Source organism: Phoxinus phoxinus (assembly GCF_949152265.1).
Source record: "Phoxinus phoxinus genome assembly, chromosome: 25".
Lineage (NCBI taxonomy): Eukaryota > Metazoa > Chordata > Actinopteri > Cypriniformes > Leuciscidae > Phoxinus > Phoxinus phoxinus.
Window position 1 is genome coordinate 16893102 of NC_136900.1, and position 275648 is coordinate 17168749.

Genomic DNA, 275648 nt, shown 5'->3' on the forward strand with positions numbered 1-275648 from the left:
TATTTTAAGATAGGCCTACTATTATCATTTTTATTCATATTTTGAATTAGGTTTTATTTTTGTATTTTCAGTTTTCATTTTAATTTTAGTTACAGTTTCAGTAGGCTAATTTTGTTGTTTTTGACATTTTTTTTTAGTTTTTCTTTACTTCAGTTTTAGTTTTCAAGTTAAGCTAGGCTAAATGATAAGAATTGTTGCCTTTGCCAACTAACTGAAGTAAATTACGTTGAAGTTTTTGTATATTTTAAGTTTTTTTTTTTCGTCTTTAGTTTTTAAATCCTGGCCAACATGTCTTAAAAGAATCATAAACACAATAAAGATGTTAAAAGCAATAACTGAATTTCCTTTAACTTTCACACATAAACAATGGTAAAGCCTGACAAGAGAACCTATATTTGTTAGGAAAATAACCTATATTCAAATCTGTAAAATGCTTCAAAGTAAATGTATCGCCCCCTGCGGGCCGGGAACTGTGGATATTAACACACAGAATCGCCTGCTGTTGGACCGTGAGAAGTGATTCCTGTCTGAATTATTCCTTTGAGTGAGTGGGATCTTTTCTTTAACGAATCAGGCAAAATTAGTTTGATTCAAGAGATATTGTAAATGTTCGACCGTTGTAAATGGTCTCAAAAGACCGGCAAACGTCTTTAAAAAAGTTGAGCATCCCATTATTTGTCGACAAAGATTTAAATAAAGCATTTGCTTCAACCGATGTGTAGCTCAAATAACATAGGCCTAGGCTAAGTATTTGTCAGGTAAACATTGAAAAACATAACCGTCTCCATGCAGAAGTAGTCTATTACATGATCGTATCGTTGTTATGTGATAACACCTCCTGGTAAATAAAGACAGTAGCAAGTATGATTATTCATTGTATCCATGTGGAGGAGTCATTGAATTGATTCAGGGTGCAATTACGTGTGTTTAATATCTAGCAAATTTATAGGCTGTTATGTACTTTGATATTATGCCCAGTAAAACATCTGGCCAAGATTTATGGTTTAGGAGACTCACTGTTCATTTTCCCCTAGCCCCGTGGGCGTCACAACACCTGTTTCTTTCAGATGTTGTTATCGTCAGAATATAGGCTACTGAATAGCATACACAAAACTGCACTGAGTCATAGATCTTCGGTAGGCCTATTTCTTTTACATGGAGAGTACAAACAAAGTCAATGTAAATCAAATGTCAGCTGTTCGATCAGACACAGAACAGATGGTTGAAGGATGGAGTGTTTTTGGCCATGTCTTTTTGAGATGACTGTGTTTACTGAATCTAAAGGTGGAACTGGGTTGTTTTGCAAAGGTTTTCAGGACAATCACATACTTAGTAAACAAAGGATAGATTTTAGTGACCAATAAAACTCGTTCAAGAAGCGGCAGAACGTCTCCCTCCTGGGATAAAGGATGATGGCCGACCATGTTGAGTGATTGAAGGAAAGTGACAATATTTCAAAGACAATATAAATAATTATAAAATTACTTATTAAGATGTACTAAACTGTGCCAAAAAGTACTCTAGTCCAACTAATAGATTTCAACTAGAACATATTTTCTTTGAATGGTAAACAACATGTAGGCTAATCAAGTGTTTAAAAACATTACATTGAGTTTACACTTTCTTTTAAAGTATATTATTTCTGTAATAATAAGCACTCTTTTTAAAAGTATATGGTAAATTGTGCTTCTTTTTTTGCAAGGAGCCTGAAGCCCTGAAGCTTCATTCCATTCAACAAAATGAAAAACAACATTATACAATTTGAATAAATCACAAAGCCTGTTGTGTTTGCTATCAAGGACCAGGTTTTAAAATCAATAATATTATGATTATGAAATAAATCAGAAATGAAGTGGAGAGCGGTCATGGAAAACAATGCCAACTGGGTGAACTAATCAGCTTAAGTGCTGTAAAACTGGTTTGAGTGTAAAGTTTTAAAAATGTGCCTCTGTTTGTTTACCCTGTTAAAACTTTTTCCTGGAATAACACTGTCAAATCCGTTTCTCAATATATCATGGTTTTGAGATGGCATAGGGCGGAGGAATACTTTCCGGAATAGACCATACTGTATCTTATTTCCCTCTGTGATTTAAATACATCTAATTCAGATCTCAAGGTTGACTGATAAAATTGCATCTTTATTGTCTGAAAGTCATACATGTATTTATTTTTAAGGCATTCAACTGTAATAAAATGATCAATCCCTGCATGTCAGCAGTCATTCTTCGCAATACATGCAATATACTAATGTCAAGAGGATAGTTAAATTAATGCTGCTGATGTGCACAACGTTTAAAAGCCCTTTTCCAAATGAACCATGGCAGGTTTAAATGATCAGTCGTCAATGAGGTTTTACAGTATAGGAGAATGACCAGGTCAGCACTAACCTGGATTTTATTGGCCTTAGGGTCATAAATAAAACCTGAGACTACGTTAGAGTGGGTAGTAAATCTATACGGATCAGTTTTGTTGATTATCTGTGGTGTCCTCCCTTCACTCACTCTGTGTCAGACACCAGATCACAACTTTTATTGATTAGTTCATAAATCTGGAACACTATGACTAGGTCACCACTAGGTGGCGTTACGATACCTTGAATAGCTATAAGGTTCCTGCTAATGACAGGGTTATCTTGTATGCAGGCTGTACGAACATTGTGGCACAACAACCACATTACAATCACATTGGCCAAATCAAATATATATATATGTTATTTAATATTTTTTCATGATATTATGATGATACGCATCCTCGCTTCAAAAAAGACCACTAAATATTTGTCAGATGTGTCATGGTCACGAGGCCCTTAAAAACAGTAACATACCATGGCAGGTGGAGGATGAAGATACTGCATAGTTGAAGAGAAAGTCATAGGTCCAGAATTTCACACTTCGGTTTTAGTGGTTACTGGGTGGCGGTGTAAAATTGACCACTGTAATAAACTTCCCTCCTTTTGAGTTTTGCAATATGATAAATCAGCACACTTGCCCAACCTAAACCTTCCAAACAACAATAAATTCCCGAAACATTCCGATAGTCAGTGTTCCGATACAGACTTCATAAAGCCTCTAAATGCAGAGTAGGCTATTGAGCCTTTGCATGTGAGTATTGAGCCTTTGCATGTAAGTATTGATGTTTTGAGCTCACTTAGTCACTGATAGATGGTCGATGCATATGAATTTAATGTTACACAATGTAATAACGTACTAGCAATTAACCCGTTTGCTCATTAGAGTGATTAATGAGATACTCCAAATTACCACCACACTGTAAAAAAAAAAGAAAAAGAAAAAAATCATGATTTGTTATCACAGCTTTTTTCTTTTGTCAAATCAGCTTAGATAATGTGGTTCAGATAACATCATATTTTGAGTTTGTGTTGATTAAACCAATCTCCTTCATTATTAACTCAACTTTTAACATTTTAATTAACTCCAAATTTTAAGGCAACAGGGTTCAAACCAACTTTTTTAAGTTAAACCAACAATATTGTGTTTTATCCTTGCTTCAAATGCAGTGTTTGATAAATAAATTGAGGAACGGAAGTGAAATGATTAGTTTCCTATTTTTGTTCTTTTTCTTTGTACTCTTCCTCTCATTATTGCCGTCATAATTTCAGTAAATTTCATAGAATCTTTTTTATTATGAATATGCATACTGCATTCTACCATAAACAACAGCAAGATAAATGTTCACTCACAATATATAATGAACAATATTTAAAAAGTATAACTGATTAAACTATGGTTAAAATAAAAAGAAACATTAAAATGAAAAAGGAAATAAAATAAAACAGGAAATTATATTTAATAATAATAACTAAATAGGCTACGTTTGTTTTCACTAATACATTTGTATGTGATGTTTAATTATTTACTTATTTATTTTTATTGGTTTTAAAGATTTACAAATAGGCCTATCCTACAGCCTATATTAGAATAAAAAGGGGGAAAAATAAATCTAAAACATAAAAAACATTAAAATGCTTACAAATATTAACACTTTAACATGATGTTTAAGGAATTTACCCAATACTATTATTAATTGTAAAATAGCAGCAGCCAATCATCGGACTTCGTTACTCCACCGCCAGTGACGTAACTGTCAGTGGTCTGAATGCGCTCACCTGAGAGACCCATTCCATCCAATGGCACGCGCACCCTGGAGTAACGACCGCAGCGTTTGCGCAGAGTACAACAACAAACCCTTTAAACTGATTTGACCCATTCTAAGCGTGAGTCAACCGAGCACACATTCTCCGAGTCCGTGATTACGGTGTTACGGAGAGGAGGAGGAAGAGCAGGCAACTTTTTAGCAGAAAGCGCGCAGAAACTCACCGCTGCATCCCATCTCGAGACTGCTGGCATCCGCCGCCACAAACAGCACGCGCGCGTCTAGAGCAAACCGGACCGTTAAAAGATGTGATTATTTTCCCTTTCTGTCTCAGACAGGTGTCTTTTATTTTACAGGTGAGTGAGCGTTTGCTTTATTTCTGAAGGTTTAGAGTATGATAACGAGTATTACGGAAGGTTATTCACTTGTAGTTATGTTATTAGTGTAGTAGTTGCAACTAAAACACTTCACAACTAAACTTGTTTTTAGTTTGCTAAAAATGTTAGTTGAAGGGTTTTCTGGGAGGTGTGCATTTAGTTGTTGACAGTGTGAGTCATTATAAATCTGTACGTTTCGGTTTCCTTGAAACTCAGTTAAGAAAACTAAAGCTTTTGTTTATTGTTTTGTTCAGTTTAGTAACGTTATTATTATTGGAAATCTAGACTGGTTTATCTCTAAAGACGTTTATCTGTCTTTTTTCTGGGGTTACAGACATTTGAGAGTAATTTGAGTGGGACAGTAAGTGAGTGAGTGGGCTAAATTTCTGAGAAAAAAAATATTGGTCTGTATATATTTAAGACTTGACCTTAAAATCTTAAAACTCACCATGATAATCTTTAGGTAAATATTAATATCTAAACAGTAACATTTAATCATTTTATTTTTAAAAGTCCCAGTGTGTAGGCTAAGTGTTGTAAAATAATAATTATGAAATAATGATCTGAGCCAAGCATTTTTGTTACTGCACTTGAAGTGGTTATGTTTAGATATGTGTATAAGGAAGATGAAAATATTTTTTTATCAGGTTTTTTTTTTTTTTTTTTAAAGAGGAGATGCTGTATAAGTAAACAGTAAGAATCTGACAGAAAGTGCAACAGTTCTTCAGTCTCTCACACTGTTATACTTGGACCTTGCAGAGACCCATAGTGCTCCTCAGCACACTTCAATATCTTAGATAACAGTAAGGGTGAATCCCATATTCTCTATCTCTGCCGCTCTTTCCATCTCAACCTTAAAAGCGACCTCCTGGAGGAATAGCGTTTAAGTACACCAACAATAAATCACTTCTCCGGCGTCCGCAGCCTACCAGGCTTAATTGAGTTTATCAACCACTCCCTTGAGAACGCTGTCTAAAGTTAGACTTGTCACCGCAGTGCACTCAGTGCAGGCTGACTCTTTGATGATTCGCCTCTTCTGGTACACAGCCACAAAAGTGCTGTCCAAGTCAGAGGCACAAGGATCGCTTAGAGTTGCCCTCTTTCTTTTATCCATGGATTTGTCATACACAGTGTGTGGTGAATTATTGAGGCTTCTACAATGCAAGGAAACTAGTGATATCATTGTTGTTGCAGTCCGTGTGGCTGTGATTTACAAGTGTCATTTGTTCGGAGTAGCTTAAAGCTTTTGTGTTTTGTGCACTAATGGGCTCTATATAGAGAATCAGAATTTGTTTTAACTCTATAAATCCTACAGTATCTTATTCTTATTTTTATAGCCTCTAAATTATAAACGTGATCAAAACTTGATCAAAAATGCCTTCTGCCCTCTGATTGATAGTAACTACTGAAAACTACTTAGTTTTGGTCATAAAACTAAGCACAACCCCTATCTTAATAAGTCATATTATTGGGAGATATAGAGTAACAACAGATTTTGTAAATTCATCTTAAGTAGTAAAGATCTCTTTGATTTACATTACAAGATATCAGAAGCTCCATATTATCACTATATAGGCCTGATGTATCAAATATGAAACAAAACATAAAACAAGAATCTAAATTCTTAGATTTTTATGAATGTTATTTCATATGTCAGACTTTACATGGTTAATATGCTAAATACATGTTGACTTTTTTACCCTGCAGAAGAACAAAGATGAGAATTCACTATTCTGAAACCACTTGCATCCTCATCATCCTTCAAACGCTGTGGTGGGGCTTGAATAGTCAATGTGAGGAACCAATAGAAAGCTCCAAACTCGATCTCTCTGTGACCTACGACCTTCCTCACTTTGTATCTGACACTCCCATCCAGAAGCTGTTGGAATTCAATGAAACTGTGTACGTAGGTGCCATCAACAAGCTTTACGCTCTGTCAAAAGACCTCAAGAAGAGACATGAGTATAATACCGGACCGGTCTACGAGGGTCCGGACTGCTCGGTGCCAAAACCATGTTTTGTTTGTGGAGACAAGCCCCCCAACACGAACAACACCAATATGGCCCTGGTGATTGAAACGTTCTACGACCTTGAGCTCTTCAGCTGTGGTTCGGTGGGGAACGGCGTCTGCACCCGTCACGTGTTAGAGGATGGACCCCTTGATATGGATGTAACTTGCATGTATTCTGAGAAAAACAAAGGTAGGAGCCACGGTTGCCCAGACTGCATAGCAGGACCCTCTGGCACGCAGATCCTCAACGTGATGAGCAGCGGTGTCGTGAGGTTCTTCGTCGCCAACTCCGAGCCTCTTGATATTACCAGCCCTCGTCTACACCACACCATCTCCGTTAGGAAGATGCGAGAGACTCAAGATGGCTTTGAGTTCTTTTCCGAGCAATCCTACATGGACTTGGCCCCAGGGCTGCGTGGAAACTACCCGCTACGCTACGTCTACTCCTTCCAGAGTGGTCCATATGCTTACTTTCTGACCGTCCAACGAGAAGGTGGCAGCTCGAATGCCTTCCACACGAGGATCGTACGCATGTGCTCTTCGGATCCTGAGATCTTGCGCTACGTAGAAATGCCCTTTGAGTGCATTTACTCTGAGCGAAGGAGAAAGAAGCGCTCGGCCCAGGTGGTTTTCAATGTTCTCCAGGCTGCGCATGTGGCCAAAGTCGGTTATGACTTTCAGCAGGAGATGGGCCTGAAAGAAGGAGAGGACGTGCTGTTTGCTGCCTTTGCCCGCAGCAAACCTGACTCACCGGAGCCCACCGCCAGCTCTGCCGTTTGCCTTATCTCCATTTCGGACATCAATAACTTCTTCAGGGATTTCATTCAGAAGGGACACACTAGGAAGCTCCATCACTTCCCAGGGTCGGAGGAGAAAACCTTCAACAAGGTAAGAGGTTTCAACCAAATCATGCATTTTCTCCAGTCAATTTTAGCTAACGTTGCCCAGCCGAGAGCAAATCTGACTTCTTGTCAGCCCAATTGCTTGTCTTTATCCTCTGGCCATCATAAATCACTGACCCTCCTCGTCTTTTTTACTGATCCATCACCATTTGTTGGATCAATCAGTAAATCATGCAGATCAATAAATGACACAAATTTAACTGCTGACGACTCCCTGAGGGCCTGTCGATAATGCAGGGCTATTACTTCCCAGAGTTCATTACAAAACATAGTCATACATCGCTCTGATCTGCATAGGAATACACAGCGGTTAATGAATTTGTAAAGATCAAGCCTACGAACATATCTAGATGCTACTAAAGCTGGAAAGTGGACAGCACGGCACAGAAGGTGAATGGAAAAGGCTGGGTATCAGTACAGATTTACAGATTTGATTCTGATTTGCAAGCTCCTGATTCAAATTTGATTCTGATTCACGTTAATTTTTTCTCCATATGAAAGGAATTCTCTGTAAGCTAAAGCAAATAAGTGTAAACTAATGTAACTTACAGAGAGCCCTTTTAAATGGTGTGTTATATATATATATATAAAAAATGAACTTTTGAAAATTATTTTAAAAATGAACAACTGGGCATGTGCAATTCGACTATGCTACTTATTTAACACAACAATCAACACAATTTTCTCTCTTCACTGTGGACTAAGCTGAATTTTTAATATTTATTGTGTAAATCTCTTAATATAACAATGTGTGAGCACTTCAGTTCTAAACTCGGTGGCGTAGATTCAAATAAAGATTGCGAATAATCTGAAAACTAGGTTTGTTTGAGGTCCATGTGAATCAGGCTTGTTTAACAATAACAAGCATTACTCATGCTGTTCGTTCTCTGCACTTTTCTATTTGCTTGTGTGTTGTCTTATCTGAGTCCATACAGCGGGAAAGCCCAGATCACTACCCAGCAGGTGTTCTTCAACTGTCTCTAACAGTATTTGCACTGGTCGCTTTAGCAGTTCATATGGGCCAGACCGGAGCGGCTGGCCTCGTCCCAAAGTCACACAGATCTCAAAGTCTGGTGTAGTTGCTTCAGTGCCCTGAACTTTATCTGGCCAAGCTCACAAAGTGCATTCAGTCATTTATTACAGCAGAAGATCTGCAGACTGAAGCACTTAAGACATTTTTAAATATTTTCATTGTGTGGATCCTTGATCCAAACATCTGCTCAAAGTCAGCTGCGGTTCTATCAGTTTTCATTATGCGGATGTACTATTGCTTAAATGGCAATAGCAGTTGGAAGACATTTCCCTAGGCGTCTTAGAAGAAGTGTTTACTTACAGTTTGAAAGGGATGTGCGTCTGTTTCCAATACAGTTTTTGTCCATAAGTGTGTGAATGTGTGCATGTGCGTTTGTTTGTTTTGGGTGTGTGTGTCTGAGTGTGTTAAGGCCTATGGCAAATCATAGTGCCATCGTTGAGAATTATGATACCGGTAGCATATGTTATGCGGAGTCTGTCTTATCATCCCATAAAGGGGGAATTGACGCGGTGTCATAAAACCATTACATTGTAAATAGGCATGATAAATTGATCCCAATATCTTGTTTTTGCTCTTAGACAACCGACTCCACAAACTGGGCTCCAACATCTCCTGCCTTTATTTGGAAACAGTGGGCATCTGACACTGTGCTTCAGTTTTGATTGAATTTAGCCTTGCTTTCCTGTTTTATTTGTTAATGTGGAGCCAAAGTTATATGAATATCATATCACATAAATCACCAAAGTCCGTAATAGACTCTTACCCTTCGAGAGAAAGACACCACAGCTTTCTGACTTCACCCAAGCTCTTAAAATTATCGATCGGCCAGTCTGCTCTAGCTCAGCGATATTCGTTAATAAAACAGACAGAAATATAGTCCTTATTGTTTGGAATAATGGATGTATCCGAGTTGGAACCACCCCAAGAAACCCAGCGCCCCCCGTCTTGAAAGAGCAGAGGGGAGGGGGACACTTGAGACCGGCAATAACAAACAGCCACATTTAAGGTCAAAATTATCATTAGATTACAATTGATCAGGGGAACAACTGGCAAATGCTGATTACTTTAAAATTGAATCTGAAGCTTGATTGATTGCCGCCTGTAATATAATTCCTAAAGAGGGAGTTTTGATCGACAGCCATTTTAATTATTCCGGCCATTGTGGCTAAATGAACATGCTTCGAGATGGCAAGTCTAAAAGTGTAAAGAAAAGCGAAAAGGCAGTGCATTGATTTTTAACTTGCTTTGTAAACATTTTCCCACATCGTTTTGACTGTGAATAAGCCCATATCAATGTAAATCAAATACTTTTAGATCTTTGTACCTCGCTCAATCTTTTGGATTCTAGTGTGTTTTGGTCGTGTAAGGACAGGGTGACGCGCTAATGCACTGTACTTAGCACTAATAAAAAGCCTACGTGCTGCTGCCTGCTTATTCCCAGATGTGTTTGCACAAAAGCGGCAAAACCTGGAGAATTTATAGGCCACGGCTTCAGCTCTGGGAGGTGCAATATCATGCTGAAAGACACGGTACTTGTTGTGTCCTGTCTCTGCTTGGAGAAGCTGCGATAAGCTTCCTGCATGGTTGCGTTTCTACGAGTATGCATACGTGTGTAAGAAATGTATTCTATGTGGGTGAGTTGATGTTTGTACTGGGGAATTAAGTCACCCTGAATCATTTCTGGCAAACGCATATAAACGCAGGCACGTACATGTCACAGACCAACAGCTCTGACCAATGGGGCAGGTGGAAGTGTGCAGCTGTGTGTTTTCTCAAAATGTCAAGCCCCTGCAGTGAGCTCATGTTGGCAGCCTTGCCATGGCGGGAAACCTGCGTGACTTTAGACTATAATGTTAGTTAGAGGAGACCGGACATCTGGCATCCAGGTGCGAACTTCTCATCTACATCTGGGGATGAGAGCACCTGTGGGGATGTGTCCTGACTTTCATGTCCTCATTTTTGCTGTGTTAAGTTTTCAGTGTCCTAAAAGTCTTGTTTATATTTATATACACTACCATTCAAAAGTTTGGGGTTGGTAAGATTTAAAGATTTAAGTTGGGATTAAATTGAGCAAATAAAATATGGCAGTAAAGACATTTTAAATGTCACAATTTCTATTTTAAATAAATGTGATTCTATATTGAACTTTCTATTCATCAAAGAATCTTGGAAAAATTTCAAAATTTTTCTATTTCAACTGTTTTCAACATTGATTATAATAAGAAATGTTTATTGAGCAGCAAATCAGCATATTAGATTTATTTTTGAAGTAGCACTGAAAACGTCTCGGTTACTAATGTAACCCTCGTTCCCTGAAAGAGGGAACGGGAGACATCACGTCGACGTTACGTCAAACATGAGCGACTGAAAGGGAACTGGAGTAATGGCTGCTGACAATAGGAACAAATATTAAAATAGATATTAAAATAGAAAATAGTAACTTTTTTATATATATATATACAATTGGCCTTTTAATACAATTAATTTGTTTGACAAAAACTTCCCACACTAAGCCTTTATCTGACTGGGTTCCTCTGTGCTGTAAATCACTCACAAATCGTTTGACAGTTCGACAATCCCTATTCCGTTTTTGCAAAAAAAAAAATAGTTTTTATCCCTTTTGCAAGACATTGCACTATGTCATGCTTTTCATCTTCAGAAAGATCTTTCTTCCTCGCCATATTGCATGTGAACTGTGACTTGCTTAACAATGTTGAACAACCTCCTTGAGTAGGTTATACATTTACCTAAGACCTGGCAAACTACATAACCAACCTGTCTGATATTGATACCAGTTATCTAAAAAGATACGAGAAATAAAACACTTTCTTTGAAAAACTAAAATCTGAAAGTTTATACTAAAATCCTACTATGTCACTTGCATAATAATTTGGAACAGTGTATACTGTTATATTTGGCAGATTGGTGCTTCACATCTTGCACTTATTTTCATCCTCTTTTATCAAGTGATTCCAGACATTCTTGCGCGTTTTCAAAGCCATGACGAGAAACCATTTTAAATAAAACATAGGCCTATTGTTGAAAATAATTGACGAGAAAAAAATAACACTGCTGGATTATTAATAATATCAATGTTTTTGAAAAAGAAACATCTAAAAAGAAGGAATATGACCCAATCATGATCAATAATGCGGGCATTGTCGCTTGAGCTGATGCTAAACTTGTGAATGACACCGGTAAACTAAAGCGCTAGCAGGTTAATAAACATCCTATTTCCTACATGAGATTAATCAGATATATACAACAAAAAATATTATAATTTACATCTGCACAAAAAGACACAAATTCAGAAGTGAACGTAACCGTGCTTGTCTGAATGTGTAACTCCGGCTCTTCCCGTGACAACAACGCTAAAACACAGGCAACTAAAGCACAAAGAATTTGCAACATTCTATTACAATAGTGTTCTCATTATAGTGTTATGTATATGGCAGATTGGCTCTGCACATCTTGCACTTAACTGTATTTTCATGATCAAAGTGATTCCAGGCATCACTGCGCACTTTCAAATACATTCCGTCTGGACTGCATGCTGTCCTAACACTTACCAATCAGACCTCAGGTACCGCCCAAAATGCTGCAGTAACCAATCATCGTTTTCATGATCAATAATTGCTGTCACATACGAGTATATATGTATGCATATATGTATGTGTGGTGTTGTTTTTTTCTTCCTGCCCTTGGACTGTTTTCCCGCTCTCGCCGCATATGTGTGTCTTAAATACTCCCATAAAGCAGTTAAGCATACAACTGATAAACGCTTGCGCTTACAATCTGTCCTTTAGGAGGAACTTCACATAAAAACAAACACACGATTGGCTGTTACTTCACTGTTTACGCCAGGTTTACTGCACCACAGCTTCTTCCTTCGATGTTGTGATGACTGGCCCATGTATTTAACGCAGCCTTCAGGCTTGAAATACTTGTTGGTGCTCTTCTGGGCATAATTCAGAAACATGTGTAAGTGTCAGGTGAAGGGAAACATTGCTTTGGTGAGTCAGTGGCCCACAGGCATGTTGATCCATCTCATCCACCATACCTTCTCTTCCTCATTTTTTTTTTTACTCCCTCCAGTAATTTCCTGCTCTCCGGGTCTGTGAGCACAAGGCTTCATCAAAGAGCTCAATTTTGAAACCTCCACGTAAGGTTAAAGACATCCTGACATCCTAAATCAAATACCCGCTGAAGCATTTAATGAGCCCGGTCAGGTTGGATATTCAATCAGCCCTCACCGCTAAACGACTGGAGTTGACCGATCCAGACTAATTGTTTGGTGCAGTTCAAAGACCTCTACTAATTGTTTTGGCTTACACAGCAGGGACCACAAATAAACTTTTCGGGGTATGCTAGGACTCAACCTCCCCCACTAGGTCAAAAGAGCCATTACGCTGAGCTGCCCTGGTGCTAATGCCGGCACAATGGTTCCATAGGATGCCGGCTTGAATGAATGTGTGCTTAAGTAATGGAACGGATTGAATTGGCCAGGAACTATTCTACTTTATCACCTGGTGAGAACTTAACAATGCACCACAAATAAGAGCTTATCTGCGGCTGTCCCCTCACCTCATTCAGCACGCCAGTCAGATATTCCCAAGCTTATCCCTCAGAAGACACGGCCTGTGTGATCGTGTGAAAAGAGAGCAAGCTTTTACCTGATACCTGACTTGTGAGTTTTGTGGGGCATGACACCCAATGTTTGGTCAGCTAATGGAGTGGACCTCAGGTGTCAGTCATGCAGGGTTCGGAGCACTGTGAGTATTCATGGGAATCAAGGAATTTCATGATTCTGGTTCTGACTCAGATTCTTCTTAATGATTTCTGTTCCTTAATGGGTTCATTTTTGAAAAAAAGAAAAAGAAAAGAAATGCAATGCTTATTGCAGCAGTCTGTCGTCAACAGATCGTTTCAGATTTCAGCAAATCATAAATATAACCGTTTTTATTGGCTTCTCGTGTGTTTCAGGTGAATTCAGTGCTTTGACTAACTACATATTAGCTAAAAAAAACAAATAGTTAGTAAAATTTGTATTCAATAAATAATAATAAAATACCAATGATTGCAACAAGTGCTTTTACTGCACATTGTGATATGAACAATCATTCAGTAACCGTAAGCGATTCAGATTACCGGTAGGTATGGAACTGCTCCGACTGATTTATACTGAAAGTATTTTGATTCTCTGAAAAGATCTGACTCATTCATTCAAGAATCAGACTACACTTGTTAGAATTATATATTTGAGAATTGGACTAAAGTGTGCTGTATTTTTTTGATTAACTAAAAGGAATTGGCTTATACGAGTCATTCGGGAATCAAGCTACACTGTATGCTTTTGAGTCACTAAAAAGAACCGTTTGAGATCCGTTAATGGAACCAAATTTCATGAAAATCATTCGTTCTCCTAGTCTACGAGTAAATTTGATGCGATGTCATAAGAGAGACTCGAGAAAACTATTTTACTTATGTAATATTCAAAGACTGCGTAGCTAAACAAGAGGACAAAGAGTTAGGCTATCACCTTTGACTATTGTATTCAACAAATCAATCTCCCCTGCCTGTGCCCAGAGATGTATCAGTTCCCCCCCTACCTGAAACAGATGTGTTTTATTACATGTTAGTCTGACCATAATCCCTGTAGGGGTTTTATCAGGGGATTTACAGTATCTGGACAAAAAAGGCAATAAAAAGACATGCAACTTCCAGTGGTTACTTCCAAAAGATAGCACAATGATGCATTGTTCTACCATGCGCTCATGCTTTACATATTACCGCCATGCTAAATTGTTTGTTTTCCATTTGTTGAATAGTTTTACACATTTAGTATAATAGCTGACTGGCACTGAAATCATGTGTCATAAAAAGGATGCCACCTGCTCGATTTGAATCATAGTGCTGAGAAATATGACCACAAACGACAGAATTTGCTTCATGCTCATACCCGCATGTTAGTTGTGTTTTTCTGGCAGAAAGAGGGCATTTTGAGAGTAAAGACCTTGATCTTTGCTTAGAACATGTTGTGTGTTTTTGCAAAGGCCAAAATTGACATAAGGATTTCATCATATCTGCCTTTTAATGTCAACTCGGAAGGACGGCTCATGCCAACTACTGATAATAAGCCATTTGAACTGTGTGTTAATGTCTTCCAAGACAATTTGGCTCTGTTTACAACTGGTTAAGATACGTTTTGGTCAGTCGGATCAAAAGTAGACGAGGGAGACAGATTCCCGTTTACACCTGGTGTTTTAATTTGTCTCTTTTGTCCACTTTCGACCACTTCTGTCCTGATTTCTTCAAGGGGAGTGGCCTATAGGTGGGTAAATGTATGGGCTTTTTTTTTTTTTTAGATCTTTCGAACTAATGGATGAAATAAACTCAATAAACTCAAAACGCAATTTACATGTTGTATGATCACGACCGAAGATAACGGAAACACATACGAAGAGCAGCAGCTTTTGGGTCTACAAGACCATGCCAATCGCGGAGTGTGTGTTGGCTAGCATGGCTAGCACACTTCCCATAATGTTTACACATTACATGTAGGTCAGTAGGCGGAGAGTAGGTTGTCTTTTTAGGTTGGTCGAACGCATTCGACCACATGAGATTCTACACTACGAAAGGAAGCGGTCGACTACCTCTGGAAGCGGTCAAAAGTGGACAAGTTCACAACATTTTATAACACATTTACACCTGTTTAGCTAAGTCCACTTGTGATCGGATTGACGAAAACGCTTAATATCAGTTGTAAACAGGGCTTATTCCATTTGAAACAATAGATTATCATCATACAGCCTCTTTTTACAGCATACTAAATGTGTCAAGAAGTATGGACTTAACACGTGTTCCTTCTCAGCTTTTTATGAGTTTAAGGGAATTTCTTCAGAGCAAAGTTCTCGGCAGAATGTCATGCACGGAAATAAATGAGCTGAAATTAGGAACAGAGAATCTCCGAAAGTCTTTAAACAGCTCCCAAAATAAAACTCTTGTGTCTGATGTCTTGTGTCACATTTTGCTCCCTCTGACATGTGAAAAAAGGGTAAGATCATCACAGAAAAGCAGCCCTGCCAAGACTTTACAGTCAAGATTGGAATTGATTATTCTGGCCTACTGCAAACCAGGCATTTGAAGGCTCTGCCTCTTCCATAAAGGACTGGATTTGATCTTTTAAAGGGTCTTAACGCTTCATGGTTTTAAAGCAGTGCTTTTTACCCTTTTATCAGATCCATGCTCCTTGCATAAGGGTGGAGGTTTTTAGTCCAGCATGCTTGTGGCGGAGAGCAATGCTTTGAGCGTGCTCATCTTGTCTGCTTTAATGAATTGGCGTTTCCCCTAATGCTTTGAATAGATCCATGCTGGACGAGTAAATAATGACAGACCTCCGGGCCTCTGGAGTGGACTCCACACTAAATTATCCCCCCTTTGCTTATGTCCGTTTATCTAATTGAATGGATGAGCATGGTTCATAAGCACGTCCATAATATGTTTCACTGTATGTCAATAGAATGATGGCTTTCTCTCGCTTGTGTTTATCTTGTCGCTATTTTTGCTAGTGTAAAATGTGTAGCGTTGGCCCAATATGTGTTTTATGGCTCATTAACTGCAAAGGAAGGATGAAAAATAATCAAGTATTTCATCCTGTTGTTTTAACAAATCTCTTTCGTTTCGTTAATCTTGATTTCAGTTTGATTAATGATTAAATATTTTGTCTCACTAGTTTGGTCCAGGCGTATTAATCATGGTGCTCTTTGAGCGAATCGTCTTGCAGCATGCAGCAACAAGTTCAAAATCTCTAGACGAGCATGGATTTAACCATGAGCAGTTGAATAAACGATTCATTTTTTAGCAAACATACGAGCGGTTGTACCGGGCCGTGTTTTGTTTCCCAGTTGGAAACCTGAGTGAGGAACAAAGTCCCCTGCTGACAGATCACTTGACTGCTGGATTGGGAGAGCAAGTCGAGAGGTAAAGAGTGAGAGAAGTGAAAATTGAGTAACAAGACAAGATAAGGCCAAAAAGAGGAACGTGAGGCAAAGAAACATGAGAAGAAAACCGAAAACAAGAAAGAATGATTAGGAGTCAACAGCATCCTTCCCAGACAGCAGCTGTTAAAAGCAAGGTGTCACTTTGACAGTGTCCAGTAGACTAAGGCTTAAATAAATGACATTTGAGATATTAGTTTTCTGTGAAATATATTGTGATATGGAAAAAAAATCATCAAATGAGCTATATTTGGAAATAATTAATCATTAGAATGATTGGTGTGTATTTGTTTATGACTATAATTGTGATTTATCAATTAAAAAGTTAACAAAATAAGAAAAATTACAATAATAATAATAATATACTGTAAAATAAAATATTAATTTGGCCTATTTAGTACAACTGTAAAATGTACATCTTAATTTCTTCATTTTCAAAAATTAAGCCATCAATCTTTTTATCGTAATATTGCTTAATGAGATAATCAAATCATGAAGGCTGCAATTAAATTCAATATGCACTGTCGGTTTCAGAGTGAAGCGCGGCACTATTTGATTTACATACATGCAGCTCACGACAAGTAAATTAACTAAGCTGCTCTGAGATAACAATATATCATGAGCTTGCATGTAAATGAGCAATCTTCAATCTGAAACTGACACTGCATATATTTATTTAATGAAATCGCAGCCTTTTTTAGCCATATCGCGATATCAGCTTTATTTCGATATATTGTGGAGCTCTACAATAGGCTCTTCAAGTGTTCTTCGAGACATCCACAGGTATTTACACACTAGCAGCCAGGCACCAGGACTGTTTGGTGACTGCCAGCCTCTAATCCCACATTATTGTCAGCTTCTCTAATTCTCCCCAGACTACTGACCTTCATGACCTAGTAATCCAAGAAAGGCGCATAAACACAAGAATCGGGTTGCTTTGTGACGTGCAGTAAATGCAAAGGTGGTGCATACACACATGCATATAAACATATACAACATCACTGAAAATTCTGTGAGGTCAAAAGTCACATTATTTTCGTCAAGAAGCAGCTGAAGGGTGGCAGTGTGGAGCAATGTCGTTCCAGAAATCTTCACGTCCGCTGTACGTGATCGCAACTGCACTGGGGCCCGGAGGTTAACAGAAAGTTTTGGAAGGTGACATTTGGCCGTACAGATCTCCTTTCACTCATATCAAGCTTTTTGGAGGTGACACCAAAGGCCACAAAGCTATAAAGCACCAAAGGTGGGGCACGGTAACCCTATCACCGCATCATTGTGCCGCACACAATGAGAGCTGCTTAATGTGTCAAAGAGGAGCTACGTGGGATATTTTTGTGATATTTTTCGGCATTCTTTGAAATCAAAATACTTGTATTTGAAGTAATATTCCTGGTTCAATATGAGTTAACTTCCATTTACAGCACATAATGTTGACAATTTATGTTGATTTTTCACTCTTTTTAAAAAAAGAAATGCAAAAAGCTTACAATGGAAGTGAGTGGGGCAATTGTGTAATCATTAAAATACTCACTGTTTCAGTAGTATAGCCACATGATGTAAACAATTTGTAACACGATTTTAGTGTGATAAAATTGCTTGCTAACCTTCTCTGTAATATCCAATTTTACAACTTTGTTGCAATGCAATTAAAGATTAAAAGCATCACAACATTGCTTTTAAGTCCTCCAAAAAATTGGCTCCATTTACTCCTTATTGTAGTGCCTCTGTGACACCTATTTTTGCAGTTTTTAAAGAAAACTATGGGCAAGTTACAATATTTTTTGTTCTAATCCTTTTGGAGTGCAGCAGAAATGAGTCCTAAAACCCTGAAATGGACCCATTTTTGCACTTCATGTTCCATTGTCCCGAATCAATGTCTGTTTTTAAATGGGCTTTTGGATAAATGCCTGAAACAGTTATCAGTCATTTATACTCTAGTCATGACTTTTTTAGCAGTTGCAAAATGGGACTAGTGGTTAAACGTCATCTCACCAAACAGCAAAACTAATGGTGACATTAAAGTCATGCAGACGTAGTGTAACTTTAGCTTTTTACTTGATGTGAATATATTGATGAACAGAACGTGTGAGAATCATAAACTTTTGTTGGACACAGAGCTTATTTTCTCTAGTGATCCAAAAGCCAATGGAAATCCTTTTGGCTTTCTGTAGAATCAACTAATCTTTTGGGTTGGACTACAAAAATATGTCATCCCTGCTGCACTCTGTAAGCATTATGCCACAGATGCAGTTGGTTAAGTTTAACTTGTATTGAACCTCGAATATTCCCTTTAAATAAGTGAAGTGAGAAATGATGAGAGCAAATCTTGAAAACCTGAGGAGCCTCGGGATCAGAGCAAACAAAGCTTGTCAAAACACTGCCCAGGTTTTTCAATTTCTACCCTTGATCCTTGCAGTACCGTGGGCTAAGCGGTGGAATGTCTTCCTTTTTAAAAACAAAGCAAAACGTGAGGTTTATTTGCTATGAAAATAACCCCACAAACCTTCTTTTTTTTTCTCTCCCTCTAAAACAAGCGTTGACTCTCAGGGGTGTGCTCAGCTGGTGATAGGTCAGGCTTCATAGAGCCCCCCGAATCAATGCCAAACCACGGTGCTTACTTACGAATGCTTACGCAAGTCCTATTGAAATACGTGGCCGTTATGATGGATAGCGGGGGGCTTATATAACCTGGCAAAGCAAACTTGCACATCAAAGGCATCTTGTGCACAGTTTGATGATTTCCCTGGTTGCTTCATGCTACATGTGTCTCACTTTCTCTTGTTCTGTCGCTCCCTCAATAGAGGTCCAGAGAAGTCCTCTGCCTTGAGGGGATGGGATAAGCCGGCCTGTAATCCTCCCTCATCTTTGCTGGCTTTTACACCTGTATACCGATTCTGTGCCTCTGAGCCAGCCCGCGCTGCCCTGTAATGAGAGGAGGGCCCAACGCTCGTTCGGCCTGATTTATCGTCTACCTGTATTGTTCTCTGCATCTTCAAAGCAGTCCTTTGAGACATGCCCTCAAAATGAAGTTGCAACCGCAGTATCCCACTGACTCATGCGTCTTACTCATATCGCCAGAGAAAGAAAGAGAACTTTTCTGGCACAGTATGGAGTGTCCATTTTATGCCTGTCTGATTTTTCATGGGTGTGTTTTTAGTGTTTTTGTCAGGGTGCCTTCACCATACAGTGTAACTTGAGAAGAGTTTTTGAGTGAGCACGGTGTTAATCATTAACCGCCTGTTCTCTGTGCTCAAACAGGCATTTTAGTCATGGCCTATGGTGCCAGGTTCTTGTTTCATTAATTATTAATGACTTCTTTACTTTCATACCAGGGTCCGTTACCCTTTGAGCTTGACCAATGTGTAGCCCTCAGGTGCCCCGTTCCTTTTCAGGTTACTCTAGGTAAACTCTAACTTGGATAAACTCGTTATTTTTCTCACCCTCGTGTCGTTACAAATCTGGAGAACATAGATGCTTTTGAATATCGGTTACCAAACAGTTTTGGTGACCGTTGACTTCCATTGTGTGAACATTTCTCAGAAAATCTTCTCTTACGTTCCACAGAATAAATAAAGTCATAAAGGTTAGGAACAACATGAGGGTGAGTAAATGATGACAGAATGTTCATTTTTGGTTGAACTATCCCCTTAATTATCCCTTTAAATTCACTATTTACTCGTGCAAATGGTGCTCCAAGCCTGAATGACTTGCTTTCTTCAAACACAAAAGGTTAATCTTTATAGTATTATTTAAAAAATCTCCATAAATGAATCATGAAAGTAGTGCATATTTGGTCTTGTTCAGTATTATTACAAATCCTCCTTTGAGAGAAACTGAAATGAAAGAATTAGTTCACTTTCAAAAATTGTTTTGCTGATAATTTACTCACCCCGTTGTCATCCAAGATGTCCATGTCTTTCTTTCTTCAGTCGAAAAGAAATTAAGGTTTTTGAGGAAAACATTCCAGGCTTTTTCTACACAGAATGGACTTCAATGGCAACCATCTATCCCAATGTTGAAAAGAAGGTTCAAATGTCCGTCTCAATCCAGCTTCAAAGTCTCTACACGATCCCAGTCGGGAAATAAGGGTCTTATCTAGCGAAATGATGGGTCATTTTCTAAAAAAAATTAAACTTATATACTTTTTAACCACAATTGTTCGTCTTGTGCTGATCTACGACGCGCCACGCATTACGTAATCACGTTGGAAAGGTCACGTTCACGTCATCTAAGTTATTTGTCTGTGTACTCCGGTTCAAAAAAGTAGGGAAGGGCGAAAAACTTCATCTCATTTTCTCCTCCAACTTCAAAATCGTCCGACATCTTTGTTTTAAACTTTTTTTTTTTTTTTTTTTTTGACATTTCCAACGTCATTACGTAATACGTGACGGGTCGCAGACCAGCACAAGAAGAACAATTGTGGTTAAAAAGTATATACATTTTAATTTTTAAAAAAAATGCTCAATCGTTTCACTAGATTGAGATGGGATGGACATTTGAACCTTCTTTTGAACATTGGGATAGATGGTTGCCATTGAAGTCCATTCTGTGTAGAAAAATCCTGGAATGGTTTCCTCAAAAACCTAATTTCTTTTTGACTGAAGAAATAAAGACATGGACATCTTGGATGACATCGGGGTGAGTAAATTATCAGCAAAACATTTTTTGAAAGTGAACTAATCCTTCAAGTCATTATTCTTGAAAATCACAGAAATCTGATCTTTTTGGCACGTTCATGAGAGAAGTCCAATTCATGAATGAATCATTATTTTGAGTCAGAACTTCTTAATGAATCAGTTGATCCAGTTTTCAAATATAGTCTGAATGATTCATTCACGAATTGGACTGCTACACTACTGTTCAAAAGGTTGGGGTCAGTGTAAGATATTTTTTTAATACACTTTTATTCAGCAAGGATGCATTAAATTGAACAAAAGTGGCAGTAAAGATATTTACAAAAGATTTCTGTTTAAGTAAATGCTGTTCTTTTGAATTTTATATTCATCAGAGAATCCTGGAACAATGTATCACGGTTTCCACAAAAATACGTTTTCTTAAAGGGGACATATCAGGGAAAACAGGATTCACAACACAGGACATTCACAACACAAAGCTTCTTCCCTCTGTGCCTATTTGGTTTCATCAACTTGGCCTGCCCTGATAAATGACACGGTGAACTATGCCAATCATAACAGAGAGACAATACAGTACATGATATACAAAACGGTCTTAAAGGTACAGTTTGCAGAAATGGATCGTTAATTCTGAGGGTTATGCAAAACCTTATTATAACTGTTGGACTTTAAGGGGGGGAAAAATGCTACAGAAGTGTTAAGAATATGGCCTCTTTAATATCTTGGGGACCATACAGCCTCTCCGAAACTTCCAAAACTCCACAGGTTGTAGAGATCGCAGCCAAACAAAGCTGGCCTCAGTCAGAACTCTAACAGAGCAACAGCAAGCCCAACGTTCCTCGCAGTTTCCCATGAATTCCTGCCATCTGTGAGCACAGCCGTCAGAATGCGGCAAGGATGATCCAAGCACCATGGGAGAAAACATGCAACTGCATTGGCCAGGATTAAACCGTAGATGCCGAGCTTAGATAGAGCTTTACTGTGTGGGGCCTAAGTCACTTTTTTCTACAAGCATCTAACTCACAAATTGCTTTTGGCATGGTGAACTTGAGACCAGTCCTCTGTAAAAAAAAAAAAAAAAAAAGTCAGTGCTGCAAAATTCATCCACACATTATTATGTGCCACCAATATGGTATTGAGAGCTTCTGTTTTTTTGCCAGGTAGAACACCACTTGTTTAAATTGTCCATGTGTTTCTCTTTTTGTTACCAGAGTTTTGTAGGAGATTCCTTCAGCTGTGGGAAACATGAAAGAGGCTACCGGCTGGAAGTTACAAGCACCAACCCACGTCGGGACTACTTCCATGGACGGTTCCGGAACATTCTTCTCACTTCTATAGCCGTGGTGCCCATCCAAAACCACACTGTGGTCAGCCTAGGCACAGCTGAGGGACGAGTCATCCAGGTGAGACATGTTAGCATTAGTTTTTTTCCACAATGTATTTTGAAAACCATGTAGTTACATGTATAGTAGTTTGCCGCTTATGTAAATGTACTATTTCTCCATGTTGAGGCAAAACATGTCATTTTGCACCATCTGGCTGACTTTTGACAGCTTCTAGACTTTTGTTAAAACTACAGATCAAATTTTGGTATCCCTCCCTGCCCACGGACAGTCAGATCAACAGAAAAAGTGTATTGTGAGTGAAGGTTTTGGCAAAAGGGAATGCCACCCACAGGCCTTTTTTTTTTTGTCATGTAGCAAAGATTTCCAAAACATTTTGCATTTCTACTGCATGGGCAGCCAAGTTTTATCAAAAGCCCATCTTTTCAGTGCTCAATTCCCCTTTAAAACTGTTAAGGCTAAACTTTTACATAATGTTTGGATTAGAAAGTCAACGTTTAGATTGAATTAAAGTGATAGTGCTGGAAGAGGTTTGGCTGACCTCATTCTGGAAAAAAGAAACGGTAAAGCGTTTGCAGAATCTAAATTTAAAACTGGATATTTTTTGTCAAAGTCCTGTTGTTGCCAGCACTATTGTGTATGCAAATAGGCAGGATGTAAGTACGTGACTAGTGAAAACAGATCTGAATGAAGGAAAATGCAGGTGCCAGTGGCAGGTTGGGAAATATGGTCTTTTCCTGTTTGCTTTTGAGTCACCTTTGACCTCTGAGCAGCACTGTACCAGTTCTCCAATCTAAAAAGCACACAAAGTGAAACTTTCGCCTATCAATGTTTTTTCAATATGTTCATTGTGCAGGAGTGGCACCGACCCAAATATTGAATCTGTCTTGCATGAGCTCCAGAAATGAGACGATTTGCTCACGGAAGTGTTAGATAGAGACTTGTGGTATTTTGTAAATGCTTCAAGAAAATGTTTGAGAAATGAGTAGCGAGAGAAAGGGTGACAGCTGCACGGAAGCGTGGCGGAGGAACCGAATGGTACGTTAATAGTAAGCACTGGGCTTCGATGACACGTCCTCGCATGGCATTTTCTTGGAACGGCTGCAGCTGTCGTCCCCTCTCTCTTTCTCTTCCTTTTTTTTTTATTTTTCTCTCAACTTTTTCTCGCCTCTTTTGTCTGGATGTTGAGGCCTGGTAAGGGTTGAGTGCTGGTCCAGCTGTCTCGTTTGAAAGAGAGAGAGAGAGAGAGAGAGAGTTTTTACAAAGACAAAGAGAGTGGGTGAGTGTTTAAGAGGCCTTGACAATGAGAATGCAAAAAAAGATTGTGAGAGACTGATGAAGTTAAATAAAATATGGAATGCAAGTGAGTAGTGGGTAATTGTGTGAATGAAAGTTTCAAGAGCCCCACAAGCTTTTTAAAAGGTTGGGAAGAGGGGGGCTGCAGGGTAGAAACAGTCCCAGTGGCCCTTATTCTGTATGAGGAAGTGCTCCCACTCTGCCACACTCTCGGTGAGAAAAACTCAACACCTTGCCTTGTGTTTGTGAGCAGGACTTCCCTTACATACACAATGAGCTGTAATTCACACGGTTATTAGGGCTTCGTGGTGTGTATTTTTCCCCAGAGTGTGTAACATTCCTCCTTCAATAACGGGTCCAGTTGTAGCCATTTTCTGCCATGCCCGGGCTTAATTAAGACTGGCGTAGCTTGGTTGCTTCTGGGACTCAAAATAATTTTATGGCTTATTGCTATTGGAAACTTTCTGGGCCACGTGAAACTCACCAATTTTTAGCTCTGGGTTCTAGTTTTGGAATCATGATTGTAGCATATTGCATTTGCACAGCACCAACATAATATAAAATAATATTGTGATTGAAATACCCTGACTACATTGCATTGCTCCAGTGAAAGATCATGCAGTAATAGCTCCTTAAGGTTACAACTGCACATTTTCATTTGTTACAGATATGTTAAGATTAGGCTTTTTAAACAGACCACAAAAGGAGTCACATTAGTGCACTATAGTAAGTGAGATCGAGATATGTCATGCACACCATCCTAAAATCACTAAAACCACAGTAATGACATACTCTCCACCACCAGATGCCCCATGCTCGAAGCCCAGGGCTATTAATGATGTGATCCACTGATCGCTAATGGAGCACAAGCACTATTCAGACGTAGGCTGTCTTGAAGGCCTGTAATTGCAATGTAACCATGATGAATGTTAGTCCAGGTGTGTGGATGGAGCCACTGTTCTGACACCTCCCAACATGCCAGATAGACAGAGGTCTTTACGTCTGCACTTGCCTACAGGCCTAAGCTTTTGTCTGTTCCCACTCCTTGCCATCAACCACAGTCATCGCAGTTCAATCTGTCATCTTTTGCCCTGAAAGGCAGAGACACTGGTTATTACAGTATCCATAGCAAAGCAGAGGCTGTTCCTTTACAAAGACTGCCTCTAGATTGCATCCTCCTTTGATTCTTCCTTTTTCCCAAGGAAAGTTCCAGACATGATCTGTAATTTAAAGATTTATAACCTGGTAGGAAAAAATAACAGGGTTTTGCACCAGTTCCAACTCATGCAGAATGTCTGGTTTTCAGGAATACGATATTGTATAATCTCAGGTTTTGAAAGTGGTACCAACATTACATGTGTGAATGTATGTAGGTGAATCTCACAAATATGTCTGTCATATTTCACCCCCAAAATCATAATACAATCTTATTTTGTATATAGTTTTATTTTATTTTATTATTAAAATATTATTTTATTTTATTGTTTTATTTTATTTCATTTTTACAAAGAAATTATGAAATTACTTGGGGGGCAAAATATTCTTTATTGTCATGAAAATAAGATAATACTGCAAAATATCTTAATGGTCCTTAAATAGGCCTCATTTTTGTGAAAAAACAACAACAACATAATATTTTTATAATTTTTTTTGGCCGATTTCAAGATGTGACTTTCTATTGACGTGTTCCCGACTGTGTCAACTATAAATAACCCACACCAGAACCACATTGTTTAAATCATGCAATAGCAGCATTTAATCATCAATGTGGAATGCAGCCTTATTCCAGTAAAGGATAAACATGCTGTTGAGGTCTTTTTTTGTAAACATAAACATTCTCTATGAAGGTCATGCACTTACCGTTTAGGCTTTTGATGTAAAAGGTCACCCATTTTTGCTGGCATCCTCCACAGGTGGTGGTTTCCCGCTTTGGCAAAACTGAGCCGCATGTAGACTTCCGCTTGGACACGCTCCCCGTGTCCTCAGAGATGGCCCTGCTGTCTCCACAGCGTCACGACGGCTCCTTATTGTTGGTAACAGGAAACAAGGTAAACGGCACAGCCATTCTTAACATGTCTTAAGGAATGGGTCACATATTTTCAGAAGAATCACTAGTGAATAGATAGCAAACACACTGGTGATTTAAGACTAACTGATATAGTAAACAGGGTATGACTGCTACAGACATACAAAGAGACATCAGAAAGTAAAGTCTCCTCTGAAAAATGTTATCAAAAAGTTGCTTTGGATAAAACCACCTGCTAAATGAATAAATGTAATTGAAGAGTGATATCTTTTGCGTGCGCCCTCTCAGGTCTCCAAGGTTCCTCTGATAGGCCCTGGATGTGAGCAACTGTGGACTTGTAGCTCTTGTCTCTTGGCCCCATCCTTCATGGGCTGCGGATGGTGCAAGACCACCGATCGCTGTATGAGGGCTCCTCAGTGCTCCCCCTCCCATTGGATCCAGGACTCCTGCCCTCTCCTCATCACCACGGTAACCACCTCGCCTTCCCACAAACAACATTACCATGGTTTTAAAGCAGCTAATAGCACGTAGCTAATAGAATGAGTGCTTTCTAAGTACAGAGAGCACATATGAAACTCTGACCTTCATTGATATTTGCAGGGATAAGCACTGATGCATGGATTTCAAGGACCTCTGGTCTTCTTTTAAAGACGTAAATTGATTCTAAATACCAGAAGGAATTTGTTTGCCCTTCTGTGCCTTCTCTAAATCCATGCATTGCTCCAGAGCTGACTGAACTATATTTGTATTTGTGTAAGAGCCTTTGCTTATGATAAGTGGTGATCTGATGAATAATTATTAACTCTGAGCCAAAATTAGACCTTCTCGTCCATGTGTTCAAAACGAAAACATCTGCTTATCAATAAAGAACTAACATCTCAGAACCAGGACATTCAGAAACCATATAGAACACAAAACTGTTTAACACACATTATAAATTAATAAATAATACAATTACAATACATTACATTTAATTGTAAAAAAAATAAGTAAATCTTTAGGGGGGTGGGGGTGTTGTATATTATCTATTTAATTTCACTGTATGTACTTGTTTACTTATTTTATTTAAAAAAAATAATTATTATTTTAAAAAATATATATATATTTACTTATTGATTTAATCAATTACTTTATTTTATTATTTTAATGAACTTACAAATGGTTTACTTACAGTTGTGTGGGCATGTTAAGCTGGGATCTGTGAAGAAAAACTTTGAAAACATTGAAAAACTTACACACTTCACCTTTAAGGTTCTTAACCTCAGCTGGTGTCTCATCCTAAAGGGCAGTTTTAACACAAGAGACTAAAGCACAAAGGAAGACGGGAAGGTTGTTTTGTTCTTGTTTTTTGTCTCCATCACCATTTACTGGAAGACCCCCTGCCTTCAGAGTGTCCATACAACCAAAACAAATTATTGTCAGTGGTTACCAACCTCATGAGCAGAGAAAATGCTTGGCATAAAGACACACAGCAGGAGGGTAGACACTAGACACTGAAAGAAAAACGCTGTCACAATTTTACCTCACAGCTTCTTCTTTCTCTTCCTAGATTTCTCCTTCCTCTGCTCCACTCGGAGGTCACACCAACGTGACAATCTGTGGCAAAAACTTTGGTTTTAATAAGAAAGACCGCTTTGATACCAAGCTGATCAATGTGGTTGTTGCTGGAGCGAAGTGTAAATTGGAGAGGAAAGACAGTAGCAATAATCGGTAAGTTGATAAATCATTTATTTGTGAGGCTTATTTAAAATACGTTCACATTGTAAGTTAGTTGTAAATGAATAAACATTGCACTTGAATGTAAGCATATCCTCTTGCACTCTGTGTAAATACAACTTCAGAAACATGCAAGGTCACATTCTCAACATAGTGCTCGTGTTGCAACCCTGCAGAACATTAAATTGGTCTGCAAAAGTGCTCTATTGTGCATCTTGGCCTTCCATGTCAAACTATAGTACCATTAAGACACTAAACTCATGAGGTTTTGTGCCCCCGGACATACCACCCTACAGCCGTCCTATTGTGACAGGAAAGGAGAAATTCCCTCGGAGAATAGCTCCTGTGTAGTTTCTGCCGAGTAGTAGGGTTATCATCAAATTAGTGTTGACTAATAGCCTGCTTACTCCACTAGTTTACAACCACGTCTTGTTCGCTGTTTTTAGCGGGAGATGTTTATGTCTTTGTGTTGTACGTCAGGTTGGTCTGCGGACTAGATCATGTGAACGCATCCAGCATTGACTCTGTGGTCAGGGTGCGCAGTGGCAAGGAACAGGCCCAGAAAGACGGTTTCTCATTTGTGGTAAGAATCCTCACAAATCACAGTATAAGTACTTAAGCACACATTCTAGTAATGTGTTTTTGACTTTTTTTCCCAGTATTGCGGTTTTCATAGTGCACAAGGACCCAAGGATGTTATTCTATTCTTTTTTCCCCCCCACTTATTTAGAGTTGGGTTAAGACATTTTATACATTTTCTGTCTACACTATAAGCGTCACAAAATATAAACCAATTAGTGTGTTTGTGTAATATGTAATATACAGATAGTATGTGGACTTTGGAGCAGGATTTTGGACCAATGAGATCTAAACTACGTTGGGGCCTCCCTAGCATGATGCAGCAAAAATAAAAACCGATACTAATATAATCGATGTTATTTCTGTTAAAGACCCTTAATGTGTGAATTAGTTTTACTTTACTAACACAATGTTTTATCTCTCTAGAACCCAGTTATCACAGAGATCTTCCCAGAGTTTGGACCCAAGTCTGGCGGAACAATGCTCACTATCACAGGTTCATTCCTGGACAGTGGAAATGTGCAACTGGTTACAATGGGAAATGCTACCTGTGTGCTGCAGAGGTTTGCATTTTCTACAAATCTACTAAGAGTCAGAGAGTGTTTAAGCATCATTCGCATCTGCTCAAGTTTCTTCCTTCATATCATATATACAGTATATACACACACAGGTATGTATGTGTGTGTATATATATATATATATATACACATACACACACATACATATTTATACATATATATATATATATACACACACACACACACACACACACAAACACATATGATATACATACATTTAATAATATATATACACACTCATATTATGTAAACACAAACTTTTTGTCATGAGGTTGGTCTTTTGGTTCACTTAAAATATTTGTTCAGGAGCAAAACACCACTATTATGCATAAGTGTCTGTTTAAAACATTGTGTTTGCCTTTCTGCAGTATTTCAGCCACAAAGTTGACTTGTCGGACACCACCTCAGCCATCACCATCCCAACACAAGGTACAGCTGCACATTGATGGAGTGATTCGTGAAGCTCCTGTCAGCTACACCTACAACGAGAACCCACACATCTCCAGCATCCAGCCCAAGCATTCCTTTATCAGGTCAGTCCCACAGCCAACATTTAGCGACTTAACGTGTGCTTTAAGTTGGGGTTCAACTGGAAGAGTGCATAAATATACATTTTGTGTGGTTGTGTGTCCACAGTGGAGGAAGCACAGTGACAGTTCATGGTTTCTACCTCCACTCAGCTCTCCAACCTCAGATGGTTCTCACTGCCGCCACAGAGGGCAAACTTTTCCAAGTGGTGGTGAGTGTACTGTACACGGCCCACACAGAGTGCCGAGACATCAAATACCTTTCCTCCCATGTCACAGGCATGTTAGTATCATTAACCTCACTAAATAGTGAAGCGGATCTGAGAAATAAAGGAAGGAATGTGTCAGAACTGCACTTGGAAAAAGCACACACAATGTTCTTTATATGATTATCACTCCTAGCTCCCAAAATATTTTTTAAAAACTAGATAGTTCCAACTCTTAGTTTTTTTTTTTTGTAGGTTTTAAATTAAATTTCTTTTTTTGTAATGCGTCATTTTTTTAAAACACTTGAATTGATACTTATTTATTTAGTAAAATGTTTTACCTATCCAAGTTCCTTTATCCATTTGGAAAGTAGAATTTAAATTAAAATCTAATTAAATTAAATAAAACAAATATTTTTAATTAATTTAAATCTAATTGAAATGTTGTTGTTGTTTTTTTTTCTAAAGAAATGTATATGTAATGTGTCTAATTTTCATTTCTATTCAAGTTTCTTCAACCATTTGAAAACATCTCATTTCCTGAGAGCTGTGGTTAACCTGAACTGCTCCTCTCTCAATGGGAGCAGACAAATACTCATTTACACACAGTTTCCGCTTATCTGATTTCTCTGGGGGTGGAGTGTGGTCGTGCAGTGGAACAGTGCATGTGAACAAAGCTATCTAATCTTAAGCATACAAGTCTTAGTTATAGTCCAAGACAGGACTCGTACTGACACACATCTTTATACTGATTGTATCTCTTCATTTCCATTCACATTCAAAACATCAGGGTATTTACGGTAATTATCTCACTCGTTTATCTCAAATCAAAGATACTGTACTTAATGCCAAGTGGATAGTGTTTGTCAGTGATTTTAAGCTCACTTGAAAGGAATATTTCTGCCTTTTCTTAAGAACACAAAATGAGCAGAGACGTCATGAAATGCAGGCTACCCTTCCGAATGATTTAAGATGACTCTGCAGCTGTCAGCCTGTAAATTCGTCTCCATAAACAGTGGGGGTTGAGACAATATTCTTTTCCTAATTTGTAAAGCACAAGAGGTTTATTGTTTTTTTTTTTCCGCTCTCTTTTATTGGGGAGCATTGTGGTCGAACACTTCCTGTCTTCTGTCAGCTTTTTTCTGAATCGCACTGACTACGACTGTGTAACCCGAGTTGAGCTGTCATCTGTTACGCTGAGGTTCGATCAACGATGGCCGAAACAGAAAAGCGGTCAGTAGCTCAGGTTTCTTGTGGGCTGCATTCACAATCTAGCTGCTGACAGGCCTAAAATGAAAGAAAAGCGGACAGTGATCTCGGTTTCTTCGAGGACACTGCGAATCCCTCCGTCAGTTGCATTTTAGTTCCTCTTGCAATCATACACAGAAAAGCTCTGCGGGCCAAATGAAGGAGCGCAAAGACCCAAGGCAAATTGTGGTGGCTCAGGAGAAATGGAAGAAATCTCAAGAGCGTTCTTGAATATCTACTTCTGAGATCTCTGCTTAATCCAGGGATCAGCCTATCTCGCCTTTCCCACCAACATAAAAAGCATTTTTCACAGGCTGCAGCTTGTCGCTGGCGATTGGCACTGCCCACCATCAGGAGCAAACCTGAGAGGGTTTTATTTGTTTAGCGGTATGGCATCTTATTCTTCTTGTTACTAACCAAGGGTCATGTTCAAGTTTTGCTTTGTCTTGGACTCTCCTATAGGAAGTGAGGGGTGTTAACAGGACTCTAACATGCTCCAGACACCACAGAGGGGTTTCTAGCAAGAACAACACCTGTTTTTGGGATTCAAAGGGGGTCATTTTCATGCCAGATCCCTCTCTATACATACCAAAATCTGGCTTTCTCATCTCAGTATGATCTTGATATCCGAAATTTCCTATTCTTTCCTTAGCTTTAGGCCCTTTAAAACAGGGTTCCTGCAGATCTTTAAGAAGTCTTGAAATGTCTTAAATTCAGTTTGCTCAAATTTAAGGTCATTAAAAGTCTTAAATATCTTAAATCCTAATTATCATTTTAAGATGTCCTAAATTTGCTTTTGAAAACAGGAATCACAATGTGAATATTAAACTTTAAATATCTTTGATTGAATTAAATAAATGTGAGTGATGATGTTCAAAGTCAAAAGGCGGCACTGTTTATGCTAAGGGATTGCTTATAATCTACTGTTGATGAATTTTGACATGTTTACGTTATGGTTTTTGAATTGTAATGCGTGTAGATGGATGTAAAACAGAATGTTTTATCTCCCTTCTCTGTTTGAATGAGCATCTGGAGGTAGTAAAGCATAGACATTTCAAAATAATAGTCCATGTATTTCTGGATTGTATATGCTAAAAGTTGCTAAAAGTCCTGCATTATGCATAAAGTCTTTTTTTATTTTTTATTATTGGTATTTTGATGACTCAAACTATATCTGGCTTTAGTCGTTGTAAACTCATGTTGCTTCACTTTAGGCCACCCTGTTAAGGAAAGACTAAGAACTTTAAGTATATAGATTTGACTAGTATTGGCACAATAATCTCTTTATTGCCTTGCATTAAACACATACAATTTAATATTGGTCAACCTCTACTTCATTTGTATTGTACACGAAGACAAATTGAAAGGAGCCATTAAATATGATTATATCAGTTGAAATACCTACAGTATATGATAACTTCCCATGAAAATCCTGCAATAAAACATCACTTTAACTGACAACGGGTATATCTATTCCCCAAACACCAATTTGAAATGTTTTCAGTGTCTCCCATCATCCTTTGGCTGCTTTCTTTAGCAGCTGTTATCCAACCCCCTTAAGCCCTTTGAGATACTCGATCTATCCTAAACAATTAAAGGTTGTGTTTGTCGAGCAGCACACCAAGCCAAACTACTTTACAAGTATTTGACTAGTCTCAGCAAATGAGTCTTCAGAACTCTTAATATGCAAAGAGTTGCTATTCAAATACACGCGTGTTAATTTGCAAAGACTTTTTCATAGTTCGCTCTCTTCAGTGATAATGGCTTTTGATTTTCCATCTGGGATATTGCTCAACAAAGAGCATTAGCAAAGGAAAGATGTTGTCAGGATATATATAGTGAGTATTTATACAGTATACATAGCCATTTATAGTGAGTAATAGCAATCAGTTACTTTGTTAAGGTATCTTCATACATTCTCTCTAAATTTGTTTCTGAGTATCTGATCTATAGGTGAACTCTCAGGTCAAGACCTTTATTGCCTTTTTGGCAATATAAAATATCAATGTCTTTTATGTGATTAAAAATATTTACTGTGACCTAAACTGGTGTGGGCATTTGACTCTGAAACGACACTTATGTGAAGTGAGAATTTCTTTGTTTTTCGACTCTAGAGCGTTGTTAACCTGCCAAGTGTGCAGAGGGAGACACAGGTTTGCTGGATGGAAGTCTTGGAGCAAAGACGACTCGGATGCCTTATGTTCATAAATAATGGCATCGAACAATTTGAATGTGTCTCTTGCTCTAGGGTTATGCTTTATTATGAAGTGGAATGTTCACATGAGGACAGCTAATTAAATGGCGGTGACGTGCAAATTACAGGCATGCTGTAAAATGGGCAGTTGTGGTGTTGTAATGTGGAATGAAAATGGTGTGTGGCAAGACCTGGCATCGCTGGAGCCACAGCTGGCATGTGAAGCTTTTGAGTTGCAGCTCATGCATAATTGCATTAAAACAGATCTTCAATCTCACAAAGGCTCCTTGTCCGCTGCTCTTAAAGTTTGCAATGTATGCTATATGCAAAAGGATGCGTCTCGCATCTTGTTTAAAAAAGTACTGTTCAAAGGTTTGGGGTCAGTAAGATTTTATTTTTTTGAGAAGTGAATATTCAGCAAGGGCACATTAAATTGATCAAAAGTGACATCAGCATATCAAATCAGCGTATTAGAATGATCATGAGACACTGAAGACTGGAGTAAAATAATTCAACTTTGCCATCACAGGAATTAATGACATGTTTAAATACATTAAAACAGAATTATTTAAAATTATAGTAATTCACTGAAACACAGAACATGCAAGATATTAGCATCTGGCAAATACATAAATGTGAATGTAATGGAAATAATGTTTGCTGTTTGAATGTTTTCTAGAATTTTCATTTTTCATTTTTCTTTTTCCTTGTTTGTCATGGCCCCCGAGTATAAGCTTTAGATAGCTTCTTTGGGGACCAGTTCACATGCATGATCTGTGTTATTTGTTTTATCTCAAGTGCATACAAGTGTGTATGTGAATAAAATATGTATTCTCCTCCTCTAGAAAGTCTCTGAAATCTGAACTTAAATATGCTCAGTCATGGAATCACCCCGACTCTTGAGAAAACTTGGCCCCTGGTTCAACACTAAATTCTTGTATGAAACGTATACGTATATAAAGATGCTTTACTCCAAAAACAAACAAAAGATAAAAAACGAATTGGCCACACAAAAGAATGTAACATGCCTCAGCATTAACTTGGCACAACTAAAACGACAGAGATGGCTAATATATGTGTTTGTCTTTTCCTCTATGCCTAGACCTGCAGTCATGATGAGGATAAGCGAAATATCCATTGTATCACGCCCTCCCTGAAAGGCCTCGGTGTTCAGCCTCCAGTTGCCACGAAAATGACCTTTGTGTTAGACGGTTTCTCCACTGATCATTATGACCTACTGTATGTGGAAGATCCCAAGTTCGAGGAGTTTCAGAAGCCCACCGTTTCACCGAGAGGCAACAAGAGCATTCTGGAGATTAAGGTAAGAGCAGGAGATGCTCTGCAGGAAAGCAGTTTGATATTTGATCTCAGACAAACACATACACAGAGTGATCCACATTGCTCATTGAGTCTGAAGTAAACAATACTGAAACAAAACAGGAAGTTTAGTTCGTTTCCCATTGCGCACCTCCATCTTTCACATTGTTCTCGTTCCCTGAAGGTTACAGCCTCTGACACATTGATGGTGAGATCCTTTGCCCTGGTGAGGTTAGGCCGGTGAAAAAAAACAGCGTTTTTAACAATGAAATATAAGAGTAGACTTTTTTTTTTTTTTTTAAACCGCCACTCAATAGTCAAACGCAGCTGTTGTGAAGGGGAGGGGGGAGAGAGGTCGCGTGAGATTCTACTTTTTCTTCCCATGCGAGACCTCAGCATCAAATCCCTCGGTACCCCTCTTGGGACATAGACAAACACACACACATAGAGAGACACACTAAACGTTGTGTACCGCTTAGGCTCATTTAAAGCCACTATATTCAATAATGGGCACAACAGCAGGCTCAGTTTAGCTTAATTGTCATTAAACTGCCCTATCACTCAGATCATGCACTTTATTCCCATGCAGTCTGTTTGTTTAGATTTTGCAGCTTGATACTTAAGGCCTTCTTTAGGGAAATAAAATTGCACTTGGCAGCACTCCTGACGCTCAAGGGGTTTATCAAAATGTCAGAGATTGTGAGTGTTACTGGTGCCAATGGAGATTTTGCCTGGGCGTTTGCTTTTTAAGTGGTAATTTTTTTTCAAGTAACTTGTATTTATTTTAATTATATTTTAATCTACCTTTGAATTATACACAATCATATTATTCAATAAAGAATAATGGCTTATAGTACACACACTATTTATTTATATATTTTTCATTTAGATAAAATTATATATTTTTTCTAAAAATAGGAAAAAGATATAAATACATTTAAAAAAATGATTGCAACATAAAAATGATATACAACCTTGTTTGACAGGTATTACAGAATACAGCAATACATACAAGAATGAAGAAAAAACCCTGCAAATTATTATTTTATTTTTTTTTAAATTAAGTAAAACCTGTTTGTCTGGGTAAGCATATGATCTTATCATGTCCTATATGTGTGTTTATATATATATATATATATTTTTTTTTTTTTTTTTTTTACATATATCTCACAGTGCTGGTGGTTTTTAAGTTGTTATCATTTTCTTTTTGTGAATGGCCTAATCTCCTCTAGGGAGTTGGGTCTTACTTGTAAGTGTAAGTGTATGTGTGTCTGTTCGTATTGGATCTCAGGCTGGCCGGTGCTGTATCGTAACAGGTGCAGTAGTGGAGTGTGTCCAATCTGTAAAGCCCAGGCTGTCATGTGAGGAATGTGATCGCTGTCTTTATTGCCTTCTGCTCTGCTCCATACACCAAAGCTGGCCGAGTTTAAAGGGGTAGACGCTGCACAATCTATACGCCCCATATACACGCTTAGTCATGGGGCAATTTAAAGTGAGGCAAGTTTTTTTTTTTATCATCTTACCTTTCTCTCTCATTTTCCCTTGCAGGTCCCCCCTGTGAATCAGGAGGCGGTGAAAAACGGCGAGGTACTGCGAGTTTCGAACCTGACTTGTGAGAGCGTCACTTTGGTGGGCAACACGCTCGAATGCACCGTACCCATGGAGCTCCAGACAGCTGCCAAAGAGCTGGAGGTGGAGGTACAAGACCCTTTCATTCTCTACTCCACTTCAGACCACTCCAGTCCAGACGGCCCACATAAGAGCCACTCGTCAGCCAGCCAACTCTGCCCTGCTTGTTCCAGAAGCCTCTCAAAACACCAAACATGAGCTATTTCTGATCTTAGCAGAGGCATCTGAGTTGCCAAATAATTATAGTTTCCAGATTAACTCCAAAACCCATATCCCTCCTGGATATGAGGATTAATATCAATGAGTAATTTCCTCAAAGGTGCTCACATTGTAATTTTTCTATATCAGGGTCCACCTGCCTTTTTTGTATTTCCTTTCTGGTCACCATTCGCTCAACAAGAACATTAAAAAACGTTTCAGGCCCCGATTCTGGCCCCAGACAGTCTGATATGATTGGTGCAAAGATCAAGGAAGCGTTGGTCTCAGCATAAAGTGCTTATCTGTCAGGGAGAGACGGACAGCGTGCGTGTGACACGATGCTCTAATCTGACCCCATCACAATATAGCGCGGTAAAACTCATCTCAGCCCAAACTCAATAACACTGCACCACATAAGAGAGGCTCTATCTCTGATCCAATTTCCCCTCCTGCCTGCAGTGGATGTGTGCGTTTCATTTTGCCATGCTGCTTTATGAGCAGTGAAGCCCTCTCTCTGAGTGTAAACGCTCCCTGAGGATGTTTCTAGATGGATTGTTGTGATGTTGGAGGTTCAAATGTAAACACTTCGCGGCATATGAAATCTGAAGCAAATGTGCCGCAGATGTGATGGCATAGATTGTAGTTTTGCACATACTTGCTTTTCTTTTTTATCTGTAATAATATTTGCTTTTGATCTAAATGTTTTGCTTATTAATCAGACAGATGCTGCTTTAAAAATAATTATATAATATAATGTTATTTTGTGTAATAAAATGTTTTATTTAAAATATTTATCTTCATGTTATAGCTTAAAATCCTGCAAAAGTGATTATATATATTATTATTTTTTAAATAAATCAATATAATTACAAAATTAGATGCTATTGTCACTAATATTTACTGAAAATAACATGAAGTAATTTGTGTATCCATTGTAGTGGAAGCAGGCCACATCATCCGTGATCCTAGGTCGTGTGGTCTTGGCTCAAGACCAGGACTACAGTATACTGATAACCGGAGGAGTGTGTGTGTCCGTCCTTCTACTGCTCCTGATCGGAGTCTTTGCTTGCATCAAGAGGAAGAAGCATATTGATGGTATGTGACTGTCTGTTGTCATGTACAGTATAAGCTTTAAGCTGTTTTTGAAGCCTCCTGTGGCTTTTCAAGATAAATGTGCAACACTTTACATGCAAATGTTCCACATCATTTGTATAGCTAAAGAGCTGTTACTTCTATCAAAATTAATGCAAATATCGACTTTTATATCCAGAATGGAAAACTTTATTATTCAAAACAGCTTTAGATGCAGCGGATAAGCCTGTCTTGCAGGAAAAAAAATCATTATTAATCTGTATTTTCCAGAGAAAAATATGTTGTAATATCTCATGCATTTATCATGTTATTTTGTTTTAAGGATGTTTAGATATTTTCACTGGACAAAAAGGGAAAAAATACAGATTAAGATTTTTTTTTTTGGCAGGAATTCGCTTTTCATTCAGAAGTCAGTTTAGCAACCACCTCTGATTCCAGCCGCTCTCATAACCAGAGATGTTGAACTTGCTGATGGTTTTATGAACTGAATTTGAATGCTATGAGATTGTGAGATAAAGAAAGAGAGGGGTTTCTGGGTTTGTTTGTGGGAGTTGACGCTGCTGAAGTCAATGGTGGAGCGATCTGTCCCTTTTTTCCTCTCCTTGGTCTCTCTCTCACCCTCTGTCTCTCTCTGGTTGTAGATTTAGCTAAGGCTATGGTTTGGTATGACGGCCGGGCTCACATTCCGCACTTGGACATGTTGGCAAACGCGAGGAGTGTCAGTCCGACTAATGAAATGGTCTCTCACGAGTCGGTGGACTATAGAACCACTTTGCTTGAGGGTATGTTCTCACGCTTTGCTGCCTCTCGCTCAAAACACACTCTGGTGGAGGTTTGCCTTATCTGCTGATCTCAGACCAGCTTTGCTTTTTTTCTCTTCACGGCTCAGGATAGTGAAGACTGGTCTTAGATCATCGCAGGAAGGCAACTTTTTTCCAGTTCTCCAAACATACGCTTTCTGACCTTACCCTCTGCTCTCTCCACTCTCTCTCTCTGAAGATATTACATGCTTCCGTGCTTTGCCTCTGACTCCTTTTTTTTGTCTGAAAAGACAAAAAAAATCCCCTCTCATCTGTATAGACGGGTTTAGAATTTCCTCAGCTCTTTGTAGTTGGTGTAATGACTCTGCCTCCCAGACTTTCCCTGCTTTGTTCAGGTGACCCCAGGCCTCTGCGAACAAGTCATTGACTTTTGACCTCTCGACCCCATTGCCTTGCAGACCAAAACTTGCCTCTGTCACAGACAGAGTCCTGCCGGCCTCATATCTACATGCATGCCCATGTGGATCTGTCCCCAATGCTGGGGCCGATGGAAGGGGATCTGGCGTCTCCACTGTTGCCCTCTAATGCACCCATAGATCTGGGCAGCCTCCACCCTGAGCTGCTGAAGGAAGTCCAGCACGTGGTCATCGCCCGGGAAGATCTGCTCTTGCATGTGAATGAGATCATCGGGAGAGGTGAGGGAACACAAATATCAGCAAAAATTTTCAGCATTATTACTCCAGTCTTCAGTGTCACATGATTCTTTAGAAATCATTGATGATTTTCTGCTCAAGAAACGTTTCTTATTATTATCAATGTTGAAAACAGCTGTGCTGCTTAATATTTTTGTGGAAACGATGATACTTTTTTTTCAGGATTCTTTGATTAATAGAAAATTCAACAGAACAGAATTAATTTGAAACCGAAATCTTTTGTAACATTATAAATGTTTTACTGTCACTTTTGATCAATTAAATGCATCCTTGCTGTATTAATAATAATAAAAGAATCTTAACGCCCCCCCGAACAGTAGTTTACTTTTACAAAATAAAGGTTTTTGGGTATCTTGGCAAGCACCACTTTTACCATTGCTCATACTTAGGTTGGATATTTGGAATTCATTTATTTAAAAAAATTATACATAAAATTACTTTAATACTATGATGAATTCAAATGAATTTGGATACTTTTAGGGGTATAAATAAAAAAATCTTATACAGCTGTCCTGATATCTAAATGAAGAAGAAAAAAAAGCCTCATTAAAAGAAGTCAGCGAACCAGTTATTTAAAAATATAATTCATCTTTGAAAACCTTTTGTCTGCCAAATCAAAGTCATGAGGTGTGTGGAACAACATTCAGAAAAAATTGCATAAAACTAAAATAATAAAATATGAAAATATATCATAGAGAGGACCGCTGTATTTGTGTCAAGGTCAGTAAGCCTCATTTAAAATATACAAGTTTTAAACTAGACATTTTTCCTTTTCTTTGACAGTTTTATTTGTCATTAACCCAAAAATCTAGTTTCTTTGTACTGCTACTGTAACTTACAAGCACATTTGGCAACAAAGCTTTGCAAAAAAGGTGCATTACAAGAAATCCAATAGCTCAAATTGAGGGATTTAGCTGAGGGAATCAGTTTCAGACGTGGTTAAAGTTAACAGTTTAAACTGTGACAATCAGCCCGGCAGGTTGGACATTTGAACGTTAAATTGCCCGTCCTCTTATTGTACTACAGAAGTGGGGGTATGAACGTGTGTATCATATTTACTATGGCGCTCAGGTGAAAACCACTCTCCAGTCCTCCCCAACCCCTGCACAATACTCCTAAAACCCATCACCCCTGTGGGAAAACCAAGCCCTGTGTGTGTGTGTGTGTGTGTATGCCCATGTTTGTGCATGTGACACAAAGCGATTTATAGAGCGAGAGGAAGAGGCCATGCGTGCATGCGAGTGTGTTGGGGTGCTGCTCGGGGTGGCATGTGTGGTGATTTGTTCCCGTGTTAAATTCCAGGCTCATTGTTGGGCCGTCTCAGGGCTCCCTGCCGGTAATCTGACTCGGCTGCCATCTGGGAAGACGTGATAGCAGAGCTGGAGAGAGATTACAGCACTCCACGCTCTATTATTTCAACACAACACCCCGACTCTCTCTCGCCCTCTGTTCTCCATGCCCTCATTAGAGAGAATACCCTGCCCAGACACTTGTAATTGGTTAATCTTTTAGTTATACACCACGCTGCCCTCCAGAAGTTCTGTTCAAGTTCATATTTCACAGCATTCTTACAGTCATTCTTTTATGCGTCTGTTTTGCAAAGTCTCACTGTTACTATAGCTCATAGTTATAGTTACTATTAAACTTTGCTTTGCAACTCATTGCACGCTATTTGTGCAACAGACATGAATTATAGTTTACTTCAAATCACGCAGATTATGTCTAGCCAATTAGACACAACATTTTTGAATATCGGTCAATAACACTATGTACACTACAATTCAAAAGTTTGTAGTCAGTAAGAATTTGTAAAATGTCTTTGAAAAGTATCGTATGCTCGACAACAAGGGTGCATTTATTTGATCAAAAATGCAGTAAAAACTGTAATATTGTGAAATATTATTACAATTTAAAATAACTGTTTTCTATTTGAATATATTTTCAAATGTAATTTATTTCCGTGATGTGAAAGCTTGCAACATTTCCATATCCCATTCTGCATCCCCTCTCTGTATGGTCCCTTGTCAAAAAAAGGTGCTAAAACAAAATGAAACAAGCAGGTGTACAGTAGAAACTAAAACGACCCTCATACAGTAGGGTTTACATGCCACGTTTTGGGATTTAGAAAGTACAAAATCATACTGTGTGAGACAAAGAGAGAAAGTTTGAATGTAACAGATCAATTGTGGTCCCAGTACAATATATTCACACTCCATTGTTCTTGCTTTTGGACTCGATGCGATACGCACCTGCTATGCCCACACTTCGCTCGGGCATAAAACACTTTGATGGATTGATGTGCTAATAATCTCTGCATCTTTTCCTGTCTTTGTGTGCACTAGGGCACTTTGGCTGCGTGTTCCACGGAACCCTGCTCGAACCAGATGGCCAGAAGCAGCACTGCGCCATCAAGTCCTTGAACAGTGAGTTTGACAACATGAGTGTTGAGGTGGTACAGTTGCAAGCACAGAGAGCTGCATCTGATTGGATGAGATAGACAGGGTCAATTTTCACAAAATCAGAACCCCGAAGGCATTTTGTGATTATTTATATTATACAACATTTCTAGGAGTATTAAGGGGTGCTGAATCCAAATCTGCTGTATATGAAGCTCAAAAATGTCCCAAAATGCCTCAAAATTGAGAAATTCAAAATGGCCGCCACCGCCAGGCTGAAATCTATTTTTCAGTATATCTTTTTGGCTAAACAAGGTACAAACATGAAATAAATGTGCTTTTATAAGTTATAAGATGCATTCAACAACTTTCATGGGGGTTTTAGGCACTTTATTGTGCCAGACACCCCTTAACCATGGTAAAACCACTGTAATGTACAGCCTAAAAATCATTGAAACTATTAAATCCTACCGAAAAGATGTTAAACTGTCTTTAGGATACCCGTCATTACGCTACACATAGGTTGCACATCCATTCTGAATGCAGTTTCACATCTCTTTACAGAGAAATGACGTATGACTGTTGAGACTGTTTTAATATGGCTGTGTGATGAAGATGATGATGATGATGAATGCACAGCAGAGCAGCCATATCGCATTAGAGATGCCTCTAATCATGTCATGTCACTGAGAGCTTTTAGATTTATTACCCGAGCTTTATTTTTCTGTGTCAGTTCTCAGCAAACAACAAACTGTTGCTTAACTACACTATAAATGTATAATGTTTACCTTTTTACTTTTAACTTTTAGACAAGGGTGCATGTACTGTATATACAGGTGAAACTCGAAAAATTTGAATATTGTGCAAAAGTTCATTTATTTCAGCAATTCAACTTAAAAGGTGAAACTACCGTAATATATTATATAGACTCATTACATGCAAAGTGAGATATTTCAAGCCTTTATTTGTTATAATTTTGATGATTATGGCTTACAGTTCATGAAAACCCCAAATTCCAAATTAGAATATTGTGAAAAGGTTTTCATAGCTGTAAGCCATAATCATCAAAATCATCAAAAGCCAAAAACAGCTCCAGCTCCACCTGCCTAGATCTGCTACGGCATTTATTTATGTCTATTTATGCAGCAGCAGCATTTCTTACATGCTCACAGCAGTGTCTGTGTATCTTTTGGCAGTAGGAAGTCCCGTACTTGCTCTGCAGAAGCAGGAATAATCAGCAGCAGTGTAGCAGATTCACTCCGCCAATCTCAAATACATTAACATTGCCATATTTATTAACATGTAAACCTATTCAGAGAGTTGTCATGATTAAAAGTTTTTAATAAAAAAAACATGTATTTGTTATTTTAGTGCATGAAGGTAAACTAAATGAAAATGAGAAATGTTGCCTTGGGAACTAGCTGAAATATATATATATATATATATATATATATATATATATATATATATACATATATAGTTTGTATAATATAATTATTATAATAATATATATAATAGTATATATTAGTTTACATTTATTTTATTGAAAGCAACATTTGAAAATGTAACTTACTGTAAGTAACTTTTTATGATTTTTGTTTTAGTTATAATAACCCTGGCGCATTTGTATATTAATCAAACAAGGAATCATAAAATCATCATATATTAATAATGAGGAATTGATTGACTACTTTAGGGCTGTCCCAGAAGAGTTTTGGATTTTTGAGGATCCTAAGCTACACTGACAAGAATCAGTGTAGCGTAGGATGCCTCATTGCTCAAAATCAGTCTTCTGTAAGACATGTACACACAGGCCTTTTCTTTTTTGTGTACACATAAGCCTCTCTTTCTCTTAGTGAAAGGTTAAACATCGGTTTAATCTCCTCAAAACGTGAAAGCTCCACCAACAAGATTAAGCGAGGCACAGCTAAAATGGCTGGACCAACAGATTCTCAGAGCTCAGCTAGTAAAGGTGCCCTCATATCACAGTGGATTATGTCTCCGCTCTGAAACCTCCCGGGTGAAATATCAGGCCGTGTGTGATAAAACACTTGATAGTGTTGGGGATAATTTATAAGTCACGGTGAATGGTTCACTGACAATTTGGCAGGTTTATTGCCAACTCAGAAAATGTATAGCAGGATAGATTTTAAAGGAGTCATTTTGCATGTGTAAATCTAGGCTGGGGGTGATACCGAAAACCATTGTGGTGATCTTTGAACTGCCGAGACTATTATTGTGCATTTGTTGCAGGAATCTCTGATATAGAGGAGGTGTCTCAGTTCCTGAAGGAGGGCATCATCATGAAAGACTTCAGCCATCCCAATGTACTCTCTTTGCTGGGAATCTGCCTGCCCAGCGAGGGCTCGCCTCTCGTCGTGTTGCCCTACATGAAGCACGGAGATCTGCGCAACTTCATCAGAGATGAAACTCACGTACGTGGTGGCAGCATCTCCAACGTCTTTCAGCACAACTTCAGTATCAGACTGTAGTTTCAGACAGGGTTGTGGCTATTCAAAATATAATAAAGATGATTAAATGGTGACAATGCCTTGTGGTGAAGTGCTTTGTTGTTTTTATCGTTATTGTTTATAAATGGAGTGATTGTTTTCATTCCCACAGAACCCCACAGTGAAGGACCTGATGGGTTTCGGGCTGCAGGTGGCTAAAGGAATGGAATATCTTGCCAGCAAAAAGTTTGTACACAGAGACCTCGCGGCAAGAAACTGCATGTGAGTTGTTCAACAAATTACCCAATAGGGTTTGAAGTATCGTACAGTATGTGCATTAGGGTGTCTTGAAGTATTAAATATAAATTGGGAATTTTAATTGCACTGTAAAGCCCTATGTATATGTGATTTTGACCTAATGTAAATGTTGGTAACATCCCTTTTAGGCTAGATGAGAGCTACATAGTAAAGGTGGCTGATTTTGGCCTGGCCAGAGACGTGTATGATAAAGAATACTACAGCGTACACAACAAGCACGGGGTGAAGCTGCCCGTCAAATGGATGGCGTTAGAAAGCCTGCAGACGCATAAGTTCACCACCAAATCTGATGTGGTGAGTAACTTAGTAACAATTGACTAATAATATTTAGCAAGTAGTTTGTAATATCATCCTAATTGTCATCATCCAAAGATCAGTTTATATAAATAGAAGATTCTTGCTTTTTGTTTTTTCTAATATTTTTATTGAATGTTTCAAAAGTGAGATGCTAACCTAGACAGTATTTTTGGTCATTAACAGTACACTTTAATGATCAAATCGAGCATTTTTGGGCATCATAAGCACATTTTAATGATCAAATCAAGCATTGTTGGACATCATAAGCATATTTTAATGATTAAATCGAGCATTTCTGGGCAGCATAAGTACTTTTAAATGATCAAACCAAACATTTTTGGGCATCTTAAGAACATTTACATTTCCAAACTGATCATGTTTAACATCATCATAAGCAATTTGAATAATCTAAAAGAGCATTTTAAAACTTAAACTTCATAAGTACACTCGTATGTTCAAATTAAACATTTTTGAACGTTTGAACACATATCAAATATCAATTCTGTGCATCATAGGCATTGCATCAAAACACAGTGTGCCTATGATGCCCCAAAATGCTGACTATGTTGGTAGCTTACTGCAGTACATAATTTCTTACTACAAATCTCGGTTTTACTATGAGATTTTAGTCTGCTCCCATTCTAATTATACTGAATGAAAGCTATCCATGCTTTAAGCAACGTCTCTGGGTCAGGTTGACAAGATTTGCACAAAGTTTTTCTCTATCAAACTGACTCATGCATGCACACACTGGCTCAAGGTGTGCCATGAGTCACGTCCTGTTTTCCAACTACCTACCTGCATTTCAAATAAAATGGATGACCACACACTGCCACTTCTGGGGGAAATTATTTTCTCAACATTTCCCAAATACTGACTTGACTGTTCCCTTAAATGGATTTATGAGTTCAGCATTCTTGTGCTTTTCCTCACTGTATCCCTTTTTGTTGGCCTCCAACAACTGATGAAGTTAGAGTCACCCAAAGTTCACTTGTTTTGACAGGTGCTCACTTGCCTTCCATAACTCATTGTTTTGAATCTGATCTTCACACAGTGGTCGTTCGGCGTGTTGCTATGGGAACTCATGACCCGGGGTGCCCCGCCTTACTCCGATGTGAACTCCTTCGACATCACGGTCTTCCTCCTGCAAGGCCGGAGACTTCTGCAGCCAGAGTTCTGCCCAGATGCACTGTAAGCGCACCCACATGACACACACTTGGTTCTTCATTATGACCGGCGTACGGCACTCCAAAGGGGGAGTGCGTCAACAAGAGTGTAAAACAGAGAGCCATTGTTAACCACCCGCAGATTCAGTCAAGCAGTAGTAGTTCTTTAAAACTCTAGGCCAACTCAGCTCTGCATGACTACCTGAGCTCGGCACACATCGACTCCCCAACCCTGACTGTATGATATAAGTCGACCTCCAAACATTCTTCACACACTGCCATCAAATAACCAGCTCTGAACAGAGATATGTGGGTCATCATCACTCCCTTCCCTCATGGACGGGACAATGAGCCAGTCCTCCCAGGTCTCGGTGCCTCTGCTCAGCAGACTATTGCAAGACAAACAATGGAAAGTCGTTCTGAAATGCGATGAAGGTTTGCACTGAAGGTTGTAAATTTCAAGGCACCGGTGTCTTGAAATGCCAAAGCAAACAGCTGGGATGGGAACGGAGAAATGAGATGACTTACAGTACACTCGTGATTCATTCGAGCTCAGAATGAATCAAAATGACACATAAATTCCATTCAAAAGTTTGGGTTTAAAAGAAATGAATACTTTTATTCAGCAAGGAAGCCAGAAATTGATCAAAAGTGACAGTAACTTCTTTTTTCTTTTCTTTTTTCTTTTCTTTCTTTTTTGACAGTAACTTCTTTTTTCTTTTCTTTTTTCTTTTCTTTCTTTTTTGACAGTAACTTCTACGTTGTTACAAAATAGAATTCTATAAAAAATCATGGGGGAAAAGTATCACAGTTTTCAACAGTGATGATAATAATAATAACAAATGTTTCTTGAGCATCAAATCAGCATATTTATTCCATACAGGAATAAATTACATTTTAAAATACATTCAAATAGAAAAAGAGTTATTTTAAATTGTAATAATATTTCATAATATTACTGTTTTTACTGTGATTTTGATCAAATAAATTAGACTAATTTCATAAACATCAAAACATCTTAACCCAAACAGTATTGTATTTAGTTCGATTTTAAAGGCAAAGCTAAATGTAACAAAATATATATTTAACTTTTTTTTAATGCAACCTTTAAACTGAAACCGAATATTCAGTGTGAAGTACGGTAATATAGGATGGGGCTTTATTTGATCTATTGGTATATTATTGGATTGTACAAAGTGGGCTGTAACATTATTAGTGGTGCTTGCTAACTGTTATATAAGCAATTTTTTTAATAGCCTAAAGTATTAAACATCTCTTTGTGCCACAAACATGAAATAATTAATGACTTTGAAAACTTTTTTTCCCGTCTGAATGTGTGCAGACCACACTTGTATTAAAGTTCCCCAATAATGCTATTTTAACTCCTACAATAGGTTTACATGCAACACTTTCAGAAAACACTTTCATTTTCTCATAATATACATCACCTCATTTCTAAAAAAGGCTGAAAACGGTTCGTTCAAAGATTCAGTCTCTCTAAACCCCTCCTTTCTGAGAGCCTACTCTGCTCTGATTGGTCAGACGTCCAAGTCTGTTGTGATTGGTCTCCTGCTTACAGCGTCTGTTGAAAAGAAAACGCCTATACCATGTGTGAATTTCAGCTCCGGATGCTTCCTCGGCACTTGTATACACTGTGATACTAACAGTAACGGTGGCGTCAGTTTTACCGTATCAATCCCAGCATGCGTCCTTTGGAAACGCATGCAAAGTGGAGTCGCAGCGCAGAAAACAGCGTCTTTTCTACATGTTGCCAACACAAACCAGGCCTCAGCCACAACTACAGTGTTTGAGGGCGGGTCAAAATAGACGTCGTTCGCTGGCAGCCAATGAAGACCATAGGCTGGCATTATGCAAATCTGTAATATTAAAAAAAAGCATGTACATTTACACTTTACATTTTTCTGTCTTCTTTGTAGATACAATGTCATGATCGAGTGCTGGCACCCCAAACCGGAGCGCCGGCCCACCTTCTCAGAGCTAGTGTCCCGCATCGCCTCCATCTTCTCCAGCTTCAGCGGAGAGCACTACATCCTCCTTAACACCACCTACGTCAACATTGATAAGATGACGCCCTACCCCTCTCTCATCTCCTCTCAGAGTAACCTCGACCGTGACTGCTGCACCTGAAAGACAAAGTCACCAGACAGAGGGAGGGAGAGGAAAACGACAAAACAAAGCCATTGCTGTTCATGAAAGACACTGGACTGGCTGCCAGGGGTGGCTTTCATCATTAAAAGAGGAGGAAAGCTGCCCAAGGACACTGTGAAAGACTTAAAAGGCACGAACACTCCCTTAATCGCTGTAAATAGATTATGAAGAGCCGTGACCTGTGGAGTTGAGGTTCTCCAGTCGAGCATGAGATGGTCCTGATCCCCTCGAGGGACACTCGAGTTGGCACCCCATTAACGTTTCATCTGCAGGGTTGCATTTCAGTGCAACTGTGACCATCTGATTCATTTATGCTCTTGGAAGAGGCTTTCGAACCAAATGACTTCAAGACATCTCAGCTGCATCGTGTTCTCCGGCGTGACCTGAGCGTTCGTTGACCATTTTATTTTCTGTGAAAAGTGTAATAAAACGTTGTGCATGCCTTCATACTACGAACTGAACGCAGCATAACAAAGATATCAAGTGAACACTGGACCCACGTGACGTTTGATGTCAACGTCCTTGTGATGCCTGTACGTCCAATTTCAGACTTTGAAAGACCGACATGAATGATCTGATTCTGTTTTGTTTACTTCTGTTCAGATGAATCGTTTCTGTCCAGGCCATTTGAATCTTTCCGAGAAGATTTCTTCCGTAGTTCTTATATATTTTTATATAATCTGTTTAGGTTTAGTGTCAAATCGAACATACTACAAGGTCCACGTGGAATCTGTGCAGCTTTTTCACATTTTCACCACTGATTGAGTGAGAAAATCTGCGGGATGGATTTAAAGTCCACAGGTAATGGCATTCTACTTCCTTAATGTGATTCATTTCTGAATGAAACTGTAAAATGTGATATCCAGCGGGTATAGTCGAGTGGAACAGGTGACGTCAGACGAAAAGGACATTCTTTTCAGAAGCGGAGTTGGTTGTAATAACGTGCACAGATTAATTCCCTCAATAAAATCAGGAATGTATATAAAGAAAGTAAATAGGGTCTATATGAAAATATTAAGCAGCGCAGGTGTTTTTTAACATTGAAAATGATAAGAAATTAGCTTGAGCAGCAAATCAGCATATTAGAAGGATTTCTGAAGGATCATGTGACACTGAAGACTGGAGTAATGATGCTAAAAAATTCAGCTTTGCATCATATGAATAAATGACATATATTCGAATAGAAATCAGTTATTTGTAACAATATTTTACAATATTACTGTTTTTTGATCCAATAAATACAGCCTTGGTGAGCATGCAAGACTAATTTCCAAAAACTAAAAATCTCACCAACGGCAAACTTTTGAACTGTAGTATATGTGTGAATATTTTTTCTCATATAGACCCTATTTATGATATGAAATTACCAAGAAGTTGAATAACAGAACATGCAAGAGGCGGGTGATGTGTGGGACTTTGTGAACGGCAGATGCGGATTCAGTGCAGGCCTGTATGTTTCTATGTAGTGAAGATGACTATGAATGTGACTTGCCATAACGGACTACTGGATGATGTAAATAATTCGTCTCTCTACCCTTATTGTCTGACTTGCTGTGTCATACATGTGTGTGTATATATAGCATATGAACACAGTACAATAGACAGTTTGGTAAACCAGTCAAATGAGGTCAATCAACATTTCATTTCATCTTTATGCGAGTAAAGTTTTAGTGTTCTTGTTATAAATGATCAATAAACAGGCTGAATCTTGATTTGTTTTATGTTATGGTTTAGGTTTCACCATTTATAAAAACCTTTCTTTGATCCTGTCAGACTGTCTTGTGATTTCTATATGGAGTTCAAACTCAAAAATGGTACAAATGACAATATTTCTGTTGTTCCAGTCATGATAATAAAGTTTTATTATGTGTGTCATATATGAATTCTGAGTGAATTTACTCTCTTTGTGCTGTCTAGAAAATGTCTCACTCCATCTCAATGGCTGTGTGAACTTTGACCATGACCTTCTGATTACCCTCAATGCTCTTGACTCGACCATCAACCTCTGGTGTCTAGACAGGCTTTTTAATTTCCTCTTTTATGGTCTCTTCTTGAAAAGAAAGGTAACACTACCTGTCTGAAAATAGTAAATTTAGCTAAATGAATGAAATATGATTTACAGGTAGCCTACCACTGATACACATCCTCTCAAAGATATGAACCACACTTTTTTACTATAAGTGTTGAAAAGTATTACAGCATGATATCTTAATTAAGAACAATGTACTTAATGTGCATAAATGTAGGCTATTCGGGTTTTTTTTTTTTTTTTTTTTTTACTTCGTAGCCTACCTTTAGGCTACATGCTTTATTAAATTCTGAACTTGGCTGTCCTAACTTTGAGGACAAATACTAAATCCCTCCTCATAACTCAACACTAATTCATAAGCTAATGTGGAGGAGGATGACAAACTATGCGCTGTTATCTGTTGTCAAAAGGCCCTATTGTGATCCTCTGACTTCACGTTATGTGAAATGACTATAGTGCCACCTACTGGGCGATTTATAGCATACTGTAACTATAACAATAACTGGGCAATTCGTTACCACTTTTTTTCACTGTGACCCTTTTGTTTCAGGATCATGAATAATTTTCAGTAAACATTCCCTTGAGCCTTGACTAGTTACACAAGCAGTGAGGTACTGTCATGAATAATATGGCTCGAAGCTATTAGAAAACCAGACGGAAAAACCGCCCCGATATGACGTGGTGTCTGCTCGACACAAAAATGACCTGCACTGGGAGTTTAAAATCATCAAGATATGACAGTTATGAGCTGCTTACTACAGTAGTATAGTACGCTTCCCCTCAATTTTAAACTGGCATATGGAAAAACAGGTTGGGTCTGGTTTGCTAAGGTGACAAATGTCCACACAACAACAGTAAAACGTGAAACCAGCCTCATTCTGCAGACCAGATAGTCCCTAAGTATGGCTTAATAAACAATAAATAATGGCAAAATGTAAAAATGTTCAGTGAGGGGTGCGTTTGAGTTAGTGAATAGAACATTTTCTAAAAAATACAGTGGAAAGATTACAACATATGCCTATTTAATTCATGCAGCGTCGTTTTTTATCTCGAGTGCTTATAAATATTGATATAATATCACAAATGCTTTTTTTCTTCATTTTAACCATTTTTTTTAAACATACAAACGGACGTCAAATCTTGTCATGTTCACGGACTGGCCTTAGTTTGACTTCACTTCCCATAAGACCTCTCGCGCGCTCTTCCGGTTGCTGTCATTGCTGTGCGCTGCTCGCGTGACCTCGAGATATAAACATTACTACACGACGGCGCTTACCACTGCTAGTAGTATTTTGCTCTAATGAGCACTTATGTAGTTTATTCTTTGCACTCAAAGTAAAGCTTTAGTGATGTTTGCTTGTGCAGTTACGCAGCGGTTACGTCACGGTCTGTGTCTGGGCTCAGTGCAGAGATGTTCAACACTCTTCACCAGGGCTTGGATCTCTCAGGCTCTCCGAAGCTTTTCAGATGCTCCTGCAACCACGAAAGACTTGAATAAACCTGTAAAGCAATGGGAATTATTAGTTAGTCCTTTCACAAAAGTTAGGTGTCATTTAGGCTGCAATATATCCATAAAACCACTGGATCCACATTCTTTTCCTGAATCTGATCGAGCATTTATTACTGTGCACGTGACAGATGCGAACCAAACTCTTAATGTGAACAGATTTCATGTTCATTATGATGATCAAAGCGATGAGCTTCAGATTTTGGCCGATGAAATGGATAGCAATGTCACTGTTGAACTGACGGCACCTATTAAATGTGGTAAGGATCTGTATTCCGGCTTGTAAAGAAAATAATAAGGCATGTATATATTTTTTTATTATATGAATATATTTTTGCTTATTCGTTTAATTGATGGTAAAATCAAATTATAATGCATGTTATTTATTTTAATTTATTTAAGTTAATTTATGGTTTTACCATGTAGACTGTGTTTACAGCAAGTTTATGGAATAATTGAATGTAATAAGTGTACTTTTAATCATGTAATTCCATTGAAATGCATGTGAATCATTCTAGTCCCTGTCCATCCCTCCAGATCTCCACATCAAGACTAAAGACAAAGGCAACGTGAAGATCCAGAATATGGAGAGTGACCTCTGCCACGTGCTCACAGAGAGAGGACACTGTGTCCTAAAATCTGTAAAGGTAATGCATAAGCTTTTATAAAAATTCATAAAAGGGTCCGGGGCCTCAAAGGAGTACTAGTAGGTCCAATGAAAAGTTTAGAAAAGAAAAGGGTTAACTATGTGAATAAATCAAATCAATTAATAAAAATAAAAAAATCATGAAAATGAATTAAATTGGATTTAAATCAATAGATAAATAATACATCTAAGAGTACATTACTATAGAGAGTGACATGCAAGAAACTAAATATTAGTTAATATTAGTTAATAACGCTTCTAAAATAGTAATATTGTAAAACATTACAATTTAAAATAACTGTTTTCTATTTTAATATACACTACCAAAACAATTTTAAGTTTTATTTTTTTCATTCAACAAGGACACAACATAATTTAAACACACAACATCAACTGTGACATTTATATTTTTATCATATTTTTTTTTTATATTTTAAAATATATTTCAAATAAATGCTGTTCTTATTGTATATACTCCCCTTTAAAATTTTATGAAGCGAGTCCCTTGCGTCACAATGATCAGATTTGTGTGGTCTCTGAGATCTAAAAGATTGAAACCCCCTGAGTTAATGTGTCATAAAGGCCTAAACATATTCTTATTTATTGAGATAATAAGGATCTGTATAATTCGTGTGATTTTGTTTAGGGTCATGAGGTTCGAGTTCAGTCCACTGGAGGAAATGTCACTGGACTCAATACCATACATGGAAATGTAGACATCTGCACATCCGGGGACAGTGTAAGTAGTTGATACATAAAACTGCATACATTCTGAAATTGTTATTAAGTCATTGTTTTTGTTCTCCAGAATATCGATATTAAGAAAATTCAGGGAACCACGATGAACCTCTCCACAGAACAGGGGGATCTGAAAGTGAAGGCGATCTATGCTGAATCCACCTCAATGTCGACTTCCTCCGGGAACATCCAGATTGGGCACGTACACGGTGAGGGAACGGGACGATAACGGTTAATTTTAAACACCTGATGTGCAGTTGTATCATTGTATCATTGTTGTTTTACAGGTGAAGCTCTTGTACGCAGTGAAACGGGAAACATCATGATTGGTAAGTGATAGTCTGAATTGACAGTAGGCCATTAGTCACTAGTTTAGTGCACTAAAGATGTCCTTCCTGTCTCAGACAGCTCAAGTGGTGTCCTGAAGGTGTTTACTGCTGCTGGAAACATTGATGCGTACGTGGGCCAAGACGGATGTGCAGAACTTCACAGTCAACAAGGTACTAATAATGGACATCAAAGAAACTCATACACAAGACGAGCCTAGTATGAACATATCTACTTACCTGCCTATTTACTTTTTATCCATTCATTCAAAGTTAATGTACTTATAATCGTAATATATTTCTGATACATACTTCCCTTCCCTTCATTACTTTGTGTCAAGGTCAATAAGTCTTTAGATCATTTGACTTTCTTATAGAATGGCAAGATTAGGTCAGATTGTAAAATGTCATGTGGTACGACTCGCCTCTTTATGGTGGACACTTTTATTTTTTATTTGCCATTGGTCCAGGTGCTGTGAGTGTGCGTGTGCCCTCCACAATGAAAACAGCCGTGCGGTTGTGTGGAACCTCTGTTAGCATTAGCTCCGAGATAGACTGTCAAGAGACTGAACGTACTTCAGCTAATGGGAAGACAACAGTCACGGGTGAGTAAAAGCTTTCAAAAGAGTAAAATGTCTTTTAACTGCTTGAAACATACTTATTTGTTCAGTTGTATGGGATTAAATTCCCGCCGAAAGTATTGTGGTCACGGATCAAAAAGTAATAAGTGAATTCTGCCATTCTGATAATTTTGCATGATTTTTTTTAGTGTGTGGACTATATTTTTACATGTGTTTTTTAAATTTTTGATTCACGCTTTATATTTGACCTCAATACTTTCAGCGAGAATTTAATCCCATGCCATTTGCAAGTCTAGATCTTATTCTGAAACATAAACATGGCAATTTGACTATTTAAACTGCATTGATCTACATATTCTATGCATTCATTACATTATATGTATTCCCTTTAGCTCATTTGAATGGTGGGTATGAAGAACGATGGATTAACGCCACTGCTGATAAAGGTGCTGTGAACCTGAGACACCAGAGCTGGTTTGAGACTCTCAGACTTGGGGAACAGAGTTAAAACCTGCACAGAAGCACCTGGGACCAAATAACCCACTTCAGTGAAGGTTTATAGTGGATCTTGAGTATATCTGTCCAAAAAGACTCTACAAAGTTGAGCGATATAACTATGTCTTGACATAAGAGTGGTGAATGCATCTAAATGACATGTTTGAAACAGGATGCATGTCATTTTATGGGTGGGGTTGTGGGTACGTCCTGTCTCGAAGACTAGAGTATGCAACCAAAGATGTGCTTATAATGTAAAACTACCTTTTACAAGCGGTGGTCCTCATGTTTTAAACAAATTGCAAAACGTCCTGTTATGGTATTACCAAATTAGATGCTAAATAGTACCTACTGTACATGATTAAAACAACTTTCCAAAATAAAGAAATAAACCATTACATTTAAAGTGTTTATTAATTATTTATTGTCACATGATTCTTCAGAAGTCATTCCAATATGAAGATTTGCTGCTCAAGAAACATTTGTTATTATTATCAATGTTGAAAACAGCTGTGCTGCTTAATATTTTTGTAGAAACTGATCTATTTTTTAAGGATTCTTTGATGAATAGAAAGTTCAAAAGAACAGCATTTATTTTAAACTCTAATCTTTTGTAACATTATAAATGACTGTTACTTTTGGTCAGTTTAATGCATCCTAGCTGAATAAAAATAGGTATTTAAAAAAAAAAAGAGTAGTGTATGCTCAAAAAACATTACAAAAATAAAGATTTTTATTCTATGCTGATATAAAGACACATTTATGTGCAAGAATTGTACTGATATTTGCAAAATTATATGCAAAATGAAGACAAAATTAAACTTGAGGAGAACCGTTAACAAATTCCTACTTTTTCCTCACGATCTCAGTTACACCCTTCAATGGTCAATCCTGTAGAAAACAGTGCTTGTCAACAAATGTTGAACCTGCAGTTTGTGTTGTTCATATTTATGAGTGAAGTTCTGAGGCAGGCGGTTTGCAGTGGAGCTGGTTACTGTCAAAGGCAGCATTCACTGGAACTAGTGTAGGTAAGTTTGTTTTATACAACTACACCTCAACCTGGAGACAAAAATACATATTGAGAGAAAATATTTGGTAAATACCTCAAGTTAAATTAAATTAATTGCCAAATATGCTCATTAACAGTGCTGGGTAGTAAGTGATTACATCAGTACTTATACTATGTTTTAAAACACCAGTCTGGGAAACCATGATGCAATATAATATTTAATGCACTTCATGTTGTTGATAACAAAGAATGGAATACATTTTCTTTCTCTTTGTATTTGTATATCAATATGTGATATCAAAATCAATGTGATAAAGGAGTTAGGATAAAAGTCATCTAAAATTAAGATGATATTACCCTAAAGGTGTAATTTAATGGATGACATTACTAACTACAGTCTGTAGTGAACTAGCTTTTTATATAGCTTTTTGCTCTTTAAAAAAGCCCAATGTACCGCTATACAATAAAAATAACCAATTTACATTTAATATACAGTTTTGTGATGTCTGTAATTTGCTGTACGTTGATATTGTGTATACATGCTTTTGGTTATATAGGCGTTACCCTGACTGGCAGTAGAGCATGAGTTTAGGGGGTTGAAGGTGGCGAATCCTGGGAGGTTCGGGCCAGTGGAGGTCGTGATCCATTGCTGATACTGTGACACGCGGGTGTACACTCCAGGTTCATTGGGCTGACCACAGTCGTGACCCCTACTGATGACACCAGACTGAACCCACACTGAACACTGCTGACTCACCATTGGACCACCAGAATCCCCCTACAACAGAAAAGAGAGAGGTAGTATGTTTAAAATTCACAGTTTAATTTGTAAATTTATCCTACAGCTCTTTCTGTGAAAGATTCATCCAAGAAACATGTTTTGACCTCACATTCAAAAGGTACCACACATGCTTCAGAATTAAGAGGTTAAGGTTAACAACTAATTGGTTTTTGATTTAATCAATAGATGTTCAAATGTTCCCATGTTTGTTCAAAATGCATGCAAACAATAGGAATATAGGCTAACACGATGAATTTTGAATTTCTTTGAATTGCACAGCAAATGTTCTTCCTGTTATTTTTTTTATTGTATTCTGCACAACCCTCATGAGTGCACATGTAGATACGTAGTAATACGGTAATCGGAGTGGTTGTTGTACCTGGCAGGTGTCTTTGCCTCCCTGCTGTAAACCAGCACACATCATGTTTTCAGTAATGACTCCGGCACCCAGCAGATCATTACACTGAGAATTAATTATCACTGGAACCACAGTCTCCTGCAGAGTCTCAGGATAAGACAAATTCACTGGACACACACAAACACATAATCATCAGTCTGTGACGTTAGTTGTGTGTGAGTGTGAGTGTGAGTGTGAGACCTCCAGATGCAGTTTGTCCCCAGCCTGTGATCCAGCAGTTGGTGCCGGAAGGGAAAATGCTGTCTTCCGCTGCTACACACACCGGTCTGATAAACTTTGTAAAGTTGACTGAAGAGGACAGATGCAGGAGAGCGATGTCATTGTTGTAGGTGTCACTGCTATAGTCAGGATGTATGACAAGCGAACTGACATTTCTGCTGATTTCATGAGCATGAACTCCCTGCTGTGTCATCCTTCCCAAGTACACAACCAGGGTGGATGTGTTGACACTGAATATACAGACCACGAGAAAAACAACATTACAAGAACAACATATACATAACATTATTTAAAATCTGTGTAAATATGTTTATGTGATTCTAACCCAGCGAAACAGTGAGCAGCCGAGAGCACCCATTCACTGCTGATGAGGGAACCTCCACAAAAGTGACCTTTATATTTGGGGCTGTGAAGACTAACCTGCCATGGCCACGCCCCCTCATGCGCATCAACTCCACCCACAATACGGGGTTTTAAAGGGCGACGTCCACAAACTGAGAGAGAGAAAAATATATTTGTGACACAAGCTGCACTAGCATAAGATCACATAAATGTTTTTTATGTAATAATCACGGGGTTTCAGATTATGTTATGTAATTCTTTCTAGACATCTAGAGGGGCTCTTACCATTCAAACGAGAAAGACAGCCTGCAAACAAACAAAAAGTCATCGTGGTACAGATAAAAGCAAGTCCCCACCACTACACATCTCAATAATTTAACTAACTATAATATAAGACATACAAAATATAGTGATATAGGCCTACGTTTATTTTATAAAACAGGCACTGGAGAGAAAAAATTGTATAGTTGATACATAAAAAAAGTATGTCATAATAAAAGTTATTTTACGTCAGTTGTGCGCCGGCTGCTCTTTCCATCTTTACCGGTTATGGTTTTCCCTTTTCTTTCTTTTTTGATTACAGACGTTCGTGAGTCAACGAGCTGCATTTTAAAAGCTCCTTGTAAAATGCTAGCTGACTAATTCAAACAACAATATTCTAACAACCTTCTTCTTCAACAGCTCGTTTTCTGTCACAAATAAAGCACTTCTGTAAGATTTTACCTTTGACGCATATGAGCAGGGCCATAAAGGTTAACGTCCGCATCGTCACAACTGTTTTCACATATAGTTCATTTTAAAATAATCAAACCCAGACTCTCTCTTCACTGGCAGGATGGATGTCTATGGTAGTTTTGTCATGTTATTCCTTTAGTAATGTCCACCAACCCTTCTTATCACTAATTTGCCTGATCATTTGCATGTTTCTTCGTCTTCCTAACAATGCTAGACCAGTTTTACAGCAAATCCATGTGTGACGTGTAGTAGGCCTATACTGCCTACTTTTCATTTTAATTTTACTGCATGTTTGACAATAAAATGCATCCGCATGTGTAGTTTAAATTAAAGTTAAGGTTAAAATGCAAATCTTTGCCTAGACAAAAATAAATGAAATTAGTTCTGTCTGTGGAATTACTATTATTAGAGAGAGAAAAATTATTATATATATTATTATTAAGATAGCCTACAATACAACATACAAGAATAAATTCAATGCAAGAAGACACAACTCATTGACTAGCTAAATTGTGGTTACATTTAAAGTAAATGCTTTTAAATTGTACTTTTGTATGTTTTCAAGACAACAAAAAAAACTACTGTAAATCTATATGTTGTTGGCTTACTTTTCATTGTTTCAGAATAGTTTTATTGCATATCTAACCTTATTTGTAACTAAATGAAAACAGAAGCATCATGTTATGTTGCAAAAATTGTATTGCCCTGGTTTTAATCACAATACAAATACTATCCTACACAATACTTTAGCATTAATAATAATGTCTAAAGTTCAACAAATAATTTTAAAGTTTATAGCATATTAACATCTTAATAAGACACAATAGAATACAAATACTTAAGTTTAGAATATAAGGCAACTAATATTTAGAGAACCGTGCATATGATTGTTTTCCTGTTTTATTTTGTGATTCGATATGATAATAAACGTAAAAATGAATGTATGTAATTCAAAGAAATGTCCCACAGTTTCCAGAATCTTAAAATATGAAATAGGCTACCCAAGCAATAGTAAGAGTTGACAAAATATACAATTGTATCAGACAGTCCTTATTATAAATAAACAGAGTTTGCTATTTTTCAAATAGGTGCCTTATTCTTAAATTCTTGTGAAAGGGTTCACCCAAAAATAAAAATGCTGTCATTAATTACTCACCCTCATGTTGTTCCAAACCCATAAGAGCTTCGTTAGTTTGATCAAATCCGAGAAGTCAGAACGCCAGCTCATTATTGGCCAGCTCCTGCATCAGCATCACATGCGTGTCGTGGTGCTCACGTGAACAGTGTCGGCCAATAATGAGCCCGCATTCTGGGGAAGCGCTGAACTGTGTTGATTAGGTTGTTTTTATAGACAGTTTACAACGTGAATAGCATAGGAGACTGACATGAGAGTTTGTTGATTAAAGTAGTTTTTTTTTTTTTTTTTTCGCACAAAAGGTATTCCTGTGACTCTATAACATTAAGGTTTAGTCACATGGACTATTTTAACGGTGACTTTACTACCTTTCTGGTCCTTGAAAGTTGGCTCTCAGATTTCATCAAAAATATGTTCCGATTCGAAGATGAGGGTAATGACAGAAGTTTAATTTTTGGGGAACTTAAACTTTCAGTGTGTGAAATGGCGGTACCGTCCTCATTGTATATAGGCTACTGTATGGATTTCCATTCTCATATATATTTTTTTTCTCTTTGCAAGTTTTCAGTGCCAAAAACTTAGTTAATACTGATTCTCAACCTTTTTGTATTATAGCTACCCAGACAGTATTTTGTACCTAAAGAAACAAGACATTTGGGAAGAGATTTCTTATCAAATGCATAAATGTTATCTAAATATTTTCCACAATAGGCTACAGTAAGTGTTGACTCGACTGGTGTCTGTAATGTCCTCATCCTGCCATATCTCGTCGACTGTAGTAATTAATCCAGACTGTAGGGGGCGTCATCGTGACTGTGTTTCCAGTGTTGGACTCGGCACTGCAGTTTCAGAGCGGCCTGTCTGAGATGAGAAAGGTACATAACTCAACACTATAATCATTAACATAGGACTATCTCTGCTCAACTCTATGAAACTAAATCTTCAATATCTCCTTTCTGTCAATCGATATTATGCATTGTATTTGTGTTGCCGTCATGGAAGGGAAATGGCACACATTGAATCACCTGGAGATGTCCTTGCAGTAGAGCATGCTGATGGACCGCAGATGTGGACAGCTGCACAGGAGGAAAGAAGGAGTGCGGTCAGTCAGGAGAGGACATCCACTCACGTCCAGCTCCCTCAGGAAGTGACCAGCTCTTGTTAGATACTTCACTGCTGTATCTGTCATCTGATGCAGCAAAATATAGTTTCAGCTATTATGTGATATTGACCTTTACCATAGGCCTATATAGTAGTGTCCAATGATCTGAGTGCAACACTTTTTAGCATTTTCTAATTCAGGGGTTTTCAAACTGGGACCCGGGGACCCTCAGAGAGCTACAAGGGAGTGCTTGGGGTCCGTGGAGACGTTTTAGAGAAAAACATGTGCAAAAACATGTAAAATAAATAAATTAATTTTATTAAAATAAATAAGAAAAAGGATTAAAATAAAAATGATATAAATTAGGTTGAAATTAATAAATAGTACATCAGTACAGTATGAGTAGAAAAAAAAATGTAACATAATAGAAACTAAATATTTCCTAATTTATTTTATACATATTTAGTGTTAATTTTTTACAGTATAAATTGGGTATACACGAAAATATCTACTGTAGCTTTCTTTTAAATTTTGGAACAAGTGTCCCTCACACAAGGATGATATTTGAGGGTCCGTGGCATCTAACAGTTTGAAAAATGTAATGTTCTAATTGAATGCATTTTTATTACAAATCATATTATCAGCATAACAATTTGAGTAAAGTTGAATTTTAAGCATTTGATTAATGACCTTGAAATATGTCTAATCCTAAAATGTATATTTAATATTTTTTAAACATATTTTATATTTTCTGGTTTAAATTTTATTTGAATCTCACTGTGTTTAGTTGTATTATTCTGGAATTTGTTCATAACAATTAATTTGCCTGCCAAAATGACGAACTATACACTATGCACTTATACACTATTTACTTTTGAATTTTAAATGGTTATTTTATTATTCAACATTGGAGTCTGATAGCTCCTCCCCCTCAGCTACGTCCAACATTCCACATTTTGGCTGCGTCTGAAATCGCATATACTTTGATTCTAGTCTTACTGCATTCGCCATGTTGTCACATGGTCACACTAATTAAGTGCATCATCCGGGTATTTTAAATGTACTTTTCCTACTTCAGTGTAAACACACTAATCGCACTATTTATACTACAAAATGGCATAGAATAGTGCATAAGTACTCAAACTGGGACGCACTTTTTGTTAATCTGTTAATTGTTTCCTAACTAACAACTACATTGTGCACTTATTATTCTTTAAAGATTACTGATTTAAAGAAGTACTTTATAGCATCCAGCTATTCTGACTGTGGCAATGGTCCTGCAGAAGAAGGAAAGGGCTTTGATCGCACGATCAGACAGACACACACAGTGACACACATCCAAAAGCTCCAGGAGATGACATTGTTGGCAAAACATCTGCACAGAGACAAAATTACGTCACATTAACTTTTCCATAAACAGTAATCAGATTGAAAATTCATGGCAAGCCATACATTTATGCACATGGAGTGATAAAAAAAAATGTAAGCCAAACCTTTATTCCATTATCTGTGATGAAAACACACTCGTTTGCGGTCAGTTTTCTCAGACTGTGATTGGCCCCCAGAACTACCAGTCCCTGTGAAAGACATCTTTAATATAATAACCGTTTTGACTACAGCTGTAAAAAGATTATGTGTAATAAATGATATACTAAGTGTACTTTGTCATGTATTTTGCAGCCGGTGATGTCCAGAGAGACCAGAGAAGCACATTTGTCCAGACACTCAAAGCCGTTATCTGTCAGGTTCTCACAGAAACACACGGCCAGGTGGGTCAGATTGCTACATCTGGAAATGAATTTTACATTCATACAGTCACTGTATAAGAAGGATTTTATGTAAAAAGAGTGCACTGACTGTAAGTGTTTACTGTTTTCACCTCTGAGTTATTCTCTTCAGGGACAGGTCAGTCACTTTTGGGCAGTAAGAAAGATCAAGCTCTCGCAGTTCAACAGCGGAGGGTCCTTCAGTGATGTAATAGATTCCCATATCAGTCACTCTATATCAGGTAAAAAAACACACAACATAAATTGAATGCATTTTTATAGAATCTAAGATGCATGTCAAGAATGTAACCAAATATTCTAGATTGGGGGAGCAAATGTAAAAGTTGTGAATGTAAAAGTGAAAAAAAAATTTTTGACTGCCTAATTGTATTAAATCCTATAATATTTTTTTCTGCTGTATGTTGCAACAACAACAAAAAAGCAATACAATGGTGTAGGGGTAAAGTTGTTAGAATCTGCCTTTTGTCAAACTCTCAACTCCCTTTTACCATTGCATATCAGAAAAGCATTTATTTTCAATAAAAATGAAGAAAATATTCCAAAATTGCAAATAAAGTGTCTAACGTGTTTAATAATAAAAGTGTTTAGGTTAGGGTTAGGTTTATAGGGAGGGCTTTATTGTCCCAATAAGGCGGCATCCATTTAAAAGTTTAAACAAATATAATAATTTACACTGTTATTATTGCATACCATTTAATGTACAGTACAACACTGAGTTGCAAATAGTAACTGCCACTATTTACAAGTATAACATAATCTTACTACTATTTACACTTATTGCAAAGAAAATACTGCTCTTTTTAGATAGTGTAAATATAATTTAGTGCTATTCACTTAGTGTTAATAGCACATCAGAAAATGCTGCTATTTTCACTTAGTGTTAATAGCTACTGCCGAAAAAAAGTTGTCAAAAAAACAACAACACTGTTTGCATTTTTCTATATATTCACGTCGGTGCAATGGCTTCTCTCACTTGATACAGCCTGAGATATTTAGGTTGCACAGTTTTGTCAGATTTCCTAAAGACTTCAAGCTGGCGTCAGTCATGCGAGGACAGTCGGACACATGGACCTCGGTGAGTTGCTGAGAGCTCCGGCACAGGGCCTTCAAGCTGCTGTCTGTCATCCGCTCATTACCTGAAATGCAGAACACGCAGTTTCTGTTTTACTCATTATGCCTTTCTAGCCGTGCCACATTATTTGAGCGCACAGATACAAACCTTCTGTTTGGATCTTGGTGAGGCCGATCACTTCCGCCATTGTTTTGAATGCCACGTCAGATAGAAACGGCGAGTCCAAGAGGGAGATCACAGTCAGCACACGACATTTCGACACTAAGACCTTGCAACAAAGAAAAACAACAATCACCAATTCAAACTTAGCGTCTAATAGACGTCATATTTTATCACACACTGTACCTGCACACAGGTGTCAGTGAGGGTGGGCAGGTCATCTAACACAATCTGTTGAAGTGAACTGCAAGCCTCAGCGACATATGTAAATCCATCCACAGATATCTGTAGAGTGGAGGAAAAAAACGTTTCTAACATTAATATAATGCAATTCATTTGATCAATCTTTATTCTGATTTATTCCTGTGAGCAAATAAATATATGTACCATAAGGTAGCTACTACTTGGACACAGAAGTAGGCTACTACAGTGTAAAAAAAAAATGATATGATCAAATAAGTTATGACAACATATGTTTTTACATTGCTTTAACATCAAAATAAGTTAAGCAATTTTCAACTTTTATTTTATTTCAACTTTTAAGTTATACAAGATTCAACAAACAACAATTTAATGTAATTTAAGTTGAAACGACTTAAACAGTTGATTGTACTTTATTTAAGGCAGCAACTTAATTTTACAGTGTATGGATACTACAGTATGTTTATTGAGGTACAACATCAATATCATGAATAAATCACTAATAAAAGTACCATGGTAATATTGATTCTGTCCATTAATGCGAATTATTGTGACTGAGAAAAGTAGCATATATTAGCATGCGCTAATAAAAATAAAACACTTTTATGAGACATACCCTGACGGAAATAATAAATATAACAGAAATAGCCGACAAATGATACAGTTCAATGGAAATAATTCTGGCTTCTTAGACCAACAAAAAAAACTTATGTCCAACAAAGTTACCCACTTTTTTGGGGGGATTTTTTTTTTTTTTTTTTTTAATGGACCCATTTCATATTACATTAATTATTTTATTACTATTCCTTGCATACTGCACATTTTACATTCAGAAATGTATATTTTCAAAGAAAATGCCTTTTTTAAATTTTCAAGAAAGATGTTAATGTATATTTGAATTCTTTAAAGAACTCCAAAAAAAAGACTCATTAATGGTCTAATACTTACAATATAACACGCTTTAGTTCATTTTAGAATTTCATGTAGGCCTCTTGTAACTTTTTTGGAATATTTAGTTTATTGCCTTTTCGTCTTTAAAATGTTGAATTTCTGTTAAAAAATAGGATAACACTTTACAGTAAGGTTTCATTAGTCAACTACTTTAGTTAACAAGAACTAAGAATAAACAATACTTCTACAGAATGTATTAATCTTAATGTTCATTTTAACATTTATTGATAGAAAAAGTTGTATTTGTTTATGTTAATGCACTGTGAACTAACATAAACAATGAACAACTATTTTTAATGAACTAACATTAACAAGGATTAATAAATACAGTAAAAATGCATTGTTCATTGTTAGTTCATGTTAATCAATACATTAACTAATGCTAACAAATGAGACCTTATTGTAAAGTGTTACCAAAAACAATAATGCTATCAAATGACACCTTATTGTAAGTGTTACAGTTGCTACGATAAACGCATTGTTGTGATGTTTGCACTGTTTTGAAACGGACATTGATGAGCGGCACTGTCTCTAGGTAAAAAGTTGAACAGCTTTTACGTTGAAAAATGCTGCAATGATTCAAAATGTAGATTTCCTATATGAGTCAACTCTAACCTGAGAACAACCGGAGAGGTCCAGATGACTGAGTCTGTGACAGCCTTTCCCTGTGGTCAGATACTGCAGGCCTTTATCAGAGAAACCCATGCAGTGTGCCAGATTCAGAGACCGCAGCGTCACACAGCATCTTTTAAACAACAGTCAGAACCAGAACTGTACAAATACAGTCATTTCTGTCATTGCGCTTGTGTACTGAGAAACATATAAGAAGTTTGTACCTTGAGAGGACTCTTATAGTGCCATTAGTAATATGAGTTACGGCCAGATTAAGATAGAGGAGAGAGTGACATCCCTCTAAAATCATCTTCATATTTTCATCCTGTCAAGATTGTTTCCAAACAAAACAAGTGTTAGATTGATCAAAAGCATCAAAACCTATAATCACAAAACGTGTTTGTTTTCTACTTGCATTAACATTTTGGCATTCGCTCAGATTGAGTTCTTGAAGATTTCGGCATTGACCTTTGAAAACAAAACACACGCGAGATCCTTATCATTGATCAAACTGAAAATGTGTGTCATTTTTAGACTGATTAAAGTAGTTTTACTGATGCGCCTGAAGCTCGAGCCCTGCACCATTGTGCAACCGCACAAGTTCACCGAGATCACATAGACACGATGTGCCCGCAGTTTTCTCTCCACAGTCTGATCTGTGATCCAGCTGCCCACAGGGGAGAAATCGATCTGTGGAAACACATCTTACAGATTATACTGGCTATATATATCCTTGTGGAAAAACAAGCGCACTTACAGAAATAATATGTTTTACAAGAATTGACTTAAGTTGAAACTGAATACATGTTATGTTTCTGGTCACTTAAAGGAACACGCCGACTTTTTGGGACTTTAGCTTATTCACTGTATCCCCCAGAGTTAGATAAGTCCATACACACCCTTTTCATCTCCGTGCGTGCCGTAACTCTGTCTGACGCACCCAGCGCTAGCCTAGCTTAGCACAAAGACTGGATGTAAATGGCTTCAGCTAGCATACTGCTCCCAATAAGTGACAAAATAACACCAACATTTTCCTATTTACATGTTGTGATTTGTATGGTCACACAGCGTGTACAAATAACAAGGTCACATGAGAGACAGTCTGAATAAGGTGAATAAGCTAAAGTCCCAAAAAGTTGGCGTGTTCCTTTAAATTAATGTTATTGCCTACACTGTGTAACTCTTTGCCCTCTAGCGGTTTAAAAACCAAACTGCATGCATGTTGCGGAAGAACATTGTTTTGGTTGTGCTTCGGCTCTGTGTATGAACAAAATATAATTAAAACATGATGATGTAAAATGTACTTTAAAGTAAAACTTTAATTTGACAAAGTGCACTTTTTAAAAATGTGTCAAGAAACGTGTAGTGACAAGAGCACATTCAATACAGCTAAGTGCACTTGTTTTCCACAAGGGTGTAGTTGAATGAATGTGTTTAAGTGAGCTGCACTGACCTCAGTCCACAGTGAGCTGATTTGACTGATCGCTTTCCAAGAATGACACACCTGAGCGCATTTCAGGAGGTCACGCACGCCTAGACATTGGAAGATCTGCACCAAATAGTTGATTAAAATCAGTTGACTTGAAGCCAGAAATATATAATGGTAACGTCACAGAGGTTAAGCGATACCTTAAGAGACAGCTTGTTAGGCAGCAGTGATAGTCTGTCCTGTCCGTTGCCCTGTGATATCTCTGAGTTCAGACTTTCTTGTATCTCTCTCTCTAGCCTCTGAACATACAAACATAATACCTAAACAACTTATCAATTAGATGCATTTGTGTTACACACATTTTCATTTGGAAAAACTACCTTAAAATATTCCTTTGTTCTTTTAGCTTCATGCACAACACGACGCCAAGTTGTAATGATGTTTCTGCAGTGAACAGACTCCTGTGCTTTCTGTAGTTTCCTCACAGCGTCTGGATAACATAGGTAATGCCTTCATGTTACAATATTAATAGAGAACAAAATGGTGTTTAACTAGTTGGATTTCCTAAATATTCCAACTTTGAATTCCATGTAATCTGATGTAGTATACCATTCTGCCTGTGTTTTCGAAAGCAAACCCACGCTGTCCACTTGATGAAAGCCTGTTTTATCCTTCTCTGTGTGTGATACAACTTAGCCTCTTCCATTCTCTCTAGGAGCCTGGCAGCTTTCATTTTCTTCTTCGAAATACAACTCTTCCAACCCCTTTAACATGAGAAGTCAGACATTAGCCTAGTTGATACAGGCCCAGTTTGTACACTCTTTTAAAAAAAGGAAATTTATTGTGGTTCCATGAACCTTTAACATTCCACTGCACAAAAAAAGTTATTTCTTGTGGAAAAGTGTTTATTATATTTTTAAAAAGTTATTCACACTGAGAACTTAAGAACTGATCAATGAAAAGGTATTTGGGCAACCAAAAATGGTTCTTCCATGGAATCACTATGTGAAAATGTATCCTTTTGGAACAATTATTTTTAAGAATGGATCCAAAGCAGGTTTTGTTTGCTGTTGTGGCCCTTTTATAGTACAGTTTTGACACTCACGTGAAACACATTTTGGTCAAGTTGGTCCGATAACACGAGAAAGCTTTCTCCAACGAATGTGACAGAAACTGTGAGGAAAAAAATGAATAAATGAGTTTTAGCAAATGGAGGTTTGATAGCTTTCAACCAGAATACATTGAGATATATGATATTTACCTGGCTATCTTCTGAATTTCCAAAAATATCATACACAATGCTTCCTGCCAGTGAGAAGATTCGTTTGTCTTTGTCAATAAATGTGTGCCTAAAGAACTCAGAAACAATTTACATTTTAGGGCTATTATTAGTATTATTTACTGTATTATACTGTTTAAAGCTTATAAACTTGATTTTACATAATCATTTATGTTCTTCTAATATCACAAATTATACACAAGCCCACATACCAGCAAATCTCGAAATCCTGATCCTCTAGAATTGATAGGATCTTCTCTTCTATAAAGTGCAAAGGATCTTCAGGGCATGAGACACATAACCCAGCAAGCAAAGCCTAGTTGAAATGCAAAATAAATATAATTAATAATCCTTTAAACTTATATTTATATATTAACTTTAAACGATATATATATAACATTTACATGTTATAAACAAATGAATCGGATTGTGTTCAATTACACTATCCTTGGCTGCTCATTCATAAACTAGATAATTAATAAATCACCTTGTAAATCTGAGGAAGTGAATGTTTAATGAAGTAGTCTCTCAATATTGGATCTGAATCTTGCCAAGAAGTCATCATAAAACGATGGCAGTTGAAGAAGTAGTTTAATAATTTCCTGCAGTCAGTGCAACAATAACCTGAGACACCTGTAGCTTCTGTCAATATTTACATTCATGTTGCTTGGTGACCTGAGCAAGTGGTTGGTCAGATGAAAAATTTCCTCGGAGTATGTATTAAAAGCAAAAATATCTAGTTTGTAGTTTTCATATATTATCCACACACAAAAAAAACTCTTGAGTCCAGACTTTACATTCATTGAAAGTCTTTGGGATATGCTGGACTGGAGTTGACTGTATAGAAGTGCTTGACTCTTGCATTATCAACACAATATCTTAAACCAAAAATGTATGCACCTCTCGATGGAAATAACATCAAAACATTTATTTCCATCAAGAGGTGTATCAATTTTTGGTCAATATCTTGTATTGACAATGCAAGAGTCAAGCACTCTGTAAAGTCTCCTCCAGCATATCCCAAAGACTTGCCAATTCATGTGTGAAAATTATTCATAATGCTTCCTCCTAACCAATTCTTTTACAATTTGAACCTGATGAATCTTGATATTGTCATCCTGGAATATGGCCATGATGTGTCTTCCTACATGGTTGTTTAAAAAGCTTCACACTCCATCCATTGGGGTTAGAAGAACTGTTGCCAAACATGCTAGAAACATGATAATCACTGCAATAATGATCCAATTGACTCTAAAGTATTTTCCTATTAAATCCTTTTTTCTTTTCTTTTTTGGCCGGGCATTTTTGTTTTTCAAAAATGTGAAATTATTCTTTGCTTATGTTTTTTGTTATTTGTTATATATTTTGTATTTGTTATATATTAGCTAAACTAAAATCATTCATGAACGCAACTCCGCGAAACGTTTTGGTCGTCCACTGATGCAATAGGCGGCAACGTGCAGAGGAAACCCGACGAGTATAGTGTGACCAGGAAGTGGGTGCATCTTTATTTATCCTGTCGGACAAGAGCCATGTGTTAACATTTTCTGTATGAAATCTGCGAATATCGCAGAATGGGAGATGACAATGTCATAGCCCGGCTCGGCAGCATGAAGGCTCTGTTGGGGATTGTAGCAGGAGCCGGAGCTTCATATGGCATTTATAAACTAGTCGTTGGTCGTGCAGGAGATGGAGGAGTGAACAGAAGAAAGTCTGCTAAACGTGTGACTATTCAGCCTGGGAGCTTAATGGCCAAAGTTTCTGGATTTAAAGTTGTCAATAAGAGTGATAATCTGGATCCGTGTGCGGAGACTGAATCTAGTAAGTGACATTCAAATGTTTTTTATGGTGTATAATATGAAACACTGCAGCTCTATGTAAGTTGGGGAGACCTTTTCATACTCTTCATACTTTTTCTTTGCTGTTTTTTCTTCTCATAAGGTGATATTCACTCAAAATCTGCTGCCAGCCTGGAGCCTCGACATCTGAGCATGCTTCTCTCTCTTCTGCAGAGCAGCCCAAACCCAGAAGAGAGGAAAAACGTTCTCGTAACCTTAGGAAATGCTGCAGCCTTCACAGTAAACCAGGTCATCTAATGGTTTGGCATCTAGACATTGTGTATTATTCTTACATTTTGCAGAAGAGGGGGAAAAAAAGCTCAAATTGCAGTTGATATATCATGTTTACAATAGTGTTTTGCTTTTCTTAAATAGGATCTTCTACGAGAATTTGGAGGTCTTCACATCGTGGCAGGCTTCCTCTCAGACCCTTCATCTGAGATCCGGGTTCAGACTCTAAACGCTCTGAACAACTTAAGCATGAATATCCGCAATCAAGAGCAGCTGAAGGTATTGCGTATACTGTATAGATTTTGTTATATATGCTTTTTTTGTATAATTTTTTATCTTGGTACAAGATTTTTTTATCTTTTGAACCCGTGTTTGTTGTTGTTAACTAGTATTCAAAATAGTTTTTAATGATTAAAATAAAACTGAAATAAAATATTAAAAACAGATGAAAATCTTAAACTTAAAAAAAGAAGGAAAAACTTGAATGAAATTTAAAATAGAAAATGAAATCTAATTCAAATAATGAATAAATGCTATATAAATAATCCTAAAATAGCATGTTCTCCCGCACGTCTCAGATATATATCCCGTCAGTGATGCAGTTGATTGAGATGTCACCGGTGAACTCTGACCTTCAGCTGGCAGCGCTCCGATTACTCACTAATTTGTCAGTCACTGATAATCACCAGCATCTGATGAAGACTTCTATCACCCTCCTCTTATCGCTGCTCGTAGTGAGCAATGAAGTCCTACAGGTGATTTTGGATTTATGAGTTAAATGATATGTGTGCACAATCAGATTTATTGAATATTTAATCTGTTCCTGCAGATCCAAGTCCTGAAGGTCCTAGTAAATCTTTCCTCCAATCCAGATTTGATGGACGATATTGTGCAAGCTCAGGTGAACAAATATGTCTTTTATGCTTTCACTTTATTGTAGGTGAGATCCAGTGCAGTGACTTTTCTCTCATGCAAACACAATATGATTATAAATAGATAACCTTATACATAACTCTCTTGGTTACTGGGTGTCCTAGTTTGTCCCATTGGTTGTTGTTGATCCCTAGATCTATTTTAAGACCAGTCTGTGGCCATGATTTAGTTTAGAGCTGCACGATTTTGGGTGGCAAAAAATCTAATAGTAAAAAAAGCTTAAGGTTTGCTGTGAGTGTTTGTAAGGCTTGATAATATGACCAAAGATTTGTGATTATATATCAACTAGGGCTGAAACATAATGTTTATTTAATAACGCACTGTCAATTGTGATAAATCGTCCTGGTGTTATGGACGTCCCCATCTTAATACTGTCGCTAAGATTAATGGCAGAAGTTACAGTTATTATTTTTTGGCATATTAACTACAGGATTAATCAACTACCGGTAATCAGAAAACAATCAATATAATAATCCTGATTAATTTTGTTCTTATTTTGTATGATTATAATTATTACTAAATAAAAAATATTAATCAAATAAGAAATGTTTTGATTATAATTATTACTAAATAAAAATATTAAACAAAATAAGACATTTAGAAAGATTAATGACAGAAGTGACGGTTATTATTTATTTGCAACTTAACTAAAGGATTAATCAACTAATCCAAAAACAATCAATAGATTAATCAGAAAAATAGTTGATAAATTAATAATAAAATAAACGATAAAAAAAATGTATGATTATAATTATTACTAAATAAAAAAATCTAACAAAATAAGAAAGTTTAATATTTTAAGAAATATTTAAAAATAAGAAATAAAAAAATGGAGTATTAAAGAAATATAATAATAATAATATAATAATATTATGGCTGTCTTTCTTCTTTTTCAAATGTTAAACCATCGTTAAACTTTTATTTTAGTGGAAAGCCGCATGAAGTGCTTCTCTCTGAGGCACGCATATATCATTTCGTTTATTAAATGACCGTCTTTTTTGTGATTTAATTTTATTTATTTATTATTATCTCTCATCCCTAATTTAGTTTTTCTATTGTTGAGAGCTTATGTATTTGCACACGCTCCTCCAGTTACTTGTAAATCTGTTCACAGGCTCCAGCCTCCTTGGTTTTGTTGTTTGACGGCTGCACAAGCACGTCTGTTCTCCACCGCCTTTTGTTTTTCGTGGGGAACCTGCGTGCGTGGAGACCCTCGGCACAGGTGGCTGAAGCTCTGAGGACGAGGCAGGACTCTCTGTACTGTGTTCTACTGGACAACTCCTCTCAGCTGCACCGTAAGCTTCCCCTGCTGCTCTCACATGCAGATGAGGAGGTGAAGACGCAGGTGGCCAGGCTCCTCACTTGACCTCTTACAGAATACATCTCATCAAAGATACCTGTCCTTCTATGTTCACCTACTGAAACGTTCAGGCTCAGCACTAACAAACTAGCATTAATTCCTTAGTGGAGCAGTGTTGATATCTGCTGGTAGCAGGTGATCCACTTGGTGGGCCATCAGTATCCCCTCAAAATGTTGGAAAATGGACAAGAAATGACTCCCTCAGGTGATTTGAGAGATGTTTGGTCTTATAATAGACATTTGTGAACACCACAAATCTCCTTCGAGAACATCTCCACTGCCAAACGTTTACTTGCCAAGTGAATGCATCTTACAAGCTTGCAGGTATTTTCTCTGACCACTCTAAGTGCTTTGGATACCCAGACTAGTGGTGGAAAGGACTCTGCATGTGTTTAGAAGTGTTAACGCCTTTCTTCAGTGCTGCATAATGCAAGTGAAGTTTACCATTGAATAAAGGTTATTCAGGTTATGCTGAGATAGTAATGATCCAGGAACCTTATTTTTACAGATTCTGCATTGATTGTACTGTGATTTTGTTTTCTGATGCTTGATGATGAGATTAACATATTTAATAAAGTTTATTTAATGTTGTAAGGCAATTATAAAAACAATGGTTGCTTCACAGTTTAATGTTTGCTTTCACATTATTTTGGAACGCTTTCTGGCTTGTATGTCAGGTTTGTGAAATAAATATTTAAGTTGTAATAACATTTGTTTATTGAATTTGTGCTCTTGAAGACCCTACATCTTCATATTTGTTTTAAATGCAGTGAATCGCAGCTGTGTTTGAGAACAACATTTTCCACTAATCTTAGCAGTAGGGTTGCCATGTCTGCTTATAATAAGCGAAATTGTGCTGGGTTTGTTGTTGTTGTTTTTTTTACATTTATTTCCCACCATAGCTTAATAAAGTATGAAGATTCATCGTTATATCGTATAACGAGGTTCGGTCTTTTGGTCAGCAATTCTGGTTTGCGCTAATAACAAATGTTTTTAGGAGCTCAAACGATATATCTGTGTTTTTCCGTATTATGGATTGTATGAGAGTGTTAAGAAATATGGAAGCTTCTTTCCACCACAGAATAAAAAGTAAAAAAATGTAAGGTAAATGACCAAAATCTCGCAATTCTTTTTTCTTTTTTTCATTATAGTTTTTTTTTTTTTTTTTTTCACATACCCTAATTGTGAGATATAAACTCGGAGTTGTGAGGGGAAAAGTCCAAATTGTGAGATTTTTTTTTCTTTTTATTCCATAGTGCAAACAAGCTTCAAAACAGAGTTTAAAAAAACGGGTTCCCTGGGTTTGTTTTGTCAGACCTGACGTCGGCTTATTTTTCTAGCGAGATTTGGCAACACGGTCGCTCAGCGTAAGTGCGTTTGAATCACATGAAGCTGATTACATACTGAAGAACTGCGAACTGTCATATCATTCGAGACTGCGTGGATTGACAATGTGCTGAAATGACAACGAATATAGAGACACGGAGAAGGAAACTCGACACAAAAAATCAAGGTAAACACAAAGTAAGACCATTTTTATGTAAACGGAAGTACTAAAATAACCCACTGACTTGAATTGTCAATAGTGCAATGCATTTATTTTACTAAGTTACAGCAGACAGTTTCACATTTGCTCCAATTAAATCGGACTTTTGATATGCAACACTGGATGTAACGTTAAATTGACGAATAATGAACGTAATGTGAATAATGATCCATTGCATTTTACATTAATGGGTCAACTTGTATTGAGATTTATCCTGGACATAAATTAATCAGGATTTCTTAAGAAAGAATTGCTAATGCATTTGCAGTCAGCCAGGTTTCTGTTGTGAAATGGTTCTGAAACCGCATCAGTCCACACTTCCCCATTTACTATGCATAATTTCCTCTCTGCGGTGTCTCTTGGGATATATATGAATTAACGTGTTTATGTGTAAATACATTTTTGAAAATACTGCATACAGTGCCCTAAAAAGTATATGGACACTTAAAGGGTTAGTTCACCCAAAAATTTTAATTCTGTCATCATTTACTCACCCTCATATTGTTCCAAACCTAAGTATCTTTCTTTTGAACACAAAATAATTGAATGTGGGTAACCAGACAGTTGACGGTAGCCATTGACTTCCATAGTATTTTATTCCCACTATGAAAGTCAATGGGGTCCATCTGTTAACTGTCTGGTTACAACAATCTTCAATATATATTTTTCTTTGTTCAGCAGAAGAACAACTTGAGGCAATTATTTTTGGGTGAACTGTCCCTTTAAGTCACATTTAAAAATGTAAGAATATAATTGGATTACATAACAAAATATAACAAAATTGGCTTATTAATACTTAATAATAAACCATTCCATGATTTCATCTAATTCCTCAGATCCTCCAGAGGACCATGATGGAGCTCATCTGCCTGGCTCTGGCTGTGACAGGGTTTGTGTAGCTCACATTCACTCAGAAGCCAGCGATGGTCCTGCTCAGTCCTGTTTACAGCAAACAAACGCCTCCTACACACCTAAAAACCAACAGAGAAGTGAGAGCCCATATTCACTTTGCATAACAGCAAGGGTGTTTTTTTCTGAACTGATTTGAGACTTTTTAATGCCACTACCTCTTCTTTTTCAGCATGCAGCTTCGGTGATGAAATACGCGAAGAGAACCCGTGCAAGACCACCATAAGTGCTGAAAACGAAGTAGAGGCCCAAAAACTCGCAAATAATTATAAGGTAAATGTACATTGAGCGCATGTCTAGTTTCATTTGGCGTAATGTTGATGCTGATGTCGTTCTGTCCTCTTTATTTAAGTTTGGATTCAGGAAGTGGAAGAGTCATGTGACAGAACGGCCCTTTGAGTACAGGTCGGACATTGTGAAGGAGCTTTACTCTGAGCTGAACGTTATTAAACCGTACTCAGGTTAGTACTTCTGTACAGTATTAATTATAAAAATATTATTATTAAAGAATCAAAACTTTTCATACTTTCCAACAATTTTATAATTGTACTGAATATTTCAATAATAAAAAAAACAATTTAATTGAATACTTTTTTATTTCTCATGTCATGAGCCCTTTGATATTACATCTAGGTAATGTTGTAATGCATTATTATGATGATTTTTTGATGCAAAACTAAAGCAAATCCACTAATTAGAGAAATGTGGCATTCATTTGTTCCCCTTTACTGTAATGATACCAGTCTTTTTTTTTCTCAGTTTCAGCAGGTTCATTGTTCACTTGTGGCAATGTTCTCTACGTGTTTCTGTTTGGCTGGTGGATCTCTCTGGTTTATGTTTTCGTTGGTGTCCTAATGTTCCTCACAGTTTTTGGCATCCCCTATGGTAAGAACTGGTCTAAATAAGTATCAACACATTGTAGTGCCTCTCCCTGGATCACAAATGTGCCACTTTCTTGTTTCAGGGAATCTCTGCTGGAGGTTGTCCTGCTATTTTCTGTGGCCCTTTGGGAAATCAATCGCAAAGGTTGTGTTTCGTTTTATATCCAAATGCTATTTGCGTATGTTTGTGTACTCTTGATCTTTTTATCAGTCTTATGACAGCTCTACACACACAGTCTCTTTTCTTTTGCCTGCTCCATGAAAATCAGGCTAATACTGCATTCATCACAAGCCTTTCCATGGATTTTTCGTGGTTTGGAAGGATATTGAACCCAATGTTGCTGTTTTCAGGCCAGTGTCTCTGTGCCAGTGTACAGTGTGAAGATCCTCCAGGGTAATTCCACTCGAGCGGCAGAGGAGAACGGAAAGCCTTCCTCTCCTCTCCTGCTGCCCACACCTGTGGAGGAGACCATAGAAGAGCCCACCGGAAGTCCACAGGACCACCACTACTGGGTGAGACGTGTGAAACAGATAAATGTAGTCTTGGTGTCCCTTTAGATGTTGTACTGTTATCACTAGATTCCAGCTTCCCTATAATGTGGATCTCATATGATTTCAGTGGCGCTTGAGAACATATGCATGGCTGTTTGTGGGCTACCCTCTCCTCGTCGTCACACACTCTGTAGTGTGTCTGATCTCCTGGCTGCTGGTTTTCACCATTCCTGTGGCCAAGATGAGCGCCAAGACCTTACACACCATCCTGCTCATGCCCCCCGAACACATTGACATCAGCCACGCCAGGGGGGTGAGAGCACTGTACTATGATTATGAAATACACTGAGGCTTTGCGTGTACCATATTAGCAAATTTACACAATTTAACAGATTTTTATTCTTGTTTTTAGGCTCAGGAGAATGAAGGCCAAGTCATTCTATGCTGCTACCATGCAGTGAATCTCTACTACTATAAATACACAGTGGATGGGATCAATGTTTTTGCTGTCAGTATCCTATATCAAACTACACACACAGAAGTTTACATCTGTTATTCTTTAATGCTGATATTCAGAAATATGTTTTACGTTTGCATGTAGTACTACACCAATGTCCAAAAGTCTCTTACGCTCAACAAGGCTGCATTTATTTGATCAAAAATACAGTAATATTGTGAAAAAATATTACTCAAAATAACTGTTTTCTATTTTAATTTATTTTACTATGCAATTTATTGCATTTTCAGCATCATTACTCCAGTCTTCAGTGCCACATGATCCTTCAGCAATCATTCTAATGTAACAGTTGAAAAACAGTGCTGCCTAATATGTTTGTGGAAAAAGATTTACTCTTTACTGGTTTTTTCTGCCATTTCCCTTACATTGAGTTACTTAAGATCTCTTACCATTAGTTATAGTGTCACTAGTGATTGGTTACGTGGACAAAACAAACCAGTTTGCCAGCTCAGAAGTCAAGTTTGCCACAGCAATCAGCTCCATCATTCCACTGTCGTATTACATTGGCATGGGCATTGCAAGGTGAGCAGTTTCTCCAGCACAACACCAGAACTTCACCAATACCTTTGAGATCAACATTAATGCAGTATCTAATTGCTGATCTCCACTTTCAGTATTTCCGCTCAGAGTAACTTTGCTGTCGGGGCCGTGGTGAACGCAACATTCGGTTCCATCACAGAGTTGACCTTTTACATCACAGCATTGCTCAGAGGTCACCACCAGGGAAATAAGTGCCTGCAGGAGATAGTGAAGGCGGCTCTTACTGGAACCCTGCTGGGATGCATCCTCTTCATACCAGTATGTCATCCGTTACTATAGAAGCTTGATTCCATCGGGCAATAAAAAAAATAAAAGAGGTAATCTCATAATTCTTACCTTTTTTTCCCTCAGAATTCTTACTGTTTTTCTTAGAATCGCGAGATTATATACCACAATTCAGACTTTATAACTCATAATCATGAGTTTATATCTTGCAATTTTGACTTTTTGTCATCTGATTTGGAATTGCATGAATAAAGGTAATTAAAAAAAGGTAAGAGAATTGCTACTTTTTATCTGACAATTCTGACTTTTTTTTCGTCGCAATTGCGAGTTTATACCTCACAATTAAGACTTTTTTTCACAGAATACTGAGATATACATTTAGAATTGCAAGAAAAAGTAAGAATTGTGAGATACAAACTTGGAATTGTGTGAAAAAAGTAAGAATTGTGAGATATAAACTTGGAATTCCAAGAAAAAAAGACCTGTGACAAAGTCGGAATTTCGAGAAAAAAGTAAGAATTGTGTTATAAACTTCAAATTGGGGGGCGGGGAGGTACGAATTGGTAGCCTGGCTCCGCCCTCCTACGTACTTCCGCTCAATTTTCATTTTCCTTCTCCTTCAGTACTACGTCTGGGTTTGCGGTATATTCGTGGGTTTTCTCCGGTAAATTTTTTACCGGTCCGATCAGCAAACAGAGGGAGTGGCTGAGAACGATGATGTAGAGGTCGTGCGCTAGTCGTGCCACGCGTCACAACCAAACGTTAGCGATTGGTTATGGCAGATCAGAGTGGCTCTGGACAGATCCAATAGTTTTAAACTTCAACAGAGTACCTGCCTATAAGGAAGTTAACGCTTGTTAATGGAGAGTAGCCAGACTTTCTGTACAAATGAAATCTACGAGAGTCTGGTAGGACCAGGCTAACGAATTGGGGGATATAAATTTGGAATTGTGAAAAAAGGCAAATGCGTTTTTATATCTCACAACTCTAAAAAAGAGTCATAAATTTGACATAAACTTCACACAAAAGTCATAAATACCCTTTATTCTGTGGCAGAAACAGGCTTCCATACGTTACCGTACAGAGGATGTTAAATCTGCAAAGTGTGGAGTAGATGACTGTTATATCTGCGTCTGTCTCAGGGGATCTGTATGATAATCGGAGGACTCAGGCACAGGGAGCAGAGGTTTAACAGTCGCTCGGCGGGGGTCAGCTCCTCTCTGCTCTTCATATCAATAGGGGGTAAGATGAGACGTCAGAAATCTGCTTGTTATTGCGCTTCTCTCCTGTAGTAATTAAAGGCAATGTGAAATGGCATTTAATGCGTAAGCTAATTCACATTCACAAAAAAAGGTTAATATATTAGCAAATAGCAATTCTCAAACTCATAACCTAATTCATATTCACAAAATATGATTTGCAAATGCACAACCAAATTGTATTTTGTGAAAGTTTAAGTTTGTGAAATGCTGTTTGCTTTTTTGTGTGAATGTGAATTAGCGTGAATCATAGCAATGAATCATACTTCATAAATCAATACATTTTGAGACTATTGTAGCTCCATAATTTCCCACTGTGGTCCCTGTAGGAGTGTTTGCCCCTACGCTCTTCTCCAAAGCCTATGGGAATCTAGTGTGTGAGGACTGTACCAACTCTACAGGAACCAACAGCAGCGGATCCTTCATGTGCAAAAACTGCCACTACGACCTGGTGAGATTTCAAACATGCATCACGTAGAAATTGAAACCATGACATCAAGCCATTTTCTGGACATTTTTTCTTTCTGGTCCACTAGAGTGAAAACAACTACAGCTTGTTTCACAGTCACATTGAGTAAGTTCATAGTGTGAGCATTTTGTATACTCAGTACTTTGTATATGGTAGCTTATTATTATATAAACAATAATTATAATTTAAAAAAGGATGAATTATTCATATTTTTAGTACTGTTAATATAGTTTTTTGTGGCTGTTGGCTTCTCTCTGTTTTCTCAGGCCTCTAGTGTACACCATTTCCGTTCTACTGCCCATATCCTATATCATCGGCCTCATCTTTACTCTTAAAACACATTCACACATCTACGACATTCACGTTGGTGACGGAACGGGTGAGTTTGCAATAAAATAAAATACGAAGCTTTGAACCGACCAGCAAAACTTAATAAGGAAGCTAAATAATGTCTTTTTCCACATGTATTAGGGTGTAGTGATTATTAGAAGATTAAGTTAGCAACATTGGATGTCTACAGAATGATATAAAACACAGTGTGTGTGTTCACAGCAGGTCATCTTGGAGCGTCTGTGCACTGGTCCCGTTGGAGAGCTTTGCTTATCCTCATCATTGCCACAGTGCTGATGTCGGCATGTGCCGATCTGACCACCGAACACATTCAGCCCATACTCAACAGCTCGTCTGTATCTCAGGTTAATACTGCAGGAAATCAGTCACAGTCAATAACTGATCAATATTAACGGATTATGATCCCAACTCTTCATCTCAGTATTTCATAGGTGTGACTCTTTTGGCCATGATCCCTGAAATCCCTGAAATTGTCAATGGAGTCCAGTTTGCTCTTCAGAATCAAATCAGTTTGAGGTCAGTTTGTTTCGGTAACACCGTACTGTAAGTTCTATATTTGTAAGCATGCATCATAAAACAATGGAATCATTCATTCATTCAATCCCTGCTTGGTTTAATCTGGTCTTGTCTCCTTAAAAAAAACATGGATTTTGTTGTTTTCTCCCAGTTTCGAGGTTGGAAGCTGCATTGCGGTGCAGGTGTGCATGATTCAGATCCCCATCCTGGTTTTATTCAACGTCTTTTATGTGAGATATTATGCACACATGCTACATACACTCAAAGTCAGCACTGATGCTATATGTCAGTGTGTTTTCCTAATGATCTTTCTGTCACAGGACGTTGGCTTTGTACTCATCTTCAGCGACCTGCATCTGTGGGCCAGCATCTTTAGTGTCATCGTTGTGAATTATAGTTTTATGGACGGAAAGTCGGATTACTTTCAAGGTAATAAGATAAATATTCTGTAAATCAGGGGTTAGAAACCTTACCAAGAATTACCAGTACTGGCACTTCATTACAAAAAGTAGCAGACTCCTGTTTTTAACATTTTGGGATCAGTAAAAAAATGTTTTAAAGAAATTAATACTTTTATTTAGCAATATTTACTTTTATAATGTTACAAAAAATGTCTGACAATAAATGCTGGGGGTTTTTTTAACTTTTTTTTTTTTTTAAAGAATTCTGGGGGGGGGAAATACATCATGGTTTCCACAAAAATCTTAAGCAGCACAATTGTTTTGATTTAATAATAATAAATGTATCTTAAGCAGCAAATCATCATGTTAGAATGATTTCTGAAGGATCATGTGACTCTGAAACCTGGAGTAATGATGCTGAAAATTAAGCGTTTCCATCACAGGAATAAATTACATTTAAAAATTTTAAAATATAAAAGTTATTTTAAATTGTAATATTTTACAATATTACTGTTTTTACAGTATTTTTGATCACAGCCTTGGTGAGCTTAAGATACTTACTAACCACACACTTTTTAATGTTAGTATACGTGATTTCTTTATTAATATATATTTTTTATTTATTTTATACAAAAAATTTTTTTTTCAAAAAACAAAAATCTAAAATCTTCATTACAAAAGCTTTCGTAATTAGTACCACAATCTCCTTCACTGCTCTTTCTTTGTTCATCATATTGATTTGAATGAGTTTTGTAAATTGTTAAAAATCTCTTTGTGTTTGTGTTTGTGTGTGTGTGTGTGTGTGTGTGTGTGTGTGTGTGTGTGTGTGTGTGTGTGTGTGTGTGTGTGTGTGTGTGTGTGTGTGTGTGTGTGTGTGTGTGTGTGTGTGTGTGTGTGTGTGTGTGTGTGTGTGTGTGTGTGTGTGTGTGTGTGTGTGTGTGTGTGTGTGTGTGTGTGTGTGTGTGTGTGTGTGTGTGTGTGTGTGTATTGCAGGTACTGCTCTTGTGGTGGTGTATCTCATCCTGTTGGCGATGTATTTTTTTGCTCCATCTCCTGCTGGTTGTTGAGAGGCAAAGACATTTCAGCACAATGCATTCATTATGAAACGTACAGTATGAAACACGGTTTATGGTTTCAGATTAATGTTAGCTTTACTGTGTGTTTTAGACTATTACTGTTCATAACATTTTATTCTTTGGTACATCAGTAACAATTATTTTCTGTTCTGTTCAACAAGAAGCGGATCTGATTTAGCACTTTACAATGCAGAAGTACAGAAGACTGCTTGTGATAATAGATGGATTTATTATTTTAATAAAAATGTGGCGCACAATAAATTATTTTGGAGTGTACATAAATAATAGTAACTATTTTATTATGAAACATATTTGGTATTTTGCAAAAAATAATCCAGTTTTATTTAGTGTGCAGCTGGGCGTTTGTACAGGCCCTAATGATGAACCATGAATATGAAATCATACAGATGAAGTAATATTATAGATGCCATTGTTTAAAATATTTGCAAAGTGACCGATTTGAGGTAACAATTTGATTTGTTGCACTGACCTGTTGTTCTTACTGTCTATAATATGTCTTTTTAAACAGAAGTCTAAAAAGTATATTTGTGATATAACTATTTTAACAACTTGTCTAGAGTATTTTCTATATTTTAAAATATATGAGGTTTTGAATAAATCTCTGGATAATGTGTGTGGAACAATCTGTTGCATAATGTTGCTTTGAAGAGGTTGACTAAATAAAATTAAAATGAACAAAATCAGTGTTTGGATTTTTCTGGGGGAACAATTGATGTACAAGATTATACAATCATTATCATTTCTTTCACATTTTATTTGTGAGTATTACCGGTAATCATAGATATTTTTAGAAGGAAATCAGTATGCACAATATTTACCTTTTTTATTATTTTTTAAAAGGTTAAACCTGAACATTGTTTTATAAAATATAATCTACTGGAATGTACTGGATTTTAAAGGTACCAAAATGCAGCTGCTTATAAATATTACTTAAAAGCATTAATATGTCTATTTCATCCAATTAACCGTTTAAACATATCTTAAGCTTTAGGAAAGCATCACCTAATTCAGTTTGTGGCCAAAAGCATAGCACAACACAAATAAACTCAGTTAACGGCGGATACACGCAAATAATTAGTCAACATCAGACAGAAGTGTTTGGCGTAGTGGGTTCAAAGCTCTGATGACCCCACAAGTAAAAGTCAAAAGAGTATAAAACTCTATGAATGTGTAAAAAATGCTTTCCATTTCGTCTTTAGATTGTGAAATTCTGTGCGGAACTGAGGATTGACCGCTGCGTAGATGATGGGGTTAGTGAGGGATGTCATGCAGACCAAAGACACTGTTAAAATCTCCAGCTCCCGAAAAACATCCACCTGAAACACATTAATAACGGTGTTATAACTGCTGGATGATACCCATTACACTTGGCAGTATGGTCAATGCACTTCTAAATAAGTAAAATCAGTATTACTTTCTAGAACAAACATCTGAACACTCATATCTTCCATTATTATTATTTATTTATTTTATTTTTTGTCATAAGCATAAACAAACTCTATAAAGGATAAGAAAAAAATAAGAAAAGAAAAAACGATTTGTTATTATTATATCTGTACATTTGACTACTCATTGTCTTACTGCTATTTTGTTTAGTATTATTACTTTTTTTAAATCTACTTTATTATTTGTATTTAATGCACAATTTAAGTAGCTGACCACACTGTAAAAAAAAATTGCTACCTTAATTTTCAATCAGAAAACAATCAACTGAGATGTTTAAGTCATTTCAACTTAAATTACATGATGAAAGAAATGAGTTGAATCTTGTATAACTTAAAGTTGAAAATTGCCTATCTTCATTAGTTTAAGCCATGTAAAAACTTGTCATAACGTATTGATCATATATTTTTTTTTACATTGCAGGTTTACATTTCAATGCAAAATCTTGAATCTTTAATATTGATATTATTTTTAAAAATTGCAGTAGCCTAATGAAAAGAGTTGAGCTGGTTAGGTTAACGCAGTTTTCTCATGTAATAAGTAGCCTATGCTGTCATTTAAATTGTGAGACAAATTATATTATCCCGCAACTCAACTCACTGTTAGATTGCCATCTCGGTAATAGAAGTGATTCAAGACCACTGTCCCAATTAGCGGGATCCAGAATATGAGGAAGGTGAAGATGATGTATCCGGAGCGCTTGGCCAGTTTGCTCTCCTTCTTGGCTTTTCCTCTTTCTCTCTGAGCGAGAGACGGCATCATACAGACAGCACCCACCACCTCCTCCTCCTCCTTCTCCTGTGGAGCAGCTGCTTCTCCAGTTGATGCTGGAGACGTTTCTGCAGCGGTTTCTTGAGGAGCGCTTTGCTCTTCAGCACCTTCTCCATTTCCTGATGCTGGAGAAGTTTCAGTAATATCTTGTGGAACGCTTGTCTCAACAGTACCATCTTCATTAGTTGATGGAGAAGTTTCTGAAGTTGTATCTCGATGATCGATTGGGTCTTCTTCACCCCCTTCTCCATTAGTTGACCCTCCAGAAACTTCTCCATCAGTAACCTTAGCACCAACTTCTTCATTGGCCGATGGAGAAATATCTTGGTGGTCGTTTGGTTCCACAATGCCTTCTAGAACCTGCGGTGTTTCATTGGGAAGTTCATTCCTGGATTTTTCAGTCACAATCTCTGGTTCGTTTATATCTAAATAGTCAGTCACAGTTGTTGCGGGAAGTTCCTCAGATGTTGGATGTAAATATTGTTTAGACGGCTCTTTTTCATTGAGTTTTAAATGACCAGTATCGATTGTCTGTGTATTTTCTCTCTCATTTTTAACACTATTCTTTGTTTCCTCCTGTTTTTGCTTTTTATCCTCTTTCTTCTTACCAGGTGGTGGAAGCGAACCCTTGTCGAATATTTTCCGACCGTGCGCTCTTACCAACAGGAAAATGCGGCCGTAAAATCCAACGATGACAGTCAAACAAACGCACCAGACGGGAGTCAAAATATAAAGTCCAAAAGTGTCGTAAGAGTCGAAAGTGTCCATCCGCAAGCCTCTGCATCTTACGTACACCGGCGAGTCTTTCGCAAAAAGCACGCAAATGACCGAAATGGAGATTGGAGCCAGCCAGGTCAAGAGAATCCACACCGTTACCCGTTTTCTGCTCTCGGCGCTTTTAAACGGATGCGCAATGGCTTGATATCGCTCGGCGCTGATGGACGCTAGCGTGAACAACTGCACGCAACAGATGAGAGAAAACGACGCGATCTGCGCGCTGCAGAAAAGCAGTCCGAGGTCTCGCGCCGCGTCGCGAGCGCTCAAAACAATGCTGAGGAGCAACGGGCAGTCAATGGCGCATCGCAGGATGTCAATGACGGCCAGATTCACCAGGAGCGCGTTGTTGGACGTCTGGAGAGACTTCTGGTGGTGCACGGCCCACGCCACGAACAAATTGGCGAGAATTCCTACGTGTAAAGTCACCAGCAAAACTAGACAATTGGCAGCCACAAATGCAACTTCTATAGTGACTTGCCATGTGTTGTTCACTTGTCCCCAAACAACGGTGGAATTATTTCTCATCTCCAGTCAAATAACAGCAAATTCCATGTCTTTTTATATCACATATCGATTTCTATGAATAAAGTTGCACCTTAGTTTTACTCCATCTCTTGTCTCTTGCTTTTTGAGAGTCTGTTGTAGCTCATATAAAGCCCTTTATTTTAACCCTCATCATTACCATGGCTCTCCGTTTGTTTGCCTTTTTCAATTAACACCCTGCACGGCTGACGGTCACCAGGGATGCTTTTGTTTTAGGAAATTTGCTGGATCCATGTCATCTCCAGACCAGAACAATGCCAATTACAGCACAAACGCTGATTTTATTTATTTTGCTGTTTATTTCTGCTCTTTAAAGGTTTTATTCATTTGTTGATTTCTTAAAGGTCTGGGTTAAGAGAAGCGAGTCGTTATTTTTAATAGAATAGTCATAAGCACTGGTCTTTAATTAAGGTTATGCTCTTATTGTCATAGTGATCACATCAGTAATCTTATTTTGAGGAGATTATTTTGGGAAAGGTTTAACACTCTAATTATGAGATTAAGATGCTCACTTTTAACCAGGTTGCTCTGCATTTTATAGCATTTCGTCATACGTGTATACACTGTAAAAACTTGGATTTTTGTCATTTAAACGTATATATAATTGTATAATTGTTAAACAGTAATACACAATGATTCACCTCAGATTAGACTGGAATAACCCTTCTTTGGCTCATCAATACACCAGCAGAGTCACGAGGGATGTATCGACCACAGGACAGGATTTCCAGAGAGGACTCTCGGAACTGGACAAACATATTTCAGAGAATGACTGGGGCGTTTCATTGCACAGTGTGCCCTGTATATAAATACCAATGTATTGAAACAGGCATCAAGGCACATGAAACAGACCCGTTTGTTAGTAAGGAAGTAGATGATGGGATTGTAGACCGGGCTGGTTTTGGCGAAGTACATTGGCATGGTGGCGACCAGAGGTGGGATGTAGATCTCTGGATTCACAACCACAACCACAGAGATGGCGGTGTAAGGCACCCAGCAGATGAAGAAGGCGACGAGCATGGCCAGGACCATCCGCACCGCATGCTCGTTGTCCTCCAGGCAGTTTTTGCCTCCTTGAAGCTCAATGCTTTTGTTGATCTGAAATGATGGAAATGTCATTTACAGTGAAATGAGAAGCTCTGGGATAAAAGATTATAGTTCGGATATAAACACGGATGTCTACCGTAGCGATCAAAATAGAGTAAATCACCTTTTAAAAGTATATTGACGCTTCCAATAAAGATTGTATATCGATTAAATGGTTACATCAAAATGTGGTGACATAATGAATGTAAAAAAAAAATTATTGAATCATTCATTCATTCAAAAAAAAAAAAAGTTGCTGCCTTGAATTTTTAAGTACAATCAACTTGGATGTTTATACATTAAAATGCATTAAAAAAATTAGTTGAATCTTGTATAACAAAAAAAGTTGAAAATTGTTTAACTAATTTTGATGAGTAAAAAGCAATGTAAAAACATATGTTGGCATAACTTATTGGCAGTGTTGGGGAAATGCATTACAAGTAACTTGAGTTACGTAATCCGATTACTTTTTCAAGTAACTAGTAAAGTAACGCATTACTTTTAAAATTTACAACAAAATATCTGAGTTACTTTTTCAAATAAGTAACACAAGTTACTTTGTTTTCCCATTTATTGACTGACAGCTCTCCTGTTCTCATGTTGAGACAAATCAAAGTGCAGATGTGTGTGTGTGTGTGTGTGTGTGTGTGTGTGTGTGTGTGTGTGTTTGTGTGTGTGTGTGTGTGAACATGATGTTTATTGTAGTTCTAGACTAAAAGTGAGCATTTACTCATCTCACTTGCACAAAAAATATTCAATATTCCTCAAAATGAATAAAATCAGTGAAATGCAGAATCAGAATACTATGCAAACCTCAAAATAACTAAATATGTTAAATAAAACAATTTGTTTATGCATTTCATCTCACTTTATTGACCAATGTGCTTGCTTCTGACCTTCGATGATTCAGTTTAATAAGCAAAAATGACAATAGAAAGGTTTGCTTGTGTGCTTTCCTCTACTGTACACATGTCCTTCAGCCTGAGGATTATTATTTCACTTTTGGTGTGGAAGGGTCTTTACATTTGCCCAAAAATAGAACTTTTGTGTTATAAAAAAACAAGCCCAGCCCAGGTGGGGAAAAAAGTAACGCAAAAGTAACGTAACACATTACTTTTCTAAAAAAGTATCTAAGTAATGCAATTAGTTACTTTTTAAGGGAGTAACGCAATATTGTAACGCATTACTTTTAAAAGTAACTTTCCCCAACTCTGCTTATTGATCATATAATTTTTTACAGTGATCCAGTAATGAAACAAGTGAAGTTGTTATGAGTGAATCATTGACTATGACCGTCGCCTACCTTCCTCATGGACACAAGGATGTTGCTGTAGCAGTATATAATGACAGCAGTGGGTAAAATGAAGCACATAAGCGTGTAGGCGATGAGGTAACTGTAGTTTGTCCAGGATCTCTCCTCCCAGCCCAATGAGCAGGACGTCTGGACGCCCTCGGGCCCGTACGAGCTCCAGCCCAGCAGTGGAGCGACGGCCCAGAAGAGGCAGTAGAGCCAGACCAACACCAGGCCCTGGCAGCTCCTGCAGACGTTCAGCTTGAAGCCTGCCATGGGTTTGCAGACTATATTGTACCGCTCGTATGCCAGTAGTGTGAGAGTGCATAATGAAACCAGGCCTAGAAAACAAGACATTAACATACATTTTATTAGACTTTTTTAGCTATATATAACAGTTTCTTTCATGCTTATCCAGCTTTCTCAAAACTGGTCAGAAATCATGAGATTAATCACAATTTTTGCATATTTTACAGATACGGTTTTAATCAGTCATTGTTTTAGTACAGATAATATACATATAATATACAATTATTATAAATATATGTGTATATATTTACACATGAAAATATAACAGCCTTAATATAAATGCCAATTATTTAATGTTATCCTATATATAATGTTATTTAGTATGAAATATTTTCAGTATTAAACATTTAATATCATAATTATTTAATATTTTTAAAATGCCATTTTAAAAAAAAGATTTAAAATACTATTCTAAAATATTATTAAATAATTTTTCTCACACATTTTGAAAAGGTATTTACACATGAAAATATAATATCATTAAAACTAAAGCCAATTATACAATTTTATATTTAAAATGCATCATATTAATACAAATGTAATATTTAATATGTATAAATATTATATTATTTACAAAATTTAAACAGGTTTTTACTCATGAAATAGCTTTTCTACAAAAGGAAATTATTCAATGTTATATTTAAAACATATCATTAATATTATATGTAATATTTTAGTTTTAAACATTTAATATTAATATAACATTTCATATTCAAATAAATATTAAATATTTTAAATATTTTTTATTTTCCTCAAACATTTTATTATATTTTCATGTGTAAAGACCCATTCAAAATGTATAAATAATATAAATTCTTATAATATTAATATTAAATATAACATTGAATAATTGGCTTTTGTATTAATGGGTCTTTACACATGAAAATATACAGAATATACATGGGAAAAATATTATATCCTCTACATGGGAAAAAAAAAATCCTCAGAAGTGCATCAACATATTTGGGGACACATTATATAACACAAAACAAATACAATAACCTAAATCAGAACTCACCAAAGTAGTTCACAGCAAATCCTTGAAAAACACAGACTGCATGGCCTAAAAAGAAAGACCCTTGATAATTTGTGACGGTGACGATGGCAGAGCCGCAGGAGGCGATCATAAGATCTGACACAGCCAGGCTGAGAATAATGACGTTCATCGCATTGAGAAAATGGACGTTCTTCAGCATCACGCCAATTACCAATAAGTTATTAAACACAGAAAGTAGAGTGTTTATAAACATGAGGTATGATAGTATGCTGTAGCCCACGCGTGGAAAAATAGTAGGTTGTGCCGTCATGGACAAATCTGTTGTGGTGAGGCTCTCCATGATTGAGAATGAGCTCTGGAGAGACTGTGTGACGGCAGTGCGTTTTGTTCCGAGACGGTCAGACCATCATATTATCGGCTTTAAAGAATGAGATCAGATATTGGCTACAGCTAATTCCTGATTTTTTTTTTCTTTATACCAGCTAAAAGTAATCTGAAGCATCTGGTCACCGTGTCCAATTGTTAAAAAGCCATTTGTCAAATTACTCTTTGCCAGCAAATTAATAATCGTATTAATAAAAGCAGGCTTAGAAAATAAAATTGGAGATGCCTGCTGAGATTTTGTTTTAAGATAATTATATATAGACAGTTTACTTTGCATTGTACTACCAAAAGCATAAAACAATAAAAAAAGAGACAAAACAATGATTCATTTGTTTCCATTTGTAATAAATATCCCACATAAAATACAATTCTAATAAAGATGAACACATGACAGGTTCTGACTTCCTACAGTATCAAAAAGAAAGTTAAGCAGACAAAAAAACTAGTGTGCGTATTCAAAATACGATGCAAACATTCATACAATACAGAGTTCAGTATACTGAACTTATTTTTAAAAGTCAAAAATATATATTTACCATGTCAGAAAGAATGCCTTGCAGGCGATTATGCGAAATAAAGTAATACAATACGCTCCTTCACTTTAAGAGTCATGCGAACTCTCATTGTACAGCAACTATTGATATTTTATTCTGCTATAAATGTTGATTTCGAAACAGTTACACAATGTCAACATTTGACAAAAACATATAGGAGGGAGCAAAAATCTGAAACCCCATCGAATTTATACCTGAAAAGTTTATAATAAAAATAATAAAAATTCAGTTAATCTTTTCACTCTTATTGTTATACTTAATATGATTTGTAATAAAATCAATTATACACTATCGTTCAAAGGTTTGAGGTTGGCAATATTTTTTCATGTTTTTGAAAAAGTCTCTCACTGCATTTATTACCAATTAAAATCACTTTTTTATTTTAATATATTTAAAACATTTATTTATTCCTGTGAAGGCAAAGCTGAATGTTCAGCAGTCGTTATTGAGGAGTAAAATGTATTCAATTATTTGAAAAATAAATCTCTTGTAACATTATAAATGCCTGTCACTTTTGCTCATTGAATTCTTGCTGACCCCATAGTTTTGAGTAGTATTTTCTCACTAGTGGTCTCACACTTTTGAATCCCATTGTATATTATCATCATATATTGCGAAAACAGTATGTAAGGCTTTTAAAACATTAAACACTGAAATTATTTCAAGATGAATATAGTGTCCGTCTGTCTTCCTGAGAGTTTCCCTTTTGTTCTTCATTAGCTATCTGAACCCAGGTTCAGCTAAATCAACTTTAACACTTCAATATGTACGTTCACTTTGAAAAAAAAACATGTTTGAGTCAAGTATCCACTCCCTTAGTCTTTCAATGAGCTTAATGGAGATGGATTCATGAAGGCCAATGATGAGAAAGACTTACAAAATGTAAAAATAAAATCTATCCGAGGCACATTAAAACAGCACGAAGTTCCTCAAGTACTCTCTTATCCATGTAAACTCCATTGTCATCCATTTTACGTGGTATTTTACAAGAAAGGTTACAGATAAAATGAAGGTATCGACAGATTGCATGTACCACAGCGCAGATCTACACTAGAATTGTATTATTTGAAGCGACTCACCCACGTTTATCGCAACAAAACTACAAGCTGAATCTGATGGAAGGGATGTAACATCTAACCGTGGCTGTTCTGTGGTACGCCTCTGTCTTTAAGTCTCTCTCTGGGATCCGGCGGTTGTCCTGTGGCTCTGGAAGCTGGTCTCCTCGGGCCAGATGGGAGACTCGTGCTGGAGGGGTGTGCGTCGGGGGTAGAAGGTGTGCTGGAGGTCGTAGTTCAGCAGACAGCTGAGGGACGCCATGTAGATGTCGGCGAAGCGGGAGAGACGGCGCGAGAAGTAGGTCGGGTTGTGGTACGTGCGAAAAAGACTCCCGAACTTGCCGTTGAAGATGTCTTTGGTCCGTAGCCTGTTAACAACAAGTTATTTTGAAGAATTGGTTCCCAAAAAGTGATACCTTTTGGCCCTTTCAAGCTCAATTCGAGAAATAAAACACAACTCATTATGCCTGAAGAACTATAACAGTTTCTCAATGGTACTAAAATAACACTGGTCGAAGTGTAGAAAAGAAATATAAAGATTAATTTGAGATTAGTTACCTCATATCCTCTCTTTCACTGATCCACTGCTGGATCACAGTTTGTGACGCAGGGTCCTGGTGCACCTGCCACATAAACACAAATGCAGCTTGAGCAAAACTAGCTCAGTGGAAATGACATCATGCATTACATTGGGCGTAGGGAACGTTTAACTTGGTCAATATTGGATGCTTATTTACGCTACAGATTAGCTTTACAGTCATCTAATGTTAAAGCAACACTAAAGAACTTTTCCTCTTCGGTCGCCCTACAGGTTGGAAGCGGAATTGTTCATTACCGCTATTGTAAATAATTTAGCCTACCGCAGTTACTGCTCACTGTTTATCCAAAACCGGCTTTGGAATGAACGATGTCCACAGACAAGGTAGAGTATGTTGCATGATTTCATGAAAGTATGATGTGTTGCGACAAAACAAAAAAAAAGACGCTTTTTAACGCTAGACGTAAAGCAAGTCAAATTTGTAGTTTTCTTATGTCTCATTAGAACTACAGAAACGCGACCCGATCTGGCAAACTTGCATAGTGCGGTTATAGCCTATAAAGGACCGCAAAGCGAATCCAGAAGTGCCTTACACCCTGTTACGACTTGATGAACCACTGATACGATTTTGGAAACATCATTTTAAGGTAAAAAAATTTCTTTAGTGTTGCTTTAAAACAACACTTTAAAACTTTAAAAACAATAATTATTAATAACATTGTTAAATGTAATCTTCAGCAGTTCTCAAAATGTACATGCACTTAAAGGGCTCATGAAATGAGAAATCAAAATTGGATGAGTGAGATTTGCGTTTTATTATTGCATCCGAACGAAGCTTGTGTAAAGGATCGGCAGCCTTCTGAATGGGGGCGGGGAGCAGCAGCTCTTTTGCATTTAATGGGACACACACACACAAGTGCCGCGTTTTTGCTCAAACCCCAAAAGAGGCAACTTTGACAAGCTATGATAAATTATCTGGGGGGTATTTTGAGCTGAAATTTCACAGACGCATTCTAGTGACACCATAGATTTATATTACATCTTCTGAAAAGGGGCATAATATGTCACACCTTTAAACGGTCAGAGTCATCTGTATGACAGATACAAATAATTGTATTAGCTGCATTCTCGTTTTCTGCAGTGTTTTAGCAAAAGTATCTGTTTTGCTGCTCACCGTATTTCTGCTACTTAAAATAACCGTATCGTGAGCAGCTCTTAATGTGACGCTTTGCGTTTTTAGCAAGGGAGAGAAGCAATCCGCACGGAGAGGAAAGGGCTTGAATGAAGCACTTTTGGTTCTAGAAAAAAAATCTTCTAGATATAGCTCCGAAAGATAATTACCATAAACAACCTTGAGTGCTTGTGTTGTTTTTAATCTTTAATCTGTAGAAACAGTAAAAATGGCGCAATTATGTCCCGCGGTCCGGGTGGAACCAAGCCCGCCATTTGAATAACACCGTCTTAGAGCGTCCCCTTTAGTTTGCTTTAGTGCGCCCCCTGGTGGTCTGACCTGCATTTGTTCCAGAAGCCCGGTCAGGGCCTGCAGCCAGGTCATGGTGTGGACGTATTCTTCAGTATTCATGATTTTGATCTCCTTACGCAGCTCAGGAATGATAGCTCCTGTTCTCCAACCGTGTTTCAGGGTCAGGTCCTACCCACATCATGACATCATTTTCATTACAATATCAAACAATCAAAAACAATGCTTTCAGAAGGCCTGTGAAATCTATACAGGGCATGCTGAAACATGTTTGCATTCTGACTTAATAATATTAATAAGACAGAACTACCGCTGACCCTCTGAATGCATTGATAAAAATAAACGTATATTTCATTCAAAACTAAAAGAATGGCTAAAATATTTTTTTTATACCTCATATCTGTGTTTTTATGCTTATTATCAAATCGAAGCACAGTAATATGTTTGGGTATATGTTGAAAAGGAGAGAATCTGATTCTTACGGCAAGGTCACTGTAAATGTGATCTCCAAAGTACAAAACCTTTGAGCCTCTCCATCCTGTAAGCCGCAAAAACTCATACAGGTTTCCCTGGAAGCAGACAAAGTGAACAGATCAGATTCCACCATCATCATTGGATAGAAACACTGTGGCATGAAAGATTACCTGTTTATAGATCTGCCCTTTCTCAAGGTGGTGAATTCTGTCCCATAACAACACGCCTTTATCAGTGACTCGTCTGAATGGTCTTCAGGAACCGGGGAAAAAATGTCGGAATGACTTTGATTTAGAAGTGATGCAACACTGCCAGACCTGGCCAGAGATTTCTTATGGTTTAAGGAACTTACTTCCTCCTGTCGTTGAAAAAGCCTGGCTTGTCCGCCTGCACTATGACAACATCAAACAGGTCCTGCCAGTCTTTCCCAACTATATAGTTCATGCCTCGATCTCTACAATAAGGGAATTAAAAGACATTTTATTTGAAAAGAGCATTTTGTTACAAGCGGTTAGTCACAATGACTTAGTTTGTATACATTCTTTGTAATAGGGTGTCTCTCATATGATCCATTTATTTATGTGTATTGATGTTTATTTTTAATTTAGCTTGGTTGCACTCACACAAAATCAAAAGGGCTGTTGGTTATCAAAAACATCTTCTTGCCCATCTTAGACAGCTTCTGTAAAACAGCATGTGTCTGCTCACCGTAACAGATGTACTTTTCTGCAGAAAATTAAAAACAAGAATAACAAGTACATCTAAATTGTATCATTTGCATTGATGATTACAAAACAGAGGAGTAGTGCGTGCATATATGTACATCTTATTAAATACTACCATAATAATACAAAAATTATTTAAATATAAATGTTATTGTTATTCATTCATTATTGTAGATCAGTATATCACATATATTACATTTTATATTGTACATTGCAGTAGTTATTAATTGAGAATCATAATGATTATAATAACACAATAATATTAACTGTTAATTAAAAAATATAATGTCATTATCATCATTATTGTAGACCAAATTATTATTACACGTTTATATTGTGTATAACAGTACATCATAAGTATTAATAACAATAATAATTATAAATATTGTTGCTTCTATTATTATTATAGATTATAAAATTATATTGTTTATTACAGTGCCTGCCTATCATTTATCAGTCGTATTTATAATGATAGTTTTATTCTTATTATTATATTTCATTACAGCAGGTCAATATATTATTACACTTTTATATTGTTCATAATTAATTTTATTTATTTATTTATAACAAAAAAATATTATTATGAATATTATTATTATTGTAGATTAATTGATTTGACAGCACTCATAAAATGCATTATATAATATATGAATCGCGATTTATCACATTTAACATAAAAGCGTGTGTGTTTTTATGTATATATACACACACACATATATTTACAAACTTTTATGTTAGATGTGATTAATCAAGATTAATCGATTTGACAGCACAAATTTTTAGATAAGTATATTACAGTAAATATTTATAATTATATATTATCGTTATTCTTATTAAACAATTAATGTGAATATGTCACAAGATGCTTGACAGATTTGGTCAGATCTCTCAAATAGACATATTGCTTAAATTACCGATATCAGCCTCTACCGCTCGATACATAATCCCTCTGACATGGACATCTCCAATGGCCTCCTGGGAGCGGAGAAACACACCAGATGCAGAATATCAAAGCCAACGTAACATCAATATTCACCACTGAAGCAACACACACAGCCCTGACGCACTACCAGACACCTCCTGTGAAAGCTCTCGCTCATTTCATCTGGGGACAGTCATAAATCCTCTGAGACTTGTTAATGCATAATGAGGAAGGACTGAACATAAAAGCAATGATGTGCATCTCATATTGATTAAATTGATCTGTAGACCCACTAAAAGACATCCGTCCATCTGTAACACTGCTTCTCTTCAGGCACGTGGCACAGATGGTGCTTCCAAACGCTGCCTCTAAAATTAGACCGTTCCATGCTGCTCTCTACAAACTTAAATAGCCCTTTCAGGAGCTGTATTTATCCAAAATGTGTGGTCAAGAGATTCTGAGCCTTCTGACATCTGTGGTGCCCTAAATATGACAGCACTTCGTCTCCTTACAAACTGATATCGGTGAAGGAAATCTTGATTTTTGAATTGTAAGGCACGTTTTGGGGAACAACTATACCTTGACGTCTTTATAAAGATGAACGGGCTCGTAGTCGATGTTGTGCTTCAGGAAGTAGTCATTAACACACGACAGCAGCGTCATTTCTGGCAGGGAGAAGATATCCATGAACTGCTTCATGGTGTGACCGTGAGAGCTCTGCACGAGAGATCAGAAGAGCTGTGTTAAAAGAGAACAGTTATGCCCTTTTTCAAAAAAGTCTTGATTTTGTTTTTTAAGTCTACTAGAATAGGTTTCCAATCTGTCAGAAACGTTCCGTTTAGTTCCTGTCTCTATGAAGCCCCTCCTTCCGAAAAGCGCAATGGGCTCTGATTGGTCGGCTGGATCAGTGCGTTGTGATTGGTCAACAGCTTCGAGCGCGTTTTGGAAACGTCACGCCTCTTACCATAATCGTGAGTTTCAACACACTACTTACCCCGCCCCTTTTTTCTGCGTATGCCCTGGGCGGGAATTCCTTAAATGAGGAATATTAGTGACGTGTTCGTTCCCGGAATAAAACTCAGGGAGTTTCAGGGAGTTCAGCACTGATATAGAGAATAACTCCTTTTAGAGTGACTTTTGTGCTTTCTAACTTTGCAGAAGCTCAAACAGCAACATTAAAGGACGGGAGTTTTGCGTGTCCGCACCTTTAAGATATCAAAGAAACCCCTTGACAAGCAAAAGACGGCAACACACAGACCTTGCCATAGAAGTCACTCATGATCTCGAGGGGTACGTGGGAACCCTCATACATCGCAATGACCTCCTTTTCTGGCACAGGGTTAAGACCCCTACGGAAACATTGACATGACAATGAGCGGACATATCTTGAGATTGATAATAATGTAGAAAAATAGTAAAGTAGATATGTTTGTTGCACTCTACCTGTACACAGTACCCAGCTGGATATAATGAAAGGCATCAATCTTCATCAGTAAGGCCTAGAGTACGGATGAGATTGACAAGTTACGCATTGAAAACTCAAGAAAATTCTAGATGAGGGCTGAACACATACCTTTTGGACATCATAGTGCAGACCGCGAATCACAAAATTAGGGATGTAATCATATTCCCTCAATCCCTCTGGATACTGTTATGTGGACAGAAAAAGACAAAATAATGTTTCCAAAGGCATTCATTTGTTAAAACTACTGAAAATATTTTAAATATCTTGGTTTTAAGTGTGTAATTTCTGCGCCACTAGCATCACCACCACATGGAAAATATGAACAGATTTCATAATTATTACAAATTACATATAATATTTTACATAATAGAATTTGTTTGTGTGTATACATATATAAAGTATTGGGTCAATCACCCTGTGCTCTTCGATGAGGATGTCTCGGGCGATGTTGAATATGAGTGTGTGAAGGTGACTGGAGTAGAAAGCTAGTGTGTAGTCATAGTCAAAGCCATAGATCTCAATGTCCTGCAGACTCATCTGGTTATTGGCAAAGATGGTGTCTGGGTTGACAAAGTTACTTGATATCACAGGAATTAAATCTGTGGGAAAAGACAACATACTTGTGTGTTAATAAATAATTGACCCTTCAAGTTCACAGTTTTATTATGCATGCTAAACATATAATGAAAAGAATACATTCAAAACGAACTAAAATGAATAATGATTAACTTGCAGTGAGACATGCATTATGAAAAGAAATGATTTGCATGCTAATATAATCTTGGATGGTTTTCATGTAAAGACAAGCGTTGTTTTTGTTACTAAACTAAAACTATTAAAAATAATTCAAGTAAAGCTGAAATAGAATAAAAACAAATATTAGAAGAAAAATGTAAACAAAACAAAACTAATTTCAAAGCTGAACAAAAGTGCATTCAAAATATTAATAAATGAAAAACTTTAATAGCATATACATAAAACAGCTCTATATGTGGTTTGCAAGCACATAAATGCATGCATTATATATTCATATAACATCTCCAATCATGGCATACAGAGGTCAGGCCAGCACATATCACTGCAATAAATAACTCAACTTTAACAATCTATAATATAATACAGTAAAATAGAATTATGACAGAATAATGAATTATGAAATAAAAATATATTTATGCATTGCTCATATACAACATTCAAACAGCCTTCTGGTCCTCTGACAGATTACCAGGGCATTTCTATAACATGAATATACAAACTAACCTAGAGTTCGCTGTTTGGTTTCATTGTAAACAGACCAGAGCCAGCTGGTCTTGTCGTCACCGGAGCTGGTGCACATGTTCCCTGCTGTCAGTTGTCCCAGGGGACCCTGCCTCCGGGACACGAGAACACATTTCGGTCCCCAGGAGCGTCTGGTCCATGAAGTGCTGCTGTTGACCGACCATGTCCCGCTTCTAGTGTGCAGATACTTAAAGTGCGTGATCAATCTCTTAAAACTCTCTTTATTTCTGAGCAGGTTTGAAAGTGGCAATGACAAGGTCTGCATGTTTCCACTGCACCAGAGTTGCCTTCTGTATGATCGATAGTGTCAGGCAAGCGCGTTCGACTGTACATGCTCAAATATACAGATGCATACTTCCGTTTGCACGGCTATTGGCTGCTTTCCATAATAAAAGTCCCTACCTATTTTTTTTACAGTCTATGGTCCCTACCTACTCAGACGAAAACAGTTGACATTTTTTTTTCAGAGAAAAGTCTTATTTTTACTTAGACAGTTTAATTTAATTAGATTTTTCCCAAATAAAAGCATCAAGATCTGAAATGGTTGTAGAAACTCAATAAGCCTATAACACAAAAGAACTGTACAGATAAAGAAAACAATCTTTTTGAGTTAGAAAGTCTTTTATATGAGACAGTACACGTATAGATAACTTTATTCACAGAATAAAATGCCTTTTGTATCATTTTACTCAGGCTTTGAAAAAAAGAAAAGATTTTATGTTTTATATAAACAGTAGCTATGAAAAACAAGTCAATGGGTCACTGTTTCTCAGACACAGAGTCTGTCTCTCGTTCTTTCAAGCCAAGAAGTTCTGTTTGCAGTTCTCCAGGCTTTGGTGGGACATCTGGAATGGTCTATGATTCAGGAAGGGAAAAATAAATAAAAAAATATGATTATTATTTATGCCGTACATATGTTTACAGTCGATATGAAGTTAAAATGATTCATTCCTGGACTTAATTAGAACATGAATTGATGCATTTAATTCCAAAAAAAATCTCTACAGACAATATGTCAAATTACAGAAATTAATTGGTTGCAAATAGCAAATCACATTCACAGACAAACATCAACGTTGTACAAACACCTAAACAAATTAAAAAGCACAAAACTTAATCTGGAAACTTACTAAATCAGGACGGTAATACTGATGCACAACTTGTGCTCCAGCAAACATTGACAACACACTGGCTGCAAACATCCTTATATATCTTGACCAAGATACACCTGCTGGCATCCTTAAATCTCAGCTGGCTGGCTGACAAGTGATATGCCAATTAAGAGAATTTATACCTAAAGAAAGAAAAAAGTTATAATTGCCCCACTATAAGTGTTGGAATTTAAATAGTTAGGAAAAATGTGGGTTATGTTAACACATAACCACTATTTGAAATAATGTAATGTATATTTTAAAATTAAAACAACAATACATGTTTAGATTTTAAAAAAATAATAATAATAAACATTATAAAAATAAGCCATTTATTATTTTCCTAGGTTTAACAGCTAGTCTACAACACAGTTCCATTGTCAATCAACGCTAATTCCGAAGCAACTCAAAAGGAATAATGTACACAAGCATTTCAACTTAGAAGTATTTTATCAGTCAATTTAATTACATTGGTTTTTGCTATAAGGTCATATAATCACTAGCTATCTTAAACGAAGCAACAAATGAAGTGTGCGCAACTGAATGACAACAGGATTATATTTCCTACATTAAGCCGTATCAAATCTGGAGAACGATATACTAACCTGGTTAAGTTATAATCGAAATAACATTACGGAGTGGTTTCGTTATTCGACATTCAGCAGTAAACGTTCTTGTTACATGTCTCACATGGTCGCTTTGGAAGTATTGCAAGTCACGTTTATCATGGGGTGTACTGAAATTTATTATTTTCCCCAATTTTCCCTAAGCAATTGATTAAAATTTGTTAAATAGATTACATACTTTGTTTTACAATAATTTGACCTGCAGTAATTTCATGTATGCCATAAAATGCGTTTTATATAGAAATGCATGAAGAGAAAAATACCACTTCCCCTTTGTAAATAATGGTAGAGTCCAACAATGTGAAGCCAACCATTAGAAAACTAATGTTTTATTGTATAAAAGTGTGGATGAAAGTTCAGCACGAATGTTTTTTTATCTTGATATTTTAAAACGTCACATTTTAAATCGTCGTCTATAATAAATACATAAAAATGTAAAGCTTTAAGTCCAAAAATGTGTAATTGGATCAGTAACAGTGACTTTTATTTTGAATATAGCCTTTACCTTTGTTGACATTTTTACCTACACCGGCTTCATTCATCATGTGTAGCATCATTTAGCTCATATTTTTCTGCATTAAATACTGATATGTGCCAGAAAAGGTCTGAAGAATATATATGGCAGGTAAGATTCATAACCCAAACGCACAGAAATATATCTGTATGTAACGAAACGAGTTATTTTATGCTTGTATGCGTCCACACACAGCTCTTAGCCTATTGAATGCAATGAGCTAGTTAGCTGCATCCTAAAGTGTTGCCCATAACATGAGGCTGATTAGTCTTTAAAATATGTACATTTCTAGTTAATGTGTATTTTATTTGATCTTGTGACGTTTAATTTATAAGCAAAGTCTAAAAAAAACGGGACGGATGTAACAAAAGATCAAACAAAGGGAGGTGTGGTTTACCAGCTGGCATATTAGTAACATAAACATGAATATTAATCTATTAAAGTAAGACCACCAATTAAGATGGAAGAAAGGCAGTATTCATCTCTGACGGCCCCTATGGATTATCTTCAGTATTGGTAAGTTTGCCCAGCCCAAAAAGAACCCAAAAGAGTTCATACATCTTTGAAATAAACCAGTGATTTTTTTATCAATAATGTGATTAAGATTAACATCTCGACAAATGCTCTCAAAATGGGATATGATGGTGTATGTTAAATGTGAAAGCACTGACAAGGAAAAGGTCAGATTATTCCCTAGCGTATCAAGTAAGTGCAGTGTTTCTTTCTTTGTAATTTTGTTTTCTCAGGTATCAAACCAGTCCCCAGCAGTACCAGCCGGAGCAGGTGCCACAGTACCACCAGCTGGTTAATGCCACCCAGTACGCCGAGAGACCCATGGAAGACAAAATCATGACTGATTTAGCAGTGCATCAAGATCCATATCTGGATCAACCTCATCAGCCTCACCAAGATCCATATCTGGATCAACCTCATCAAGATCCATATCTAGATCAACCACATCAAGATTCATATCTAGATCAACCTCAAAATCATCATCATCAACCCTCTGTCCAACAACCAGGTACAGCCTTTTCCTCACAGCCCTTTTAACTGGGATATTTCTGCAGCCCATTTGCACAACTTATCAAATATCTGTTTTGCAGCCCCTCCGACACTGACAGCAAAAGGAAAGAAAAGGGGAAGGCCTCTCAAAGGCGAAGGAAAGGAAAAGACAGAAGCTGAGGAGTCTGCCAAGAAAGCAAAGAGGACGTTAGATCGGTTCAACGGCATGTCAGTGGAGGAAGTCATGTCTAGAAAGCTGCCAGACGTCATCACACATAATCTTGACTTGCTGATTGTGAGTTATTGTTTTATATAGACTGAAAGTTTGATCTATTTCTATTCTATAAATGTAGTATAAATGTATTTTTATACATTCATAAATCATTTAAAATTGCTTATATACACACACTCACCGGCCAGTTTATTAGGTGCACTTTACTAGTACCAGTTTGGACCCACTTTTGCCTTCAGAACTGCTGTAATCCTCTGTGGCATAGATGCAACTAGGTGCTGACAACATTCCTCAGAGGTTTTGGTCCATATTGACATGATAGCATCATGCAGTCACTGCAGATTTGCTGCACATCCATGATGCAAACCTCCTGCTTCACCTCATCCCAAACGTGCTCTATTGTATTGAGATCTGGTGACTGGAGGCCATTAAAGTAAACCAGTTTGAGATGATTTGAGCTTTGTGACATGGTGCGTTTTCCTGCTCGTAGTAGCCATCAGGTTTGACATGTTGCGTTTAGAGAAGATCTTCTGCACCTCGGGTGGTTATTTGAGTTACTGTTGCCTTTCTATCTGCTCAAACCAGTCTGGCCATTCTTCTCTGACCTCAGGCATCAACAAGGCATTTTCACCAACGGAACTTCCGCTCGCTGGATATTTTCTCTTTTTCAGCCCATTCTCTATAAACCCTAAAGAATCCCAGTAGATCAGCAGTTTCAGAAATACTCAGACCAGCCCATCTTTCTGTCTCCAACAACCATGCCACATTTAAAGTCACTTAAATCACCTTTCCTCCCCATTCTGATGCTCAGTTTAAACTTTAGCAGATTGTCCTGACCATGTCTGCATGCTTAATGCATTGAGTTGCTGCCATGTTATTGGCTGATTAGTTATTTGCATTAACAAGCAGTTGAACAGTTGTACCTGATGAAGTGGCCAGTAAGTGTGGGTGTGTGTGTGTGTGTATATATATATATATATATATATTTATTTATTGTATGACATTTTTTGCTAATTTTAAAGATCGGCATCAATCCTGGACTGTTGTCAGCCTTCAAGGGAAGGCATTATCCAAATCCTGGGAACCATTTTTGTATGTATTATTCAGCCGATTTCATTCGTTGTTAAAGGTTGTTTATGTATTTATGCCTGTTTTTTTATTTGAATGTCTTATAGGGAAGTGCTTGTTTCTCTCCGGGCTGACTGAAGAACAGCTGAACCACATGCACGATCAGACACTACCTGAACGCTATGGGATTGGTTTCACCAATATGGTGGAGAGGACCACACCTGGGAGTAAAGACCTATCAAAGTAAGAGTTTAGCATTATCTGGGGGAAAAAGGTGCGGGCACATTTACCGTTGCACGGCAAATTTTCACAGATGAAATCCAGTCATTTAAATTGGAATCCACGCGATTGGGAATTTCACAAGGGTGAAAGATTTCCGCACGATTTCAGTCTTATGAATTCATTGGCTGAGCTACATTGATACACTATTGAAAGTCTGTTGACATTTCACAAATGCGACTGCACCTTAAAAATTAGTTTTTGCCCTAATTTGATGTTAAGTCCTAAGAAAGTTCTTGATGTGAGTACATTTGAAAAAAGTATTGTTTTGCAGCAAAGAGATCCGTGAAGGTGGCCACCAGCTTTTGGAAAAACTCCAGAAATACAGACCTTTAATCGCTGTGTTCAATGGGAAATGTAAGTCTTCGATTAGGTTTTGATTTACGTCTAAACTCTCATTTATACCCCCGGTTTCACAGACAAGGTTCAAGAGTAGTCTCAGACTAAAATGCATGTTTGGGTGGTTTTAACTGAAAGCAACTTACACTGACATCTCTTAAAACAGGTCAGTGCCATTGTTTTGTCTCAAGATGCACACCAGTAGTTATTTCTACGGCACGTTTATAAAAGCCTTATAAATGTCCTAATTTAACTAAGGCCTGATCCTGGCTTAATCTAAGCCCTGTCTGTGAAACCAGACCATTGTGTAATTTAATCCTTTATTTCAGGTATTTATGAAACATTTTGCAAGGAGATATTTGGAGTGAAGGCCAAGAACTTAGAGTTCGGATTGCAGCCCTACAAAGTCCCCGAAACGGAGACGGTACGAGTTTCTTTCTTGATAGTACTTGGAATTTTCCTGTTAAAAATTGCATATTGATTAGAAATGAGGTTCTGTTGTCCAGGTTTGCTATCTGATGCCATCGTCTAGCCCACGCTGTGCCCAGTTTCCTCGTGCTCAGGACAAAGTGCACTTCTACATCAAGCTAAAAGATCTCAGGGATCAGCTGAAGGGAGAGGGAAAGACTGAGGAGATCCAAGAGACAAACTACACATTTGATGTGACTCTGGCCAAAGGTGAAGAGTTTCATTAAACATCCGTTTAATGCCGACTTTTTTTTATTTTAATTTTCTTCCCTATTGTGATGTATATCCGAGTGAAACGGCTTCTCGAGCAAGAAAAAATGTAGGCGGGACTTGTTTTTTTCCATCTGGAAATGTTTGGATGGTTGTGGTTTGCTATTGGTCGATCTCATGTGAGTGACAGGTTGTCCCGCCCTCGCTCCAGTAAACATATCGTCATAGAAGAGAAGAGGGAAGGGGAAGTTATTTTGAATAAAGATTACAAGGGTTACATGAATTTAAACAATAATGATGTGCACAGCAGATGAATAATTTATAATAAATGCTGCAATAATGAGGTGACTTTAAAATAGTTTTATATTAATGTGCTTTTTGAAAACATGTTGTTAACCAAAGTCTTTTGTTATTGTTTATTTAGAGGATGCCAAAAGATTGGCTATTAAAGAAGAGCAGCATGACCCTGAGTACGAGAAGACCTGTGCGCATGGATCATGGGGGGAACCGCAGCAAGCGTTTGGAGCCCATCCTTCTGCAGATACAGGCACATACAAATTGTGTTCAGAAAGAATATGAACAATTTAATGTGTCTGGTGCTTGTAATAATTGTCAACATTCTCTAGACCAGGTAACGGACAACCGGTGGACAATGCAGCCGTTTGCAGACCAGATTCCAGACATCAGATGTAGCAACAACAGCCGAACAACCTGAGAAAAGTAGTTATGGCACAAAGACTGTTTGTCTACACTGCATGTACTGAGAAGGACCAACTAAACATTTTTTTTATTGTTTTATTTAATATTTCAAAATGTTTTAGCTATGTTCCTGAGTGATGATACTAAGTTGTTACCTGGAATATTTAATGTATATGATTTGTGCGTGCGTGTGTGTGTGTGTGCGTGCGTGTGCAACAAAGCTTTGTTGCTTTTATGAATGTGAGACTTTCTGTTTGAGACATTTTTCTAATTTTGTGCCACTATATATTTTTATTATTATCTTTTTTAAGGAAACTTTAATCATACACTACTGTCCAAAAGTTTGGGGTTAGTCAGATCTTTTTTTTAAAGAAATGAATACTTAAAAAAAAAAAAAAGTGACAGTAAAGACATTTAATGTTACAAAAGATTTCTATTTCAAATAACCATTATTTTAAACTTTCTATTCATCAAAGAATCCTGACAAATGTCACAGTTTATTAAGCAGTTAAACTGTTTTCTACATTGATAATAATAAAATATGTTTCTTGACCACCAAAACAGCATATTAGAATGATTTCTGAATGATTCTAATTCAGCCTGCCATCAAAGGAATAAATTACATGTTAAAATATTTTGGGAGGGAAACAATAAAATTGTAGTAATACTTCACAATACAGTATTACAGTTTTTACTGTATTTTTGATTATATAAATGTAGCCTTGGTGAGCAGAAGAGACTTCTTTCAAAAAATCTTCCCGACCCCAAACGTTTGAATGGTAATGTATGTTGACTGTTTGTTTATATAGTTTCATATTTACTAAATTTATACATTTCTGTGGTATTAGGATTACTCTGAGAAGACCTAATATTTGACGTGCACATGTTTTTCAATAGGAGTATTTCAGTGTAGCAAATTGCAAACCATGACTGGCCTCTGGAAGAGGTTTATCACTGTGCATGCCTTCAATGCATGGATTTATATGGCATGCTCAATCCCACATTATGGTGCTTATTGAATACCGATCACTCAATTTACCTCATTTTGAATGGTATTTTTAGACTTTTTAGAATTGTTTTATTATTTTGCAGTCAGTGGGCATAACCGTTTATTATCATTTATACCTGTTTTGTTGCATCATAATAATCCAGCTTTATTGTTGCTGTGAGAATTCTGTACTATGTATGTTATTCTGTAAGTTGTATTTTATTTTTTATATGTATGTATTACTAATGGAACTGTTTTAGGGCAAATAAAAGCAAATGGCAAAGCAAATATGATGAAAAGCCATGTGTATATTAGTTATTGTCACAATTAAAAATATATCGGGGTCGAAGCACCCTGTGCCTGTTTCTCTTTTCAAAACGAGTCTTGATAAATGTTTTTCGTTTAGTAACAACAATACCAGTTTTATATATATATATTATTTATTTTATTTTATTGTTTTACATTTGCTGAACAGGAAAAGAGGATTTCTTATTTATTTAAGCCCAGCCAATAGGAAGCTCGCTTTGAAGCGTTTAAATGTCACAGGAGACCGGGGTCATACTATTAACTTTAGAGGGGTCGAGTTTTACATTGCCATACTAAAATTAAGATAAAAAGAAAAGCCTGGATTACTTTTTCAGTTTTTACATTTAGAATAAGTATATTTAATATAAAATATTATTCCTTTATTTTCCTTTTTACATTAAATGGAATAAATAGACATACTGTGCCTATTACACCCCTAGTCCTAGTGTTTTGGTCCGCTCCACTGTCAAATTGATTTCTAGCTGTTGGTCTCGTCTTTGTTGCTTTCACCGGTTTTGTTACTAAAACGAGAAAAATCAACATTTCAGTGGACTATCGTTCGAATCATATCATAACGGTATGTATTAATTTAACAAATAAGAGCTTAATTTGACTAATAACACAATGGAAAGGCCATTTATATCGATAGAAACGCGCTGCACAGTTAGCTAGCGACCATCATTCATTGTACTCAATGAATTGGCACACTAGGCCAGCGTTAGCCGATCATGCTAACAGTATCACATAATATTGTTTTTCTTAACGAAAAATAAAGTATCTTTTTCCGTTTACCTGCTGGAACAATATGTGGTCGCTAAATTTATTTCAGTTTGCAATGTACCGCAGTTTAAAGTAAACTAGTGCCTGCTGTGGCAAAATAGTGGTGCGAGATGTGCTGGTGATTACGTGGAGTGTTTAAAATCCAGCACACCGAACCTTTTCTGATCTGGTTTATACACTTAAGCCAACCTAGACTGGATATGTTTTGATATTCATTTAGGAATGCATTTTAGAGTTTTATATTCAATTGAACATATTAATTATTAAAGTAATCTATAAGTACGCCTATAAAAAGGGCAGGTTATAAATATTCTCCTGTGAGAGTACCACTGAAATTGCTGTTGATATGAACACACATATTGATTTATTTAAGTAAATCCCGTAGAGATGGATGAAAGGCTCTATGGATCTTTGCCCCATGCCCCCTCGGAATACCTCCAACAATGGTGAGTGTCCCCCCATTTGTCATCAATTGGCGCCAAGATTAATTAAGATCCCACTGATTTTATTATGTTATATTAACATTCAGCACTTCAGTCTGGTTTTGAATGCTACTAACGGCAATGCACGAGTCAACAATAACAGCAATAATTGAAAACCTGCCTTGGCGTTGCCACTTGTGTTTGCTTCTGCAATTATTAACATGTTCATTTGCAGATCCGGGTTGCATTAATGTTATGCTTTTCTCAAATTATACACTTAGTATCACTTTATAGAAATTGCTCCTATTTGCATTCGATATATTTTCTTTTCTTTGTTTGACTGATGCTGCTTATTTTTGTGTCTGATAACTGTAATGTAGAAGTAGTCTAGTAGTAATTATTTCTAGTTATTAAACTATTTTTAATTAGTGGTCGACCGATATTGTTTTTTTAGATGGCCGATATAAAGCCGATATATATATATATATATATATATATATATATATATATATATATATATATACACACACACACACTTTATATTTATTTTAGTCAATATGTAATACATAAATAATAAATAAATTAGAAAACAATTATTCAAAATAAACATGCTTATACTAGCTGGCAACTTGAATCTGCAATCTTATTATATTATTTTTCACAAATAAAGTAGCCTAATTGTTTAAAAATATATGAATATGTGAATAAAAAGGAAGTAAACACTGTAACAGGGCACTCAGTAATCTGGTAATTTCGTGCGCACTGGTAATCATATTTTTTCAAATAAAGACAAGGTAGCGCTAATTTTACATACAGCACACAGGTAAACAGTGGGCAACTGGATATAGCACGGAATATTTTTTTTAAATGAATGATTTAAAGTTTTTCGATCGCGTCTCCTGTGAAGCTGATCTTCTGTTCGCATTCACTTACTTACGGTCACTCACGGACCGACCGTCACTCGCAGTAACACGTTTATGCTGGCTACAAATACACACTTCACAAGATATCACAGCTGGATTCGATTAAATCTGCAAGGTTTGTGAAATTAAATGTTTATTAGATATTCAAAACTTAATGGCCGATAGATACCGATATATAGCCTATAAAAAATGCGATCTATCGGTCGACCACTATTTTTAATGGTTATTTTAATTGTGAACATTTTATTTAAAAAAAGATTATACTTATTATAAAAAATATTACACTTTTATAATTTATATTATTTGCTATAATTACTACTATTAGCCTATTATTATTGTGCCATAATAGATTTATTCAAAGGTTTGAACTTTGAAATCAAAGTGGGTGCAAATGTAATTTTATCTTTTCGTGTTGTGTAATTGTTAAATAAGTGTTTCTTGTTGAACTAGAAATGATGCATAGTTATTAAACTATATTTAATGTTTATTTTACATTTATTTTATTACAAAACATAAATTGAATAGTTATAAATATATTTGTTTAATAATTAATTAACAATCAATACATGATTAATAATATTATGTCATTATATTTATGGAAATGTTTGCAATCTAAGTGGTTACAAATGTATTTTCATCTTCATTTTGTTAACTGTTACATGTTTCTTTCTTGTTGAGTTAAGAAGTAATTATGCAAATAATACCTTATGAGTACCTTAATAATACTTTACCTGTAAACACCATTGTTTCCACAGTGTTGGGTGTTTTTTCTTTAGAGACAGTATAGATAAGACATTTTGCCATTTATCGCTTAAAAAATGAATAAATAAATAGGCTACATGTAACTTAATTAACTGATTATCTATCTCTAGTTTGCATATTGTTAAAGGTGCAGTAAGCAATTTCTGAGAAACTGTTGATATTTAAAATCAACCCAAACATACACACCCCTCCCTTCATTGCTCCGCCCCCCAAATTTACAAACGCACAATGTAAGAGTCGATGTCTCTTTATCATAGCTGAAGTAAAATAATGTTACAACAGCTAGTAACATTACAACAACAGCATATCTTGGAGCAGAAACAACCAACCTCCGTGTCCGTTTTCCCAGTGATATTCCTATATCGATTTTCAATGTCTCTTAGCCAATGCTCTATCTACAGTCTTTCCTCAAATCTCCCTCTTGCTCACTCTCTCTCCTCCATCACGAGTGGACACGCCCCCTACTGCTGATTGGCTACGAGTGTGTTTTGCTGTTTGGTTCAATCCACTCTTAACAGCATTTCACAGAAATCGCTCTCTGCACATTTAAATATGCACTTGTAGAATTGGCCCTTTTTTGCATAAGTTGGACTGACAACTTCGGCCCCTATTTTTATTTTTGAAATAGGGTTCAGTCAGCTCAGCAGCATCTGCAGGCCCTTCAAGCTCAGTATCCTCACATGGCTAATGGCAATGCTGGCTTTATGATGGAGGGACCCAGAGAGGACGGGGTCATGCAGCAGATGCCTGTACACCCAGAGGATGCTGCCCAACAGGCTGCTGCTGCACAGAAAGGTAGTTTTCCAGTGCCGTGTATTTTCAAACAGTAGAAATGAGCTCTGCAAACTGAATGCGAACTCTCATGTAGCTTTAAGTAAATCAAAGGGTTTTTTTTTCCCTTTAAGCACCTGCTAAAGGAAAGAGAGGAAGGCCGGCGAGCAAAGAACCCAAAGCCAAAGGTGAACCTAAACCCAGAGCCAAACCTGGACCCAAACCCAAGAAAGCTAAGGAGGATAAGGAGGCCCCGCCTGCTGAAGGACAGGAGAAGATTGATGAAACCTTCAAGAAAGTCAAGAGGAAAGTCGATCGCTTCAAGGGCATGTCGGAGGAGGAAGTCATGAAGAGGACACTGCCTGACATCCTTATCCCCAATCTGGACTATGTCATTGTAAGCTTTTTGTCTAAAATATGAAGAAGAATGTTAAAACCAAAATGGCATTGAAGCCAAATGACTGAAAGTAATCTTTTTTCTTTCTTTTTCTTCATGATACAGATCGGAATTAATCCAGGGTTGATGGCGGCCTATATTGGAAAATGGTTCCCTGGACCAGGAAACCATTTTTGTAAGTCGGCTTTAACATTTTCGATTATTATATTATTTCATTTGTATTATTGCTAATATAAATACTCATATATTATTACTATTATAATAATATATATAAAAAATATATATTCTTAGGTCAATAAATAAGATAATACAAATACAAAAATATTTTAATATAATAGAAATGATTTACATCAATAATATTATAAACAGTAATATACCAATTCGCTGTCTTATACTGATATTTTAAAAAGGAACTGTTCAAAATCTGCAATTGTCAACCCTTCCTAGTCATCTTCAACTGATCTTCAAACTATTATTATATTTATATTATTGTTAATGATATAACAATGTAAATATTAAAATTTTCATTATTTAATATTATTTATTAGTAGTATTAACAATGGTTAACATTATAACATTTTAAAAAGTGGTTGTTTACAGAGGTATTTTATATTGTTAGGGTTAATTAATATCAATATAATTATAATATAAATACAACAATATTGTTATGTAAACCATGTAAATAGTTGTTATAATAATAAATATATTATAATTATAATAAAAAAATCTATATATTAATATTTATTTTAATAAATTGTTCAAAATCTCTCATTTTGTCAATCTTTAAGGGAAGTGCCTGTTCCTGTCTGGATTCACTGACAAGCTGTTAAATCACATGGATGACCAGAGTTTGCCTGAGAAATACGGCATCGGCTTCACAAATATGGTAGAGAGAGCGACACCAGGAAGCAAAGATCTCTCTAGGTGCGGGATATAATCACGCTGCTTTCCTTCATGACTGAAAGCGATGATGTTCTTCTAACATATTTTGCTTGTCGCCCTTCTGCAGCAAGGAACTTCGAGAAGGTGGAAAAATCTTAGTGGAAAAACTAAAAAAATACAAGCCACTCATAGCGGTTTTTAACGGGAAATGTACGTTTTTCACCACAGATACAGAACATGAAGAATAAAACTGTTATAAAGACATGCATTTAACAATTACTTGTGTTTCAGGTATTTATGAAATGTTCTGTAGGGAGATATTTGGGAAAAAGCCCAAAACACTACAGTTTGGCCTACAGCCTCACAAAATTCCTGATTCTGACACGGTAAGAAAACGTTTTTTTTTTTTTTGGTTCATTGCATGATAAAAGCAAAGCTCTATCAAATTTGAGTTATATGCTGCATACTGCTTAGGGCTGCACAATTAATCGAATTTTAATCACGATTACGATTTTGGCTTCCCACGATCAAATTCGTGTGATCGTGCGATATTTTAAATCCGTCATTCTGTTCATAGAACGCTCCATATGAAAGTTTTTTTTTTGCAAAGCCAATCTAGCGCTGGCTCCATGACGAGCCAATAATCAGAGTTGTTCCTTGCACCGCACAGCTTAGTTTCTAGATGTAGAAACTAGAATGTTTTGCCGGACTGGACAAAAGCGAAGCAAACTGGGCGAGATGAGACAGAGTGTGTCTGCGCGCGAGCAATAGTGCGCGAGAGAGTGTGTCTGGGCGCGAGCGATAGTGCGCGAGAGACTTCAAATAACAAGAGACTTTTCAAATAACAATGACAGAATTTTATTCACTGCCATCGGGATCCCGCTTACATGGCTACCTTCCAAATAAATCAATAATTTGACACAAAATATTGATTTAAAAACGATTGTATTGCTTCCGTGTCCATGACAACGCTCTGTTTTTCATGGCAACGGTGTGTTATCAAGAAATAACAGACTGCATTCTACATTAGAATTTAACCAAGCCATGTAATAATAGGTAATAATAATTATAACAGAAGATAATATATCTAGTCTATCCTAATAATTATTATAAATACAATGTATATAACATATATATAATATAAAATATTAATAAATTATTTATTTTTATTTATTCTGGAGATGCACTGAATTTTGGTGAATAAGAGGACCCATTTTATTTTGATGCACATATTTGTACATTAGCAGGAAATGTAGCACAATATGGATGTAAAAAGCAGTTATAATTAGCCTATGTGACAAATCAACAAATAATCGTGATAATTAATCGTGATCTCAATATTGATCAAAATAATCGTGATTATCATTTTGGCCAAAATCGTGCAGCCCTAATACTGCTGCTTTTCCGTAGGCGTTGTACCTAATGCCGTCCTCCAGCGCCCGCTGTGCTCAGTTTCCTCGTGCTCAGGACAAAGTGCATTATTACATCAAGCTCAAAGAGCTCCGAGATGAGCTGAAGGGTGTCCTCAAGAGCAATGAGGTCGAGGAAGTCAAATATACCTTTGATCTCGGCCTGGCCAAAGGTACATACAGAACTTTTCTGATTGCTCTTCTTTTCTTAATCAATGTACATGCAATTATGGACTGTATTTGACCACTTCCCTCTATGTTACAGAGGACGCCAAGAGGATTGCAGTCAAGGAAGAGCAGTATGATCCTGGTTATGAGGCTGCTTTCGGAGGAGCTTATGGAGAATCGGCACCTGAAGGGGGCCAAAGCAATGGATTTTGTAACTTCTCCACATCGGAGGAGACAGGTTGGTATCCTTCTGCGGAAAACAAAAGAAGATTTTTTTTTTAAACCATTTTTGTCTTTCTTTCGGACATACTTCTTTTGTCACATATTGTTTTTCGCCTGATATATAGGAAATTATGCCATTTCGGATGCAGCCTCTGTCTAGAGCGAACGTGAGAGTCTCACTTATAATAAACCCATCCAACAAATGTTCACTGGGTGTGTACGCGCATTCGCGAGAGTCTAATTTCGGCAGAAGGGTGACCTCTGACCTGACCCGACAAAGGACTCTTATATCGAAATCCTCCGACATTTTTCTTTCTCAATTTAGACTTCTAATTTGTGAACAGCTTTTTGATTTGCTCTATCCTCAGCACTTCCGCGTTCATCAGTTCTCGCCTGAGCTTACGCTACGTCATACGTCGGGTCAGAGGTCACCCTTCCGCCAGAACTCGACTCTCTCGTGAGTGCGCGTACAGCCGGGACTGGCTGGAAGCCAGTGATTATAGTTTATAAAGTTTAAAATATGGATATTTTTCTTACAAAACCCCATTGCTTCTGCCCCAACTTTGCTTTTTCAATCCGGAAGAACGAAATTGCTTCGATAAACGCAAAAATAACCAATATCCACTTATTGATTAAATTAATGAGTGCTTTTAGTGTTTTCAGTGATCTGCATAGTTTCACATTAAATTCACATAGATGTGCAAAATGTTAACATAAAAAAATCATGCTTGCTTCACCTTTAATATCGATTTCTGTTCAAACCTCCAGCCAACACAGCCGAGAAGGCGCCAACGAATCCAAACGCTGCTAGCCAAGTTCAGGACGGTCAGTGGATGACGCAGTCTTTCGCCGATCAGATCCCAGACATCGGCAGCACCTCTCAAGCCCAAACCTGGGGTGTATGAGGACAGACCATGGCGAGGGACTTCAGATAAAGCCTGTCGGAGGAGTTCCTGTGTTCTTCCAGAGATGCTGTGCCTCCCCTCTTCTCAGAATCTAACCCAGGAGTCTTAAAGTGCGCTGGTGTCTTTCTCCTGTGCGCTGCTGTGACGACTGTTACAATATAATTTCAGGAACGATTGGAGGAATCACAGTATCATACAAGGTGGCCCAACTTGCACAAGGAGAATCCAATGGCTGCTACGCTTTTAAAGAAACTGTACCTCTGAACTTCAATTGGGGGCCTTTGGGATCTCGAATGCCTCTTTAGTCAAGAAGAGAACTGTTTTTGCAATGAATTTCAATTAGACCCTTTTAGGAATTAGCATTTCTATGGAATTGGAATATTTACTCATCTTTTACATTTAATGGTTTAGAGTCATTGATGTTACTTTCAGTAGTGTAGTGTACGAGGTTCTGAGCACTGGTTTATTGCATTATGTGATATCAGGGACTGATACTTGATTTGTTCATAAGGAGCATTCACTATTCTTATTTGATATTTTAGATGGGACGTATTGTTGTCTGTTTCTGTAGTAATATTTTAAGGTTTAACTACCCACATTTTTTTTTTAAATGTACATTTTACAGATCATACTGCCAAGTCTATAAGGATAACATTTAAACAATGTTTTGTTACTATCATCATGTGACAAATTAGGTCTTTTTACATGTTGCCCGGATGCAACCATGTTGGTTTTAAGAACTTGTATGATGCCACGGCAAGATAAATTATTGATGATTGTAAATGTCTTTAAATGTTTTCCTTATGAGGAAGCTTCAACATCACTGTTTTAAAAATGCACACAATCACCTCTCCGCCTTCAATACTGTAAAATAGAATACAGTGTGACCATTTATACAAATGAAGATGGCTGAACTAATCTTGAGCATGCTGTAATTTATGGAATTATCCACATGCTCTTATTTGGTGCTATTTTTGACTCCTGTAAACATCAATATCTTTTTTTGTTCATTAAAATACAATTATCCTGATTTCTACTTGTGCACGTTTATTTCTCTATTAGTATTCAGTATTATATACAATATATTAGTGAAACCAGCTTGTAAACTGGTAGAAAAAGTGTGAGTCTATCAACATTGTAAATTATCTGTAATAGGATATTTAAGTGGTGTGATTGCATTAAAATTATTCAAAAGGGTATTTATTTTTTATTTTTTATTTTTTATTCATAAATAGTAATTAGTGCAGGTCAGTGAGTTCTGTTTGAAGAAGAAGGGTCTTGATGAAGAGTTGGACATTTCTGTGAATGTAAATACCTGAAGGCAGAAAATTCTTGATTAGATCCATCAGACTCAATATTTTGATTATTTGTATCTTTCAAACCTTCTTAAGAAAGCTCTCTTCCATATTCGTCCAATCATTCCAATTGTCATCTTACACATCTCTGGAGTCCATTCAGCAAGTCTAAATTCCAGTCAGAGGCTTAGAATAAAATTAAAAGACCTGAATATTTTATTTGACCTGTTTTTGACATATACCTTAGAAGCATGATGTACACCATCTCCACTGGCAGAAAACACCACATTAGACAAACCAGTTTCACCGAAAAAGGACATCGTATTTCTTCATTCTCCATCATGGTAGACTCGCAAAACACTAAATGGGGTGAAAAACAGATCAATTTCTCCATTTCCAGATTCATGGTTCATTCAAGTTCATGGTGTCAGATGTCAGTTATTTGTTGTCTTACCTTTCTTGATGGATTCTGGAAGGATACTTTTAGAATTCCCAGTCACTGTTGGCTTGTTTTCACTAATATATTTCTTAGATGTTGGAATATGATCCCATAATTCTGACAATGGCGACCTGAGCTTGAGGAGTTCTGGTAAGCAAAACAAAATTGGATCTAAACAGCCGCACAATTACCCCGAATATCATCTCAGGAAGAGTGTAATCTACTCACTATATTCTTGTAAAAAAAGGAAAGCATCCTTATATCCATTTTGACACATCTCACCCAAGACCTTATGAAATACCAAAAGGGTTCATGGGCGTAAGTATAGATTTGAAAATGTACCGAGATAATTAAACATAAATTTAAAAATGTACCTCTGGTTCTGGAGGGAAAAATGCAATAACCACTCTGTGTGCATTAATGAAGCTGATATGAATGCTGACATTATTGTAGTATATTTCATGGAAGTAAAAAGGGTTGCCGTAAGGACTGATGTCGCTCTCTCCAGAAAAAGGGGAGATTGTGATTGTTTCTCTCAGACTAGAGAAAGGCATGTTATCACTCAATGCTCCGTCTACATACCTCTGAAAGCAGATGGGGAATAAGTTAACAAAATGGATCGAACTTAATTGAAAATAGGCACTCCTTCAGTTCAGACAAAAAGTGGATGACGTGTAGTAAAGGTGCCATATTTATGTGACCTTTTATCTCGCAATTGCGAGTTTATTCGAATTGTGAGATATAGCTACATTTGCAATTGTGAGTAGCCTAATAAAGTCAAATTCTGAGGGGGAAAAATACTTAGACTGACTTTATTTCTCAGAATTACGAGTTTATATCACGTAATCAGAATTGTGAGAATTATTCGCAATTATTTTTTTATTCAGATAGTTATCAGAAACGTTCGCTCATCGAATAAAAGGTTTACTGCTAATAGCTCGATTTCCACGTAGGCCTACATTTTCTTATGCGTCAGCGTCATACTGCATTCACACCGCTAGGTGTCAGTATAATATCAAGATAATAAGGCCAGCAAAACGAGTAGTATGAAGCTGCAGACTCGGAGCCTGCCGCATCTACAGTCCCCGCACCCAGAGTCCCGCATTCTCAGTCCCCTCGTTTTTCGAGACAGCGCCACCTATCAAATTGGATCGGATAAACACATAAACACGTGAAGAACCGAAACGTGAGTATCGTCAATTTTATTCAATGATTTCTTTTTTTAATCAAACTACTTTATAGCTCATCGATACACCAATATATGAACAGTCTATTTAATATTTGTAATGATAGTTTGTAACAAAATTTGAGCCGTTAACATGTTTTTTCGCCTTTTTCCCTAACGTTAGCCTTTAACCATGGACTTATTGTAGACAAGCCATTGTAAAAAATTAGTTGACATTAAAGTTGACCAATTAAATACATTATATGTGTTAATATCAAAGAATGTCATCATTAATTATTTAATCAGATTTACCTTTTTTTAATTATCGGAACTTTTCTCCTAAAACTATTGAATTAATTAATGCCGGAGTAATTATTTTACTTTATATAATTTATGTAGACTACTTAAATTAGTTCTTATAAAACGTAAAGTATTAAAATGGATCAATATTAATTTTACTGTGATATGAAGTTGTTGCCAGCCATTCACAACTCATAGGTTACAGTTGCCTAATAATCAAATTTGCTATGCCTTCACTATGTATTAACCAGTCTATGGTATTAACATGTGAGTTAGAATGTGTCATTTGGTCTTTTTTTGAGGGTTCCTTGTTTTAATTTTTTTATTTACTGAAATTTGACTGTATGGGCTCTATGGGGTGGTCTTACATTTTTAATGAGTTTGACTCTCTCTTTTTTTTTGAAGATGGATATAACAATTCAAACGGGGAATTCACTTCCAGAAATACAGAAATGTATTAAATGCTGCAGTGATTTTCACTGCCCATTCTGTGCCCCGATATATTTCAATCCGACAAAGTTGTCCAAAGTTCAGAAACATGTTAAGGGACACTTCAACAGAGCAGTGCAACATGAAGGTAACATTAGCAAACATCTTTTTTTTTTGCTTTTTGAAAGATCATAAGACTGTGTGTGACAGTGCAATTGTATGCTGTTGTATTCCAGGGTACACCGTACATCGATGCGGTCGCCCCTGCCGAACCCAGCAACATTACCATTGCTTGTATTGCCAGTCCACAATTTTAAGAAAGCCAGATTTATAAATGGAGGTTTTTTGAATGCAATTGAAGACACAAATAAAGTCACTAACACAATTCTTTTTTCCTTTTTTTTTTTTTGCTTTGTCCTGTTTACAGCAAGATGACAGTGATTAAGGTGATCGTTAAATAAAGTACAGAATGGTTTATTATTGGTGTTTTGTCTATTATTTGAGTTTTGCTTCACATGCAAAATATCAAAAAACAGGTTTTGTAATGTTAGCATGGTATAATGTTAATTAGACCATTATATGTTGAACTGAAAGAAAAAATGGAATTTGAAACATTGTACAAAAACAAACTAAAACATTGTAGCAATATAATATCACATCATATTTTTCAGATGATAGTTAAATCTGTATTTGTATCTGTTACATCAGTAATTTCCTTTCAATTACACCCACGCTCAAAAAATAAATACTGGGTAATTAGTTAGTTTGAGAACACAATGATTTTTTTTTTTTTTTTTTTTTTGGTACATGCATCAAGCAGGGAACGCAAATATTTATTTGGATAACTTTAAATAAAAAGAGACCGTAATCTTGCATTCCAATGTTTTCAATGGCATTTGGATAAGGGTGTTATACGATCTTCCGAACAGCAGGTGGCGCTGTCTCGAAAAACGAGGGGACTGAGAATGCGGGACTCTGGGTGCGGGACTGTAGATGCAGCAGGCTCCGAGTCTGCAGCTTCATAATGTTGAGCAAAACATTAAAACCAATAAAAAAAAAAGAGTGAGTGTACCTTTAATTGAAAAACTGCTAAATTACAGTCAAAATTATAGTCAAAAGTCTGTGTTTGGCTACTTACTATTCCATGATAGCTTGGAGGCATCACACCACAATACAGTGGATAAAAGCAGCTACAAATCAGAGCCTGCAGACAGGGAGCAAATTGTAAATAAGTAATCCTCATGAATAATTATCTATTCATCAGGAAACAAAAGCCATTGTCAACAAGGTAGTTGAGTTCACCTGAATGAGATCTTCTTTACTATCAAACTCAGACACCAACACATTAGTCCCATCTGACACTCGAGTGAGTGACACATACAGCCGTCCGTTGGCGAGTAGGTGGGCGTCATCGGGCAGCTCTCTGCTTAAGAAGTTTCGTACTATCTTCAGTAGGTTGAAGGAGGGATGCACAGCACCCAGAGTGCCTTTCCGAGCCTCTCGGGACATTTCCAGCAAATTTTCACAGCATTTGGCTTCGAAATGGAATATCCGTGATTTGGATATTTGGATTTTAAAACTACTAAGACAAGTGCCTTCCACACAACTTTTTTTATCTTGTACAACTTTCGGGTGTTTATAAACCACAAATTATTGTTGAAACTTACCTGGAGAGATTTGGCATGCTATAACTGCACCCATGAGAGCACCAGATGAAGCCCCACAAATCTTTGTCACCCCCTTAAGAAGAAACTGGGCCCGTTCGAATAAACAGCTATATACTCCACAGTAGTAAGCCATCAGAAATCCACAGCCGGCAAAAGAGATATTCCATTCTTTAGCAGACTCCTGCATGTTTTTCAACACACTGTATGAATCCCTGAGTTTACGCAGTGCAGGTGCGATAAATAATACGTCTAAATGAGTGGTCAGTCATAAGCACTGATCTGGCAACGCTCTACTATTGCGAAACTGAGTGTTGCAATCACAGGGATCACTGGGAAAAACAACATATGGTGAGGGCATTGCAAGTGATTTTCTTGTCAAAACATTAGTGATCTAGAAAGCAATGATTGTTTTTTTAAGCACTTAAATTTTTTATTTTTTTACATTTATAAATGTTTTATTAAAAATATGATATATTATGATTACATTATATTGCTTATGAATAAAAACAACAGAAATAAAGGATCACAATAATCTGTTTATTTTTTATGAAAACATTTGTGACATCAGTGCAGCTTAAGCAGAGCAATATGACACTCAAAACTAATAAAGAAAGGAAACTGCGCTCATTTTAGGAAAATGCGCAGAAAATCATTGTATGCAATCTTCCCTGAGAGGTTACTGTCAAAAAAAGATGTGAAATGAAAGAATTCTTCCTCTGACAGATTCACGCTGTACTGTCTCAGAACCTAAAAAAAAGAATAATCCAAAAAGTTGCATGATTAAATACAGGACGTGGACTGAAAAGTGTTTTTTAGAGTGTAAAATAGTGCCTTGTACCTTTCTAAAGTCCTGAAGAGAGATCTTTCCAGTGCGTTCTTTGTCAAAGGAGGTGAATCTTTGCCTCATCTGCCTCCAGACGAGCTGGATAGGCCTGGAGATTCTCAGCATGGCTTCAACACACTGACCACTAAGTGGACCGGGACTCATCTAAAGGAGGAAGTCAGAAAATGCTGGATGAACTACACTGGCCTATAACCGCTCAAGATGTGCTGTAATCGCAGTGAACTCACTGGTGCCGTGGGGGGCTGCAGTTTGAGTCTGTTGGATGAAGTGTTGACCTGAGGGCTGAACATGAGCACAAAGTGCCGTAGGAACTCCGGGTAAGAGAGACGTCCGCTGTTTTTGATGTCATATTTGACAGCCAGCTGCTCAAACTCAGGGGGACTCAGCTCAATATGGAGGCCCTGGAGTATCTCTGCAAAGCATCAGTTCAAATTCACCATTTCCAGACAGCATTGTGACAATACATGGCAATGATTCTATTGTCATTTCCCAATTATTGCCGTGTATTGTATGGTTGAAATGTGCAGTGACTGATAAATGGAAATAAATCAGGCCCTCAAACATGTACCTAGGAATATCTCCACATCGATCTCCCCTGTTCTGTCAGGGTCCGCGTGCCTGCATCTCCTCTGGATGTGCCTCCAACAGTCCTGGATCCTGGAACGCACCTTCATCTCCACATCCTCACAGTTCAGCAGTGGCGTGGACCTTCTGCCCGCCGTGAAGGGCCTCTGAAGCCGCTCGGAGACTGAAGGCTGCGAGATACAAATGACACTGGAGACACTTGGAGACAGGAAACACCCAATATCAGCGAATCAAGCAAGTAATGCACTGTACCATAGAGCGTGTAAAGGTGCAAGGTGCTGTTTTGGGGCGTCTGAGGGGTGCTGGTCTCTCCAGTGTTGATCTTGCTGAGCCTGGTAATGATTTAGCAACCTTTTCCAGGCCTTTCTGTTCTCCGCTGAACTTTTTCAGAAACTCTCGATATTCCAGGTTTCCGAAGCCGTTAACTGGTAGGATTTCCCACAGGCTTTGAAACTGAAAGAGTTGATTGTGTTTCAAGCAATTGAAGGAACTATTAAAGATGTTTATGTGGTACACTCTTGAATAAAGGTTCTTTATTGGCAGCTATGGTTCCATTAAGAACCTTTTCATTTAAAAGGTTCTTTAGATTGTTAAAATGTTCATCACACTTAGTTCTTTTGGGGAACCAAAATGGTTCTTCTATGGGATTGCTGTGGAAACCGTCTCTTGGAACCTTTATTTTTGAGTGTACTGGAAATTACCTGGTCGTCGGTAAGCCTCATGAAGTGACGATCACAAATGGTCTTAAAGTCCATTTTGGAGATTGTGTTTATATTGGCGTAGTCGAGGTCTACTATCTCCTTTGTTATAGTGTACATGCGGGCCGACACAACCTCCTGTATCCGCCTCAAAATGTCAGAGATGACTAAAGGTCGGGTCTGATTAGGAAAACGCATCTTGTGGATTTTCTTCAGCCATTCATCTGCTGTCTGTTAGATTTAAGGAATAGCCATTTTAATATACACCATATGCAACTAAGACCATTCTACATTATGGTGATTTGATAGTGTGCAAAAAGTAAAAACAATTTCTGACCTCTTGAGTGTGGAGGTTGAAGACTTGGAGGAAATTCTTCCAGTCAACCATAATCTCCTCTCCTTCACTCAGTCTCATATCAGACAGCAACCTCCTGAAGTGTACATCTGAGAGACGCATGCAGAAATGGTCCAGCACTTGCCGAAACTCTGTTTGCGGTATCATACCATCTCCAGTCTTATCAAATGCAGAGAAGGCCTAGAAAAGCAAAACACGGGAGCAGTTTTTTTATGATTTAAAAAAAATCTAACGTTTGGGATCAGAACGATTTACCAGTGTTTTTAAAAGAAGTCTCTTATGCTCATCAAACCTGCATTTATTGGATCGAAAATACAGTAAAACAGTTATATTGTGAAATATTATTACAATTTAAAAGAACTATTTTCTATTTTATTCTAGCTGACTTTTCAGCAGCGATTACTCCAGTCTTCAGTGTCACATGATCATTCAGAAAATGCAAATTCTGGTGTTATTTTATTATCATTTAGATATTATTATAGTTTTTAATATTTTTAATTTTAGATTGAATTCATTAAATTTTCGTTCAAGTTTTAGTCATTTTATTTAGTTTTTTTAAATATCTGTATAGTTTTTATATTATTATTTCAGTTTTAGTCATTTTAGTATATTTAGTTAAACTATATGAAAATGAGAAATGTAGCCTTGATAATTAGCTAAAATAAAAAATATGTTTAAGGTTTTTACATTTAATTTCAATATTATACATATTTTAATTCATGCAGCAAAAATGTTTTTCAAGGCTTTAGTTTAATTTAACTTTAATAACCCTGTTTGGCGCTCAAGAACCATTTCTTATTTCAATGTTAATATTTTTAATATTTTTTTTCAGGAGTCTTTGATGAATAGAAAGTTCAAAGTAACACCATTTGATTGAAACAGAAATCTTCGTCAATATTATAATTGATCAATTTAATGCATCCTTACTGAATAAAATAAAAAATAAAAATCTAACCGATTCTTCATTTTTTTTTATTAGAATATGGAATTGGAACATCCATTTTCTCTTCAAGATTTTGTCAAATATCTTATTTTATTTTGTGAAATTAGAAAAATGTATTAGTAATGAGAGTGGTGAAGGGTGTTTTCACACCGCTCTTTTGTCGTCTTTTGTGTTGTTGTTTTTTGTTTTATGCAGAAAGTGACAAAATCTCTGTAGCAGTATTAATATATTTTATAAATAGTCTGTACCTTGTAGAGAGTATCTGAGGAAGCAGTAATCAGCTCCTTGACTCTCTGTATGGCTCTGTCTGGGCTCAGCTCCTCAACATCCTCCTCTGGTTCTGGAGAACCCATAGTTTGAGGAGGGTCAACTGCAGTCCTACTCGAGACTGGAGGTCCAGTGAGATGTTTTAGGAAATCAAGGTAAGGCAGCTCCTTCAGACAAGCATCAAAGCCAAGGCTAAAAAAATCAAGAGAACAGAAGAAGAAGAATGCAGTGGCTGACAACACTTATCACGTTTTGAGTAAAGGAGCATGTCTGTAATGGAGGGTTACAGGTTCAGTAGACATGTGAGCTGTGTTTCTGTTAGTTGAAAGCCATTTCTGTGCAGGAGAGAGAGCAAGTCTGTCACAGTCACGTAACCATCTTTGTTTTTATCCAGAACCACAAGGCTTCCGCTCACACTCTCAAAGTCACTCCCGATCCACTTCCTTCAAACACAGATAGATTCATGTAACACTATGTATGAGGAGAGTGTTTTCGTCTGCAATTTTGAGAGAGACCATTCTCACCTAAGATTTTGTAGCATAACCTCTAGATCAGGTGTTGTGGACATCACCCTTTCTGTGAGCTGCTCCTGTAAAGCGTCCGACTGACTGTCTTCATCTGATGCGGCTTTAAGCCTTCTTAAAAACTCTGTCTGAGCGAGGAAGCCCTTCCCCTCCTCATCATATCTGTGTGAGAGTGTTAAGTTTTATTTACAGCAGATATCAGACATCTTGAACTTTGCCATTTATGTATTTTAGTTAATGCCATGCTAATCCTGATTCTGGATCAGCTGTTAAATGCATTGAGGAACTCATACACACATTAAAGTGAAATAAACTAAATGAAGTTGCTTACCTGCACCAGAGTTTTTCAAACTCATGTGGTGTGACAGGCATGGAGTATTTAAAAAGCATCTGCTTTAGATCATTTTTGGTCATGATGCTTTCACCATTGTCACCCAACTGGCAAAAGACCTGTCAACACAATTATTAAGTGCAAAGTTTAGTTTAAAAGAGCACTCATTCATTTTTATCTCATTAAAACGTTTTTACATGGAGGGGTCTCCTCGTGGGAGCCGCCATTTTGAGTTCACATGATCAGTCAAATACTGCTCAGTTTATCTTGCTAAAAATAAACACATATTGCTATAAACATGGCTGACTGCTTATAATGCATTTCTATACTGATGTCTACACATTGCTATATTTTTGTATTATGCTATATCCAGACCACAGGTGTCAGCGTACGTCCAAGACAGCTGCCATATAGCACCAAAAAGTAATGATGGGAGAATCGCTTCGAATAAATTGAACCAATTGCTTCGCAAAATGATTCACTGTTTTGAAGCGCCACATACTGGTGACCCCTGCTGGTCAGAACAGTGTAAATGCAACAAAAATGTAAAGTAAATTTATTGAAAGTAAAATCTTTTTTATAAATGCAATAAACCAATCATCCGATTAAATATTAAGTATCTGTACAATGTAAGTGTTCTTTTCTCAATTTTCAGAGCTTGTTTTGTTTGTTCCATTGCTCAGCTAAATAGGCCAATAAAAGACTATTAACTATTATTATTCCTTTTAATTATACTAATGTCTAATTAAAATGTCTACAAACTGATCAGAGATCAGGTAAAACCTATAGACACTTGTTCAATGGTTCACTGCTGGGGAACATGCGAATCCTCAGTGAATCCGCATGATTCATTGGTTCACACCTATGGTTCACACAGATCGCATGAAATCACATGACTTTGGCAGTTTGATGCACGCTCCAACCCACTGATTCGAAACAAAAGATTCGTAAAGGTTTATAAGCTTCATGAAGCAGTTTCATCACTACCAAAAAGTGCCCTTTTCAGTAAGCAGTACAGGATGGAGATTACCTTTGAGAGCTCTGAAGGTCTTTTGTGTGCAATGGCTGCTAGATAGTCATGAACTTGGTCACATGCATTATCAAGACACCCGTCTCGTCTGAAAAACATGAATTCGGAGCTGTTAGCTTTACAAAAACACCTAAGATAAATATAACGATTAATTCCAGAGAAGTAAAAGGTTCTTACAAGGTGTTATCATTTTGATGTGATTTCATCTTGCCACTGGAGAGGACTTTGTTGTGAAACTCAGAGTAGTTGAGTGTGGCGCCAGGCGTAAGGTCCAACATTTCGAGCAATCTCCGATACTCTCGCTCTTGGGTTACAAACATCAGGCTGTCAAACAGAGTCCTGAAGTCATTCTGATTAACTATACCATCTCGGTTCTTGTCCATGAGACGGAAAGCGGTCAGAGCATCCTGCAAACAAAAGCGAGGGAAAAATGTCTTAAGCAGTGGGACATATTCTACCGCAACATGAATAGTGTAGTTTTTAAGTACTTAGCCTAACATGAGAGTGTACTCGAAATTACCTGGTCGTTGGTAAGCCTCATGAAAATATAATATACAGTGGCCTAATATGTATTTAGACACTTTTTTTATGAAACTCATTGCATTGCTAATAAGTATACATATGTACATAAACATATACTGTATGTGTGCGTTTTACAATTATTTTATTTTATAAGTAAATAAGTAGAATGATCTGTTGCTTTATTACCCCATGATATTCCTTGATCCTCTTTTTGAGCTGACCTAGACAATCCTCTGCAGTCAAAAGTGTGGAAGTTTGCACATTTTTTGTCTGTCTATCTTTGTCCTTTTCTGGTATTGTTATTTCTGTGGTGAAGAGAAATGAGAAAAAAATATGTCTTACCAGTTTGTGCCATATGTTTGTGTTAAGAAAACAGTGTGTGTGTTGTGAAATATCAAACCTTCAAATTTGGCCAGAAAGTCAGTAACAGAAATCGGACCCAAATTAAAACCAAGGGACACAATAAGCATCTGAAACTGGGGTCCGTCCAGGAAAATACCACAATCATCCAGAATCTAAAATCAAGAGTGACATGAATCAATGTAAAGAACCCATTGTTTCAGACAACCCATTGTTGCATGAATGTTGCAACCAGAATTATAGTACCAGTAATGAGATTAACCAAAATATAAACAAAAAGTGTGAGCAGATCTCAGGCCATACCTTACAGAAATGTCTCAGAGTGAGCGCTGCTGTTGAGCTTTTCCTGGTGGACATCAGATAGTCCTGAAGGGTCATCCCACGCCTCTGAAACCTGTCCTTGAGTTTCCTCAGGACAACATCTTTTACTGCTTCTGCTTTTATGTTCAACATGGACGCTTCATGTTCCTTTTCCTTCCTGTAGTAATAGTATACCACAAAACCATTTAGCATATGTTCCTCATCAGGACAGAGTGTTGCATGCATATCACTTCTCATGTTCATTGACAGACCTCTCACTGATACTGATGCCCTCCAGAACACCCAATCTTGTCAAAAACAGCTTGTAGTTCACACCTCCACCCTCCAAAAATGGTTCACAGAGCCTTGACAGAAATAGGGGAAATTAGTCAGTATCCAGAGGTAAGGCTGAGGGCAGAGAAGTGAGACTCACTTGCTGAAGTGGGATTCAGACAGTGGTAGTCCGTATTGTTGGATCAATCTCCTGAGGTCTTCTGGTGGGATTATGTCACTCTGGTTTTGGGTGGTGTTGGTGATAGATTCGATTAACATGTCATAGTTCTCAGAAAGCTTCTCCTTCAAAATCCCTTCGACCTGTAGAAATCATGTATGTAAAAGAACTAGTATTGGCAAGTGATTAATTTTTATCATTCTTAGATATCCTAGTGGTGAATAAGCAAGCTTTATACACAACAAATATAAACAATACTGTAAAGTTACTTTGCAGGTTACTTACTGCGTTCCATGTTGTTGTTGCTGTGGAAGGCAATGTGTTAACCCACGCTGTAGCCTTTTTATTGAGCTTTGGTGTCTGCTGGAATTAATGCACAGAACAGGGTTATTTTTAGATTCATTTTAATTCGAATAACCTCTATATGGGAGAATCTCTCAAAACCTATCATGAAAAATAATAAGAAATTATATTTTGCATAAAGAAAAACAAATTCACTATTTTGGACACTTTTTAGGACATACTGTATTAGGTACCCATCAACCTGTATTACAGTAATGTCTCTCTTAGTATTTTGTAATGATTCTCATTGCAATATATATTTTGTAATGATTTTTTTTTTTTTTTTTTTATAATCTTTGAGAGTTTAAAAAAAATTGCATTTGAATTTTTTTATGTTACAGTAATCAGATTGGGAAATATTTTTTGTATTATGCAGTAATGAGAATTGGGTAAAATAAGCTTAATTGTCATAAAAATAAATGTCCCAATGCAAAAATCCAAAGGGTCCTAATAACATTTCAATATTTGTTATTAGATTTAAAAAAGATGTTTAGGTTGAAATGTGTCCCAGACAACTCGTCCTAAAATTCACCTGCATTGTAATTTTAAAATTTTAATTTATAATTATAATTTTTATATTTATAAAATGTATTTATATTGTTTTTATATTTTCATATGTATACTACATTATATATATATATACACACACACATTTTGCAGTAATGAGAATTGGGTAAATTAAATTGAGCTTAATTGTCCTAAAAAAAAAAAATGTTAAACGTTATTATACTTCGATTGGCCTTTGGTGATGGAGGAAGTCCAGGAATTGTTGGTAATTTATGACATCTGTATGTTCCACATCCAAGACATCAACAAGAGCTGTGAACTGCTCATTGGTAAGATGGAAATTCAGACTCTCCAGGGCCCTGTATAGTTCATCTCTACTGATGAAACCTGTTCTGTTCTGCAGAAACAATGATCATTATTGTGAATAGTTGTGATTTAAAGTGCACAATTAAAAAAAATTCTGAATCACAAAACATACCTGATTAAGTACATGCTGACGTAGTCTTGGTAGAATTGCTTCAATACTCCATGATTCTGGAGTTGCTGGAGCAGAATCTTTTCTGAGACATTACAAAATATTAATGTACTGGTAATCAAAACTACATATATATATATACTTCAACATATTGCAGTAGTGTGTTGTAAATAATATTGATTTATAGGACCAAAACAATAACTGTATGGCCAACTTACTGTGCAGGTATGTCATCTTTGAACAATCCAAGAAATCTTCTCCATTGCACAGGCTCTGTGTTGCTCACTCCAAATCTGTGACAGTAAATGATCACTAGATGAATTTCAGAACTGCAATCAGGTAAATGCATAAACAATATGTAAAATCTCATACCTGTTTAATAACTCTCTGAATATAATATCATCCATGGGAAAGAGGAAATTGCTGAGGACAGATCTGAGATTCTCTTGGGAGACAAACCCACTGTCTGTGATGTCAAATGCCTGCAGAGCTTTTTCAACAAGGCTATCATTTTTCTTGATCTGTAAATTGGCAATCAAATTAGAAAACTGATTTGAATGAAATGCTCATATATATGAGATGAAAAAATAATCCGTCATACTCACTTTACTCAAAAACCTGGTCTGGACTTCATCCAAGGTGTCCCTGGGTTTGCCTGAAAAAGACCTTACGCTTGTCTTACTTTTAGGTCTTGTTGTAGTGCGACTGACAGCATCCCAATTCAGTGCTAAAAAAAGAAAAGAAAAACAATTGACATATATTGCATTATTTTATTATTGTCACTTTTATATTACATAATTTATTTTGAATAACGGTACCCAGTTGTACTGAATCTGGTGCAATTTTTCTATAGTTTTCACAGTCAACACCAAGCTGCTCAAGAAACTCCTTGTAAGATATTGTGTCAGCATTATTCACGCTGTAATGTGACCATAGTCTGGAGGTAAGACATAGACACAAAACACTTAGCATTCTGGGAAAAACAATAGGCTAACACATCAGAAGAGTTCCATTAGGACCTGTGGAATTCCAGCTGACTCATGGGAAAGCAGTATCCTTCTAGCACTTTACGCAGCTCATGTTGCTGGATCTGTCCATCACTGTTGTAGTCAAACAGCCGAAAAGCCCTGGTGATGTTTTTCAAGTTGCCTCCGATCTGGAATGATGAGAATCATGGATATTACACACTAGCATCAGGCAAATATTTAAATAAAATGCAAACCTTATCACCCGCACCTTATCTTTCAGACGACACTGTAGTTCTCCGAGTGACACGTTTCTGTAACTTCCACTCCTGGATGGGATTCTGTTAAGAGATAATATATCGTATATGTATATAAAAATATAAAATAAAAAATAAAATAAGGAAATACAATAATTGAGAAAATATCTAAAAAAGCATATATTACCTGCCCACAGCAGATGAAACCTTGCAGTATCTTCTGAAAAACTCCATATAGCGAATTGTTCCATTTTCTCTTAAGTCAAGCTAATATAAATATTTGAATGAAGTTGAAATAAGTGAGAATATTAAACATTTAAGATGAAAAACCACTGCCTTCGTACCACAAAATAACAATACGTGCACTGAAAGTGGTGACTGTTGTAATTCTAAACGAACACACCTCAGCCAACAGACCCTCAAACTGAGACTCGGTGAGCGGAACCAGAAAGCCCTCAATGACACGTCTGAACTCTCCTTTGGTGACGCTTTTGTTCCCTTCTTGGTCAAAGGCTTCAAAAGCAACCTTCAAGTCATCTTTTCTGTCTTTGAGTCTCTCCAAGAGTATGTTCTCAATGTCCACCAAAGAAAGGTTCTCATCTGCCACCGACTGCACAGAAGAGGCTGTAAAAAGAATATAAAAAAGAAAATCTCCTCAACGAAATGCTTTTCCATCATTACCAAGATACAAACTAAAAACAACAAAATAAACAGCACAAACCCTACCAGAGTCAGATTTGAGAGTATTTCTCCTTGAGAATTCTCCTGTGGAAGTTCGAGACGAACTCTTAGCTCTAGGGATGATGGTGAGCCCTTGAGTTACAGGCCTCAGATCTATATGGCTAGAGATTTGAGGCCTCTCTGCTGACTGTGACACCTGAATATAACCAATATAAAATTTTGCGGTAAATGGGGGTGTAACAACATATTGTGTCACAATATATCGCAATACAAAAATGCGGATAGTGACAATATGTATTGCGAATAGTTCACCCAAAATGGAAATTATGTGCTTTAAAAAATTCAGGTTTAATGTCAGTCCTTACATTAAGCATACTACATTATATAATAATGGTAGTATAATATATATAGGCCTACATTATATAATAATGTAATAGTATAATAATGCAATGGGGGAATATTTGTGGGTCCTGATAATGCTGGATGTCTAATGTTACCAGTAAAAAGTGGCCTACATTATTTAAAATATATCTAGTCACTGTCAGTGACAGAGTGCAAGCATATTCGTCTAAAATAATTCTGGATTTTCAGCTTCAGGATTCAGGATTTCAGGATTTTCAGAATCATGAATATTTTAATTATTTAGTTTTATTTAGTTACCATTGTCCTGTGCATTAGGTTACCAGCACAAAGTCCAAGCCTATTCATTCACACCCAATGAAATACCAAATATAGGATTTAAATCAACAATAAAAAAACATTGTTAACCTTTTACCAACATGTCTTGGAGTATAGCAATAATATCATATCGTCAGTTCAGTATCGCGGTATGGAATAGTGAGATGAGGGTATCGTTACACGTTACACCCCTAGTGGTAAAGCTTTTTTGAAATAGCTTTTTGATTTCTTTTTTAATTTATTTCCTTCGTATTTTTTAAATTGTATATATTACAATATATTATAATGTTAGTCCTCAATGTACAACGTTTTTAAATTACTTGAAACAATTAGAAAGTATTTTATTAGGACCAGTAACGTTAGCCTCATAAGAAAACCTATTTCCTTGGTAACTTAGTTCAACTTAGCCATTTTTCTTCCAGAAATGATATACCGGTAAGTAGAATGTCTTCATACTAACCCAACTTCCCACAGCTGACCTTGGACGCATTCTTGTGTTAAATTCGTATTTAGACCATCGGTGTCCAAACTAAAGACGACAACTTGTGTTGCCAACCAGTCAACCTTTGTAGCCACAGTCGAGGACGCTCCGCTGTTCCCATGGATATGGTGTGGCGATAGGCTGTCAATCAGGCGTTGGCCCTGCCTACTGAAAAAAGCGAAAAAATTCACAAAACATTTTTTCAAAAGGACAATACCAACGGATAAGCAGTGCAGATTAATTTATATCGACACATGAACTGCAATTTATCATATTTTTTAAAGGAAAATAGAGACGAACATGACGTTGTTGTACTGTCCTCCTCAGCCAATCATCATTCCCGAATCCCGATGGGCGTGGTTACCAAGTGTCATGGCGGCCGCCTGGAGTTTATTGTAGTGTGCTAGACTCAGACCGCGGATTGTCCTGTTTTAGATTGAACTCTGTTTATTATCATTTTGGGGACGTTTGAATGTAAACAGGTGTTTAAACATGGGGACCGTGCATGCCAGGGTAAGCGCATTTTTCCAGAGTTATCGGAAAAGCTAAAGCAATGACCTCTGAATAGAGTCTTTGAATGACAGGCCGAGTTCAGGATGACGTTTTGTACTACACATTGATCCATATTAATTGTCAGTAAGATAGTAAATCAATTTTGCACATATAAACGGTCACTCTCACTACACACTGAATCATGTAGCAATCGACATTGACGAACTATAGCTGTCACAATACTTGCCTTTATATGTGCACGATTCTTGCCGCTTTACATATTGTATGTGATCCTAAGATAATTTATTAGAGAAATCATAGTCTTTGAGTATGCTAATATAATAACATAATAGGTCTGTAACCCTATTACTCACTGCTACATATCTGTTGACCCAGAGTCTGGACCCCCTTCCTATGCAAGGACCTGAACTGGGGGTTCAAGCAGATGACATGGACCTGGGGGAACCAGAGCATGAGGAGAAACAGGAAGTTCTGGAAAATAAAGATGTAAGATTGATCTTTATGTGTTTGGTCTATCCATTGTTTGCATATGCATTAATGTAGATTCATATCAGGTTTTCATATGTATCTTTCAATTGTTTAGGTTGTAGTACAACATGTACACATTGATGGTCTCGGAAGAACAAAGGAAGACATTTTAACGTATGAGATTGCAGATGTTTTCCGTGCCAACAACTTGATTGATGTGAGTATTATACATATATATATATATATTAAAATTTTAACTATATTTATTTAATATTGTGTTTATATTTACAAATTTGTAACAGGTAATGAAGAAGTCCCATGAGGCCAGACAGAAACTTTTGCGTCTGGGGATATTCAGACATGTCGAAGTTGTCATTGACACTGCTGAAGGTACAACAATTATGCAAACAACCAATAGTAAATAACCAATTAGCAAAATTATGCATTAAAGTCTGAATTTACTTTAAAACATTAGGTACTGATGCGCTGCCTAACGGACTGGATGTGACATTTGAGGTGAAGGAGCTGAGAAGAATGACGGGAAGTTACAACACTATGGTTGGGAACAACGAGGGAAGCATGGTGAGCTACTGACAATCTGCATCATGCGTGTCTGCAATGAAAAACTGAGGTAATTTACAAGTGTTGTTCTGGTTCTGATCTGATATCAGGTGCTGGGTTTGAAATTGCCCAATGTTTTTGGCCGTGCAGAGAAGCTGACCTTTCAGTTCTCTTATGGGACTAAGGAAACTTCATATGGCCTGTCATTGTTCAAGCCCCAGCCTGGACACTTTGAACGGAAGTATGTTTCTTGGCATTGTATTTCTATTTCTATTTCTATTTACAATTACATTTACTTTTGTTATAAATGTCATGTTGCCCAAGTCAGTCATTTAAGTTAGTCATTAAAGTTCCCCTGTTCATTCCCCTAGTCATCGGTAATTCCAGTCTTACTTTTTGCACAAACCTATGTAGGTTCATAAACAAGTGCTGAAAATTCATAATATGTATTGGATTCATGTAAACCAATTGTAGGAGATCACCAAAATCAAAATGAAGAACCATTAAAATAGCATAATAGGGGCACTTTAAAGTCAAGCACATTTCTTTCTCTTACTCTTTCAGCTTCTCCATTAACTTGTATAAAGTCACGGGGCAGTTCCCATGGAGCTCACTCCGAGAAACGGACCGAGGGGTCTCCACAGAGTTCAGTGTAATGACTTCATTTTGATAATTTATTCATTTTTATCAAGACTTATTTATTTATATTAAGGCGTTTATTTATTTACAAAGCTTCTATGTTCTCTTTAAACCAATATTATTTTATGTAATATAATTTTAGTAGATTTTTTTAAAGTTTTAGTAGATATGTAAGAAATGATCTAATTTACTAATTGCCCATTGTTTGATCTATGATCCCCAGTTCCCCATCTGGAGGACAAATCACACTTTGAAATGGGAGGGTGTGTGGAGAGAGCTGGGTTGTTTGGCCCGTACGGCCTCCTTCACTGTCAGAGAGGAGAGTGGCCATTCCCTGAAGTCCTCTCTTTCTGTACGTGTATTCTCTATATCTTGGCTTTGTTATTACACTCATTGATATTTCATAACTGATTTTGAATATGATGTTTTCCTCACAGCACGCAATGGTCATCGACACACGCAATTCTACAATCCTTCCAAGAAAAGGTGCCTTACTGAAGATCAACCAGGTTTGTTTGCTATCCTTGTACATGAAAGGAATAGTTGATCCAAAAATGAAAATACTGTTATTATTGACTTAATTTGTATGGTCTGTCAGGAACTGGCAGGTTACACTGGAGGAGATGTCAGATTCCTGAAGGAAGACTTTGAAATTCAGCTCAACAAGACTCTCTTCTGGGACTCGGTAAGATGCTTTGGAAAAAATATTGCTTATGTCTGTTTGTTGCTATGTTAATTTAGTATCATTAATATACTATAGTACATAGACTTTGGCAAGGCTCCGTTTGCTGATTTTCGTGTCTCTTAGGTGCTCTCTACCTCTTTGTGGGGTGGTATGTTGCTGCCCCTTGGAGAAAGACCATCCTGCATTGCTGACAGGTTAGCAAATTCCCTCTGTCTTTGGTAAGAAAGACCCACAAACACTCAAAGTAATGGTGGTTTTGGTGTATTTAGGTTCTATTTGGGTGGTCCGACCAGCGTGAGGGGCTTCAGCATGTACAGCATCGGCCCTCAGAGTGAAGGTAAATGACTCTGACCCTGACAAAGGGTATATATACTGTATATCTATATATTCATGAGTAATGTTTGTTTTCTCACTTTGGTGACAGGCGATTACCTCGGTGGGGAGGCGTATTGGGCTGGAGGGGTTCATCTGTACACCCCTCTTCCATTCAGGCCAGGCCGAGGCGGATTTGGAGACCTTTTCAGGACACATTTCTTCCTCAATGCCGGAAACTTGTGTAACCTCAACTATGGTAAGATACAAATGCTGTGAAGAGAAAATGTTCTCTTTTTGTTTCATGAAACATGCTTTGTTTTTACTTACATTTGTTGCTGTACTTTAAATGGTCCACTAGGGGAAGGGCCGAGGGCACACCTGAGCAAACTGGCCGAGTGTATCCGCTGGTCTTATGGAGCGGGCATTGTGCTGCGTCTGGGCAACATCGCTCGTCTGGAGCTCAACTATTGCATTCCCATGGGTGTCCAGAGCGGAGACAGGTAGACAATCAGACAATCGCACACACTCTATCAATCACTAATACACAAGTGATGCACTTTTAATGTAGGCCTACTAGCATCTCTCTTCTCTCATTTTGAATTTTTGATATAACATGCTGATGTGTTTTGTATCTCAGGATATGTGATGGAGTGCAGTTTGGAGCTGGAATCCGATTCCTGTGATTCCTCCAAATGCGGGGAAAGAAGGCTTTCTGTCACTTTGTACTTGTGATAAAGGATATTCATACGATTCAACTTTGAGCTGCAAAGTAATGTTGGTTTATTTTTCAGTGTTGGCAAACATGCTAAAAAATTAAATGGTCTAAAACCAGTAACGTTTGTTAGGAATCAATCATCCTTTTTAAAGTTTATTGGCACTTCAGTGGGGAATATATATTGGACATCAGTGCTCTTATTGTCATATTTATTTGTCAGAACAGTCAGTGTTCAATAAATAATGTCTCTGGCCTTTATTGTGGTTTCATGCGTGTTATTAATCTGTTATATATTAAATAATAAAATAAATTGTGTGTGTGTGTATATATTTAAAAATAAAATAAATGGGCTTATGTGGTGTATGGGCTTATTAAGGTCACTTCCCTTGTGTAAATTAGTGTGTGTGTATAGAAACACAATTCAGAAATTTCTAAGTTCAGAAATTATTCACACTTGCTGTACTTTTTAATCACACAAACACCAAGTCCATCATCATTCGCTATTTTCCGTACTCCCGTAAAACATTTCAACCATTGTCAAGCCATGTTTAAAGACTATTGGTATTGTATCAATAAACATACATACACTAAAATACACACATATAAGTCTGTTTTTAAAAAAAATTATTAAACTGTATCCATCTTACACAACATGAATTGCTTTTCATTACTGAGTTTCAGAAAATGTCTCAATGAAAAACGTTAAGTAGCAACCATCATGAAGATAAACAGCAGTTTAGCTGCGACTGCTCTATATTTGCTTTAAAACATTCATGGTATTCCTAAACATATTATAAAAAACATTAAGAGAATAGCAGAACTGATGTATAACATCAAGTCACATGAGACAATCTAAGATTATATCTCTCGCTGTCGCTCCCACTGAGAAAAACATAATCTGTGCAGTGTCTTAGTGAGTCCAGTAGGGGGCAGAACTGCTGTGCACTCAATTCGGTCATCATCAGTCTTCATGTAGTTCCAAAGCAGTATGACTTTCATTTTTGGGTAAACTATCCATTTAAATTGTAATAACAAATTCTATGTAAACCTGTTATTGGTTGAATTCCTCATCTTAGAGATCCACAGTTGATAATCAAGTGTCCCCGTTTGGTGTGCCTTGGGTCCACTGTGGGACAGCGGTCATGGCAGTTTTATTTTTTCAGCGGAGGGCCAATGAGATAGCCAGACATATGAAGTTCAGTGTGAGAGATACTGCTATACTGCACGCTCCACCACAATCCTTGGCATTTTCCTGCAAGAACACAATACACAAAAATATTTATTTGCCAAACGATGGTAATTTTCTGCAAATCTGTGCCAGTCATGGAGGAATCCAGATCTGCCACTATATATTATATAGGCCTATATATTCTGACTCGTTCATTAGCAGGGTGGCTTACATGAGGATGGTATGCGTGACAAGACTCGGGTCGTCTGCGAATCTTCTGAGATTTCATCCTGTTGCACTTAACTGTGGCGTTATGTTCAAAGAAGTTAAGAAGACTTCAGTTTCAAACAAAGTTAAAGCAAAACAACATTTCAAAGACAAGGCGATCATCACGGAAGGATATATTTGACTTCTTTGGGCATGAGTGTGATGGGAGCGTACTGTCGGGAGCAGTCGCAGTCAGCCTGGACCACCAGCACGACCAGGTTACTGTTAGGAACCTGCTGTAGGACAAACATCCTGAAACAGAGATGAATTGACTCATTGTTACTGGTACACAAACCCACCGACCTGAGGACAATCTGATAGATGGACTTACTTCTGACAGCGGCCACATTTGATGATGCTGTTGGTCTCTCTGATGGACGTGTCATACATGAAGCTGGGATACTCTGTGTTACAAGGCTGCATTAGTTCCACCTTCCTCTGTTTGTGTGCTGGAGAAGACAAGATTTGCATTATAACCGATAGATAAGTACTTCATGGAGTCTGTATGTACAGTAGACCAGAGGTTTTTAAACTGGGGTTCTACTAATATTTTTAATAATATTGGAATATATATATATATATATATATATATATATATACACACACACACCTCATATTTGGTGGATGTTGGCATTAAAAAGTTTGAAAACCTCTGGTTGGATGTTGGATCAAACTATTTGAACTGCATTCTCGCAAAATAAATCAGGATCTCGTAAACTTTCAGACTAGCTTACTACTTATATTTAGTCTAGAAAACCTAGAACTATACTAAAAGCACTACAGATGACTAAGGCGTTTCATTATACCAATCTCAGGATCAAAGTTGGCATTCTAAGCCAATCTTGGCTAAAGAAAGGCTCAAACTAGATGAAGGACATGTGCTCATGCACACACTCAGCACACTTACTTGCATGAAACCCAGCTTTAGCTGCACAGCGTCATTGAGAAACAATTACAGCAAAGGGATGAACAACAATGGAAATGGAGAATGACAGACACTACATAAGATGACATTAAATGATACGAAAATATGGAGATGATGTTTATATGTTTGAGGATTTTTGAAGTCTCTGTGAACCACAAGCACATCATGACACGACACAAGTCCTCTATTGATTATATTGGGATCCCAATTTCAGCAGTTTTACTGTTACATCCTTCATAACTTTGGTTGCACTTTATTTTACAGTATGTGTACTTCCAATTTACTTACAGTGTACTTACCCACAAAGTACTGAGTCATTACTCAGATAATGTCTGATGGTATCATTAATGGTACTACCTTTACCATTAAGGTAACTAAATGGGTTAAGTAAAGGGATGGTATAATGCCCTTTTCACAAGATGTAAAATGTCCCCAGAGTGTGTATGTGAAGTTTTAGCTCAAAATACCCCACAGATATTTTTATATAGCATGTTAAAATTGTCACTTTTTGAGGGTGAGCAAAAACTAAATTTTTAGAAGTAAATTTTAGGGTTAGTGATGTCACTAACCCGGGAGGAATGTCGTGTAGTCCCTACCAGCCGTTTGTTGTAGTCCTTAAAAAACTATTTCTTTAAAAGCAAATATCTCCCTTTGCTTTGAACTTTGAGCGTTGTAACTTTGCAGATGTTGTTTATGCTCAAACAGCAACATTACACACTAACAAAAGTTAAAAAAGTGAAATCATAATCAACCACCCCTTTAAGGTTTAGGAGTATGTTCATGGTTAGTACCTAGTTATTACTCAGTTAGTGTCATTGCTAAAATAAGTACATACAGTAGTATGTTCAAGCGAAACAGGACTGTAAAATAACTTTTTTAACTTACCATCCACTACATAGTCGTTATGCCAAAGTCCGCAGATGTTGAACTCCAACAGAAACCTGAAAATTTAGATATGAGGATTAATTTCTACTGGCAAATCAAGTTACATTTCAAATGAATTAAAATAGCTCGTGTTCCTTCTAGTGGCACAACTTCAAACAGCACTTACATCATGAAATGTGAGAAGAACCACTTTATTAACGCCAGCAGACCATAGAAAGGCTGTGAGGTGAACAGAGGTGGAGTGTCAGCACAATAAAGACTACATTATAAAGATGTTGCTCTCTAATAGACGCTGAGGTGTACATACGCTGAGCAGTGGTCGAGCTCCGCTAGTGTGATGATGGGCGTTCTTACACATGGCCTGGTAGTCATACAGAGTCACCCTATAGAACAATATAGAAGAGCATTTCCTCATGTTCACATTTTTTTAAAGTCCTATCAAACTTTAAAGGAATTAGTCACCAAAAAAAATTACAATTTGTATATTATGTTTTATAATATTTAATCAGCAATACATTTTGCTTGGGATCTAAAATTAAGCAACACTATGAATATTGTGATGATTTTAGTACATAATCCCCCATAATCTCTCAGAAATGTTCACTTCAGTCCATGTAAGAAATTATTTAATTTATATATATATATATAAAATTGTGTTAGTAAGATTTTTTTATGTTTTTGAAAGTCTCTTATGCTCACAGAGGCTGCATTTCTTTCATCAAAAATACAGTAAAAACAGTAATATTGTGAAGTATCATTATAGTTTAAAATTGCTGTTTTCTATTTTAGTGTCACATGATCCTTCAGAAATCATTATAATATGCGATTTGCTGCTCATGAAGCATTTCTTATTATTATTAATGTTGAAAACGGTTTTTGCTTAATATTTGTGTGAAAACTGATCCTTTTTTCAAGATTCTTTCACATATAGAAGGTTCAAAAGAAGATAATTCATTTGAAGTAGATCTTTTGGTAACACTTAAGTTTAGAGGTCAATTCTCACTATAAACTAGTTGCTTATTATCATGCATATTACTAGGATATTGGCTGTTTATTAGTTCTTATAAAGCACATATTAATGCCTTCTACATCCCTTAACGTACTTCCTTTAGTTCCTTACTATTAATAAACAGTAATTAGAAGTTTATTGAGGCAAAAGTCATAGTTAATAGTTTGTTAATATTGAGAATTGGACCCTAATCTAAAATGGCTGTCACTTTTGAAGCATCCTTGCTGAATAAAAACCTACATTTCTTTCAAAATGGTATGTGAAGGGTCCAGTTACCTTTTATACAAGCCAGATTTTAGTAACTGGGCCATAACAGATCCATCTATTTCCCCGAAGAATTTACCAACCTGTGTGAAAAGAAATACAGAAATCACATATATTAGTAACATACACAGAGACTACAACACAGAGTGAGGGATTACTTATGATCCCTTCTGGGGTTTAATATACAGTATAACAGTATGAATATAACCATTCCCAAGATGAATAGACACACACACCTACACGGTCACATACAGACTGATGTGCAGTGATCCAGATGTGCAAGCAGATGCCTGAAACTGCCCTGCCTGACCCACGGCAATCTGGGATTAGATTCCATAAGCATTAATCTCCTGGCTACTGCTCACATAGTTCTGCAGTGCACGTGTTGTTACAAACAGCTGCAGTTACGGTAAGAGACCATTGTCATCATATAGACATGGATATGCGACAAAATACACAGCATTTGCATTTTAAATGGTATGAAACCGTTAATAATCGAATAACTAATTCAACAATAACGATGACGTTAATAATCACAATTATTTGAATACAATAGACTAAAATACAATTTATATTAACAATGCACTAAACAATGTTTTTGAAAAAGATATAATTATATTCAATTGTAGGCTTGAGTTTTCTTCCGGGAAAGGACACGTCAAAATATAAATTTGTTAAGTAGTTCCTGCCAAAGACATATGGAAAAAAAGGGGGCGGGGCCTGGTTGAGTTGCGCTAGTATTGTGTTGAAACTAAAACTTAGCTATTGGTAAGAAGCGTGATATTTCCAAAACTCGCTGATTGATTGACCAATCACAACACACTGGTGCAGCCGACCAATCAGAGCACATTGCGCTTTTTGGAAGGAGGGACTTCATAGACGCCGGAAACAAACTGAGCGTTACTGACAGACTGGGAAGAATGTGTTTTTTGAATGTTCAAGCATGAAAAGGGCATAATAGGTCCTCTTTAATCTAAATATCTTCCCCTCCCTCTTGCAGCGACATCTCTTCTCCTCTCTGATGACGTGTTTACTGTTGCGAGGACGGGACAACCTCTCACTCACGAGATCACAGCGATAGCAAACCACAAACATCCAACGATCCCATCAATTTCTGATGGACAAAATCAATTCCCACCCTTTCCCGGTCGAAATTATTCAACCCCCATTGCAAATCAGGTTTATTAGCTAAATTTACAGACTTTCAGCTGTTTGCAATGAATAAATCAAACAAAAGTGATTGAAATAGCTTAACACAACAAACGTGGTTTCCCCAAATTCAACTGAAAATGCAACTTTAATGACTTCTGCTGTCTTAAAATGATTCAACCCCCTGAATAGAATCCCTCATAACAGCCAAATCTGCTAAACAGATGTTGTCTTTAGCACACCTGATGCAAATAATCAAGGGCATCTTTAGTTGCACCAAGTGTGCTTGAGCTAGCACACATGAAATATATCTGAACTGGCTAGGTTTGTTGAATGTCACGAATGACTGCATGTTAGAAATATGGCTAAGTCAAAAGAATGGTCCAAAAAGTTAAGAGAAGATATCATCACTCTTCACAAACAAGGAACAGGATACAAATAGATAGCGAAGGCCCTAAATGTTCCTAAAGACACAAAGGTAAAGGAACAAATGTTTTGATTATTAAGGTCTATTTTTTGTCACACAAAACACAACTACTATGACAAATTAAAATAATAACTCTAATAACATGATGCACCATATTCAGATGAATAAAGGATGTCACTCTCCATTCCAACACATATATTCTGTCTGCACTGATACATAAATTAAAAGGCCAAAAATATATGGCAACCTTTTCCAACTAATCCAATTTTACCCTGCAGACGAAGTCAATTCTCATTCTCTCAATCAATGTCTCATTTGGGACCCCATCTGTTTGCTCTAAGGACAAGCTTGTGGTACATTATCGAGTCCTCAAGGGAGAGGATCCGCCTATCCCATCACCTGCCCTTCACATCTAACCCCCTGGGCAAGGAAACATGCAGCTAGAACCGTCACAAAAAAAAAACAGATAACCATCTTCTGCTTCTACTCTCAGCTCACTATGCCAATGTATTTCTCATAACCCAAAACCAAATTAATGATTTCTCCATCAGTGACTTTGCGTGTTGAATTTCTCCAGAGCAATAATGATGGAAATGTTCCACAGCTTTTAAATAAATATTTTAAGGTATCTGTCTATGCAGAAGTTAACTTTTAAAAATAGATCAAGGCTAAGAAATATTCACTGGAGTAAATAGTGTGACAACTAGCCCCTGTCTCCTTTATGCATTATATAAAAAATTTTTTTTTCATAATTAGTGGGATTTTTTGTAACATATTTTACTTAGACTGGTTTTATATACTCACATCTCCTCTGTCCTTTGAGACCAGTACGAAGCCATTATTGTCAACAAGGTAACAGTTGACATCCTGTGAAAAACACAGTTGGATTAGAACTGACGATCTCCCTTGCAGAACCTACATTTATTCCAGTGACTCGATTTGTGTAAATGAACTGATTCAGAACAATGATTCACAGATTACATAAAGGCCCTGTCCCAAATGGCACCCTAAACACTCGCGGTCTGCCAACATGGCCGCACTTTCGCGAGGTGACGCAGCTTTGAAGTCTGCTGTGGAGCTTGCTTCAATGTGGGCTCAACAAAAGTGCGAATCGAGGGTGCATATCGGCTACAAATGACAAATGAGACCCTACGGACTTGTGGACATGTGCGTGCGGCGGCCATTGTAAGTCCACAAGACTGTAAGTGCCTATGAAATGCGCCATTTGGGTCAGGGCCAAAGATGACACAAAGAAAAGTAAATCAGCTTCACTCACGATGCTCTCACAGCTGAGAGGACATATACCCTCCACATCACTGCACTGCAAAGAGTAAGACAACCGCAAGGGCTTTAGTAAATGGACAAGAACATTTTATTGGATACATTATATTTAGGAACTAGTGGTGAAATTACTGTTACCTGTGTAGAGATTACATTATGGTACTTTACATGAATTGGGTATAAATTAGGGCCTAAAACCTTTTTTTTTTGTCAAAAAATGAAGGTTCTAAACTTTCAGCAAATTTTGATCATCTTCAGGGGGTCAAAAATAGGTTTTATACAAAAAGCAAGTTACCAAACCTTGGTGCATGTCTCAGTTTGTGTTCTTTAATAGCAATAATATTAAATCAAATCACATTGAAATTAGATAGATGCAATTTATCAAGTAAAAAAAGAATTGATGACGGTTGCAAATTTAGCCTAAGAGAAGTGGACACGGGAACAAATGCTGGTTTGTAGTTATTGACAAACTTATATTTCCCATAAGTTAAAGGTAGGGTAGGTCAGAATTGTCTAAAAAAAACTTTTATTCAAATTTGTTTAAACTGTCTTTATATACCAATGCATAATTAAAATGCAAGTACTCTGAAATAGAGAGTATAAAAAACCGAGTGACTCTAGTGTATTTAATCTTCAGTAAACACAGCTCATTAATTCCATTCACTCCCACCTAAAAACGGGTGCGCGACTGCGCGCACGTGGGCAGAGCCAGTAATAACTGCGGTAGTCATGGCGACGGAGAATGACAGTCGCGCAAGCCAATCCTGTGATTCGTCCCGAATGGAAATAATGAGCTGTGTTTAATGAAGATTAAACGGTCTAGAGTCACTCGATTTTTATACTCTTTTTATCAGAGTACTTACATTTTAATTATGCATTGATATATATAGAAAGTTTAATCAAATTTGGTAAAAAGTTTTAATATAAATCCTACCTACCCTACCTTTAAAGAAAAACATTTGTTTGATCATTTTTCATATGATGACGTGGGTAACACGATTGAAGGTTAGACTTAATAAATACAGTTAACAATTATGAGTGCAACAATATATTTTTTAATTGTTTTATCAGTTTTAACAACTGTTACTTTAATGAGTGATCTTGTGGTAACAGGCCAACATGCAAAATGCGGGGCTCAACTAAAAAAAATAAGGATTTTACAACAAATTTTTGTTGAACAGATTATTAAAATTATGATGTTAAAATTATTTTCATTTTAATTGTTGGATACTGGACCTCTAAAAGACCAAAATCCCATTTTAAGGGGTATATAGACATTTGAGGTGTAAAACTACACTGTAAAAAAATCTGTTCATGACTTGTTCTCACAAATACTTTTTAAATAAAATCAACTTAGATAATTAATGTGGTTCAGATAACATAATATTTTGAGTTTGTTGAATAAAACAATCTCATTTATTGCATTAACTCAATGTTTTTATTGCAATGAACTCAACATTTTAAGGCAACCAGGTTACTTTAAGTTAAACCAACAATATTTTTTACTGTGCAAGCTGCTTTTCATATGATCTCAATTTTGTGTTATAAAACAGTTTATCTAATATTTCTCATTAAAAAAATTGTGCATCTAATGCTGTTAAAAAGTAATAGGATACCAAAGTGTACCATATTAGTGTAATGTACTTTATATGTGCATTTTGGCTTCTTTTAATGTATAAATCAAGTGAAGACAACAATGCAATATACTTACATCTGTGGTGTTTGGCTGACAGGGAATAAGGGAAGAACAAAAATGAGAAGGAAAAGGTTAAGTGATTCCGATAGCTGTTTGTAGGTTTGTGTGTGTTGCACCAGATCACAAAGGACAAGAAAAGAGCCCTTGTGTGGAACGGGGATGGTGATTGAAAGGTCCTAGGTTTAAACCCCAGAAGGGACAATAAGTCATGTGGCAAGTCGCATTGGATAAAGAGTGTTCGCTAAGTAGCAAGCCTCTTGATAAATTGCTCGGAGGCCTGCAGACGTGAGCATGTACATGTACGCTTAGAAACCTCCAGTGCAAACACTATTTGCTCATTCGTCAGGGTGAGGCGGACAGGAACTGATACACACCATTAACCAAAGACCTTCAGAACAACAACATCTCATATTTCTAGATTGTTGTCATTCGCAGTCTACCTTTACACAACACAGCATATTCACACATCTATGCATTTATAATATTAATATTTTAATATGTATATTTTGTATTTGTGTATCAAAAATGAAGAAAAAAATATGTAAATTAAATAAAAAATAAAAAATATTTAATAACATTCTATTTAAAATCAATATTATATTATGTGTCTTCAATATTAATATTTTGGTAACACTGTACAATAAGGTCCCATTAGTTAGCATTAGTTAATGCATTAACTAAAATGAACAATGAACCATTCATTGCTATTGTTCTTTGTTAATGTTAGTTAATAAAACTACAGATGTTCATTATAGCTCAGGTCCATTAAATAATATTACCAGATACAACTTTTGATTTTAATAATGTATTACTAAATGTTGAAATTAACATTAAATAAGATTAATAAATGCGTTAGAATATTTTTTTCAAGTTAACTAATGTACTTAACTAATGTAAACAAATGGATTTATTGTAAAGTGTTAACAATATTTTTGAGGTCAAACTCACTTGTTTGGCAATAGAAAAGAACACTCTTTCCAGCAGGTCCATGGATGCTTGCATTCCAATAACTGCACATAGAAGAAACAAGGGGAAAATCAGAAAACATGCAATAGGAATAGATGAGGTATTTTACAGAGACTGCATTCATATCGGATTTTAAAAAATATATTAAAAATATTTTTCACAGAATTTCCAGGATTAAAAACAAAAACATTTTTTTAAAGAGGTTGCATTCATAATTTCTAGTCAATTAAATATTTTAGAGCTGATCATAACAAGACAATTAAGCAATTTCCCTAAATATTGAGCTATTTTATTAATTTCCATGATTTTTCCAGTGGAGGAAATTCCCAGATATTTACAGGCTTTTCATGCGCGTAAGAACCCTGTATTCATGTTTTCCTGGAAAACATTTGTTTATGCTCTATATCACATGATTAATCCTCATATGTGCAACATCATAAGCTACAGGAAAAAATGAAGAGGCTCCCATTTCTAAGCTGTATCAGCTGATGTTTTTTCTCTTTCAGTCCATCTATCTCTCTCTCTCTCTCTCTCTCTCTCTCTCTCTCTCTCTCTCTCTCTCTCTCTCTCTCTCTCTCTCCGGCACAGACTGTTCTAATAGTCCTACTAACTGATGTGACCCACGCTCATACACACACTGGGCATTGCAAGCTGTGAGGAACAACTGTACCTTCCTCTTGTTTCTTTCATTTTCTGTTGATTTGCTCACTCTGCCTTGATAGGAGCAATTATGAGGACCTATAGATGAGCACTACAGAAAGGTATGTTTTGCTTTTAGAATAAGTGCAATCATAATCATTTCTCACTGATTTGTTTAAATAAGCAATGGTCCTTGTTTGTGCTCGTTCAGTATTTAAGACTTTGTTGCACAGAATAAATGCTTCCATTTCAACAGTTTTTAGTATAACTTAAGTTCATACCATAGTTCTACACTTTTTCTATAGATCTATAGTACAGCCCGGTTTAATCAGATATAAAAATATAATTGTATTTTTGACAGATTTCATACAATTCTATGTATTACAAGAAGTGGACATTCCCGCATGCACTATTTGATCCTCTTTTCACTGATAAAGCGGATGTCGTTCGCAGCTCTGATTTATTATCTAATGGTGTGGACAGTTTAATCCGTGATAGTTTAATGCAGCAAATGTGATGGGCAAAAAGGAATAATCAAATGCATCTAGTTTTTCACTAGGCTTTATGCTCTTACAAAAAGCAATGGACCTCTGGGCAGCTTTTATACAAAGTACTCTCTCTCACTCTTTTCTTTTCCTTCTGAAGACTCAAATCCATTTCAGGTCTGCCTCATGTTCAGCCTTCACAGGGCATTCATTTTACATTTTAATTTTAGTCAGCTTATTAGTACCATCATAAATTAATCTGTACCAGCTGTGCATGCACCATATGACCTATCCTCCTAAAATATCTTCTTCTAAGGGTATTTGTTCCCATTATTGTAAAAATTACAGCACTTCCAGGCGATTTCCAGGTGGATTCATCATGGCATTCATTTGGTGTAGACTAGTGGATGCTCCTGTTTGCTGAGGAACTGTTACAACAGCATTTGACCAGGATGAACATTATAAGTAAGACTCAACTTATTATAAGTATCCAGAATCTTCTCAACTCTTACAGTTTCCTAACCCTCTCCATTTTCTTGTAGTTTCCTCGAGTTTGATGACCCTTCTGAGCCTGTGTGGAACAACAACAAGTTGTCCATCAGTCTGTTCCTGCAATGTGAACCAAACAGACTGCAGTGACCTTAACCAACTGGCTTCCTTGAACTCCATCCTGGACCAGCTTCCCTTCAACACAAGCTACCTCAACCTCTCAAAAAACAACTTCACCATTGTGGAACCAGGGAGCTTTTCCAATCTCAGCGTCCTGCAACATCTAGACCTCTCCAGAAACCTTCTCTCCACCATCAACCCTGGGTCTTTTTCCAATTTCAGTGGCATGGTACATCTAGACCTCTCCAGAAACCTTCTCTCTACAGTTTCTCCTTCTAGCTTCTCCCAGCTGAACAACCTGGAGTTCCTGGATCTCTCTGAAAACGTCCTTGTGAGGCTTCCCGTCAGCCTGTTCTCTGATCTCGGCAGCCTAACAGAGCTGGTTCTAAGAGACAACAGGCTTAAGGAACTGAACCCAGACCAGTTCAAAGAGCTGATTGAGCTTAGGCGCCTGGATCTTTCCTTAAACAGTCTCATCTCCATGCCCACACACCTACTGGATGGGCTCCGGAACCTAGTGTGGCTCTCGCTTGTGGGCAACAAGCTGAGAACCCTGCAGCGGACCACACTTGAGCCAGCGACTGCTCTACAGAACCTTCTGCTCGACGGAAACCCCTGGAATTGCAACTGCAACTTAATCCCACTCAAGCACTGGCTGGAATGGATCATGTATACAGGTGAGTGAGGTCATTTATCACTGCTGGAAATTAGTGATGCACAATATATTGGTACCACATCGGTTATCGGCAGATTTAGAGAGATTTCAAAAATGTAAAGTCACAATGTTACAGAAGTAGCAGCAGATTTAGTTCTTTATTGTGATATATCAGGGTACAACGAATTATCTAAAAAAATAACAGAAATATAGGGTCGGAACGAGGTTCTACGCGTCGGTTGTTGATTGGATGGAGGCGGATCTGAATTGGAGGATCAACTTGCAGTTGGTAGTAAGAAAGGGGCGGAGTTTAAGCGGAATTGAATTGGCGGATCAACTTGCAGTTGGTAGTAAGAAAGGGGCGGAGTTTAAGCGGACTAAATGATTGGAGAAGTCCGGCATACATAACCAGAGAGAAGGTAAAAAAAAAATACAATAAAAGGAAAAATATATGCATGGATAAAAAATTCACAATAAGATCAGTAACAGGCAAATGGCAAAATAGAAAACATTTTCTCATTTCATGCTGACTTAAAGTTAAGTTAGACAATTAAAACTGTTAAATGTAATCTTTAGCCAATCTCAAAATGAACATCCATTTTTATAGTGTAAATTATAATGTTGCGATGTATTATTGCCCATTTATTAATATATATATATATGTGTGTGTGTGTGTGTGCGTGTACATAAATTATAAATAAATAAATTAATATGTTTTTATTTTTTACTTTTTTTGTGTGTTTTTTTTAGTTATAAGTCTAAATAAAGTTTATAGTATAAATTATTAGGCACATATTAGTTATCACCCAAAGCATGAAAATATTTATCAGCTTACCAATATTAGTTCTAATTTTCATAAAACCCCAAAATCTATACATTTAAAAACACTGCACATACATATTTAACATAGACAAACACATTTAACAGCTTTAAAATGCATTTAAAATATGAATGTTATATTTTAATATTTTATTCTATTTCATCTTATTTTCTCAATTCTATCTTTTTTTGTCATTCCATAGGTGGCCATGTAGATTCCGCCAACTGCTCCTTTCCTTCTAATTTGCATGGTAAGGATCTTCGCAGTATCCCAATGGAGATGTTCAGACACTGTTACCCCCTCTATCTCGAGACCAGGAACCCGTCTGCTGCCGAGGGCCACCAGGTCCCAGCCGGGCCAGCAGACTGCATCCGCCAGCGCTACCGCCCTGTGAGTGTGAGGCGAGCGACGGCCACAGTGGTGGTAGCTGGGGTGGTGTGCGGAGTGGTGTGTGTGCTGATGGTGGTAACGGCCACCTACGGCTGCATCTACGCAACGCTGGTCGCTAATGAACATCAGCAGCTGACGCATGGGAACAGCCAGCAGCAACAGCCACTGATGGTGGACAAGGAACCAGAGCAGGATGAAAAAGAGGATCTGATGCCGACTATCGGAAAGGGAGCAGAAGCCACAGAGTGCGTCGGGTGGATGGCATTCCCTCCAGAAGTGTGTGTTTAAAGCACATAAGGAACTCATAAGGGTTTTTTATTGGTGCTTTTTTTAGCATTGATGCAGATCGATTTATAAATGTTTAATTTGGGAGGGAGAGTTGGAGGGCAAAGACCCAATGTAGCTCAGGAGCAATTAGCTCATACTAATTAAAGACTAAATGTATAAAACTATTGATTACACCTGGTATTAAGATGCGTTTTGGTTGTTCAGATCACAAGTGGACGACGCTAAACACAGGTGTACCGGTAAAACGTTTTGATTCCAGATGTAGTCGAAAACACATTCGACCGGATTGCTTGCGAAGAGTAGACGCTCATGTGGTCAAATGCAATCGAACAAGCACAAAAGACCTCCTGCTCTCTGCCTACTGACCTAATGCGGAAACATTTTGGGAAACGCCAGGCGGGATTTAAAGGTGCATTGTGTAATATTTAGGAGGATCTGTAGACAGAAATGCAATATAATATACATAACTATGTTTTCAGTGGTGTATAAAGACCTTACATAATGAACCGTTACGTTTTTATTACCTTAGAATGAGCCATTTCTATCTACATACATCACGGCTAATGAATTGCGCCGCCATGTTTCTACAGTGGCCCTAAAAGGACAAACTACTACAGAACGCGTTTCTTCACTATGTTGTTCTTTGTGCAAAGAATCTAGCTAAAGTCAGCTAATAAAACATAATGATGAACAAAACTGACACAATGATGAACAAGTAACAATGATATTCGCAATAACATCGTTTTACTGATTAAAAATTAAACATTTCTTAATTTATATTTGTAAAGAAACTTCATCGGCCACCGTAACTTCTGTTGGTTGCAATTCGTAACCTCACCACTAGATGTCGCTAGAAATCTCACACACTGCACCTTTAAACTTTGCCAGCTGAAGACCCAAATTTGGTTTGAAGATGAAAAACGCACAAAGCACAATGTTCTCTCGTGTTTATTATGTAAATTGCGTGAGATTATTTCGTCAATTAGAAAGAAAGATCTGAAAAGCCCACACATTTACCCACCCCTCCTCTCGAAGAAATCAGGACAGAAGTGGTTGAAAAGTGGACAAAAGAGAAAGATTAAAACACCAGGTGTAATCGGGAATCTTTTATATTTTCTTATGAACTTTCCTAACAAACCAAGTCGTTCGATTTCTTATGGTTGCTATCGATCATATGTTAATTAGCATATTAAATAGTATATTTTTCTTAAATTTAGAAACAGACTATATTTTAAATGTGTTTGTCTATGTTCAATATGCAAGTACAGTATACATATATATTCAAGTACATATATTCAAACTCTGGTCGATAATTATGATAGTTATGATAAATAAGCTTATCTTAATAAGCTTTATATGATTAAATTATATCAAAATAAGTTGAAAATTATACACTAAAATCAAACATTTTAAATGCTTTAAAGTGATGACACAAATGGCATTACTACATTATGATGTACAATATGAAAATGGAGATTTATTTTGAAATTTGTATTTTTAAAGATTAGCTTTAATGAGCATTAGATTGCGACTAAGGTAATCAAAATGTAAAAATAGGTGAAATATTTAGGTAAATTAAATATTTAATATCGACCAAACAGAATTCAAATATGGTCTCAAAATTTTGGACACTAATTAATGATGCTAAAGCATTATATGTTGAATGTAAAATCAGATTTCAGAACTCAAACTATGGCAGACGGATATCTTACCTCCAGGAATAGCTGTTCTTTTCCCTTCAGTCACTGTCACAGATGTTACTGCCACAAAAGTGTTCCTGGCTGTTGGACATAGGAGACTGTTATAGGATACTGTAACCTTCTGTAAACTTTGACTTTTCTACAAGTACATTTAATAATCAGTATTTACGCACCTTTGTTTATATCATCATGTGGGACATAGAAGAAGAATTGACCCGGTTTGTTCTCAGCTGCCAGGCGATACCAAATGGGAAAGTGATCCACTGTGAAGAGGTTCTCTTTGTCCACACGGGTCAAGAACTTCCTGTGAGGTCAAAGTATCAGGAGATTTGGGGAAAGGCAAAAATCAATGTTTTTTGAAAATACTGTTTCAATAACATATTTCAAATGAAAAATAAAATCTGACAACGGTATCGTAAATGTTTATTCTTTATGTCAAATCATGCTAAAAATTGTTTTAGCTGGTCCAGCTACCAATGTTAAAGGCTCACAGAAGTGCCTTGAAACGTGCAGCATTATTCAATGTGTTTACGTAACTTCCACTGACACAAAAAGATTGGACGGGGGATATCGAGAAGCTCCTCCCCTTTTTAAAAATACCATGCAGAAAATAGTACATTTGTGAACAAGTGACTGATTTCAGCAGCAGCTTCAGCGTCTATTTAAAATGCAGGGGGCGGGACGCTTTAGATTCTAGAGAGCATTTGATTGGACAGAAAATCTGCTGAAAAGCTTAAGTGCAGTGATGTCATCAAAAGCATTGATCCATATTGGCAGAAGTAAGAGACTGTAAGTTTTGAATGTTTATATCTTGTAAATGCTAATTTTGTCCTTGTTTTGGAGCACACTAACTTATAGACAACAGTAAGGCTAACATATTCATACTAAAGCCAAAACATTTAAAATGTAAGATTTTGTATGTCAGATTTCACACACACACACACACACACACACACACACACACACACACACACACACACACACACACACACACACACACACACACACACACACACACACACACACACACACACACACACACACACACACACACACACACACACACACACACACACACACACACACACACATCAATACTACTAGTAATGTAAGCAACTGAGGAGTTGATTTTCCAATATCTCACTCACTTTCCCACACGTTTCTCACTTCCTGCATATCTGATCACACGCATGAGTCCAGAGCGGGTTCCAAGGAAAGCTGACTCCATGCCTTCATCTACCCTATAGGGAGATAAAAAGCAAAAGGAGAATGGCTATAAACAATCTTTCCCAAAATGACGGTGGGATTTTATAGGACATACAGAAAAGTCTGGCTTTGTGTTTGTGCATAATGCCCAACATACACAGCTTAAATAAAGCCTCTTACCCGGAGCCGGTTAGCGTTAGCGCTGTCCAGTAGGCCTCCAGTGGTGCTGTTACCACGGCATCGAAAAGAACTTGCTGTAGCAGTATCTCGTCACCTATTACAGTTCAAATATTTACTTAAGCTATACAGGATGGTATTTTTGATAACTGCTTGCATGTTAAACATGTAAAATAGCTGAAGACACAAGTATAATCAAGATGCAAAAGGCAGGGGATGAGCAGATATGCATATGGGCCTGTTTACACCATTGAGTATTTAGCATCTACATAGAAAATATTGTAAAATAAGGTAAAACCCAGCTGAGGAAAACTCACACTCCAAGTCAGGCTCTTTCCCAGTCAGATATCGGACCACAGCCTGGAGCTGAGTGAGCTTACGGTGGTGTGGGTCAATATCTGTCTCGCAATACGTCCTGCGTGGGTAAACCAACATCAACTTAGCAAGACACATGACCACGTTTTAAGGTTTTTAGGGACCTGTTGTCCTGACGCCTGACGGTGTTCAGAAGATACATTTCTGCCTGTTATGTTTTTATATTCTTGCTTCAACTCAACAATACTTACCATTCATCTGCTATTGTGAGGTCTGGCTGCTGAAGGTCATGAAGACCTAAAGAAAGAGACAATTCAGCTGTGTTTTTAAAATTTCTTCAACTTTGGGCACTGTTATTTATTTTATTTTTTGCTGCTACTTTTGAAATGCCTTTTAGGTAAAGTTTTGTTGGTTTACCCCCATCCCCAGAAAAAAATCATCAAACATCAAAACATAATTTAATTAACAACTATGATTATCTAAACCAAAAAGTGGAATAAACGAAGATTTCCATATTTTATTATGTGAAAATTATCTGTAAAATTATATACATTTTTAAATAAATTTTAAACTGTTCCTCGCATACACTACCGTTCAATAGTTTGGTGTTGGTAAGATTTTTTTATTGTTTTTGATTGTGAAATATTATTAATATTATTAGTTTTATTATATTTGTAAAATATTATATATTTGATAATATAAGTGTAATTTATTCCGGTGATGGCAAAGCTGAATTTTCAGCAGCCATTATTCCAGTATATATTTTTGTGATTTTTTTTTGTGCTAAATATAAAGTTTAAAAGAGCAGCATTTATTTGAAATAGAAATCTTTTGTAACATTATAATTGTCTTTACTGTCACTTTTGATCAATTAAATGTGTCCTTGCAGAATAAAAGTCTTAATTTCTTTCACAAAGAAAAAAAAATCGTACTGACCCCAAACTTTTGAACGGTAGTGTATGATTCCCACCTCAGTATATCACACATGCTATTATTCATACTGTAAACTCACCCTCCTCTACAGAAACATTCCCAAAGACCATGTACTGCCCGTGACCTCTCGTAAGCACCATCCCGAAGCTGAAACCACATCAGAAACAAGCATCATGTGAAGGTTGTTACTAAAATATGCGTTTTACAATAATCTACTTCATGTACAGTAAGTATGACGGGAATATTCAGAGAATGTGAGAAGCATATCAAACCTAAATGGAGTTTCATTGATGGTTGTGTAGAAATAATCATTTTTGAGGAACAAAGGCCTTTTCTGGGGGATAAATGGAAAAATACAATCACGGACAATCAGATTTATTATAGGTAATTTCTCAATATAACATTTACATTAAATATAATTAATTATCACTTTATGTTACACTTATTAAAATGGTTCTTCTTGTTGTTCTTGTAACGTTCTTGACGGGACTCGTAAGAGTCACCTAAAAGAAGGAGTCAAAGCAATTTAACATTTTGACATAAAAGTTGCAAACATGCTCACCCCTTTATCCACAGCTGCTCTCACATCTAAAGCCATAGTACCAGTTTGTCCCTTCACCATGGCTGTTCTCAACTGCACAGACAGGGCAGGACATCATAAAGACTTCGCTGAGCCTTAAAACAGTGTACAGGAAGTAAGCGCATGTATTTGGAAAACTCACACTGTCCTCAGTGTCCTCCCACTCTGCCTCTGACAGATCCACACTGTTGTAGTTAGGCTTGGGTTTCAACTTCTTCCCATCACTGTACTGTTACAAAAACAAGAGGGATGACAAATCAATATACAGTAAACAGCTGTTAATAGTAGTTGGGTCTATCTACAAGAGCAGATGTTCGAGTGATTGAGACAGTAAGAGGATTCAGACTCACCAGTGGTCTTAAATCAGGATGTGCCAGGATATATCCATTGTTTGTGATGAGGAAGGCGTAACCATGTGCTCCAAGCTAAAAGATACCAGCCATTAGCAGCCACACTTTCATATTTATGCAAACATTTATTTTCAGCATTTGTGGCTGTTCATTGAAATGTCTAAAATGAAAGCATCCAAAGTTATGGATCTGATGATGAGTCTATGTTGAAATATGTATGTAGAGTCACAATGTTCTAGAAATAATTTACCAGGAAAGAAGATACATTGATATGTGATAATGTGGCATTAGATTTCCAATTATATTATACTATTACATTCCAATTATTATATATATTATTTAAATTGTAAAATATTTATAAAACATGTCAGCATTTGTTGTACAGCATTTCTTTTGAGCTGATATAAATATATATATATATATTACAGTGAGTATTTTTTTTTAAAAATCATTGTGAATTATGAGAATTAAACATTAACTCCTTAATGATAATGAGATTTTGTGAGGTAAATGTGCTTGTTATGAAAATAATGTCAGAATATAAATTTAATATAAAAATATTAAAAATGGTATGGTCCTAAAATTTGTGAGGTAAATGTGCTTGTTATGAAAATAATGTCATAATATAAATATAAATTTAATATAAAAATATGTAATATTTTATGATCCTTTCATCTGAGCTGATATGAATAAATAAAATATATTTATTACAGTGAGATTTTTTTTTAAATAATTGTGAATTATGAGTTTTACACATTAACTCCTTTATGATAATGAGATTTTGTGAAGTAAATGTGCTTGTTATGAAAATAATGTCAGAATATAAATATAAATTTAATATAAAAATATTAAATATTTTATGGTCCTAAAATTTGTGAGGTAAATGTGCTTGTTATGAAAATAATGTCATAATATAAATATACATTTAATATAAAAATATTTTATATTTCATGATCCTTTCATCTGAGCTGATATAAATAAAATAGAGATAAATGTGCTTGTTATAAAAATAATGTCATAATATAAATATATATTTAATACAAAACTATAAAATATTTTATGGTCCTAAAATGTGCTATATATATATATATATATATATTCTCTTTTTTGATTTTGAGCTGAAATATGATGTGGACATGTTTCATATTTAGTTCCAATTAACAGCTTGTCACCCACTAATATTTGACTGAAATCACAAATAGCACCTGTGGTAAATATATATAAGCTTCAAATTATTATTATATATCTAATAAGTACATTATTAAGCTTCAAACTTCACTAGCAACCCAAGTGGTGGCTTTCTTGTACCTTATATCGCGGGGCAAGTTTCATAACTTCCAGCAGGGGGACGTCAGTTCCCACCACTCCCAGCAGAATGCCATGAGAAAGCGTTTCTTTCTTCTTACTGAACACTGGCATAGCCACTGACGTCATGAGCAGCAGACTGTGAGCCTTGCTTTTGAACAGCTATGGGAGAGATTTGAGAAAAAGCCATTTTGCATCTTACACTTTGAAGACCAAACACTCAGACTGCTGAAGCACACAGTTAAAATCAACATGAAATCAAAATGAATCATATTTACCATCCACATGCACATTTCTAGTCTTATAGTATAATTTTTTACGATCAAAACAATCCCAAATGAGTAAAATGAAGCCTCACTTTAATTTATTTTTTTGTTTCACTTGGAAATACGTCACTACAGAATATGGGTTGCAAACCACATTTCATGTTGATTTTAATAGTGCATGCTAGAGATCATCATATCTTGCCCTGAAAAATGTGATAAATGATGATAAACAGTAGGGGGCGTCCTAAAACAAGAAGTCCTGGTATGCTGACCAGGTTAACAACTACATTATACTCTCACAGGCTAAATATCTAAAGTATTCTATTTATACATGCTAAAATACAGTTAAGCGTGTTTTACTGTCTATAAGAGTTACCTCCTTAGTGTTAGGAAGCTGTGTGATAGAGAAGATGATGGCGATGAATGGGAAAGAATCACATTAGTACAGTGATATATGAGGAGATATGACACAATACATAGTATTAGCACACGTTTGGGTCAAAAAGCACAAAACATCACATTGAAATGCCTTGAAATGAGTTATGAATTGGGAATTTATGAAATGTGATAATTTTGTATTCTCAATTCTCTGGGGGTTTTCTGATTTTTTTACTCACAACAGTGTCCATATATGCCTCGGTCCAGATTATGTCATGGTCGTGGTTGATGACCATTGGTCTACTCAAAACATGAAGATACTCCATGACGTTCTCCTGTACGTCAGCCAGTGTAGAGACGTGAGTATAATATCCTGTAAATATAAAATGTATGTATATTTGCATATTTTCTTGGAAAAAATACCTTAATGAACGTGCAGCGCTAAAGGAGGAATTTTTTACCAATGTTCTAATATGTTGATTCACAATGAGTGAAATTATAATGAGTGGAAAATGGTCATTTCAAGCTTCCAAAAAGTCACAAAAGCCTGATGCTCATGTAGCTCACTGGAGGGGAAGATTAACAACTTCCATTTCTGTTCCTTACAAAAACTCAAAAACTATGATATGGTTTCAGAAGATCTGATATACTGTAGCATCAGTCATATCGAAAATTATACTTTGATGGTGCTTTTGTGTCCTTTATGTTTCAATCTTGTGTTCTACAGAAGCACACGAGGGAGAGTAAATGATTGAATTTTTATTTTTTGTGGCTGACTACATACCCTTATTGTTGCAGGCAATCCATTTGACGTTTTCTGAGAAGGTCATATCTCTGCCAATGAGGTAAGTAAAAACCCGTACCTGAAAACATTTCATTTTATCGTCTTAAAATCTGTTTATGAAGGTAAAGCAAGCAACGCACACCAAGACATTTTTCCAGAAGGTTCTTCAACAATTTTACAGAGCAGTTTTATAGATGCTGTACGTCATATGTTACAGCCTCCGTTCCCTGTAGAGTGAGCAGATTGTGTGTTACCTTCCTGTCAGGCCAGTTGAACTCTTCAAACACTGATTGGAAATCTTCCATGGCTCCGTCTGTGATCAGCATAATTGCTTGGTTACATAGGCTGCCCTGACCATTTGCTCTGGCCTAGGAGACAGGAAGAGGAACATGGGGGACATGCAGAGCGTTGGCATCGTATGCAGTTTTGTATGTTTATGTGAACAAGTATTGTGAATGATACTGACATCAGCGAGGATGCGGAAGGCCTCCTTCATGGCTTTTTTCACTTTAGCCTCTCCCTTTACATGGAGATCATCCATAAGCAGCTTGAAATGCTGAAAGGAGAGATGGGATTGGAAAAAAGTGAGGATTTTAAGTGAGGATTCTTTTTACACTTTCCCCCAAAAATCACCAGCCACTGCACTTTTCATAATATTAACAAAAGTTTCAAGGCCCCCAGAATATTTTGTTGTATGAATATCTGAATATATACAATATATCAAAAGAAAGAACAGACCCTCTGAAAACATTTTTTATTCTAGCTTCATGCATGCCTTTTTTAATCAACACTTTAATGTGGGTAAGTTTATTTAGTTTAATTTTAAAAAAAGCAACATTGTTAGCAAACAAAAAAAATGAGAAAATCGCGTTTTTTTGTCATATCTGGATGGGATTCAGAACGATGATCGAAACATAGATGGAGTAGATCGAGTCCATCAACTCCCCTAATGCTTGCACAGTCCTATAGTGCGTCCTGGGTCGATTTTCATTCAGTAACATTAAGCAGTTTTGATTAATGCTGTTTAATGTTGATGATCGCGTTATTTTACTACTTACGTGCTTACATATAACGCTTGTTTCTGCTTCTTCTTTGCCTGTTTTGATCTAGAGATTCAGTACTCTTTCAGCAGTCAGATACCTAATAGCGCCCCCTACCGTATAAAAGTGAAAACACGGAAAGCGGGGAATTTCAAGGCGAAGAAAGAGTTAAACAGTAGAAATAAATATAGCCACTGAGAAGTAAAAATTGAAAAGAAAACTTGTTTTTGTATTTTTTTTATCAAATCTTATTGCTGACTTCCTTTTAAACCACAATTTTGACAACTTGCACGTCTTTTTCCCAGATAATGACTCTAAAGACTTAAGAGAGATCGTTCAAAAATGGGACAAAACATAGGATCAAGTTCATCTGAGCCGGTGGGACAGGGATCTCATTGTGCTGCTGTCTTTCAGAGTATTTCTTAGAGGATCTGTGACAGAACCTTGACCAGATGCAGAGTGACTTAGACCGGGAATATCATTACGAGCTCTACTGACCCATCAACCTGTATTAAGTCCCAGTCTGTGAATGCACAGACCTGTCTGTCCTACACAATTTACATCATCCTATTTGTGGGTATTTAGAGATGCACAATAGTAGACTAAGTTGTGTGGCCATTTAGTGCGCTCAGGGGTGCAGAAAACAGTCGAAGTCTTTGAATTATCTTAATTTGGGGTCTTGTCTTCGCAAACACTGATATGTGAGAATAAGCTATTGATTGGATATATGATTGATTAATCAACTTATGTAATTACTTCAATTAAAATAAAAGAATTGTTATCAGTTCGTGGCATTATCAATATGAATGGTTTATTTCTACTGCATGTACAAAACTGTCAGAATTTTGATTTCACTAACAAAACAGTATTACGATAGTGATCCAAAGCATGAAACGTGCTACCTACAGTAATTTCACTATCCGATCGCACTATAATTCTGTATCCAACTGTAATTCCAGAGATTAGAGTACGTCCCTACTTGCTCTCTGATACATAAGAAGCAAAAAAGCTGCACATTAGATCAAATCATGCACCCGCTAGCCCGTCACATGACTAAAAGCAACAGCAGAATGAGGATGGACCTATTTCCCTGTCAAAGCTAAAGCCTAGTGTCCCTGAAAGGAAACACTGTTTGTTTCAGTGACTGCAGAAAAAAATTCATTCGAGTGCAAACATTCACTTCTGTGAAGCAAGTAATATTTTTAAATAGTTTTGTTTTTTATATTTCAATGTACTGTTTATTTTTAATATACACATATATATGTACATTTCTTTATAAGTAAATATGACCAATAAGTAAAAAGTGTAAACATTTTGACACCAGCCCGACATTGGCTCAACCAGTGGGATGAGTTTGGGCTGGGACAATCTGTTTTTCCAACCAAAGGCAGATGGAGGGAGTGCTTAGATTTGATTGGAATGAGAGTCACATGAAATGAAAACAGTTCAACATAAAATTGCACAAGACCTAAATAATATTAAATCAAATGTAATAATTCAGAGATATAACAACACGGGGGGGGGGGGGGACGAATCTAATATAAATTCTATAATAAATAAAACATATCTAAATGAATGATAGAAAAGAAAATGATAATGTGTAACTCCGTGTGCGAGGCATACGTGAGTGCATATGAGGGAATGGTAGAGTGCCGGTATCCTGCTGTGCCGATTGGAGTCATTGGCTTAGTTACTCAGGCTCAAGTGAAGTGGATAATCGACTTACCTCGCGGTTGTCCAAGTCTGCCTGCACCAATGTTCCCTTAAAACAGGGCTCCACGTAGCGGACGTAATCAGTGTACTAGGGAAAGGACGGTCAAAAGTTTACAATGCTGAGAACATTAGAAAATGATGCTATATGGAAAGCAAAGTGTGCTCTTACTGCAATAACATTGACAAAGTCATTTTCCCCGAGCGTGTCCAGGATAGTGTTGATGGTGTGTTTGGCAATGGTCATTTTCAGACCCTTCATGCTGCCGCTGACATCAACCACAATGATGATGTCCTTAGGAGAGGTGGCAGCCTGGATATACCTGCGACAGAGAGAGAGGATCTTCTTAGAAGATGGCCCAGGACAGATGATAAGTTATTATAAAGTATCCAATTTAGGCCTGGGAATGGGCATTATATCAAACATTCCCAATATATTTGTGATGACTTTCTTGTCAATATAAAATTAAGCAACACTGTGGAAAGTGCAACAATTTTAATGCTTTTTCTATTGGACTGTTATGACTCAAATTAATGGTAAAACTTTAGTTTAGGGTCCAATTCCCACTATTAACTAGTTGCTTATTTGCATGCATATTACTGTAGGATATTGGATTTGTATTAGTTATTAAAAAGCACATATTAATGCCTTATTCTGCGTGACCATATTCTACATCCCTAACTACCTAACTAATAATAAACAGTAATTAGGATTTTATTGAGGCAAAGGTCATATTTAATAGTTACTAATGAGAATTGGGCCAACTAAAGTGTGACCAAATTAAAATAGGAGTATTATGATTATGAGGGCATTGTGTTACAGGTTTTTATGATTTAAACATGTTTGAGTTAAGTTTGTGAATCAGTTCAAACTGTCAAGTCTTGTTTTGGTTCATGTCAGTCTTGTTTCTTGTCTCTGTCATGTGATCCTGCCATGTGTCTTATTTGTCATGTTCTGATTGGTTCATTGTTTGATTCTGTAACAGGTGATCCACTGGAGACAAGTTGTAGTTTACTAATACTTTTCAAAAGCAAGATCACACATAAAACAAAAGCATGGGCAGGGGCATGGGCAGGGGCAAGGGCAAGGGCAAGGGCAGGGGCAGGGGCAGGGGCAGGGGCAGGGGCAGGGATGTTACAAGGCATACATGAGGGCTTAAATACACACAAGACTAATGACTGGACAAGGGACACCTGTGAACAATCAAGACAATAAAGCAATCAGAACATGATACATAAGGAACACATGGCAGGATCACATGACTAGAACAGGGGATTACATGACAGAGACATGAAACATTAACCAAAACAGGACGTGACACAAACTGTCCATTTCACTGATTCAAAACTCTGATTCATTGATCAGAGAGTGTGCATCATCACTCAACAATGTTCATAGATGTCCTTGCGTGGCACTTAAAACAATAATGTAAGTAAAATATATATGTAGGCAAATATTGCTGTTTAGTACTATTTTTGTATGAAAATATATGATTAAATATTAATTAAATATTAGATAACATTTTAATCTTTCACTTTGTGAAAAAACATGGATAATATGCCTATATATTATTACATTTTATTATTTTTACTGTTTTAGTGAAACATTAAACACTAGGATGGCCAATACCGATAACCGATAATTCTTTATATTTGAAAGCTTATAACCGATATGTTGGCCGATACATCTAAATCCCAATTTTGATATAATTTTATGAGAGCCTGATTACAAAAACAAGTCTCATAATTAAAAGCCACGTCCCAAGCACACAATTATAATGTTCTTATTATAATTTTATGTAGCCTATATGACCGACTTGTGCTGTGCATGTTGCACTTAACTGTTTTTTCCTTTTTTGAAGTGATTCCAATCATATTTCAAGCAATTCAAAACCATCACAGCGAACAGTGCGCATCTGAAGTGTCTCAGCGGAAGGTAATAATCCATTATTTATCAGCGTTAATATCAGCCAAATTTTCTTATCGGGCCGATAACGATAACATTAAAATTGAACATATATCGTCCGATATGGTGGCAGATATATCGTGCATCCCTATTACGGTAAACACTTTCGCTGCGTCTGAAATCGAATACTTGGTAGTATGTCCGAATTCATAGTATTCTGAAAAACTGTAGGTGAAAAGATGGACACTTTACTATCCCATGAGGCCACGGGAGAGGATTAATGAATGGCAGTGAAGCGACGCAACCGACGCTGGTAGGTCACATGATAATGACAACATGGCGGATGTAGTGCGTCCAGATTACATTCATACTACACACATTCATACTATATAGAACATACTTTTTTAACGGTCACCAAGTAAGTTCAAATTCAAATGTAGCTCACTCTCAGACAGTACGCGATTTCGGACGCACCGTTTATGTTGAACTAAAACAGTACATTTTCTTTAGTTTAACATCATCTCATCTAATCTCATCATCATTCATCTCTTTGGCAAAAATGGCTTGGTTGAAATTATGGTTCCTCATTGAAAAAACAAATCACAATTTTAAGCCATTTCAGTGCAAACACATAAATATCCAAATGCACTGCATATCAGATACTGTACAATTTCCTCAGTGTAGACAGTCATAAACACAATGATGATGTACATTCAATTCTGTCTTGTTTCAAAATGGCCGTGTCTTCGTACTGCTGTGTTTATTCAGATTCATTGCAATCACTAGCCTTTGTATAAAGACTCACATATGGAGCCTGTGTCAGTCCTACTAACCTGGCTGTTGAGCTCCTAACCACTTAAGAATGAGATTAAAGTCTTTCAATGGTATCAGAGCCTAACTGGCTGTGCTACTATAGACACAAGCAGACATTTGGGTGGCATCCACACAGATAATCCTGCGTTGCACTCTGGGTCAGGAAAATACCTGGCTGAATCCAAGTCAACTGGCATCATTTCATAATGACTCAACCTCATGCCAAACGCTTTACTTTGTCTCACCAGTTTCTGTTTCTGCAGTCGAAAGCAACAACACCATTAGAATCAGGGGTCCATCTGATTCCTAAAAGGTACAAAGAAAAGCAAAACGAAATATGTTTTACATTAATAATGCAATTTTTTTTAGTCGTTGAAGTTGTACTGATCAATACGAAACAATGTTCCTGAAAGCAGAATTGATCAAACCTGGATAGAGTCTGAAGAAGCCTGAGGAGCTGCCAAAATATTGCCAAGTGAGCGTGGGATCCTTCTGGAAGTTACTGATGAAGATGTCGTTCAAGGCCTCTGACATGTACACTCCATTAAGAATGTCTGGATCTGCACATTAACACGACGGAAATTAGTTTTAGATGTTTAAATGTTACATTTGCACAAAATAGACATCGAAAAGTTTGTTTCATAATCTTGAAACAAAATCTTAATTTCAGTTCACACCGTTCAGAACATAAATGCAACCATCATATATAGAGTTAAGCACTCAAATCATAAGTAATCTTCATCCAGTGAAGTTGGATACAATATACTGACTCTTTTTTTATACTGAATTTTAATTGTTAAGTCAAAAGTTTAAAATAACAGTGTTTTTTTGTTTGCTCATTGATTAACCAGTGTTTACCAGACACAAAGCAAGTGGAGATTCTCATCATTGCTATTATACCTTTGTTGTACACATTAGTTGGAACTTGGATGTCACTCATTAAAGTGTTGACTGGCAGCTTGTTGAAATGTTCATTCTCCTCCAATGGAAATTCGCCTCCAAGCTCAATGAAATTTCCCTCATCATCCATAGTATTCACCAATAATGAATTAAAGTAGTCAAACTGCAAAAAAAAATGACCACGCAATAATTGCATTTACTTAATTTAATATATGTATTATACAAATGTACTATTTAAATAATCGAATATTGAATATATTTGGTTTACATACCAAATCAGTTTTATTTGGATGATTTTTTTTTACCTTTAAAGATGCATTAAACTCATGATACAGGTCGGCATCCTCGGCTGTGTCTGCGAGCCTCTGAGGAAAAAAGAGAACAGTGTCGTTTTGATTCATTCTTATGAGTTAAAACCAAAGTTCTTCACAAAATAACTCTCAACTGTGAATCAGAGTCTTAAGAAATTAGGATCAATTACACTGACCTTCACAGACTTCATCTTGCTGCCAAGCATTCTCTCGATTTCCTCTGAAAATTCCAGCACTAATCGAGATCCATCCACGTCCTCTATTCTGATGATGGATTCAACGTCTTTGAGTTTCTGGACGAACAGAGAGAATGGTTTTAGCAGTTTGCTTTTCAAGAACAATTTGTTTTAATTTAAGGAATATATGCAATGGTTCTCCTGATTGAACATGCGAAAAAGAAGGCGGCAAGAAACAGTCATTATAATTAGCTCCTTTATTTTACTGACTATTAATATGACAAAACATTTATTTTAAATGGACTAGTTTACAATTTCATTGATATTTACCTTTTGTAATAGAGCAGCTCCTGAATATTTTGATGCAATGGCATTGATTTGCTCTGAAAGGGTGATGGCCCATTTTTGAACCCTAGAGATAAAAAAAAAAAAATGGTGTGTTTACCCAGAAAAATATATTCTAAGAATGTTTTGCTAACGTTCCCATTAAGTTATGCAAACTTTATTTCTGATTTTTCCATGAATGCTCAACTTGTTTTAAACATTTCTACTTGGTTATATAAATGTTAAGGGAACACTCAATCTTATATTTTTGCAAACATTATGGGAACATATTTTATAAATATTCTGAACCTTTGTTCATAACCTTGAAAGAAGCTTGTTAGAGCGTTATAGCTAAAGTTCTGTGAACGTTCCCGGTTAGTAGGTACACAGCAAAGAATTTAGTTGAAATTCCCCTGGTAAACTTAAAATTATTAAACAAATGTCTACATTTGCTTTGATCAAACCCCCATCTGCCGGTCTATAAATATACATAATTGTCTTAGTTTGCAGGTGGCCCATAATCACTTGATAGGATTCCAAGTTGATCTCTGACCATTGACAGTGAATGGAGACTTTGCAATCCAAACTCAAACAATACATTAATAGTACATAAGAGGTCACTGTAAATGATATAAACTCCACAAATATACAGTCTATAATAAAACACCTCTGTCATGCTTGATGTACAGGCACAAAATACCAAATGAAGCATTGTGGTTAGTCATTTAAAGAGCCTTGTCAGCATTTTGTCATAAGAGTTGAGATCTGTCTTAACGTCATCAGTCTTGTGTTGAAGAATCTCTGTTGACCTGAAGGAGTCTGGGATCATCATGAGGGCTAGGGAATTGTGTTAATAGCTTGGCAGTGTTGCGGATACTGATACTATTACAGCGAGGGAAATCAGGGAGTCAAGAACAACCCAACAGATTAGGAAGCAACCATGAAGTTATTTTTTTTTTTTACCAAAATTTTTTTGGTGCTGTTTAAAATAATTTATTTTAAAACAAATTGTACTTATTCAATCAACTTTCTTCTCACGGTTTTCACAAAAACATTAAGCAGCTTAACTGTTTTCAACATTGACAATAATAAGAAATGTTTGTTGAGCAGCAAATCAGAATATTAGACTGATTTCTGAAGGATCATGTGACTGAAGACTGGAGTAATGATGCTGAAAATTCAGTTTTGCATCACATGAATAAATGACACTTTAAAATATATAAAAATAAAAACATTTTTTTTTTAAACTGAAATAATATTACTGATTTTACTGTATTTTTGCTTAACGCAGCTTTAGTGAGCATAAGAGACTTCCAAACTTTCGAAATATATACTAATTATTATTAAATATATTTTTAAATATTGATAACACAAAATTTGTTTTAAATGCAGTGGAACAATTTTGTCCTTGAATTGTTGTAGTTATATAAATCCCCAAAAAATCTAAAAATAAACATTGGGATTAAGGTCAAGAGAAAAACAGTTTTCAGCAATAAATCCTTAAAACACAGATGCACTGGCCTAGTCATGAAATATGCTTGGTGTTACATGCTGAGCTGGTCTAGTACACATACTGTTATAAAACTATCATTTTTATGCATGAAAATAACGTTACCAGTACTCAAAAGCTCAAATCCAGTTATACTCCTTTGTGCACGGGGCCTGTGGCCTGTATTGCCATCTGTGAACGAGCTGGTGTGATCCACGAGTGTATCAAACAGAGCCACTTCAAGTCAGGACATTAACCTACTAGTTGACAATGTCATAATAACTGCAAAAAAGTCATAATTTGCTCACTTTCATGTTGTTCCAAACCTGTATGACTCTTCCTCTGTGGAACATAAATGAAAATATTTTGAGTGTTTTTAATGGACAAAAAAATGTCTTCAGAACACATTATTTTATGCTCCACAGAAGAAAGAGTCATAAAGATTTGAAATGATATTAGTGATAGTAAATGACGACAAAATTTTCATTTCTGGGTGTACTATACAAATAGTTTACATACTTTTCAATAATAATTGAATTATAATTTATATTATATTTAAAGTCATATAATCATTCATTCTATAAATTATAAAGATAATAATTATATAATTATTTATTTCTGTATTAGTAATGAAAGGATTATGCATATACAACCAAATTATCTTGCATCTCCACCTTCAAATATTTTCACAGCTGCTTAGCTTACGTGTGTCACAAAGTGTCTGCCATCTGCTATTGCACCGAATGACTTCCAAGCCTCATGAGAACTGAATTTTACACCTCAACAAACTCAGGGAATCAGGGAATTACTAAAAATGATCATACAACTCTCAGAGCAATTTCTCTTCCTGTCTTCCAATGTCCATGACACCGAAGACAGCATCTTACAAGCATCTACCAAACCATTGATAAAATAAAACAGGACAGTAACACAATAGAAACAAAACAGTAGCCTGATATTATATCATCAATAGTAACTTTTACCCCAAAATACATCAAACAAGCTTAACATCTATATTGTTTTCACTGAAAATCAAACCAGGGGTCATGCCTTTAAGGATAAAATAGATGAAATCAAGGTGAATCTTACGTTTCAGGTGGAATCTTCATTTGAGCACGTGTAAAAATACACAGCCAGCCTGTGTAGACCATGAGGAATGTGACCCAGGAAGACCTTCTGATGTGACACATGATGCTGACATCTATGCTTAAGAGCCACATCTGTATGGTGAAGTCATGAGAAGACGTTTCAAAGAATTCACTATTCCAGTAAAACGACTAAAACCCAACTTCCATTCCACTCACTTCCATTCATGTTGGCCTAAATGGTTTCAAACGTCTCTTACGACCCTTCTGAGCTCCTCATCAACTGAACTTGCACATCCAAAAGTTGTTGGAGGGCTTTGTGATCCACGTCGGAAGACTTCTAATCATGCTCAGATCTTCCAGAAACTTCTCAAACTCCCATTGGGCTGCTTTGAGTAATCAATGCTTCTCATATTCGGGATGATACCGATAATCCAAATAATCCACTTAATGCTATCATTAAGTCCTCTTTCCTTCTTGTTAAAAGCAGGCAAACATGATATCAATCTTTTAAGATTATCTCCATCGTGTCATCTGCAAAGCATCACATCTGAAAGGTCTTCTCCAAAGTTCCATGGTTCTTGGCACAAAATAAACCCAGTTATATGAATCAAACGAAAGGCAAGCACTCTGCTGCAGTTGAGATTCACTTCCAGAGCATGCAATCCTCCATCACCCAATTTACAGTGTAATCCACTTGGATTACAATCTCTCCACACAGTGGGTTCATAAGCGTGGGGAGGGGAAATGGAGAGATGAGAAAAGGGTGGGCACATTGGAAAGACGCAGCGGATTGGGCGAGTAAGAGTTTTGTTGTCTCTAAGAGGATTAATAGTGATTTCAGGAGGTTGGCCCATGTCCATCCAATCAGTTTAAGTGAACAGCTTTGGTTTGTAGAAGAACAAGGCCATCTAGTGGGGACACGGTCATTTGTTTTGATATGACCTATCAGGCTATTTTATTCACAATTTTTTCTTTTTGCGTCCCATGGAAGGAAGAAAGTCATTCAAGTTTGAGGGTGAATATCTTTTTGGCTGAACTTTCCATTTAATCATATTTATTGTTGTTGTGATCATCGTCAGTGATCTCAGAGGGCAGAAATATGCCTTGACTTCCTGTTGACGCATGTTATCCAGAAAAGCCCTGATGTGCATCTGGGTCTGGGAAATAAAAGAAATAAACTAGCAGAGTGTTCACGATTCAGAGGCAAAACACAGCAGAGATCATCATGATCAAACTTCATTCAGAGAAAAAAGGTCAGACACACTTACAAGCACATAAAACTCAGTCCTCGGCCAATGGTATCCAGTCCAGGAGGATGCTCACTTGAACAACCAGTCCGAATAACTGAAAGAAGTAAAACAAATCAGAAAAGCAAAACGTCACAATGTTAAATTTATACAACATTTTATCATTCGAAAACCGTTGCTGTAAAGCTGGTTTGTGGTTATTGATTTCAGAGGGTTAACAAACGCACACATTTCAACACATCATTGCATCTCTTTACCCAAACTGAAGCGGAAAATTACTGTAGGTTCACACTATATACATTTAACACATTTCTAAAACTTATTTCTAACGTATAATGCTCAGTGATTATACTTTTCCGAATTGAGCCGAAGTGAATGTGAAATACTACATAAAGCGAATCGTTGCTGTCACACAATCTTTAGCATATTTTTTAAAACAGCAACTGTTTTATAGTATAAAATCCCAAATATGACTCTTATGACGCTAAAATGAATATGTAATGCAAACATGTTGAAGTTAAGAGGACATGCACTCAGTTTATTATGTGACGAGGTGTTTCCACACAAAAGCAGTTTATTCATTGTAATATAATGCAATATTATTTACGTTATGTGTTGTTAAATGTAAAAGCAACACATTGTTCTTATTTCTTTGCTGTATGGCTAGTGCCAAGTAACTATATTGAAAAATATTCACAACTTTAATGCCATATCACATTAATATAGAGAAGTAAAAAAAATCTTCCTTTTGATGAATTCTGTATAGTCAAATATGTTAGCCTGTTGTTTATGTCTCACCAGTATCTTGCTAGCTGTCAAAATTCCTTCAAACTGCACTGTTCTTTGGTATTATTGTAATTTATCTCTCAGCAGTTTATTCAGCCTACTAAAACATCTCCTTAACTGACTTACATTCAGAAAGAAAAGTCTCTTTTCTCTAACGTCAGGTTAACATCGATTTACAGAGATAAAACAACCTTACATCAATTTATTTTCGACAACAAGGCTGGAAGATCCTGAGGGAGGAGCTCTGTGCTGGCATTCGTTTTGGCCAATTAGAGTGCACGGCCGTCCAAACGGGCCGGCCAATCAAATCCCGCGATTTGGGTCTTGTCTCGGCATGTTCATAGCCCTGCTTCCAACCTGGGTCCACGTGTACGCAGAGGTATGTGCTGCTAACAGTGCTATTGTGTACAAATATCAAGTGTTTACCATGCTAATAAGTGTCCTTTTTTGTCGAGGTGTTTTACAATTTAGTGTTATGTCATTTATGTATTGTTATTACACGCAAACGCGACAAATTACGTTGTTTCTTTGCTAAATGATTAGCTAGCCAGTGCTAAAGGACCACCTACTTCTTTCATAGGTTTTATATAATCAAATATGGAGTTAATATTGATCATGCATCTCAACTTAGTAACTTGCTAGCTGCATAATTGATTAAGATTGCACTGTTCTTTATATTATTTGTCATTTGTTTTTTTTAGGAGAGAGATTTAATGTCATGATTCTCGACTTACAATGTAGGCTACATCCTCCACACATGTTTGACAGAAGTGTCTTCTTTTTTTGACAGCTGACATAATGTCTGCTTTACCCTGGAAATACTTCACCAGCCACAGTGTGGACCGAAACATCTTGTCAGCCTCAAACAAAGAAACAACAACTATTTCTCATCAAGCTAAAAGATGTAGACGATGGAAAAAGAATAAAATAAAAGATTCCACCATTGAATTGTCATGTGACCAGAAAAGAGGAAAGAAAAGAAAGTCAGTTGAGCTTCTGGAAAACAAGACGGGGAGTTTTGAACATGGAGATGTTTTGGATTCTGTATCTGAACAGTCAAATCATGTGCAATTCAAAAGGCCTAGAATAACCCCTCATACACTGACTAGTGAAGCTGAGTCTGCACTACCTCTCACTGATAGCTGGGAAGTGGACAGTGGCTTTTCATCTGAAACCAGCCCTCCCACTAGTGGCAGGAGTTCGCCATATGTGGGAATAGACCACTCTAGGCTAGTAGCTATGGACTGTGAAATGGTCGGCACTGGACCTGGTGGTCGGTGTAGTGAAGTGGCACGCTGTAGTATTGTAAATTATCATGGTAGTGTTATATATGATAAATATATTTTACCTCGGCATCCAGTCACAGACTACCGCACAAGATGGAGTGGCATTAGGAAACATCATTTAGAACAAGCTGTGCCTTTTGAGGATGCTCAAAATGAGGTGAGATGGTTCTCCATTTAAACCACTTTATTCCGTTCTTTTGGGTTTATTAGGTCTACTTTTTTTTGTTTTGTTTTTTTGTGTGTACTACTGTGTAGGTGTGTTTGCATTTGCAATGTGTAGTAGTTTTGAACTATAAGGATTTTTTTTCCCCACTGGCTCAGTGAGGCCAGTAGTTCAGATTTTTAATTCCCTTGTCAATATTTTCACTGGTCCAACCACTAAAATTTAAAAACAAAGGAAATGGAATGGATATTATTTATATAAAATTATTAAATTAAGTTAAAGGTATTATTAATATAATTAATGGTATAAATTCTAGGGATGTAAAAAATCTCACCGTACAGGGTATATATTAGTAATTTAGTAACTTAAGTGATAATAGGTATTTTATTTGAAATAGCCTAGTTAAAATAAACTTTTATTAGTATTTTTTATATACATATTATTTATACTTATCTATTATTGCTTATATATGTTCTATTTATATTCCTATTATTTATATTGTATTTAATATTTCCTTTTTACAATTTATGGTAGATATTTTAAAATCTGTATTATGTATTTCTATACATTTTAAATGCATTTTAAGTTTAAAAATATGTAAATCTTTTTATACACTAGTTGCATTGCTTTTCAATATAGCCTAGTTGTAGCTGGAAATTATACCGCTTTAATGTAACTCCATAACATCATTGATGAGCCCTGCTTATAAACGACTACTGAATTTCATAAAATATGACTGAAATAACACCATGTGCTCTTTTTTTTCTTCTTCTTTTCTTTAGATTGCCAACATCCTCGAAGAGAAGATTATTGTTGGCCATGCCTTATTCAATGACTTCCTGGTGCTTGACATCTCCGTCCCGAGACGAATGATTAGGGATACCTCTTCCTGTAGCTTGCTGCGAAAGTTGTATAATGCTGCTGAAAAATGCAAAATCTCTTTGAAGAAACTGGCTCAGACACTTCTTAATAGGACCATACAGGTAAGATCAGGTCATTTCATGAGATGAAGTGAGGACATCAGGCTTGGTGTATATATACATTTTCTCTTTACTTGCTGCTTGTTGACATACTGGATATTTTTCTCAGATTGGCAGGATGGGTCACTGCTCTGTAGAGGATTCTCGTGCTGCCATGGACCTGTACAAGCTGGTAGGGGACGAGTGGGAAAAATGCATCCTGTCCTGGGTTTCAAACACAGACCGTAATTCAAACCCCGACAACTCCCTGCACTACATGGAAGACCAGTTTTGGCCGGAAAGTTTGATAGTGGAAGACCAGTACTGGCCGGAAAGTTTGATGGTGGAAGACCAGGACTGGCCGGAAAGTTTGATGGTGGATGACCAGGACTGGCCGGAAAGTTTGATGGTGGAAGACGAGTACTGGACGCAAAGTTTGATGGACTGCAGCGTCCAAGACCAAGAGTTAGGAGAACGATCCCAACCTCAATGCCAGGAATCGTCTTTGTTGTTTAATGTTATTTAAACTTCAAACTTGACATGTTAACATTCAATTAGGAAAGGTGGAAGTGTAATTTGTAGAACTGTAATATTGCACTTGAAAAACTTATTTAATAACTTAAACTTTGACTGTAAAAGTTAATAATGTTCATAAATGGATTTTAAAGTTAAGAACAGCTTTTTGAATCTACACAGTCTGTATTTTAGGGATTAACTCCATTGTGAGTTTCTCATTTGTATGATCAATGTTATCAATCTGTTATGATATCAATGATATCAATCATTATGCTTTCTGTGGAGTTACAGATAGCATTATTGTTATATTGACAATGCTCTTCTAACTGAAAACACTGTCATGACTCATGTCAAAAGTTTAAATACAAAAATGTCTAAATAAAGATTATGGATACGAAATGACTCTTAAACGAATTCATTAGCGACCAAAGGTTAGTCGAAAAAGCACAGTCGCTTTCAAACAGAAATTACTCTCGGTCATTGTGGCGAAATCTGAATGTGGAACTTTTTCGTCCTCACACAAAATTTCATATTTACTATCGAAATAATAGGATTTCACTCTCGAAAATTTGCCAAATAACAATAAATGAGACCGTGCCTTAACTGTCATTTGGGGTGTAGATTAACTGCATGCATCAGGTTTGTTTTTGTTGAATGTTGTGTCTTTGAGATCTAGCTCTTTATGACTTCGTATGCAAATCATGAATAGATGTTAACATAAACACAATCCAGCCTAAAGTTTAACTGTAAATCTATAATATCACTGGCTCGTGACGTCAACTCTTTAGGATTATAATGTAGGCCTAATCATTTTGTTTCAGAGGTAGTGTTCATATTTGTGTTCAAAAAGATGATGGGAACTCCCAAAGATTACATGATTAAAGTAGTTTAAGTTGGAATTGGTCACGGACAACCCCAAAGTAATAATGCTCCTAATTCAGTTTGTGCTTCACACTCCTGTCATGCCAACTCAATGACTCTTCATTGGTCACTTGTGCCATCTGATTTGGTGAGGTAAACAATTATACAAGCTCTCCTGTGACTAAAAGCATATAGATGCCATTGCTTCTGTTTATCAGTAAACATGTTTTGGTCCAAACGTATATCGCGTCGCTCCCTTGACCTAGGTTGTGTTTCTTTGCTCACACAGTAGTTGTATTGTCAAGATTTAAATTTTAAAACCCTGAATCTAGTATTTTGGTTATAATTCTGTACACTGACTACAGTGTGATGTAAGCTTTAACTGGCACATGACAAAGGTTTGAAACTATGATGTAATGGAAGCAAGGTCTTAAACGTTCTTCATTGGTCTAAATATTTAGCTTTGGCTGAAACAGTATAGCCTACCTGCATAATAACAAATCATCAAATTTATTGTCTTTCCACTATTTTTGTCATTGCCTTTACAAAAGAGTTGTGGAACTGAGACACTGAGCAGCTCCGGTAGCACAGAGACGACCATTGTGCTTCAATCCCACTGCTTTAGTAACACAGACCCTCACATTCAACGGCTAAATCCTGCTTTAAGGGATTAAAGCCAACCCACCGGTCAATGTATCACCGGGAAACATTGTAGTGACGTGGGAGGCATTCTGGGCTCACACCACTGGCTACTTACAACTTAAAAATTAGTACTGATTTGTGCCCTTTGAAACATATATGGCCCAAACTCGGTCCATCCTCTACAACGGGTTTTCAACCCTCTTGAATTCAGCATTTATTTGTGTAGCATATAAATATCATTCCAAAGCAGTCTTAGAGAATACTCTCTAAATATAAAATAAAAGCAAAAAATATTCTTTTATATTATTAATATATGTGACCCTGGACCACAAAACCAGTCACATGGTTAATTTTCTTTTAAATTGAGATGTATACATCATCTGAAAGCTGGATGCATAAGCTCTCCATTGATGTATGGTTTGTTATGATAGGACAATATTTGGCCGAGATACAACCATTGGATATCTGGAATCTGAGGGTGCAAAAAAAATCGAAACATTGAGAAAATCGTCTTTAAATTTGTCAGTTTATGTTCACGATTGTGCGGCATTCATTCACAAAAATAAATGTTTTATATATTTACGGTAGGAAATTTACAAAATATCTTCATGGATCATGATCTTTACTTAATATCCTAATGATTTTTGGCATAAAAGAAAAATCGATAATTTTGACCCATACAATGTATTGTTGGCTATTGCCACAATATACCCGTGTGACATGTGACTGGTTTTGTGGTCCAGGGTCACATATATGATTTAATTACTACATGTCAAAATCTGAATGCCATCTATTTAATTTTTTACCTAGTTTAAAACCCGCAAGATGTTTTGTAAAGAAAATTGTACCTAAATATACAGGACTTACTGTAAATAATTGTAATTACTGACTATATATTTTTTTATTGATTTCCTTAAAGGATTGATGTGTTGGGAGTCTTAAATGGACGCATTACTTATCCTATAACTATTTTCTAATCTGATTCTAGTCAAAATGCCTACATCTATATCCTGGCATGTGAGAACACAGCTTTGTGTTTAAAGTCTCAACTCAAGGTCTATTTCCAGACACCGTTCACGTTGCCAGCACATATTTTTCACTGGTTCTGGAATGCAGTCAAATCTTATTGGTCCATGGATTGCCAAATCCTCCTCATTTAACTTTGAATATTATTAACCTCTAATACGTTTGACACATTCCTGTCCACTCCTTATGTGAATGCTATATTTTTATGCAGCCAAGGTTTTTGGTTGGGGAAGGCTTCTCTTGATTAAAATATTAGAGCCATGATGCTATTGGCTGCAGGTTATTGGTCAATGTTCTCTTTGCTCCTTTTCTCAATGTTTTTCGCTGATTAACATCAAATCTGTAATCCCATATGACGCTTAATCCATCAGGGGTCACACTACAAATTATTAAAGCAACTGTTCCTCACCTCACTCAGTTCTGGTGGCTTGAGCAGGTAAGTGTCATTTCCTGCCTGGGATAGCATGGGATGTGTTATGTTGTTCATGTTTTAGAGTATTTTAAAATATTAATGAATATTATGATGGATGGATAATTCTTACTTTTAAAGTGATGGTGAATCTAATGAGGTCAATTTTGTACAAAAACAAACAAACTATCTTTTAATAAGAAATCAGTTTATTTTATTTTATTTTATTGGTAATAATTTTGTATTTTTTTTGTATTTTATTACTCTAACAGTGAGTTAAAAAGACGTAATTCCAATAATAATTGACATTATTATTTATATTGTTTCATTTTGCTTTCTAAAGACTAATCACAAATCATTTGTATAACAACTGTATTATACTGACAGCCATATAATTGTAACAATACGAAATAAGAAAACAATCGTTTGTTATGAAACTGTGAAAATCTGTTTTATTTTATTTTATTATTATTTTGGTAGTTTATTACTCTAAAATTTGGTAAAAAAAATATTTTATTTATATAAATATACTACATTTTTCAGATACTATTTTAATAATTTCCTTTTCCTTACAATGACAATATAAAAGCCATTTATTTAATTTCAGAAACAACATGTTGTCTTTATTATATGATATATTTTCCCCTCAAACATTATTTTAAACACAGTGTTTATATAACATTTTATAAAAATACACATCTGTCTTGCAAGGGGAATCATCATATTTAGGGGTCCTGAGCATCAAAATGATAACACCTGCTATCAGTGATGAAATTAATATTGAAACATTTTTTTTCTTGAAAAATTTGGTTAATCAAACTAATGAGTGTTTGTCATAAAATAAATTTGTGATTCCTTTTTTGTTGGAGTGGAAGCATTTTTATTGTGAAAAATATCTCTCTTTCCATAGAACGTTGCGCTGAGCATCTGAAGCAATGGCTGTTGTTGTAAGTGCAGTTTTGTTATGTCTCATTTTTCACATTAAGATGTAAAACCACATTCAATTATGCTTACTGACCAAATTATGTTATTATAATAGAGAACTTTTACAACTGTTTTATTAGCATTAGGCCTAACTCTGTATTTCCCACTAATCTGAAGTCTTAAGTCCCTGTTATGTCACACAACGTGATCTCACCCTCTTTCCTCCAAACCGTCACTCATTTGGTGAACAAATGTTTTAAGAACAAGGCGTTTTTAGTGCAGGGATAGAACTATGAACATTAGCGGCTTATCCCCAATCTCAGACCCGGTTTACTAGGCTTTATGCAATTCATGTGAGTGAGCTTAGCATTGGCCCACACTAGCTTCCATTGATTAGGGCTACTAAACTAAAGTGTTGCTTCAAACTCAGGATTAGGATGTTTTCATGAGTCTTTCTCCATAACTTTCTATAGAGTGGATCATTCCGGATGGTGTCCGAGGAGGAGCAAGCCCTCAGGGCTAAACTGGAGCACCTCACGGTCAAAGATCACGGGCCGGTGTTCGGATCCTGTGAACAAATACCCGACCACACAGTGCAGAAGGTGTGAACAAGTCTTTAGAAAGTTTGAATGTATATAAACGCAATTACACTGAACTCAACATTTTAGCTGTCTAAATATGAATTTACTATAGCTAATTCACTATTAGCATTGTTTGCTAAGTCAAACAATGCTATTATTATATTTCAACCACACAGTGACCACCCAAAACACCCTAGTAACAACATAGCAAACATCCAGCATCATGGTGACAAAAGATTTTTTGAGAAAATGTAAAAGTTGTAATTACCACAACAACTAGCATCTGCTAACAAGTTAGCATACTTGCACATTCTGACTAATAACAAATGTTGCATTTTTAACTTGTGATGTTATTGTAGGCTAAAGATGAGCTGAATGAGACGGATGAGAAGCGAGTGTCCGCCGTAAAGGAACTAAGAGGTATTATGAAAGAGAAGGCGGATTCTGGAGACGAACTCGCTAAAGGTGTTCAGGACACTTTTGGGGAAAAAGCCGATGGCGTGCTGGTGAGGTTCATCCGTGCCAGGAAATATGAAATAAACAGGGCCTATGAACTCATGAAGGGTAAGCAGGTTTGTCAGGTTTATGATTGCTGCCACCTGAATGCTACTCGCCCTAAAACAGACTATACTATTGGTATTACTACAGATTACTATTGGTTTTATTGTCTTATAGGTTATGTGCGCTTCAGACGGGATTACCCTGAGCTCTTTGAAAACTTGACCCCTGAGGCTGTCCGCAGCACCATTGAGGCCGGATACCCAGGGATCCTGTCGAGCAGAGATAAATACGGCCGCGTGGTGCTGCTCTTCAACATTGAGAACTGGGACTATGAGGAGATCACCTTTGATGAGGTGATTTTTTTTGCCATCACAAGAATAAATTACATTTTAAAATATATTTAAATAGAAAATATATTTCACAATTTTACTGAATATTTGATCATTTTTTGTATCTATATTTATATGTATTATATATTTTTTCTTGTTTTACTTAAGAATATATATATACTTACTTAAGAATAAAAATATATTGTATTATTTATTTTTATGGTAGAAAATGTCATGTTTTCATTGCTGAAACACAAAACTAAGCCTGCTTCATGTACAGTATTGATATTGTGTTTGCTCCAGATCCTCAGAGCCTATTGTGTGATCCTGGAGAAGCTTCTGGAAAACGAGGAGACACAGATCAATGGGTTTTGCATCATTGAAAACTTCAAGGGTTTCACCATGCAGCAAGCCTCCGGCATCAAACCCACAGAGCTGAAGAAAATGGTGGACATGTTGCAGGTGACTTTTATTACAATAAATCCAAATAGCATTCATTGAAAGAGAAAAATAAATAAATACTAAAATATATTACAATTAAGGGGCGTTCATCAATATATATTGCATATAATTCCTTTTTAAACTGCTTTAATTATTGAAATACAAATTCAAATAATTTTTAAATACCACAAAACTTAGAGCAACTCTAACAACTCTACATTTGTGTGAATAAAACTTGCCTTTAATCAAAATATTATTACATAAAAATTCAACCTCTTTTTTTTCATTAAAAAATACCGAACTTAACCATGTGAAATTCAAAAAGACAGGTATTACAGTATGACACCTGGAAATAACCTAAATTAAAATCAGTAACTGAAAACTTGCTTCTATGTAATGCTGCAACTACGCCACTAGGTGTCAGCGTAAGTCCAAGATGACATTGAGTGCGCCGTTAACATATACTGTCTATGGTTAACACACTCTAAATGTATGTCAGTCTTTACATATGCTAATTGCTTACATTTAATTTCCGTTTCTGTATGGCAGGATTCTTTCCCTGCACGTTTCAAAGCAGTGCACTTTATCCACCAGCCCTGGTACTTCACCACCACCTACAATGTGGTCAAACCCCTGATGAAGAGCAAACTGCTGGAAAGGGTGAATGGTGTTTATATTGCAAAGAATGAACGTAGAAGTAATGATTTATGGTGATTTTGACATTCTGTGTCTTTGAAGGTGTTTGTCCACGGTGATGAGCTGGAGAACTACTACAAGGAGTTTGATGCTGAAATCCTGCCTTCAGACTTTGATGGGAAAGGCCTGAAATATGATGGCAAGGTCACAGCAGCACATCTTTTTGACTGAGCACTTCTTATCCGTCACTGTACCAGAATGCGACAGTGTGTTGTTTTAGTTGTATTGTATTACAGAATGATCGAATGTGTTTTGTCTGAGAGTGAACTCAGCAGCATAGAGATTTTCCCATTCCAAACAGCCATCCTCACAGGATAAGTCTCCAGATGGCATCAAAGAGGAATGAAAACAGATACGGTCTGTTAGTTCTCAGTGACGCTGCCTTCTATAAGAGTGTTTTACATTCCTCGCTAATCTGGGGCAGGGCCGTTTCTAAATTTACCCCACAACATTGATATTCTTTTGGAGCACAGATGAAGAGTCCAGACTTTTCTGTTGTTTCTCTTGGTAACTGAGAATGTTAAAAGCATATTTACAAGAATATGATGTTCCAAATGTATAACTTTCTATATTATAACAGTTATGTTATAATATAACATCAATAAAGTGCACACTTGAAATGACAACTTTATTCCATTATCATGTATTATCATATATTAAAAGACAATAAATAAAATCCATTTGGAATGTCAAACATTGTGCTTGTGCTTCATCAATATTTTTTTCTGGATAATAAGCTGGACCAAAAAAAATAACATAAAAAATAGGGTATAATAGGTTTTCCACAAATAGGGTACAAAAAGGACACCCAAAAGGAGAGTAAATGCTAAAATAAAATGTCATATGATGTCTTAATAAATTTGACGCAAGTGATTGCCTCAATTTTTTTGAGTTTTTGCTGAACACAAAATATTTTGAAGAATATTGCACTGTAGAAAATTATATGATCGATAAGTTGACAACATATGTTTTTACATTGCTTTAACTCATCGAAATAAGTTAAGCAATGAAAAAAAAATTATAACTAATTTATTATTTTAAAACTACTTTGAAGTAGTTTCAATTAAAAAATAGTTTTTATAGTTATACAATATTCAACCAATTTTTTAAAGTCAGTTTAATGTAATTTAAGTTGAAATGACCTAAACATCCAAGTTGATTGTACTTAAAAATCATAAATGAGTTAGGATTAGATATTGTCTGTTTCCAGTTGTTAGATACTGTCGAGAAGAGATTTAACGTGCTTATCATTAAATGACACAAGACGTGAGGTGAAAAGGCTAAACGATTTTTTGAGTGCAATAAATACACCATATGTCATTGTTCTTACCTTGGTTTAATGTAACATGTAAAGCAAATAATTGGACATGTACAATTGGCCATATATAACACAACAGAGAGAATGATAGTAAGAACAACAGAGATTGAAAAGAAAAACATATCTTCACCATTGCTGGTTGGACATATGACATTTCATAAATGCAGACAGACCGAACTCATTCACATAGTAATAAAAATGTGCGCTTATAAAAGAGGCCAATAGAAGGAGACATTCGCAGACAAATGAATAACGCTACAATCGTTTGCGGTCCCATCTTACAGCAAACACTTGACTACATTTACTGAAAATAATCGTGCCACTCAAGCAGCAATAAAGTGATACATTTACAACTGGAATAAAGTGTCAATAAAACACAAGGCAGCCTGAAAGACTATTATTAAAAAGAAAATTAGGTCCATTTTAATGTGTGTGCAAATTTTCAAATTTTAATAAACTTATCTAAATATTAACATGATTTTCAAACTAATAAAAAAAATTATATCTCACAAAGGTGAATTGAAAACATACAGATGCGCCGACAACATAGTATAGTATAAACTATGTAAATGACAGCTGGTGAACTTGTGTTAGTTACTAACCTCTTTACCATCTCCTCTTGCCAAATATTTTTTTCCACAAGATTCCTTTTTTTTTTAAACGTGTTAGGAATCCCTCTGCAGTTTGTCCAGCTTTGTAGCGATACACCACAGGCATCTGACTCAACGTACAGCCAGTGTAAATTACAATGCGCTTTCTCTCGAATTCCTTCTTGAAGGTCAGAGCAAACTCTAGAAACCATCATCTAACCTCAACTCAAGGGCGAACAAGCAAAGCTCCAGAAAGTGTTATGCTTTGTGTTGCAGACTGCATTATTTTTCCTTGAGGCACGGTGGCCTGTGTTTCACCCACTGGCAGATAGCATTGGCATAACTCACTATGACTTTGTCCATCCAGGAAAGCGGTTGAGGAAAAAGAACAGCACCTTCAAAGAAGCCGAGATGACCTCCATGCAGCGTCAGCGCAAAGATCACATTTTCCTTTTTTTCTGCGAGGAAACAGTAAGGGTTTACAGTCTTTTTAGTAGAAGCATAAGAAACAAAACTGTGGTAACAATCCATTCATCAATGTCAAATACTAGCCTACTACTGACCACTCTGTTAGAAGTCAATTTCAATTAGATGTAAGCTGTATGTGTTTGATTCATCAAAAAATAACTGTCATCAGTTTAAGAATGGGACTTTACTTACTGCACTGCACTGCATGTTTTGATTTGCTAAAAAGATTTTACTCATCATAAGAGTCGTTCATTAGAGAGTCAAACTACACTGGTGGTCGTAGTGTGTTTTTATAGTAAATAAACAGCACAAATAAAGTAGAAATAAAGTTTCGGGAACTGTACGCTGGTTGCTTTAATTCACACTAAAAAGAAGCGGTACATGAGAGGCATTCGTTCGGAAATCAGAACACACTGGTTGCGCAATATGCTTCGATTCATTCAAAAGATCCGACTTGTGTACCGTTTTTTGTGCAAAAAAACGTCATTAACATTGTGAGAGAACATCAACATATATATAATATATATCAACATGATCCTTTGAAAAACTCACTAGAAAGGCATTTGTTCTGGAATCGGACTACACTGGTTGTGCAACAAGCTTTTGATTCACTAACAAGAATCGACTCACGAGAAGCATTTGATCGGGAATCAGACTACACTGGTTGCGCAATATTTTTTAGATTTTGTAAAAAAAAACAAGTTATATATATATATATTTTTTTTGTGCATCGCATTACACCAGAATAAGAACCGGTTCTCAATACTGTTATGGACCATATTATTATCATTATAAATTGAAAAAATTATATAACCCGATTAACAGCATAAAAATGTCAATTAGACATACTCATAAGGCTAAATAATCAATCCAAAGCTTGCAAAGATGCAAAGACCTCTGTTGTGACCTCTTTAAAAATGCATCAACTTTAAAGTCCTGTTGAAGCTCAGTCCAAGGAGCTGAAGATTAAGTGACGCACATTTCCTTTGTGCAAGGCAGACTTGTTAATAAGGGCTCGCAGTTGGATCTTTCACCCGAGGCTTGAAGGAGGAAGCTAACGGCAGTAATCTGATAAATAATCACAGAGGAAGGATCAGATGACCCTGAAAAATTCAGCACAGGTGTCCAATGCAGGATCTTAGACTCGACAGTGCTGAGAGTCTTAATGGGCAACTAAAAGCACTATTAAGCCATACTTGTCGAAAACGCATACGGTGCTGATATGTTGGTAACACTTTAGAATAAGGTCTGATTTGTTAACTTTAACTATGAGCAATATATTTCTGTCATGACAACTCTTGGTGTGTTTGACAATGTAATGGATACGACAATGTTGATATGTTTGGTCTTGGCGGAATAGATCTGCTACACTGTTCCTGCAGAGCAAGTACAGAGACTTCCTACTGCCAATACACACGAGTCACGACATGGCTCGAATTGATACGGTAAAAGCGACACCACCGTTACTGTTCGTATCGCTGTGTATACAAGTGCTGAGGAAGAATCCAGACCTGAAAATCACATATGGTAATAGGAGTTTGGTTTCCAACATGCGCTGTAAAGCAATCAAAACAGACTGAGCCATCTGACCAATCAGAGCAGAGTAGACCAATCACAACAGACTGAGCCATCTGACCAATCAGAACAGAGTAGACCAATCACAACAGACTGAGCCATCTGACATCAGAACAGAGTAGACCAATCACAACAGACTGGGTCATCTGACCAATCAGAGCAGAGTAGACCAATCACAACAGACTGAGCCATCTGACCAATGAGAGCAGAGCAGACTCTCAGAAAAGAGGGGTTTAGTGAGACCGAATCTTTTATTGAACCGTTTCAGACACTGTGAGAAGTGTTTTTTGACTTCGGATGCATGTAAACCTATTGTAGCAGACCTTCAAAACAAATTTAGGAATCTTGAAAATAATATTATAGGGTCACTTTAATTAATTTAGTATATTAATTCAATTCAACTCAAATTTATTTGTATAGCGCTTTTCACAATACATATTGTTTCAAAGCAGCTTTACAGAAAATGCATTTCAAAAATGTACATACAAAAAAATTAATGTAAAATAATTGTAAAGTAAAAGTAAAAATAACTTATTGTAAAGTACTGAAATGTTGAAGTGAAACGGAAAGCATGTTACGATAATCCACAATCTGTCCTTCAGTGGATAAACATGTTCAATAATAAAATAGATAATATAATGGATAAATAAATAATTGAATATTTAAATACCTGCAAGTGTGCGAGGGATTGTCAGCAGTGACTGGTGGACTAATGGATCATCTGAAGAGTTCACCAAGAGGAGAGGAACGCTGATCTGCAGAGACGAAGAGAATAGTTTTCAGAAAAACTGCCAAATAATATGACCTGCTTTCAACGATATTACTTACATTGTGAATATAATGCACACAGCTTTCCTTCTCGTAGTACTCCTTTAGGGAGTTGTGTCCATGAAACTTCCTAATAGAGATAAAAATCATTATAGGCACATAACTGCAGTTTTTTTGCTAAATCCTAAATGAAACACTGAGCTATCCTTGGTATTAATGCTTTAATGCAGGTCAGAATTGTCTCATGAAAGCTTCTGAAGTACCTCATAATGTTGTCATCAATCTGCATGAGTGAGGTGGCCGTATATAGACGGCTGAGGTCGGCAAACTCCATTTTGCTTGAGCTCATACCAAATAAACTTCCCCTACAGGACAGATTTACTTGACTTAGTTACACATGCTTAGGAAGTAAAAACAGTGTTCATTCTTTGAGACTATTGTATCATCCTCAAGTAGTTTATTTTGTGATCATTATTAATGAACTGTGCATTGACCCCAGAATGCAGTGTTTGACAAATCAGAATCAAATTTCCAATAGAGCCGCACAATCATGGCCGCATTAACAACAGGGCTAGGCGGGGCTAAAGCCCCGGGGCCCGAGCAAGGAGGGGGCCCGTGATTGGCCGTGGAGCAGATTGACTATCCATCGGTAACGCTGATTGCCAAAGCCTCACCACGCCCCCCACAAATTAGCCCTGTTATTTAGTGATGCTTTACCATAAATTGCATGCATTATCATGGAATCATCACTATCAATCATTATTATTAAAGTAATTGACCATTCGCAAAGACCAGCCTCCTGTGTGTGATATAAGCCAGGCTCTCGCTCTCACGAGTCACGCCACACATGTTCTCACGCAGTGAAAAATACATCGCGGGGCACAGACTAGTAGTAGGCTACGCGCTGACAGACGAGAGAGCAGCTTACTTTTGACATGAAACAAAGTCTCAACTTTCAAATATTGTCATTTAAGTAATTTAAACAATACCATTTTTCAAGTTCAAGTCCAAAGACGTTAACTTTCTGCTGACTGCTTTGCTGGACTAAATTTCGGATTCGGCGTTATGATTGGTCAGATCGCCTCTCCATCAAACCCACGTGGGCGGCAGGGTGAATTGAAACGTCACGTTTGAATTTGGTATATAAAATGCATTTATTCTAAAAGTGTATGATGGAAATTTGTGTTTTTTTATGTGCTTTTTTATACTAAGAAGAATAACAATTTGGAATGTAACAATTCCAAATGACAATTTGGAATGTAAAGAACAACATATTAGGCTATAGTTATCTGTTATATTGGAAAAATACCATATACATAAAAAGAAGTGGGCTTAAAGTAAACCAAATTTTCCACATTTTATAAATGACTTTACATTATATGTACATCTTTCGGAACAAACTAAAAACAAGAAAGAAATTAAAACATGTAATGCTTTGAAAGCACTGGATTTTATGTAAAATGTATTCTTTCTTTTTTTCCCACTAGAAGCTAATGTTAATGTGACATTGTGAATTTGTAATACCGCTTGTTACAACATTCCTTCTTATGTTCATTCAAGCCCTTGTCTGTTCTAGAAAGGATGCAGCAAAGATATTTAATGCTAATGTATGAGACATAGGCCTACGCTGAGTTTCATTCATTTATGAGGTGCGCTCTCTAGTTAACAATGAAAGTGAAAGTGAACGCGGCGCGCGGCTCCTCCATCTCACGGTTATTATATTGTCTGCTATATATTTACCGTGTATTTGTTAAATACATGCAAATGGTTGATGAAACATTTATTAAAATAAGATACAATTTAATTTATACAAAACGAAATTCACTTTAAAGAAAGGCTTTTAACAATGCAATGCAAGTGAACGCAGCGCGCTAGCGCCTCAATGTCACGGTTATTATATTGTCTGCTATATTTGTTTTTTATTTATTAAATACATGCAATTGGTTGATTAAATATTTATTAAAATTAAGATACAATTTATACAAAACGAAATTCACTTTAAAGAAATGCTTTCTACAAAGCAAAACTTAATGAAATGGTAAAAAACATGTCTGACGATTTACAAAAACAAAACTAATCTGCACTTTAATGTTAAAAGACGTAAATGTTAATAATTTGGTATACAGTCATGAGAGACTTTCATTTTAATTATTTTATTGCTGTATTTTATTTACATCTAATCGAATAGAGGATTTTACAAAAAAATATGTGCATTTTATATGCTGGAATATGCAGAAATATAAGTTAACAGAAAAAGGACTGTTTATTTCGTTAAAATATGGTGGAATGTGCAGAAATTCGTTAAATGTTCAACTATTTTCTTCAAGTCTGAGACTGTTGCATTTAATTTAATTTTTGGTTGATGCAATGTGCATAAAGTTAAAATATTGAAACTAATAAAACAAGTTTTAAAAAAGAGAATGTTTAATTTGATTAAATTTTAGGGGGCCTCCAATAGCTCATAGCCCCGGGGCCCAGTGAGCTCTTAATGCGGCCCTGCGCACAATAAATTAAAATACTAACCTGTGAGATAGAATGATTTTTTTCATGTTGTCTGCCATGAGGAAGTTGTACAGCCTTCTGCACTGATCCCACTGTAGAAATGTCTCCTGAGCCCTAAGCACAAATATATAGAATAGAAAGTCCGTGGCCATTTTCAAGAAACGGCTGAAGACGCATATTTTTCGGCAACACTTGATCCATTAATACGAACACTTTATCTTCTTTCCTAAAGGTGAAACTCGAATGAATAAATGTAAATGTAAAACACTACTTACCTAAACACAACATCAAGTGTACAATTGAATAATTATGTCTCACCTCAGAGCACTATATCCCTGGCAGACACTGACGCAGCACAGCACTCTCTCCTGATTGGCTGGATTCTCACCCAGGTACTTGCAGGCGATGTTCCCTCCCAGACTGAATCCCACCACAATGAGCTGAGTTTGTGGGAATGTGCGTCTAATGTAGCCCACCATGGCTGAAAACTCCCAGGTACAACCTTTAACATAGTGTTACATAATAAACCATAGACAAACAACACAGAAATGAGCTTTCAGTGGTTGCTGTACATGTGTATATTTAGATATAAGTACCGGTATATAAATATATATATAACATTGTACACTGCTGTTCAAAAGTGTGGGGTTTCAAAACAAACACACGTGGCTTACCATAGGTGAACATCCTTGGGGAAGTCAGCTCGAGGTTTGGGAGCGCTCCAAGATGGTTGAGAACGGAGCACCTGTAGCCTTGTTTCTGAGAATAATCCACAAAGGTCCGTATGTAATGCTTCTCACTATGGTTACCGATCCCAGGGCAGATCACCATGGTGATGTCATCTATAATGAGACAGAGACAGATAAACTCCAGTAACAGTAGGAGCAACACCTTTCCCTCTCCAGAGGAATTGTCTTAATCATAAACACGGTAAACACCCTTAGTGGATGGGAACAACAAGCTGTCAAGGTCTAACAAGGCACCCTAAAAGCAAGTAATCCATATCATTTGTGTGCAATATTCCAATATTTTAAACATATACATGTTTTTTGGGGGGGTCAACTATCCATTCAATGCAAAACCCAAGCTCACCCTCAGTGCTGTGGACGCCCTGTGGCTCAAACAGGTCAAAGGTGGCAGTGGCTCCATCTTGCATGGGCAGGTACTTACGCAGGCCACAGGGTTTAGGGGACTTCACCCTTCCCATCTTCCCATAAAGAGCAGTCTGGAGATGTCCACTCTTTCCCCATAACAAGGGAGGGATGTACCTGGATGAACAGGGTGATAGTTATAAACTGTATAACTAAAGAAAAGCAGGGGTGTCCAAGCCTGCTCCTGGAGAGCCAGCCCTCTGCAGAGTTTAGCTCCAACCTTTATTAAACACACCTGACACCAGCTAATCAAGGGGTGCGTTTCAATCAGTATATTGTGTTTACAAATTCGGGCACTGGTAAGGACAGTAAAGGACGCTGACTCACTACACCTTAGGACACTGATGACTCTATTTCCGGCGACAAGAAAAGGTCACAGCACTCACTCTTTGGTTAGAACGGGGCAAGACTTCAGCAGGTAGCGATTGAGAGGGGTATCTTGACAGGTGATGTCAGGGGCCACCGTGGGACACTTCAGATTCAGGCTCCGCACGATGACATACAGCACCGTAGCTACAGCGGCCAGCTTCACGCCATCAAACATGGCAGGCATCTCCGGAGATATGGTGTGGACGTCTGCCTCCACTTGGGCACTCATGGTGGATTAGTTTACTAATAGCTGTATGTAGAGAAAATGTAATAAAGGAAATGTATTTCAACCTATAAATGCATACACAATAAATACATAAGCACAAGTCTAAATATCACTTATATGCTTTTGTTCAGATCAAATGGAATAAGTCCAAGAAACCCTCTCAATATTTATGAAATAATGTGTAAAAATGTACATGCTGATTTAAAAAAAAAAGAAGCATATATATATAGTCAAATAAAAGTAAAATATTTATTTCTCTATCGTCCCTAACGAGCCACTGATAAAGTCAGGATTAGTCTGTCGGGGCTGGATAATACAAACAACTATCTCACCAGTATAGTTTTCCAAGAAAATGTGGACATATAATATTGCACATAAAATGCTAATAAATTCATACCACACCTTGACTCTTGAAAAATCTGTGCTGTGTTACAGAACATCTCCCGAATCTCAGTGTTCAGGTTCAGTCCTACAGAAAAACAGAGTTACTGACCCTCATGTGTCATCCGGTCAAAGTATCCTCCTGCATCATGCAAGAGTTCATCTGTCTGCTTTTAGTGACAGACAAGAGCTCCTGAACTGCCTGCTGTGTACAAAATGTGTGCAACATACATATACTGTAGAGTTAAGGATACTTCTGACATCAACGCGTAGATAAGAAGAGTGTTAATTAGCTTACATGTAACATTACGCAGCCAGAAAATTAGAATTTTGTTCTTGTACCAAACTTTTTTAAAGATATGAAAAAATAAACAGAATATTTTTCGAATTCTTTTTTACTCATTATAAAGTTGCTTTGTCGTTTTTTATGTGCATTTTTGAGTCTTATCGAACGTGTACTGGTAACTGGTTATAAGACAATACAGGAGCGTTGAGGATTGTATGTATTGATTGTACTTTAAAATATAAGCATAACTATAAAATCGAATCAACAAGTACAAAACAAAAAAACAATGCAAACCTTATTTTCAAAGTTGTCCAGAGAGACTCATCTGTGCCGCTGCTCTTGGCATCTTCACTGTCACTGTAACGTTACTCAATCAGACGACTACAGTCAACACGCAGCTGCATCGTCATTCACTTTACACCCAGCAACTGGAGCGCGTTCTCATTCGTGCCCTCTGATTGGAGCAGCGTCAGAATGACGTCAGATTCGGCGCGCCAACAGTGCTATTAATATTCATTACTGCACTATCACTGTGCACTAGCAATAACAATAGCGTCAACTTCACTATTTCAACAAAAATATAATGAAATTATACTTAGGTTGAAGTATGGAAACTGTGTCAAATTGTTTCTCAAAAGTAGGAGTCAAAAAATTTAGCCAAAAAAGTTTCAACAAGAGGCCTGTTAAAGGAAACTGCTAATTAGAAATTTGTGGAAAAAAATATTCTCCTTTGTATTTGCATTGTTCAACAAAAATAAAGTTTTCCCACTTAATTAAATGATAAACAAATTATGTTATTCTTTTTAACGTCTTTTCTGCACATTTATGTTTTTCATCTCACAAAACGAAAATATGACTTAAAACAAAAAGGAGAAATAAATGTGGATTTTGAATTATGGATAAATTAAATAGAATAAATAAAAAACTAATGTTATTCATTTTGATGTTTTATGGCACAAAAAAAATAAAAAAATAAGGGAAATGGATAATTAAATAAATACATAAATTAGTGCTGTCGAAATGGGTTAATCGCATAGATCTAACATAAAACTTTGTGTTTACATAATATGCTGTTATGTGTTGTGTGTGTACATAATAGGCTATATATTCCTATTATATAGGCCTACACACACACACACACACACACACACACACACAGAGAGAGAGAGAGAGAGAGAGAGAGAGAGAGAGAGATAATATAGCTAAATATATACTACACACACACATTATGTGAACACAATCGCGATTAATCGATTTGACATCAATAACATAAATAGCCTACATATATCATATTCTGTTTTTAATTTAATACAGCTTTCAATATCATGAACAGTGTGCTTATTGATAATTGCCACAAGATGGCAGGATACAACTGAAAACACACACCATGACATGTGTGGAGCAAGTTGTTTACAATCTCCATATTACAAGTGCTTTCGTCAGAGTGATGTGGTCTCACAGAAATTCAGAGAACTGGAGTGACCAGATGCAAAAGTGACAACAGCAGAGCAGCCCAAGAACATCTTGAAGACTCAGTATAGCAATTACACAACAAATAATTGCACTCTGTAATACACAACTAATTTAATACCCCTTTATAAATGATTATTATTTCCCGTAAGTGCCATAAATGAAACTCAGTTAGGCACTAAGTGACGCTAAATAATATGGATATTTTGTAAGACAACCGGGATCTTAAATGTCTGATGTTTAAAATCCAGCTCCATGATTTGCCCACAGCCGACATCCATTAGCTATGTTATTAAAGATTAGTGGCTCCACTGGAGGAAAATTAACCTCACTTTATGTTCAATCAAATCAAATGGGGCCGGCCAAAGTGTCTGTGGAGAAGCATTTAGACACGAGCTCTTAAGGGCCCCAGTAACAGAGCCAAGAGAGACATTAACAAGCTATTTTTCATTATGCATAAAATAGAATCTATAGAGGTGCATGAACAATTGGTCTCCTTAAAAACGTTTTGACTTTGTGAAGACCTTTGAAGTTTGGGGTTAACTAATAGCATCTCTCTTTATTTTTTTATTTAGATTACTCTATCTTCCTGTTTACATTGTCCAGCATCTTTTCATGCACATTACAGGCAGGATACAAAAAAAAGAAGAAGCAAATCACCAATAAGAACATCACCAATTGACCAACACCCACACTTTGCATCGATGTGCATGCATAAATGCATCTTTTCCAGAGCAACACACCCACTACCTTAACCATTTCAAAGCCCAAATTACTGCTTTTGCATAAATGCAGCAGTTGTTTGTCACAACAATCTGGTTTAACTCGCTTTTCATTACTGTTATACAACTACAAAACCATTTATCTTCAGTTGCATAATTTGACAGCATGAAGTTAGGCCTAGATGAGCTTTAACACTTAACATCTTCAGAAGCCTGAATAGCAGAATTCAGAAAAATTATGAAAATGAAGATGAAAATGAAGATTCTGTCATAATTTATTCATCCCCCAGTTATTATAGTTGAACAGAACACAGCCTCATTCACTTTGAACGGAAAGTAGGTAGAATCAGAATAAACGGTGATTAAACGTTGTAATTTTACATTAAGATCTTTGCAGCAAGCACAAAACGTTCCTCTAAAGTTCTTATTTGGTTTCAGCTTTTCTGATTCTAATCTTCCCCGAGCGTTGCTAAGGATTTTTTATGTGACAACCCAAAGGAAACCTTCATAAAACGATCGCTAATGGTTATTTTTAGGTTTTATTTTTATGACCAAAAGTTAACTTTCTGATAACCTAATATGGTCAGCTGGGTCCTTTTGTATTTTAGAAGAGAAAGAACGTTTTACAGGTTTGTAACGACATGAGGGTGAGTAAATATGTTTCTTTTTTTGCTGAACTATCGCTGTAAACAGCAAAATGCCTGAAACCACCAAATGTTTTCTCGTTCTGCAAACCGTGCTGCTTTGTTTACAGTATCAAGTCAATCAACAGCAGAGCACCGTTATTCGAACTAATGACTATCCGAGGGGCGGGGTCATGGGCGGGGCCATTTGTTAAAAACAGAATGTAATTGGCTGAGAGCAGAGATACACGTGGGAGCGCACATATTGTCCCTCTCTCGCTTCTAATCTTGCCCGTAGTCATAACGGCGAACGGATTCACACCGAACGACTCTTGAGACCGACAAGAAGTTGACCGAAGAACTACACCTCGCCACCATGAGAACTTTCCCAAGATTATTTGTTAGTTTCCCACTTTTTGCGGCGTGTTTTCTTGCTGTTTCAGTCTTCACTGCGAGCGGTAAGTGTTTTTGTTTTCGTCTGAGCGCTACAGAGACAGCATGGCAAACTACATTTATAAACAAAGCAAGTTACAGACTACGGTCATTATTTATTTGAGGTCAATTTTTTAATTGTCAAGACACCAAACCAGCTTTTTTTCTGTATATTTTTATTTTAGTATAGCCTATACTGGAGGAATGAATGAATGAATGATGCTTAATGTCCATTCTTCCACTATCGTTTTGTAAATAAGTCTTGGCGGATTCACGTAATGAAAAGTCCCTGTGGACATCTAGTAGATGTCTCTCTTGGACCAAAATGTACATTATTCTTGTTCATACTTGCGTTTAACGCCTTTGGCTCTCTACTTTGTCCTTTTATTGTTATACTAGTGTATACAAAACACCATGTCCTGATTTCAATCCATTACCAGTGACCTACAGGCTTGGACAGGCTTTTACAGCTGCATGGCCAGATGTGGAAGAGCATTGGGCACTTATTTCATTCCTTGACAACTCATGTGTGCTAAGATTTTTGACAGCATGTCTAAATTAATTTCCTCCATATCATCCGCACAAAATATATATATATTTTTTGTACTTCAGTCTTGTTCGGTCTATTTTTAAATAGTTTATGTCTAAACAAATGATTTGCCTTATTAGTAATTTTTATTCTCCATTGATGTTCTTTGTTTTAAGAACACACTTCCCCATCTGCCGTTGAGCCTCAGGCCGTGATATGGCTCCAGCCTGTAGGTGTGGCTCAGGCCAAATCACTGAACCACTTCCCATGAATGTGGACTGGCCACTTTAATACAGTATGTTGTGGAGCCCAATGAGGCCAGGGCACTTCCTGCCACTAATGACCAGTGCAGCAGGACAGGTTTGCGCAAACTCCGGAAAAATCATCCCCTTTCCCGCAGAGTTTCATTAGTGTAAAGTTGACTGCTTCCAGAGAGTTTCCACTGTCAAAGCGTTTTCTGTGGAGTTTTCAAATGGCTTATTTGTCGCCTTATTGATCTTCCTTTTTCATACTTTATGTGATGAAATTGGCATTTTTTGATATTTTGGATGCGGTTAAACAAAAAAAAAAAATTAATCCAGTTCCGCTAATCTTCATGATGTCTTTCCAAAGCCTGTGTGGTTTTTTTATTCCATGGATCTCAGAAGCAGATGTTTAGTAGAAAATTCACACTGCTGTTTACTATTTAAGTGAATGGTGACTAGGACAAAAAACGCCATAAAAGTGGTCCATATGGCTTGTGCACTATATTCAAACTCTTCTTAATCCATATTATAACTTTGCTTGAGGAAAAGATCAAAATTTAACAGTTATACTAATCTTCTCTGGACAGCTCTCAAAATTCATTCACATTTAAATTTGCATATTCAAATGTGGCACACCTGGTTTGATGTCAAAGATGCCAACCATCATTAGTACTAACAGATCTAGTAACAGATGACAATCATGACATCAACATCTGTCTGTTCCTTACATAAAGCTATGGCCATAAAAAGCCCGGAATATAGTCATATGGACTACTTTTATGACACTTTTAGGTGCGTTTTGGTGCTGGTCACTATTCAACACCATGCCTGACGAAAGAATGTTTCTTCTTTCTGAAGAAAGAAATCATACAGTTTTGGAATGCCACGAAAAATGTTAATTTTTCAGTGAACTATCCCTTTAAATGTTGAGAATTGTTTGTCTCACTTATCGGATTGAGAAGGTAAACAGCGTTGGATGGAAGCTGCACTCTCAAGCTGATCTAAGATCAACACTCATCCATTAAAATCTTACCCTCAGTAAAAACGGCTTAAAATCAGCAAATAAGGATTTTATCAATGAAAAAACAAACAAAAACACAACTCTGCAGGCCTCTCAGGTCAGCTGATGGAGAGTACTCTAATTATAGCAGCCTCCTGCTTTTCACTCGCTCTCTTTTGCACCAATGTGTTTGCAAGTCGTTCAAAAGCTGTCGCGTGGCCCGTGCCATCTGGCAGCGGGGTCTTCCCCTCCGGGAATGGGCTCATTTGTCCTGACGACTAGTTCTGATAGCAGTCCAATGAGGGCTGATTCTCCTGTGATTAATTTTCAATAAGCCCTAATCAATGTTTCATTCATAGGCAGCGCAACATGGCATTTCTCATATGATTTCGCTCCATCTTGGTCTCATGCTCCATTTTCCAATCTGCTGCATTGAATTTTTAAAATCACATATTCCAACACTTCTCAAGAAACTTTTCTTACCAGAATTGGAACGAATAAGCTTTGCTGCTTGCATGATAAAGGTCTATTGCGTATCTTTGGCTTGAGTGTAAAACATGTCAAAATATTATGCATTATCGCATTTCCAAGTAGGATTAATATAAGCCTATTTGCGTTGCGTTGCCTTGCTTAGAGAATGGCTGTTTTCTGTGTACGTCAGAGTGTATTTTTAGACTTGGTGGGATATTTTTAAGAACAGATTGCTGTGGTGTTCTGGAGAAATACCCTTAGAATATAGAAATCTTACCTGGAGATGCAAGCTCATTGACAGTTTACTTTAAAACAACAACAAAAGCAGTTTATTGGTCCAAGAACAGGATGTTTCTTGTGTGCACAGCATATCTTTATGGGTCATTTGCTTGGTCATTAAGAGGTGCAAGCTGAATGCCTCAGTGCATTGATCTGTTCTGGGAGTTTTTACATGGGGTTCAGTTCAGTGACGTAGGAACACACTGTTTGGAACACCACGTTCCAGGGCTGTGTTAAAGGCACCTTAAATGATGTGTGAATGAGCACATAGCTGAGGACACATTGAATAGTAACGCGCACCATTAATGTGGAGTTTTCCGGGACACCTTTAGCGTAAAGTGTGAACCCATAAGCCATAAAGTAAGTTCTAAGGCGGTCTTAAAAGGTAAAGTAACACTTTAGGCATCTAAATATATACATGAAGGTTGTAACACTTAGGGTTCTAAATATACATGAAGGTATGAACACAAACCAGCACCTATAGTATAGACACCTATTTTTAACAAATAAAAAGTATCTGTTACTTTACTTGGATGTTGTATGGATATTTAAATTCTTACAGAGGCATTGTTTTTTATTTTTCATTACATGTTGTCCACTTATAATGTTGAAGTTATTACCAGTGAATAAACTGTAGGTGTTTTGCTGCAGCTACTCTTTTAGATGCCCCCTTCAAATTTGATTAACTTTTACTGAGATATGCCGCTAAAACAGTTATTTATAATGTGTAAATAATAAAACGAATCTGCTTTTTTCTAATGTTTGGAAGTTGGAACTATCAAAAGTTGGGATGTAGAATATGTTGGGATGCACAGTATATGGTACCATTTCAGCTATTTGTTTTTGAATATATTTATTTATTTGTTTTATAATTTATCTTTATCTGTCAATATTGGACATTTAATTTTGCATGCTCATTTCCCCCATGCTTATTTTTTTTAGACATTATTACCTTTACCGTCATGTAATGCTCACTTGAAGTTAAACTTCAAAAACACTATGTTGTACTGTTAAAAGGATAGTTCACCCAAAAAAGAAAATTCTGTCATCATTTACTCTCCCTCAAGTTGTTCCAAACCTGTATGAATTTCTTTCTTCTGCTGAACATAAAAGAAAATATTTTGAAGAATGTGGGTAATCAAACCATGGACCCCATTGACTTCAGTATGGAAAAAAGACTATGGAAGTCAATGGGGTCCGTCAACTGTTTGGCTACCGACATTCTTCAAAATATCATCTTCTGTGTTCAGCAGATATATATCTGTGTTCAGAAGGTATATATATATTTATAAATTGTCAGCCATTTATCGTACATGCGATGAATTATTTTTTTCATAGTACAATAAATTGTTCCCCATATACCATTAAGATTTTACAGGAAGTCACTAAAGTACCAGTATCAAGTAATACCAGTAAGATTTTTTAGCACCAAATTAGCTGGTGCGAGACTCATGCATTTGAGTGCACTGCATTGTAAGCTTGCATTTCCCGTTGTTTTATGAATCCTCTAGAATCAAACTGGTGATTCAGCAGAGGTGTGTTATTGCATTTGCGTGCACTCACATGCACGTGTGCAGTGTTTTGGTTGTCCTCCCGTCAGTTGTTTTTGTTTTGCACCTGTTCCTAATACGACAGTCAAGGGTTCTTTTGTTGGCCAAGTGTGCGTGATCCGCTCAGCAGATTGTAGCTGAATGACTCCTCATGCCGATGACTCATTTCCAAAGCCCTTCCCTACTTTTAAACGTTATTAGTTACTGTATAATGGTTGTGCTTGTAAGATTGCAGATCAGGTCATGCTTCTTTTTGAAACGACTGAAGTGACGTCCCAGATACTTGAAATGAGAGAGCGAGTGGTTTTATGGTTTTGAATGGTTCTGTTATTTTCAGTTTTAAACTGTTCATTTTGGTTCTTTTAGTTAGTGTTTTTCTGGCAAACCATAATCATAATAGTCGCACATCAAATGTGTTATAGGACAGTTTTCTTCAAGTTGTTCCAAAATTTAAAGCTGAAGTGTGTTATTTCTGTGTCACTATAGTCTCACCAAACTGAATCGCAAAAATATTGTTTTGTAATCGGCCAGCCATTGGTTCCTTTGGTGCCCCAAAGTCATTCCAAAATTTTAAATGTGGGGTGGAATATTCTTTTAAGCCTGCACACTTTCAGTATCAGGGCAGTCAAAATGATGTTGTTTTTATTATTATTATTTTTTACCATATTGGGACTAGGTCAATAGCAACATGGCATGTTGGTTATTACTCATTTTCTGTGCTGGCTCGGCGCTGCCCTGTTTGTTTTTTCAGGGGCACAGTTGCCTGGCCAAACTCCATTGCTTCTTTTTTTTTTGTCTCGGTTTTCATGCCTCATTTGTTGTGAGAGAGCAGCGAACACTCCCACAGTTGCCTGCCTATACACGTTTAACTCAGGAAAAAGACCATGTGATATACTATAGTGCCTATCTTTCCAAAAGCCTGTGGGAATAATCCGCTCTCACTTCCATTTCAGAGCTTTTGCTGATCAAAAGGCCAGCTCAGCTGATGAGACGCTGATCAGATGTTTCACTTCATCAAACAGCTTTGCGTTCAGCTGATGTGTTCAGTTCTGTCTGTTGGCCTTCCAGAACGTATTAGGCCGACATTGAGTTCCCTGACAGTTAAACCAGGTATAGCTGGTGTGAGAGCTGATACATCATGATGTGTCCTGACATTTACTATTATCCACCCTGTTTAGTTTTCATACATATCATCTAATAATTAAATAATACTCAACCTCATGTTGTTCCAAAGCTGCGTGCTTTTTTCAACTATAGGTGATAAAAAGAGATAGCTAAGGTTAGATCTGGCTCACAAGGTGCGTGGAAGTGTGTGGACAAAAGGGGAATCCAGCAACATTTGTGGTAAGGGAAACTTTTAATAAATTTGGTATTTTTCAGAACTAGGTAGGCGGGATGTTTATGGTGCTCTTTACCATCAGATGAAAGTGATGGCTATAGAGGACTAGTGTCACTTAAACATAAAAATAAAAGACAAGTTTCAAACTTGTTTATGTTTAATTCATGTTTAAAATAATAATTAAATATAACTATAAAATAATTTAATAAATCATTTTGAATATACAGACATATTTAAAACAACTAATTTAATTAATTTGTAATTAATAAATGACAAAAATACAATTATTATTATGAATTAAAATAAAATGATTCTATTATATAAGAGCAACTTTAAAATACACATTTTAAATTTGCCAAATGCATTTTTTTTTTGCCAAGTTTTTATTACTACTACTACTACTACTACTACTACTGATAATTATAATAAAATTTTTTTGGAGCTTGGCAACCCTGGTCAACATTTACTTTTATTGTATGGAAAAGAGCAGCTTGGACATTTTGCTAAAGGTCTTGTGTTCCACAGAAGAAAGAAAATCACATGGGTTTGGAATGACATGAGGGTGAAAAAATCCTGGCACAATTTTCATTTTGGTACTTATCTTGTTAGAAGTAAGAATTTGCCCACAACGTGCCCGTATCAGCACCTCGAAAAGCGGGCAAAGACATTCCATGCAAATGGTCATCAGCAACAGTTTCTGTTCAGAGTTTCCATTTCTCTGGAAACACAAGCAGAACTGTGACTAGCTATGAGTTGTGTTTAAAGTTATTAATCCACAATGAATTACTTTCAGTTCTCATCTTCCCCTGTCAATTTCGTCGTAACCGTTCGGCAAGAACAACTTGTTGACTGAAACCCTTAGGCTATCCATAGACCGTTTCTGTTCCCAAATGAGTTATGTTCTAATCAGCGATGGATGGTTTATTTGAGTTCTAAACAGTTTGTTCCAGGAATATTATATCAAAGATGTTAGGCAATTCCATTTTTTTTTCAGTACTAAAATTGGTTTCTTTGAGAAGAGCAAAGGGAGTTGTGCTTTCAGCCTTCTGGTATAGCGTGAAAAGGAGGATGCATTCCATTCCAAAGATAAACATAGCAATCGTTTGAATAAGGAGGTTTCTGTTTATGCAGGCCAGGGCTTTATCCTTATCCCAGAAGCTCCAACCCTGAGCATGAAGGCCGTTGCCTTTTGTCACAATTAGAGGAGATTGTTGGCCAAATGATGTCTTGGTGCGAAACAGGTTCACACGGTTGAATCCTGCGGTGGAGCTGCTTTAACCGTGTGCTAATTATCATTTTGAGTGCTGTTCACCTCGAATAAACTCTGCTGAGTGTCTCCGTTGTGGTATTTTGGACGGGCGCCAGGGGAGGACACAACGATGCGCAGGAAGTCTCTCACTGAGGTGTCATTTGCAGAGTTGTGGGAAGCCAGCACAGACTGTGGAAAGTTGTAACTTCGCAAATTCAAGGCCTATATCTGTCAGGCTAAAACTAACCTTTAAATATAGTAACAGCTCTAGTACATATTGCATTGTATTTATGTATTTGTATTTATTTATTTGAATTTAGAAGGTTAGGATTTAGGAGTTTCTTTATTCAATAACGCATTTAATTTTTTGTCTTCTTCTAAATTTCCATGTGCATTTTCAACATATATTTCAATACTATTCCCTCTGTGCTTTGTGATCCTACATAACATCCTGACAAACCATTTCTCTATAGACCACAGGACTGCAGTCCTCAAAGAAATTTCTAGTTTTTTGTAATGCTGCGGCCTCGTCAGCAATTTAGGTCTTGTCCATCCCATCCGGCTCTAATAAAAACATGACCAAACTGTGAACCCAGTGGCTTTTTTCCCTTCCCATTTGGAAAGAAACTAATATCTTAACTATCGGTAATAATGCCCCATCAGAAAACCGCTGATGGCAGTGAATTAAACCCAAATGATCCTCATTCACAAAACACATGATTTTTTACAAATGAACATTTTTACAAATGATTGACTAGACGTTCATTGCACTCATGTTTGATGAATGAGGGCCATTAAGTTTTTTTTAGAAGATTTTGGCAATAACGGATGTAAAATCAAATCCGCTGTCTTTGTCTTTTCTCAGCTGACTACTGTGAAGTGAATGTGTGTTTGAACGGAGGAACCTGTGTGACCGGTGCGGGAAAGGATCCCTTTATCTGCATTTGTAATGATGGCTTCACTGGACACACCTGCAACGAGACCGAGATTGGTAACAATCTAATCAGTTATTTATATTTCTGTGGAGGAAAACAGTTTAGTTACGAAGCTATACTGTATGTGCAAAGGTTACTTGTATCCATTTCGGCTGAGGCGGATCTTTTCTCACACGACCTTTGCTCTCAGGGCCCTGCAACCCTAACCCCTGTAAAAACGATGGCGTCTGTGAGATCATCGCCAACTCCCGCCGAGGAGACGTCTTCAGCGAATACGTCTGCAAGTGTCCAAGAGGCTTCGATGGAATCCACTGCCAGAACAGTGAGTCGCTTTTATTCAAACTGTTAGATATTTTTCATTACAAACGTGTAGGTGGTTATCAGGTGTCACCGTTGAGAATTATGACTTGATTGTTGTGAAATAAAATGTACATAAAGGCCAGAGATCACATTTGTATCCAAATGGTAATTAATTGACAAAGTATAGAACACAAAAGGCAAATTGTACCTATAAACTGCCTAAATCATCTGGATTCAGTCAGATTTGCTGAATAGAATTGCCAATAGTGTAGCGATGCAAAAAGCACTGCTTGCACATACGTCACTTTCAATTCAAGCAACTTTCTATTGGTCAACATGGTGAATTTGTGTGTTGTTGTTCGAAATGGATTCCTATTGAAATTACTTCCAGACTGGATTTCACCCATACAATTTTGCTGAGCAAAGAGTAAATGTGACCATACCTTAACAGTGAATAAGTTGCTCAGATATTATTTTGCTTCAGAAAAGCCAATATTGTAAAAGATTTGTAAATAACATGTGTTCAACTTTGAATATGAAGCTAAATAGTCTCAGATCTGAAACCTACGCTTAAACTGTATCTGTGAGCAGTTTGAATGTTGAAGACTAGTTGGCACATTTTATATTCATGCACTTTTTTTTTATTTTTTATTTTTTACTTTGACTGGTCATAGGTCTGATGTGAAGACAATTTTGATACTGTATTGCAGGAAGTTTTTATTAGAAGTTATACTTTTTTTGCACAGCTAGGCGATTGCATCACATGCAGCTGTTCTCTTCACAAATGTGTGACTAATTATTTCACCAAGTACCGTGGTCTACGTCAATCCCAAAAGCTCTCTGGATGTAATGAGGGCAGATGGTCGAATTTCCGCTATGTTAACAGATGCAAGTGTTAAGACAGCAGAGAACCGCTTCAATCTCTGCTGTCGTCTGCCGTTGGCTGATGGGCGAACAGACCTACAGCCCTCAGCACAAAGCAACACAACAAACAGCCAAGTCATGACTGCGTCTCACATTTTAGACAAATAACAGAAGCATGATGCTAAATTGCAATACGATTGTTATTGAATAAACAGGACATGCATTTACAACCAATTTTAATTCCATAGTTGGCCTTATTTCTAAGCGAAACAGGATATTCAGTGAAAGATAAAGGAACTGAAAATTAATTAATAAATGGGGTGGGTTTATAAATAAGGGGGCTTGGTGATATCATGCATAAAGTACATTTAAAGATTATGAAGACAAACATTTGATTCTGGAATAATTTGCACTGAAGAATAGTTCAGAGTAAAATCAGAAACATGTTCAAGCAGTTCGCAATCAAGGAATACTGCACGGTTATTTATTTAAAAGCCATTGCTTATTATCTCATGTTGATGAATTATGACAGCGTTTACTTTTTGGTTTTACTTTGTAATATGCTGCATGTTGCAAGAGTAGCCTACACATTTTAACGCTCTCGTCTTTTTGAATGAGCAGCTGGAAAGCATAGATATTTAAAAATAAAGAGTCTCAGCGTATCTCAGCTTATTCATAATTAAAAGTTCCTCATTACATCTAAAATCATTTTTGATGACAATTGATATTTTGGTTACACAATAATCAATTGAATCTGCCATTTAATTCAATGTAAACTCTTGTAGCATCTCTCTGAGCGTAATAAATAGGAAAGACTAAGAACGTTATTTAACACATTTAATATTTTCTTGTATCAGAACAATAAAAACAAGTTTATTGCCATTCTTTAAGCATATTATTATCAGCAAAATCTAGTATCGTTCAACCTCCTTAATTCAAATGATACGTGCCAATTTCAATACATATGTTGAATAAAACGTCTTGAGTATTGAAAATGTTTTGAAAATGTGATCCAGCCTGTTTAATTAAGTAAAAGTTAATTTTTGAATGGGTTTGTTCTGTATAGATATATGGCATTAATTTGATTTGTGTTAAGAAACTATATTGGGTCAGTTTTGGTCAACTGTTGTTCTCCCATTTTCTCCCAAAACTTTGTTTTGTGGGTAAGGAATTAATCAGTGAGAAGAGAAAAAGATAAGCCAGAAATCCTCACATAATTGAATGTTGCTTTTCCAAGCTATACATTTAGGACAGCATGGATTACGGTAGTTCACCACAGAGACTGTCTCACATTCTCTCTGATAGTCTGATTACGGTGTATATTATGTCTTCGGTGCCAGCTTTCCCGCGCTTGATAGGAGGGTTTTGATGTTTTGACTGGGTTTAGTATAGCATGCGGGCTCATCTTTATGATGCGGCCGGAATGTGGCTAGATTAGAAAGACGATGACATTGAATTTACTGTTTAAAAGCTTCTTAATCCCTCAGGGAGACGTCTAAATCATGCTTGAATGATGGCAAAGATTGTGGAGTACGCAAACTTGTACACTGCATAGTTTAGTTTAGTGCCAAACATAGTGGCAGCGCAAATTAAAATATGACTGTAGCCTAGCACACCCACACTGTCGCACACTGGCCCTGTTGCTGGGGTAAAATGCAAGTGGAGGAGGCAAAGCAAATGAAGTCCGCACACATCCTCGGCTCTCAGCTGGCAGAAATGTTTCACTGACAGCATGAAATTGGTCTGAAAGCCCTGCAAGAGGCCATGAAATCTGTGTCAAAAGCTTTTATGCAGTGGAGCACTGGTCACATTAGCTGTGGTGATTGAAATAGAAACCCGCTGTTGGGTTTAAATGTAGAGCCAGTGCCTCTTTTGTGTGTCTGCAAGTAAGTCGAAGAGTTAACGAGACATCTGAAGCTAGTAGCTAAATTGGTGCTGCTTTTCTGCCATTATGGTGTAATTTCCCTATTTTCCACTGAATAAGAGCTTGATTTCTCAAATGTCCCACCTCTAATTGCTGTATTTTTCTCAATTAGTGTCTCTATTTTCTTTTTTTTTCTCTCACTAGTCTTTTTTCAATGCAGTCAAGGGATTTTAATTTTTAATATATATATATATTTTATATATGTATCTTCATTTGAATTTCGGTTTAAATTTGGTATTTTAATAAAAAAAAATATTATGTACTCTCAGTTTTTTATTTTCTAATTTAGTGAGAAATTAGTTTTTAATAGAAAAAAAAATATATATTTATTTTATTTCAGCTTTTTGAAATTAATGAAAACTATTTTTTATCGTTTTAGTTAACATTAACAACACTGAAAATGGACAAAAAAGCACTAACATTATCTCATCAATGTTTTTGTTGTTTCACTTAACTGTACTTATGCGTCACTGTTCAGATATGCCCACAGGAATAGACAGTATAATGGCAAGCAGGTATACAGAAGAATATGAATAAATACATAAACATAATGGTGCTGCTACCTTTATGAACCGTTGTTCAAAAAACACAAGAAAAAAGTGGAAAATGTCTATACACTCTTTTTGTTCATAGACTCGATATGTACTGTATTGTAGGGAGGCCATTTCAAGACAAGATTACACAATCAGCAAGTCATACATGCATCCCAGCATGCTTCAGTCTTTTCTCTTGGATGCCCCAATTTCACTGTCACATGTGGAAGTAGAGACTTGCCGACCTTGCATTTTATTGATTTGGATGATGTGGCAACTGACATAAGATTGCATTTCACATTATGTAACTAGATATTGATGTTCTCAGAGTAATACAATACACTACTGTGTTAAATGGCTTCTCCGTTAAATGCTTCACAATAGCATTAGAATAGGAATGACGGTAAGCATTTTGCGATTTTACGAGGTTCCAGGCCTGAAGAAGGAACTTGAACTAAAAGGGTCTCAAATCTTAATGCTAGTATTTGGTCCAGTGCTAAATCCCATCTATAGCCTCCTAGGGTCACCAACTTTGGTTGCCTGCCATTTTGATGACATGCTGAATCAATGACATGGCCCTATTTAAGGATTCAAGTATACAACCCTTTAATTTTAATTTAGTCTTAATGCAAATTATTAAAATACCTAAGCCTAATGGTGTACTTAAGGGATAGTTCACTTTAAAATGAAAATTCTGTCATCATTTACTCACCCTCAAGTTGTTTCAACCCTGTATTAATTTATTTCTTCTGCTGAACACAAAGGAACATATTTTGAAGAATGTCAGTAACCAAACAGTTAACTGTTCCCATTGACTTCCATAGTATGAAAAAAAAAATACTATGGAATTCAATGGGACCATTTAACTGTTTGGTTACTGACATTCTTCAAAATATGTTCCTACTACTGCCCCCATTAACTAACTACAATATAAGCTGGTTAGCTAGCTAGCTAATAACAAGCCAGTCAGAGTTAGTAACCCTGTAGTTATCAGTAGGATAAATATTAAAAGCCACTCAAGTTTTTAAAATGAATTAGCAAATTAACTTCATAGCGAGTTCATGATGCAGTTAGTGTTACGTAGTTGACATGAAATGCTTTAGGAAAGATGACTTCTAAAAGCATTGCTAATTAGCTTGTTAGAGGCTAGACAGCTAAACACCTCTCTCGGAAGATCAGAGAGTCTCCCTCATATTGATTGAATTATATACAATATCCCGGAAGTCGAGCGAGCAAGAGAGAAAGCCTCTTTCCACCTGTTATTAAGATGCATTTTTTGGTGAACCGATCACAAGTGGTCAGCCATTGGTCAGATGCATTACCGTTACATTTGGTATTATCATGCGTTTCAAATGCGACTTCTGTGACCACTGGCAGATTTCGTCATTTTCACACAGAAATTAGTTTTTGCAGGGTGTGATGTCTAACATTTGGGTAGTTGACATGAAATACTTTTAAAAAGCTGACGTTTTATGGTAAAAAAAAAAAGAAAAAGGAAAAAGTGTTTTTATGCTTTTTTTTATCACATCACATAATAGTGTTTAAAACTAATGCAAATTTGATCAACTAGGTCATTCAAAGTCAGTGCAACACGAGTCGACTGTGACCGCTCTTTACACCTATAAGGGAAGTGTCGCTCGCTGACCTCTGGAGGTTTGGAAGTGTTTCAGTATGTCTGAGCACTGCGTTGGCACTGGACCGCTGTGACCGGTCGCTCTGTCACGCTCCATCTGCACACGCCAGATAATCCCCCTGAATTCCTTCAGTTTTGCTGGAATGTTCTATTCTTTTTTTTTGATTGGTGCCATTTTACATCTGAAATCCATGACTGTTTTTTTCTCTGTATTTAATGTGTTTTCCCCCCTCCACAACATATACTGAAGACCATTATACACCATTGCACTGAGTCATCATGTTGACCTTTTAATCATTCGGAAGCATGTTGGCGATTTGACGTAGCCCTGTTGCTCATAAGTGGATTAGGAACTTCAATAGGTCTACTGTCAGATGGTATATCCTCTTACTGAACGACTGCAAAGATCCAGTTGTGCTATGATTATGTTGTGTCATATATGTGGGTTTTCTTTATATGCTCTCAATTCAGGTCACTGAACATATTAACTTGAAAACGTGACAATATGACAAGAGTTCTTGCTCTTGATTTAATACCTACCTCTTGGACACCTGCTGTTAACTGAGTGACACAAATACTTCTAACTGGATGAGCAAACGGTTCTTGGAACAGCAGTTTTCAAGACTGTATACATTAAGAAAAATCTATTATTAGTTCTTCACATAGCTGGCAAAACCAAATAGTCCAGCTGAAATTAGGAATGCGATGCACATGTTCTTGTACTGAGTAAGTTGGTATTGTATAGCAAAACAAACTTTACAATAAAATAAGAAATAATATTCTATTTGGAAAAATTAATTCCACAAAAACAATATAAACGCGTACATGCATAACAATATATATATATATATTATAATACATATATTTGTGTATATTATAATACATATATTTGTGTATTGTTTTGAATATTGGTGTATATCTTTTAAAACCTGAACAAATGCATTTTTGTTCCATGTTTTTTTTTGCTTGGAAAAAACTTCCTTTAAAATTAATGGCACTTGGTTTGATTTTATGTAATTCAGTGATGTACATTTTTATGTGTGGCTTACATTTATAGATAATTTTTAGGTACACTGACTGCATTGTCCTTTTTTCAGATGAGATATATTTTTTAGACGTTTTATTGTATTTTAAAAGTTTTAATTAGTGTTTTATTTGGTGACTCGTGTTTGCATAGAGTGAACCTTTAGGTCACAAAAAGAAATGTGTCTTATCAAAAGCAGGGCATCAGAATCCCCCAAAAAAATTTTAAAATGTGGACAATACATTTACAAAATGAGTGACTTTAATGACTTTTCTATGTTCTGAACTTAATAGGCAGATATTTTTGCAGAATACATATGTATATTAGATAACATTTTCTTTTGAAACAATGTTTTTTTTTTAGATAATATATTTATTTACCTCAGACCATGTAGAAGTTGCATGTAGCTAGTGAGCGCCACCTAGAGGTCAAAGCTTTATTTTTTGACAACTTTAGGCTTTTCCAGACCAGTTTTGATTAGCTTTACAGAAACCTTATGATTCCTGCAGATGTGAACGACTGTGCCGGCCAGCCCTGTCAGAACGGAGGCGTCTGTCGAGATCTTGATGGTGATTTCACCTGTAATTGTCCCTCACCCTATGTGGGAAAGCACTGCCAACTGCGTAAGTAGGACACTGCCAGCACACACATGTTTTTCACTTTATTTCCTCCACATATTTGGCTTTTCAATTGGTGACTTCATTCAGCACACAATGTCTGAGTCTCTCCCCTGTGAATGTGGTCATCACACTGTTTATCCATCTGTCTGTCGCCCAGTAAGCCTGTTTGTCTCCCGAGTGCTTGAATGTCTGCTAATATCTGGCTCTGGTTCCCAGGATGCATCTCTCTGCTGGGAATGGAAGGAGGAGGCATCGCAGAGTCTCAGATCTCCGCCTCCTCGGTGTACTACGGCATGCTGGGACTGCAGCGCTGGGGGCCCGAGCTGGCTCGACTGAATAACAAGGGACTTGTTAATGCTTGGACCTCTGCGACACATGACAAGAACCCGTGGATAGAGGTAAACTAGTATGTTCAGTTTGGACCCACAATTTGATCTATTTACCCCAAATTTACCCATTTAATCACTTATTTTAGATCAACCTACAGAGGAAAATGCGTTTCACTGGCATCATTACCCAGGGTGCCAGTCGCATGGGCACATCCGAGTTCATCAAAGCCTTCAAGGTGGCGTCCAGTTTGGATGGGCGAACCTACACCATGTACAGACCTGAGGGCCAAAGCAAAGACATGGTGATCATTCAGTCGTTTTATTTCATTTTACTTTTTGTTCGGTTTGAGCTTTAAAGTGTTTATAGGCGTTCATTCAACTATGGGCACTTTTGGTCAGTTGTAGTTGTTGAAAAATGTGAAATATGTGAAACTAGGCATTTGAAAAGTAATTTAAGTCATTATAAAAGATTTCCAAGATTTTCTTTAATGTAATCTTCATACAACAAAAATCTGTTTATAAAATAATATTCCTGGAACATAACAGTGGCCAAATATATTCACTCAATCAAGTTTTTCATAACCTAACTATATTATAATCTCCGAGTAACTAATAAATGTATACATTTCTGTCCTCCAGATCTTCGTTGGTAATGTTGACAACGATGGGACAAAGACCAATTTGTTTGAGCCTCCAATCATAGCTCAGTACATACGAATCGTTCCTGTTGTGTGTCGTAAAGCTTGTACTCTGAGAGTGGAGCTGGTGGGCTGTGAACTCAACGGTAAAGTCCAAGAAATATTTTTGCATGTTTATACATTCTTATGAATAGATTTATGGGAGCCAAAAGACAAAACAACTCCCATAAAACCACAGCAGTATTACCATATTCTAGTGAATAAAAAGTGAGTAAGCAGCATCACAATTTCCTGCTCCTCTTCGTTTGTGGTGGAGTCGAGGACCGCAGTCTATTTGGCTGAAGGAACAAAGTCACATCTCTCCAAACTGGGACTCTAGCCAGTAAATGTTCTGAGCACTCACTAACTCTCAGATTTTGACTTTTTTAGCACATGTGACACAATTTTGAGCTGCTTATAGTGATGATGAACCACACTGGTTAATTTGTGTGGTATGTGCTTAGTACATTTCGTTCTTGTTCTCTGCCAATGTTTAAGAAAGATGAAGTCTTTTCATAATGTATTTATTTTAATTTATATTATATTATTATATTGTAATTTATATATTGACCATTTATTTTATATTATATTATTATAAAACTATTATTTTCATGTTTTGGCCTATAAATTAATACAATTTACATTAGTAACAACTTTACATTAAATTAACATTATAAATTGGTAAATTATTTTTTATAAAAATATAATAAATAACAAATTTTGCAATAAGAATAAAATAATTTAAAATTTGTATACATTTTAATACATGAATAAATGTAAAAATTATGAAATAAATTATATAATACATTATTAAATGAACTATAATTTTGTAATGGTCGATATTAAAATAATGTATAATATTAAATGTACTTTTATAATAATATACTGAAATGGTGCAGATGTCTGTTTTATTCACAGTGTTGCCCACTTCACTGTTCCATCTGTGTCTCTCAGGCTGTCCATCACAGCTGCATGCATGCTTCACACACCGCCGGCTCTCGCCCGCATGCGCTTCACACACACGCGCACACATCCCATCACACACAGCATGTTGCCACTCACCTGCATGAAACTTGCTCTCAATCCACTCTGAGCTGATGTGGTTTGTGCCGCTTGTGCTGACACGCTTCCCATCCATCTCTCTGCCACTTCTTGTCCCCGCCCCCTCCCTCTTCCTGTTGTCTCACTTCACAGTGTATTTGAACACGACAGGTTGCTCCGAGCCGCTAGGTATCAAGTCACGGCTGATCGATGACAGGCAGCTGACGGCTTCCAGCTCTTTCCGCACCTGGGGGATCGAGTCGTTCACCTGGCACCCACATTACGCTCGTCTGGACAAGCAGGGCAAGACCAACGCCTGGACAGCAGCCACCAATGACCGCTCAGAGTGGCTGCAGGTAAGGCTGTAAAGCGACAGAATAATGGCAAATATTTATATTAACAGCCATGTGTAATATCTAGAGTAATATTTATGCCTTTAGCTACAATGACATTTTTTTTTAAAAGAGGCGATTCAAAAAAGTGTCTTCTGCTCATCAAGTTTCAAGTTTGTTTTAGCACATTTAAAAACCGCAAACATGGCTGACCAAAGTGCTGGAAACAGTTAAAGACTGTGCTGATCTGATGTAAACCAGAAGGATGTTCCACAGCCTAGGGTCGGCAATAGCAAAGGCTCAAGTCTGATCAAGACTGCGTTTATTTGATCAGAAATACAGTTTGAACATTGATACTGTGATATTTTATTATAAATTAAAGTAACCGTTTTCTATTTTAATGTGTTTTAAAATGTAATTTTACATGTAGTTTCAACTTAAATTTTTTTTGTGGAAATTGTTAATCGTGATACATTGAAATAGGAATAGGAATTTCAAAACCATTTATTTGAAATAGAAAACATTAATTAACAATGTCTTTACTGTCACCTTCGATCAATTTAACGGGTCCTTGATAAATAAATATATTAATTCCTTTTTTTTATTTGATTCTTACTGGCACTAAATGGTATACATACGGTACATACACATATACGGTGTATATATCACTCCGATGTTTTATTAAGTGGGAGTTTTACCTGGATACTGTCCATGTTGAGTTTGAGTGTCTTCCCTTCTATGAATGTCTGGCACCATTTAAATGTTTGCATAGGAAAATAATTCATTCTTAATCGTTGCTTTGGGATCTTAGCACATTCACACATCGGATAACCTTTCTTAGGCTGAACGCAATTGGATCGCACCAATTTTGAATTTTGAATTTGAAAGTACTGTCCTGGGAGGCCATCATTTACACACATCAATCCTCTTACACTTACACAATTACCAGGAGGCCAATAATGAATCTCTCATAGCATGGATGATTATAACTAAATGGCGGTGTTTGATGTAAGACCACATGCTGAGGTTTTCTTATCTGTCTGTTTTAAGGTGGATCTGCTCAGACCAAAGCACATCACAGGGATCATCACGCAAGGGGCCAAAGACTTTGGCAATGTGCAGTTTGTGTCCGCCTATAAAGTAGCTCACAGTGATGACGGCAAGTACTGGACCGTACTCAAAGACGACAAGACAAAAACAGAACAGGTCAGTTTCTAAAAAAGATTTAATGCCTCGATTTAAGTCAACATGAAATCAAAATTGACACTTTTGAGGATTTATGAATGACAGTGAAGCGACGCAACTGACACTGGTAGGTTACATGATTGTGACAACATGGGAGGTGTAGTACATACATTCACACTACACACAATCATACAATAGAACATACTTTTTAGCACTCACAAAGTAAGTACTTGTTCAAAATAAGTACCTACTCAAGAGAGTATGCGATTTCGGACATGTTACCTAGCTTATTCTGGATAAAGCCCCTTTCCACACATTAAAAGTTTCACTCAGAACACAAATGGGTGGCAAATGTTGTTTCATGTTGATTTAAAATAATTTTTGTTTTCATGTATTTAGTGGCTGTGATAGGCTGTGAAACTATTCAAAATTGTTTCCGTTAAATGAAATAAAGCTGAAGATATACACTATGAAAAACAGTATTAAAAATGAAACAAAAATGATAAATGTTGCCTTGGCAACTAAACTAAATGAATTAAAGTAAGTTCAATTTGAAGTAAAACTGAAATCAAAATAAATTAAAGCTAAATATAATTTTTTTTTATGATTTAAAATGACAAAAGGGCATAACAAAATTACTAAACTTAAAATTTAAAATGAAAACTTTCATATAATGAAAATTAATGGTGACCAATATGTTGTTTGAACCCCAATGACTTCAATAGTTGAAACATTCTTCAAAATATCATCTTTTGCGTTCCACAGAAGAAAGGGTCCTACAGGTTTGGAACAACATGATATAGAATTTGTCTTTTGAACAGATTCCAAACTTCCCCCACATCTTTTCAACTGTCATCTTGAGTATATTTTGCTCTTTTTTCCCTATCCATCTGTCATGTCCTTGTCTCACCCCATCTTTATTTTCTTCTGCTACACCTGCAGATTTTCCCTGGCAACAGTGACAACAACGTGCACAAAAAGAACGTGTTCGAGCCCCCCTTCTTTGCGCGATTCGTCCGCGTCCTGCCGTGGGCGTGGCATGACCGCATCACCCTGCGAATGGAGCTGCTGGGCTGCGATGAGTAGAACTCCTCCTCCTTCTCTCTCTCTCTCTCTCTCTCTCTCTCTCTCTCTCTCTCTCTCCCTCTCCTTCTCCTCTTTTATACTTCCCTCCATTCCTTCTTCCTTCAACCACACCTGCACTGCCTCACTCTTAGCAACAGAGGGCACCATCACCACACGACTCTGCACTGCGAGGAGACTGATGTCACGGCGGCCGGCAGAAAACCAAGCTCAAACCCACAGTGTGAAGCGTTTAGCATTAAATGTTTTTTACTAACACGAGTCTGACTGCAGTAGCCCTTTGAAGATGAAGTCAATGCTAATTTATATTAATGTTTATTTGCCCTAGATTAGGAAATTAGACATTAGAAAATGGCTTACTAACCGAAGTAAAGAATGACAACCAATTGGAAAGAAGTAATACTGTACATACCAAATGAGTCCTAATTTATTTATTTTCACATGAATCGGTGTGTTAGTTTGGTTGTGAATGCAGTCAAGCTGTTTATCCTTTGAAGTAGTTTAAATTTAGCAAGTGATGAATCACAAAATATTGTTGTGCTCTGCGCTAATTTGTGTAATGATAGTTGCCATTTGATCATGTTTCTTCTTTAAAACCAACATTTGATTTAAATCAATTAAGACTAATGCATTTGTTTAAACCTCATCACACCTAAATATGAAATGTGACAGTCAATGATCTATTATTATTTGATCAGTTTTGTTGTAAATGTGATGCCTTGGCCAGAGCTGCCACGGATCTCAGGTGCAGTTGAATCAATTGCAGTGTGCTACTGAATTTTAATTTTTTAATTTTATTCCAACATAAATCTGAAATAAACTTTTTTTTTTTGTACAAAAAAAAAGTACTCTTAAAAACCAAAGTGGTCTCATTTTTGCAAATGTGTAATCTTTTTTTTTTTTTTACAGTATGAGCTTTGACGTAAACCGTCACTAGCTTGTTCGCATAATAATATGCGGGGACGGGTGCGAATCGAATTTAGAATAATTTCTACGGTGGCACTGAATCTCTGATATGACCGTCCAATCTACATAATGTTTTCAAAATGATTCATTGTGACCCTCCCCCTCCCCCCGAACCCTGCCACTCGAATAAATTTACAATTTTGGGCTTGTGCAATATGATATAAGTATTAATATGAATTAATATTAATGGAGCTTAAAATATGGGCAGTATTTCTCTGAGATATTTTCTGAGAACAATTGAAGTGGTATTCAAGGTAACAAACACTGAAGTATATTCTAATAATCCAGCATGATTTCTGCATCTAGGCTGCATGCTTTTTCTTTCTTATGGACTCTGTACCAATGTTAGCATTTGATTTTTCTCAGAAAGTTGACACATTGATTCAGTGTGCTCTTTCAATGATACTTAAAAAAAAAAAAAAAAAATGTTTTAATGCCTCATACTGTAGCACTTCTTGTGTTCAGATTGTTTAGACTAGATGCATTTCCTTATATCTTGAAATATTTTCTTCATGTTTTCAACTGTAGAAAGAAATAAAGAATATAAATATATACTTATGGCTTTTGGAACATGTTGTGTCTTCTTATGAATTCTCCGTAGCATGCTGTTATCAGTAAGAAAAGTAAAATCTTTTTTTTAAGCTAATTGATTGGAAATCCCCAACACTCAAGTCTTACAATATAATTGTTTTATTATTATATAAGATCACTAATAATATGATATATATGACAAATAATGAATACAACTATTTTAACTATGAATGTCATATTTTATTTAATCGTTTAAGAAAATGATTTGAGGATTTTATTACATTATTATGTGTTTTGAGGATTGACTGGGGACATACTAATAGCTGCTATAGAGGCTTAAAGCAGGAAGGCAGGAGAGAATCAAGTGATAGTCAGGAGAATGGCAGGAAAACAGCAGCACCCGATGGGCAAAGCCAGGAAGGATTCCTTTCTGGAAAAACAAAGCTATTTTGGATGAGGTATTGTGGCAAATATTTTGTCAGGAGCAAACTTTCTTTGCTTTCTAATAACATCTCTACAAAGGAAATCTCGCCTCGTACGCCTCGTAGCTTGACAAGTTTATGAGGGGTTGTAAATTGGGTCAACGTTTTTTAAATTCACCCTCAATGTCAAAATCATCAGCATAAACACATGTATTACTAGAGTTTCACTGGAAGCTTGTTTGACGGAAACTGCCAAAAGAAATCAAGAACCCACAAAACTGTGGCTGAATTCCTTTCATTCACATGCATGTAGTCATTCAGCAAGAACAAGAAAGACATTGGAAGCGCGTACATGTATTGTTCAAGGCCTCTCAACGCAATTATTCATAAGGATCACAACCCCTAAGAAATTCCCTTTTAAAGAAAAAAAATGAATCTACATAGATATACAGTAGGCCTATATGCTGATTCTACACAATGCCGATCATTTGTGTCCCTCATGTAAACAACAACAACACTGTTGTTAAAAAAGAAAGAAATTAATGCTTTTATTCAGCAAAGGACACTGACAAAGACATTTATAATATTACAAAATATATATATTTCAAATAGATGTTCTTTTTGAGCTTTCTATTCATGAAGTAATAATAAAAAAACTACATTAAGCAGGACAATTATTTTTAGAATTTATTAGAATGATTTGCACAATGTAATTATAAACATTAAAAAAACTTATTTTGTCTGATGTAGTGTTTAAAATCCTAAACATCCTGTTTTTCTAATAAAATGAAGAGAGTTTTTCTCTGGCAGGCTGTAGTAACTAAGACTGACAAGTGCGTCAGGAGAATCTAAAACATTTACATCCAGCCATTTTGAACCTATTCATTTTGGGCAAACAATTAGAGTACAATGTCCTTCCCGAAGATAGCTGCCAAATTCATGCTTCTGTGAAGCCCACGGCTATTCAAAGGCTCATGGCGTTCCTTGCCTTAGGCGAGGGCTTTCATCTTGGTTGTGGGACTAATTGACGGGGGATCTTCAAATGCGTCGCTAATGTTCTGAGCATCTGTGAGAGAGAGGCAATGTAAATCTGCTCCCTCTCTTTCACCGTCCTTTAAGGTGTGGGGAAAAAAGGTCCATCATCCGTTATTAGTTTAGTGATGTACGAAACTCACACAGAAGTCACTTTCAAACCAAGCTTCTGAGCTATCAGAGACGTCCATTTGATGTCTGCATTTACATCTGCAATATGTCTCTAAGACGTTTCCTGAGAGATGTTAAATAGACACTTCCGCAGAAGTAGCAGTGCTTCGCCTTCTGAGAATATAGTTCCCAGTATGTATACTGTTAGAAGATGGCTGTGTCTCATGTGACCTTGTTATTTGTACACGCTGTGACTATACAAATCACAACATGTAAATAGGATGTTGGCGTTATTTTGTCATTTATTGGGAGCTGTATGCTAGCTGGAGCTGTTTACCTCCAGTCTTTGTGCTAAGCTAGGCTAGCGGTGGGTGCGTCAGACAGAGTTACGGCACGCACGGAGATGAGAAGGGTGTGTATGGACTTAACTCTGGGGGAGACCGTGTAAACTACAAATCGTTTATCGTTATTTTTTTCATTTTTTTACTTGCACTTTGAGACCTGTTTTCATGTATTGTCAAATTATGACAATACATTAAAACATGATAAGAAATAGGCTACCAGTTTGAAATATAAAGAAGCTAAAGACACTGGAAGGTGGTTCTTTTAAAAATAAGGTGGATTGAATAACTGGATATTGTCTGTGACAATTCGCTGAACTACGGTAAGTATGACTAAAAAAGAGAAAGGGATAAAAGGGTGGTGCGATGTGGGACATTTAGGGGTCACAATAATGAGTGATGCTGTCAGTCCAACATCCTGGTCCCTCAAAAGGCCGCCTAACAGTTCTTTCCTCTTTAAAATTTGCTATTTAGATCTCACATAAAACTGTAGCACTAAATAACAAGGAAAAAAGGTCGGAATTCAGGGGAAGAGATAAAAGATGAACACTACTGGCTGCTGGACAGAGGTGTGCTGACAGAGAACAACAAACTTTTGAATCCCTGGTGGTCACGAGTAAGAGGAAAATTTCACATCTGCGAGGCTGGATACTTTCCTCTGCTATTGACTTTGGAAAATTAGCACACTTTGGAAGCTTTGCTGAGGAGGAGTGGAATTTCAACCACTGACTTTCCCATGGTAATCTTTTTTGAGACCTCGGTCAAAGGTCAGCAGTCATGCTTCTGGTGTGTAATTTCATAAGCATTGGCGATTTTTGTTGTATTCCGGTTTCATTATTGTTAATGTCAGTGAACTGTTTTTTAAGGGGATACTTTTTTTTAAAGTCAATACTTTATAACACTAGGCATTAGGAATGTAAAAAGCAAATAGGTATGCGACAATGTGACTCTATTATTACCAACTGTGTTATTAGGCCAGGCATTGGCCTCTGGGGCCAATAAGAACTGTTGTTGTTTTTTTGTGACAAATCCACGTAACAAGAGACATGGGTGGAATATATTCTCGCTGGCACCGTGAGCACAAGCTCCAGTTTCAGTTTTGGGAAATTATCAACACACCTTATGCTGTAAAATTATACCGTGATGATGGACGGCAGCCCTCGTCTGCTTTGTAGACCCCACAATTATTATTGTTCGCGAGCTGGAGAACTTCAAAAGAGATGCCTGAGTGACGTCACCTCACGGTTCCACAATATTATTACAGAGAGAGAGAGAGAGAGAGAGAGAGAGAGAGAGAGAGAGAGAGAGAGAGAGAGAGCGCTATTATCCCTGACCTCGGACGATGAACAGAGTAGTTGTAGCAAAAGGAGCCTGAGAAAGTATTTTACATTGGTAAGTTGCGAAAATTCTTTTATTATTTAATAAATGTGCATGTTAGCAGATCTTTTGAATGCTGAATTTAACTAATAGGCTACAATAAACGCCTGCTTCGATTATGACTTCAAATATTTGTAGCCTAAATGTGTAGCTAATATCTTTAAGTTTGACTATTGTGAACTAAGTTTAAGTAAAGGTAACTACTTTTTATTTCTCTTAATGTATAGCTAGTTGTATATTTTTGACTTTTGTTTATGCAATCGTCTATTAAGCAGCAATTATGCAGTTCTTGTACAACTGTATGACGATCAGTTATGGCGAGCAAGTCAAATTGTTTTTTTAAATAAATCAGACTTTAAAAGTAGCCTACTAAAAGATAAATGCGTTAGGTTTGTTTGATGAACTCATTTCTGATCTTTACACACATCTTGGCTTGTCTTAAAATGTAAGGTCCATGTTGGAAATCTGTGGGACACAGGAGAACATCGTGAATATGTGGATTTTACGCCATCTGCTGGTTTTTCTTATGCACCTGATCCTCGGAAGCTTTGCACAGCGATACTCCAATGGCTATTATTATCAGGACATTGTTAATGGAAATGGAAATGGCAATGCAAATAAGGAGAGTAAGTTGATTTGTTTATGAGTTGCTCTTGATATTTTCACGTGTTTTCAAGTGTGCAAAATAACAAACCAGCCATGTTCCAAAATTGCAATAAAGATTTTGTATAATTTCAAATTGCAGAACAAACATTTGGTGAATTCAGTGGAACTTATTTTACTTTCAATATAGGCCGGTTTATGCGATAGATAGATAGATAGATAGATAGATAGATAGATAGATAGATAGATAGATAGATAGATAGATAGATAGATAGATATAGACATAATCATTTAATGTTTTTTTTGTTTTTTTTTTAGTATACTACCACAAGATCCGTCTTCACGTTGAATCTCCTGAGTCTTTTGTGTCAGCTGTTCAGGGCAGTAATGTTACGCTGCCCTGTCATTACCGCTACGAGCCCGCGCTCAGTGCGCCACGCAGGACGCGGGTCAAGTGGTTCTGGCTGCCCGTAAACGGCGGAGGGCAGGAACGTGACGTCATGGTGGCCATCGGCACACGTCATCGGAGCTACGGAGACTTCAAAGGGCGCGTGCGGCTCCGCCGGAGCATCCCAGGCGATGCGTCCCTCGTCATCAACCCGATACAGTCCGACGATACCGGCCGTTACCGGTGTGAAATTATTGATGGTCTCGAGGACGAGAGCGTGACTGTGCAGCTTAAGTTTCGAGGTGCGTCATGAGCTCAGTCCGCGTTACCTAAACAAATCATTTTATTTTATTATTTTGTAAGATATTATTCTTTATTAATTATACAGTAGCCTACCGTTTCTTCAGTTGTGCTCTTGTGCTCCACAGGTGTGGTGTTCCCCTATTTCTCCGCTAGGGGGCGCTATCTGATGAACTTTCACGAGGCTAAGGAGGCATGCGAGAAGCAAGATGCACACCTGGCTACCTTTGAGCAGCTCTTCGCTGCTTGGCAGGAGGGTTTGGACTGGTGTAACGCTGGGTGGCTTGTTGATGGGACGGCACAATATCCTGTCTCAGTGCCACGAGAGGCTTGTGGCGGCACTGACCTGGCACCTGGTGTACGGAGCTATGGCGTTCGAGACAAAAGTCTGGACCGGTTTGATGCCTTCTGCTTCACCTCGTCCATTAGAGGTAATAATGTTTGTAGTTATATTTACACTGACAAGTAGGCCCATAACTTTATATAACATTGCATAACTTCATCCAGTCTTGTCTTAGGCTACACGTGTTTCCATGGAATCTTTAATGATAAATGTTTCAAATTTCCCATAGCTGTCCTTTCAACAGGTGTTTTATATTTTAAATCAGACAAAGATGAATAATAATAGTAAATTCCCCACAGTATATTGTAATTGTGGCTGCATAGCTCATTTTGAAAAATGTCCTATTTTATAACTATAAGTTCAGGTTGACATGTTGGGTCAACCTACCAACAGATTATTCATAAAATGGCCTTCTTCCCCATTTTAATCAGTCATGCATATATTTTAAAGCTGTGTGCCTTGATATGCCAGTTATATTTGGCTTCTGGGATCAATTATTGGCATTCAATTCTGAGGTGAGGTCATATTTGTGTAAGTCACCAGACACCAAATATGATGTGACAAGTTACCTTCTGTCTTTCTTCAACTTCAGGAGAGGTCTACTTCTTGCAACATCCTATCCAACTAAATTTCACTGAAGCGGTGGAGGCCTGTCAGAACGATGGAGGTCACATTGCTAAAGTTGGCCAGTTATACGCAGCCTGGAGGTTTGTGGGATTTGACCAGTGTGATGCGGGATGGTTGGCTGACGGTAGTGTACGTTACCCAATCGTCCAACCCAGGGTGAACTGTGGTACATCAGAACCAGGTGTGCGCAGCTTTGGCTTCCCTCCAAAGCATTTAAAACATGGCGTGTATTGCTACAAAGTCCGCTGGTAAACTGTACAATTAATTTCAAATGTATAAACACTTCTGTGAAAACCACAATGAACAGTTTAGTACTTCTTTTTCTACACTACTGATATTCAAATCATAACGTGTTTAGTATTGTGTCTTGATTTGATTTGAAATGTCCTTGAATTCCCCTAAAATATTATACTGTGTGACAAAGCTACATTCCCAGTGCTGATTTGGATATTTACACTTGAAAACTAAAAAAAAAAAAAGGTTAAAACTAACTCAATTTGTGTGGTTATACATTTCATATAGGTCTGCTATGTTTTCTTTAGGGTTAAAGCCTGAAGTTTGTGGTGGGTCTTTAAAAAAATGCTTTTATGATTTGATTTCTTGAATTATGTAGCATTTTACTGCAAAAAAATAATAAAAAATCTCAGTTAGTCTGTGCCATCTGCTGGTATCACATTTGTATGCATGACTTTTTACTATCATATATGACGTCGTCATCCGAAAAGCCAAATGTCTTGCCAATAAATAGTTTTTCCCAACAAGAATTCTGTATGTGTTTACTTACAGCCGTTTCAAATGTCCGGACCTCCCTATAAATCACGTAGACAGGCAGACAAGGCCTGTTTGTGTTTTGGAATAAATCATCCTTGTCCAACCGTCCTCTGTATGACATTTGGGTAGTTTCTTATCCTGACCAACAGGGGGCGCGCTAAAATGAGTCAGCGGGATCGCGCAATGAACTAAAACAAACAACAACTCTCTGAGTTAGAGCAAACCGCCGACATCATTCACAACGGTGTCACTGTTTAACAAATATGGGACAGGGTATGATTATCCCACCCTATATTTCCATAGGATTTCAGGATACTTTGGCGTCAAAGTTGTGCCTTATTTACACCTGCTTCCCAAACATGGATGGAGGGCGGGGGAGGCACATGAAAAGCCAGCAGTGTTCCTCAGTCTTGCTTTTTCACTTTGCTAACTGCACATAAAGATGCACAGTGTTAGGTAAGAGAGGTGTATTCATCAGCTTTTTGGATTTTCTTTTCCCTTGAGAAAATTTCATGGGCACAGTGTTGTTTGCTATATAATTGAGGTCTTGTGTGTTGAGTAATGTTGGGTATGTCCACATGAACTGTTTTGACCTGTGTCTCATCAATACTTTTATATTAAAGAAAGAAAACCACTGTCAGAAAAAAATTGCACAAAATCTGTCTCTGTGATGGTAGGTAGGCAGGCTAAGGCGACCCTTTAAAAATGTTCTAATATGTAGCCTACCATTTAGGTACTAATACACTTTTGATACCTACTAATGGTATCACTTTTGGTACTAATATGCACTCTTTAGGTACACAGGTGTACAGGGTACCACCCCAGTGACAGCTTTTGTACCATTTGGTACACCCAGTGACAGAGTGTACCATAAATAGGCCTATCACAATATATATCATAACAGACTTTTGTCAAATGATAAATCAAAAGATAAACAATGTTCAAAATGAAGACAAAAAATATCTGGACTCTTTCTTTTCTACCCACCATTTGTTTAAAAGTAATTATAAAAATGGCTTTGAGGTGAATTTGTTATTTATTACAGGTGCCACTTGATTTTATATTTTCTAAAACAATGCAATTTAGACATTTTCAAATGTAGAGCCTTCAAATGGTTGGTGCCACTGTTTACATAATTCAGGGTTTCCACTGCTCGAAAAGATAACAAAATGTCAACAACAAAAAAATAGTCCTGAAAATATAATAAATAAATTATACATTTGTATTTATTTTGGCCATGTTTTTTCAGTATTCAAAGAATAGTAATCATGAATGATTGGAAACGTCATGGAAAAGTTATGGAAATGCTTTGTTCATGGTGTGGGAACCCCTTTATATAGTAAAAATTAAGACATTAGGAAAAAATACCTATGATAATTTGGGGTAAAATGACAGTTTCAACAACTTAAATGTTAGTGAGTTTTTTTTTTCTTCCCAGTTTAGTATGCAGAAAAATATACTATAAGTTATAGGTAGGTTTATTTCCCAAAAAAGTATGAACACAGTGTGGTTTGAGCATCTTGATCAGCCGGACAACAGCAACATTGGCTCAACCAATGACAGGAATTTAGGGTGGGATTATCTGTTTGGCTGACCAATGACAGACGGATGGAATATTTGTAAAACTGTTTGAAAACAGCCATTATTTTTGCTACTTGGTTTTTATGTTCCAATGGTTGGTTTTAACCAGTCTCCGGTATTAAAAGAAAAACACCTTTATTCACACTCGTTTAGTCTGTTTATTTCAGGGGTACAAGGACAGATGTGAGCTCAGCATAGAGATGACAGTGACAGAGTGCAAAATGAGAGATGGATATTGCTGGGAATAGAGAGCAATTCCAGTGTCTTCACTCACTGTATTGGAAACGATTGACTCTGTCAATCAAATGTTGTGGGGCACACTTTGTGTTGGATTGATATACTTTGTTTGATCATTAACTTTCTTAATGTTTTTAGGCCATTTCAAAATTCTTGTCTTGTTTTCTGATGCTTTATGCTCATTTGAATATGGATGCTTGTCTTTAGAGACATACATAAGGTTGTTTGATATCTACTAAATTTCATTTAAATTAGAGCTCAAGTCTGTTATTAAGGCCAAGACAAATCATGTGAACTTGTGAGTTAATAAATTAAGTAAAAGGTAATGCATTGCACAACACGGAATAAGTGCCACAAGCAGTCATTCACTTCCTGTGACAGAAAGGTCACAAATATAATTTTTATCATTACAGCTAATGTAGGCAGGATATTATATCTTTCTAGTCTGAGTTAACATTTGCAAGCTGACCTAGAATCAGACCTATAAGCCGGGGAATTTATCTTTCACAGTTTCACTGAGATACAACTAGATATTTAAACATGTATACTACAACAAACAACAAAACAAATAAAAAAGACACATCTGAATTGAAGAATTTGAAATACTAATGCACTTAAATGTAATTGTTTCCAGCTGTGGTCATGAAAACCTTTTGTCTTGTTCTGAACTTTATTATCCATGGGTACACAGGCAATGTTACCTTTGTGCATCCTAATACACAGATGTTTTTGAGCTTTGTCCCAATTACCACACTGTCTACCTTAAATAGTATGGCAGATAATGTTTTTTTTGCATCTCAAATCATAGTATGTTGAAAATAGTATGCCAAAGGTGCCCGGACGGTACACTATTTCTGGCAGATTTCTGAAGTGCATCTGTGCTTTATTTTGGGCTAATATTGCTCACAACCCTTGTGTCCTCTTTTTAAATAACTAAAGCAAGGAATGCAAGGCCAATCCTGCCACATGTAAATGCATGAACCTAAACGTTAAGCTATGGTTATTGTGTAGTTTCATCCTAATGCTTGCATTCAAATGCAAACATTATGCAACAATACTAAACAATAAAAAATATCTCAATACTGTTATTGTGTTTCTAGATATTAAAAAAAAATGCATTTTCCAATCACTGGCGAAGTACATACTTTAAGTACGTAACAGGAGTATGCAAATTGGGATGCAGCAATGGACAGTTCCATTTGGAATTGCATATTGCTATACTACTTTTATGCAAATTTTATTGATGCTTCTCATATGTAAAGTAATAGGTCATGTGACGATTCAATGTCTACTATTTCACTTACTTTTTAAAGAAAAATTGTAGGCAGTATATAGTATACTGTGCCATATTCAGAAAGTAGTAAGCTAGTATTTAATTCTGAACATAGCCACAAATCACAAATAATGGGAAAATGCTCACACAAGTAAGCATTAGTGTCACCTTGTGGCCTGGAGGAAAATGCGCTAATGGTAAAGTAAATTCCTGTTTTATAAATGGCACTCTGTGCAATTAAATCTATTCTTTATAGATTAGATTATCTCTTGTGACCTAGCATTTATGGGTTAGGGTAAAAAGTGGGAGAAATACAATCTTAAAATGCCAAATAAATTGAAATGAACACAGATGTATTTTTTTTTCTTCTCCCCAAAACAGAGCTATGAGTAGAACTTGTGAACCAATCAGCCAGACAGGCTAAATCAAGTTTGTCACTACATAAGGTTATTCCCTTGTCATTGAGATTTTCTTTTGAGTAAATAAGGCTTCTGTACAGATGATAACAGTCCTCTGGATGTTTTAAAGTGTGTTTTTGTCCTGTTTATAGGACCTTCCTCCACGTCCGACTATTGACTGCCTTGGGACGTGTCTTGAGGGATCTTTTCCGTAGCCTGTTGTTTGTTTTGCCTGTTGAAGTAGGTAATAACATGGACACAAAAATGTTGTTGACTTTTGAGTTGGAACTTTACTCCACAAAACATAACATATTATCCTTAACTTTTTCCTCAAGCGTGTGTGGCATATACTAACCTCCTATGCATTCCACTTGAGGCTCCTCCCACTGACCATCAGGTAAGCAGTGTACTACAGAAAGGTGACGCTGTGTGAATCCGCTGTCACACTGGTATCGAATGATGGAGTTAGCAGGGTAGCGATCTTTCCTGTTGCCTAACATCCTGGCATTTTTCACTTCAGGAGGTGACGAACATGTGACTACAGTAAAAAGAGTAAAACAATATAGCAAAAAACTTTTCCCTTCCTATTAAAACAAGGAAAAGTAGTAGTTCCTTTGCAATAAACATAACAAAATGACTATAATGTCATTAAATAGCTATTGTGATGTAGCTATTTAATGAGCTCACTGACTTGGTGCTGAAGTTAATGTCTATCACCTCTTCTTACCAGGCCCACTCTTGCAGGTAAAAGGAAGTTGATAGTTGCAAGGTACATCATTCCACTGGCCATCCTCATGCCTTATCATTACAACACAGTCTTCTCCTGTGCTGTAGTAATTATCTGGCTGGTTGGGTCTCCAGTTTACATATTCCTGCAGAGAAAGTAGCACTAGTTGAAACAATGACATACTGCAGATGCTTCAGATCATAGATGTCACTCAATTCTGGAAAAAAAGCTCAGAGAAAGTTAGTTTTACCAATGGACTTCCATCTGTCCAGAGAAACTGATTTTGTTCATCCCTGTCATTTAGTCCAATCCATTGATAGTCGTGAGATTGAGCTAGGGGGTTTAGAAATGTATAAGTGCTTTCAAAAAGCAGGTACTTATTTTTTTTTAGAAGAAATCAAATTCAACTCACTTCTTACAAACTCTTGTTCTTGTTGGGAGGATATGCTAACCAGGTGAGAGTTTAGCTCTCGACAGTGCTGCTCAGCACTGGTCCAGGTCTCACGCTCATCAAAATGGATGTAACAGCTGCCCATAAACTCCATCCACCCCTTGGCACATCCCTGTATCACTGATAACACAAAAGAAGCAATGAATTCCATATAGTTTTTATTATGTATTCTTTAAGGGGTGGCTAGTTACGCCAAACTGACAGGCTGCTCTCCAACTCACAAGGGTCCCTGTGCAGTTTATATCTGGGTACTTCACTAGGCACAATGTGTTCCTTTAAAATATCCTAGTAAGTCATCATCATAAACATACATTATAGGATTTATAATTTAATGTAAGATGTGTAGGAAGTAGGAAGTAAAAAGACCGCAAGACAAAGGAAATAGAGATGGATGGTTAAAACTATCCTTCAGTCACAACAGATGCAGTACATAACATGATGGTATGTTTGTGGTCAGTTATTTTTAATATGCTCTGACTTTTAACTTACGTGTTGAGCAGTTTTCCCCAGTAAATCCTGGATGACACAGACATACTGCAATGCCATCTTGTAGAGAGCATAAACCTTGACCACAGGGGTTTGGATCACAGGGGTTAGCAGAAGCTGCCAAAGATAGATATATTCACCTTAATTTCCAAATGTTAATATGAATGTTGTTGTACACTAGTTGAATAACAACAAAATGATATTTTTGTTCAGTTATTACCATCAGTAACAGATGGCTCTTCCATAGCTTTTGACGTTGGTTGTGAAGCTGAAGGTGAAGTGGTGAATACAGTGGTGGGTGGTGTGGTGTTCAGAGGTGACTGATCAGACACATCAAACACCTGTGTGGTGACATTAAGTTGCTCATTTCTTTCTGGTAGGAGATCATCTGCTTCATTGGGATTCCAGTAATCTTCATTTAAAGTTCTATTAGAAAGAGATATGGAGATCTCCTCAACATATTGTGCTTGACTACTGCCCTCTCCACTGATCTCCACTGATCCACGACCCTGTTCTGGTCCAATGGTAGAACTAAATGTCAACTCAATTACCTCATTGTCTATTAGAATGACAATCTCTCCATCTTGTTTCTGAATGTGGCCAGACACCTCACCTGAGGGATGACTGAAATAACTTGAGGTTTCAGAGGCAGAGCCAGATCCAAATCCAGAGGCAGAACCAGACCCAAAGCCAGAAGCAGAGCCAGATCCAAATCCAAATCCAGAGGAAGAACCAGACCCAAAGCCAGAAGCAGAGCCAGATCCAAATCCAACTCCAGAGGAAGAACCAGACCCAAAGCCAGAAGCAGAGCCAGATCCAAATCCGGAGGCAGAACCAGATTCAAAGCCAGAGGCAGAGCCAGATCCAAAGTCAATGGCAGAGCCAGAACCACTAACATCAGTCAAGTCAAATGGGTTAATACCAGACAATTCCTGTTCTCCAGCCGGTCTTGCAGTCAGATCAATAATTTCTGTGTCTATAAATGACACACCTGACCCACTCGATTCCACACCACTGAAGAATCCACTTGTTCCTGAACCACTAATTCCACTGCTGAGTCCCGATGGAAGGCCACTAGCTTGGAAGAGACCAGACTCCTCTCCAGATTCTTGGTCCCCTGGTTCTATTTCTGAAGCAATAATAGCACCACTACCACTGCCACTACCTTCTTTAGCCTCCCAAGCACTGCCTGAGGCAGAAGTTTGCCATATCCGTGTATCTGCACCTCCTTGGAACCTCACAAGGTGACCTGATCCCTCACCACTTTGGCCAGAACCTGATATGCTCCCACTGGGTATGCCACTCCCTGACATGTATCCGGAACTGGAATCAGGATCGCCTGATGCTGAGCCTGATCCAGATCCAGACAGGTCCACAATCAAGGGAGGGACAATTGGACGAACTGTAACACATATTACTGAAAGTAAGCATGCCTAAATATGACAATAATGCAGCATAAATTATAAGTAGGAAGTGGAGAAATCAAATATATTTGATACCAGGTCTCAGCAGTTCTGGTATGTCTGTCCTGTTAAGATCCTTCTCCATACTTGTAGCATTCAACATATCCTCATCAAGGAGTATAGACAGATTTGCTGAAAAATAAATAAGAATCTCCAAGATAAACACCCAGTCGTTTCTTTCAATGGAAACTCGTACATGCAGGCTTAAAAACTGTTATACCTTTGAAGCAGTATGCATCATATCTGGAGTATGGGTTTGGGAAGCCTGTTTGGTTTGGTTCAGCATAAATAGTGTGGACTCCGGTCTTGTTTTCACCACAACCGAAGCCTGGGTTGCGGACAGGATAGCGGACACTGCGATCAGCCAGCCAGCCAGGACTGCACTTGTGGAAACCCTGATTCCATGCTGCATATAGTTCTCCAGTTGAGGCTAGAGTAGAACCCAGTTTTCTGCAATGGGCAGCAGCTTCGTAGTAGGTGAAGCCTGCTAGTGAACTCACGTGGAAGATCTCCCCTAAGGGATAAAGACCAAACAGCAAGATTATAGATGATTAAATATACAATATATGTCAATTGTATTGTCATGAATAAACTTGTACTCACCCTTTATTTGGTCCATGTAACAGTACACATCGTAACGCTCATGTGCAGGCCTAACATTGTAGGAGCGCACACCAGGGGTGTCCTCCTGATCTCCAGAGCACTTCTTTCGAGGATGTACAATTGGATACCTAAACACAACGTAGAATTCTATATATGGTGTCTGTCAACATGCTAGTATGTGAGCCAAGATTCTAGTTAATTCAGCAGAAACAAATGGATCAGGCATATAGGGCAGTACTTTGTGGAAAAATATGTTTACCTGACAGTTTGGTCCTGTAGCCAACCTGCACTGCATTGATGAAGGCCAGCTTCATAAGCAGCTTGAAGGAGCTCAGGGGTGGCTATGACTGCTCCCAGCTTCTGACAAGCCACTTGTGCTTCCTCAAAGGTGTAAGCATAGCGCTTCGAGTCAGCACGATAGTGGAATGTAACTCCCTTCGTTTCTAGGGTGATGAAAGATTTGGCCATATTTGATATTTGGGAACCATTTAATGAGTTGCAAAACTCTGCTATTATTGTACTCATGGTATTAGAATATGCTTTGGAAATCAGTCGAGGCACCTGTCATTTTGTGCATGCAAATTATTGTTTTGGCTCAATAATGTCATGTTATGTCGGTATAAGGTCCTTCAGTGGTGTGTGTGATGCATTGGCATTTACTGTGCTAACGTTATGTGGTTATCTCACACATTGGATCCAGTTTAGTTTACTTACCAGCAGTGACATTGTCCTTGACAATCTCATATCCCAGATAAGGCAGAGCTGTGGCCACTTTGACGACATACTCCTCAACCTCAGTTATGTTGTAAGGTAGGGGTAGGGGACTTTCTATGCTTGTGGTGTTAAGAGGCTCATCTGTAACCAGTTGTCCACGGACCTCCCCTTCTGTGGTCACGTCTTCAGTATAGTCTGATGGGCTTGAGGTGACTGTAGCCACACTGAACATGGAATCGGTGGTAGTGTATATTTCAGGAAATGGTGAGGTCTTTGTTAAAACTTTATCTGCGTCTTCTGAAAAATAATTGACAATGCTTGTGAGAATTGACACTCTTTTGAGTCATATCAGGACTTGGATCTGCTTGGATGCTCTATATTCGCCTATTATTTGCAACTGCATGGAAAAATAGGTACAAGCTTTGCAATAAAACAATGGTGAGTTAATAGTATTTGTTTCATTTTTGAGTTTCTATTCCTTGTAAATTATTTTAAATAATATAGCAAACAAAAACAAGCTAAAATATGAAATACATTCTTTGTTCTTACCTTCATAACAGATTGCATCATAGCGGGAGTCTGGGTATGGATAACCAGTCTGATTTGGAAACAGGTAAACCGTTCGCACTCCCAAAAGCCCCCCTCCACACTGGGGTCGAGCTATGTTAATGGGGTACCGCACACTCCTGTCTGCTAGCCAGCCAGCATTGCACACATCGATGCCAGTCTTCCATGCCAGGTACAATTGCCCCGTAGTGGCTAATTGGGCTCCCAACTTTGCACACTGATCTTCAGCCTCTACAAAGGTGAACTTCTCCACAGACATCGAGTAGAAAACCTTGCCTGGATGACGAGGAGAATCCATGAAGTACAACATAGCAAAAACGCACCAACTAGACACATTTCATTTTGGAAACACTGCCTGAGGTACCTGACATTTTTTCTGCAAAACAGTACACATCATAGGTCTCATTGATGTCTCGGACTCCATATGTTCGTACCCCTGGAAATGTTTCTTTGTCTCCATAGCAAGGTTTCCTTGGCTCATGAATAGGATACCTATGGAAAATTAATGAGATTTTTCTATAGTTCCTTTGTATTGATTGTGTATTGACTGCTTGTGTTTTTTATTTATATAGTTATTTGAAATTGACCTTTTCACATTACCTCACAGTTTGATCTGAAAGCCACCCGGCATCACATTGATGGTACCCATCATCATAGGCAGCTTGCAACTGTGCGGGAGTTGCAATTACAGCAGTGTTCTGGATGCAGGCTGCTTTTGCCATCTCAAATGTCAATGTATATCGGGTAGAAATTGCTCGGTAGTGAAACACAATACCTGTAAAAATTTGACCCATTTATTTAATTCTCACTTTCTGTTATATATAAATTTGATAAATGTCCTTTATTTTGCCTTAAAAGTTTAAAAGTGCATTACCTTGAACTTGCATTCCCACTGAATCATAGTTATCTTCAATCCCCTGCATGACCTCACACCGGTAGGTGCCAGAGTCACTGGAGCGGAGTTCTGAGATCTCAATGGTAGCATCAGTTGGCACCATGGGGTAGTTTACCATATGAACCCGATCCAAGTAGTCGGTCTGAACCTGCACCAAGCCACCAGTGGCAACCAGAATAAGAGATATTCTGCCCTTGTAGATGTAGCTCCACTTAATACGGTGGGACAGTGGGGTGATGGTTGGGGCACCAGGGTCTTGGACAGTGCTGTCCTGAAAGTAGCAGGGTATGACCATGCTCCCGCCAAGTAGGGGGTGCAGTTGCTGTTCCACAGGGATGCTCACACTGAGGGTGCTGTCCTGATCTGTACAACATAACTTTTTGAAATTCTCATTCACTTAAAGGAAATAAAACTTAGCCATCCAAAATGCACCAAATGTTCACCTACCAGCCATGTCTCCGAAAAATATCATTCCATAAATGGCATGGATGCATGCATACAGCAGAAGCCAAGTCAAAGACATGATTCACCTTAATAAATACAGAAAAAGATTAGTTGTTTTTCATTCATTCATACGGCAGGCACCATGTACATCTGGCTAATATTCAACAGTGATGCATTGAACTAAAGCCTCAACAGCCAGAACAAGATACACTGTCAGGAAAAAAATTATCAAAACTTGTATAGTACTTTTAGGGGTACAACAGCTTTCCACTAGGACAGTACCCTTAAAGGCACAACTTTGTTTCTTATAACCCTAGAAGGTGCACATTAGTATTATGTACCCTGGCTTAAGGTACTATAAACCCTTTGGGGGTAAATAAGGTACACAGATGTTTCTTTAAAGATACTGTCCCAGAGACAAGATGTTGTACACCTAAAGGTACAAGTTTTGCTCATTTTTTTCTGAGCATGTATCCAGGGCACAGTGAACTGAGCAAATCACTCAAGTCATTTCAAAGGGAGTTTCTCTGTTTCCGAGTCTTTACACGGCCTGACTGAGCTACTGTACTCCGGGTGGAAATTTGGAATAGATTGGAAACATGACGTCATTAATTCACTCTTCCATTTACCAGTAAATGTTCACACACACTCTTTCTCCCTCTGTCTCCCTCTGTCTCTCTCTAAAGAAGAATAGTTCACTGTTTGTGCAACAGGAAGTGTTCTGAACTTGGTAAGTTGAATTTTAATCAATGGCTACTGTCAAATCTGCCTGTGGGAAAAAAAAACTATTTTCTTTTTCTAAATGATATATATAAATGACACAGTTCAATTTGATAATGAGCACAGTGTATCATTTACCACTTTGCCTACATTTTTCCCTCTTGGCTGTTGCTCAGGTTTTCTGAATCAAGCTGTTTTAAATGCACTGAGTGACTGTTGGAGACCTCCATCCTGGCACGGCCCTGAAGCAGCTTTTTATCTCCCACCTCTAATGCCTTACTTCTGTTTTACTGGACCAGAACTAAGAACAAAAGACCACTTCCTATACAAGTAAATGAGACCTCGAATATGCTTTCACTGGTTTATATAGCACTGAGAGACAAAAATCTGTAGTCGGTATAGCTTGGTCGTTTTTATATGTTAATCTATTTATTCTATTTTCAATAGAGTCTGCACTGAAAATATGTTTTTCACACCACATACGCGAACACGCACACACAAATAGGTTGTGTGAGGTGAGAAGCGCTACATTCAACATCTTCTTGATAGACGGAAATATGTTAACTCAGCTGTCTGAGGTGAGTCATGGAGGATCTCCTCTGTCATGAAGACAAGTTTACATTCTATTCCAGAGGAATAAATAACGTCCCATAGTGATCGAATGATGACTTTTCTCTTTTACAACCAAAATGGACGGTTTCAAGTCAGGATGTATAAAAACAACCGCATTTTATTAATATGAATACTTTTAATTACAAATTACTTCTTTATAAGTATATCTGCTTACTGGCTAGCTCCAACTCTTAAAAAAATCAACTTTGTCCGGCCTTCTTTAAAATGACCAGTCACATGTGCCTTTCAAATGCCACTTCACGTCTACAGTTATATTCTGGTCTTGTCAAGCTGAGGTGGAGAGAGGATTTCCACAGTATCTCCATTCAGCCAGTGTGGTATGTTCTCTTCCCATCAGGCACAGGCCAATAAGCAGAGTTTTGTTCCTGCTGTGGTCTGTGCTCATGGACCTAGGTCTGCGTTAAAGCCAATATAAACACTCTGCTGTATTCCACAGGAGGCCCTAAATCACCAAACCCCCAAGAGAGCCACAGAACCAGAACACTGTCCGCATTCAACACACAGGTAAGCAAGCCACTGTAATACGGTACAGTGAAAGTATGTCATGTTCATACATGAACATACTACATACAGTATAAGCTGTCAGCATGCGTTTGGTCATAGTCACAACTATAATGCACACTGGCAATCAATTTAGAAAGGTAGCTTCACCTACGACACACCTTGCCCAGCCTTATTAGGAGAATTTTACAACTTTAATTTTAAAACCGCAACAACCATGTTGCCTTGAAATTGTATTAAAAAAAAAAGATACAAAAGCCATTTGCACCCAAAAAACCAAACCTCAATGTAATTACTTTACGAAATTAATGAAAAAGTAGATGCTGGTTAGATATTAATATCTATAAAGAAAATGTAATAGATATAGCCATTTCAGTTGAATTTGAGTATTGAATTTTATCATTCTAATCCTTTAAATTTTTTAATTAATAAAATAATGGAATTTAAGAAGTAATCAATAAAACTGTAACTTAATAACCTTAATAGACAAATAAATAAATAATAATTTTGCTGTGCATACATATATCAAATAATGCATTTACTGTATAAACTCAAACTTCAAGCTATATCAATATTAACAACTATAAATAATGTTTTTAAACTTACCAAACTAGTATTGTCCCTTCTTGCTTGTCTTAGTTGTTCTTTGCGGTGTCTTGCATTAATCTGTTGGGAAATTTCGAAATTCCGGTGTTTTTGGACTGCTTGCCTTCCCTGTGTGAGTCAGGAGCAGAAAGGGCTCTAATTCAAATTGGGCACAAGTTTAGCAAAGTGAGTGGGAGAGAGAGACAGAAAAGGATAGAGGGAGGCAGAAAAGTGGGAGTGGGGACTATTGAGTGCCCCTGAGTGGCATGTTGAATTTTCAAATCACAACTTTAGGGGAGACTGCGGTTGATAGGCTAGAGGATTTGATTGGCACAGGATTCAGTTCTGGGCCATAATGTTTTCACAAAAATGTAATGCTTATCCTCTTTACCCACAATCCTTGATTTAAAAAAATAAAAGTTCATAATCTCTCAAAGATAGGATATAACAGTTATATATATAACAAAATTTAGGAAATAATTATTGACATTGATTGTGTCTGTTTTTTTATTATTTTCATTTAATTTCAATCTCATTTGCACTTACACTTTAAAAAAGGCTGGGTTTAAAACAACCATTTCTGTGTTATTTGGCAACCCAGTGCTGGTTAAATATTGGACAGAAGGGCAAGGGAAGGACAGGGAAGAATTATTCAATGGCAAGTCGGTAATTTACAATAATAGGAAAATACTTTAGGAAGTGACAGGAGCAGCCAATGGGAATCTGTGGGAAGAAAACTGGTATCAGTAGGCTGTTCCAGTTCAATCTTATACTCATATTCATGTTTGCAAATCTGCATCAAAACCAGCTTTATGTTTTGCTATGTCATCTGTCAGACATTTAGGTTTCAACCCATGAAACAAACAGCGCGACCACAGCTGCGACGCTAGGGCACTTGATCAACAGCGCTCCCACACTCTAATAAATGCTGGGTTGTTTCAACCCAGTTTTGGGTCAAATATAGACAAACCCAGCAGTTGGGTTACATTTTTAAATTAAATTTTTAACCCAACGTTTGGGTTTGTTCATATTTGACCCAAAATTGGGTTGAAACAACCCAGCATTTTGTACTGTAGTAATTTGATAGAAAAACACTGTAATGCAACCTTTAACTTCATTCTGGAAGTTTCCGCTCAGGAAGTTTTCTGAACACAAAATGACCATTGACAAATTTATCCAGTTTTAACTGGTTTGGCACGGACTACCCAACATTGGGTCACATTGACCCAGCGCTGAATAGATATGTGAGGGGTTCATCATTTGCATTGACAGTAAAAATGACCCAGCAGCTGACTTATTAAAAATAACCCAATAAATGGTCGTTTCATCAGACATAATCAACAACGAATGAAAATTGTTCCAATGAACCACATTTTCCCCATAACCATCATAAAGTTTCAGTATTTAAGATAACATCACTAATATTTGTCTTATTTGTCAACAGTTTATGAGTCTTCATCATCAGGTGGGCGTGAACATGATGAGTCTACTGTGGAAATGTATGTCTAAGCCATAGGTCCAAGCTTAGTACAGGTTTTATAGCTCTATTGCGGGCCTTTGGTGTGGTATATTTAGAGACACTGGAAAAGCTTGCAAGAATCTCTCAACCAAATATCAGTCTGCGTCTGATGGTGCTGGAATTTCACAGTTCAAACTTTAAAGTGCTGACTCACCAACTTTTTCTGCAAGTTTTTGAAGTGTGAGATACTCTCGTATCCTTATATGGGAAGAAACTTCCTTTGGCCAATAGGCATTTTATATCCTTCACATACCCAACCAAGTTGATTATCTTGGTTCCTGCAACTGAACTTGCTCGCTATGGCGCATAAATTCAATAAAACAATGTGATGGAATCCATCACCCATACTTAGGTTATATATGGCCAGAAATGGGAAATTATATTGTTTTAAACCCATGAACCCTGTCACAGGCAGTGTGATAAGACTATAATAGAGAAAACTCTACAACGGCCAACATTTCAGACATTTAACAGAGCAGAGTAGAAGTTATGTAAAAAATTGCTTGGATACACTTTGAATGTTTTCTTCAGACTTCTATACAAATTGCCATAGGAAACATTTCCCACAGGTACTTTCAGTCACATCTATAATGTCCTAAGAAGGGACCTGCAATGCCCTGGTACACCTCATTACATGCAACATATACAAAACCTGCAATATATTCACATGTGTGAACTATAAACCATGTGTGTAAAATAAAAACTTAATTACCTGGAAAACCCTGAACGGCTCAAACGAAAACATATTGTGTCTGGTCACACAAACTGTGCTTGTGGATTCTCATACTAGCACATTGTTGCTCTGTGTAGCTACTTTACGAATCTAACAACCTTAGAGGTCTCACGAGTGACCGCTCAGGTTTATTTCTAAATATATTCCATAAGTCAGTGAATTGCAGGTAGTGTCTGGCTTAGGGGGTTTCACCAGTTGACAGCTGACCCTTATAACGTGCTTAGTTTATAACTGTTGTAGTTTAGTGAAGTTTGATGGGGTGGGGGAGTTCATTAGGGACAGGATTTCACACACCCCTGGAGACAAGTTAACAGTTATGAGGTAAAGTGGTGACATCATCTAAATGGCAATATCAATATATGTGTTGTACTGCAGGTTTAAATGCCCTTGAATGTGTTACTGACATTTGGAGTTATATAACTAGATTAATTTTTATTATTTTATAAATTGTATCACAGTTTATTCTATAGAATGAATTATTATTATTGCAGTTATTTTTTTTTTCATATATTTTACAATGTAATTTATTCCTTTGATGGTAAAGCTGAATTTCCAGCATCATTAAACCATTCTTCAGTGTCACATGATCCTTCAGAAATCAGTCGATGCTGATTTGCTGCTCAAAAAAACGCTTGCGTATTATTGTAAATGTTGAAAACAGTTGTGCTGCTTAATATTTTTGTGAAAAAGCTTTAAAAGATGTTATTCAGACCAACATGTGGAAGGGATAAACGGTAGCGTTTTCTTTGAGGTGACAAATGTCAGGCCTGTCAAGGACTGCTGATGCTTCAGTTTGTTTGGGTCATCATGGGATAGAAACATTTTGTTTACAAATGACTGAAATATGGCTTAGAACTTCTACATCTGTTCTAATTGATACATGTAGTTCATTTTAATATACTAATGTAATTTACTAAATCATAAAATCAGGGGTCTTTGGGCCCCTAGTTGTCTTTGATGTAATTGCAAAGGGGTCGTACATTTTATGAATATGTCATAAGTAATTACGTAAAAGTAATTGCTTTAATGAGAATATTTTGTTCTGTTCCCTGAGGATCGTTTGAAATATGATGAGGGTCCAGTACGAGAAACGCTGGCATAAAGGACACAGTGTAAGAGGTGAAATGTACTAATAGCCTCTAAACTGGTTATAAAATGAAGAGATACACTGTTTTAAATCATGTCACGATAACATAAGACCCCGACCAGCCACCAAACCTAATATTTGTGTGATCTCTTTATGACTAATTCTTGTTCTTTGGTCAAGTGCCAATGCAAGTAGGCTTATCTTCGCATTTAGCTCCTGGCGAATGAATAATGGAAACAGAGGATTCATAGTGCAAAAATATACTTGATGTCTGCTTCATGTCTTAATTTGGCTGCCCTGAAATTTCCTCTTTTTTTTTTTTTACGTTTAGAGACTTTATAATGGTTGATTTATAGTCATCAGTGTTCTGGCATCTCAAGCTAAAAAAAAAGATTATATTTTAAATGATTGGTTATTATGTGTGTGTTGATTGGAAACACCTCTTATTAACTATATGGTGAACTGATTGACATGTGATCAATTGTGATCGTACATGCTGTAGTGAGTCACACACACCTGATTGTCCTCTTTGACCCCAGCGGAGATCTTGAACCCAAACTCTCATCACTCTCCCCAATTTGACGCAGGGCCTGGATTTGAACAAGCTCGCATTGACTCACTTCCCATTTCGCCTGCTCAACAGGGTATTGACACAGCTTTTCGGCGTCCGTTAAGGGGGGGAAAGCAGTCTTTTTACTGGGTTTCGTTTAAATGAATGGAGGTATTATGGAGATGTCACAGCAACGGACCCCTACTGATGTTACAGAGAGGTTATTTTTTAACCGAATGTATTAATATATATTAATTAAAGTGACATGATAATTGCTTAGGATTTACACAATTCAGTCAATTGATTGATTTATTATTAGTAGATTTATTTATTAATTTCATATTCTTTTAATTTCTTATAATTTCATTTAATTATAAGAAATAATATATAGACAATATGGGCATTTATATTTACAGTAGCATACTACAGTAATTTGCATACTTTGATTCTGACATTGCAAAGACACTAAATTAATAATTATTGATGTACAAGTCATAATAAAGTATGAAGTTTAAATATCGTATTTTAAAATTGTTGTAAAAGTAAAATTATTACCTAAGTATAGGGTTCAGTTAAATAATTGGATTTATTCTTTTTTAGCAATTAATTAATTTATTATTTTTGTTGTTGCTGTTGTTTTGACAATTTTATACTAATTGAATTATATTATTATTAATAATATGTATAGATTACATTTGGCTTTTTGAAATTTATACTAATAGCATGTAATGTAATCTAATGTTTACACAATTAAATTATTTATGTATTTATTATTTTAATTTTTTTTTTTAAAGTATTACTCTTTTTAACGGTTTTATAATGATTTTATTTTCTAAATAATAATTTTGTTTAATTCTTTCAAACAAACAAACAATATATTACCCTCTCCTTTCCCCCTCTTTTTTAGACTCAAATATATATTTTTTTAAACATCTAATGTGAAAAGCACTATAAATACTTGTCCATGTTTCAATGACCATTTCATTTCATATTTTTCCATCATAGACACTTATCTATGGCATCAGAACATCGTCTGGACTCTGAGGAGACTTCAGTTCACCTCAGTGGAGCCATAGCTGCTCTTTTAGTCTGGGAATCATGATCTCAAGCTGTGTGTGTGTGTGTGTGTGTGTGTGTGTGTGTGTGTGTGTGTGTGTGTGTGTGTGTGTGTGTGTGTGTGTGTGTGTGTGTGTGTGTGTGTGTGTGTGTGTGTGTGTGTGTGTGTGTGTGTGTGTGTGTGTGTGTGTGTGTGTGTGTGTGTGTGTGTGTGTGTGTGTGTGTGTGTGTGATTTTGTAGAGGTTTTTCCAATGAATCTGAATGAACATTGATACTCTGTAATACTTCAGAACATAAAAAACTACTGTGTCCCATACAGTAGCTGAACATGTTAAATTAAATAAAAATGAGACATTACTGTCTTTAAACTAAATTCAAATTGCTTTGTATTTTGTAATAGATATTTAAAAATTGGCATTCAAAATACAACTTGGGAATAGAATGAAACTTTTTGTGGTAACACTTTATGTTACATGTATGTACTTACTTACTTACTTACTTACTTACTTACTTACTTACTTACTTACTTACTTACTTACTTACTTACTTACTTACTTACTTACTTAAAGTACATGTAGTTAATTAATATTATACTCAGTACTTATTTGAGTAAGTACAATGTAACTATGTCACCTTAAAATATAGTGTAACCCTTTTTGTTTAAGGTCAATTCACCATTGGTTCCCTCAGCTATTTATATTAGGTTTTATGACTACAAACTGAACAGCTATATCACTCTAAAAATTTACTCTAAAAAAAAAGTTTGCTATATTTAAGGGTTTTGCACATTGAGAGCAAGTTGACTGACAGTCTGTGTAACGTAGAGTCTCATGATTCGTGATTATCTATAATATCTGCAGACTTCAGCAGATGATTTTAGTAACAAGGAATCTATATATCTATGGTTGTAAGTAACATATATGGAAAACAGTGCTACTATTAGTCACCATATTATATGGTTACTAATAGTAGCACTGTTTTATTGTACACTCTAAAAAATGCTGGGTTGTTTTAACCCAATTTTGGGTCAAATATGGACAAACCCAGCCATTGGGTTACATTTTTAAATTGCATTTTTGATCCAATGTTTGGGTTTGTCCATATTTGACCCAACATTGGGTTAAAACAACCCAGCATTTTTTTGAGTGTAGTAAGCATTTGTAGAAATTTTAAGTTTAAGGGTGAGACTTGACTGTCAGTGTGATTAAAACATAATATAAAGCCTCAAAATTATCAACATGATCAAAACTTTCCTGAAAAATCACAAACTACTACGTATGTCCGATTAGGTCATACTTTTTTGGTATTATTTCATGTCAGGCCTTACAGGGTTAAAGCATAGGGGTTAAACAAAAGCTGTTGTTTCGCCCGTCCTGTAGGAGGCAGTCATCCGTGTGAAGTTTCCGTGTCCCGGAGCACGAAAGACAGCGCTTTTCTGTCAAATGTTTTCTGAAGGTAAATTCACGCTGCGAAGCTACTTTCACATTGACAGCAGACGAGGAAGTCAAACACTGTCCGCGACCGAGTTCCTCTTACAAGCAAGTGAGTGAGTATCCTTCAGTATGGACCATTACATGTTGCAGTCGTTTCTGTTTATTGTTACTAAAGTTATGTTTGCATAACTTAGACATATTCTGCTGCTTGAGTTTATATGAAGTCGGTTGAGTGATGGAGCGCTGCAACACTTGTTTGGCTTGTCATTCGATGCGATGCGATGAGAGGAAGAGGATGTTGTATTCATAATTCTGTTTTGCCCAATATAACCACTAATTTTGTGTCCATAACTCACTTTTGTCTTATATCTTGTCTTTTTACTCGTCATTATGTTTTATTGCATAGAAACGAGCTGTCAGTTATGAGGTGCAGTGTGCTGCGACTTCTTTTCCTCATTGGTCCATCACAGCATGGCATTCGGGCTCCGTGTTCCCTGGCCTCTTGTGACTACTTTTAACTGGCAGTGTTAAACTGCAGCCATCAGTCTGACAGCTGCAGATCTGAGTCTCCACACTGTTGATCATGCTGTGCTTTTGCATGGCTTGCTTGTTTATTGTGGTTATTTAATTTGTGAGAATGGTACTGTATGTGCCAGTTGCATGCCTTGGGGGACTGAAAATGTCCTGAAAATGGTAACAAATCTCAGTTAATGGCCAAAGAAACACTTAAATGGATAGTTCATCCAAAAATGAGAATTGCTTCCTGTATGACTTTCTGTCTTCTGTGGGATATAGGATATTAGTGTCAAAGTTGCTCTTTTTTCATATCATGATTCAGAGAAGAAAGTCTTATGGGTTTGGAATGACATGAGGGTGAGTAAACAATTAAAAAAATGGCTGATATGCTTTGCCATATGTTTTTAGTTTGATCCTACTCCCAGCACGTTTTTTTAAAAAGTTTTTTATTATCTAGTAGCATTATAGTATAGCAAGGATTCTTACCATAGACTGGTAATGGTTAACTTGCTAGTTAATTATATACCATTTTGGACCAGTTGGGCAATTTAGCACTCTTCATACTCTGCAACCCCAAGCAAATTTGCTTACTACATTATTAATAAGTTGCATAATTATTAAGAATTGCAGTAAAGCTTTCACATGCACATTCTTGCACTTAATTTGCATCAAGAACAAATGCAAACATTCATAACTTTAAGTAAATAGATAAATTGCATTTTTCTAGATGTAAAAAAATGCTGTTTGGTCTGCTTAAGTCTTTAACATTTGTCATATTTGTCAACATAAATGCTAACCAAAATATTCATAACTTTAAATAAATATTTTTTCCCTCCAAGAAAATAACAAGGTTATATATTTAGATGAATAAACCACTCACGTTAAGTCATTGGTATACAATTGCAAGGGTTTTGCAATGCTGCCTTTATCTTCTATATCTTAAAGGGGTGGTATAATGCCCTTTTCAAAATATGTAAAATAAATCTCTGATGTTCCCAGAGTGTGTATGTGAAGTTTTAGCTCAAAATACCCCACAGATATTTTTATATAGCATGTTAAAATTGTCATTTTTTGAGGGTGAGGAAAAACGCACCGTTTTTGTGTCCGTCCCTTTAAATGCAAATGAGCTGCTGCTCCCGGCACAGAGGGCGGAGCTTCAAGAGCTTGTGTCCTTTTACCTCACATAGACATGCACTGGAAATTTCAAAAACTTTTAGCCAGACATGAGTCAGACAATGATGGAGAGACTCAAGAAGAAGTGGAAACATATAGAATGCAACAGGACATTTCTGAATGGTTAGTGGATGAATTTATGTAGCTTATGTGTAGTATCTTCTAGTCCTTGATTAGTATTCTGTCATGATAATCTATAAATCACATTCCCGGGGGCGGGGTTTATGTACATTTTAGGGTTTGTGACGTCATTAACCTGAGAGGAATGTCGTGTAGTTCCTACCAGCCGTTTGTTGTAGTCCTTAAAAAACTATTTCTTTAAAAAAAAATATCTCCCTTTGTTTTGAACTTTGAGAATTGTAACTTTGCAGATGTTGTTTATGCTCAAACAGCAACATTACACACTCACTAAAGTTAGAAAAGTTAGAAAAGGGAAATCATAATCAACCACCCCTTTAATTATAGATAATTTATGATAGAAATAACCTTTTAAATAGTGGCAGTCCTCCCAGTCACAATAAAAGCAATTTACAAGATATGATCTCAAAGGTCATTGGCTCTCTCTGCAAGTGTCTACTGGACTGCTAGATTCATCATAGGATCATATTGGCATGTTAAAATGTTCTGGCCTCTGATTTGTTTCCTATGACGTAAGACGGAAATTGGCACTGAGTCAGAAATTGTCTTATTATTGGGAGATGAGAGGGTCTGTGGCTCTTACCATTGGAAAAAGCGTAACGGCTGATTTGGATGATGTGAGGCTCCTCAGCCTATCATATAATGGCATTGACGTCAGTGGCTAGCGTTCAGAGTTTTGTGTCCGTTTTGTGAATAAATGTTCTATATTTGGTGTTGTTTCGCTAGTAAGCTATAGAACGAGTACATTTATTTATTAAAATCTTTATATTTTGTTTACCTTTATTCATAAAAAAACGTTATCATTATTAGGCTTACACAGCAGTCATACATAATTACAATTCAGGTCTAATTTATTTGTTGAAATCTGTAAACCATAGAGAGAATACTTATTATTCAAAAACATTTTTTGAATAGAATACAATATTTATAATTAAATTATTATTTTTCTCCTTTTTTAATTAAAATGCATTATATCAGCATCATAGTGCATGGCAGTCATAGTCATTCGTCTTTTTATGATTGGTAATACCCCAAAAGACAAATAAATATATTGTTTATGTTCTTTAGACAATATACAATATCACTCAATATTACATAATACCCATTATTAAATACTACTACACATTTGCTGGTGGTAATGCTCTAAATGTGTCTACCTGTTGCTTGCTTCATTCGCTACTTTGCCTTCTCTCACAAAATAACGAATAATAGTGTGAAACATGTTGAAGATTAGCAAACAGGCTGTCGATTCATTAGCCTAAATGATAAGCTATTTCCTCACAAAGGAAAAGCCGGAGCAGGCTTGCCTTCCAGTGGCTTTGGAAACAACAGATGTCTTAAAGAAACGGTTCACCCCAAAATGAAAATTCTGTCACCATTTAGTCATCATGGTTATTGTGTTCCAAACCTGTTTGTCTTTTTCTTCTGTGGGGAAAAAAAGGTAAATGGGGTCCAAACTAGGAATGAAACGGTTCGGCTAACAATTCCTGATGGTTACTAGGACCATTACTGCTCATTTTATATGTTGCTTGTTGGTTTTCAGTATAAAACTTGGTGAAATGTTTTCAGTTTGTGCATCGGTACTTTTTTTCTTTTTTCTTTTTTTACATTTCTAGCACATTTTAAAAATACAGTGATAATATGATAACCGTGATAATTTTGGTCACAATAATCGTAATATGAAATTTTCATACTGTTTCATCTCTAGTTTGGCCCCTATTGACTTGTATGAACAAGATTTTTTTTTTCAAAATATCTTAATTTTATGTTCCACGCAATGAAGAAATGCATGCAGGTTTGGAACAACGAGAGAAGCAGTAAATGCCACCAACATTTCTTACCAGCCCGACACAGCAACATCAACTCAAACAATAACATGTGTTTGGGGCGGAGCCATCTGATTGTCTGACCAATAGCAGATAGGGGTGTGTTCAGAAGCATTTTTTGCAATTCCAGAAATGCCTTCACATTTAACAAGGCCGTAGAGATGTAAACATAATGAAATCTGTACACTTAAGGATGAAAAATGAATAAACACATAGTAGACATTTACATAGCATGTGGTATTCAACATGCACTTAAACACTTACTTACTTTGACATGTTTGCATAACACGAAATCTAGATTGCACAACAGAAGGCAGAAATGTCAAATGCATTTTATATTACCCAAGGGGGTTTTTGCAAGCATTTATTACCTCGGTTCGGTTAAGGTGTTCAAAAATCTTTCAAAAGTCTTATATCTTCATATTATCTTGTAAGGATATTGGACTCTGGTTCCTTTGTTGCTTTAGCTGTAAGTGATAGTAACATCTATTTATGAGTTTGTTTATCTCTGTGTGTGTGTGTGTGTTTTGCCTGACCCTGGGTCGCTGTAGACGGCTTCCTCTCAACTTAATGTTCCCTGTCAACACGTCCGCAGCGTGATGAGTTATCTTTGGAAGCTGTATGCCTCAGCATTTGATCCGAGTCTCACCCCTCCCCCAGATTCACCTCTGCCAGGGGCCTGTGGCTATTATTGGGCCCTAAGTCACATGCAAAGTGTTTGGTATTTGAAGTTTGTAGGATTCTTAAAAAGCGCAAAATATGACAGAGGAACACATCAACTTCATATCTGGATGGCTTGATGGGAGGAACTAGCCCAAGGATAGTTTGTATTGAGCTACAGCGCAGTGTTTGTTTAGAGGGATAGCTAGCATGGCGTGTATCAGCATGGTATGGAAATATGATATGAAACTGCATATGTATGCAACAGTGCATTCTTTTCCTTGCAGTCAGCATACTGGGAAGGGTGGGCCAAGTGTAACTGTAAGACTTGTTTAGTTTAACTACTTAAGAATTTTTATTAGCATTATTAGTGGCACTTGCTAAGACAAACATTACTTTTATTATTCCTAGGGACTAGGGACAAGAATGATACACGAGAAAAACCTTAAAAATCACCCACAACACTCTAGCAAACACGTACTGTAGCAATGCTCTAACGTCCTAGAATTCTGGTGGCAGGTTTTCACTCGCATTTTGTCCTAAAAATGTAAATATCTTTGGCCGGTTTCACAGACAAGGCTTTAAGCTAGTCCCAGACTGAAATGCATGTTTAAACAGTCTTAACTGAAAGCAACTTGTATTGTCTCAAGATGCACACCACTAATGTTTTTGTTTCTTTGACATGTTTGTAAAAGCTACTTAAATGTCTCAAGGACTTATCCTGGTTTAATCTAAGCCTTGTCTGTGAAACCAGGCCATTGTTTTACTACTCTTTTGAATGTCATTTTAGATTAAACATCTGGTAAATTAATACATATTCAAGAAAATGTGGTAAAGGTTACATATGTTAACATAACATAGTTAATGCAATAGTTAACATGAAATAACAAAGAATTGTAATTTTTCAGCTTTGGGTTAATTTCTGCATGTTCCAGTTGTATAAATTAATATTTCAAAACCAATCTTAATACTGACTCAAAAATGTTAAACAGTTGTGCATAAATATATGAACTTATATTGTGTTTTGGATCTTACTTTATTGCAGGTAGGAGCAGGAAGAGATTTTGTGAGAGAAATTAATAAATTCGCATAAATTCTAAATATTCCTGGTTTTGGAAGGATGACACCAAATCTCTAAGGATTAAACACACCATCATTTTTTAAGTCAACCTGAGTGTTGAAGTCACTTCTGGAGCCTCATCCAACTGAATTACACACCTCATCTAATGTTTCCACCACTGAGCTTCAGCACAAGATGGTGTTCTGGGAATTTGACTGTTTGACAGAGACTCGACAGATATGTCAAAGTCAAGCGGACAGGGGATGTCCAACAGCGGACTCCCCCAGTTCCTGATTGGAAGTGAGGGTGGTGAAAGCAGAGAACTGGATGACAAAGACATGAGGAACATCTCAGGGCCTTACAGGGAGGATGAGGAGGAGGATCAGGTACGGAATTGCCCAGGGATCAATGATATTCCTATACATGGATATACAGTAAGCATTGTTGAATTGTGATGATCATGTGATGTCTTCTTAGGCAGAGGGTCAGATCGTGGTGGGGATCTGCTCCATGATGAAGAAATCAAATTCCAAACCAATGACTGAGATTATGGAGAGGCTCTGTAAATTTGAGTACATCACCGTGGTCATTTTTTCAGAGGAGGTTATACTCAATGAACCGGTGGAGAAGTGGCCAGTGTGTGACTGCCTCATTTCCTTCCATTCCAAAGGTATCTGACATCACACACAGTTTCACTTGCAAACAAAGTGAAAGTCACTGTCTTAAAGTCTTGATGTGCCATATTCTCTTGTATATTAATACTGTCAGTATATTAATACTGTCTTTAAAACATATCACAATGATTGTATTTATTAGATTAGTACATCATAAAGTCACTTTTACCAATTGGAAACTCTTTGAGCCCTGACTTTTAGAGTTAGTTTGTGTGTCAAATGAAGGAAATTAGCGCAATTCGGTTTCAAATAAATGCTGTTGTTCAAAATTTGTTCATCAAAGAATCCTGCAAAAATGCCTAACATTTTCCACAAAGTTTTAAACATTTATAATAATAATAAACATTTCTTAAGCAACAAATCAACATGTTATAAGGATTTCTGAAAGATCATGTAATGATGCTGAAAATTCAGCTTTGCCATCACAGGAATAAAATATATTCAAATAGAAAACCGTTATTATGTTGGTTTGAGAATACTGATATTCTAGAATGAATAAAATTCTGTTGCTTCTAACCTGAGGGATAATTTTATTACAGCAACAGTTATTTTGTCAGCGTCTTGATTATAAATTCGGATTTTCCTGCAGAGCAGCAGCTTGGAAGTGACTGCTGGTTAACGTAGTCTTAACGGTCCATGTATCAGTCACAAATTCATATTCGTCCTATTGTCTGACAATAGAAACTGATAAATACATAGATGAAAAGTTTTATTTAGAATTTGGCTGTATTAAAATACATAATGTGAGCGCAGAGAAGCAAACAAATGAAAAGGGCTGACACTAGACAGAATGCAAATGCGATGTGATGACGTAATGGATATGCTAATTTGCGTATGACTTTATCTAGTGACATTTAGCGACTTTTTGAACAGGCGTTTAGCTACTTTCCATTGAAAATAGTTGGCAGCAGGAAACAAACCTGGAAAGAGACGTGAGGATTTGGGGAGAAAAACGAGAGGTCCTTAGTGCATTCCAGTGAATTATTAATGGGATATATCGTAAATTAAATTGGGAGAGCAGACCACAAATGCGCAGTAAATGTTGTCCTTTGGAATACAAAGGGAAAAAGAAAATAACCAGGAGGAAAAGAATGCAGTGACTGAAAAGAGCTCTTGCCATAGATAGTCTTGTTATACCATGTAACATTAAAATACAATTTTTTCTCATCTTGAAGGATTTCCCCTTGACAAAGCAGTGGGTTATGCCAAACTAAGAAAGCCCCTTCTTATCAACGACCTCAACATGCAGTATTTCATTCAAGACAGGTGTGGTAAACCTTCCTCTGAAATAATCTTGACAAGCAAACCCCGTTTGGAGAGTTGACTGAGACATAACTATATGCTCATGGCTTTAGGAGAGAAGTTTACAGGATTCTACAGGAAGAAGGCATTGACCTTCCACGCTATGCAGTGTTGAACAGGGACCCCGACAGACCAGAGGGTAAAGGTTATTCACCTTTGTCATCATTTTATGTATACATCACCTTAATATATTCACTGTCATGTTGTTCCAAACCCAAGTTCCTAGTGTGTACATAAATACTTTTTGTATTGTGAAAGATTGTGACATTTTGACTTTGCGACATCAGAGTGTAACCTGGTGGAGAGCGAGGACCATGTGGAAGTGAACGGGGAAGTGTTTCATAAACCTTTTGTGGAGAAGCCTGTCTCCGCCGAGGACCACAATGTCTACATCTATTACCCAACCTCGGCCGGCGGGGGCAGCCAGCGTCTCTTTAGAAAGGTACACAACTGCTAACTTTTAATAACTTTAGATTTGTTTGGTCTGGGGCTCATACCGTCTTCTGTAGATTGGCAGTCGGAGCAGTGTGTATTCTCCTGAAAGCACCGTTCGTAAGACTGGATCTTACATCTACGAGGAGTTCATGCCAACAGATGGCACAGATGTTAAGGTACCTAAGTTTCTCATGTCTAAACATCATGTGGTGGCCGGATAGTTTGTTTATTCCTGATGGATGTTGTAGGTTTACACAGTCGGGCCTGACTACGCTCACGCCGAGGCCCGTAAGTCCCCTGCTCTGGATGGGAAAGTAGAGAGAGACAGTGAGGGGAAGGAGATCCGCTATCCTGTGATGCTAACCGCAATGGAGAAGCTCGTGGCCAGAAAAGTGTGTCTTGCGTTTAAGGTAAGCCTCGCAAAAGAAAAACACAGTGTTTTGTCAGAAGCTAAAGGTTAAGAATGATAATGAATGAGTTTTTTGTTTCATAACGTCTTTTCCAACCCAGCAAACAGTGTGTGGTTTTGACCTCCTCCGAGCAAATGGCCACTCTTTTGTTTGTGACGTTAATGGCTTCAGCTTTGTAAAGAACTCCATGAAGTACTATGATGATTGTGCCAAAGTTCTGGGGTAGGTGAAGCCCTGTTGCTGCCTTTTTCTCTGTGGTAACTCGATAATCTAATTTTCCAACTATGTAACCGCATAATATAAAACAATTTCGCCTTTTCTTTGAAAGTCAACACATGATCATCAAAAAAACATTTATTTTTCTGAATTAAGCTTTGAATTTAAAATGCATCTCTGCTGAAAAAACCCCATCTTAAACCAGTCTAAACTTGTTTGCTGGTCTTCCAGCATGGAAAGGCTGGTCTGTTGACTGGATTTGGGGTGGTTTTGGGCCCTTTTCAGCTAAGCTCATATCTAAACCAGCTAAATACTTGGCAGGCTAGAAGTTAAGGCCAGCTTTGTTTTTTTATATAAATATAGCGCTTTATACAATACTGATTGTTTCAAAGCAGCTTCACGGTAGGTAACAAGAAAATAACAGTATTAATGTTGAAAAGTTCTTCAGCTGTTTAAGGGTCAGTTCACCCAAAAATCGTCATTACTCACCCTCAAGTTGTTCCAAACCTGTATGAATGTCTTTATTCTGCTGAACACAAATAAAGATATTTGGAAAAATGTTGGTAACCAAGCAGATCTCGGGCCCCATTGACTTAAATAATATTTTTTTTCCTACTATGGTAGTCAATGGGGCCCAAGATCTGTTTGGTTACCAACATTCTTCCAAATATATTTTGTGTTCAGCAGAACAAAGGAATGTATACAGGTTTGGAACTTGAGGGTTAGTAAATGATGACAGAATTTTCATTTTTGGGGGAACTATCCCTTAAAGCAGCTCTAAAGAAGACAATAGTGTCATTATTCAGCTCAATTTAGTTCAATGTTGATTCAGTCTAGTTTAATAATAATGCAATAAGGTTAATCAAATTTTGAAAGGAGCTTAATTCAGCTATAAGCAGCTCTAAAGAAAGGAATAGTATTGTTGTTCAGCTGAGATGTACTCATTCTTATCTTATAAGATAATTTCTGGTTATTTTTAGCTCATATTTGATGCATTTCCCTCAGGAACATGGTGATGCGAGAGCTGGCTCCTCAGTTTCACATTCCCTGGTCCATCCCCATGGAAGCAGAGGACATCCCTATTGTCCCGACTACCTCAGGAACCATGTGGGTTACCACTCTTGTCCTAAGAATATATTTCTCTTTCCTGTAGCTTTTTATGGTTTATTGGATTATTAAAACCAATTAGTGTCATTGCTTTTGAAACGGGACATGTCATCTTTGTCTGAAGGATGGAGCTTCGTTGTGTTATTGCTGTAATTCGTCATGGTGACCGTACGCCCAAACAGAAGATGAAGATGGAGGTCAGGAATGCCTTGTAAGTGATAGGCTGCTTTAACACAAAACTAAATACAGTTATCACTCTTGTTCGGAGTGCTTTAAGGCCTGTTCACACCAAGAACTATAATTATTATTTTGTGGTCTGCCACTTTAAATACTTAAAGCATGATGGATTCTGATTGGCTAGATGTTTTTATCATACAAAAAAAAAAATCATATACATATATCTTTATTGTTATCATATTTATCATTCTTGGTGTGAATGGGCCAAAGATATATCTATGATTGAAGAATTTTATTTTCTGGTTATAACCGATCCAATTTCTCTTAGGTTTTTTGAATTGTTCGAAAAATACGGTGGCTATAAGTCTGGAAAACTCAAGCTGAAGAAACCAAAACAGCTCCAGGTGGGTCTGTTTTGAAGCACAAGTCATCTACACATTTAATTTATTTCTATGACAAGTGCAAGCAATTTTACACAATGTTTGTTTCAGAACATGCTTGCCTGCAGCCTTATGATTTATTTTCTTTAAGGCCTGAAATTTGCACCACTGAGTCAAACAGGATTGAGCTGGCTTTTTTTAAGAGAGATGTAGTGTTGTTATGTCTGGAAAGCTGCAGCCATGAGACTCATTGGGGTGTCATGCACATGTGCATCTGCTGTTGGGTTTTGTGTGAAAATTTACCATGTGGTCAATTGATTTATGTCTAGGCCTATTCGATCCTATCATATCAATCCATTAAGAAACTGCAATACATCCAGCTGTCCGGTACTGACTCATACAACTGTTTGCCAAAATATTTCCCCTATACTTTATCAATTACTCTGGCTTCCCATATACAGTAGGCACGTATCGATTTTAAAACTTTGATTTTAACATTTTTCAGCTGTGATGTTTTACAGGAAGTGCTGGATATTGCTCGTCAGCTGTTGGCTGAACTGGTCCTACATAATGATTGTGAAATCGAGGAGAAGAAATCCAAACTAGAACAGCTGAAGACGGTTCTGGAGATGTGAGTAAACTGTTCAAAAGTATAAAATTGATTTTCCCATCCCTCCCTTTCCAACTTTGTGAGATGGTGGAAAGCTACTGTACACACAACATCATCTCCTCTCGATCCATTTCTAAAACATGTTGGATTCCTTCTGTCTTCTATTTACTCCTCTGAAGATTCCCACTTCTCTTGCACAAGGTCTGGCCAAAAATATAATAATTTCCAAACATATATTGTATTCTTGATTAGCTTCACTATAGAAATTAGTCATCAGTAGGCCCATGCAGAATCTGCACAAATGTTTGCATATTTTATACACGGTTTTATCAGTTTAGCTAAAACAGAAAAGAATGAAAGGAAGAATTGTTTACTTTTGAATTTAAAATGTAAAAATAAAAATTAAGAAAAATGTTATATAGTAGGGGCTGGTAACAAGTGTGACCTACAGTAAATATGTTTTATATTAATGGTTGCTAACTTCAATACATTGAATTGTAACTAGGGATGCACTGATATTTCAATTTAGCTTGATACAGAGAAGCAGATAATTCATTATTTTCATGCTACGGCCAATAACGGATAAATGACAAATGAATATGATGTATTATTTTGCCTGAATATATTTAAAAAATAAAGGTTTATCACCACATAAAAATGTACAGGATGAATGGATATTCGTTTTGAGATTTACTGAAGATTACAGTTAACAGTGTTATTAAATTATTTGTGTTTTTAAAGATGCAATTTAATTGTCCAAAGGTCTAAATCCACTACTGATAAATAAATAAAAATTCTAATGTCGGCTGGTAAATTATAATATAGTACATGTATGTTGTGCATCGGTAGTTGTAGCGTTGAGATGTAGGTGAGAGATTTAGATCAAGAGTTTTCCTTCATATTGTGTCTACAGAAGGCAAGAAGTTTAAATGAATTTGCTTTGCTGAGATCTTTTGAATGGAACATGATAATGAGATAGATGTCAACTAGCATTGCTATTCTGTCTTCTAGTCTTGAGCTTCGTGGATTCTTATGTCAGGAAAATAATTAGATATTTCATGAACAGCTGTATGTAACTGAATAGTGTGACCTTGACTCATTTGCTTCTTTAGTTGTCCTCATATGGATGAGTTTCTTAACTTTATTCCTTTTCTCTCCCTTCTCCTCTCTCTGTGTCCCTTTTTGTGTCCTGGCCGGTCTCTCCAAAGGGAATCCAGTCTGAATGATAATCAGTGCGCACCCTCATATCCCCTGTCTCTTTAGAATCAGGCAAAGTGGATCCTAACCCTCATTAACCTGAGATCTTGTCCAAATTACTGACACTTTAATGAGGGCTCCAAAAATTGACCGTACCTTGGAGATGAATCCCTTTTGCAATTCTGTGTGGCATCTGCATGCCATTTTGAAAGTGTTTCTAATCCCTGACGATCCCTCACTTCCTCCTTCCTCCTCTCACTAAACTCAATGAGGGATCTAATCAACACTTTATCGGTTGTTCAGGGTCATAGATTAACTAGGAAACAGGTGTTTGGGGAAGTGCTTTGCATTGGTATGATTAAATGTAATGCAGTGGAGCAAATGGTGGCAAATTCACTCCAGAGTTGGTTTCTGGCCAATGAGATTACAAAGAACACCTTTAGACCAGGTTTTGACCAAGTTGTATCATATTAGATCGATATTCAGTCGATCATTTTTTTAATGTTATAACTGATAAATGGCCGAATGGCCTATTTTTATTATTATTTACAATTGTTTTAAACAATAATAATATAAAATATGAATATGCAATAATGGCCATTTACAATATTGGTATTTACCAGATACCAATAAATGAAAAATATTGGCTGACAACAGGTATGTTATTGATTTATTGTACATCCCTTGTCTGAACCTGTAAACTTCAAGGTGTGACTGAAAAGAAATTATGTGATTATTAAGTTCTTCTGCCTCCTTTTCTGAATATTTGTTGTTACCTAAATATTTATCACTGCTGTTTAAAAGTTTAGGGTCGGTAAGATTTTTTTAATGCTTTTGAAAGAAATGCCTTTTATGCTCAAGGCTGACTTTATTTGATATATGTGAAATCTTTTTGTAACATTTTTGTCATTGATCATTTCAATGTATTCTTTCTGGATAAAAGTATACATTTCTATTAATATAATTTTTTTCTTACGGACCCCAAACTTTTGAACAGTAGTATATTGATGCATATTAATGATTTATAAAATCTATTTAAAAAAAATGTATAATTAAATTGTAGACTAGAGACCAACCATCCAGAATTCTCCACTCTCTGCTGTATTGTAACTTAAAAAACGTGGCACTGTTGCAGAAGCCACGTTTTATTCCTCCCAAAGCCTGTCATTCCTGTAGAGACAGCCCTGGTATGGCACAGATTAACCCTTGCCAGCTTGGCAAGGTCACTCAGATACATGTTTCCAGAAACATGGGGGGCACAGAGCACCTGCTAGCGGTTTGAGCCCAGTGCTATGTCTGATGTGTGCTGTCTGTGTTGTTCAGTGGGAGAATGCTTATAAAGAGGGGCTGGTATGTTCATGTCCCCCTGCCCCATGTATTGTCTTTCAGGTATGGCCATTTCTCTGGGATCAACAGGAAGGTGCAGCTGACTTACCTGCCAAATGGACAGCCCAAAGCATCCAGTGAGGAGGAAGGTGTGTGTGTGTTTAATACACAAGTTTTAATATATGTTACCTTGCTGTTGTATAACTTTTGACCTCTCTGGACCTATGGCAGACTCACTGAAGGAGGGTCCATCTCTACTGCTGGTGTTGAAGTGGGGTGGTGAGCTGACCCCAGCTGGTAGAGTTCAGGCTGAGGAGCTGGGACGAGCCTTCCGGTGCATGTACCCTGGAGGACAAGGTATAACACTACGCCTGCACCAGCCGGAAAGCTTTACTAATAAACAGGATACAAATACAATAGATCCAATAGAGTAAATACAATAGAGATGTGATAAGCCACACTTAACAGTAAGAAAACTACTTATTTTGATATATCTAATACAATAACATTCTGACATATTTTAGTGTGACTTAAGTGTCACACTTAAGTACATACTTTTCTGTCAGAACCACTACTGTTAAATATGATTAACAGTTTGGTTTGGCTGTATGGTTCTGTTGTGGGCAAGAAATCCACCCATCCATGCAGCCTAGCATGGACAAGAGCAGGGAGCGCAGCGATAACCCCCCTTAGGGTAAACAGAACAGAACAGAACCAACATAAATGAAACATTCTTAATGACAATACATTTAAGTAGCATCATACATCAAGATACATGAATCTAATAATATCAGAAAACCAGTTGGCTTCTGAGCAACACGATAAAGCTGCTGATAATACTGAATGGTGCCTAATATATGGATGCTGTGATGGGTGTTGTATTCCAATAGGTAGACATGGATCAGCTGAGAGTCAGATGATACAAGCTTGACTGAAGTCACCTGCCAGAACTAATGTGACGCTTGATCTTTAAATCTGTGATGTTACTAACCAAGAATTACGATTTTCTTTAATCCAGTCCAAGTTGTTTGCAGGAGCAGTTGTTTTGGGAGCTCTGTGCGTGAGGCCATGATAAATTGGATACCATGGCAAGATATTGTGTCAGACTTTGTGCCTGTTTTAAAGTAGTGGGGCAATGATGCAGTTTTGCAAAGCTTATATAGGAAACCTGTTTCACCTGTTTGATCAGTGGGCTTGAACAAAACATGTAAGGACAGGACTCGAGGAGGAATGAATACTTTCTTTACCTCAAGTAACCCCTTTAACTTTGAGGACAGCAACACAAAATACCTCTTAGCTGTGGATTCTTTCCTGTAAAGTTCAGTGACTTCCCTCGGACCTCAAATTCGAGTCCATATTTGCACACTGCACCTAATTGGATGTTTCTCGTTAAATGTGAGAGTTCACAGACTAACAAGGTCAAACATTTTTTTTCTAATTTCACTGAGGCTGAACGTTCAGACTGCAGGTAAATGTGGCCCAATTTTTTTGCTCATATGTGACTCAGATCATGACAGTGTGAACAGCACAAACCACATGGAATCTGTTCTTTTCAATTCCTATTTTGGGCCATTTTCATACGTGGTCCTAAATCCGAGACAGGTCAGATGTTTTGCAATGCGACCTCAGTTTAAATAGGCATATCCAGAATTCATTCAACTTTTTTTTTATGTTACTCTAGAGAGCATTCGTCACAATTCTGCGCTCATGGGAGTCACTTCAACGATTTGACTTACTCAAAGTAATATGCGCACATATATGTTGGCTTCTGCGGCAGATCACACTATAAATAAACACGTAATCACTTACTATAATGTCCTCCGTGTATGGACTTTAATGTCCTCTCTGTATGACATCATGCTGCATGTCATCTTTTGCGCATGCAGGTCAGTCCAGGACGATGACCTGTTCACACTGGAATCTGATATTGGACACATTTTGAAACAACAATGTGAACAGCTGCACAAAATAAATGGGATCTGAGCAATAAATTGGAATTGAGCATTAGACTTGCAGTGTGAACGTAGCCTGAGTCAGCAGTATTGTGCACTACTGGTTAATATGCTGTTCTTTACCTTCAATTGATAACTAGACAGCTGCAGGTCCCTTGGCTGTGAGTCCCCTATTGAATGTGGTAAGAAGAGCTTTTGGGTTTGTGTGTGATCTTGAAATTGGGTTAATGCATCGTTTGCCCCATTTATAATTTTAATTCATCTCATTAAACTAATCCGATCAGAAGGGCGGCACAGTAACATTCCATACTTTGCTTTTGCCACTGATTGTGTGGAAGATTCCATGATATGGACATTGGTTGTATTCGGACATACTCAGATAAAACATCATTGTTCTTGAAAGCTTAGCCAGTTATTTATTTATTTTTATTTATTTTTCAGCATGATTAGAATTTTCAATTTGTTTTTCTTCATAACTTTTCCCCCATAATTTGTTTGGTGATATCCGTACAACCTTTTCTTAGACTACTGTGCCATTATTTGAACAATCTATGACTTAAGTGGTAGTATTGTGGTAGCATCAATTTCAGGTTTATCTCCTAAAACTCATGCAAAAATCATGTTTGCTTTTTGTCTGCACGTGGGTAGAATAGGATTTTTCAAACGGTTTAAATTCTCTCTTTTCTATGTAAGCCTGTTTCTGTCACATAAGAAAAAACATGTCATAATTATGCCATATTTCAAAATAATGAGATTAAAAAGGCAAAAGTATGACAAAAGTCGAAATTATAACGAAAAGTTGAAATTGATATGCCATAATTGTGACAATCAACATTAAAAATGATCAGTAAGTCCAAATTATGAGATATGAGATAATTATGTTGAAATTGACAAAGTCATAATTATGTCAGCAAGTTGAGTTTATGAGATATAAAGACAAAAAAAAAACACATCACAATTTAGACTTTTTATCTCATTAGGATTTAGCATCTAATTATGATTTTTTTTGTATCCTTTTTGGTGGAAATGGGCTTCTATTTAAGGCTGCATACACACAGGACAGAGCACATTGTGCTCCTTAAAATGTGTTAAAAATGTAATGCTCTTAGTGACTGAATCTTATCTGACACACACAAAAAAAGCTGTTTTAGGGGTTCTTCTGTTCTCGCAAATGGACATTCTGGAATCTTAAATCAGAGTTCTGTTTGCTACTTGAGTGGGAAGCACCTAAACCCGTATTGCCAGTTGCTTTCAATAGTGTGGATTTATTGAAATGCATGAAATTATATTTTGAGTTTTGTAGAGAAAATCTTCAGCCAGTTGTTGTACGTCACTTTATACTGTACGTACTGTAGGTTTTTAAACAGTGGTTCTGTATTATGAATTTGTGTCTGTTCAGACTCTTTTCTTTTCCAGGATTTGCACATAAATCTGGGGTTTTGTTCTTGTGGTCATTGTTATTTCAAGGCTTGCTTCTCTGTGCTTTTGCAGGCGACTATGCCGGCTTTCCCGGTTGTGGCCTTCTTCGTTTGCACAGCACTTACCGCCATGACCTCAAAATCTACGCCTCCGATGAAGGTCGTGTGCAGATGACTGCAGCGGCATTCGCAAAGGTTTGCTTGGGTTTTGTCTGCAGGGATATGTTGGTATTACATAATGCTTTTAGATGGGATTGATGTAAAAAAAAAAAAAAAGATAAATATCTAGAATATTTAAACTTTCTCATTATTTCCAGGTTTAAATAAAAAAAATTATCTCTCAGACTTTCTGGCCCCTACTGGTTATTTCACATAATAATTTACAATACATTTTTATGTCTGGCTGTGTTTAGGGTCTGTTAGCACTGGAAGGAGAGCTGACTCCAATCCTCGTTCAGATGGTGAAGAGTGCCAACATGAACGGACTGCTGGACAGTGACAGCGACTCTCTCACTGACGGTCAGCAGAGAGTCAAAGCTCGATTACATGAGATCATGCAGAAGAACAAAGACTTCAGTGAGGAGGACTACAACAAGGTGAAGAAAGTCCCAACTGCTTATTTAAAAATAGCTCTAAATATAATATCTCTGTATAACTAAACTAGTTCTAAATGTGTCCTGTCTCTTTAAGTTGGCTCCAACAGGCAGCCCATCTTTGGTAAACTCCATGAGGGTAATTGTCAATCCAGTCAAGACTTGCGACCATGTTCACACCCTCATTAAAAGCCTTACTTGCCAGATCTGTAAAAGGCTGGAAGACCCCAAATCTGCAGGTTGGAGCTCTTTGTCTTCTTATAAGAAGTCTTGAATGTTAAAAGTGCATCCTAAGTGTTACAGTATTGTTATTGTTCAACTGTAAATATAAAAAAATATGAAATAATCAAATGTTAAACAATTTAATATTAAATTATAATGATCAATGTAAAATGAAAATTCTGTCCCTCAAGTTGTTCCAAACCTGTGTGAATTTCTTTCTTCTGCTGGACACAAAAGAAGATATTTTAAAGAATATGGGTAAACAAAGAGTTGGTTACCGACATTCTTCAAAATATTTGTTCCAGCAGAAGAAAGAAATTCATACAGGTTTGGAACGACTTGAGGGTGAGTAAATGATGACAGAATTTTCCTTTTTGGGTGAGCTATCCCTTAAATGTCTATGTGATATTGACAGACCTGCAGCTATACCACAGCGAGACTCTGGAGCTCATGCTGCAGCGCTGGTCCAAACTGGAGCGTGACTTCCGCATGAAAAATTGCCGCTACGACATCAGCAAGATCCCGGACATTTACGACTGTGTGAAATATGACACCCAGCACAACAGTTCTCTGAGTTTGGAGGACACGCTGGAGCTTTTCCGTCTGTCCAGAGCACTTGCGGACATCATCATCCCCCAGGTAGAGGAATGGATATACAACAGTGTTTGTTTATTGAACTTTTATCTTGTTGTTACCTGCACACACATTGTCTTTCAGGAGTATGGAATCACTAAAGCGGAGAAGCTAGACATCGCCAGTGCCTACTGTCTGCCTCTGGTCAAGAAGATTCAGCTGGATCTCCAGAGGACTCATGAGGATGAAGCCGTCAACAAGCTGCATCCACTGTGAGTCTCTGTACTGGGGCACAACGCCAAACTTTCTGACAGTGTGAAGGCTAAATCACATTATACATCCTGTTTAGTGTGCTAAATTACTATTAGTACATTTCACTTTGGTGTACTTTTCCTGTGGATTTTGAAAGTAGGCATCCATGCATGCTTTCAGGGCTAATATAATATATCCACAACTCCTCCTTCATGTTTTTGATGTTAGTCATGCCATATTTATTAAATGTTGTCCATTTTACGGTCACTAAAATGGTATAATAGTGCAGTTTTTTGTCAAAAATAACATTTTGTTTTTTATTGACAATAATATGTAACTTTTTAAAAAACTAAAGAACAAATTTTCCAACATTTGGAAAAATGTGTAAATAAGTATATTATTTTCATTATTGTTGATATTGATGTTTACAGCTTTTTAGTCAGTTATTGTATTGATTTGATTGTATTTCAAACCAAACCTAGTTATCCAACATTTTGAAAAATTGATATTTATTTATTTACTGTCAATATTGTTGATTAATATTAATGCAAATATATACAGTGGTAGATACGTTTTTTTTTTATACATGTATACAATTGTTGTACATTTAGTGCGACTTTTGACGTTGCTGTTCCTAATATTGACGTACTTAGTACATATTTAAAACTTCTACTTTACCATCACAAGTGCGGTATGTACTTCTGATGTTTTCAGTTGTTGTTTATTGTATGACCTCACATTGTTGTAGAAGCTCTGAGGACTCAGCCGTGACCTATAGAACCTGTGAGTGATCAGATTGTGTATTTCATCCCTTTTGGTGGTTCAGGTACTCGCGTGGAGTGATGTCTCCGGGTCGGCACGTTCGGACCCGACTCTATTTCACTAGCGAGAGCCACGTACACTCCCTGCTTAGCATCTTCCGCTACGGAGGTCTGTTAGACGTGAGTGAGCGGTCATCATCAGACACGCACATTACTCCCAGCATCATGTTTAGTGCAGGTTACTACTGTTTTATCTCTTCTGTGTCTGTTTAGGAACAAAAAGATGAACAGTGGAAGCAGGCTATGGACTACCTCAGCGCCGTGACTGAACTCAATTATATGACACAGATTGTTATTATGCTGTATGAGGACAATAAAAAGGTACGAGATGTGGCCACATCAGCTGTTTGTGCCCAATTTCTATTCTTGCTTTATTTGCTGACATTTGTATCTGTAGGACCCTTCCTCAGAGGAACGTTTTCACGTGGAGTTGCACTTTAGCCCAGGGGTTAAGGGGTGCAAGGATGAGGATAATGCACCAATGGGTTTCGGCTTCCGGCCCGCCTCCTCAGAGGTCTGTTTCACTTGGCGTATTACGTATATTTATTTTGGACCATATTACTCTGCTAAACCTTGGATTTTATATACAACTGTCTTATGAAATATTGACAATGTTAATATGCTGGACCGCTTCCAACTCTCCCATTTCACATGTAATAGAACCACGAGAAGCAGACAAACCAAGGCAGTCTTGAAGACCTTTCCCAAGATGAGCCCGACAGAGCCGTACTGACTGAGCCAATCAACATTCAGAGGAAGTCGCCACTTATACGCAACCGCAAGGCTGGATCTATGGAGGTACAGTACTGTACTATGAGCTCTGCTACTAAGCTTTACTTTTCTTTATTTGATGAACAACTGCTGGCATGATACATATTTACAGAATATTTGAAACCCCATGGTCTAACTTAAAAATAAATAAATTAAAAAAAAAGCTGAATTTACATAGAAAGAAGATGTGCTGTATTAGATGTGTGTCCATGTGCCTTTGTTTTCCTCTCTTTGCAGGCTCTTTCAGAGAGCAACACTTCTTCTCGTGGACTGGCGTATCGCATCTTGCCGTCGTCTTCTCGTCAGTCCCCTGAGATCAAACCCAGCGGGCTAGGTGAGAATTACGTTTCATTTGTGTTGTTTTCATGTTAAATATCTCTCCTGTCATCAGTTTAATTGGAGAAACCTTTCAACTTCTCAGAAGTGACATGGTGTAGTCGACCGTTTGAACGCGCTTGTTTCTGTTTATCACCAATGACACCGTTCAAGGACCCTGCCATGCCCACTGCGTCGGAAATGTGTCCATGCTGCCAGTAGTGGTCTAAATATGGCTAATGGCAGGACTCTCTCTGCTATTCTTGTCTATACTATATCTATCTCCAAAGAACTTTTACAAGGCAACAATGCACACTGTTTCCCAGGTTTGGTTGCACCTTACTAAAGACTTACGGCACGATTTGCAAGTCACTATTTTAAATCTAAGTGCATGTTGCATCTGGCATGTCTTACATGTAGGATTTTAAACAAATTCTGTTTTATCAGTGCTGCCCGAAGGTAGAGATCTTTTAGAGACCCATACCTACTCAAATTACATTTTTGTCCGTTTCACCCTCCTGCACTGACAATGCTTTTATGTTCCCAGCAGAAGACCAGGGTTTTGTTTGCAAAGGTCGTCTGTGCACCTGGAAATAAGTTTAAAGGATGGTTCAACCAAAAATGAATGTCAAAATGGGTCAATGACAAATAAGAGTGTCAAGAAGAAAACAATCTTGTTTAAAATGCTTGTGCAAAGTTATTTCTATTCAAATGGTTTTCTAAAACTTATCTATATGATTTTCAAGAAATTCAAATGTAAGTACTTATCAATTTACTTTAAAAAAGTCATAAATGTTGTGGTTTAACCATCAAGTAAAAAGTAATACAAAAATTACTATATTCTACAGTAATCATTATTTTCAAAAGTTTTTAAATATTTTTTAGAGTAAATATTTTATACGTATTCTGAATTATTAATTCATATTTCATAGTTTTGAAAGTAGGGGATTGTGTCATGTTCTTTTCCCCCATAAATGTTTCTGCATACCAATTATTATTTTTCAAATATGTATAATATTTAAACCGTTATAATAATATTAAAAATATTTTAAGTAATAAATACTTAATCAAATATAAAAAGATAATATAATCAAATGATTTATAAGTAATTAATAGTAATATTTTAATACTTTAAAACAAATATGCTAAACTACATTTTCTTGACAATAACTTATTCCTTAGTTCCTAAGTTTTTGTTTTAATAGTTGTATCACCCTGATATTTTTTTTATTTTTATGCCCTAAAATTTAATTTTAATGTTCTGTTTATTTAATGTATTCTGTTTATTTAAAACTTTTATAACACGAGATGCTTTTCAGTTTCGTAGCTGATTGAGACCAAATACCTTTTGTTTTTGATCAGCCCTACAAAAAAAAAAAAAAAAAACTATGCAAGAGTGCATTCTGTTTACTTCTTACTGCTTACTACACTACAGCCCGGTTTCACAGACAGGGCTTAGATTAAGCCAGAATTAGGCCTTAGTTCACTTGGAGCATTTAAGTAGCTTTTATAAACTTGAATTTAAAAAAAAATCATTACTGGTCTGCATCATGAGACAAAGCAAGATATATCAGTGCGAGTTGCTTTCGGTTGAAACAGCTCAAACGTGTATTTTAGTCTCGGACTAGTCTGAAACCTTGTCTGTGAAACCAGGGGTAAAGAAGGCTGTACTGTACCAACTACTTCAGGGGGGCTACATGCTGCTAGGTGGAACAAACTGTAATTGGCTCTACTGGACTTCTGTGTACCGTTACACCCCTAGTAACTAAAGAACAGATCATTTCATCTTTTTTGGTGAACTATCCCTTTAACTTCTTTAAATGAGAAGCTGCATGTTCACTTGTGAAAACTAACCACTACTAACCACTTTCCTACCCCCTTCCACCCCACGTTCCACCCCACGGTTTCCCTCCCACTCGCAGGCTCCCAGTGTGCAGGCCTCTTCAGTGCCTCCTTCCCCAACCTGAGAGACCTAACACGAGCTCCCCGCAAAAAGCCCTCCTCGCTCAGGAATGTGTCTTCTCAAGCCGGTATGTCCCAAACACACACACATACAGGGTTATAATGTACCTCACCCAACAGAAGACCTGAAGATTCCTATCATCACAAACGTCCCAGCTGACAATTATTCTGAATAATTCCCGTTTACTTAATAGACCCTCACTTAATGCAACAAAAATGGTTGATTATCTTTCAACATTGCTTTTAAGACCATTTCTTGTACACTGTCCTTCCTAGTGACTGTGTTTCAGCATACTTCATTTAAAATATATTTGAAATTTTATTCTAGCCTTTAAAAACATCCCAAATCAAGTCATTACCTAAACCATTGCTTTTTATCAAGGTCTCCCTTCAAGAAATAGGTTTCCACAGTAACCGAAAAATATGGTTACTAATCGTATGTCACCTTTGCTAACTCCAAACTGTTTATTTGCATGCTGCATGTGCACGTAAACAAACATTTGTTCAGTAATTTGCTAAATTGCACAAAGCTGCCTTCTGTTTAATGCAAAATGACACATTTTAGTATCCTCTGACACTTCTGGGAATGTGTTTTAATGGATTGCGATAGATAATGTCCATGGCAAAAACAAACGCCAAACGCTTTTACCACAATCATTAATGATTAATTGAATAATTCTGGATATTATGATTATTTTGTAAACCGTTATTGGAAATTGCACTCTAATGTCCTGCATACAGCTGAAACTCGAAAAATTTGAATATCGAAGAATTCAACTTAAAAGGTGAAATTTATATATTATATAGATTCATTACATGCAAAGTGAGATATTTCAAGCCTTTATATTTGTTATAATTTTGATGATTATGGCTTACAGCTATGAAAACCTTTTCACAACATTCTAATTTAGAATTTGGGGTTTTCATAAACTTTAAGCCATAATCATCAAAATTATAACAAAAAAAAGGCTTGAAATATCTCAATTAGCATGTAATGAGTCTATATAATATATTAGTTTCTTTTAGTTCAATTACTTTTGAATTACTGAAATAAATTAACCTTTGCACGGTACTCTAATTTTTCAAGTTTCACCTGAACATCGGAAAGGAATGCATTTTCCCTAATTTTGTCAGTATCAAATACATTATTTGAAATGAATTATTAATATAATATTTTGATTGATTTATTGACATTATTATTTTAAATGAATTAATTTATTATTATTATTAAATTGCATTTTATATATTTACATGTTATAAACATATATATAAACAATATATGTTTATTTTTTAAATGATTTATTTACCGGTATATGAATTTTCTCCCCTCACTCCTTGGTAGCTGCATTAACAGTTTTGTCCACAGGGTGTTGCTGTGTCTCTTAGATTTACCTCGTTTAAGACATTTGAAATACCACTCAAAATACTGCCATGTCATGCTGCATCCAAAAGGACGTTGTAGCACAGAGAATGCTGGATAGTTTGTGGTGACCATCTGTTGTTTTTGAGCTTCTCAATCCCTACATTGAAGGGCAACATCTGGCCCCACTGATACTTTTACCTGCTTGTTATAGAAGATTTTATGAGGGACAGAGAGCTTGATGATGGGAGGATTAAAAAAAAGCTGGTAGTTTTGATTAAGACCAAAAGCTCACGAGGAGCACAGTGACACGAGTAATGCCGAATGCCTCTTTTATCTCCTCAGAGCTGCTCTCTATGCCGCCAGTAAAGAGATTTTCTGTGTCGTATGCCAGGCATCCGACTAATGGTATGTTTGGAGTCCATGTTTTTTTGTTGACACTCTCCTGCATGTCCTCTGCCGTTGCTTTCAACATAGCGTTCGTAATTTAGCACCGTTTGTGATTTTTGTTTAATTCTTTTCATAAATTAGGGAGGCTTTTCTTCACCCTTTTCCTTTGAATTCACAAGACACACCCAGCTTAAATCATTCCTCCTTCTGATTGGCTAGATGCATGGGTCGTGTACCGAATATATCTCTCGATATATTGTTGTTTGTGTGACCACATTTCATGTTGATCCACTTAATTTAGAAATGGTTAACCCTTTCACCACCATTACTGCTTTAATGATCACATAACTTATGCATTACTTTAAGTGCAAAAAATAGTTGCAGAGTTTATGAAAAAGGTCAAGGAGTTTTTCTCTATATCAGTGCGCACTGTTTCTGAACGCCCTGAAATGCCTCGATTGTAGGCTTGAGTTTTTTAAGTGAGAACACTTCACTTAATTTAAATAAATTACCACCCAAGGTATACGCAAAAAGGGGGGGCTTGGGCCTGTTTGAGTTGCGTTTAGTAGTTTGTTTGAACTCGCTGTAATGGTATGATGCACATTTTCAAAACGAGCTCTAAGCAGTTGACCAATCACAACACACTGATCCAGCCGACCAATCAGCTTCATTTGATCTTCAGGGGAACTCATTTTAATATCTTTTGTTTTGCTTTTCAATTAAATATGTCTCATTTTAAGGAAACCAAGACAAAAATACTTTTTTTGGCAGTGTTCATATATATTTGTAGTCATTTGGATACAGTGATCAAATAACTTAGCATGGTGATAATAGTTGCTAATGGGGGTGAGGGTTAACATCTTTTTTTTTTTTTTACTTGATTCATTATCTTGATTGTGATTGCAATGGCATTTATGAAAATGTTTTTTTAACAAACCAGAATGTTGTATGTGGGTCATTATATTTGCATGCTCTTTATTATTGATTGTTTCTTATCCTGTTCATCTTGTCAAGAAGAAGCTGGCATTTATGTGTCAAAGCTTCAGTTAGTGTTTACCAAGCATTGGATGTTTGCTTAGTTTTGCCTTTTGAGATACAAAATGTTTAAGATGATCATTATACTCTTTCCTTGTTTGCTCATCAAACAAGTCTGTTGCTGATGGACTGAGCCCTTATAAAATGAAGCAAATGTTTAGCACTAGACTTTTATTAGCCTTTTTCTCTGTCATTTTATGTTTGTGTCTAGGGACTCTAGTTCAGTTGGGTTTTGGTGAGGTTACATTTGAAGTATTTTTCTCAACACAGCCCAGCGAAGAGCTAAAGTGATCAAGCACTGCTTATTTCATGTGACAGTTTAACACTGCTTGAGGGAAACACATTTTGGCCACACATCTAAAAGCCCAGACAAGGCCGTCCATGTGTTCCCTATCAACACGTGTCAGTCATTTTTCCAGTCTTTTAACATATTTGACAAGACTTAGGAAGATTGTCTATTGACATGCTGTCAGCACAAATGAAAAATCCAGTTTTTCCACTGATATAGTGTTAGTGCATCAGGACTAGGTTTTGAATTGTGATTTATAGTTGCAGGCTGTAATGGATGATGCAGTTGAACTTGTTGCCCTACTGTTGAAAAACCACTTCTGCCCATTTAATGTGAGAAAAATGTAGGGCTGGCCCATTTAAGCAGGGGATCAAGTCAGTAAAATCACTAAATAAACACAATCCGATGCGGGCTGCTAACCTGAGAAATGAAGCACAGTCACCCAGGATCCAGAATTTCTGTGACTTCAATGCGAAATTGTGAGCTTGCGACTACCTAAGCGTGTTGCATTTTTGATGCCAGTCATTTTATTTATGATCAATTGTGTCATTTTATTGAATTACTATTTATATAATTATGTAACACTTTATTTATATGTATTATTTATATAGGCCTAACATGTTACATGTAGTTACTATAGTAATAACTACGAATTAAGCATAATTACATGCAACTAACCCTAAACCAAACTTAATCCTAACCCTCCAGTAAGTACACGTAGTTACATAATATTACTCAATACTTAAATGTATAATAATAGTGTAACAAGACAACTTAAAATAAAGGGAAACCTATAATTATTATATTTTACATCAATAGAAGTTTGCACTTTTATTTATTGTTATTTCATTTATTGTTAATTTTGTCATTTTTTATTTATTATTAATTTGTAATTTATAGTATTTATGTGATACATTTTAAATTAGGTACCATTTGGCACGGTTGATGTCACTTAATTAAAAACAATTATTTATTAAATTACTATTTATATAATTATTAGTCATTTTTGTAATTTGACATCAATAGCATTTTGCACTATTTATGTAATTTATTTGATATATTATTATTTATATAACTATTAATAATTGTAATTTGTGATCATTAGCATTTTGCACTGTCAATGGCAGTTTTTATTAGAAATTATTGTAATTTCATTATTATTTATGTAAATAATAGTGATTATTTTTAATTGGCAATATTACGTAATTTATTTGGACTGTTTTTCAGTCTAAACACAGATGAAGTATGTCAGTTACCGTAGATAATACAGAGGCAATAGTTTGTATTATATAGATATTGTGTAAAATTAGCTTTCATAGAAGAGAAGTGCATGGAAAATTGCTTCAGGTCAAGATTATTGCTGCTTGTTGCCGCTGACTTTGTAAGTACAACAAACTTCAGGAGTTTTTGCATGCTATGTGAAACATATTCAAATGTTTCATTCAAATAGAAATTGCATAAGTTGAACATTTGTTGATAATGCGGAGAGCTTCGCCCAATCTTCAGGCTGTGTTCGGAGGCTTTGCTTCTTACATGGACTGTAATTGCACTCGGACTGCCTCTGAAAATAGGTCCTGACAAAACAAAAAACATTAATTTCAGGTCAACAATTACATTGCTGAGTCACTCCTATAAAAACACCCCAGCAGGGGTTAAGGCAGTGGATCCTCATTGCAGTGCCTCTCTCTTCCTCCTTCTCCTCCTCCTCCTCCAACTGGCATCCGTTTGTTCCCCCTCAACCTGCTGTGTTGAGTTCCCTCCTCAATCCCCGAAGCCTTCGCTTCCCTGCGGCCCACACCATCCCTCCTCCATCTCTGCCACATCTTTGCTTACCTCATCCCTCTCCCTCCCACTCTTCCTCCTGTTACTATGAATTATTCTGCGTATGAATCTGACTCCCCATCTTCAATGATTAATTATAAAATTAACAGTTTTAAAGATTTTATTCAATTGAAACGTTGAATTTATTTATAATTATTGTTGAAATTAATGTTACTTTTCTACCTTCTATCTATCTGTCTGTCAAACTATCACTACCTTCAAATTTCCATCTTCCCAGAATTCCTGATTTTAAAAATGTTTTTCTTTATTCCTTCAAGTATTACAAATGAATAATACCGACATTATTCTTTACGTTATCTCTTCTACTCTACCTTCTCAAAATTCCTGTCCTTGCCATTTTATTAAAATTACAGTATCACTTTATTTACTTGTAACATTCAAAAAATATACGGTACTCTTTACCTTCCTACGGTGCCCCTAATGGGACATGGTAATGGGAAGAAATACGAGAAAACTATCCCTACCTTCCACGCTCCATCTTCCCATAATTCCTGTTTTTTGTTTGTTTGTTTATTTATTAATTTAAACTAACACGATTCTTTAGCTTCCCACCTCTCCTCTACCTTCCCAGAATTCCTCTCTGCAGACATTTGTTGTTAACCTTCACCGCTTGCAGTCTTTCATCTTTCTCTCCCTCAGCGCTCTTAGATGAGCATCAGGTGGTAAAGCTGTGAGCTGGGCTCTCTGCTGCCCACCTACACCACTGCTCCTCCCACACGCTCTGTGCTGGCCACACACCCCCAGAATGCCTCTCTGGTCATTCCCCCGCTTCTGGTCTTATTAGTCCATTTTTGATGTAAACGTGCAACAAAGTGTGAGGCTTCAGCTTATGCCATAGTGTTACAGTATCTGCTCTGCTCTTTTATCTGACTTCTTTTCTTCACTCAGTGGTCTTTCTTTCTGCTGTATAACACCTCATAACCTCTGTTCCTCTTCTCTTACCGCATGCATGTACATATGGCTCGATGAATGTGAAGACTGCTTGCTTATGTTGACGGCTGCATAGAGTAAGTATAATGCTCTTATGAAGCCATCTTGCACCTTTTTACACATTTTTTAGAGTACTTACCTTAATTGAAAAAGGCAATTTTACCATTTCCCACAACAGAACAAAGAATTAGGCACAAGAGGCCTTCAGTGCTGTTATTAAGTGGTAAAACATGAATTATGATTCAACACTGATGTTCAATATGACATTTTGATATATATATATATATATATATATAGCATTTTTTAAAGAAATTAATACTTTTATTCAGCATGGACAAATTGAAGTCAGAAAGTGAAATAAAATACATTTATAATGTTACAAAAGATCTGTAGGATCATGTGACACTGAAGACTGGAATAATGGCTGCTGAAAATTCAGCATAAGAGGAATAAATTACATTTTAAACTGTATTCAAATAGAAAGCAGTTAATATATTATACATAAATTATATATATTAAATAAGTTAATATATATATATATATAATATGCAACGTGTCAGGAACAGGAATGTGCATCACTTATTTGCTTAGGCGTGTTAATCATTCTAAGGTTTTGTATTTAGTGTTCTGACATCATAGTGTTCTGGTTCTTCTGGAGTAAAAATAGCAGAGAAGTCAAACTGTTTTTATTGCTTGTAGATGTTGCCATATGTGGTGTACAAACAGCATGACTAGATGCTATGCTAAACAAATCAGCCTGACACAATTGATTGCTTCCTTGGAAACACAAAATAGCTCATAACTCACTGACTGAACGATCCGCTTGCTGAAGTTCTCAAGTTAACAGTTCACTGGAGGACACCGTTCAGTCTGATAACCAACCATTGTAAAGGACAGACAAGAATTACAGTGCACCCAGCTTAAGAGATAAATAAAGCTTCTTTTTTTTAACAATATGCAAATCTCCCTTATCATATGAAGTGCTGAATTAAACTGCCTCTAGGTTGAGGATGTTCTTTTTTTTTGTCATAATTAAACTGGGGAAAAGTGCCACTTCAATATGAAATGTTTTCTCTATCATCATCTAGTTACATTACTGCTAACCTAAACACATTAGCAAACAAAGAAGTGATAAACTCGTTTCAGTCGACTGTATTAGTGTCATGAAAGTTTGTTTCTCCAGCGTTTTTTGGTTCGTTAAACATGTAAAGCTTTATTAGTCTGCAGCAGTTCATTCTCATTCTTTCAGCACACGAGATGCCAAACACTTTGTTAGTAGACCAAAGTTCTAGAACTTGTTTTAATTTCCGTCTAATGAATTGTGAAGATTCAAACACGTCCAAAGCCAACAACATGGTAGAACGCAATTTCAGTTGCATCATGGTGCTGTTGTTACATCTTTGAGATTTTGGGCTGAAATTGTCCCCTAAAAACAGTTCTGGAGACCCAATGATTAAATGATGTTGGGTGGAGCTCGTGTGGCCATACAGGGTTTGTAGGTTACATGAGGTTGGCTTGACTGTCTCGTGTACAGTGTCTGTGGGATATCTGTAATGATGGCTGCCACTGAATTTGGAATCTGCCACAGGGTTTGAAGGTTGCTCCCTGGTGCCCTCCATCTATCCACTGGAGACCCTCCACAACTCGCTGTCCCTCAAGCAGGTGGACGAGTTCCTCACGGCGCTGTGCAAGAACGGGAGTCAGGCACAGTTCAAGAGGCTCAAATGTAAGTGGACGGACACATTCATGTTTATTATTACACTTGGTAATCATTAAATCTAATTTAAACGAGGATGTTGATCACTTTTACATAAACTATAATTAATTTACACTGACTGGACACCAAATGCCCCCTAAATCTAAAATGGGCATTTAGCTATATGCACTACCAGCCAAATGTTTGGAATAATTAAAGGAGAACTCCGGTCAATTTTAACATTGAGCTCAATTTTGAGTAAATTTGGAGTGCTGTCAATACAGAGAACAACGACAAAAATCGGTGTTGCCTACACCGTGTTATCCTATTTTTAAAATTTGCACACTATTGACTTGAATGGGGCAAGTTTTAAACCTGCTTTTAGCCTCTTATCATCCTTGATGTGTCATTACAAGTGCCCAGCCATGTGAGTGATTCCTTCAGAGTGAACACGAGTGAATCTGACTGCAGTAGATGTGAAAGATATTAATACAAATGATGTTAATTCAGCCAGCGCAAATACCTGTATTTAGTTCCTGTTTTCGGTGGAAGTCCAAAGTAGTCGATTGTCGAGTTCACGCGCGTGATCATAGTAACTAAACCTATGCGCGTGAACTCGACAATCGACTACTTTGGACTTCCACCGAAAACAGGAACTAAATACAGGTATTTGCGCTGGCTGATATAACATCATTTTTATTCATATCTTTCACATCTACTGCAGTCAGATTCACTCGTGTTCACTCTGAAGGAATCACTCAACATGGCTGGGCACTTGTAATGACACATCAAGGATGATAAGACTAAAAACTGGTTAAGTTTAAAACTTGCCCCATTCAAGTCAATAGGGTGTAAATTTTAAAAATAGGATAACACGGTGTAGGCAACACCGATTTTTGTCGTTGTTCTCTGTATTGACAGCACTCCAAATTTACTAAAAATTGAGCTCAATGTTAAAATTGACCGGAGTTCTCCTTTAAGAATTTTTAAATGTTTTTGAAAGAAGTCTCTTATGTCCACTATAGGGTTGCATCATCAGGCTGCATTTATTTGATCAAAATTACAATGAAAACAGTTATATTGTGAAATATTCTTACAATTTAAAATAACTATTTCCTATTGTAATATATTTTGAAATGTAATTTATTCCTGTGATGCAAAGCTACATTTTCAGCATCATTACTCCAGTCTTTAGAATCAGGATCCTTCAGTAATCAGTCTAATATGAACATTTCGGTAACGCTTTACATAAGGTTTCATTAGTTAACAACTTTATTTAACAAGAACTAAGAATGAACAATACTTCTACACCAATGATACTTCTTAAACAAACAATGAACAGTTGTATTTTGATTAACTAACATTAACAAAGATGAATAAATACTGTAATAAATGTATTGCTCATTTTTAGTTTGTGTACTAGTGTTAACAAATGAGACCTTATTGTAAAGTGTACATAATATTATAATATAATAATATTATATGTTACATAATAACAAGAAATGTTTCTTGACCGGTAGTGTACAAATCACATATCCTTTTCTTTTCTCTTTAGCTCTGTCTGCCATGTTTGAGTCACACTCCCAGCCATCCATAGATGTTGATAGTCAGGAGACCCCAGTGTCCACCCCGGTCCAGCCGAACCAACCGGCTGCAAAACCCATCTGGTGTGAGTATACCTCACTTTACCATGATATATATCAACGTACCGCCATCTCATAACCGTCCTCCACAGTGCGTTTTTTAGTCGGGTAAGGAACTTTGAGGGCACTTTCAATGGTCACTCTTATTAGACGAGATGTGAAACCCCGTATTTGCTGCAAAAAGTAGATAAGTCATCGAGTTTTATTCTATTTTTTAACTCTGCCATTTAGATGATTACTGTTGGCTTTTAATGCCGCAGAGTTTCCCCTGAGAGTTTAGTGATTTATGTTCAGTCTGGGCTTTAGCAGCAGCTTTCAGTAATAATCTAGGTTGCGTTAGTCACTGCTATGTCTGCCTCTTTGTAACCCATTTACTATAATATCATTGTTTGTGAAAGCAGGGCCAGGAACATGCTGGAAGACAAATGTATCTCTTAGATTAATAGTGTAATTGTTCTGTTTTTGGTTTCATAACATTAGTTCCATGAGGCTCTTTATGTAGGACAATACAGCAGGTTATCGGTTATATAAATGCGGTCATGTGAATGATGATTGATGAAACAAATACTTAGAATCTGCCAACAGGTTCTGGTTTGGCTGACTTCATTTTTTTTTTTTTTTAAGATAAGATTCATTTTGAGTGTGCTTTAAAGGGGTCATATGATGCTTGTTAATGTTTTCTTGTTGCTTAGGTGTAATGTATCTGTTTGTGCATGTATGAGATCTGCAAATTTACAAAGCTCACAAACGCTTCGATCCAAGTCCAGATATTATAACCTCAAACGTCCAAGTCACAATGTGAAATATTAGCATAATGCCGCAAATAGAGAAGACAAGGCTTCAGTGAATTGTAGTTTTGTCATCATGTCGTGGATACGCTGTGTTTGAATTAAGGTAAGGATCGTTACATTTCCGACGCATGCTTGAGGTGTTTGGCCAATAACAATGCACTGGGTCAGCTGGCCAATCAGAGCACTCTGGGCTTTGTAGAAATTAGGGTGTTTCAGACAGACTGGGAGTAGAGGACCGGCAATAAAATACAGTATATGACAAATAATGTTTTTTTTTTAAAACATTAAAACATGTTAACATTCTATAATGAAAATAAAGAACTTATAAAATGATATCATGTGAAGTGTAAATTACTGTGACATTAGCAGTACCAAGTAGAATTCGTCCCCTTGGAATTATAAGGTTCTATCTGACATTTTTGTAAAAATTTAGTTATTCACATAGTCTTATTCTGTGACCACTTCTTTACATTATGTGATGTTGTTTTTTAAGTTGTGTACATTTTGGAACTTTTTATTTAGAATGGAATGCAAAAACTTTCTTTTTTTTCTTCTTTTTTTTTTACAATATTTTTTATCAAATAAATGCAGCCTTGATGAGCATAAGAGCACAACCCCAAACTTTTCAATAGAAGTCTATAAATATATGTTTTAATGTTTTGGTCAAATTTTGCACATTCATACACTAAAATATGTTTTTTTTATTAAAATTAGATGTCATTTTATTCAAAAGAAAAAAATATTAAAACGGATAAATATGATTCAACATTTAAAGGATATTTTCTTCAAAAGACAAAAACTACAAATCACCAATTCTGTAAAAATCAACTGTTTATAGCGGCAGGCTTGGGTGTTTTCCCCTGTCCCCTAAAAGAATAGTTTTTTTGTCCTTGTACCAGTTTGGTTTAGATTTCTTGCTTCCAGTAGTGTACAGCCGGTTAGCACACAGGACTAGGCACCGAACACAGGATGCATAATTCTGTACTTTCGTGCTTAAGTTCAAGGCGGCAAAATCAGTGAATCTAATCACCGTACAGGAACAGTGGCGTTGATGCGCGAGGACAAAAACTACGAGTTTCGTTGTCGTAGCTGGACGCCGGCGGTGTGTGTACACTCATAGAAACAGTGTGCTCGGATTTTACGATGCTCTGTCGTCCGTCAATCCCCATTAAAAAAATCTCCCTAACTCAAATATTGTAGTACAGCTGCTTAGTTTCGTAAATGTTAAACTTGTTTAAAAGTCAGTGGTCCGATATGTTCAGTTTATTATGTTCATTTATATTATAACGTTTATTATATTATGTTCAGATATGTAACTGCTTAGTATAAACACTTGTAGGTAAGAGTGACGGTTAAGATGTTTGTTGCAATCCCTTTCATGCAACTCTGTGTATGTTTGTGTGTGCAGACACCGGTGACCCTTCCAGTACGGTATCCAGTGCCGGGCCATCGTCTCCATCTGTAGCAGAGTCTTCATCCAACTTTGGATTCAACACTGAGTAGATGTCTCGGAAACACTTTTGATCAGTTTTGCAGAAAGGTCGACTTTAAGATTGATATGGTCCTGGTTATAACTTGTAAGCTGCTAATATCGTACTATCTGCACTTCTGCCTGAACGATACAGAGTAACTGTGGCCGAGATTCATCAGCTGTTAGTTTGATCTGTCAGCAAATACAGCTCTGGAACCAGTAATTAGCTCTTCCGTTGGAGTCAGATAGTAATTATGATTCAGATTCAGTCGCAGAGAGACAGAGACATTACAGACAATAGTAATTTTCTGCTTCTTTTTTTGTCACCCCACACCAATGTAATTACACGGCACAGAATAATGCAACTCGAATAAATACCCAAAGGAGCATATAGACCAATAAGACCACACGAAATATGAATATTTAATCAGATCCAGTCGAGTCAATTTCATTCTACCACTGTTCTTTGGTTTGTGTATATTAGAATTGTTTTATGATTATTATATTTTTTAGATGTTTGATCATATGATTTATTTTCAGATTTAAAAGAAAATTGCTGTATTTTTACTCTATGAAATCCAAAAGGTATTGTTTGGGAATGAATAAATGTGTGCCCAATGAGCTGCAATAGACTTTTTCGAGAATGTTCAGCTGTTTGCAATCTGCTGTTGTGTTTACGCTGTAAAGTTTAAATGGGTATATTTAATTTTAGAGAATTGTATTACTTAATAAAATTGCTGTAATGTGTATTTGTGTGCGGTATTATGTTTTATGAATGAAAGGCTTCAGAGTTACTGAATCACTGACTTATACCTGGAATGATTTGTTGGTCTCTCAGACCTAATGCAGTTTTAAAATTCAATCTGTGTGGTGTGTCTCAAAGAGAGTGATGCAAAACAATAATGATGACTCATGCTTTGCCCTCAGCTGTGCTGCTGTGTTGCTATAGGGACGGATTCTCATCTGCTTATTGACTTCAACTGTGAGACTGCAAAGTAAAGTGTGTGTGAAGTCATCACAGGCAGGAGCTATAGATGAAGTCATACTGTTAGCTCATTTTCATTCATGTGGGGACACATATGTTAACGTCCAGCGGATATTTTCCCAGAGGGACCCGATGGAGTGGAGTAGTGAAATAAAATTCAGAATCGGGTCTTTGAAGTGATTTATATCATGCATATTGACTTTGCCTAGTTTGAATTGCATAGTAGCTGCATAATTAATTTAACAATTTATGTGTGATATAAATTCTGACAGTTTATCGAGGCCATTAATCAGGTTTGAAAGACAATATAATAAATTGCTCCCACCTCTCTGCCCTAAAATCTGGCCTACTGGTAGGCTAATATAAAAGGCATCGTCATAGCAACAGCTCGAGTCCAGTACTCCGCGACGGTGAGCTCGCGAATTAAGAAGTGTGTCATCGGCCGGTTCCCGGAGACTGAGAGGCTTACAACCACTTCAGCTCCTGCCAAGAGATTTTGAAAGGACTGTGGATGTTCAGTTAGTAGCCTAGGCTAATATGAGGTAATGGCGTTGTGTTAAGAGAGAGGAGGAGAAACTGTTGAAAGCTGCCTTCAGGTGTTATCGGAAATGTTCTACGTTATTTCGAGCTCGTCGCACTCATGTGCTTTGTTGTCGAAAAGAACATGAATCATTGAGGACACCTATTTTTTGCAAAATCTTATATGTAGCCAAAATTATATGTAGCGTCCTGTCCTTTGACAAACTAACGTGAATAAAAAAAATAGCGGTTACTGCAGCTATTCTCCTCAACACCACGTTTAAAGTTCCCACTGGTAGACTTAAAAGAACGTGGTTAATGTCCAATTTTTAACTAGGCCTATATTTTGCAGCATAAAAGACTGATTCAGTACATCTATCGACATAAACTCCAGATTTCCTCAGAAAACATTTCCGATTCATACCTAAGTGAATGGTAGCCTAAATGTCAATGAATTTCGCAGTGTATTAGCCTACTTTAACATTATTCTAACGTTATTTTAAACGTTCCCCTAATGTTATTTTAACAAGGCTGTAACTTAACGTTAAAATAATGTCCCCCTAACAATATTATAACGTTGCTTTAATGTTTCCCTAACTTTAGAATAACGTTACTTTAACGTTCCCCTAAGGTTATTCTAACTTTATTTTAATATTCCCCTAACTTTAAAATAATGTTCCCACAACAATGCCATGTCATTTGGTCCGTGAAACAAGGAATGAAAACTGGAACAAAAATCCCTTTCAGTCATTCCAGAGTGAAATTGTTATTTTGAAATAAGTCCTTAAAAAAGTTATTTTGTAATTTGTCAATGACATTAAAGGAACACTTCACCCATTTGCATTAGACTTTGTATCTTTAGAAACCCAGTCACATTTTCGAATGGTCATGGTTTATTCCCTTATTTTCCTCTGAGATGGGAGAAATAAGGATTTAAGTGTTCCACTTCCTGCTTTTTATGACGCAAAAATCGTAATTTTGCGTCATAAAAAGCAGGAAGTCAAATTTCTTTGAATAAGGGTAAGACTACAAACACTAGCTCATCATTTATCCAGTAGAAGGCGCTGTTCCGCATGTTTTCAACCCGCCCATAGAGGGATCTCACTTACAGAATGTAGCTACATATAGTGTCAGCCATTCTTTAAGCTAAGCTAACAGTTTCTTATTCTGTGGAGAAAGCTGAGTAGTAACGTTAGCGGTGACCATCCTCTTTTTCCCGGACATGTCCGGCCGTCGAGATGGTCCAAATTGTCCGGGATTCGGCTTTTGCTTTCTGCAGTCGCATTCATAGTTTACATGCACACCTTTTGTTTCAATCTAACTGAATTCATCCCGATCGGTGAATCTGAATGTAGTGTTTACATGAACGCTAAACAAGTGATCGTTTGATGTGCGTTTTAACATTGCTAGGAAAATTCCCGCTCCTCCGTGAGAGATACGAGACCGGTGCGTCTCACAGGCGCCGGCGCCACTCATCAGTAATCACGCCACCGGGCTCGCATCGTTCTCCGCGGCCGTCAGTCTCGTCCCTGCTCGTCACAGTAAACATGAGGAATGGCGACTGTAGAACGCAAAAGCCGAATCCTGGACATTTTGGGCGACATCAAAATACCGGGCAGACTCACGGAGACTCACTAGTAGCATAGCCTTGTTGTTTACTGTGATCTCTTACCGGTAGGCGTGGCCTCCTAGGGCAGCGAAGCAAGTGCATTCTGGGAGTTGTTGTCTTTCATCCCCATAAGCCAAAAATACATTTTCTGGCTTTTCTCAGTCTAGAAGGCTCCAAATTCAAAAATAATTTCACATTTCTTCTACATAAATGACCCATTTTAAATACACATTCATCTTTCCAGGGGTGAAGTGTTCCTTTAAGAAGCCAGTAATTTCTTTTTCACTGTAAACATTTATAGATACACAACATCTATTCGCAGATTGCTTTAATTGCTCACTTGAATGCACGAGGGAATGGGTTTATCTGTTGTTCTGTGCATCCGTCAGTTGAAGGACCCTCTGCCCAGAACCAGGGTCACTTAGGGTTTATTTGTTTTAAATTGCTTGATCATTTAGCATATTTTGGGCTCGTTGTTCGAGACCAGGTTGCTTATTTCTCAAGCGAGACCAGGCAGACTTCTTGAGGAACAGTTTCAGCCAAAGCTACAGACTGAAACATTATAAGTCTGCACAGCTCTGAGAAGAATCCAATTCAACATCAAGCTCAAACCAAGTAAGACTGATTATCTATATTATGTAAAACTAGTTTATTTAATGTCAAAACTATATATATATGCTCAGATATTGGTTCTTCTTTTCCAGCTTCCAAGGGTCATCTTCTGAGATTATAAAAAGATTATAAAATTCAGAAGGTTGATGAAATCTTTTAATATACATTTTAGATATTGTTTTTTATCTATCCAATTAAATATCTTCTCTTTACTAACCATATATTTAATGTCTTATGTATCCTGCCTCCCTTATATATTTATAATGAGGCTACGAGGAAGAAGTTTTCATAGTTTCATCCCAGTAAGGCCCAGCTGAAACAGTAAAAAAAAAGGCAGAAGTGACAACAGTAAGTTTAGAAACTGATAAAACACTTGATGTAACTTTTTAAATAGGTATGCTGTTATTCATTTGTAGTGACTGTTTTTGGTGGTTACATTACTGTTATTTTGCAGTCGCAGGAGACGAGGTCAACCGAGACAAACACAGAAAGAGCATTGTGAAGGACAGAAATGGTGGAGCTCAATGTAGGATGAGGAAGATGTTGCTAGTGTGGATGCATGCAGGAGCTAAAGTGAGGAATGGAATCTGCAGGGACTCATCATTTCATTTGTTATTTACACCTTTTGTTTGAAACCTTTGACTGAAAGTAGATGTTGTATTGCATTGGGCCATCACACATCAGGGTTTTGGGAGGGATATATTTGAAATGTAACCTAACCAACCAAGTCACTTTGCTTTTAGGATTTTGGGTGGGATAAATTTCAAGTTTAAAATTGAAATAACTTTGTCTGTGTGCTGGTTTGGGGGTGGGTTTCGCCTCAAAGCAACCAATCCATTAACATGAACGACCAAAAAGGGAGGGCAGAGTGGCACAAAGGTGTGAATTTCCCCTGAAAAAATGCCTTAAGCAAGGTTTTTTTATTTACGACTGTTGCTTGTCAGACTGCACGAACATGAATACCGCTGTAAGCCATGCCACACTGTAAGATCTCAGTTGCCATTCATGTCAGACTGTACAACAGTCAAGACGCGTTAAAAGCAGACTCGTCCGAAGTTTTACATCATCAATCAGTGACACGTTCGGTGATTGCGAGCTGCATTACATGCGGGATTGTCGTAGGAGAAGCCACAAACCAGGACTGTGCGTCAAATCTTCTGTTCTGACACTGGCAGAATTTCGTTGGGAGGTCAAATTTGATCGCAGCAGTCATTAATCGGCTGTCAGTGAAAATGTCAAACTAGTGATCAAAGACTTCAGATTTTGTCCTAGGATCAGAGGAACCTTTTAAGATTCTAAACATTTGTTTCAAACAGCCAAATCGTACAGTGTGAACCCGGCTTTAAGGGGATTACTTGCCATGGCAACAATTGGGTGTTGCATGGAAGAATACCTCAATAATATACATCTGAATTGGTATCATTTCGGCACGGACCTGTGGTATTTCCCATATCTGGTCAGTAATACTCCCAGATTTGTCCAAAATTATACTGGTCACCTCTGTTCATGCAGTGTTTTTTAGTCAACAGTCTGACAAGTTAAGTGTCAGTGGAAAATAAAATAACAAAACGAACCACACAGAAAGACTTTTCCAAATATTTATGTTTTTTATTGATGATCACCAGGATGGTTCCCTTTACAGCAAATCAGCAGAAATCTACTTTTGCATTGAGATTTTTAAAGACAAAATGTTGAATATTGCACTAAAGAAGAAGAGAACTAAGATTCATATAGCGCCAAAGAACGAGGAAATATCACAGCATCTTCTCGACAACATCTTAGGGTAAACAGAAGCCAAGCCCATTAATATATGCATATTTCAGTACCATAAAGACAATTAGCTTCAAATATATCTTCTTAAAATAGTTTTGTTTTAATTCTGATCATTAAACGATTACATTCAGGAGTATAACTAATAAGGTCACATGCAAAGATGGATACGTATGCATGACATATGGCCAAAATGAATCCATCACATGATGATGTGGAATGAAATTGAACTAATAGAGATTTGTAGAGGTACTTTAACTTTGCAGTCATTTTTTTACCTTTAGGAAATTAGAATTACAATAACCATAGAACTTCCTGAAAAGAAAGCGTTTCACATAAATGACCACGTCAGCTATATTGATTTATATGTACAGGTTACGCCATTTGTTTTGTTTCTATTTTGGCATTTCAAGTCATTGTAAAGGAGGAAACCTTTCATCTGTAGTGTATTCAGTTTTCAGTGTGTAGTTGGTAGCCCTCTGCAAACCAAAGTTGTTGAATCTTATTTTTAAGAGAGTTCTGTATTTGTACTAAAATCAGCAACAGCTGAACATGTAATATTTTGTCATGAGTCATTCACGATTCTCACCACGATTCTTTCGGTGACCCATTTTCTGAGGTTCACTGTTCCATGTGCATATTTTGCTAGTTCTTTGTTTTGTTCAAGCAGCATCCAGCAAAGCAACTTTTACATTCAAAAATATTATTTAAAGTTAGTGCATTCATCTTTAACACAAAACTATTTTTGTGTAAAGAAATCACAGCTAATCAACAAGACCATAGAGTACTTGTTACTAAGGCCAGTTATTTGAAATAAAACGTTTTCAAATATGAAAATATATCCAGACCATAGGACGTACAGTACAGTACATATTCAGCCTATTTTAACATAATCCTTCTAGCAAAAAAAAAAAAAAAAAAGATTTTGGTCTCAGTGTGGGTTTCATTTGTGTACACCGGTGGGATTGGGTATTAAGACTGTTTATATTAAACCAATAAACTAGTTTAATCTTCAAGGCTACTGTCTTTTAGAGGCCCTAGGGGTAAGTTCTTTGACCACCACTGGTAACCTGTGCGTTCTGTTAGTACACAAAAGTACACAAAGACCCTGTCACTTTGACCATCTTAAAGACAACTTTTCTGAGTGAACTTAATCTATATTTAAATAACACTGCAATGCTAAATACTGACTTTTACATAAAATTAAATAAAATCTAGACAGACAAAAAACAGATCCACTCATTGTAAATATACTGGATTAAGGATGCAGTGTTTCAGAGCTTGTCTTGGAAAATGATAAATGATGGCACTGCTGCCTCGAAAGCAAGGCTACTTTCAAGGACAAAACAATTGTGCATTTACCAATGAGGCCTTGATGTTCTGCTATTAAAGAAACGGCTCATAATGTAATTGAAGATGTAGGGCGGCTTTCTCAAATCAAGTCTATTTCAGTTCCAAATGCAAAAGCCAATGACAGACTGCTAATACATTCTTCCTGGCTTATTTGTGAATTATGTAACTCATATTTTACCATCATTAAAAGAGATAAGCTCCATAAAAACGCCACTGTTTTCAATAACTGACCTTCATACAGTTTAATATAGTCTATCCGCTTTTCCACTGTCAGGTCAAACCGTTCTCGTTGCTTCACCGTTCCATTCCGTGCCGATCCGGCCCAGCCGGTACGGATATGGTTTCATTTTCCACTGCAGGGCGGATAACGGAGCTCTTTGGAATGTAATTATTCCAAATTATAATTATAAATTATTATGTAATTATAAATTTTTTTATTAATCATTGCCTTGGTATGGTATGAGATGTAAATAGCGACCGCGTTATGGAGGATGACCAGATTTTAATTTCATTATTAACTTGTGTTAACCTTGCTCAAATAGCGTGCTTGGCTAGCTACAGAGAAACTGGCATCCAGGCAACAGACAAGTGACCAATCCTGAGTGGCCACATCATTACACGCACGTAGCACCAACGTTGCTGAGAATATCGCGCCAAGAACGTTTTGCAATCATGCCGTGCTGAACCAAGCTCAAGTGGAAATATAACTGGACCTGTTCCCTACCGTTCTTAGAACCGTTCGGCCCGACGGTGGAAAACCGGCTTAGGTAATAATAGCTACAGTAGTTCCTGTCCACTTCGTCAGACAAAATTAGCTTTTTCAAATAAATTAATATTACTTATTATTTACATGATGCCTATCTACCAAACTTCATTTTAGAAAAGTGCAATTGGTGCAACAATGTTATCATTATAAACATCTGCTGCT

At 36.8% G+C, this 275648-nt stretch overlaps 24 protein-coding genes and 3 long non-coding RNA genes across 70 annotated transcripts; 15 read left to right on the forward strand and 12 right to left on the reverse strand.

The window, feature by feature from the left end:
* Positions 1 to 4137: 4137 nt before the first annotated feature.
* On the forward strand, positions 4138 to 49161 carry met (MET proto-oncogene, receptor tyrosine kinase). Of its 2 annotated transcripts, XM_079604062.1 has the most exons (21): positions 4143 to 4469; positions 6198 to 7389; positions 22279 to 22470; positions 25620 to 25754; positions 26021 to 26200; positions 27282 to 27442; positions 27929 to 28031; positions 28454 to 28590; positions 28974 to 29138; positions 29242 to 29344; positions 33883 to 34101; positions 35646 to 35795; positions 36863 to 37019; positions 37658 to 37798; positions 38236 to 38472; positions 40833 to 40913; positions 43140 to 43321; positions 43509 to 43618; positions 43783 to 43948; positions 45006 to 45142; positions 47055 to 49161. In XM_079604062.1, exons 2-21 carry the CDS (start codon positions 6208 to 6210, stop codon positions 47263 to 47265), a joined length of 4149 nt encoding a protein of 1382 aa, XP_079460188.1. In that variant the 5' UTR covers positions 4143 to 4469; positions 6198 to 6207; the 3' UTR covers positions 47266 to 49161. The 2 variants fall into 2 exon arrangements, with proteins under 2 accessions (XP_079460189.1, XP_079460188.1); XM_079604063.1 differs by lacking the exon at positions 37658 to 37798 and having other exon boundaries at positions 4138 to 4469.
* A 1357-nt stretch (positions 49162 to 50518) lies between these two features.
* fam185a (family with sequence similarity 185 member A) lies at positions 50519 to 54011 on the forward strand. Its single transcript, XM_079604241.1, has 8 exons — positions 50519 to 51082; positions 51360 to 51469; positions 52115 to 52207; positions 52277 to 52415; positions 52494 to 52535; positions 52611 to 52706; positions 53003 to 53137; positions 53506 to 54011. The coding sequence occupies exons 1-8, from the start codon at positions 50665 to 50667 to the stop codon at positions 53619 to 53621; spliced, it is 1149 nt and encodes a 382-aa protein (XP_079460367.1). The 5' UTR covers positions 50519 to 50664; the 3' UTR covers positions 53622 to 54011.
* Positions 54012 to 54052: 41 nt separating this feature from the next.
* On the reverse strand, positions 54053 to 58382 carry LOC306993986 (serine protease 27-like). 2 transcript variants are annotated; one of them, XM_079604246.1, is made up of 7 exons: positions 58269 to 58382; positions 56663 to 56683; positions 56361 to 56529; positions 55997 to 56265; positions 55778 to 55923; positions 55182 to 55395; positions 54053 to 54667 (listed from the first exon to the last, which is right to left on the reverse strand). In XM_079604246.1, the coding sequence occupies exons 1-7, from the start codon at positions 58288 to 58290 to the stop codon at positions 54663 to 54665; spliced, it is 846 nt and encodes a 281-aa protein (XP_079460372.1). In that variant the 5' UTR covers positions 58291 to 58382; the 3' UTR covers positions 54053 to 54662. The 2 variants fall into 2 exon arrangements, with proteins under 2 accessions (XP_079460372.1, XP_079460371.1); XM_079604245.1 differs by lacking the exon at positions 58269 to 58382 and adding an exon at positions 57101 to 58246.
* Positions 58383 to 58548: 166 nt separating this feature from the next.
* armc10 (armadillo repeat containing 10) lies at positions 58549 to 72312 on the forward strand. 2 transcript variants are annotated; one of them, XM_079604243.1, is made up of 12 exons: positions 58549 to 58680; positions 58966 to 59122; positions 59250 to 59349; positions 61030 to 61118; positions 61249 to 61357; positions 65967 to 66063; positions 68526 to 68660; positions 68781 to 68926; positions 69053 to 69187; positions 69487 to 69663; positions 69738 to 69809; positions 70956 to 72282. In XM_079604243.1, exons 7-12 carry the CDS (start codon positions 68588 to 68590, stop codon positions 71205 to 71207), a joined length of 855 nt encoding a protein of 284 aa, XP_079460369.1. In that variant the 5' UTR covers positions 58549 to 58680; positions 58966 to 59122; positions 59250 to 59349; positions 61030 to 61118; positions 61249 to 61357; positions 65967 to 66063; positions 68526 to 68587; the 3' UTR covers positions 71208 to 72282. The 2 variants fall into 2 exon arrangements, with proteins under 2 accessions (XP_079460369.1, XP_079460368.1); XM_079604242.1 differs by lacking the exons at positions 58549 to 58680; positions 58966 to 59122; positions 59250 to 59349; ... (1 more) ...; positions 61249 to 61357; positions 65967 to 66063 and having other exon boundaries at positions 68244 to 68660; positions 70956 to 72312.
* Positions 58971 to 67661, reverse strand: fbxl13 (F-box and leucine-rich repeat protein 13). The gene is given in 21 exon segments (XM_079604240.1): positions 58971 to 59108; positions 59273 to 59436; positions 60590 to 60724; positions 60843 to 60926; positions 61011 to 61137; positions 61229 to 61348; positions 62110 to 62272; positions 62356 to 62476; positions 62554 to 62652; positions 64135 to 64264; positions 64356 to 64456; positions 64547 to 64617; positions 64620 to 64821; positions 65585 to 65680; positions 65761 to 65859; positions 65941 to 66050; positions 66170 to 66324; positions 66666 to 66733; positions 66822 to 66909; positions 67052 to 67155; positions 67327 to 67661. Coding segments are annotated over 21 exon segments (2394 nt in total). The 5' UTR covers positions 67405 to 67661; the 3' UTR covers positions 58971 to 59029.
* A 242-nt stretch (positions 72313 to 72554) lies between the features above and the next one.
* cax2 (cation/H+ exchanger protein 2) lies at positions 72555 to 81080 on the forward strand. Of its 2 annotated transcripts, none has more exons than XM_079603093.1 (20): positions 72555 to 72714; positions 73584 to 73736; positions 73829 to 73929; positions 74009 to 74117; positions 74416 to 74541; positions 74621 to 74682; positions 74889 to 75050; positions 75157 to 75342; positions 75442 to 75541; positions 75927 to 76068; positions 76161 to 76344; positions 77454 to 77553; positions 77900 to 78021; positions 78107 to 78144; positions 78306 to 78418; positions 78592 to 78734; positions 78812 to 78906; positions 79058 to 79136; positions 79227 to 79335; positions 80301 to 81080. In XM_079603093.1, exons 1-20 carry the CDS (start codon positions 72663 to 72665, stop codon positions 80372 to 80374), a joined length of 2250 nt encoding a protein of 749 aa, XP_079459219.1. In that variant the 5' UTR covers positions 72555 to 72662; the 3' UTR covers positions 80375 to 81080. The 2 variants fall into 2 exon arrangements, with proteins under 2 accessions (XP_079459219.1, XP_079459220.1); XM_079603094.1 differs by having other exon boundaries at positions 72558 to 72714; positions 78595 to 78734; positions 80301 to 81061.
* A 484-nt stretch (positions 81081 to 81564) lies between these two features.
* On the reverse strand, positions 81565 to 84035 carry LOC306994076 (uncharacterized protein; the record flags this gene model as incomplete). Its single annotated transcript, XM_079604390.1, has 2 exons — positions 82448 to 84035; positions 81565 to 81720 (listed from the first exon to the last, which is right to left on the reverse strand). Exons 1-2 carry the CDS (start codon positions 83918 to 83920, stop codon positions 81565 to 81567), a joined length of 1629 nt encoding a protein of 542 aa, XP_079460516.1. The 5' UTR covers positions 83921 to 84035.
* On the reverse strand, positions 81588 to 88066 carry parietopsin. Its single transcript, XM_079603104.1, has 5 exons — positions 87643 to 88066; positions 86328 to 86656; positions 84791 to 85036; positions 84580 to 84684; positions 81588 to 81720 (listed from the first exon to the last, which is right to left on the reverse strand). Exons 1-4 carry the CDS (start codon positions 87959 to 87961, stop codon positions 84586 to 84588), a joined length of 993 nt encoding a protein of 330 aa, XP_079459230.1. The 5' UTR covers positions 87962 to 88066; the 3' UTR covers positions 81588 to 81720; positions 84580 to 84585.
* A 265-nt stretch (positions 88067 to 88331) lies between these two features.
* nt5dc3 (5'-nucleotidase domain containing 3) lies at positions 88332 to 96880 on the reverse strand. Its single transcript, XM_079603095.1, has 14 exons — positions 96479 to 96880; positions 95633 to 95817; positions 95327 to 95401; positions 95197 to 95252; positions 95012 to 95102; positions 94333 to 94470; positions 93746 to 93806; positions 92730 to 92832; positions 92459 to 92560; positions 92277 to 92358; positions 92115 to 92201; positions 91663 to 91803; positions 90173 to 90237; positions 88332 to 89982 (listed from the first exon to the last, which is right to left on the reverse strand). The coding sequence occupies exons 1-14, from the start codon at positions 96759 to 96761 to the stop codon at positions 89727 to 89729; spliced, it is 1725 nt and encodes a 574-aa protein (XP_079459221.1). The 5' UTR covers positions 96762 to 96880; the 3' UTR covers positions 88332 to 89726.
* Positions 96881 to 97130: 250 nt separating this feature from the next.
* Positions 97131 to 98364, reverse strand: uqcc6 (ubiquinol-cytochrome c reductase complex assembly factor 6). Its single transcript, XM_079603105.1, has 3 exons — positions 98253 to 98364; positions 97627 to 97790; positions 97131 to 97351 (listed from the first exon to the last, which is right to left on the reverse strand). The coding sequence occupies exons 2-3, from the start codon at positions 97732 to 97734 to the stop codon at positions 97256 to 97258; spliced, it is 204 nt and encodes a 67-aa protein (XP_079459231.1). The 5' UTR covers positions 97735 to 97790; positions 98253 to 98364; the 3' UTR covers positions 97131 to 97255.
* Positions 98365 to 98604: 240 nt separating this feature from the next.
* tdg.2 (thymine DNA glycosylase, tandem duplicate 2) lies at positions 98605 to 104367 on the forward strand. 2 transcript variants are annotated; one of them, XM_079603099.1, is made up of 11 exons: positions 98605 to 98898; positions 99231 to 99303; positions 99534 to 99808; positions 99891 to 100084; positions 101044 to 101113; positions 101197 to 101332; positions 101643 to 101725; positions 102037 to 102131; positions 102214 to 102385; positions 102810 to 102932; positions 103012 to 104367. In XM_079603099.1, exons 1-11 carry the CDS (start codon positions 98892 to 98894, stop codon positions 103098 to 103100), a joined length of 1317 nt encoding a protein of 438 aa, XP_079459225.1. In that variant the 5' UTR covers positions 98605 to 98891; the 3' UTR covers positions 103101 to 104367. The 2 variants fall into 2 exon arrangements, with proteins under 2 accessions (XP_079459225.1, XP_079459226.1); XM_079603100.1 differs by having other exon boundaries at positions 98618 to 98898; positions 103017 to 104367.
* Positions 104368 to 104813: 446 nt separating this feature from the next.
* On the forward strand, positions 104814 to 112019 carry tdg.1 (thymine DNA glycosylase, tandem duplicate 1; the record flags this gene model as incomplete). Of its 3 annotated transcripts, none has more annotated exons than XM_079603096.1 (11): positions 104817 to 104955; positions 105532 to 105604; positions 107894 to 108060; positions 108171 to 108433; positions 108539 to 108608; positions 109222 to 109357; positions 109443 to 109525; positions 109607 to 109701; positions 110726 to 110897; positions 110990 to 111130; positions 111883 to 112019. In XM_079603096.1, exons 2-11 carry the CDS (start codon positions 105546 to 105548, stop codon positions 112017 to 112019), a joined length of 1323 nt encoding a protein of 440 aa, XP_079459222.1. In that variant the 5' UTR covers positions 104817 to 104955; positions 105532 to 105545. The 3 variants fall into 3 exon arrangements, with proteins under 3 accessions (XP_079459224.1, XP_079459222.1, XP_079459223.1); XM_079603097.1 differs by having other exon boundaries at positions 105544 to 105604; XM_079603098.1 differs by lacking the exon at positions 105532 to 105604 and having other exon boundaries at positions 104814 to 104955.
* Positions 112020 to 113202: 1183 nt separating this feature from the next.
* LOC306993383 (patatin-like phospholipase domain-containing protein 2) lies at positions 113203 to 117620 on the reverse strand. 3 transcript variants are annotated; one of them, XM_079603101.1, is made up of 9 exons: positions 117315 to 117619; positions 116950 to 117182; positions 116786 to 116851; positions 114128 to 114337; positions 113982 to 114042; positions 113769 to 113900; positions 113557 to 113674; positions 113402 to 113482; positions 113203 to 113334 (listed from the first exon to the last, which is right to left on the reverse strand). In XM_079603101.1, the coding sequence occupies exons 1-9, from the start codon at positions 117499 to 117501 to the stop codon at positions 113268 to 113270; spliced, it is 1155 nt and encodes a 384-aa protein (XP_079459227.1). In that variant the 5' UTR covers positions 117502 to 117619; the 3' UTR covers positions 113203 to 113267. The 3 variants fall into 3 exon arrangements, with proteins under 3 accessions (XP_079459227.1, XP_079459229.1, XP_079459228.1); XM_079603103.1 differs by having other exon boundaries at positions 116950 to 117070; positions 117315 to 117594; XM_079603102.1 differs by lacking the exon at positions 114128 to 114337 and having other exon boundaries at positions 117315 to 117620.
* Positions 117621 to 117817: 197 nt separating this feature from the next.
* efcab6 (EF-hand calcium binding domain 6) lies at positions 117818 to 129043 on the reverse strand. The gene is made up of 31 exons (XM_079603106.1): positions 128890 to 129043; positions 127797 to 127947; positions 127474 to 127694; positions 127258 to 127337; positions 127085 to 127154; positions 126868 to 127004; positions 126667 to 126785; positions 126454 to 126575; positions 126221 to 126369; positions 126067 to 126141; positions 125852 to 125933; positions 125597 to 125770; positions 124810 to 124887; positions 124507 to 124667; positions 124346 to 124438; positions 124077 to 124251; positions 123814 to 123928; positions 123600 to 123718; positions 123069 to 123298; positions 122892 to 122979; positions 121862 to 121980; positions 121531 to 121692; positions 121294 to 121449; positions 120988 to 121198; positions 119779 to 119976; positions 119445 to 119672; positions 118996 to 119196; positions 118727 to 118913; positions 118386 to 118570; positions 118153 to 118302; positions 117818 to 118061 (listed from the first exon to the last, which is right to left on the reverse strand). The coding sequence occupies exons 1-31, from the start codon at positions 128917 to 128919 to the stop codon at positions 117939 to 117941; spliced, it is 4389 nt and encodes a 1462-aa protein (XP_079459232.1). The 5' UTR covers positions 128920 to 129043; the 3' UTR covers positions 117818 to 117938.
* A 190-nt stretch (positions 129044 to 129233) lies between these two features.
* Positions 129234 to 133461, forward strand: samm50 (SAMM50 sorting and assembly machinery component). Its single transcript, XM_079603112.1, has 15 exons — positions 129234 to 129423; positions 129799 to 129909; positions 130007 to 130108; positions 130194 to 130281; positions 130367 to 130473; positions 130563 to 130693; positions 131017 to 131104; positions 131315 to 131443; positions 131529 to 131600; positions 131690 to 131776; positions 131900 to 131970; positions 132046 to 132113; positions 132201 to 132347; positions 132450 to 132591; positions 132729 to 133461. Exons 1-15 carry the CDS (start codon positions 129403 to 129405, stop codon positions 132772 to 132774), a joined length of 1410 nt encoding a protein of 469 aa, XP_079459238.1. The 5' UTR covers positions 129234 to 129402; the 3' UTR covers positions 132775 to 133461.
* cacna2d4b (calcium channel, voltage-dependent, alpha 2/delta subunit 4b) lies at positions 133241 to 165262 on the reverse strand. 4 transcript variants are annotated; one of them, XM_079603107.1, is made up of 40 exons: positions 164697 to 164827; positions 164482 to 164612; positions 161910 to 161991; positions 161580 to 161696; positions 161398 to 161457; positions 161093 to 161255; positions 160621 to 160752; positions 160438 to 160498; positions 157646 to 157796; positions 157490 to 157564; positions 155190 to 155279; positions 154978 to 155091; positions 154724 to 154802; positions 154179 to 154312; positions 153938 to 153955; positions 153299 to 153457; positions 151991 to 152065; positions 151783 to 151869; positions 151623 to 151694; positions 151333 to 151394; positions 151140 to 151207; positions 150379 to 150424; positions 150130 to 150227; positions 149816 to 149909; positions 149578 to 149670; positions 148603 to 148733; positions 148442 to 148510; positions 142826 to 142887; positions 141893 to 141907; positions 140177 to 140221; positions 139705 to 139767; positions 137337 to 137407; positions 136359 to 136434; positions 136218 to 136270; positions 136052 to 136107; positions 135149 to 135169; positions 134573 to 134690; positions 134378 to 134493; positions 134207 to 134289; positions 133241 to 134058 (listed from the first exon to the last, which is right to left on the reverse strand). In XM_079603107.1, exons 1-40 carry the CDS (start codon positions 164700 to 164702, stop codon positions 133966 to 133968), a joined length of 3339 nt encoding a protein of 1112 aa, XP_079459233.1. In that variant the 5' UTR covers positions 164703 to 164827; the 3' UTR covers positions 133241 to 133965. The 4 variants fall into 4 exon arrangements, with proteins under 4 accessions (XP_079459233.1, XP_079459234.1, XP_079459235.1 ...); XM_079603108.1 differs by lacking the exon at positions 141893 to 141907 and having other exon boundaries at positions 164697 to 165262; XM_079603109.1 differs by lacking the exons at positions 135149 to 135169; positions 141893 to 141907; positions 153938 to 153955 and having other exon boundaries at positions 164697 to 165167.
* Positions 143472 to 148841, forward strand: lrtm2b (leucine-rich repeats and transmembrane domains 2b). Its single transcript, XM_079603114.1, has 4 exons — positions 143472 to 143604; positions 144316 to 144432; positions 144510 to 145253; positions 146254 to 148841. Exons 2-4 carry the CDS (start codon positions 144375 to 144377, stop codon positions 146727 to 146729), a joined length of 1278 nt encoding a protein of 425 aa, XP_079459240.1. The 5' UTR covers positions 143472 to 143604; positions 144316 to 144374; the 3' UTR covers positions 146730 to 148841.
* A 232-nt stretch (positions 165263 to 165494) lies between the features above and the next one.
* On the reverse strand, positions 165495 to 166636 carry LOC306993392. Its single transcript, XR_013796440.1, has 3 exons — positions 166526 to 166636; positions 165749 to 165824; positions 165495 to 165637 (listed from the first exon to the last, which is right to left on the reverse strand). It is a non-coding gene; the product is annotated as an uncharacterized lncRNA (long non-coding RNA).
* Positions 166637 to 166723: 87 nt separating this feature from the next.
* isg20 (interferon stimulated exonuclease gene) lies at positions 166724 to 170151 on the forward strand. Its single transcript, XM_079603113.1, has 4 exons — positions 166724 to 166892; positions 167304 to 167956; positions 168745 to 168945; positions 169052 to 170151. The coding sequence occupies exons 2-4, from the start codon at positions 167312 to 167314 to the stop codon at positions 169445 to 169447; spliced, it is 1242 nt and encodes a 413-aa protein (XP_079459239.1). The 5' UTR covers positions 166724 to 166892; positions 167304 to 167311; the 3' UTR covers positions 169448 to 170151.
* Positions 170152 to 172192: 2041 nt separating this feature from the next.
* rlbp1b (retinaldehyde binding protein 1b) lies at positions 172193 to 176484 on the forward strand. Its single transcript, XM_079603202.1, has 8 exons — positions 172193 to 172402; positions 173286 to 173322; positions 173773 to 173901; positions 174240 to 174444; positions 174556 to 174734; positions 175014 to 175172; positions 175701 to 175811; positions 175890 to 176484. The coding sequence occupies exons 2-8, from the start codon at positions 173311 to 173313 to the stop codon at positions 176016 to 176018; spliced, it is 924 nt and encodes a 307-aa protein (XP_079459328.1). The 5' UTR covers positions 172193 to 172402; positions 173286 to 173310; the 3' UTR covers positions 176019 to 176484.
* A 679-nt stretch (positions 176485 to 177163) lies between these two features.
* Positions 177164 to 185913, reverse strand: abhd2b (abhydrolase domain containing 2, acylglycerol lipase b). Its single transcript, XM_079603201.1, has 11 exons — positions 185776 to 185913; positions 185217 to 185283; positions 184606 to 184838; positions 184161 to 184336; positions 183743 to 183910; positions 183387 to 183570; positions 183090 to 183182; positions 180830 to 180931; positions 180627 to 180696; positions 180469 to 180553; positions 177164 to 178213 (listed from the first exon to the last, which is right to left on the reverse strand). The coding sequence occupies exons 3-11, from the start codon at positions 184815 to 184817 to the stop codon at positions 178038 to 178040; spliced, it is 1266 nt and encodes a 421-aa protein (XP_079459327.1). The 5' UTR covers positions 184818 to 184838; positions 185217 to 185283; positions 185776 to 185913; the 3' UTR covers positions 177164 to 178037.
* A 2623-nt stretch (positions 185914 to 188536) lies between these two features.
* mfge8b (milk fat globule EGF and factor V/VIII domain containing b) lies at positions 188537 to 209388 on the forward strand. Of its 2 annotated transcripts, none has more exons than XM_079603918.1 (10): positions 188537 to 188754; positions 196256 to 196381; positions 196516 to 196647; positions 203113 to 203226; positions 203440 to 203621; positions 203699 to 203854; positions 204192 to 204336; positions 205424 to 205626; positions 206653 to 206808; positions 207730 to 209388. In XM_079603918.1, exons 1-10 carry the CDS (start codon positions 188673 to 188675, stop codon positions 207871 to 207873), a joined length of 1440 nt encoding a protein of 479 aa, XP_079460044.1. In that variant the 5' UTR covers positions 188537 to 188672; the 3' UTR covers positions 207874 to 209388. The 2 variants fall into 2 exon arrangements, with proteins under 2 accessions (XP_079460044.1, XP_079460045.1); XM_079603919.1 differs by having other exon boundaries at positions 205442 to 205626.
* Positions 209389 to 212305: 2917 nt separating this feature from the next.
* Positions 212306 to 215669, forward strand: hapln3 (hyaluronan and proteoglycan link protein 3). The gene is made up of 5 exons (XM_079604262.1): positions 212306 to 212665; positions 213101 to 213276; positions 213572 to 213943; positions 214070 to 214372; positions 214877 to 215669. Exons 2-5 carry the CDS (start codon positions 213105 to 213107, stop codon positions 215161 to 215163), a joined length of 1134 nt encoding a protein of 377 aa, XP_079460388.1. The 5' UTR covers positions 212306 to 212665; positions 213101 to 213104; the 3' UTR covers positions 215164 to 215669.
* A 136-nt stretch (positions 215670 to 215805) lies between these two features.
* Positions 215806 to 222458, forward strand: LOC306994184. Its single transcript, XR_013796626.1, has 4 exons — positions 215806 to 216138; positions 219324 to 219411; positions 219507 to 219568; positions 221216 to 222458. It is a non-coding gene; the product is annotated as an uncharacterized lncRNA (long non-coding RNA).
* Positions 217404 to 228152, reverse strand: acanb (aggrecan b). Of its 3 annotated transcripts, XM_079604576.1 has the most exons (19): positions 227982 to 228090; positions 225525 to 225607; positions 225057 to 225440; positions 224783 to 224957; positions 224547 to 224674; positions 224165 to 224458; positions 223616 to 223912; positions 223161 to 223344; positions 222902 to 223029; positions 222519 to 222812; positions 222335 to 222430; positions 221449 to 222237; positions 221056 to 221349; positions 220839 to 220952; positions 220311 to 220469; positions 220149 to 220231; positions 219899 to 220043; positions 219527 to 219709; positions 217404 to 219403 (listed from the first exon to the last, which is right to left on the reverse strand). In XM_079604576.1, the coding sequence occupies exons 2-19, from the start codon at positions 225598 to 225600 to the stop codon at positions 219318 to 219320; spliced, it is 3909 nt and encodes a 1302-aa protein (XP_079460702.1). In that variant the 5' UTR covers positions 225601 to 225607; positions 227982 to 228090; the 3' UTR covers positions 217404 to 219317. The 3 variants fall into 3 exon arrangements, with proteins under 3 accessions (XP_079460702.1, XP_079460701.1, XP_079460703.1); XM_079604575.1 differs by having other exon boundaries at positions 221056 to 222237; positions 227982 to 228152; XM_079604577.1 differs by lacking the exon at positions 217404 to 219403 and having other exon boundaries at positions 219625 to 219709; positions 219863 to 220043; positions 221056 to 222237.
* LOC306994185 lies at positions 226690 to 227347 on the forward strand. The gene is made up of 3 exons (XR_013796627.1): positions 226690 to 226819; positions 227124 to 227191; positions 227311 to 227347. It is a non-coding gene; the product is annotated as an uncharacterized lncRNA (long non-coding RNA).
* A 6172-nt stretch (positions 228153 to 234324) lies between the features above and the next one.
* ppip5k1b (diphosphoinositol pentakisphosphate kinase 1b) lies at positions 234325 to 268619 on the forward strand. 29 transcript variants are annotated; one of them, XM_079604578.1, is made up of 32 exons: positions 234327 to 234452; positions 239698 to 240098; positions 240190 to 240382; positions 241562 to 241652; positions 241742 to 241833; positions 241976 to 242130; positions 242198 to 242299; positions 242372 to 242533; positions 242634 to 242755; positions 243755 to 243856; positions 243981 to 244067; positions 244362 to 244437; positions 244935 to 245044; positions 246232 to 246255; positions 247610 to 247695; positions 247778 to 247903; positions 249639 to 249680; positions 250990 to 251111; positions 251330 to 251512; positions 251607 to 251748; positions 252147 to 252370; positions 252449 to 252576; positions 253374 to 253497; positions 253591 to 253698; positions 253775 to 253891; positions 254038 to 254175; positions 254386 to 254482; positions 256386 to 256493; positions 258131 to 258193; positions 263860 to 263997; positions 265523 to 265636; positions 267810 to 268619. In XM_079604578.1, exons 2-32 carry the CDS (start codon positions 239952 to 239954, stop codon positions 267902 to 267904), a joined length of 3618 nt encoding a protein of 1205 aa, XP_079460704.1. In that variant the 5' UTR covers positions 234327 to 234452; positions 239698 to 239951; the 3' UTR covers positions 267905 to 268619. The 29 variants fall into 29 exon arrangements, with proteins under 29 accessions (XP_079460711.1, XP_079460714.1, XP_079460718.1 ...); XM_079604600.1 differs by having other exon boundaries at positions 253383 to 253497; XM_079604589.1 differs by having other exon boundaries at positions 241742 to 241827.
* Positions 268620 to 275648: the final 7029 nt, after the last annotated feature.

Coding starts and splice junctions, on each gene's coding strand:
- nt5dc3 (XM_079603095.1), bottom strand. CDS start 96,761: ATGCAGACCTTGTCATTGCCACTTTCAAACCTGCTCAGAAATAAAGAG. Junction 93,807..94,332: donor ATCTTTATAAAGACGTCAAG/GTATAGTTGTTC, acceptor CTCCGCTCCCAG/GAGGCCATTGGAGATGTCCA. Junction 92,359..92,458: donor TTTTTCAACGACAGGAGGAA/GTAAGTTCCTTA, acceptor CGGTTCCTGAAG/ACCATTCAGACGAGTCACTG.
- efcab6 (XM_079603106.1), bottom strand. CDS start 128,919: ATGCGTCCAAGGTCAGCTGTGGGAAGTTGG. Junction 127,338..127,473: donor TTGAGGGTCTGTTGGCTGAG/GTGTGTTCGTTT, acceptor TATTTATATTAG/CTTGACTTAAGAGAAAATGG. Junction 118,571..118,726: donor CGATGTGGAGATATTCCTAG/GTACATGTTTGA, acceptor GATGCTTTGCAG/AGATACTCCAGGGCCTCCAT.
- LOC306993383 (XM_079603101.1), bottom strand. CDS start 117,501: ATGCAGGAGTCTGCTAAAGAATGGAATATCTCTTTTGCCGGCTGTGGA. Junction 114,043..114,127: donor TTTTCCCTCCAGAACCAGAG/GTACATTTTTAA, acceptor GTATTTCATAAG/GTCTTGGGTGAGATGTGTCA. Junction 113,675..113,768: donor TCCAGAATCCATCAAGAAAG/GTAAGACAACAA, acceptor CACCCCATTTAG/TGTTTTGCGAGTCTACCATG.
- rlbp1b (XM_079603202.1), top strand. Junction 174,445..174,555: donor GGCCTATGAACTCATGAAGG/GTAAGCAGGTTT, acceptor ATTGTCTTATAG/GTTATGTGCGCTTCAGACGG. Junction 175,812..175,889: donor AGAGCAAACTGCTGGAAAGG/GTGAATGGTGTT, acceptor GTGTCTTTGAAG/GTGTTTGTCCACGGTGATGA.
- mfge8b (XM_079603918.1), top strand. CDS start 188,673: ATGAGAACTTTCCCAAGATTATTTGTTAGTTTCCCACTTTTTGCGGCG. Junction 196,648..203,112: donor TGGAATCCACTGCCAGAACA/GTGAGTCGCTTT, acceptor TGATTCCTGCAG/ATGTGAACGACTGTGCCGGC. Junction 206,809..207,729: donor ACAAGACAAAAACAGAACAG/GTCAGTTTCTAA, acceptor CTACACCTGCAG/ATTTTCCCTGGCAACAGTGA.
- fam185a (XM_079604241.1), top strand. CDS start 50,665: ATGTTTGCTTGTGCAGTTACGCAGCGGTTACGTCACGGTCTGTGTCTG. Junction 52,707..53,002: donor AGAACTTCACAGTCAACAAG/GTACTAATAATG, acceptor CCATTGGTCCAG/GTGCTGTGAGTGTGCGTGTG. Junction 53,138..53,505: donor TGGGAAGACAACAGTCACGG/GTGAGTAAAAGC, acceptor TATTCCCTTTAG/CTCATTTGAATGGTGGGTAT.
- LOC306993986 (XM_079604245.1), bottom strand. CDS start 57,143: ATGCGGACGTTAACCTTTATGGCCCTGCTCATATGCGTCAAAG. Junction 56,684..57,100: donor CCTGCTCATATGCGTCAAAG/GTAAAATCTTAC, acceptor GTTTGTTTGCAG/GCTGTCTTTCTCGTTTGAAT. Junction 55,396..55,777: donor GAGGCAAAGACACCTGCCAG/GTACAACAACCA, acceptor TTTCTGTTGTAG/GGGGATTCTGGTGGTCCAAT.
- lrtm2b (XM_079603114.1), top strand. CDS start 144,375: ATGCTCCTGTTTGCTGAGGAACTGTTACAACAGCATTTGACCAGGATG. Junction 144,433..144,509: donor GACCAGGATGAACATTATAA/GTAAGACTCAAC, acceptor ATTTTCTTGTAG/TTTCCTCGAGTTTGATGACC. Junction 145,254..146,253: donor GGAATGGATCATGTATACAG/GTGAGTGAGGTC, acceptor GTCATTCCATAG/GTGGCCATGTAGATTCCGCC.
- met (XM_079604062.1), top strand. CDS start 6,208: ATGAGAATTCACTATTCTGAAACCACTTGCATCCTCATCATCCTTCAA. Junction 22,471..25,619: donor CTGAGGGACGAGTCATCCAG/GTGAGACATGTT, acceptor CATCCTCCACAG/GTGGTGGTTTCCCGCTTTGG. Junction 27,443..27,928: donor AAAGACAGTAGCAATAATCG/GTAAGTTGATAA, acceptor GTTGTACGTCAG/GTTGGTCTGCGGACTAGATC.
- tdg.2 (XM_079603099.1), top strand. Junction 99,304..99,533: donor ATGGATTATCTTCAGTATTG/GTAAGTTTGCCC, acceptor TTGTTTTCTCAG/GTATCAAACCAGTCCCCAGC. Junction 101,726..102,036: donor CGCTGTGTTCAATGGGAAAT/GTAAGTCTTCGA, acceptor CCTTTATTTCAG/GTATTTATGAAACATTTTGC.
- armc10 (XM_079604242.1), top strand. CDS start 68,414: ATGGGAGATGACAATGTCATAGCCCGGCTCGGCAGCATGAAGGCTCTG. Junction 69,188..69,486: donor GCAATCAAGAGCAGCTGAAG/GTATTGCGTATA, acceptor CGCACGTCTCAG/ATATATATCCCGTCAGTGAT. Junction 69,664..69,737: donor TGAGCAATGAAGTCCTACAG/GTGATTTTGGAT, acceptor CTGTTCCTGCAG/ATCCAAGTCCTGAAGGTCCT.
- ppip5k1b (XM_079604578.1), top strand. CDS start 239,952: ATGTCAAAGTCAAGCGGACAGGGGATGTCCAACAGCGGACTCCCCCAG. Junction 240,383..241,561: donor CATTTCCTTCCATTCCAAAG/GTATCTGACATC, acceptor CTCATCTTGAAG/GATTTCCCCTTGACAAAGCA. Junction 241,653..241,741: donor CAGTATTTCATTCAAGACAG/GTGTGGTAAACC, acceptor TCATGGCTTTAG/GAGAGAAGTTTACAGGATTC.
- samm50 (XM_079603112.1), top strand. CDS start 129,403: ATGGGGACCGTGCATGCCAGG. Junction 129,424..129,798: donor TGGGGACCGTGCATGCCAGG/GTAAGCGCATTT, acceptor CTGTTGACCCAG/AGTCTGGACCCCCTTCCTAT. Junction 131,105..131,314: donor GGGTCTCCACAGAGTTCAGT/GTAATGACTTCA, acceptor TATGATCCCCAG/TTCCCCATCTGGAGGACAAA.
- uqcc6 (XM_079603105.1), bottom strand. CDS start 97,734: ATGCCAGCAGGTGTATCTTGGTCAAGATATATAAGGATGTTTGCAGCC. Junction 97,352..97,626: donor AGTATTACCGTCCTGATTTA/GTAAGTTTCCAG, acceptor CCTGAATCATAG/ACCATTCCAGATGTCCCACC.
- acanb (XM_079604575.1), bottom strand. CDS start 225,600: ATGTCTTTGACTTGGCTTCTGCTGTATGCATGCATCCATGCCATTTAT. Junction 224,958..225,056: donor AGTGGGAATGCAAGTTCAAG/GTAATGCACTTT, acceptor AAATTTTTACAG/GTATTGTGTTTCACTACCGA. Junction 220,953..221,055: donor AGAGCCATCTGTTACTGATG/GTAATAACTGAA, acceptor TATCTTTGGCAG/CTTCTGCTAACCCCTGTGAT.
- cax2 (XM_079603093.1), top strand. CDS start 72,663: ATGACAACGAATATAGAGACACGGAGAAGGAAACTCGACACAAAAAAT. Junction 75,542..75,926: donor GATCAATGTTTTTGCTGTCA/GTATCCTATATC, acceptor GAGTTACTTAAG/ATCTCTTACCATTAGTTATA. Junction 78,735..78,811: donor ACAGCTCGTCTGTATCTCAG/GTTAATACTGCA, acceptor TCTTCATCTCAG/TATTTCATAGGTGTGACTCT.
- isg20 (XM_079603113.1), top strand. CDS start 167,312: ATGTCTGCTTTACCCTGGAAATACTTCACCAGCCACAGTGTGGACCGA. Junction 167,957..168,744: donor TTGAGGATGCTCAAAATGAG/GTGAGATGGTTC, acceptor TCTTTTCTTTAG/ATTGCCAACATCCTCGAAGA. Junction 168,946..169,051: donor TTCTTAATAGGACCATACAG/GTAAGATCAGGT, acceptor TATTTTTCTCAG/ATTGGCAGGATGGGTCACTG.
- cacna2d4b (XM_079603107.1), bottom strand. Junction 154,313..154,723: donor GATTGCCTGCAACAATAAGG/GTATGTAGTCAG, acceptor TTATATTTACAG/GATATTATACTCACGTCTCT. Junction 152,066..153,298: donor AACTTGCCCCGCGATATAAG/GTACAAGAAAGC, acceptor GGTATCTTTTAG/CTTGGAGCACATGGTTACGC.
- parietopsin (XM_079603104.1), bottom strand. CDS start 87,961: ATGGAGAGCCTCACCACAACAGATTTGTCCATGACGGCACAACCTACT. Junction 86,657..87,642: donor ATTTGCTGTGAACTACTTTG/GTGAGTTCTGAT, acceptor CTTGTTTTCTAG/GCCTGGTTTCATTATGCACT. Junction 84,685..84,790: donor ACTTCCTTACTAACAAACGG/GTCTGTTTCATG, acceptor ATGTTTGTCCAG/TTCCGAGAGTCCTCTCTGGA.
- hapln3 (XM_079604262.1), top strand. CDS start 213,105: ATGTTGGAAATCTGTGGGACACAGGAGAACATCGTGAATATGTGGATT. Junction 213,944..214,069: donor TGTGCAGCTTAAGTTTCGAG/GTGCGTCATGAG, acceptor TGTGCTCCACAG/GTGTGGTGTTCCCCTATTTC. Junction 214,373..214,876: donor CTTCACCTCGTCCATTAGAG/GTAATAATGTTT, acceptor CTTCAACTTCAG/GAGAGGTCTACTTCTTGCAA.
- abhd2b (XM_079603201.1), bottom strand. CDS start 184,817: ATGAGTGCCCAAGTGGAGGCAGACGTCCACACCATATCTCCGGAGATG. Junction 183,571..183,742: donor CCCAAGGATGTTCACCTATG/GTAAGCCACGTG, acceptor ACTATGTTAAAG/GTTGTACCTGGGAGTTTTCA. Junction 178,214..180,468: donor AATCCCTCGCACACTTGCAG/GTATTTAAATAT, acceptor GTTTCCTCGCAG/AAAAAAAGGAAAATGTGATC.